The following is a 236,169-nucleotide window of genomic DNA, read 5'->3' on the forward strand; positions in this document are numbered from 1 at the left end:
GTGATTAACCAATGTGGTACGCAAAACATCTTTACTAAAATACATGTGCAGGGTAGCTGTGTAATGAAAGTGTCAAAAATGCTTATTAAGGCAGTATATTTAAAGACTTACAGTATCACTATGCGTGAAATTCACACAAGTATAGAAGGCCTGCAGGGGCCCAGGCACTACATAAGTGCCATTTAACCCCTATTTTGAGGATTTGTGCAAAGGGGTTGGGTGGGCACTCTAAACAGGAGTGAATTTCACCCAGCGGGTGGAGATGCAAATCTATAGCTTCAACTGACTTCAGTGGGAAAACTCTGAAGAATTCAGTTCTGTGTTAAATATGATGGGGAATCCTCTCTCCTCAATGTGTGAACATGGAGTTATGTTTCTGTAAGTTTAATGAGAGTTACATATCAGTATCAAGGGATGAAAAGACCTATAGCAACATTACAACTTGAAATTATATACATTAAAATGATTAGCACATGTATCAAGCTATGTTTTCCGTTTTAATGATTTTTCTAGACATACGTATTATCAGACAAAACATTTAGGTCATGAGAAAATATTTATTTCCAACAGCATGAATTTTGAATGTTAATTGGAAGAAGGCATGTTCAACGCTACAATTTCTCCATCACTGGACCAGTTGAACTAGTGTGAAGCAGTGCATATATTAAAGTTACTTTAAGGAAATGCAAAAAGACAGAGTGATGTAGAAGATGAGTACAAACATTCAAGACAGTAAAAATGCAGAATGCTGACATATGGCTGAAAAATGTACTTTTTTTTAAATGCTCTTTTAGTATCACATAAAACTAGCAACTCACTTTAAAAACATTCTTCATCAGCAACTGTATTTTTGACCATATTAAATTATTAAATTTAATACTGTCTTTCAGCTGGAAAAGATCTTAATATCTAATGCTCATATCAAACATGTAGATTTTGTTAACTTTACTTGTTATTTAAGATAAAGTTTCAAGGTGCTGCACCAATAATACATAGGATTTTGATTTGATTTGTACAGAAACATGCAAATATTAATGAACAAGGGTTTTGATAATAGATATATTTGGTTACCATTTGATAATTATTGAGAGAATACATCAAGCTTTTGTTGTTTTGTTTTTTTTGTTACATTTTATGCTGAACGCTACGATTCCACAGCTACCAAATTGCCACCATAGCTCTTCAGGCTTAAAAAGTAAAGCCAAAGAGTGGAGGAAATAAGTATGCCTTTATGCTTTAACATATATTTACAAAACAATATTATTTTATATGTAGCTAGAGAGAGAATTAAGATTTCATGGTATTTTTATCAGCACGAAATGTAAAAAATCCCCAAAAGATTAGGAAAACCCAAGTAACTGGTACTTTACACCCTTGAACCAGTTTTGTATAAGGCTTTAGTTTTCCTGATGAATGGGACATAAAACTTTTCTTAGTAGGTCTCTTTATATGCTTTAGTCATTATAACTGTAATTTGTCACAATATACTTTGTAATAAAATAAAATCTCTTTGTGTTGTAATTGAACATAACTAGTTACCATTTAGATGTATGTGATCTTTTAGAGAGTAGCTTCCATCTAAAGTGTAAGAACTAGATTTAAGGTGCTTTGATAGTTTTGCTTTCATTCCTAAAATGTACCACACAAAAACGGTTGCAACTTGCTGAAATGCTTTTCTTTGGCCTTTACCACATTTTTTAAAAAATAGCCTATTATCCCCCCCGTAGGAGAACTGCATGTTCATTAGTCATGGGATTTCTAAATTTCATCATTATTGTAAAACTTATTGAAATGAAATGTTAGGTGGATTTCTTTTGTCACAGCTACATTTCTTTCTCTTCCCTTTTAAAATCTCCTTTTGCATCAAGCAATAACCACAAGCAACAATTAATTTAAAGCTAGATTTTTGTATGTTGTAAACTGGCTAGGACCAGGAGCTACTGACAGAACCAGCCAGTCATGCAATGTCAGCAAATTACCTCTATACCAATGCACTACCATTTAATCTTTTCCGTCGTTTCCCTCCCACATACACTAGCACAATGAAGCTGGACAATGGTTCAACAGTAACTGCATATGATAGTGCTGGCAAGACAATTTTTGTTTTGATTAACCACATTTGTTTTTTTTTCTGTCTGAGCGAGGTTAGAAAAGCAGGGCCTTTTTCTTTAGGTCATTCCGCTTCCAAAGTGCCAGACGATCAAATTCTTCAATGTTCATTTTGAAGACTTCCTGGAACTCTTCAGGGGACAAGTGCCTCTTGAAAAAGAAAATACAAAGATATGGTAAGTGCTTTCATAAAGAAGGAGTATTTCTCCCTTTCCTGCACTATGAAAAAATGTACTGGGATTTTCATTTGAATTCCCAAACTGCTTCTGTAAAAGACTGCATCAAAATCAAATAAGCTAAGATCTCTTGGGAAATTGACAGCAGTGGCTTACTTGTACAAAAAGAGAACTTTTCCAATACAGTTCCCACTGAGTAGATGCCAGGGCTTTGGGAAAGAGATTTAGATATTTCTACATATAACTTGATGATAGAACATACTGAGACCTATTTAAGCCAATCTGGGAATTTAAAGAGATTGTTATCAATTTAATTTCAGAGCTGGATTTCCCTCCCTTGATCTATATAATAAGTCCAACAGACACCATCATAGTTCACTAATAGTAGCCTTGTAACAAACGAGAGACCATGCTGCTAAGCTCTTACATGCAAAATGTATTTCTACATGGGGTTAGAGTCATATCACAATGAGATGTTGGATAAGGCTGATTTGAAATGACATGAGCTGGGCTTTTATTTGATGTTTCCTGTTTTCTCAGCATAAACTGAGATACAGAGCAAAAAAGAGAGAATTACAAAAATAATACTGCCAATAGGGCTAACATAAGGGACCTCTGTGATAAAGTTATGCTTACTACCTAATTATTATATTTACAGAAAAGTCTGCAAAGACTAAAGGTGTACAGTTCAACTATAAATGAAAATTAATTTTTAGATTCTCCATTAGCTATTTTGGACTCAATTCTGTCAAAGCATTTTACAAATATTAAGGCTCACTGCATCTGTAAGGTAGAGATTATACCATCTAAAACTGATATAATCCACAATTACCAAGAGTGACAATTTTGGGTACCCAACTGAGACCCAATTTTCATCAACTCCTACTGAAAGTACTGCAAGCTGAGGGAGTGCAGCACATTGAAAATCAGCCGCTCAGTGTCTCAAGTTGTGCTCCCCAAAACAAAGGTTTACAAAATCAAAATCCGCTTTTTGGAAATGTTGGCCTGATTAACTTCACAGCCCACTGGACTTGTGCTCTTCAACCCTGCTACTCTGTATTGTGTGGCTGGGAAAAAGGTAGCAAGGGAACACCCTCCCTCCCCCTGCCTGTTATTGCTATTATTAGTAATAATTATTAAAGTATTAATAATAATTACTATAACCTAGGAGCTTCAGTCATGGACCATGACCCCATTGTGCTATGCACTGTATAAACACAGAACAAGAAGATGGTCCCCAAAGAGCTTACAATCTAAGTATAAGACAAGAGACAACAGAAGGATACAGACAGGGGAGTACAAGGAAACAATGAGACAATAGTGGTCAGCATGACAGTGTCGGCACACCAACAGCCTAACCTGGCTGCAACCCCCATTTTGGATACACACGGCCCCTCAGCCCAGCATTATTCCCCCACACCCCACTTGAGCACCATCCCCTACAACTCAGAATCACCAAGTCCCCCCACCACAGCAATGCCAGGCCCCTCCCTTCATGAACACCAGCTCCTATCCCAGGCTCCCCCCTAGCAGCAGCAGCGATTATAAAATTGTCTGCAGCTCTGGAAAAACTTGCTCCCAAAAAGATGTCATCAAACTGGAGAGACTTCAGATAAAAGTAACAAAACTAATCATGGGGCTGAAGAATTTGATTTATGAGGAAAGATTAAAAGACCTAACAATGTATCAGCTTGGCCAAATGATGACTAAGGGGGCGTATGATAAATGTCTACAAGAGTTTGAAGGGTCTAAATACCAAGGGAAAAGACCCACTGAGAGGTTATGGCAATTATTCATATTTTTCTCAGTACATATGATTTTAATTTTGTTGGACTTTACCTATAGCTGAGAACTTAATGCTCTTCACTAATGAAGTTGGGGAGAACAAGTCCCAAAGAAATCTAGGAGTGAATTTTCTCTCTCATCAGCTGTTTGAACATTAATTATCTTCAATGAAATTCTCTGGCCTCAATAGCCAAACCAAAGAAGGGGAATTGAAAATTGATGTCTGAGGGGGAGCGAGAATGTAAACTTGTGCGTGTGTGTATTTTATAAGGCTATGATATGACTCTGAAGTCCTTGTAGGAATGGCTCAGTGAAAAGCAAGTTAAAAATTCCAACCCTGTTTTGTGCGACTCAGTCACCATTAAAGAAACGCAGGCTGGTTTTGTCAGAACTGCAGTATTTTAGTCATTTTCAGTTGTATCATAAAATATTGCTTAATGGTATCGTTTTTATCCCACATACATGCTCACAATCTTTTATTAATCTAAAAACCAGAGTTGTGTGATCACTGATATTGTATCTTATGTCACTGGCACTGGCTCCTGCACCGTGGCACACGGAGTGACAAATGACATTTTTGTGCACTCGCAGCTTGTTTGGTGCTGTACCGAATACAGAGGAAGACTGACTTCCTTTCCCAAAGTGACAATCTAAGGGCCACGCTGACATCAAATGGGAAAAACTGGCATAAAGATTAGAAAACTAAACAAGTTTCAATTTGTGTGGCTTCCTTCAGATTGTTCTTGGGGTGGACTGCCTTCTCTTGAAAGGCAAGGAGGCAAAGCCCACTAAAATATGCAGATTCCCTGAGATCGAGGGGAAAATTATGCAGATCTCAGGGCATCCATGGAGGGCAGAGGTCGTTGTACAGATGCACACTGGTTGTAAATTTCCTGACCTCCCTTCCCCACCTTCTGAGTCAGAGCATACGCCCTTACCAAAAAGTGCATGTTTTTCTAAGAGCATAGGCCTGTGAGACTAAGGGTCTGATTCTCCACACTGGCATTCTCCCACTGTAACTCTACTGATTTCAATGGGATTACAGCAGTGTAAAGAACTGATTGCTTGGAGCTGCCGTTGCTCTTAACCTCTTAACCATCCCACCATCAACCTCAGCCTGGACCAGTCCACTCAAGAGATCCACTTCCTGGACACTATGGTGCTAATAAGCGATGGTCACATAAACACCATCCTATACCGGAAACCTACTGACCGCTATGCCTACCTACATGCCTCCAGCTTTCATCCAGACCACACCACACGATCCATTGTCTACAGCCAAGCTCTACGATACAACCGCATTTGCTCCAACCCCTCAGAAAGAGACAAACACCTACAAGATCTCTATCAAGCGTTCTTAAAACTACAATACCCACCTGCTGAAGTGAAGAAACAGATTGACAGAATCAGAAGAGTACCCAGAAGCCACCTACTACAGGACAGGCCCAACAAAGAAAATAACAGAACGCCACGAGCCATCACCTTCAGCCCCCAACTAAAACCTCTCCAGCGGATCATCAAGGATCTACAACGTATCCTGAAGGATGACCCATCACTCTCACAGATCTTGGGAGACAGGCCAGTCCTTGCTTACAGACAGCCCCCCAACCTGAAGCAAATACTCCCCAGCAACCACACACCACACAACAGAACCACTAACCCAGGAACTTATCCTTGCAATAAAGCTCATTGCCAACTGTGTCCACATATCTATTCAGGGGACACCATCATAGGGCCTAATCACATCAGCCACACTATCAGAGGCTCGTTCACCTGCACATTATAGACCTAAAAGTTGCAATTCTTCAACAAAAAAACTTCAGAAACAGACTCCAGTGAGAGACTGCTGAATTGGAATTAATTTGCAAACTGGATACAATTAACTTAGGCTTGAATAGAGACTGGGAGTGGATGGGTCATTACACAAAGTAAAACTATTTCCCCATGTTTATTCCCCCCCCGCCCCGACTGTTCCTCAGACGTTCTTGTCAACTGCTGGAAATGACCCACCTTGATTATCACTACAAAAGATTTCCACCCCCCCCCCCCCGGCTCTCCTGCTGGTAATAGCTCATCTTAAGTGATCACTCTCGTTACAGTGTGTATGGTAACACGCATTGTTTCATGTTCTCTATGTATATAAATCTCCCCACTGTATTTTCCACTGAATGCATCTAATGAAGTGAGCTGTAGCTCATGAAAGCTTATGCTCGAATAAATTTGTTAGTCTCTAAGGTGCCACAAGTCCTCCTTTTCTTTTTGCGAATACAGACTAACACAGTTGCTGCTCTGAAACCTGTCTATATTAACACTAGAGTATAGTAGTTTATGCTACTGTAAAAAAAGGAGTCACCAAAATATTGCTATAATAATTTAGTAACCCCCATTAACACACACACACACAGAGGAAGCATTAGAACACAAGAGCTTATTCTCAAGAATTACAGTAAACGCCAACCACTTTTGGAAACTGTATCATTAATTAAAAGTTGTGCTAAATCTCTTTAAAGCAAGGAGGAAGGCAAGCATTACAATGTGAAATCCTCATTTTCCAACATACAGGCTCATTAAAGTGAGTATTACAGATACGGGCTCATTACTTTGCCTGCCAGAAGAAAGGTAATTAATTGCACAGTCAAACAGTCATACATAATGTTTTAAATGATGCTTTTCTCTGCAAATTAATGAGGCTTGTCTCTGTTTTTCTGTGGCCTGTTTAAAAAAAACACAAAGCAGTTTAAATAGATTTATAATGTTTATTCAGTTCAGTTAACTTTGTTTTCTTTGAGAAGAATTGTGCTTGTAATGAAATCCAGAGATCTTCAAAACTAATAGTTAGCAACATCACATTAATGTGAATAAGTTATGGTAAGGGAAGGCTGCAATTAACCTACACCCATATTGCCTCAAGCTGTGGTCATGTCAGCTTGCACAACCAAAGCAGGCTTTTGCTGTGTCAGTAATTAGATGAGAGATCTCAAGGGAACAGGTGCTAGAAATTCAGTAGGTATTATACATCCTTGTCAGTCAATAGTGAACCAACAATCCAATGTAATGCAAAGTACTGCATGGCTGGAGAGGATGAATTTAAGAAGAGAAAAACCAAGATCCTGTTCACTTGTTGTCATCAAAAGTATTTTATTTCTGTTTGTTTATTTCCCATGTCCTGAGCAAATTAGAGCTAGGCTTTATATTACGCCAACCTGAATCCATACTGTGCTTTCAGCTGGACACACTTGTTCTAAAATATTATTTATATTTATATAGTATGCTGTTAAACAGTTGCTTTGTTTCATTTCAGTGGGGACCACACTGATCATATCACCTGCACTCTGCCCATTAATCCATCTCTGCCAGGACTGCTATTGACATTCCCAAACCTCTGAGCAACAGAATCTGGGAGTAACAGTTGCAGAATCTGGCCCTGTGCTAGCATCCAGCTCCCGATGTAAAAAATTGTCAGAAAAATCTGGGACAGACTGTCAGCCCCTCACGAACATGGGACAGCAGATAGTCACACAAGTAGCCTACTTTCATTTCAGCTCTCCAACGTGAGTAAGTTGCTGCTCTGTCCTGGGTAGGTGATCATTCATTTCTTGAGTGTAAAGATAATAAAACTTTCACCATTCTAAATAGCTTACTAATAAAAGGAATTTGGGTTAAAAATAACTTTCCCCCATGACTTAACCCTGGCCCTAACTTATCATGTTCAACCATCATTACTTGGACACCATCTGGCCCTTTTGTGCTTCACTCTACTGCCTTATTGACTACCTACCTTGCTGCTACAAGAGTTGTCTAACCTTCCCCCCTCTCTACGTTGCTGCTTGTGGCTCAGCAGGCTTCCTGGATGCTTCTTCCAAGCCTACCACATGGCTAATTATAAAACTGTAATTAGCCATGTGCTAGGCTCCCAGGGGAGCATTCGGGGTTATTCTCATCTATGGGGTAATTAGGCTGCACACTTGATAAATATTTCAGTCTATTAAGTAATTATGTTATTGGAAAAAATGCTTAAGTGGTGGCACAAGCTGCCTTCTAAGGAATGTTAAAAGATATCACAATATACAACAACTCCATTGACTACGGATATAACTGGTGACTACAGCTGTCACCGAGCTAGACATTGGCATTTAGCCACAGCCTTAAGCAAGAGGGAGGTGGAGTGGAGTGGCAGCATCCCACAACCCCTGGGGAGTGAGAACGCTTCACTCACACAATCTACTCCCCTTCAGCATGCCTGGCCAGATCTTTAAGCTGCTGCTGTGGCAGATGGGGAAAGGTAGATGGAACCATGGCCTTGCCCCCTTTAAGCAATTTGTGTCCTCAGAAAGGCTCAGGGGGAGCAGTTCCTGAGTGCCCTGGTGCAAGATGTGCAATAGGAAGAGGATTCGTATGACCTCTCTCCTGCCCTTCCAGCCCCCTGCACAGGGCCTCTGGCTCTTTGGATGTGCCTTGCCTTATATCTCAAGACATTATGAGATTACAGAGGAGCTCCATTTTGCTCGGTGATGTTACTGTGGGACATCTCATAACCCCTTGTGATGTATCACAAGGCTCTAGGAAAACCATTTGCAGCACCACTAAGCCTATACTATTTTTCCCCTAATTAGGCAATTACCCAAGAAGCTAAAGATTTCTAATATGGGATTAAAAAAATAGGAATTATTTCACTCAGTGGAACTATTCTCCTATCCAGTGATATAGCATCATGTAACTCTGAGGATAACTTGTGTCACTACACTATTATTCAACAAAATGAACTTGTTCCTATTGGGAATTACATAATTGATCCCTGCATGGGATCTGTAATTAAAAATGTTATGATAATGTATGGAAAGTGTGTACTGTGCATGCAAAGAAGACTTTGTTTTAACAATTCAAGTTTTATAACCACTGCTTTACCTTAAAAAAGGCAGATAATGTTAAGTTGTGGAATCCAAAGACGTTTATTATTTTGTTAGTATGAATGTTACTGCTCATGCGTGGTTCCAAACTGACAGCTGATGCTCAGAGGCTCAATCTCAGCAAACTTGGACTTGAGCTCTATAGACCTGATCCAAAAAGTTGCCATTTAATTAACAGGGCTTTTGAGCTTGTTCCTAAAACATGACTTCTAGTTTGTCCTGGGTCTGGGCTTCATAGTGTCCATCTGAGTATCTTCTACCTACCCGCTGTGCACTTCTCACACTGTTCCCATCCTGGTAGGAATTACATTTTTTCATGCTTCACGTCATTCCAAATGAATAATTTTCATCTGACAAAGGCTTCCTTCATAAGGCCTCTGAAAACTGATATGAAGAAATACCCAACACCGATAGCAGCCTAAGCATACACTAAGGATAAGCAAACACATTTTCTGCAAGCTTAAAAGGGTACTATTCCATTAAAGTCAATGAGTTGTGTCCTCTTCATGCCACTTGTGAATTTCAATGTGGGTTGGGTCCCTAACTTCCTTAGGCTCCTTTGAAAACTCCAGCCTGAAACGATAAACCATTTCTCTGATCTCAACACATGCAACATTCCAACATTTTCTTGAAAAGTGGCTAGAACCCAGCATGAGTGTTGAGTAAAAGCTAGGGCAGAAAACTTTATCCTTAAAGCAGATCCAAGTAAGCACTTTTAGGAGGAATATACATGTTTGAATCACTATGTGGATTCTGTTCAAACAAGGTCACACCCATATATAAACAGTTGATTTCTGTTTGCCAGAGTCGGCTGGCAGGCAAAGTCTTGTGCAAAGCGTTCGCTCAGTTGCATTCCTGGTTCTTTTTATTAACAATTATTTTTTTAGTATATCCTTCTGAAACCAACAATTAACAGGCACAGACATGAGTGAAATGAGTTACACTTTTCAATTGCATTCCATAGGAATGACTGAATAATGTGTCTTCATTAACTCTTTATGATATTCAAAAGAAAAGCCCAAGAAAAACAAAGAAATACATAGATACCGATAAATTTAAATGATAAAACTGAAAAGATAAATTTAAAATGAGATACTCTAAGCACACGTTTGCTTGTGAGACTCACAAATCATGGCCACACATCTGTGATAAAATTAACTGCAGAAATTAACATGGCCTCACATCTGTGATAAAATTAACTACAGAAATGAAATCTATGAACACACCATTGTTCTAAAAGTGGATACAATGAAAACCTTTAACATCATTGTGATAGAACAAGAAGAGGCAAACAACATATGATATCATGTAAGTGGAGGTTACTTACTGTAACTGGAAGTTCTTCGAGATGTGTGGTCCCTATCCATACTATACATGGAGGTATGCACGCGCCCGAGTCTGGCTGTTCTTCAAAGCTGTGCCTGTTGGTCCATACATGTGCAGTAGCTCGCCTCGTACTCCCAACTACGGGCATAAGAGGCAATGTGGGTCGACCCCTCTCCAGTTCCTCTTACCACAATCTAATAGGATCTGAAGCAAAGAGGATGGAGGGCAGGTAGTGGAATACAGATAGTATATATATACAGTATCTTGTTCAGGACTCTGTCATGAATCTCCCACTCATAGGCTATTGAGACGCTTCTGCTTAGTTTGCCTGCCAAGGAGCTGTCAATACTGGGAAGGTACACAGCTTGTATTATGATACAGTTCCTGATGCACCTGTTCCAAAGCCTGACTGCCTCCTGGATGAGGGGAGGAGATCTCGCTCCTCCCGGTTTGTTTATACAGTGGTGATATTGTCTGACATTATCTGAATATGTAGCAAACATATAAGCAGAAAGACCACCCTCAGTTCCAGTAAATTTATATGTAGCCAGGCTACTCATGGGGTACAGGTACCCTGAGCAGTGTGATTGTCCAAGTGAGCAGCCTACCCCAGAAGGGAGGTGTCCATCACAGTGGTGCCCCTGGGGCTGGGAGGGCTGAAGGGTATTCCCAACATGACCTCTTCCTGTTTTGACCACCAAGTTAGAGAGGAGACAACTCTGGGAGGAACGACTACCCTGGAGTTGATATGGTCATTGCTTGTACTTGCAGGTACCGTAAGTGCAGTCTGGAGTTGATATGGTCCTTGCTTGGTTGATAGGTTGAGTGGCCTAACAGTGAGAAGCACTTGTGCACTGTGGCTTGTGATCTGCGAGTGATGTGGTCAATCAGGGTGCTCAGTGCATGAAACCTTTCTGAGGGGAGGAACGCTCCTGCAGAAATCGAGTCCAACTTTCCCCCTGAAAAGTTGTGGGTCACAAAAGAGACTTTTCTTCATTTATGCAAATGCCTGGGGCTGTTAAAAGTTGTATCAGAACGCTTGTCACTGACCTGACCTCCTGATGAGATTGGCCTACCAGGAGCAAATCGTCCAGGTATAGTCCTGGCATGTCAACGGGGCAGCAATCATAGAGAAAAGCTTTGTAATTACTCTGGGTGCTGTAGCCAGCCCAAAGGGGAGGACTCAAAACTGGAAGTATTCCTGGCCTACTATAACATGCAGGAAATTCCTGTGTGAATGTCCACATGGAAATATATGTGTCCTTCATGTCAAGAGCTATGAACCACACCCCTTCTGGAACGGAGGGGATTATAGATGCCAGTGTAATCATCCGGAACTTCAGTTTTAGAATAAAGACACTGAGTTGTTAAAAGTCCAGGAGGGGTCTCCCCCTGCCGCCTTTTTGGGGAATTAGGAAATACGGGGAGTAGAATCCTCTTCCATGGTAATAAGGCAGGATGCACTCTATTGCCCCTTGGAGTAAGAGGGTTTCTGTTTCCCACTGAAGAATTACCTTGTGAGAGGGGTCCTTGAAGGGGGATTGGAAAGGGGGTTTGTGAGGAGGGAATGAAGTATCCTTGGCAGATAATCTCTAGAACCCAGCTGTCCATAGTGATCTTGTGGGTGAAGAATGTAAGATGAGGTGGTACACAGGTCTTGACCAATATGTCAAAAGTAGCTCTTGGCTGATGACTGAGAATGAGCAGAGGCTGAGGAAATACAGGGGGCTGAGAAGTGAGACCTCTGAATCTTTTTGATGTTTGTGCAGTGGCTTGGTTGTGCACTGGTAATAAGCTGCATGAGGAGGGGGTGGCCTGGGTTTATAGGGTTGCCTCTGGTGTTTCCTCCTGGGGCCAGAGTATAAATCCCCAGGGAACCCAGAGTCAATCTTGTCTTTTAGTGAGTGCACGGACTCATCTGATTGCTCATTAAAAGAGATTTGACTCGACAAAAGGGAGGTCCTGGATGGTGTTTTGGACCTCCCTAGGAAACCCTGATGATTGCAGCCAGGAGTTCCTCCTTGTGACTAGATCAGCAGTCAAACTTCTGGAAGCTGTGTCTGCAGCATCCACTGAAGTCTGGAGTGCCACCTTTGCCCCTCATCTAAAAGGACTGAAATTGCACCCTGTCCTCTGTGGCAAGCTTGTCCGTGAAGTCCACAAGCCTGAAATAGATATTAAAATCGTATTTTGCTAACAATGCTTGGTAGTTAGTGACACAAAATTGGAACCCGGTGGAGGAGACGATTTCCCTCCTCAGGAGGTCAAGTCTTTTAGAGCCTTTATTTGCGAGGGTGGCCCTTTGATAGCATGATCTAGCCCTTTCAGGAGCCACCTGCAGTCCTAGCAAGTTGGGGGCAGGATGAAAGAATAAGACTTCAGCCCCTTTTGCAGGAACAACATATCATCACTTGTCCCTTTCCAGTGTAGGGGCACAAGATGCTAGAGTGTGCCATACTGCTCTAGCCAGTTCTAGTAATGACCTCATTGATGGGTAGAGAAACTTTACTCGGTCCCTGGGGCTTCAAGGTGCCCAGGAGCCAGTATTAAGGGTCCTAGATCTCCTCTAATGGGATCTGTAGGTCACTGGCCACTCTTCGTAACAGCTCCTGGTACTGGTGATTGTCATTTGGCAGAGAAGGTGAAGGAGGAGTGACCACTTCATCCGAGGAAGATGAAGAGGCACCCATTGGAACCTGTCGGTACCTGAGGATCCGGTTCCACCTCTTCCTCCTCGTATACTGATAGAACCAGCTGACAAGAGGGAGCAGTACAACTCCTGAGGGGCCCCAGACGCCTGCCAGTAAGGCCAGAAATAAGTATTGATTGGTTGTGGGGGACCCCAAGGAAATTGGTACCAGCGGCGTACCTGGCAGAATGGTGAGAGTAACCCCTTGACTGTCTATCAGGGCTCAACGGCCGCTGCAGAGATACCAGTGTAGCCTTTTCCTCTGATTCTTCTGAATCTAAGAACTGCTGCACTAGTAGGGGCACTCCTGCTGGACGGTCAGAGGTGAGACAGCTCCTGGGACAGTGATGTAGGCTCCTCTTCCAGAGTAAGGACATCCCTGGGGAGGGCCAGGCCGGAAAGAAATGGAGGCTGTGGGTAAGGGAGGTGTTATATAAGTCTCTGTATGCCCTGGTGTCTGAGGGGTTCACATGAGTCTGATGGATCCAGTGTATCTGCAGCAACTGAACAGTCTTCAGATGGATTAGGTGGCACTGACACTGGATCTGGCACTCGTAGTCAGAACCATCGAGCGTCTATCTTTATGCTTTCGTACTGAGGTGACCAACAGATCTTTCTTTTTACGTGTCTTGCCCTCGGATCTGGGGCTCTTCATCTGAGGCAGTTCCTTAGGTTCCACTCGCGACATCTCACCTGACCTGGACTGGCTCAGGGAGGAAGCATGTTTCTTATGGATGGTCCTCACCGGGGATTTGTTCTTGTGCCCATGAGAGAGCCCTCTGCTCTCATGGGGAGCCCTGGAAGAAGAGTCCTTGGGCTTAGTTGTGATGGCTCCTCTCCAAGGCACGTTATCTTAATGTATTGATGCAGTTGAGGCCCATGTACAGCGGGGGGTCTCCCTGGCCCGGATCAGAGAGGGGCCTCATAGCCTTCTCCATCAGGTGCTTCCATAGGCGAAGCTCTTGGGCTTCTCAAGGTCTGGGTGTGAAGGAGCAACAGACACGGCACTTTGCAGAAATATGCGCCTCACCCAGACAGTAATGCAGCATTGATGCTTGTCACAGATGGAGAAGGATTGAGGGCAAGATGCAATTCTTGAATTCCAGGACTCTGAGCTGGGGGTGGAGATTTCCCCAACTGCGGAAAAAAAAATACTCTATGCTATAGTATATACTACTCTTTAACTATTAACTACTAATCTAAGAAAATAACTAATTCCACATGGTTTCTATATAGATTATGCAACGAAGTGCAGGAGGACACAATTCCAACTCAGGCCATGTGGTCGTGAGAAGAAACTGGAGAGGTGTTGTACCCTTGGTTGGGAGCACGAGGCGAGCTGCTGCACATGTGAGCCAACGGACACTGCTTTGAAGAACAGCCAGACTCAGGTGCGTGCATACCCACATGTGTAGTATAGATAGGAACCACGGGTGCATGCCGACCGACACTGCTTTGAAGAACTTCTGGACTCAGATGCATGGCACACATGCGAACCCACGTACACATAGGGACCATCACTTGAAGAAAAAATTAATATCCAGGGTATTTTCCAAAAGTAACAAACTGACTTAGGAGCCCACCATTCAGATTTATACAGGAACTCTAAGGAGCCTAAAGGTGCAAACAAATGCCTACTGGGATTTCCAAAAGCACCTGAGCAAGATTAAGTGCCTAACACTCATTGATTTCCATTTTATTTCAATGGGTGTTATATCTGCATCTTTAAGTGCCTAAATGCATTTTAAAAAATCTTGCCTCTCATAAATCACAGAGGAGACCTGGAATATTTTATTCTAGAGAACTACAGAGTTAGAAAATCTATTCCTTGCTGTCAAGGTTCAGGCTGACTTTTTAAAAAATAATGCTATAATATTTAAAGATGCCAAAAAGTTAATTAGATAATATAATCTTTAAAAACTGTTTCATTCCAAGCTGAGGAATGGCTTCCATCAATAAAGAAGACTGGATAGGAAAACCTTTGGGAATGTAACAGTTAATGAATGTGCTAATTTTATGTAGTCAATATAGAATCTTTTAGTCTTTAGAAACTTGAGCTTGTAAGCTCTCCGAAAATGGGCATGTCTCCTCTAGAACATGCATGTCTACAACTTTGTTGTAATAAACTTATTCTTCTTACCAATCTTCCTAACACTGCAGAACAAACTACCTTTCTTTCAAAACTACAGCACTGGCAACATTTTAGGACTATATTCTACAATCTTTAGACTAAGACTTTGTCTACAAAAAAAGTGGTAGCAATTTAATTAAGTCAGTAAGGAATCAATTTAAACTAAATTGTTTTGGGGCACTCAACCAAAAACATGAGCATCTAAACAAGGAGGTTGTGCCTATTTAAGTAAATTGGCTTCTAAAACAATTTACCTAAATTGCTGGAATTTACTTGTTTAGATTACAGGAGAGTTACTAAAGCTGTAACAGTCTCCATTGAAGTCAATGGGGACTACTCACGTGAGTAAGCAAGGGTTGCAGAATCTGACCTTTAAGGATTACACAAGTATGTACCATGTGCGCTGTTCTGTTTTGCCACTTGAGAGGTATGATTTTTTCCCCATCAAGAATATGCATGTGTGACAATCAATATGCTTTGATCTAGTAGGAAGGCAAGTCTAAAAAGCTGTTCAATAACTGGAATTACATACGCCCACTTTGACTGTCTTTATTCTATGAAGTCAGCCTTCTTTATAATTTAAATCCATGTGTCATTATTGAGCACAAATACCAACAAACTTCAAATACTGGTGGTTGAAAGATGCGAATATAGAGACCAGGATTATTTTTACTGTATTAAGCACTGTGTATTAAAAATTAACTCCAAACAAAATTATACCATTACAAGCCAATGCTGTCTTACTACTTCATTGTACTGAAATAATATTTAAGCTCATTCCTATCTCTCTCCACGTTTCCCTTCAGAATCACTCCTGAGAATGCTGCTTCATTCATCTTAAATTAGAATAAAGGTCAATATGGTAAGAAATAGCTCAAAAATTATTGGGCCAGCTCCTCAGCTGTTGTCAATTTACATACCTCACTGAAGTCAGTTTACAGCAGCTGAGGCTCTGGCCCATTAATTTGAATTCAAGGTCTCAGAGAGCCTGCGATATATCTGTGCATCAGCAGGTCATTTGCTTTAAGCAATTCTAAAAGGTCAGTGTATTAGTTCAGTGTTGGCATTAATAATGTCTTCTCTGCAAGCATCAGAAACTGAGCTACATCAGCCTCACTGCTGGTTTAGAACAAACAAAGAAAAATAAAAGGCCTCAATTATGCCTCTCAGATGTATGTGTCTCAGAAGAAAGAATTTATGTTATTTTAATGCATTTATTTACAAATTTTTCCCAGTTGCACCTATCTAATCTCTGGCTAAATCCATACATTGAAAAGCACACATTTAAATATAACTTAAAACAGATTTCCTAAACAAGAAAGGTGGGATTCTCAAAATCAGTCACAATGGGAACATAATAAGGCACATCCTGAACCCTTCTGAAAGCCCCACCCCAAAGCAGTTATCCTTCTTAACATGCCCTTCATTGCAACTTCTCTTAACTGGACCCTAAAGAACTAACTTTTGTCACTAGATTCTATTGGTCATTTGGGAAATATCCAATACAACAGATTTCCCCTCACAATTGAGGAGATGAACAATTCCTGATTTCTATGGCATCGACCAGAGATAACTGAAAACTAACAGTAAATTCCTCTTCCCTAAAAAGGAATTAAAGTCAATTTAAGTCAGAACTGCTCAACGAACGCTGCTTGTTCAGAATCTCCGGCATCAGCCATATTGAAGACTGTCAAAGGGATCAGAAGTAGTGAGTTTACAGACCTTAATCCCACTGGACAAGGAGAGATCGTTTGCCTCTCCAACCTTTAGCAGAAAACACAATGGGGCCTGAATCTCCTCTCACCTACGCCAGTTTTGCTCTGGTGCAAATCCACGGACGTCATGGGAGCTAGTGCTGATCTACAGCGGTGCAAGTGCGATAAAAATCAGGCCTCGTGATTTTACTGCAGGAAAGCCGGGACGCTAGAAAATGTAGGTTGTTTTAGAAGATATAATCTGAGTTAGACTGCTGAATAGATGGATTATCTACCCTTACTCCTGCTGTCACCCTCACCAGCCCTTACAACAGATGGGGGAGGGGAGCGAACTCAGACAAGAGGAGGGTTTTCAGAGCCATCCTGCCAATTTGGTGGCAATACACTGCAGCAAATACTAACATTGCTCCAGTGTTGCACTCTAGCCTGTACTCTCCTGTATTTTCTGCTTCTGGGGTTCTAGCCATCACCCGTATGATGCTGCAGGGGGGCCAAACATGTTACCCAGCCCCCTCTTCCCACTCCTATGGTGTTTGACTGGAATCCTGCTCTGCTCCTGTGAAGGTGTGGGTCGGGGCTTCTTGGGTGCTGGTCTCCCTCCATCCCCAAAACCTACTGAGCTTACCCACCACATCTGCCCTTCTTTGTAACTCAGTTACAGAGTTCCTCCTTTGCTATGAGAAGAAATAATGATGAACTGACTTTCTGTGCAAAGCTGTTTAATCCCAGCAGTTCTCTAATACAAAAAAAGAAAAAGAAAAGAAAAACTGCCTTCAGTCTGCTCCTGTCACTCAGCTTTGCATATGGTCTGACTGTGCAGATCCATCACCTCTATTTTGCCAGTTGTTATCATCCTATTAAAATGCTGCTAATTGAATTGTTTTTAAAACTACCAATCCCTAATAATTCCAAGATGCTGCACAAAGAGCTCCTTTTCTCAGATGCATGTTTTAACATAGCGCAGCAATTGAGAGGATCAGTTGTCTGGTCCCCTTATCGCTTTCCTACTGCAGGTTTAAAGCAGATCTTGTTTATTGTTCTTTTGGAACTCACTGTGAGATCTTTGAAGTGGTTGGGCTTCTTGGGACTTTAGGCACAGGCCTGCGCCTGGTGTGAAGCAGGCTGAGCAACTTTAATGTTAAACAAACAGCAGCCCCAGCAGAGGACAATGTATGAGTTATTGATAATGGCAGTCAGAACATACACTATCCATCCAAAGCAAACTATACATTGTCTAAAAAAAGCAATTTAGTGCAGTGCCTGCTATTCAGACCAGCCTGATGAGTTGAAACAAAGACTCTGTTCTTTAATGTGAAAAAAAGATAAAAGAATGCTTTAATGTATAGGATGTGTCCAGATGTGTTTTTCCTTTTTTTGGACTCTTCTTGCTTTTTATTCCACCTCTGGTGCTTTGCTATACCCTGGGCGTAAAACAGCACACATCTAAGACATTCTGTTTCTTACAATCAAATCAATATTACCTGCTGGATAATCAAACAAGAAGCGCATTGAAGCATTTGAAGAACAAACACCAATTCCAATAAATACCATACGGATCTTTTAAAAACTTTACCCTTGTTTAGTCTTTAATCAGGAACTTGCAACTAGTTCACAGTTTTCCTTTCTTTTTTGCTTAAAGATTAATGGCTTTTTCTCTCCTTTTATTGGCAAATATTATATTTTTGACCTTCCTGTTAACCCATTTACACGTAAAACCTTTTTCAAGGACTAAGGCTGGTAATCACTGAATTTTTATTTCACAAGTATTGAATGACCTCTTAATCCTAAAATTAATCTACAATAATTAGTTAATCATTTACGTCAAATCCTGAATTCATTATTCAGTCCTTACACAGACAAAACTTCCATTGATGCAGTGAATTTTGGCTGACAGTGGACTTCAGGAACTGGCCCTTAGAAATTAATTGTTCAGTAATTCATTAATGGTAAGATTGGTTTGTTGATATTATGGATCACAGAGCCAAAGGGGAGGTTTCATGGTTTAGGGTTCACTCACGTCCTGATTCTGACACCTGTGTGACTTAATCAACTTTGAAGGAGATATTTCTGATTTACAGCAGAGTGAGTGATAGCAGGATCAGATCCCTAGACTCCATGGAAACACAGGTTCAAATTCTAGCAAGATAAACTCAGACTTTTGATATGTTCAGGATAGGTAATTTAGTAACATGCACTTTACTCTGTGGGGTTCTTTTATATAGGATCTTAAAAGCCAAGGGCCTGGCTGCTCAATGTGGATATTCAAGATCCCCTGGAACTTTTTGTGAGTAGTGAGTTGCAATAGTATCATGGTCAAAAAGTCTTCTCCCCACACATTTGTGAAGGCTGCTGTTGGCTGCCACCCTCACCACCCAGGAATGGCTGCATTTCTCTGATATTGTCTATAGATATATTTAGCTTGTGCAGTGCTTTGGGATATAGACAAATCAGATATAAATGCAAAAATTATTCCTATTGTCTTTATCTTAAGGCGGGGAGAAAAATCTTCCATTTCCCTGCCTGTTGCTCATCTATTGGCTGCCCCTTTCACATCTAATGGCATCTATCATGATCAACATATTTCTGTTTAGGGGAGGCTAAATGGGATTCTATTAGCAGCCTGTCAATATCACACTCTAAATTGACTGGAAAGACACTCAAGCAACACACGTAGAACTGAGCATGCTGCTCTTGCTCTTGCTGATCTAGGAAGTAATAAAATCAAACCCAAGAAATTGTCCAGCAACATTGGATCTCTTGTGGTACCAACCGGTAGCCAGTGGCTCTCCAGGAACTTCAAAAATAATCCATTCAGGGCTAGTTGAGTGATTATTAGATCTATCAGGTGAATTAGAATATACCAAATTCCCTCATGAGGGGATGGCAGTTTTGTCATTTTGTTCAGAAGCTCAGTCCCTAGCAGTGCGGCGCTCAACAGCATGCACATACAGAATGTCCCTGATTAGCATGCATTAGAAATAAAGCACTGCCCTTAAATAACAACAAAACAGTCATAATTGAGAAGTTGCCAGAGGGATTTCACAGATTCAAACCTAATAAAACTCCATATTTGCCTGGGTGGCAATTTGCAGCTTCAACTTACATTTAATGAAAATTGGATGTGATACTTAAAAATGAGATTTAATAATCTAATCCCAATGACTGATTCAGAGCCTAGCCAACACTTCCCAAAATGTAATAGCAATTCTGTTTGCCTTACTCTCTGACATAATGCAGTTAAAATATACATTCACATTATGATTTTCAAGCACTTCTTTGTTTTTGTTTTGCAGGTGAGATTTGCATGCACACAATTCTATAAAACAGCCCCCTTAAACCAGTAACAGTTACAGCCTGTGAAATGAAGTCTCCATGTTGATTAACATGTCTAATTAAACTGAGCAAGATTTGGGTTCACCCCACAAGACTTCCACATTTAGAACTTTTATTGGCTTCAGAAATTGTTCTCTATATAAAGAGATTGCAGATTCAGGCCTTTTATTTATGGGAAGCACTCCTGGAATTCTAAATATTTGATATATTAGAGCAAATTCTTTCACTCTCAAGATTTTCAATTTTGTCACCATGTATAAATGCCCTGAAAGTTTGTAAACTTTTCATGTTCTCCATTCATGACCCGTTCTGTCAATTTTATCAGAATATTTGTACTCAATTTGTACAAATAATCAAAGTACTAAATAACTTACTCTTTTTTTCAAAAATAATGAGAGGCACAGACCATCCCTGGAAAATGCCCATATCATTTTAATCGGTAGTCTTCCACTTGCAATATTCACTAATGTTATATTAACTAACTCATTTATTTAAGAGATCAGTAACTTGAAAATGAGTGATATCTCCCAGGTCCAATCCTGCAAGGGGCTGAGTTCCTTCAAATTCCACTCAATTCAATGGATGCTAAGAGGACGACATATTTTGCTCAGCGCTTCACAGGATAGGGCTCTCAGTGAACAATGTAGACTGATAAGCACTGCTGCCCAAATAAATGATTGCTACAAAACAACCAACATCTGGTTAATGGACAAACCTCTACAGACCAGCTCTTCAGCTGGTATAAACTGGTCTAGCACCAATGAGGTCAAAAAAGCTATGCCCATTTACCCCTGTTGAGAATATGACTTCTCCCGAGTTCATTTACACCAATGAGCAACAGTAGAAATAACTAAGTCAGTTAATGAATGAACAGAACAAGGATTTCAAAAGCAAATGGTTTCCTACCTCCAGTCTGGTCCTGTCCACATCCTTAGGCAGTTTCACCCGAATTCGGTTTGTTACAATAAGCGTTTCATAAGGATAAATCTGTTACAAAAAGTAACAAAGGCATGAACTCTAGCAAAATGTGCTTCTGCTGTATGGCAACGTGTGTAACTTACAAATTTAAATGGTACATACTTGTATCCATATTTGACATACATATTTCACATGGACACAAAAAGGAAAAAGGAAAACATTTAACCTTGCTAGGAAGAGGTGAATCTGAGCATTCTCCCAGTGTTGGCATGGCACTTCTTACCTTGTATTCTGTAAGAAAATCAGAAATGGTTTGATAGTTTAGAATATGTAGGGTTCTTTCATGATTGCATTAGTGCACAGTTAGCAGAGATGAATGTTTCACATGACTGCATTTCTCTCAGTTCCTTGACTAGCTGCTGGATAACTGCATGTACAGTTATCTACAGGTAACCTTCTGACCCTGGTGATCTGTATGGCCCTAACATTATCCATTGCTGAAACAACGATGCTGGTAATCTGCATCAAAGGCTGATGACAGAGGCGTCTGCATCCTGGTGCCATGGGGTTAAAGAATGGGCATCCTTAGCAAAAGCAATCTATGGAGGAAATTGGAAATCTTTCTTCTCAAGTGGCTTGTGTGTGAGTTAACTCAGCCTCTTGTCTGAAAGCTCCTCCCTTCCTGCTCTTTACTGAAAATCATTAAAACATACAGATCACTAGACACATTACAATCTTGGAACATATGAAAATCATCATGTGAACAGAATGTTTCAAAGTGACAACACCCGATGTTTGGACCAATTGAAGTGAAAAGAATGACTGCAGTGAGAATAATGAGGGTTTTTTTCTGTTCTTTCTAGGATTACTGGTCCTAAATTAGCATGAGATCAGTCTAGTTAGGTCAATGTTGCTGGATATACCACCACACGGCCACCAATCCCCATAGTACTTTGACGCTTGGAAGGACCACCAGGATAGTGGGGAGGCTTTTGTAGAACCGCTATTGCCGAAAATATTTAAAATCAGAGACGAAGCTTTTCTTTAAAGCTGTGCTCCCTTATCTACTCAGATACTGAGAATAAATTAAGGATCAACACAAAGCCCTAGAGCAAAGCCTAAGGGTGGGATTTTCAAAAGAGCTTAAGTGATTTAAGAGCAGAAGTTCCCACTTGAGCTCTTTGGAAAAGCCCACCCCAGGTCTAGCTCATCATGATCGCAATCAGGTTGACTCATAATAAGGGAAGTTAATGCGGACAGATACTGCTTGTTGGATCCTGCTAAGGTTTAAGTTCCATTGTGATATAGCCATTAAGCACCATGCACACACTTTGTGATTGGTGATTAGACAAAAAGGTTGTTACAAGGAGGAGGGAGAAGAATTGTTCTTGTTAACTTTTGAGGATAGAACAAGAAGCAATGGACTAAAATTGCAGCAAGGGAGATCTAGCTTGGCCATTAGGAAAAACTTCCTAAAAACTGTCAGCGTGGTTAAGCACTGGAATAAATTGCCTAGGGAGGCTGTGAAATCTCCATCACTGGAGATTTTTAAGAGCAGGTTAGACAAATACCTGTCAGGAATGGGCTAGATCAGGGATGGGCAAACTACAGCCTAGGGGCCGCATTTGGCCCTTCAGACATTTTAATCTGGCCCTCGAGCTCCGAGGGAGTGGGGTCCAGGGCTTGCCCCGCTCCAGCTCGGGAGCGGGGTCCGGAGCTTGCCCCACTCTGCATATGCCGGGGTCCGCACGGCTCCCGGAAGCAGCAGCATGTCCCTCCTTCACCTCCTACGCATAGGGGCAGCCAGGGGGCTCCTCACATTGCCCCCGCAGCTCCCATTGACCAGCAACTGGAGCCAATGGGAGCTGCAGGGGCAGCACCTATGGACGGGGCAGTGTGCAGAGCCGCTTGGCCGCACCTCCGCATAGGAGCTGGAGGAAGGACATGCTGCTGCTTCCAGGAGCTACTTGAGGTAAGCGCTGCCCGGAGCATGCACAACTGACCCCTTCCTCCGCCCAAACACCCTGCCCCAGCCCTGATCCCCCTCCCACCCTCCAAACCCCTTGGTCCCAGCCCGGAGCACCCTCCTGCACCCCCAATCCCTGATCTCCAGCCCCACCCCAGAACCCGTACCCCCAGATGAAGCCCTCACCCCCTCCTGCACCGCAACCCCCAATTTCATATGCATTCATGGCCCATCATACGATGTCCATACCCAGATGTGGCCCTCGGGCCAAAAACTTTGCCAACCGCTGGTCTAGATAATACTTAGTCCTGCCATGAATTCAGGGTACTGGACTAGATGACCTCTCAAGGTCCCTTCCAGTCCTAAGATTCTATGATTTTGGACTGAATTTCCTCTCTGCCTTTGGAATGAGAATATCACTGGCTAACAAAAGAGCACAATGGAGGCCACTGCCCAGTGCTGGGGGTACTGGGTCTGATTCAATGTATGATGGTAGTACTCTACACTTTACCTTCTCAATAAGGTAAAAAATAAAGAACAACAGCGGCTGATTCTCTGTGATAGACAAATTGTTGGGCTGTGCTACCATCTAGCCATCATTAACAGAGCCATGAGAGGATCTTACAGGTTAACAGTAGTAACAGCATGTTAACAAACCCCTCCAAGGGGCAAAACACATGAAAGATAGGAGTGACTGAGAATCATCACTCAAAGTACCTCTCATCCCCCAACTGGCATCTTGGTCTGTTTCATATTGGCCCATACTTGCAGTCTGAAAGAGAAGGAAACAAAGAATGTAGCAAGAAACTAAAACAAACAAAACAGTAGGTAAAACACTGTAGATGAAAATAAGAAAGCCTACCTGCATAATCAAAGCACAAATCCTTTTAGCTTTGTTATAACACAGTCTATCTTTTCAAAGCAAGCAACTGAAGCAGCTGCAAAATAACTCAGCGTACAAATGCAGAGAGCTAGTTGTGCAAATAGAAACATAGGCATTGTCAAATCAATGGTTTTCAACTATGGATGTATGTTTTTCAACAAACTTCCAGAGGAGATAACACAAATCCAGAGCCTGAGCAGCCTTAGGAAATGCTGCAAAACCTTCCTCTATGAAAAACTCCTTTCACCATAAGAATGAGACTAACACTGACACTCCCGTTCTTGCGCTATACCTCTACTAAAAATACTGAAACCAAAATCCTTCCCACAAAGAGAATTTCATCCCTTAAAAGAGAGAAGTGCTAGAGACTCCTTGAAATTAATGAGGGACTGCACTATTGCTATTTATTTTATGTTGAAGGTGCTCAGACTCTACGATGATCAGTGGCAGCATCAAGCAGATGATTAGATAGACAGACACCTAAGGCCAGATTTTCGATCCCTCATATATCCCCCCTGCTTCACTCCACAGGTAACTGAGGCTGCTCTAACTTTAGCTCCAATTCCCAGCATCCCCCAGGATCAAAGAGGTGAAAAAGTAACAGAAAGTCACCTATACCCTCCCTCCCAACAGGTGTGTTGAATCTGGTTTTTGAAGACCTGGCACTATGGGCGAAGACTGGAGATTTCACAATAGACTAACAGAGTTCGGCACGGAAATCCCACTGAAATAAAAATTCCCAGCCCAAATTCTGCCCTCAGCTGCAGTTGCCAATAAACTCAATAAGAGTTGTGCGCACATGACACAGCATTCTCTGTCTTCCTTCTGGTTGACAAATGCTGTGATGAGTTGACTAACATTACAGGACACTGGAAAACCAGTGTTTTTGTTTTAAGTCCTGAGGTTCATTCTTGTCTGTTAGGGGATGAGTCACATGCACAGCCATGGTTACAGATCCTGCAAGGCCCCGTTTTTTGGTTTTATTTTATTATTCAGCATTGGGAGAATTGATTAAAAATAACAAACCACAAAAGTTGGTACAAGCCTGCATTCCAAACCGAGAACAGCTATGCTGAAAAGAATGCCACAGTTTTGGCCTAAAGGACTTGACCGTGCACGACCTTTTCAACTCATGAAGTTTACATGTGCATTTCAACTTTCGCATTGCATAGATGGGAGAAATACTGCCACCTGCTGGTCACAAATGTCTATTGCATGGTTTAATTCTGAATAGTAAACTGTTCTATTACATTGTCCTCACCCATAACTATTTCACATTTGGGGACAATGTATACCTTCAAATCAGCGGCACTGCTGTGGGTACCCGCATGGCCCCACAGCATGCCAACATTTTTATGGCTGACTTAGAACAACGCTTCCTCAGCTCTCATCCCCTAATGCCCCTACTCTACTTGCGCTACATTGATGACATCTTCATCATCTGGACCCATGGAAAAGAAGCCCTTGAGGAATTCCACCATGATTTCAACAACTTCCATCCCACCATCAACCTCAGCCTGAACCAGTCCACACAAGAGATCCACAAACCAGGACCCCACACACAAACCAGGACCCCACTGTGTTAGGTGCTGTATAAACACAGAAGAAAAAGACAGCTCCTGCCCCAAGAAGCTTACAGTCTAAGTAGCTGTAAGAACTCCCCAGTTTTACTAATTCAAAGTAATTTCCTAATCTCCCTGTTGCCTCAGATTAGAATAATTCTTACCAACAAATCAGTCAGATATCAACTACTGGTTCCCTAACTAAAGTATTCTGTATAGGCAGACACTGGAAGTCAAATCCTACTGAGGAAAATAGAAAGAAGCAAGTCAAATGTAAAAGTATAATTAGGCAGGCCAAGAAAAAATTTGAGGAGCAACTAACTAAAGACATTAAAACTAATAGCAAAATATTTCCTAAAGCACCTCAGAAGCAGGAAGCCTGCCAGACAATCAAGGGGCCACAGGACAATCAAGGTGTTAAAGGAGCACTCAAGACAAAGCTTTTGCAGAGAAGCTAAATAAGTTCTTTGTATCGGCCTTCTCTGTATAGGATGTGAAGGAGATTCCCAAACCTGTGCCATTCTTTTTCAGTGACAGATCTGAGGAATTGTCCCAGATTGAGGTGTCAGTAGAAGTGGTTTTGGAACACACTGATAAATTAAATAGTAATAAGTCACCAGGACCAGATGGTATTCACCTTGGAGTTCTCAAGGAACTCAGATAAGAAATTGCAGAACTACTAACCGTGGTATGGAACCTATTGCTTAAATCAGCCTCTACACCAGATGACTGGAGGGTAGCTAATATAATGCTGATTTTAAAAAAGGCTCCAGAGGCGATCCTGGCAATTACAGGCCAGTAAACCTAACTTCAGTAGTAGGCAGACTGGATGAAGTTGTAGTAAAGAACAGAACTACCAGATACATAGATAAACATAAAATTTTGGGAAACAGTGAACACGGTTTTTGTAAAGAGAAATCATGCCTCACCAACCTATTAGAATTCTTAGAGGGAGTCAACAAGCATGTGGACCAGTGGATATAATGTACTTGGAATTTCAGAAAGCCTTTGACAAGGTCCCTTACCAAAGGCTATTAAGCAAAGTAAGCAGGGATGGGATAAAAGGGAAGGTCCTCTCATGGATCAGTAACTGGTTAAAAGATAGGAAACAAAAAGTAAGAATTAATGGTTTTCACAATGGAGAGAGGTAAATTGTGGGTTCCATCAAGGATCAATACAGGATGTGTGCTGTTCAACATATTCGTAAATTATTTTTAAAAGGGGGCGAACAGTGAGATGGCAAAATTCACAAATGATACAAAATTACTCCAGACAGTTGAGTCCAAAGCTGACTGCAAAGAGTTACAAAAGGATCTAATGACACTGGGTGACTGGGCAACGAAATGGCAGTTGAAATTCAATGCTGATAAGTGCAAAATAATGAACACTAGAAAAAGTAATCCTAACTATACATACAAAATGATGGAGTCTAAATTAGCTGTTACCACTCAAGAAAGATCTTGGGGTCATTATGGATTGTTCTTTGAAAACATCCACTCAATGTGCAGTGGAAGTCAAAAAAGCGAACAGAATGTTAGGAACCATTAGAAATGGTAACGAATGAAACAGAAAATATCATAATGCCACTTTATAAAATCATGGTACGCTCACACCTTGAATACGGTGTACAGTTCTGGTCATCCCATCTCAAAAAAGATATGTTTGAATTGGGAAAAGTACAGAGAAGGGCAACAAAATCATTAGGGGTATGGAACAGCTTCCATACGGGGAGAAATTAAAAAGCCTGGGACTGCTGATCTTAGGGAAGAGATGTCTAAGGGAGGGAATTAATAGAGGTCTGTAAAACCATGAATGTGTAAGCAGAGTCAGGATGAGCTGTACCCTGACATCTGGTGGCGAGTTGTGGCGGGTTGGGGAAAAGAACTTCAGGGGCTGATCTCATTTGCATAGGCACACCCACCCCGCCTAGGTGGTCACTTTGGCTGCTGTAGGAGCCCCAGTTTCTCTGTTATTGGGGCAGGAAGAATAAACTGTTATTATCCTGATTATGTGAATCAAGGACAGTGGAACTGTACTTGGCCTTTTGTTATGATGGAGGGACTCGTCATCAACTAAGCAGCACTTGCTAGGCAAGGGTCATGGGTTCCAAAACCCAGTGAATTGAGAGAGATTGGGAACAGGTGAGATGGGTCCCTGGTGAGGGCCCGAAACACCAATTGCACCTTCTCTCTCCACTGTGGAATATCAGAGCTAATTTTGATTTCATTAGGAGTCTAGTTACGCAGGCTGCTGGACTGAATTCACTTTGGGCCAATGGTGCACCAGCACTGAGCTCCCCTACTACAAGCTGAAATCACTAATGTGCTGAAATTATTAACAGCTGAAGTCACTGAGTGCTGTGTTAAGTAGTTGGGGGGGGGGCTGGTGGAGCAGCTGGTGGAGCGGAGCAGTTTGTGGGATGGCTGGTGGAGCTTGAGCCGGTTTTGCATTGTGTTATTGGAACGGAACCCCTAGATACTGAACCCAGCCCTTGTTGCTGCTAACTCTGATGAGCAGAAGGGTTACAAATGGTATGGAGTAAATGAATAGGGAAGTGTTATTTACCCTTTCACATACCACAAGAACTAGGGGTCACCATGTTTAAACCAAACAAAAGGAAGTGCTTCTTCATGCAACACAAAGTCAACCTGTGGAACTCACTGCTAGGGATGTTATGAAGGTCAAAAGTACCACTGGGTTCAAAAAAGAATTAGATAAGTTCCTGGAGGAAAGGTCTGTCAATGTCTATTAGCCAAGATGGACAGAGATGCAACTCCATGCTATGGGTGTCCCTAAACCTCTGGCTGTCAGAAGCTGGGACTGGATGACAGGGGATGGATCTCTCAAAATTGCCATTCTGTTCATTCCCCCGGAAGCAGCTGACACTGGCCACTGTCAGAAGACAGGATATGGGGCTAGATCAGTGGTCCCCAAACTTTTCAGGGTCTTGCCCCTGCATCCTGTCCAAATACCCTTCCCCTTCCCCTGAGCCGGGGGCAGGGCTGCAGCTTAAGGGGAGGATGCAGTTATGGGTAAGGGGACCAAGGCTGGGACCACAGCTGTGGGCAGACCCAGGAGTGGAGGCTCAGCCGTAACCTCCCGAACATTCCTTCGCACCCCCCCCCAGGGGGGCAGACCCCACAGTTTGAGGACCTTTGGACTAGATGGACCATTGGTCTCACCCAATATGGCCATTCTAATGTTTTTATATTTAGGCCATTTGTCCAATTTTAAACCAGACAGCCTTCTTTTTGCGTGTTTTGTTCCCCATCTGGTATTGAGACAAAACCAGATGTGGTTTTGTCCAGTATCATATGGGGATGTCATTTTGAAGAGCACACTGCTCCACCCAGGACGGTGTGACCTTGCACGTGGCACAACACCACTGTTCTCTCTGGGGTTGAATTCAGTGTGTCAGATGCTGGGATCAACGCCAAGACTGCTAGTCATTTTATATTAACAGGATGTACATTTCAGAAAATGCATACAAACATATTCAACATTTCAGCCAGGCTATGGCACTTGCATTCTTGCTGCTCCCCATGATTAATTGGAGGTCATTCTCTTGTCTTGAATAAAATACAGCCTAGATCACATACTGTATCTCTTTTCAAACTTCCTTTTGGAGACACTCATGTAATGACTATCATTGTCAACTGTACAGTAGAACCTCAGAGTTACAAACAACTCAGGAATGGATGTTGTTCGTAACTCAGAACAAAACGTTAGGGTTGTTCTTTCAAACGTTTACAACTGAACATTGACTTAATACAGCTTTGAAACTTTACTATGTGGAAGAAAAAATGCTGCTTTCCCTTTTTTTTTTTAGTATTTATGTTTAACACAGCACTGTACTGTATTTGGCGGTTTGGGGGAGGGGGTTGTCTCTGCTGCTGCCTAATTGCGTACTTCCGGTTCCAAATGAAGTGTGTGGTTGACTGCTTAGTTTGTAATTCTGGTGGCCATAACTATGAGGTTCTACTGTAGTGCCTAGGAGCCCCATCGTGGACAAGGACCCCATTGTGCTAGGTGCTGTACAAACACAAAACAACAAGATAGTCACTGCCTTAAAGAACCTACAATAACTATCATTAGATACCTGTCCTCCTCTCGCTCCTCCTCCCCCGATCCCTCCCCCCCTTTTTTTTTTTGACAAAACAAGAAAGAAAATAAAACAAAATCTGGGAAACCTACATATATGAACGCTGGAAAAAATCAGATTACCCACTTCAGGAAATGCAACCCATCTGTGGGTTGCTCCCCCTTTCTTCTAACATAGGAGAGCTAGCTTGCTTTAAATAGATGCCAGCCTTTCTCTATGATTTAACACTTACTGAGTTCTGTTAATATATCAAGACTACATTTTTGGATCTGTGTTTGTTTTCGGAGAAAAATAGGACTCTTAATGCTCATGGGACACACAATTAAAGAGCAGCCTCAATCTGGCTGACTGCTTGTTGAAGACAGACATGGCTGAACTCCCTTGGCATATGAATATGTTATGCAGAGCTGAAAGCCAAAAATCTTTAAAGAGCTCTATGTTATTTGTGATTATCTACCTGGTTACTAAGCTGTGTATTTATGGTACAATATTAGCAGGTGTAACACATTCTATACTAATACCTACCTGGTGCAATCCGTTCTTTCCGTAGCCAGGAAGAGAAGCAGATTTGGCATATGGGAATCCTGTAAAAGACACAATATGTATCGAGAGATTTTTGCAAAAACCTTTACAATCAAATTAATAAAAACAAGCAGAGAATACAAGAAAACAATTTGCAAGAACTTTCGCCTGGTCTCTGAGATACAGTACAGCTGTGTATGGTTTATCTCAGTCTTGCAGGAGGATTTTAAAAAGAGAAATATATCCGCATCTATAATTCATACCACGTCAGGTGGGGATCATCCCATATCTCAGAAGACTGCATGCTTTTCGCAGACGGGGATGGGGAAGACCTCTAAGGAACAATTTGGTACTGAGGTAGAGAGTGGTACTGAGGACTCAGTAAGAGGTAACCTTCTCTCTGGCTCAGTGCTGAGCTACTACCCCAGAATGGTAATAAACATGCCATTATTTCAGAGGTTCTGTCAACTTGCGTTCCTGGCACCTTTTGTAAGACTATGGTCCTGGTGAAATTCCAGTTTAAGAACAGTTTTTTGCCGTCTATAAATTTGCTCTACAGTTTCAACTGGAAAAGGTATTTTCTATTTTCAGTCTTAAACTGGTGAATAGTGTTGTTAGGTGCTGTTAAATAGTTATTTCATTTCTCCCCGAGGTGACTGCATTTCAGCGGTGGGTAAAATGATCTTCAGGTATTGTTCAGATTCTCTGGCATCACTAGAGATGCTCTGAGCTCTTTAAACTGCCACTTTCAAACCTCCTTATTAAATAATCAGTCTAAACTATTAGCCAGATCTTTAGAAGGTATAAATCTGTACAGCTCCCTTCACTAGTTCTTTGCCACTTTACAGCAGCGGAGGATCTAGTCCTGTATGTTTAGAGAGGAGATGAATAAGAGGGGACACACTATAGGTAGAGAAAACAATGAATGGTGTAAGAGAAAATAAACTGGGCACTCCTATTTACATTTCCTTCTCATATGAGACTGAGGAGATGGTCGATGGAACTGAAAAGCTAAATATTTTAAAATGATAAAAGGAAAAAGGTGCATGCACCACCTGTGGAACTCATTGCCACAAGATCTCATTGTGACCAGAAGCTTGGCAGGATGCCAGAAAGATAAAGGCATTTATGTGAGTAATGTGAAAATCCACAGGTACAGTAGACAGGGTTCATTTAAAAAAAGGGTATAAACTAGCTACTGATTCATGGGATCAGGAAGAAATTATACTATAATTGTCCATTATGGAGGATTCTTGCACCTTCCTCTGAAGAAAGTGGTACTGGCCACTGTTAGTGACAGGATATTGAATTCTATGGACCAGTTATCTGATCCAATATGGCAAACTCCACGTTCCTACTTAAAGAACAAAGTGCATTATTTATTATTAGCTACTATTTTGTATTGCAGTAGCACCTAAAGGCCCCAATCAGGAATCCAGACCACACTGCATTAGGCACTGAACATGCAAATAATAAAATTACAGTCCCTGTCCTGGCCTATCAAACAGATTAGTGAAGAACACTGCTGGGGAGACCAATTCCTCTGACCTCTCTGCCCTGCAGAGCAGTGACACTGAGTAGATGGCTGACATGGTTTAGTGTTATCTCAAAATATTTTGACTTTACTGTATATCTAAAGGGATAGGTTAAAATCAATGGCTCCATGTCTAGTTGGCAGCCGGTGTCAAGTGGAGTGCCCCAGGGGTCGGTCCTGGGGCCGGTTTTGTTCAATATCTTCATAAATGATCTGGAGGATGGTGTGGATTGCACTCTCAGCAAATTTGCGGATGATACTAAACTGGGAGGAGTGGTAGATACGCTGGAGGGCAGGGATAGGATACAGAGGGACCTAAACAAATTGGAGGATTGCACCAAAAGAAACATGATGAGATTCAATAAGGATAAGTGCAGGGTCCTGCACTTAGGACGGAAGAACCCAATGCACAGCTACAGACTAGGGACCGAATGGCTAGGCAGCAGTTCTCCGGAAAAGGACCTAGGGGTTACAGTGGACGAGAAGCTGGATATGAGTCAGCAGTGTGCCCTTGTTGCCAAGAAGGCCAATGGCATTTTGGGATGTATAAGTAGGGGCATAGAAAGCAGATCGAGGGACGTGATCGTTCCCCTCTATTCGACATTGGTGAGGCCTCATCTGGAGTACTGTGTCCAGTTTTGGGCCCCACACTACAAGAAGGATGTGGATAAATTGGAGAGAGTCCAGCGAAGGGCAACAAAAATGATTAGGGGTCTGGAACACATGACTTATGAGGAGAGGCTGAGGGAACTGGGAATGTTTAGTCTACGGAAGAGAAGAATGAGGGGGGATTTGATAGCTGCTTTCAACTACCTGAGAGGTGGTTCCAGAGAGGATGGTTCTAGACTATTCTCAGTGGTAGAAGAGGACAGGACAAGGAGTAATGGTCTCAAGTTGCAGTGGGGGAGATTTAGGTTGGATATTAGGAAAAACTTTTTCACTAGGAGGGTGGTGAAACACTGGAATGCGTTACCCAGGGAGGTGGTAGAATCTCCTTCCTTGGAAGTTTTTAAGGTCAGGCTTGACAAAGCCCTGGCTGGGATGATTTGATTGGGGATTGGTCCTGCTTTGAGCAGGGGGTTGGACTAGATGACCTCCTGAGGTCCCTTCCAACCCTGATATTCTATGATTCTATGAAAATAGGAATAATGAAAAGGTGTAAAGTCCTATATTCAAATTATTTAGGAACATAGGAATTGCAGTGTCAGAGGGGATTAAAGTTCTGTCTCATGCTGTTTCCTGCTTCTAATGGTGGCCTCTTCTGATTTGTGAAATTTCCAGTGGGACTTTCCCACCATGCTCCTGGTTAATGGTAGAATATTATTGCACCAAAGACTTTGGGTTAAAGGAAACAATTTAGAATTAACAAACTTTCTTTAACATTTAACAGTTTGGGAGTTTTATATCCTAAACTTTAATGAGGACAAACATTCATTTCAGGATGACCATGATGAATTTTGTGTGTGAAAATCAGAGAAGTAAAGTACAGGCGACATCTTGTGGCCATTTGGAAAACTTCCAGGGGTGAAATCCTGGCCTAATTAAAGTCAAGGGGAAAACTTCTACTGACTTCTACCGGAGACAGCATTTCACCCAGGTCTTCGTTCCATAGGAAGTTCTCAGGTATATTACCTTATTCCTGATTGCTCTTCTTTGAATGAAACAATCTAGACTGAACTAGCCAACATACTTGTAACACCTGCAAACATCATATGCTAAATGCTTCCGCAGTATCTTGTAGCGTTTTCGAGTACTTGACTGATATGTGACAATCTGTTCTTACCAATGAATATACTATAGACTCATCAGCTATATTGTAAATTGATATGGCTCCTTTCATGCCATTCATGCTAATTTGAAATGTGATGAGACTGCATTTCAGCATAGGCTAATTGGGGCCAGATTTACGAAGGCGTTTAGGTGTCTAAAAATGCAAATAGGTACTTAACGGGATTTTCAGAAGTGCCTATCTGCATCTTTAGGCACCTCAATACTTTTGCAAATCTGGCCTTTGGTCTTTAAAATGAAGAATTATGGTAAAGAATAACAGAAACAATCTATACTTATAGACGATAAATTAAAAAGTGAATGTATATTTGACAGCCAAAATATTCAACAGCTTTATTTGAGAGGAAAATATAGGGCACGACTGCTTTACACCACAAGAAAATAATAATAAATAATAATAGCATCTAGCTCTTATATAGCTTTTTTCATCCACAGATCTCAAAGCGCTTTACACAAGAGCCAATTTTACAGATGGAGAAACTGAAACACAGAGAGGCGACTTGTCCAGGGTCACCCAACAGGCCAGAAGCAGAGCCAGGATTAGAACCCAGGTATCCCAAGTCCTGGTCCAATAATATAACCACAAAGCAAAAAAGCTTTATATATGCACAATGTATACTTCCTGCTACATGGTAACCAGCATGTCACTGAAGAAAGGGAACTATTAAAAAACACTGAAAACTATAGAAACTTGATAGTAGTATTGTCTTTTAACTAACTCTATGCCCAGCGAGTGTATGTATCCACGTGTTCCTGACACTGTTACTCTTGTTCTTCTTTTATCACCTCCAACTGTATGTTTCATCTTGCCTTAGATTAGACCGTAAGCTCTTTTGGACAGAGACTGTCTCTCACTATGTCAGGGTTCAGTGGACCCCTGATTCTGTTTTGAGGCCTCTAAGTGCTACCGCAATACAAGGAATAAGTAATAATAGTAACAAGCTAAGCATCGAAGGGTCCTCTGGGAAGTAGGTTATACAATCATTTGTAGAGCTTCTTTTGCACTATCTCAGACCTCAAATTCAAGAATGTCTGTGGTTCAGGAAATAGTAACTGCTGAATTCCCTTTAACTTCTCATGTTAAATGAGTGGCAGTACAATGCACCAGAAATCTATGTCGAACCATTTATAGACACTGTGTTTTTGTAAATCAATACAGATTTTCTTAGAAGAGCTATTTGTAGCAATCAACCTTCAAAAAAAAAAGTTTAAATGCACCGAGGAATCATATTCAGTTACTATTATGTTATTCTGAAATGTTATAAACACCAGTTACTAAACCTGCCTACCATAATATACAGATGTATGTCTCAGTTACATAGCAGCAAGATATTTATGTAGACATGTATGTAAGCAAGAAAAGATAAACAAAACTTTGGACAATGATTGAGTCTTGAATACAACAGATCACACCAATACATGAAGTGGTCTGATACACCATTGGTGCCCAAAGTGCCCATGATTTTTGAATGAGAGAAATGTTTTGCACGGAACAGAGATAATCATTACTGGCAGTAAATATATGCCTCTCTCCAGATAAATGTTTACACACGCATACACAACCAAATAGAGTTGATACGGTACCAGTATTTGGATATTCAGCACTTTCCAAACTATACACAAGGGTTGGAGGGGAAGGTGAGTTCAGCATCTTAATGCCCTAGCCTTTTCTTCAACTTGACAAGGTGATGCATGAAATGGTATCCATGAATAAAATCTCTCCCACTAAGAGAGCTCAGTGGGCATACAAGCCCTAAGACATTTCGACACCTAGCCTACAATATTAATACCAGACAGAAAAAAAAATGAACTAGGGTGGAGCGATCATTACTATGATGTCTAGTTACTACAGAGTTCAATTGTGGCTTTGCCACAAGACCTCTGTAATGGCCAAGGCATTGTTGCACTGCCCCAGAAGCAGATCTGCAACCAGACTGTGATTCAGCGAGTCACCTGCAGTCCCCTCTTGCTCTGTGGGCGAAGTAATCTGTGCCAGACCTACACCTGACATACATAATTTCCCTTGCTGTGCCAACTAAACTGCACTGACCAGCTCATCGGGTATAGGGGTGGGGCTAAGGTTCTCTTCGCTCCCCATCCACATATGAAAGGGAGAATAGCTAAGGAATGATCAGTGGGGCACTCGGTAGCCTACAAACACTTGAAAGGTGTAAACAATAAAGAAGGAAAGGAATTATTTAGGACAGCACGGGGGATAGAACTAGGAGTAACTGGATAAAATTAAGGAAGGGAATAAAAGAGGGTGAATATCAGGAAAAAAACCTTCAAAGCCAGAACTATCTGGCTGTTAAATGGCCTTCTGAGACAAGTGGTGGAAACCCGCACTGGGTACACTGAAAACTACACTGGGCAAAACATCTAAAAATGTAACAAAAGGAACAACTTGCATCAGCAAGGAGGTCACCACATAACCCACAGGGTCTTTTCTATCTCTGACTTCTGTGGTTCTGAATTTGTGTGTGTGATATTAGAAAATATAAGATAAATGAGTGAGTGGAAGCAGAATGGTAGTCCCATGGAGAAACCTGTGTCACAGTATATTGCCTGTATAGAAAAAAAGTTTACTGTATGTTACAGACATTTTTATGGGAGAGGTTCTTGCCTCATAAGGGTTTCAAATAAAGCCTATTATGTCAAAACATGTATAGATAAGTGGCATTATCAACCCATCAGTCAGCCTTCTCATGGTGCATGTGCCTACACCATTTATTTGCATAGTCTACGCTCATTTCTGCCAGTTGCTTCTGGATGTGAGGAGTTTGTGGCATTCAGAGACAGCTTCACATGTACAAGGGCATTTGTGAAACATTCCCTGTGTGGGAAAAGTCTGATGGTATTTGAGAAGGGAAATCCCCTTGCTTTGGTTCAGTAGGATCCAAAACTACTTGTTTCTTTCCACTTCGTTCACTCTAGTGACAGATTCTGCTGCATCAGTTTTTCCCCCCTCTTGTATTGCTGAGTCATAATTTCCTTAATATAAAGATGATGGAGCCAGCTATCATGTTACCAATGACTGGCACATTACCTTTGCTGCCAGATGTGCCTTGCAGTGGGATGAAAGCTTTTGAAAAAACTGCTTCGCCAAATTGTTTACCGCAGTTGACCTGTATCTCCAGCACAGTGTAGCAGGGGACCCTCTCTTAGGACAGCTGCTGTTCAAAGGTATTTTCCTTTGAAGTTATCTATCATTTTGTGATTCATGTACTAAGAGCAAAATGTAGGTTCCTTTATTCCTGATGACTACGTCCCTGTACTCCCCCACTTCCTGTCAAGTTAAATGAAGAGAATGTGGAGAACACTTTCAGTACTGACAGCTAGTGAGAGCGGCATTTCAAAACAATGATCTGCTGGCTATTCCAATTTACATATATGGACTGTTTGGGTGGAGGCCCAAGGCAAAGAATGAAAATGTGCAGAGAAGCCTATGGCATGGCTGTCTCTCTCAGTCAAGCTGCAATCCTACATCCACGACTAACTGTGTAAAGTAAATACTTACTTGAATATATGGTGGTTGAATTCTCTTGCATTTGCTGGAGTTGTTCTCTGTCAGTTCCAGGACCATGTGATAGTGACTGAGTATCCAAATCTGGAGAATTAGCTCTGGTGTCTGTCTCCCCCTTCAGAATCAGCCAACTGGTCTTTAGCTGAACAGAACAAAACCGAACTTTAACGTTTGGATTTATTCTTGCAAATTCACCCACATGGGAATTCTGTGATCAATTTTTATTTATAGTAATTTTGTACCAATCATCCACTCAGTCACAAAAGTGGAAGACAGATCCTGTGCAATGCATCATGGGACTGTCTGAAGTTCTAGTATCAGATACTTAACATGATCCAGCTGGTTGAGAATGGGTTTCCTCTTAATTACCGCCGTTACTCTGTCCTTGTTTCAGAATATGTGAATTTTTTAAAATTAAGCTATTAATGCCCACAAGTGAATCAATGTTACTTTATTACTTTTTCTCATTTTAAAATAAATACATTGAATAAAAACACCTCCACTGAACCACCAATGAGCATGCCTAGATTGAGTAAATGCATGCACTTATTGCATTAGTTCAATTCTCCCTACTTTTTGCCTCCCCTACTAGTTCCATCACTTGTAAAATTTAGATTGTAAGCACTTTGGGGGAGGTGCAATATCTTTCTATATCTTCTGTGAAGGACCAAACACACATTTGCTGCTATTAAATAACTAGAATAATGATAAATAAAAATAAAATATCTAAAAAATAAGAGAGATTTTAAAATGGTACCCTTGAGAAACACTAACACCCTGCATGTTTTTCCTGCATTCTGGACATTACCTTCCTATTGTCCTGATCAAAACTTCCATCCTCCCCCTCTGATCTTCTTACTGTTAGAATATAAAATGCATTGTAAGAGTTAAAACAGCATCATATCATTTGTTTCCATTTTGACTGTCATCATATTGCAGGTTTCTTAAAAGAATAAAATGATCCATACAAACAAAGGGATATGAGAAGTTGGAAGTGTACTGGTACGATATCATCGACCCATTTAAGCCATTATGAAATTATTAAAATGATTTAATGCTGTGAATACACAGTATATGCATAAAATCTACTCTTCCAAGCATTTTAAAGTACCATTTTTTAGGAAAGATGCTACTTTCTTGAGCTTGACTGGAGGGAAAAAAACCATAATTTATTGCATGGCTACACTCCAGAGTTGACAGTGGTGCAGTTCCACCAATGCAGCTGTCCTGCTGTGAGCTCTCTAATGTAGCCTCTCTGAGCTGACGGGAGAGAGCTCTCCCATGCCTGCTGACATAGCGCTTTCACACTGGCACTTATGTCAGTGTAACATATGTTGCTCAGGGGGGTGATTTATTCACCCTCGAGTGACATAAATTATGCCAACATAAGCTGTAGTGTAGACCTAGCCTTAGAAACAGATTGTGACTCAGCCTAACACAGCTGTCCAGGGGAGCAAGACCCTCCTTTCCTGTGTTGCCATGTTAATGCTCTCCACATGGTATCTTGGATATAAGCAGGTTTTATACCTGGTCCTCATTCCTCTCCCCCAGCAGGTAGGCAGGGAGGGTACAGCAAATGGATCCGCCACCTCAAAATGTCAGCCAGCAAAGCTAAACCACTGTGGGAGGGTTAGGGGTAGGGAGTAAGCTGTCCCCCTATAAAGGGCTGCAGTAAATCATTTCACCATCAGGAGCAGAGTCACGTTCTGAGTCACAATTCCTTCCCCAGGCTCCTCCTGGGCTATGTGTTACCCTGACACAAGGCAGAGACAAAAATCTCAGTCCAGCCCTTAATAATCAACATCATGGCATTAGCGAGAGCAGGGTCTGCAGAAGGGTTGCGATTACCAACACCACTGCAGAAAAAGACAACCAAAGTGCAGCCTGTATTTTCTGAATTTATCTATTTGCTAAAGAATTGTCTGTTGAAATTTTTTTGCTGACACTAACGTGCCACTATGTAGTACTTTGTATTGAATTACCAAGTCTGCTGAGAAAAAAAATCTTGCCAGTAGAAGATCTCAGCATTCTCCTCTCCCCCTGCTTTTCTGGCCATTTTGTGCCCTTTATTTCCAGACAGGTACAGATGTGCCTGTAAATGATACTGATCTGCACCCCAAAATGATTTCACAACCAGCAGATTTTGCAGACATACACACACCAAATTGCATAGACAACTTGCCACAGTTTGGGCCCGTGAGATTCAACGTTTTAAAACATTGATGGATGCACCTTTTAAAAGGTATCATAAGGGTCACTGTGGGGTGGCAGCAACTCTTCCCTCCCTAGCCTTCGGCCCCTGACCCAGCATGTCTGCAGATATTTCATACAGCTTCTGCCCTTCCTGGGCAGACTGCATCTGCCATTAGCACTCAGCTGCTATACCTCTGCATCCCCTAAACCCCCACATAAAGGCAAAATTTTGATCTATGTTTGTATCAGTATGTAGCGGAGTGAAACTCCTACCCCCAAAAGTTGGAAACGGTGAACATTATATTGTCCCATGCATGCAGCACAGGGCAAGTGGAAAAGAAGTTTGAAAGACAGCTCTTGTCATGTGCACCTTGTACACAATAGGATGCAGGGCTGGTCAGGCTTCTGTACCAGGTATGGACTGGCCACAGAACTTCCTTCTCAGAGATACACACCAGATGCACTTCACTATAAGATCTTTTAATGTACTGCATGGTACCGCTGATAAGGTATATTACACAGAGCACTGCCTAGTGGTTGAAGGGTATAATACAGTTTAGCATTCCATTACATCATCCCCTTCCTGGAGGTTCTTTCATAGATTCATAGATATTTAGGTCAGAAGGGACCATTATGATCATCTAGTCTGACCTCCTGCACAACGCAGGCCACAGAATTTCACCCACCACTCCTACAAAAAAAACCTCACACCTATATCTGTGCTATTGAAGTCCTCAAATCGTAGTTTAAAGACTTCAAGGAGCAGAGAATCCTCTAGCAAGTGACCCGTGCCCCACGCTACAGAGGAAGGCGAAAAACCTCCAGGGCCTCTTCTAATCTGCCCTGGAGGAAAATTCCTTCCCGACCCCAAATATGGCGATCAGCTAAACCCTGAGTATATGGGCAAGATTCATCAGCCAGATACTACAGAAAATTCTTTCCTGGGTAACTCGGATCTCACCCCATCTAATAGCCCATCACAGGCCATTGGGCCTATTTACCATGAATATTTAATTACCAAAACCATGTTATCCCATCATACCATCTCCTCCATAAACTTATCGAGTTTAATCTTAAAGCCAGATAGATCTTTTGCCCCCACTGCTTCCCTTGGAAGGCTATTCCAAAACTTCACTCCTCTGATGGTTAAAAACCTTCGTCTAATTTCTAGTCTAAATTTCCTAGTGGCCAGTTTATATCCATTTGTTCTTGTGTCCACATTGGTACTGAGCTTAAATAATTCCTCTCCCTCTCTGGTATTTATCCCTCTGATATATTTATAGAGAGCAATCATATCTCCCCTCAACCTTCTTTTAGTTAGGCTAAACAAGCCAAGCTCCTCGAGTCTCCTTTCATAAGACAAGTTTTCCATTCCTCGGATCATCCTAGTAGCCCTTCTCTGTACCTGTTCCAGTTTGAATTCATCCTTCTTAAACATGGGAGACCAGAACTGCACACAGTATTCCAGGTGAGGTCTCACCAGTGCCTTGTATAACGGTACTAAAACCTCCTTATCCCTACTGGAAATACCTCTCCTGATGCATCCCAAGACCGCATTAGCTTTTTTCACAGCCATATCACATTGGCGGCTCATAGTCATCCTATGATCAACCAATACTCCAAGGTCCTTTTCCTCCTCCGTTACTTCTAATTGATGCGTCCCTAGCTTATAACTAAAATTCTTGTTATTAATCCCTAAATGCATGACCTTACACTTCTCACTATTAAATTTCATCCTATTACTATTACTCCAGTTTACAAGGTCATCCAGATCCTCCTGTAGTGTATGTCTGTCCTTCTCTAAATTGGCAATACCTCCCAGCTTTGTATCATCCACAAACTTTATTAGCACACTCCCACTTTTTGTGCCAAGGTCAGTAATAAAAAGATTAAATAAGATTGGCCCCAAAACCGATCCTTGAGGAACTCCACTGGTAACCTCCCTCCAGCCTGACAGTTCACCTTTCAGTAGGACCCGTTGTAGTCTCCCCTTTAACCAATTCCTTATCCACCTTTCAATTTTCCTATTGATCCCCATCTTTTCCAATTTAACTAATAATTCCCCATGTGGCACGGTATCAAATGCCTTACTAAAATCTAGGTAAATTAGATCCACTGCGTTTCCTTTATCTAAAAAATCTGTTACTTTCTCAAAGAAGGAGATCAGGTTGGTTTGGCACCCTCTACCTTTTGTAAAACCATGTTGTATTTTGTCCCATTTACCATTGACTTCAATGTCCTTAACTACCTTCTCCTTCAAAATTTTTTCCAAGACCTTGCATACTACAGATGTCAAACTAACAGGCCTATAATTACCCGGATCACTTTTTTTCCCTTTCTTAAAAATAGGAACTATGTTAGCAATTCTCCAATCATACGGTACAATCCCTGAGTTTACAGATTCATTAAAGATTCTTGCTAATGGGCTTGCAATTTCTTGTGCCAATTCCTTTAATATTCTTGGATGAAGATTATCTGGGCCCCCTGATTTAGTCCCATTAAGCTGTTTGAGTTTCGCTTCTACCTCAAATATGGTAATGTCTACCTCCATATCCTCATTCCCATTTGTCATGCTACCATTATCCCTAAGATCCTCTTTAGTCTTATTAAAGACTGAGGCAAAGTATTTGTTTAAATATTGGGCCATGCCTAGATTATCCTTGACCTCCACTCCATCCTCAGTGTTTAGCGGTCCCACATGAGCCTTTTGTCAAGATTAATGCTGTATGAAATGCTAACAGAGAACAGGAGGAGCTTAATCTTACAGTATATTTCTAAGCAAACAATCCATACATTTTAACCTGAACCTTGAAAACAGTGGTCAAAATATTCAAACATAGGGTCTGATGCTGCTTGGAACTCCAGTGGGCAGACCCCAGCACTTGCTAGGAATCCAGTCAAAGTCAATGGAGCAAAGCATGAATGCCAGGGTCTGCCCATGCAGCGTTCCTTGAATCTTAGGCACCTAAATCTATATTAAGGCACCTACATCAAAGTGACCTGACTTGTAGAGGTGCTGAGCATTGGCTTCTGTGAAAATTGGGCTACTCAGCCCCTCTGAAAATCAGGTCCTTTTTATATGGAAGTCTAAATATGGACTCCAGGAACGCAAGTTCAACCATTTGAGCTCTCTGTTTGGATCAGTGCTAAAATTGATGAAGGCCAAACTCTTTTTAAAAGGTTTAATATTGAATCAAATGTTTTGAAAATATGAAGATACTAAAAAAGAAAAACGCAATACCACCCTCCCCAGCTTTCCCATCCAAATTCACAGCCTGAAATCACTCATGTGACATTTTCCCAGCTCATTTTTATTCTGAATCTAGGAGTTTATAACAGGAACACAGAGGCTCTTAGCTACAACAAATCTGCTGGGCACCACTGTAATTGAGACCTTTCAAAGTCAAATGTTTTGGAAGAGTTTCTTGCACTTTTTGTTTTAGAGAACATTTTTGTGCTTGTTTGTTCAAACTTGGTTTCTTCAACAAGAGAATGTTCTCTGGCTCCAACTCCTGAATGTCCTACTTCAATGCCCCTTTAGCTTAAGAAGCTGAATCATCAGTTGCTAATGTGTTTGTTCTTTAGCAAAAAGATTTACACAACTTCTGCTGGGAACAAAAGGTTGTTTCCATTAGCCTCTACACAGAAATGGATACTTCATCACTCTCAATTTTTGTTTTCATTTAGAATAAATTAGTAGGTGCACTCCTGTAGAATCCCAGCCAGCTTCCATTTTCTACACTCCTTTTCAGAACCTTGTTTATATGTAAAACAAAGATTAAAATACATCTCCTCAGGGTATCCGCAGAGATGTCTAACTGACCTGCATATTAACATACAGGGCCTCTCACACCAATGTATATCAGGAATAACTTTGCTGAAGTCAGTATAGTTACACCAGTATAAAACTGACAGAGGAAAATCTGGCCCTTGGTTGTGTACATCAGCATGCTGGCTGACATAGAAAACATATGGCCATGAAGAAAAACTCCCTTTTTCAGAGTCATTTTGGCAAACCAGAGGTAGCTATAAAATAATTAAGGATGACATGCTCAGGGAACAGGATGTTAGGGCCAGATCCTCAGCTGGTGTAAATCCATGTTCTACTGAAGTCAATTAAGCTATACCGATTTACAACAGCTGAGGATTTGGCTTTGTGTTTTGCTTGTGATTTTCCCAAAACTCTCTCTAATGATTCAGGCCTTTTTGCCTTGTCAGTAGCTTTTTGCTTTTTTTGACTATTTATTACCAATGATTTGTAGCTCTGCAGAGGAGGAGAAATTAAAGGCTTTGGATAGACTTTAATGTTTGCTATTTATCCTAAAGCCAAGTGCTCATATAAATGGATTCCATCTCATTGACACGGAGGTGACCCTTGTATGTGCAATGCAGATACTGTGAGCTGAAAACATCTATCAAAGTCCAAACGATAAAGCATATTAAAGCACCACTGGTCCTTGCTTTGTTTTGAAGCTTAACCAGAACAGTCTAAGAGGTTATTTAAATGTCAATGATTTAAACCTGTTTATGCAATTGCTTAGCATCAGACACTTCAGTTATGGAGAATGTGTGCACGCTGACTCACTGTACTCAATGTCAGTTTGACTGATAACGGCAATAGTGCTGATGCAATATACTTAAATTTCTGTAAGGCATTTGACTTTGTGCCACATGACATTTTGATTAAAAAACTAGAATGATACAAAATGAACATGGCACACATTAAATGGATTAAAAACTGGCTAACTGATAGGTATCTAAATGTAACTGTACGTGGGAAATCATCATCCAGCGGGTTTATTTCTAGTTGGGTCCTGCAGGATGGTTCTTGGCCCTACACTACCATTTTTATTAATGACCTAGAAGAAAACATAAAGTCATCACTGCTAAAGTTTGCAGACAACACAACGATTGGAGGAGTGGAAAAGAATGAAGAAAAGGGGTCACTTATTCAGAGCGATCTGGATCGCTTAATAAACTGGCCACAAGCAAACAATATGCATTTTAATATAGCTAAAGGTAAATGTATCCATCTAAGAACAAAGAATGTAAGAACTAAGAACTTACAGGATAGGGGACTCTATTCCTGGGAAGCAGTGACTCTTGAAAAAGATTTGGGGATCATGGTGGATAATCAGCTGAATATGAATTCCCAATGTGACACTGTGGCCAAAAGGGCTAACACAATCCTTGGATGTATAAAAGGGGGAATCAAGAGCACAGAGGGTTTTTAACCTCTCTATTTGGCGCTGGTGTGAGTGCTGCTGGAATATGCTATGAAGTTCTGGTGTCAACAATTCAAGAAGGATGTTGAAAAATTTGGAGAGGGCACAGATAAGAGCCATAAAAACAATTAAAAGGTTAGAAATATACCTGACAGTGATAGACTCAAGAAGCTCAATTTATTCAGCTCAGGGGTGACTTGATCAAAGTCTATAAGTACCTCCATGGGGAAAAATATTTGATAATAGGCTTTTTCAGTCTAGCAGGGAAAGAATATAAGAACGGCCATACTGGGTCAGATCAAAGGTCCATCAAGCCCAGTATCCTATCCTCGGACAGTGGCCAATGCCAGGTGCCCCAAAGGAAATAAACAGACAGGTTATCATCAAGTGATCCATACCAAGTCACCCAATCCCAGCTTCTGGCAGACAGAGGCTAGGGACACCATTCCTGCCCATCCTGACTAATAGCCACTGATAGACCTATCTTCCATGAATCTACCTAGCTCACTTTTGAACCCCATTATAGTATTGGCCTTCACAACACCCTCTGCCAAGGAGTTCCAGAGGTTGACAGTGCGTTGCGTGAAAAAATACGTTCTTGTGTTTGTTTTAAACCTGCTACCTATTAATTTCATTTGGTGGCCCCTTGTTCTTGTATTATGAGAAGGAGTAAATAACAAACGTATAACAAGATTCAATGGGTGGAAGTTGAAGCTAGACAAATTCAGACTTAATATAAGACATAAATATTTAACAGTTGGAGCCATTTACCAAAGGTTGTGGTAGATTCTACATCAAGGGCAATTTTTAAATCATGATTGAAATTTAAAAAAAAATATATACGCTCTAGTTCAAAGGAAATTATTTTGGGGGAGTTGTATGGCCTGTGTTTTATAGAAGGTCAGACTAGATGATCACACTCTTCTGACCTTGGAATCTATGAATCAGCAGCATCCAGAGAGAAGCCCTTATTTATTTATTTATTTCTCCACATCCGTAAATCAGTCAGGTGTGAGGCAGAACACGATACAAACCAGAAGAGTCAATGCTCTCCCTGAAAAGAAACATGGGGAATTTCTATTTTACTGCTTCATTTGAAGCATTCATGATTTATACAGTTCTTTTCGAAGTCATGTGTTGTGTCAGATTATTATGTGCCACAAAAACATTTTCTGTATAGTTCTGTTGTTTAGTGACTTAGGTGCCAATCTTGCAATTGGGTCTACCCATTCAGTTCCAATTGTATGGTGCAGATCAGAAGCCATCTTCAGTCAGGTTACAGCCGTTAAAAAGGAATTTGTCCTCAGCGGATATAACCTCATTAAAGAATTGTTCTGATATTATGATAAAGTAAAAAAATCTTGCTGATGAAAAATGGATATTCAATATGCACCATATATCAATGAACCTAAAAGTTTATTTTTTGCTGTAATATAGAAGCAAAAATTACCTTAAAATTTAGATATTCCCCAGGATCACCTGAAAGCAGGATAGTAATGTACTATATTTAACATACTATTGTATCATTCTGATAATAAACAAATTGCTTTAAGATCAGTATTAGCTTTAAATTAATAATGTACAGCAAGACATCACTATTCCAGCCACTTACTGAGTCTTCAGACTTCATGTTATGCAGAGAGTTATCAATTTTCTGTGTTACTTAATTCTTTTCCTTTTAGTTTTTAGATAATAGGGATTCTGGCATAATTAAATGAGAATACGATAGCACAACTAGTTCAGTGGTAAATATGCACTTCCTTAACAAGGGCATGCGTAGAAAACACTGCAGCCGAGAAAAGCAGACTGTACCATGCTGTCTGTAGATAGGGGGTTTCCTATAGATGTTATCTTTTACTCCAGTGTCTGAGAAAGAGGAAAGAAAAAGGAAAGAACAAAAGAGTAAGCAAGCAGTTTAGACCGTGCTTCTTCTGTTTAATTCTTAAAAAAAAAAAAAGGAAAAAAAATCACTTGAGCAGAGACCATTCATTCATTTTAATGTGTAGTAACTGCTATTACAATACAATGCAACATTTCTCATCATTAGTACACACTTAAAACATTCTGGGCTGCATGGCAGCCCAAAATTTTCTATCAATCCTAAAGGGATACATTAATATGGCTCCTTACCCATCAGTTCATTTAGTAGATGGGTACTTAAAAAATTCAGCCTTACATCATATCCGTAAATTGAACAGGCCTGTGCAACCAGCAGTAACATTTAAGACAACAACATCTTCTAGGTTTAATATAAAATAAAGTTGTCTCTTTGGGCTTCTCCTAGTGCAAACTTGTTGATACACAGAAAAATGTGAAGCGTGCAACTTATTCACTTCTGAGATCATGTTTAACAGCTAACATATTTTCACTCTTCAGAAGAAATAAGGTTTTTTGTCATTGTTGTTCTACAGTTCATAAAGCAATGCAAAATCCATTGACAATTTAGGAGAAAATGAACATATGCCACAATTGAAGATTAAAAGCTAAGCTGTGAATGCCTACCTGGAACATGGAAATGTCTAGGAGCCTGCTGATAGGCAGAAGGCGAAGATTTGCTGTCTGAATACATGGATAAGCTTGGAGTGCTCCGACCACTTTCACTGCCTCCAAGGGGAAGAGCAAAGAAAGCAGATAAAAGAAAAAAAATGGAAAGCAAAGTAGAGTACTTCAAGCATAAAAAGCTTACTCAAAATGACTTGTTAATCCAACATTTTTAAATATATCGTTCTTTGTAAAACCTCAACTTGCTTATTGGCACCATGTCTGGTTTCTGATGTGACTCTCTTAGCAAAGGCAATACCGAACAGTGGGTCAAACGATAAACAGATCTAGGAACTGGAGTGTGCTATACCAGCAATAACACATACTTGATGGATAACATCAGGTACAAGCATCAGCCCTGTAGCTCTGCTTTGAAATCTAACATTCTCTTCTCAGAATGTGATGCTGTTAAAAAGATAAAACAAAAGCATCTTCAGGAATCTGTAGGTCCTTTTTTTTCAAACGGCTCCTTCGTAGCCTTAACTGAGCAAATATATTAGGGAATTTTAGCAAAGTTTAAGGTTATGGTGTTAAATTATAGCCTGCCCTTAAAACCATCAGTGAAATCATTCAGTGATGTTAAGTTAGTTCAAAGCAGGACTGCACCAAAAAGCAGCTGCTATGGCTGAGTCATGTCTTATTGGATATATAAATTACAAAATAGACTGTTGTTGCGATCTTGTACTAGGTTTATTCTAACTTTCCCCCCTGATAACTCTCCACAGGATTTTATTTATATGCAGACAGGGTTGGATTATCAAGTCATAAATCTATAATGCCATAGCCAACTTGGCAGAATTTAAAGGTACAGAATATACTATTGATCCGTACCCATTTATACTCTTATTTTGTCAAATACTCTTCAAATACTCCATTTATTTCCTGTCAATTAATCCTCAGGGTATACTCTATGGCATTATAATGCTGCTTGGCAAACAAAAAAGTAAAGCTCTACTTTTTGGGGACTTGTAAAATCCAGTTCATGTGTAGCATTGTTAAGCAACTGGCAGCTAAACATGATATTTTTACAAAACATAGAGCTGCTGACAATTTGCAGTAACCATTTTAGAGAGGATGGAGCGCAGAATTAATGGATATTAATGATGACGGTACAGCAGTTCTTTTGAAGAAAGGCCAGCAGCCCAGAATATAGCTTTAGATATATCATTGAGCACTGCCATGTGGGAGGGAGGGGTTTATGGGTAACTTTGAGCTAGTAGAAAGCCCAGAGCAAAGGTGAAAAATCTGGTAAACTGGGGATGGAGCAGGGGATTGCTAACCATTCACAAAGCCGGGCAGCCTCTGTTGAGGAGTACTGGAGAGACATTAAATACAGTCCCAGAGAATGTCATATATTCCATCATTTTAACCATGGGCCTGCCGCTGATGGGAGTATTGCTATTGACCTTAATAAGAGCAGGAGAAGTCCCCATGAGAACAGAGGAGAGTGCTGTGCATCCCATGAATATTCCTGCTAATTAATCCATTTTATTGTGGGACTGTTACTTCCCTGTACAGTGCGGAATTAAATGCAGATAATTGAAACTATAAAATTAGGAGTCACTGCCATTGTTTCTCTGGTAGCAATGACTTGATAAGATGGTAACAATTTTTAAAAAAGTATTCTGCATAGTTCAGAGACTGAAATTAGAACAACATTAGTTGATATTCTCCAAGTACTACCAAGAACCGAGGGCTTGATTGTGGAGTTACTGCAAGCCCTGAGCAAGGGGCAAGTATCAACATGCTGCCCTAGGAGCAAACCAGAAGCTAAACCATGACTGACAGAATCACAGTTTGGTTTCTGGTTCCCATCCTGCTCCAGGGAGAAAGCCAGGTGTGCCATCCATTTACCAGGAACAGATTACTTCCCCCTCTGTGCCAACTCACCTGCTGCACTTCACCCACTCCCTGTCACTACTAACCCACCTATGTAGTGGATGGGGAGTAGCAGCCCCGTAGAAACATCTCTACCCTTTACACTGTACCACACAATGCAGATAGCAAGGGAGTGTCTTTACTCCTTGACCCCCTTGCAATGGGAGCATGGCATGGGAAATAGCTGCTTCCTGGTTAAGGTCTATGCACCCCATTGTATCCCAGTTATTACCACCCCCCTGGAATGTCACATACCAGGGTAGAGTTTGCCTGGAAAGGTTGCTAAAAAATCAGAAAGGGCCTTTTAAAGTTACGGTGTTTTCAAAAAATGCCTGTCCTTTGCTTGCTCAAAATTCCTGTATCACTAAACATTTATAATTGGGGTACTGGAAGGCATGGCCCTTAATACATCACATACTTTGGGCACTTAAAATAGTCCACGTCGATAAAAGCCTCACCAGACAGGATCAGGGCCCCATCATTCTGGGAATCATATAAACAGAGACAGAAATCCTTCAGGCAGGCATTATTTTCCTGTTACGTTCAAGGGACCAGAAGGAAGCGTGGAACAGGAGGTGAGAACTTGGGAAGAGAGGACAGAGGCAGGGAATGCAAACACATGGAACTGAAGGCTGCAATTCTGCCAACTGCTCTGTGTGGGATCCACCTGTGTGGGGTAGTTTTTAAGATCAGGGCCTAGATTTCTATTAAAAGAAAAGAAGGAGGCAAGCTATTCTTGGGGCACATTATACCATACAAGCTGATCCACCATTTAAATTATTAAAATTATGTCAAAAATTTGCCACTGATTCTGAGAGAGTGTAGCTGGATTTTGCAATTTACATGCAAAATTATGAATATTTAGCAATAAATCAAACTGAAGGGCAAAGTAAAAGGTCCCATTATCTAGCTTACAACAACCCCTAAGATCCTATATAATTGTCTCTTGCCTGAGGTTTCCCTGCATAAAAACTGAGTAAAGACTCCATGTCAGATCCCATAGAGCAGTTTTATAAAGTTTTGCTTTGGTTCTCTGCCATTAGCAGGATGAAAAAATAGAATCATGAACTCTTTCCTGGATTTCATTTTATTTTATTTGGAAAGAATCCTGAAAGGCTTACTTTGAACTTAAGTACCAACCACAGAAATATACTCATGTCTCTTGGCTCTTAACAAGACAGGCTGCCCTTTTAACCTAGTATGTTTGCAGTGTAATGACCAGACCTCAAAACATCATCCCCTCTCATGCCGTTACATGGCTGGTCAGGAAGAATAGAGTATCTTTTTGTAGCTCCTCATTCTCAGCAGCATGCTGCTTATTGTCAGTCCCTTACATTTCCAATCTAGCCATTGACACTGCAGAATTGTATTTTTGTCTTAGAGGATGGGGGGTCTGGCAAGAATTTTGCAGATTCATAAAGCAGTTAGAAAGCTATTGTAAGGGCAATATGCCTGAAAATCCTTCCTGCCCTGGAACTCTGCAATACGCACAGTCACCACTGGCCCAAAAATGGCGATTCCAGAAATTATTTCTGAAGTTGGGTCATTTTACATATCCATATGTTAAGCACATGAACATGGTTTTTATCTGAAATCTTGAAAACAGCAATGATTCTTTCCAAGCTTTCAAAGCCAGTGAGTACTAAAGTGGAATAAAAAGGACATGTCCTGGAAAATCTGGTTCTTAAATTAAGAAAGGCAAGGCACTCTCCACTGCACTGTGAAGGTGGGATTTTCCAAAGCTCTCAGCATTGGCCTAACTCTCACTGACTCCATTGCATCAATGGGAGCATAGTTAGACCAATACTAAGTGTTTTTGAAAATCTTTACATTTCTGAATTGTGATGGGCACTAACTGTGGGATAAGTAAAGCTGCATTCTTACCAAGGCTGTCACAGAAGTCAGAGAAGTCACTTTTCTGATTAAAAACAAACAAAAAACACCCAGCCTAGACATATCCAGATGATTTGAGGACTTTTGTGTGTGAGTAAATGTGATAGTGGAGGGTCAAACGTATTACACCCGCCAAGATAAACTCTGGGTGGTAAAGAGGGAAAGCAGAAACTCAGTGACAACATTCTTATGGCCAAAAAAAGGGCCAACCCAGTGAATTGTCAGTGAGGGCCTATGGCAAAGCCCATAGTCAAGAGAAAAGCCTATTAGTGTGGTGAGGTTTCTCTCACTCAGAAGTTTAAAGAAAAATATTATTAAATAAACGTGGAGAGTTAATTTTGAGTTTAAAAAGTTCAGGTGTAGTACTGTAACTAGTATATTACATTCAGACATGTTCAAGTCTATCAGCCGAGCACATCTCTAATTATTTTGAACTGAAATGGCAAAAAAAAAAAAATCTTATTTTGAGCACATGGCACTTGACAATAGTTTATCTATATTCCCATGACTTTTGCTCTTCTCACTATGATCTCTCCATAGCTTTGCCTACATTTTTAAAAACAGGGAAGGTAACGTCAAACTTTATCAAGATAAAGAAGGAGGGCATCCTAGTATTTAGAACAAGGCACTTGGGGATCTCAGATCTCCTTTTTTATTATTATTTGCTGTGACACTAATTGAAAGTACAACAAGGGGAAACTATGTAATACTTATTTAACCCATACGTAAATTGTATAAAAATACTTACCGACACCTCATAGGAGAGTTGTGAGGCTTAGTTAATAAATGTTTGCAAAGGGCTCTAAGCTCCTTGATAACAGGTGCTACAGAAGTGCAAAATATTATTATTTTGGTTGTTTTACTAATTGTTATTTTGTAACAACAGGCTGCTGCTTGATGGATTGTTTTCCGAACAACAGCAATAAATAATTGCTGCCGCACATGGCAACGACAGGTAGCCGTGAACATATACTGGTTTAAGTGTGATCAAATAGAAGTGCGGCTGAGCAACTGTCAATTGACTTTCAAATGAGAACATTCCACGCTGTGTAATCATGCAGTGCAGTACACAGACAGGTTTTCTAGCTAAATGCATCAACTCTGATAAAACTGTCCAGCTTTACAGTACACATAAAACTGTATCCAAGCAGAGACTCATGTGATACAAGAGTGTGCTTCAGCCCTCCTAGAAGTTGGGGGACAGAATCTTTGTAGGTAGATTGTCTGTTAAAATGGCATCACTTTGTTTAAACTTATTCTTTTTCTCCAGAATTCTCTTTTGGGGGTCACATTTGCAGGGTATGGACCTGATTCTGCTCTTATTTACACCAATGTACAATGCACCTGCAGGGAGTCACCTCCTTTCCTATAACTGCTCCGATGACAAAGCTTTGCTTCATCAACTCAAATAGGACACAAAGATAGAGGATACAAAAGTAACTGAAAATGCTTGTGATTTGTGCCCATTTGCTTCCCCTTCCTCCCCACATTAATCCTAGAGGAAGGACATTGTTGTGATCATTCAACACCCCGCCTTCCTCTCTAATGTTTAAACAACATGCCAAGCAAAAGTACACTCTGCCTCAAAGGTTCCAGAGATTCCCCCATCACAGTGGCCTGTCTCCAGCATGCAGAACATTAACAATTAATGTGCCTTTGTGAAATATTTTGACAGGAATGAGCATCAATTTATTCAAATAAATAACAATAAAGTTTCTGTGCTTTAAAGTATATGGGCCAGATTCACAGCTGATCAGTGGAGCTATGCTGATTTAACCAGCTGCGGATCTGGCCCAATAGGTGTTAACAGTGTTAAAAATGGACTAGATCGCTAAATGTTTTGTAAAAAAGATGGATGGATATTTGATCCTCTAGGGTGTTAATGTCCCTTATTCCAATATCCAGTTAGCTTCACTAAAACATGGAAACAAGGTTATATGTTTCTGTAAACGATAATAAACAAAATTTACAATTATTCTCCCCCTCCCCCATCTTCAGATTTTTTTTTCCCTTTGGAAAAAACACTGAACATTGATTGAAAAAAACACAGCAGGTCCCAGAGACTTACATGGTATGTCAAGAAAGCACTCACACAAAGTTAAGACAGACTATCCTGTTGGAAGCCATGCTTGCACAAAGAAAGTCAAAACACATTTGGAGAGGTCTACAGTTATCACAGCACAGTCGGCATTCCTGGACCTTACCTTTGAAGAAAGGGATGTAATGATGTCTGAATGTAGATGTAGGGCTTGGGTGTTGGGGCAGGGAGATGCAGCTACTGGTACCAAGAGTCTGAGTACCAGCTAGGGGGCAACAAAGAGTAAGTGAAAATAAACTATTTTGTTCACTTACTGAAAGCCACAAAATATTCCTAGCAACAACACCCTTCTCACAGGAGCAGTTTTCTCTTATGACATACAAACTTGGAAAGTATATTTTAGCTCCAGTCTGTCTTCTTGTTTCCAAAATAACGCAGGTCATAGTACACAGTTTAGTAAGGTACAGAGACTTTCCATGAATGGAAAGAGAACAACACACAACTGATAACTATGTCCTGGGTTACACAGGAGGTCAGACTAGATATCAGCAGGGCCAGATTTACACCTTACGTGCCACTAGGCACAGCATCTTCAGCGCCCCCCTGCCTACATCTGACTTTTGTGTTTTCCGTAAAAAATGAAATAAAAAAAATATATAAACACAGCCTCCCCAGGAAGGCACGAGACCCTCTGCCATGCACAGCGCTCCCAGCCTGAACCAGGGCACAGCCCACCTGCCCCAGGCTAGGCGCAAGGGGGGGATTGTTCCTCTCCCCACAGTGAGCGGTCCCCAATTGTCTTCCATTCCCTCCTGCAGCCCAGCATGGCAGCCATGCTCCAGCTCGTCCCCTGCAACTGAATGGGGTGCTGGCTACACCCCTCCCTCTTCCTCCACGGCATGGGGCGGAGGGAGTGGGGTGGCTGAGATTAGGAAGGGGCTGGGACACTCCCAGCTACTTCAGCAGCCTCCCCACCCAGCCGCGGCTCACAGCACCCCCCAGACGGACTGACCTGGACGCTCACTCTGGCCCACCCCACTCTGCTCCAGCTGGGCGGCTACCAGCCCACGCCAGGAGCCTGGCTGCCTGTAGGAGAGCGGTACGTATTAACTTTTAACCCACTTTTAACTTTTAGGCATCCCTAGGCACGTGCCTAATTGGAAATCTGGCCCTGATGATCAGAATGATCCCATCTGGCCTTGGAACCTATGAATTTAATAGGTGGAACATCAGAAAATATTCCAGAAGAGCAAAACCTTACTATAAAGCACACTGAGGAAAATCAGTGTTTTCAAAAGCTGCAAAAGGGATGACGTGTTCATAAAGGGTCACAGTGGAATGAAATGGGGAGATACAACATCTCTTTCTTTGCTAGGAACTTTGTTAGGGCAAGGTCCAGCTCCCACTGAAGTTGCTATTTTGCTATTAGTTTAAAGGATACAGGATCAAGCCCACAATGCAGGAAAATACTTAAGCACATGCCTAACTTTAAGCATCTGAGGAGCCCCACTGAAGCCCTTTTTTTTGCAACACCTTGCTCTGAGGGCTAATACTGTCAAAACAACAAATACAGATTAAAAATTCTTGCAGTCTCCCCCTCCCACCAAAGTTGTACAGCTTTATAACTCACTTTGGGTTGGGAATTGTTTGTTTTCCTTCCCCTCCCCATCTTACTCCCATAGTGTGCAACCAAGCAGAATCCTGATGGAACTGCTAGAGTCTCAGCAGAGACTAATTTACTCTCCTCAATAGATCTTCGATACTTTACTTTTTTCCATCCCCATCAAAGACTGTATGAATTATGAGACACAATCTTCTGTAAATGATTTCTGTAACCCATAAAACTTTCATTTGCATTAAGATTTCCATTTGAATGAAAGCTTATTGATGAAGAATCCCTTGATTTTCACAATGAGTTTCTGGTCTTGAAGTAAAACACTTTTTAGGCCCCAATCATTCATCAATATTTCTGTTAATATCATAGAGTGACCCAGGAAATTATATAACTCTTTATTGAGGAGCTTTATTACCTATTTTTTAAAGGGTCAAATCCTGCAAAAGCCCCATTATAAACGCAGGGTATCCTGACAAAAATCAGAAGGGGCCCAGAGGTGTATCAGTGCTGCTACTGTGACCCTTGGCGTAACAGAGGCTTCTGCAGCCACTACTATAGGAGAGTTTTGACCAGCAAACTGGCCACTCCTCCAGTCTGGTCCTCAGCCCCCCCAAAGCAGCGAAGAGAGCCACCATGAAACATTACTCTGCAGTTCAAAGGGGGTACAAAGTGCAGCTGTGCAGTCTCTTGGCTGCATGTCTGCTTCCCACACTGTGTGGTGGAATAATTGTGGTTTTGCTATTTAGATTCCCATGATCGGTAAGGCTAGGGGCAGGATTAAGACCTTACTCCATTACATTTTCTGTTTTCAGCTACCACCAACACATAATTTCCTGATGCCTATTAAGTTTTATGAAAAAAAAAATCACCGCATGTGCATAATCGAAAGTACTTGTTTGTTTGTCCCCCTGGGCACCTCTGTTCACATTAACCAGCATGTTGTAATACACTTGAAAAGGGAGGCTGGAATTACTTTCCACACTGTAAACCTTTCTCTTGGTATCTTCTACAGTTACTAAATAGGCCAAAGGGGGAGGAGGGGAAAGAGAGATTAAATGAGCCTGCTTGTCAATTACCTGGTCTGCTGTAATGCTGAGGAGAATGGGATGTTGGAGTGTAGCGACCATAACCCAGAGATCCAGTAGAACTAGGACTTGATGTCCTATACTGTTTGAAAGATCTATCATCTTGGTCGCCCTGAGAGGAAAGGGGGAAAATCTAAATCAATAGCAAAGACAGAGCGAATTACAAGATATTCAGAAGTTATCCATATCCATTGTTGTTTTTTTGCCCTATATGCAAAGGGCCCAATTCTGTCTTCATGCTCCGTGCAATCATAATGAAATGAGGGCAGAATACAACCATAAACATCTAAAATCTGTTATGATTAGAGCAGTTCCGGAATTGCCAGACATCATGTCAGAGAATAGTCATATAAACATGGGAGGCAGCATATAAGAAATGCGTCTAAAATGAAAACACAGTTTGAAAAGAATGTACTATAGCTGAAATGTTGTTTTAGCACTATGGGCAGAATTCCCAATTTGTTTGTACCTTGTATTTGTTTAAACACAAGCAAAATGAATGTAAGATGACAGTATTTTACATTCATTTTGTACATGTACATGTGCAAATAGTCAGACAAGGTGCCAGACAGTGTAGAATCAGGCCTCATCTGTTTAATTATGCTATGCAGATCTGTTGTGCCTTCTCTGCACAACACATGCTGTACTATAAGCAAAACACATTCTATAATACTCAGGTGATCAATTTATGCATGAATATGTATCATTAGATTTAATGTTCTAGCATTACCACTTTCTATTTAAACCTATATCCTAAATACTTTAATTCCTGCAAATACACCTCCCAGGGCTGTTCCCTTTTGCAGACTTAGGCCACTTCTCCCACAATCACTGCCGAGATTTTAATTCGTTTTGTAGCAAGTTGGTGACTGAAAATTACAAATTGGTGACTTGAAAAAGTATTATTTTCTTAGGAAGCAAAAGCCCCCATTATGTAGAAATCACCTTTGGATAACTAGCATCACTTTGGAATTCATTTTTCTCAGTCCTTATTTAGGAAAATCAGAATTTACCTGAGTAACGTTGAATTAAAAAGAAAACAGTCTCAGATCAATCTCTCCTGCAGAAAACACTGTGGGAGGGAGTCCTGAGAGATACCCTTGCAGAATTATTCCCCCAATATTCCATCATGGGGGTGGGAGGGGGAGAGAGTGCTCCTCTATGGAATGTCACAGAGCCACCCTCCAAACCTGGGAGATCCCCAGGGATCTGTCTGAATTCTAGGGGACCAGCTGATGGCCAGGAACATTCACATGGAGGCCTTGCATCTCCATATCTGCTTCCACCCTGCCCCAACATAAGTTTATGGCAGTGCCGCTCCATCACAAAAACACAGCCAGGATGACTCCTGGCCACAGCTGTCCCCTGAGTTGCCCCGAGTCCTAATATTATTCCAGGGTCCAGAATGGGGACAACATGTATCATTGGCCCCAGTTCAGCCATCAATTCCTTTCCCCCTAGCCAACGTATTCCCTATTCTCTCTCCCCCGGGCAGACCCCAGACTCACAGAATACCCTTTGTAGGGTCCAAAAGAGAGGCTGCAGTGCCAGAGGGACACCTTTGCTCCCTTCCACATGGATGGAAGGTGATCTGTGTCCAACGGATTCCCTCCAGGTGTATCTCCGGGATGGGAAAGTAAAGAACGATCAGGGTCTGAATAAGCATTTGAAGATTTGACCCGGAAAGAGGATGACATGGCGATTTAGGGGCCTACTGTGCCATCAAAAACATGGTCATGCAGAGCAAATGATTTTTATGACGGTACATGGCAATGGACGACCGTGTATTTGAAGATAGAAACAAGCCCTTAAGAGAAGAACTATCTGCAATTTTTTTTAAACGCCTGTGTAAGAATTCAAAATTGTCCAAAAAAAAAGGGAGAATAATTTATGCCTGCCTAAACAGGTAGCACATTGTAGGCATTTCGTAGCCTTCACTTCTGATTGCCACCAACTACTCCATGCTCACTTAAATCCCATGGTCATGTTGAAATACTTCTGCATGTCCTTTCCTAACTAGCTACATATCATCTACATTCTTACTTCTGCATAATGTATTCCAGGCAAAAGAGCATAATGTCTTTGGAAGGCAATCTTTATGAAGTAGAACCTTAATAAGTACAGTTCTTTATAGACCAAAAGAGTGTCACTTAATGAGCTAAATAAAAAGTGGACAGGACAGTGCAGTTTATTAATATTGAGGAAAGTCCTGTAGCGCCGCTCATTTCAAGGCAGGCTGAATAGCTTTGTAAGTAACAAGTACCATCCTTAGCACAGAAAATATACTCTGCAGAGTGAGGGCAAACTGTGGGCATATCTGAACATCCTTAAAGAATTCATGTGACTTTGTGAATCACAGCAGCTCCAAGAACAGTACCAATGTATCCTCTGGAGTTTACTATTATGCAGGATAACAGATGGGCAGTAAGTGAAGTTATTGTATTTCTGAAACACTGATATTTCCACTTTGACTATCTCACGCATGTTTCTGTATGTTTTTGTCTCTGTAAGAAACAGCAAGCTAAATCCGTGGAACACAATGAGTGATATATTCCTTTTAAAAGAAAAATATCAGATAAATTTCATTTCTAATTGAGAACTCTACTTTTCTCTCTGAACCAACAGTTCTAGTGACAGTTTGCAATTTTTGATATTTAAGGGAAACTATCAATTAATTATTGGGCCCAAATCTCCAATTTATTACAAAAATTTTACAACAGTGTAATTCCACTCAGTTCAGTGAAGTTATGAGGACATAAAACTGGTATAATGGAGTAATGAGTCAGGCCTGCCGTATTTATTTTCCAACTACATAAACTAGGAATTACTGCTCCTGAAAGTGGTATTTCTTGGGTGCGATGTCCTTGTGCTGCTTCCAAAGTGGTATTTCTTGAACTGGCATCTTTAACAATGATGGTCCTGGGTATTGGTATAGTTCCATTAAAGTCAATGGAACTATACAGATCATCTGTGTGCCTATATACATATAGGCAATTTAATTACATGTATATACAGGTAGTTGAACCGGGGGAAAAGTGGACAGAAAGAGGCACATTAAGGCCCTAGTCCAAGTAACTAAAAATGCTAGTTGTAAATGTAAAAGCAGATTACAATTCAGAATATAATTTATTTGGTAACATTTGAAAAAGTTATGATCATCTAAACTTTATTTCATGAAGTAATTATTTCTGAAGTAGAAATGCAGATGACAGTCAATGAGACAGATGCATTCAGATGACAATATAGAAGCACAGCAGTTGTTTGATATAAGTAACAGTATTAAATAAACGTCTTTATAAAGATAACATGGCTCTGCAGACGCAGGGGGCAAACCACCACCATTTCAGGCTCTGGTGATTATCTTTATAAACAAGTTTAATGCATCATGAAACAGATCAGAAAAGAACAAAGGCACTGGGGATTACCTCAGTAGGTGTTGGAGAGAGCAACTGAGGTGACTGCAAACGGCAACACACAAAGTAACAAATTAGTCATACAAAATTCATGCAGGATGCTATTTGTGAGAAATGCTATGTTAACAGTATCAACATCCATGTGTAACATGTATGAAATATACAGTTAAAACAGGACATCCACCAAGTAGGTCAAAAATACTAAGTTAGATTTTTTAAATAAAAATGAGGAGTAAAATGGAAACATCTTCCTTACACAGCTGTAAAATTATTTCATTTCAAAAGAGAATCCCATGGGCAGGTTGCACTCTATTGAATCCTACACTAAGGACTGCACCTTTAATAGAAAAAAACCCCTTGTTTAAAGCAACCACTTTAAAACAGAGATAAGCCTATGCCAAACCCTCTGTCTAAACACAGCTGAAGTTTGGATTGGAATTTTGAAGCTCAGCCCATCTTTGCTTTAAAGTATTTCAAGATATCAGTACGTTTCCCCCCCTAATCTTTAAATAAAGAACATCTTTACTTGGCAACTAATTTTTGCTGTTCCCTCATTTTTCACTCACAATTGAGAGAGAAATTCTGCTTTCTGCTACACTGTTGTAAATCCAGAGTAATTTTATTGAAGCCAATAAAGAAATTGGTACAACAGAGCATAATTAGACCCTATTTTTAAAATATCTTAGTTAAGTCACAGGCAATTAAGCATACATGTCACTTATGCCTAGCACCAAACTATGCTGACATTGGCATAGTTGGTTTAGTTTAAGGTAACTTAATAATACCCAAATGTAACTGAGTAAAACACTACAAGGAAATATTGATAGTGAAGCATTTTAGTATTAGAAACTTTTAGAAACATTTTATATGCTCTTTTGTCTTCTCTACATATCATCTCTGAAACAGAAGGCTCTGACTGACAGCTCATTTTTTAAGGGCATTTATGACAAAATAGTTTGGCTAACACCAGTCTAAAAATAATTGTAGCACTCACAGAAATGTTTCTATTCATTTAAAAACATTTTATTTGGTCTTGAAACTAAAAGGAGTCTGTTTAAAAACCCTTTTCAATAGCTAAGGATGCATAATGTCCATCAGGTAAAGGGGCACACATGGATGTTTGCAGGGACAAGGACATACAACTCACATCCTAACCTTGGAAAGAACAAGTGGTATCAGTTTTATAAGGCAATGAAAGCTATGGAATGGCATTGTTGTATCGGTAAAAAGCAGGACTACCATTAAGTGATAGCATGTCAAATGATTAATGGTGAATGAAGGTGTCATTGAACAGATTACGGCTCCACACATGAAGTACCTCCCCAATTCCCCTAGCAGGAACTGCTTCCTATGGGAAGAAATTTAAGGGGCCCTGTGTTTTTTCAGTAACCCAGGCTACACTGAGGGTGAAATCTTGACCCTACTGCAGACAATGTGGGTTTTGCCACAGGATTCAGGGGAGCCAGGATATCACCCTTAATCTTATTCAATGCCTACAAGGGATTTACAGATTTTATGCATATTCTCATGCTTATTATTAAAATCACACTCTTCTGCCTCCTGCTTTATTATGCTTTCTGCTATAACACTCACTCTATTCCTAGATTACTATACCAGGAGTCACCAAACTTACTGACCCTCCGATCTTCAGAAGTTTGAGAGCCGGAGAGCGCCTGCCAGGGCTTCAGCCACTCGGGAGGCACCTTCTGAGGCTGAGCTTCAGCCCCACTCCTGCTGAAGCCCTGAGCCCTGGCTGACATGCCCCACTGGGCTGAAGCCCTGAGAACCCCTCCCTGCTGGGCAGAAGAAGCCCCTAAACCCCCCACACTGCCACAGGGCAGAAGCCCCAAGCTCTATCTCCCACCCCGCAGTCTGGTAGGTGGAGAATGGGGGTGGAAGTAGGGGCTCTGCAAGCTGCATTTTAACTGTAAAAGAGCTGCATGCAGCTCACGAGCCACAGTTTGGCCACCCTTGTACTATACCATGCCTCCCAACTACACCTTCCAGTGCCCTCTTTAATGGGAAGAGTCTGATACCCTTACTGCCATCGAACAGTACCTTACTCCACAGTTTCAGCAGGCCAGTTCATGGAATAAGGTGCTGTCCACTGTGAGCAAGGATGGCAGAATCTGGGCATGTGATACTGGAAATATTTGGATCCTGAGGAGAGAATTAGGTTAAGATGCTGAATGAATTAATCTAAGTCCGATGCATATAAAAAGAGTCCCAGTTTCCCATTAGAGCAAATTCTTTCATGTTGAATATGTTGTGATTCAACTGCTGAACCACTCATGTAGGGCTATTCAGGGTTATATCTTAGTTATGGGTTGGCAACAAAATACCCATTCATCACCACTATTCATAGGCAACCTTAAAATACCTGGGCAGATGCTAGAAAGCCAAACTGCCAATGTAGCAACATCATTCCCACTAGCAAGACCTCCAGTAGGTGGGACCACAGGGAACACCAGCAATGAAGCGATGGTTCCAGAGCTGCTAGCCCATTTCCCAGATGGATTATTATTAGGAGCATAGAAATTATCCTTCAAGTCATATTTTTGTTTGGAATTGATGTGAAACTGAAAAGGGCTAAATGAGCTTGTCTAAAATTCGGGGAGAGGTCAGCATTTTGTAAATCTTGAAGAAATCTTCTTATGTAGAAACAAAGCAGAAAAGGCCAGTTACGGTGCTTATAGTTCCCTGTCAATGCAGGATTGTTCCCTACAGTACCTTTACTTGTGCCCTTTTGAACAGAACTAAGAGTCATGTGCATAACGTACATACATAAATGCTCGCAGGATTTAGGACTTTATTATTCTATTGCTATTATTTCAAGCATTTATTTTTACCCATCTATTTATATCCAAGTTAAGCTAGTGTTCACAGCAATTAATTTTGCTTAGAGATTTTAATTTAAAAAATCTAAACCTATAAAAGAAATTAGAAAACGAAATGAAAGGCAGACATGAGTGAAGAAGAAACACTACCTTTTATGACAGGAGTTATGTAAAAATATGTTTCACATAAAACAGCGTTAATATAAAATGACAGCAAAAATGTTATGACATTAGCTCTGCAAATGAAAAGGGCAATATGCATGCATGACATGAAAATTAACCTTATTACGGGGTGGTTGAAAGGCATTTGTGCACAGAAAAACGATACCTTTGTTCTGTTACCAAAATAACATGCTGCATATAACAAAAGTATAAAGGGTATTTGGTTTGGCTTCTGATCTTTGTGTTATAATTAGCAATGGTTCCTGTTTCCTACCATATGCAAGTATAATTTCTTTGGCAGAAAAACATACTTTTATTAAATCTCATTTGTTTTTAAAAAATATTTGATCACAAAAAGCTATCCTTTTATTTCCCATGAACTAAAGAGTGAAATGTAAATCCCACTTGTTTTATGGACAATTCAAGTGACTGTGAATGCATAAAATAACTCCCATTAATCCAAGTTTACAAAGTAATTACAAAAATTGCAAGTGTGTCTAATAACTTAGACACAGTGATGTGTTTAATGATGCATATTAATTTTTAGATTCACAAATTTAAAAAAATCGTAGGTTTCAGTACCTCCCCATAACTATGCCTGTCATCTGAAGAATAACTGATATATGGAGAATAGGAGATCATATCTGGGCGGTCAATGTTATAGATGGCTTTATTTTTAGGAAGAGCAGCCAAATCCTTGTAGTCAAGAATTTCATCTCCAAGCTTTGCCTAAGAAAAGGAGGAAAGAAAGCAGTAAAGATAAGAAGGAATGTGATCAGGATAAAATCAGAAAAGGACAGACCCATATAGGCAGAAGAACCAATAAATATTTAACTCTTTTATGACTGAGAATGTAAATATCTTTTCAGTGCTTACCACAAGATCTTAAATGCACATGGTTGTTTTCTTTATATATGTTGATGACTTCTCTGCCATTCAAGTTTAGTGTATAGTTGTAATGTTGGATAATCCTAGTTTTCTTCCATTTACATCCTGCTGACTATTAGCTATGCAAAGAGACAGCAGGGCTAATCTTGCAATCCTTGGCCAGGCAAAAGTCCATTTCTTCTAAGGTGATTTTGGATTGCAGTGTTTGTTTTCTTTTTCATTACAGATGGTAATGAATAATCATAAACTTATTTCCAATACTAACTATCCCCTGTCCAGATGCTGAAATGCTGCTAGTCAGTAATTTCTCCCATTCAAAAGAGCTGCTTATTCTATCCTACAGTTCCCGCATAACTAATCTGCAGTAAAATTGCATTACAGTGTACGATCCCTACCCTGCAACTGAAGTTAGGCTCCACCTCCATGGAGCTCTTTGCAAGATCAAGATTTATATTTGAAAGGCACCAAACTAAGATCCTTGGCCTGTAAATACTGGTGTAGCTCCATGGAATCCAATGAAGCCAAGCCAGTTTAAACGAGGGCTGAGAATCTGGCTATAAGTCTTCTACGAAACCTGTGATTTTCACAACACTCCATAGCTGTAGCTACACAACTCAGAGTGGGTTGCCCTGACCCCTCTTATGCCTCAGTTTGGATGGAGCATGATTTTGAGGTGGATCAATGTAAGTAAGCAATTTCTCTATTTTTTTTATACATCTTATCTGTATGCAATACCACCCTGGAGAACACAGAACAAAAGAAGAATTTATTTCTGTACTGAAGCAAACATACAAAAGACCTTATAAAATTCCAGGAACACTGTATAAAACAAAATCCCAGGAACAATATCCACGAAAGGAAGAAACTGCAGATAAAATGGAAAACAACCATTCTCCTAAAAATCACTTAAAACAATTGAAAGAGAAAATACATTTCTTCCCACTGCTTTGACTCACGCAGAATATATTTTATCTCAGGTAATCTAATCCTTACAGCTGTTAGCTGCTTCTCAAACCCTCCTCCCCCCCCCACCTCCAGGTCTTCTCTTTGGTGAGTATATCCGGAGTCTGGGGTAAACAAATATCTATTCTTCCTTCCATAAAGCTATCTCAATGAGTAACTGATCCTAAACACACTACTCCAGCTGTGTCCCACCTTTAGCTCTTTCACTATCTATTTCACAGAGTCCTCATTCCTGATTATGAACCAAAAGATACCAAGCCTCATTGGAAAATATTATATTTTAGTACAATTCTTTCTACGCTGCCCATCTAAATATAGGAAATGTGAATGAAAACACATTTTGTTACAGACAACATGGCTCAGCTCTGCTCTCAATACCTTTTAAAACCATTCCATTATTTTCTGCAATCATTCAGTTCAAAATGTTTACTCATTCTAACAGTGTGGGTGATATTTAAAATAGTGGGGGAAAAACTCAGATTCAAGCTGAAAGACATAGATATTAAAATACAACATAAATAAGATTCATTAATGATCTAGAGTATTAGGTTTTTCAAAAATCATCCCCACTGTTCAGAAGTACTAAGCGATTCATATAAAATTATTTTGGAATATGTTATTTTACAATTGTGTATTATGATTTCCACTCCTAGTATGCTAAAATTTGACATGTTGAGTGAGGCTTTATGCAGCGTGAAAGCAGTCTTCCAGGTTCAGGTATCTCTGAGCAGAGCTCAGACCTAATTCTCTCTCTGTGAAATTCACCCCAACAATGTACTTTGTACTTAAGCACCACCAAAGACATTAATGCAGAAGGCAGTCGGTATTTAAGTGGTACACAGGGCGCTCTGTGGGACCCTCTGCACTAGAGTGCAGTTCACTCTGGACATAATCCTGTGATCAGTGAAATTAATGGAAAGATTCCCATTAACTTCAATGGGCACTTGATCGAGCCCTCTGTGAGTGCAAGAAACCAGTGAAGTTTAGTTTAGTGTCAGTAAAGGGGGAAGGGAAGTATGTGTGTTTAGGGAAGGGATGGTGCTTGTTGCATTCTTTTAACAGGTAGCTCAGGGACTCCAGGGGCATCCAGTCTTAGTTACAACACGTCTGGGGATTCTCACTGCTTCATGGCCTATGTGCACCTCCTCAAGGACTGTACCTCAAAAGCCATAATATAGCCCCAAGTCCCTAAATAGTTAAGATTTACTGTTCTGTTTTAATGTGACACATTCAAAAGTGTGAGAACTATCAGTTCACAGCTTCTAAGCCCCCAAGCTTCTCTCTGTACTCCTTCTTTCATGCCATCCTTCTGCTCTGACACATTACAGAGGTACTGGTCACAGCTCTGTTGTTCAGGCTAAGTTGAGTTTTGCATGTAAAGTGGAATATATGCATGCCCTGCTAAACCCTTTGCTGGAAGGGAGTATGAGAGTGGTAGAGACTACTCATTTAAGGTATGTCTACACTGCACACTACTGGCGGCAGCATGCAGGGTACATGTAGCTGTACACTGCAGGGAGAAGCAGGCTGTGTCCTCACTGCAGTGTGCAGCTACACATGACAATGGAAGGCTCCAGCAGCAGGACAATACACGGCTAGAAACAGCAGTGTAGATGGGGGAGACGCTGCTTGGGTGTGTAAAGAGCCATGTAGGGTACATACCCTCAGGGGTCAACCGTGTCTTTACTCTACTGGCCTAATCAGTGCCTCACCATCCGCACTGCTATTTATACCTGTGCTAGGGAGAAATGCAGTGTATATACTCTACATGCCACTGTAAGAAGTGTGCAGGGAATGCCCTGAGATAACGTTTGAATTCAATAACAACTGGTTTGAATTCTCCTCCTGGATATCTACATGGGAGTTAAACAATCTCAGAGCTTACTGACAATTAATAATGTGAGAATGAGAGATGTGGCATTCCCCAGGGGAATCTTTTTCTCTGACTGACACAGCAAGCTTGCTTCTTTTGAAGTATCAACTCCCCCTAAATAGCTATGTCACAGATACTGACTTAATGAGACATTTTGAAAAACATAGTTTAAACAGAGAATGAAAACAGAGGTTTGTCCTAGACTATTAGCAGCCCATGAAATACACTTAAAGTAATCATATGCTTCAAGAAAAATGCTTGAAAGCAAGTACTGTACCACAGCTAGATATTTGCCACTACAGGCATAAATAAATAGAAGAATGTAAAAAAGTAAGAGAAAGGCATAAGGCTAGAGAAATATCTCACATCTAGTCAAGGAAAATATTCTTAGGAGAGAACAGTCCCAATGTACAGTGAATATGTCTGTGCTGATGATGGTTGTGGCCATGCCATTATTACAGGAAATGTTTCAAAAACATGTCAGTCTGCAGCCCTATGGAGTTCCTGCCAGAAAGGCAAGCTGGAAATCCTGGCAGGCACCTTTATATGAGCCAAACCCTACTGTCCTCACGCAGGCTTTAGTCAAGCAAAATTCCCATTCATAGGAATAGAAATTTTACCTCAGGAAAGACAGCAGTCTTTGGCTCCAAGGTATCTCTCTGTTGGTCTCTGTGTGATAAGTACAGACACCTCCGCTCCGTATAATAAACGTCAAGTTATAAATTGGTAACCTGCTGTCTACAGCTATTCGCTCTGGGGTTGCTAGTGTGCAATGAGCAAAACCTGTGTGCCTCAGGAACACTGCATGGGACAGGCAGGTTAGGAAGTGGAATCCTGCAGCGTTCCCAGAGGCACAGGCCTGGCGAGTGCCAGTTGTGCTGGTATTTGCTGCTTTGATCGTTTTGTGACCTTGAGGACGTGCTTATGAACATGATCTCCAGATGGCTGTCACAGCACGCACTGAGAGTAACACCCACCAGGGGCTGGAAAAATTAAGCAATAGAAGCTTTTTCAGCATTTATTTAACTATTTTAATACTCATTACAGCTACTCTCTCAGCTGGAACCTCTTGGTTATTTATATCCTTAGGAGATCATGTTCACGCCTGAGACCCTTCCAACTGCATTATTAGTAAAAAGTCCCAAATCTGTTCTCATTGAACTCAGAGGCAAATCTCTCACTGACTTCACTGACATTAGAAGTGGGTCCCTAATTCCTTTCAGGTTAGAAAGAGTGTGATTCTGGAAATGCAACATGTGCATGCAGAGGTGCGCTTGCATGCGATCAACTGCAAAATCAGGACCTATGTTTGTAAAAATCTCACCACGTCAAAATTAGATCTGCTAAATCAGTAGTGTTCAAGTCTAAATTTGTAATCTGCTTTGAGACTGCTGTTTACTTGAACTTTTCTTTCCTTTGTAGATACTTTGCATGTTTGGTACAATCTAAATCTAAGTGGTAATCTAAGACCTAAAAATATACAGCAAAGGAAAAGAATAAAATGGCCAATATCCTGTTATTTTTAACTATGGTATTCAAAAGATTTAATGGGACAATGTCAATTCTGATTTGCAAGAATCAACAAATAAAGAGGTTTTGAAGATATCAACTTTCTCTGCAATAACAGAATATGTTAAACAACAGTTAACAGTAAAAAGTGGTACACCTTTCTGTCTTATAGCAGGGACTGCAGAAGGGGATACTTACATAGATCACACGGCTTGGGGAACCTGATGTACTTGAAGCAGGAATGGAAATAACACTCTCAGAGGAAGTTCTAGTTTCCTAGGACAAAAAGCAAAAGGAAATTTATCCAAGGATTCCTAAGAAAGAAAGAGTATAAAAGGTCTTTCATTTAAGCTCAGCTTTGCAACTTAAAAATAAAATGCTATGGTCTACTCTAGCTAAAACTAACAAACATCAAAGAGGACTAGTCAATCATCAAAATAATTAATTTTTGCGCGGGTCAGTACGTTATCTCATGTACCATTTACCTTCCCCCCACCAGAATGAGCCCCAGTGGTATGATCCTGGGCTACCAGAATGGTCCCAGAGGGCTGCTAATGCTGTTGCAGTTACAGCAGCTTTGAGGCTGCGGTCATGTGGGTGCATAAGGGAAGAATTTGAGTCCCTATGTGTATGTTGTCAAATTTTCGTATTTGTTTTTTATAATGTCTCATGGTGCTAGGTAATTAATTGGCAGCCAGCAAACAGCACTTAGAGCACTGCAAATAAAGCAGACAGACTGCAAAAAAGACTCAGGCCCAGATGCTCTAAGATATTTAGATTTCTAACTTCTATTGAAATTAATCATAGAATATCAGGGTTGGAAGGGACCTCAGGAGGTCATCTAGTCCAATGCCCTGCTCAAAGCAGGACCGATCCCCAATTAAATCATCCCAGCCAGGGCTTTGTCAAGCCTGACCTTAAAAACTTCTAAGGAAGGAGATTCCACCACCTCCCTAGGTAACGCATTCCAGTGTTTCACCACCCTCCTAGTGAAAAAGATTTTCCTAATATCCAACCTAAACCTCCCCCACTGCAACTTGAGACCATTACTCCTTGTTCTGTCATCTGCTACCACTGAGAACAGTCTAGAGCCATCCTCTTTGGAACCCCCTTTCAGGTAGTTGAAAGCAGTTATCAAATCCCCCCTCATTCTTCTCTTCCACAGACTAAACAATCCCAGTTCCCTCAGCCTCTCCTCATAAGTCATGTGTTCCAGTCCCCTAATCATTTTTGTTGCCCTCCTTTTGTTTTTTGTTTGTTTGTTTTTGTCCTTTTGCCTTTTGTTGCTGGACTCTCTCCAATTTTTCCACATCCTTCTTGTAGTGCGAGGCCCAAAACTAGACACAGTACTCCAGAGGAGGCCTCACCAATGTCGAATAGAGGGGAATGATCACGTCCCTCGATCTGCTGGCAATGCCCCTATTTATACATCCCAAAATGCCATTGGCCTTCTTAGCAACAAGGGCACACTGTTGACTCATATTCAGCCTCTTGTCCACTGTAACCCCTAGGTCCTTTTCTGCAGAAATGCTGCTGAGCCATTCGGTCCCTAGTCTGTAGCGGTGCATGGGATTCTTCTGTCGTAAGTGCAGGACTCTGCACTTATCCTCGTTGAACCTCATCAGATTTCTTTTGGCCCAATCCTCCAATTTGTCTAGGTCCCTCTGTATCCTATCACTACCCTCCAGCGTATCTACCTCTCCTCCCAGTTTAGTGTCATCTGCAAACTTGCTGAGGGTGCAATCCACACTATCCTCCAGATCATTTATGAAGATATTGAACAAAACCGGCCCCAGGACCAACCCTTGGGGCCCTCCACTTGATACCAGCTGCCAACTAGACATGGAGCCATTGATCACTATCCGTTGAGCCCAACAATCTAGCAAACTTTCTATCCACCTCATAGTCCATTCATCCAGCCCATACTTCTTTAACTTGCTAGCAAGAATACTGTGGGAGACCGTGTCAAAAGCTTTGCTAGAGTCAAGGAACAACATGTCCACCGCTTTCCCCTCATCCACAGAGCCAGTTATCTCATCATAGAAGGCAATTAGATTAGTCAGGCATGACTTGCCCTTGGTGAATCCATGCTGACTGTTCCTGATCACTTTCCTCTCCTCTAAGTGCTTCAGAATTGATTCCTTGAGGACCTGCTCCATGATTTTTCCAGGGAAAAATGGGGGTTGGGGGCCTAACCACCTTCGAGGATCTGGGACTCTGTCTCTTTTGCTCTCTTATTTTGAGTACAACAGATTAATATTCATGCCAATCTTAGTATGGCACGTATTCCCTGTTTTTTTTAAACTAGTTACTGCATTTAGAATATCATCTAAGCCATGACAGAACTTTACTGCAATGTTTTTGGTAGTTTCCTTTATTGTGAGAAGTAGCATCAATTATAAACAAAAAAGAAGGTCAGTGAGATACAAGAACAACTAGAAATGAATGATCTTGAAGTTGTTATTCAAATTGAAACCAACCTGTGGGATCCACATTTAAATGATAAAATAATGAAAATAACATTTATTCCCTACATTATCCTTCAGCCATGTACATTAGCTCCTCATAAAATATTTTCTGCTTGTATGGAGAAACCTGTGCTTGACTGCAAGTGGATGTGAATTTTGCCATGAGTACAGTGATAGTCATGCACAGTATTCCTAAAGCCAGAAATGTCTTGTCTGGGGGTGACATATTGTTAGTAGTGTTAAGCTGTCAGATCTAGTTATTGTCCGAGCTATCCCTGTTCATTACTGATAGTAGCTTCTACCTTATAGGTACAACCACAGAATGGGTCTAATTTCACAGTTGTCTGTAGGAGTTATCCAGTATAATTGTCTTCAAAAAGGCCCTGACTAAATAATTTATAGAATTTGATTAAGAATATTAAAATACATCTTTGATCTCTAACATGACACTACCTTACCAAAGAGAAAATACTTGATGGCTCTATATAATGTGTCTCTACCAAAATAGTGATACATTCCTATTTGTCATTGTTAATACTGCATTTTTGCTGCTTCTATGGTTTGCTTATATGTCTTAAGAGCTAGATTGTCAGATCCTTCCTCACACTAAGTAGTGCCTCATTCCACAAATAGTCTCATTACTTTGGGACAACTTGTGGAGTAAGGCACTATTCAGTGTGAGTAATGGGTCACTAAACAAATAGTTATATAAAAAAGAAACAATCTATCTATTTTGGAATATCTGGCTGATCTATGAAGTGCTTCAGAGGAGTTTCATCACCCTGTTTACTTCTCAAATTTATACTGAAAGCCTTTTCTCACCAGGACATCAGCACAAGGGTGTGCGTCATTGGGTATTTCCATTACACGTCTAAAAAGACTCCAAAATCAGGTATGTAAGTAGAGTATTATTAGATAATGTTTGGAGAGTGTGGTGACATAAAAGACCCTATAATAGTGGCAGTACAGTTCTGTATTTGAAAGTTTCTCAACCTGTGTTGTTGGGTACATCACATCTTTCTCCAACTTGGGTAAGGGGCCTGAAAGTGTCGCCAACATGTAACCCATATACTCTATGGCCTCCTCTTACCTCAACTGCCCTTAGGTTTTTGCTTAAGCTCCAGTACTGCAGAGTTTAAAGTTAAGTTCTAGTCAGAAAAGCAATTAAGCATGCAACAAGTGCCTGATCCAAATTCCTTTGAGGTCAAATGTACAGACTCTGATTGACTTCAGTGAGCTTTGAATGAAGCCCCAGTCTGTGTGTACATAGTCAAATCTGCTTTGACTAAATTAAGAGCACAAAAAATTGGGTTGAATATATTTAATAAAACTCAACTGGGCACCTCCGTTGGTGACTTTTCTGACTTTAAAGATGCTATCTTGTTTCCCTAAGAGAAGGATGATCTATTAAATTCCTGCCTTTTGCAGGCAACCTCTGGCTCCTTATTTTGAGGAGCAATCCCAGTAGATTTCCTTCCAATGCTGTTAATTCTACTAGCCGATTCAGTCACTCCTGTGACCCGCTCTTTACTCGATACTATGCTCTCCTATCTCCATTTTCCCTCTTTCTGATCAGTATCTGCTCACACAAACTTCCCTTGCTCTCTGCACTGTCCATTACTCCTCTTGAAATCTCTTCTCTATCAAGCTCTGATTTCTGTCACTTTTAGCCCCCACTTCTCTCCTCCAAAACTCAATCCTCTCAGTTGATGCTATTATAACCATCCCACCATCAACCTCAGCCTGGACCAGTCCACACAAGAGAACCACTTCCTGGACACTACAGTGCTAATAAGCTATGGTCACATAAAAACCACCCTATACCAGAAACCTACTGACCTCTATACTTACCGATATGCCTCCAGCTTTCATCCAGACCACACCACACGATCCATTGTCTACAGCCAAGCTCTACGATACAACCGCATTTGCTCCAACCCCTCAGACAGAGACAAACACCTACAAGAGCTCTATCAAGCATTCTTACAACTATAATACCCACCTGCTGAAATGAAGAAACTGATTGACAGAACCAGAAGAGTACCCAGAAGTCACCTACTACCGGACAGGCCCAACAAAGAAAATAACAGAACGCCACTAGCCATCACCTTCAGCCCCCAACTAAAGCCTCTCCAGTGCATCATCAAGGATCTACAACCTATCCTGAAGGACGATCCATCAGTCTCACAGATCTCTGGAGACAGGCCAGTCCTTGCTTACAGACAGCCCCCCAACCTGAAGCAAATACTCACCAGCAACCACACACCACACAACAAAAACAAGGAACCTATCCTTGCAACAAAGCCCATTGCCAACTGTGTCCACATATCTATTCAGGGGACACCATCATAGGGCCTAATCACATCAGCCACACTATCAGAGGCTCATTCACCTGCACATCCACCAATGTGATATATGCCATCATGTGCCAGCAATGCCCCTCTGCCATGTACATTGGTCAAACTGGACAGTCTCTGCGTAAAAGAATAAATGGACACAAATCAGACGTCAAGAATTATAACATTCAAAAACCAAAAAGAAAAGGAGTACTTGTGGCACCTTAGAGACTAACCAATTTATTTGAGCATAAGCTTTCGTGAGCTACAGCATCTGATGAAGTGAGCTGTAGCTCATGAAAGCTTATGCTCAAATAAATTGGGTAGTCTCTAAGGTGCCACAAGTACTCCTTTTTTTTTTGCGAACACAGACTAACACGGCTGTTACTCTGAAACCATTCAAAAACCAGTTGGAGAACACTTCAGTCTCTCTGGTCACTTGATTACAGACCTAAAAGTCGCAATATTACAACAAAAAAACTTCAAAAACAGACTCCAACAAGAGACTGCTGAATTGGAATTAATTTGCAAACTGGACACCATTAAATTAGGCTTGAATAAAAACTGGGAGTGGATGTGTCATTACACAAAGTAAAACTATTTCCCCATGTTTATTTTTCCCCCCTACTGTTCCTCACACGTTCTTGTCAACTGCTGGAAATGGTCCATCTTGATTATCACTACAAAAGGTTTTTTTTCTCTCCAGCTGGTAATAGCTCACCTTAACTGATCACTCTCGTTACAGTGTGTATGGTAACACCCATTGTTTCATGTTCTCTGTGTATATAAAATTGTCCTACTGTATTTTCCACTGCATGCATCCGATGAAGTGGGCTGTAGCCCACGAAAGCTTGTGCTCAAATAAATTTGTTAGTCTCTAAGGCGCCACAAGTACTCCTGCTCCTTTTACTTTTTGGTCCTCTATATACTTGACCTTTTTGCTCCCTGCTTCCAGCATTCTGCCCACTCATCTATCCGCCAGCCTTCAACCCCACCCCTCCTGTGATGACTCTTGCCCTTCCTCTCCCTTATTTGCAATTTTTCTTTTTCTTCTGGCTCCTTCCTGTCTGCTTGCAAGCTTGTTCTTATATCTCTTAGAGGAAAAAAATATCCCTCAGCTCCACCTGTTTCTCCCCAACCTTTTCCCCTCCACTCTTTCATCTCTAAAGCCCTGGAGCATGCGTCCACCCACTCTTTCTTCAGATGCATCAGAGGAAGTGGGTTTTTTACCCATGAAAGCTTCTGCCCAAATAAATCTGTTAGTCTTTAAGCTTCCACTAGACTCCTCATTGTTTTTGTGGATACAGACTAACACTGCTACCCCTCTGATACTCTTTCTGCCTTCTTCACATACATTTATTGTGCTCAGTACATAGAAAATAACCATTCTTTTAAAACGATCACCCTGAGGATGCTCTCCTTCATCTACTAGAACAGGGGTCGGCAATCTATGGCATGCGTGCCAAACATGGCATGCGAGCCAGTTTTTAATGGCATGCTGCTATCTGCTGGACCCGGGAAGACAGTAGCATGCCACTAAAAATCCTGCCCGGCTCGCTCTTTTCTGCCCCCCGCTCTCTCTCCTTGCAGGGCAGGCAAGCTTCCCCCCCCCCCCACCTCTTCCCCCAGCATGCTGGGTTCCTGCCCCTCCTTCTCTCTCTCCCTGCGGCCAATCAGCTGACAGCCCTTGCTATAGAGGGGAAGAGGTAAAAGCGGGGGAGAGGTAAAAGCGGAGCTGCAGCGCGCTCTCTGCTCCGGGGACCTTGGTGAAGGGGGTAGAATCAGGGCATATTCCCTCCAGCCCCCTGCTGTGAGCCGCTCAGGGCAGGGGGCTGGGAGCAACCCCATGACCCCAGCCCACACCCCCAGCCCTCTGCCCTGACCCCTGCACCCACCCACACACCCCAGCCCTCTGCCCTGACCCCTGCACCCCCCTCACACACCGCCAGCCCTCTGCCCTGACCCCTGAACCCTCCTCACACACACCCAGCCCTCTGCCCTCACCCCTGCACCCCCCCCACACCCCAGCCCTGATTCCGGCACCCCCCATACATACCCAGCCCCCCCAGCCCCCTGCCCTGACTCTTGCACCCCCCACATCCCCACCCCCACCCTGAGCACCAAACGGGAGCTCCTATACACACACACACACACACACACACACACACACACACATTCCCACCTGCACCCCTCGCACCAAATGGGAGCTGCCCAGATAAGCGCTCCACACCCAAACCTCCTGCCCCAAACCTGAGCCCCCTCCCTCATTCTAGCTCCTGGCCAGACCCTGCACCCCAACCCCCAGCCTGCTCCTTCACCCGCTGCCCTGTTCTCAGCACACTCCCACCCTCATCTCAGTGCAGAGAGAGGAAGAGAATGGCTAGAACCAGGGAGAAGGTAGGTACCTACTCTATGTGGACAGAGCCAGGACCCCAGACCGGCAGTGGGCTGAGCGGGGCCGGCAGCCGGGACCCTGGCTGGCAGGAGCCGGCGGACGGAACTCCAGACCGACAGGCTGCTGGTCTGGGGTTTTGGCTGCCTGCCCACCCACTTCCCGGATCCCAGTAGGGCCAACCAGGGTCCCGGCTGCAGGCCCAACTCAGCCTGCTGCCGGCCTAGGTGAACGGAACCCCAGGGCGGCAGCGGGCTGAGCGGGCCGGCAGCGTAAGATCAGCATTTAAATTTAATTGCAAATGAAGCTTCTTAAACATTTTGAAAACCTTGTTTACATACGACAATAGCTTAGTTATATAATGTACGGACTTATAGAGAGAGACCTTCTAAAAAACATTAAAATGTATTATTGGCACGCGAAACTTTAAATTAAAGTGAATAAATGAAGACTCGGCACACCACTTCTAAAAGGTTGCCGACCCCTGTACTAGAATGTCAATCAATTGCCACATCCCACACAGTCACCTTCACAAGCTGTGCTAACGATCCACCACTACCCTTTATAAAATTCCCTCCTTCTCTTTTGTTTCTCCTATATAAAAAGGCGCTGGTAAATTAAAACAAAAAGCGAAGTAAATGGGAGTAATTAGTTCTGAACAACTTTTTGGTCCGGTTCTGTATTTCTTACTGAAGCAAAACTCGCCCTGATTTTTATGAGGTTTACTCACAGAGAGCCTCTTTCACTTTGCTCAAGATTAGGGGCACTTGCATAGCACTTGAGAGATGTGTGGCTAATCCGTCAGTCTTTAAACAATGTCCTAAAAGGGTGTTTTCTGTGCCTTAGGGGGAAGCCCAGCTAGCACCTGGCCAGCACAACAGTGTCTACTGTCCTTTTAAAGAGGAAAAAATATTTAACTACATAGGAACATATGACTAGAAGCAGGGCCGTCCCTAGCTCTTCTGGGGTCCTACGCAGCCCCCCCCGTGGGGGGCAGGCGGGCAGGCCTCCATGGTGAGGGGTGGGGCTGGCTTGGGGGTCAGGGGGGAACCACACCCCAGCACTCCCCAGCAGCACAACTGGGGCTGGGCTGCTGCACTTCTTGCTGCTGGTGAGTGCAGGCCAGACCCTGCTGCACTCCTCAGGGGAGTCGGGGCGGGACTGGGGCAGAGAAGAGGGTGGGGACGGAGCAGGGCGGGGGCTTTAGGGAAGGAGTGGAGTGGGGGCTGGGCTGAGGCAGAGCAGGGAGGGAAGAGGTGGAGCTGGGACAGAGTGAGGGGGGCACGGGGAAGAGGCAGGGCGGGGGCTGGAGAAGCACAAATTTCCTGGTGCCCTACTAGAAGCACATCCTATGTAAGCAAGTCCAGTTCCCTGCTATCACAGGCGCCCCATCATATAATCCCACTCCTAAATTTATCAATCTCTACATTTTCAAAAAGTTGCATGGAGTTTTAGCCAGCAACTTCCATTAATGAATTGAGAGTAAAATGCGGTGCAAGTCTGAAAATGTAGGATATACTGTTATGCTGAATCAATAGCTCTTCTACCAACTAAAATATTTGGTTGTCAAAAAAGGTCATTTGGAAATTTTTTTGTTTTTGTTTTCTATCTGAAATACCACTTGCTACTGACTGAAATTTATGAGGCAAAAGGTTAATTGGCTACTTTACATTTTAAACACTCACTTGAGTTCAGAGCTCTCCAAAAATGATGGATCAGAGCAATCATTACCCCTCCTAAATACATGGGTACAATACATGGGGCCGTGACCTTTTAGGATGAAGCCGAAAATAATGTTTTTCAAAGCTGTACTTCGGTCAGAGATGTAATTGCTAACACACCAGATGTGTGGGCATTCTCCTTTCATAGTTGCTGCCCTGAATTATGTCCTGTCCTATGCGTTTGGAGTATAACTTTTCTCAAGCCAAATCAAAGCTCTTTCAAACAAGACCACCGCTTGATGCATCTAGAGAAAACAATCCAAAAGACCCCACATTTGGCCTCACTCCATTAAGCAAGACGGTGGTGTCTCAGTCCCACTACTTGAGACAGACCATGTCCCTGATTATTGATTAATTTTCCATTTTTCAGAGTCAGCTCATCCATCAACTGTTCTTTTAATTATTAAGATTCCCAGAACTCCTTCTTCTTTCCACTATACACAGAGAGAGATCATCCCCTTTCCACCACACAAATCATCGTAGTTAGTATTTATTTAATATCAGAGGTTAAATTAGGTTGAGTAAGTGTGACAGCTCTAAAAAAGCAAAAAAAAAGGTGCCAGAAAGAGATTTTTATGTAAGGAAAATATAGCGAGATTCCAATGATGTTTTATTTATAGCCATCTAAACAGAGAGGCTGCCAGTGCACTAATCTTTCGTTACATCCTAATCTAATGACAAAGAGTTCATTCATATACTTCAGGCCAAGAATTTCCTTAAAGGATAGGTTTAATCACCGACTAGCTAAAATACAGACTCTAATAAATAAATTACTACTGCGCCAACTGTATTGTCATTTAAAGTTACTGTGGTTAACAATCTCAGTGGCCAGTAGAACAATAAGACAATGTAATAAATTAAAACTGGATTAAAAGATGTTTCATTTACCTTGCTTTTTTCTTCAGTCTTGGCTGCCTGTCTACAGGCTGGATGCCAAATGGAAGTACCTGAAAATAAAAGCCAGCACTTTGGTGAATTCTGTCCTGTAAAATGCAGCTTTCAGCATGAAGGGCAGAACACTGATCTCCAATAATCATAGAAACCGGGGTGAAATCCTGGCCTCACTGAAGTCAGTGGGAGTTTTGCCATTAACTTCAACAGGGCTAGGATTTCACCCATGGTTTCTAAGTCAAAATATGACAACTTTGGGATACTCAGAAATCATTAAACAGGCTTAGCTCTTTTTTAAATTCTTTGAAAATTCTTTAAACTATAACAACCCCCTACTCATCAAAACAAACAAAAAAACTCTCTATGTCCCTCATTATCCTCCGAATAATGTACACACTTTGGTCTAGATTCTCAGCTGGTGTAAAATGCCATAGTTCTATTGATTTGTGCTGATTTACATTAGCAGATAATCTGGCCTGCTATCTTAATTGCTCATGAAATTAACATTCATCTTGCATTCCCTACTTATAAATGGGACGTAAGTTAAATACTACCACACGAAATTAATTCAGGGAGATTGTATAAGGCAGTGATACTCAGACCTCAGTGGTTCAGGAGCCAAATTATCAATCAGCATTACCCAAAAGAGCCATAGTAGTGTGAATTCATTGTTTCATTTACTATAGTAGTATTCATATTTAAACAGTACGATGGGGAAATATTTAGTTTATATATATATACATATTCTCACAGCAAACAAGTTAATAATTTAGTGCAAGTTGATAACCTGGATTGATTAATAAAATAGTAAAACATCCTGATCGGTTAATAATTAAATCACACAGTGTTTGAATATCGTGTGTTGCAAAGAGCTACAGGAGACACATTGAACAGCCACTTGCGGCTCGCAAGCCACAGTTTGAGTATCACAGGAATAAGGCAAAGAGAACAGCAAACGAAAATAGAATGAAGCCAGCCTAGAACTACAATACATTAAAACCAGAAGGCCATGGTGCAGTAGACATTAGAAAAAACTACACAAAGTAGTCTTATTTTGGAACATATTAGCAATCAAGCTTCAAAAAAGAGCATCGTTCTACCTGGAGAATTTAAATTTAAAAACAATGTCCATGAAGTTAACACAAGATGCTAGACTGTTATGGTCTTTTTCTTTTAGCTAAATAAGTGTGTGTGGTTTTCTCTGAGCAATAACTAAACTAGCAATATAATTGCTATAGCAAGCACATTATCAAACAGAAAAATGGAAGAGCTTCATCTGCAGAGAACAGGAGAATGGACCATTTGAACCAGAGCAATTTGCTTGATATATACAACAACAACAAATCACCTATAAACAATCAAAAGGGTGCAAGTGTTTCAATAAAATGTCAGCATGAGTGAGCTTCCTTAAGGAAACAGACTACAGGCCAAATTCATGATCTCAAATAAGGATAATATGAAGTGCTGCTGTGTTACTTATGTTTTATATTTACCTCTGTTTTATAAACAGTAGCACAGTAATAGTAAAAAAACCCAAACGTGCAGAATCCAAGTCAATGATGTTTCCAAGACAGGACAATCTTGTGTCCCTATGCACCACATTTGGTCTGGAATATTTCACCTGAATTTGGATACATTAATTTAATAATTTGGGAACAGGATAACAGGGTTGATTTATATTTATGTTCCAAATAGGAACAGGAAGCAATGCTGTTACAATAATGTGACCTTCACAGACTTTCTGGGCATGAAGATCATTGAAATACTGTGGAGAAAGTATTTTTGGGGTATTGCAGGTTAATGAAATTGAGCTGGTAAAACTGTTCAGTGCTGTTTCATGAAGAGCATTTTCAGAGGGAGGACTGGGTGTCTGTGGGGGGTGAAAATTAAAATTTAAATAAGATAAACATATATGCAACAAAGAGAAAGGGAGAGAGAAAGAGAAAATTAGCACAGAAACTTAAGAGTCAAAAACAAAGTAAAATCTGAAAAGCCAAACATAACATCAGTATGTTCAGAATTTAGAGGTAAGCTGTATACAAATAACTATACCGAATATATCAGTAACTGCAGAAAACAAGATGGGTCCAAAAGCAAAACTCTGAACTTTGGGACTGTTTGCATCAGAACTCAGAACAAAAATTAGCAAACATCCATCTTGTAATATCTTTATAAAGGATTAAACTGAAATCTTGGATCCAGACACAACTGAACTTTGGAGTGTTTGAAATCTAAATTCAAATTCTGTGGTTTGGTATCATCTCCAAGGCTGGTTTTAGCACTGATTTGTTACAGGATTTCACAGATTCCTACTACTGCTGAGCAAATTGGCTTGCCATTAACCAAGGAATCACAACATTCCCTGGCTTCTGCAGTGAGTAAAGTCATGGATCACAGTGGCACTCAGTGAACTACTATAATTTGCTCTAAATCAATGTGACAATAGAATAGCGGCATTTGTGATTTTAAATAATGTAACAGCAAATCTTATGTAGGTAGTGTCTAATTTTCTCTGTTTAAAGAATAAACACAAAGAACGATTTAAGTGTACTACTGATACTTGCAGGTTATAGAACCGAGCTGGGTAAAAAACATTAATCTTGGGTTCATACATCAACTTGCTAGTTCCCTCTGCCCACTTAGTTTCTCTTTCTGTTTTGCCATGAAAATGTACTGCCAGAGCGGCTGTGCCCAGATGTTTATGCTAGAGGGAGCTGTGTTATAAATGCAGATATTGTTTTAATAAATACATTAAGGATCAATACTAATAATAACTTTTGTTTGTTTACCTTGTAGATACATTTCTTCTCCTTCTGCAAACATCTGACTGCATCTGACACATCGTGCACAAGCTGGGTGATAATGTTTTTCTCCGGCCTGTTGGGGAAAAGAAAAGGTAATTATGGATAATGCAAACTCTAGACAGCACTGCAGCTTATTCAGTGATTACAACTTCAGATTTCATATTACGTTTTTGAAGAAAATATTTTATTACATGTTATTTTCTTTCAAACTGTAGAGTGCAATTTTAAGTAAATTATTATTAATCAGTTAAATCAAGTTATTAAAACCCCAATGCTGATTTTAGTTACAGAAGATACACCTTTAAAAATGAAATATAGCTTTGATAGTAGGTCAGATATGATCCCATTTAAATGAATGAAAAAATTCCCAATGACTTGAATTGACCATAACATACTCCAAACTGTTGACAGAAGCCAGTGATTGCAGGTTCCAGTGACATAGGGAAGGATAGGAGAGCAGTCCTGGAGGCCACATTTTGGCTACTAGGTAAGAGACTGAAGTCCAGGACCTCCACAATAGTGTTCTCTGATATGCTTCCAGTTCCACACAAAGGGCCAGTTAGACAGGCAGAACAATGAGGTCTCAATGTGTGGATGAGACAATGGTGTAAGTAGGAGGGATTTAGATTTATTAGGAACTGGGGAACCTTTTGGGAAAGGAGGAGCCTATACAAGAGGGATGGCCTTCACCTAAACCAAAATGGAAACAGACTGCTAGCATGTAAAATTATAAAGGTCACCGAGGAGTTTTTAAACTAAGGACTGGGAGATAGCCGACAGGTGCAGAGGAGCACATGGGTTAGACAGAAACATTCCTTGGGAGACACTTTTCAAAGAGGTTACTTTATACCCTAGTAAAGGGCAGAGGATAGAAGTTGGTAAAGTACAGGCGGGAACTACAGAGAAACAGTCCACAAAAAAGAGACCCATTCAATTACATCACATGAAGGCAGACAACTAAATACTGACAAGTGAACTACGAGTGTAAAAAAAAGGTGTTGCCATGGACCACATGTAACATTATGCATCAAGTACTGCAGACCTGACTCAGGCAAAACACTACTGGTTTTACAAAAAAAAATCCCATGGTTTTACAAAAGGTAGATGGTGCCAAACCAACCTGATCGCCTTCTTTGAGAAGGTAACAGATTTTTTAGACAAAGGAAACGCAGTGGATCTAATTTACCTTGATTTCAGTAAGGCATTTGATACGATTCCACATGGGGAATTATGAGCTAAATTGGAAAAGATGGGGATCAATGTGGAAATTGAAAGGTGGATAAGGAATTGGTTAAAGGGGAGATTACAATGGGTCACACTGAAAGGTGAACTGTCAGGCTGGAAGGAGGTCACTAGTGGAGTTCCTCAGGGATTGGTTTTGGGACCAATCTTATTTAATTTTTTTATTCCTGACCTTGGCACAAAAAGTGGGAATGTGCTAATAAAGTCTGCGGATGCCATGAAGCTGGGAGGCATGGACAATAGAGAGAGGGACCGGGATATCATACAGGAAGATCTGGATGACGTTGTAAACTGGAGTAATAGTAATAGGATGAAATTTAATAGTGAAAAGTGCAAGGTCATGCATTTGGGATTAATAACAAGAATTTTGGTTACAAACTGGGGACACATCACTTGGAAGTAACAGAGGAGGAGAAGGACCTTGGAGTATTGGTTGATCACAGAATGACTATGAGCCACCAATGTGATATGGCCGTGAAAAAAGCTAATGCGGTCTTGGGATGCATCAGGATAGGTATTTTCAGTAGAGATAAGGAGATGTTAGTACCATTATACAAGGCACTGGTGAGACCTCATCTGGAGTATTGTGTGCAGTTCTGGTCTCCCATAGTTAAGAAAGATGAATTCAAACTGGAACAGGTACAGAGAAGGGCTACTAGCATGATCCAAGGAATGGAAAACCTGTCTTATGAAAGGAGACTCAAAGAGCTTGGCTTGTTTAGCCTAACCAAAAGAAGGCTGAGGGGAGATATGATTGCCCTCTATAAATATATCAGAGGGATACATACCAGGGAGGGAGAGGAATTATTTAAACTTAGTACCAATGTGGACACAAGAACAAATGGATATAAACTGACCATCAGGAAGTTTAGACTTGAAATTAGACGAAAGTTTCTAACCATCAGAGGATTGAAGTTCTGGAACAGCCTTCCAAGGGAAGCAGTGGGGGCAAAAGACGTATCTGGCTTCAAGACTAAGCTTGATAAATTTATGGAAGGGATGGTGTGATGGGATAGCCTAATTTTGGCAATTAATTGATCTTTGACTATTAGCGGTAAATATGCCCAATGGCCTGTGATGGGATGTTAGATGGGGTGGGATCTGAGTTACTACAGAAAATTCTTTCCTGGGTGTCTGGCTGGTGAGTCTTGCTCACATGCTCGGGGTTTAGCTGATTGCCATATTTGGGGTCGGGAAAGAATTTTCCTCCAGGGCAGATTGGCAGAGGCCCTGGGGGTTTTTCGCCTTCCTCTGCAGCGTGGGGCACGGGTCACTTGCTGGACGATTCTCTGCACCTTGAAGTCTTTAAACCATGAGTTGAGGACTTCAATGGCTCAGACATAGGTCAGGGGTTTGTTACAGGAGTGGGTGGGTGGGATTATGTGGCCTGCATTGTGCAGCAGGTCAGACTAGATGATCATAATGGTCCCTTCTGACCTTAAAGTCTATGAGTCTACTGAAGTCAAGTATGAGTTCAGAAGGAGTTTTCTCCGAATTAGGAGTGAGCACACGATTTGGCTCTATGTAAAGTGTTTCATATCCTGTTTCCTTGGGAAAGTGTGGTTGAAAACTAATACAATTAGTATCAAGTATTGTTGCTGTTGAAGTGTTTCTACAGCACTACATTACAACATGGTCTGCAAGTCTCTTTGTTCTGTGCGGTGTCAGCATCCAGGCAATAATAATTAATCAATGCTAATAATGGCATGCTGTTAGAAATGTAACTGTGACTAGGTGGAGGATCTGCCTGATTACTTATGACTGACAAAGTCGAAGCGTTCAGCAAAGGTTTACACCACAAAGCATAATCCTGGTCCATTAGTTGCTTTCTCACTACTCAGTACTTGGGTCAGATGAACTCAAGTTTAAATAGTCTCTGTTTTTTACTTCGCTAATGTAGGCCTTGTTTAACCCATGAAAACCTATTACTATACAGATGTGTAACACTAGTGCTGAGAAAGAAAACAATCCATTAACTGAATGCTTTGGATCCTTTCAGCGGATATGGGAGAATTACATCAACACTGACAAGGGAGGTGCTACTGAAATGTTTGGAAGACTTGTGCCTATAGAAGAGAGTTACTATAACTCTGAGGTGCAAGAACAGCCCTTAAAAAAATGTTTCCTGACGCAAAATAACAATTTAAGCCATAGAATGAATCAGGTGTAAAAGAAGACAATGGCACTGTCAGGTGGTAGACCTTTTTGCTGAACAATGTCATCTGGAAAAAACACTAATATAAGCAGAGTAGTGACATTACATGTATCACTTAGCTACTGAACAGATATAAAGGTCAATTCTGTTTTTTTATTTCATCGGTGTGGTATCACAATATCTGATCATAGATGTTTAGCTTTTTTCAGTTCAGATATTTGTATTTCTTTTAATGTTATACCTTTTATAACAAAAACATACAGAACTTTGTATATACACAAATATACAATAATAAATTGGCAGATGGAGGTCCCTATAGCTACACTAATGAGACCTTCTACTTCTTTTTTAGTGCTCCATCTTGCAAAATGCTGAGTGACTCCTGTAACCCTAGGGACTGAAGGCATTCAGCACTTAGTATCAGGCCTTTAGGTCTAATATTGCTTGTTTGTGTCCATAGGTTTAGCATAGATGGACACAGAAAGTAAATCAGAAAAACCTAAAGTTGGGATTTAAAAGCAAAAAAAAAAAAAAAAAAAAAAGAGGACCATTTCCCTTGGGAGGTTGGTATTATATGGGCAAATGCTAATGCAGAGCAAAATCTCAGTAAATTTGATTGATTTGGTCTAGCTGGTACAATTTAAACCCTGGCTAAAAATATCTAGGGGAATTCAATGACTTTTTTCCCCAAAGAAACTGTTTAAAAAAGTTCTGAAATGATAACTTGGCAGCATCATTAAACTAGAATTAATTTCCAAAAATTTTAAAAAGACAACCTAAGTCCATCATTTCAGACCACTTAATGTACAATAACTAAACTCTAACAAAAAAGAACAGAGGTACTTGTGACACCTTAGAGACTAACAAATTTATTAGAGCATAAGCTTTCATGGGCTACAGCCCACTTCATCGGATGCATAGAATGGAACATATAGTAAGAAGATATATATATATATATACACACACATACAGAGACGGTGGAAGTTGCCATACAAACTGTAAGAGGCTAATTAATTAAGATGAGCTATTATCAGCAGGAGAAAAAAAACTTTTGTAGTGATAATCAAGATGGCCCATTTAGACAGTTGACAAGAAGGTGTGAGGTATGTATCAGACCAGATTCACCCTTACTCGTGTTGAGTAGAATGTTTCTCTCTATGTAGCCCCACCAAAACAGATGGAAATACTCACTGAATAATGTACTAAAGTGCTTGCAGAATAAATATCCTGGAATCTGGCCCATCATAATTTGTTCAGCATACATAAGAATCCTTGCAATCATTTAGAGATATAGGGCCAGACCTCATCTGATGTAAGCTGTCATAGCTCCATTTAGTTGGAGCTATGACAAGTTACATTAATCAGGAATCTGCCCCATAATGATTAAAAGCGCTGTGTATTTTTATGACACATCAAAGTGTACCTGCTGGAGTTGAGGTTTATAGTGTAAATCTGTTGCCCTATTGATTAGAGAAAAGGGATAACAAAAATGCACCACCAGTTTCTCCAAGAGCAGCCTGAGGCAGAGGCAGGACTACCTCAAAAAGACTTTGCTCAACAGATGCCACATCTTGAACCAAAGCTGGACTACCAGTTCCAGCAGAACCTGGAAATTTTGTGACCTTAAAACGTAAATTGTGTGTATTATCAGCTTAAGTTGAAAAGATGGCCTTGTGATTTTCCTTATTTCTGTTTGTTGCACTGATGTGAGGGTGTCTAATGTGGCAAACAAATTCCTAACCATATGGCTGTTTCTTCATTGCAGTTTGGAAGCTTAGTTTGTCAGACTGTATTTTATAAAATGGGCAACACTGGGACAACAAACACACATGCAATGCGCGTAAGTGACAATTTGTTGTTCTCATGAATCCCTTATTGTTTTTGAGCTTGACCCTCTAATACCCTACTCCAGCAACCTGTGCATGCAGGAATAAGTGGGACTAGCACTTATTAAGGGAAAATCCTCCTAGTCTGAGGGCAATAGGCCATGTAGAATGGCAATGTCTCTCCTCAGCAACACAGGCTACCATGAGCCCATCTAACCTGTCCTTCATTCTCTACGCTGGCTTCTTATAGAACAGAGAGTCAAGGGCTTGGTTTTTATTTTTGAGTCAGTCAATAGTTGGGGCCCAGGATTCCTAAAAGATCATCTAAAGAGGAATATGGTCAACAACTCCACTCCTCAGGCACAAACGAACTGTTCAGTGTAAATATAAAAAGTCTGAATGTGCAGCAGGCAGAGCTTTCTCAGGGCTAGTGAAAGGCTGTGGAATTAACTCCAACAGGAACTAAAAACCACCACAAATCTCATCACCTTCTGCTCCAAGTGCATGGAGCACTTTTCTGATCTTGCTTTCTTTAATATAAATGCACAGCACAGGGTACAGATTGTGACGCTAGCAGGCCAGGTGCCAGATTACACCAAGGCCCCAAGACCTCACTGGAAACTGACAAGTGCATAGCTGGAAATCAGTCTAGCTCACCTGTGTGTTAGCATTTTTAAAACTGATATTAAGTTTGTTAGAATGTGTTTAGATTTGATTAAATGCAATGCTGCATATACTGATCTCACTTATAAACATCTGTATCCCATGGTAAAAAGTTATATTGAGTGTTTGCACTGTAAACCTCTGTAACTGCGTAACACACCAAACAGGAAAGAACCATTAATCAGTGTAAAGAGCTGGTCCTGCACACATGAAGGCCCATTGAAAACAAATGAGCCTTTTTAGACATCAAAGGACAAAGGCTTAGCTGATTGCCCCTATCCCTGTGCCCATGAAGAGGAGATGGGCACCAACTCTTGTCCCATCAGTTTAAAGTCTAAGGGAAGGGAATAAAAATGCTGGTACTGTGACATAGTTCCTGTCTGTTGACCGGCTTTAACTTTGTAAATGACTAATTTTTTCTTAGTTAATGAATCTTTTGTTAGTTTATTATAGGATTGGCTACAAGCATTGTCTTTAAGTGTAACTAACCTGTGGTATGTAACTGGTCCTTGGGGACTGGAAGTAACCTGAATATTGTTGTGATTTTTGTGTAAGGGACAATCTATCACAAAGACAAGCTTGCTTGGGTGCAAGATAGACCAGAGTACCCGAGGGGACTGTCTGTGACTCCATGGTTAGGCTGCTATAGTGCTTGAGGAGTTCACATTTGTTACTTTCTTGGTGAAATCTAAGTATAGAACTCACAACCAATTTGGGGGTTGTGCCCTGCTTCTTGACAGTTTGCCTGTGGCTGGCACTCATGCTCATGAGCTACTCCAGACAGCTCAACACATCTAATTTATAAAAACAAACAAAGCAACAAAATCCCTACCCTACTCATACAATTTCTCCCTTGGGGAGTAGGCGAGAGAAATAATTAATCAGATATGAAAAATGTTAATTACGTCACTTAATGTACTATTTGAAGGTAATGATGACGGTAGTACAACAAACTGTGCAGAATACAGACTAGAAAGGAATAGCATAGAAATAAATGCAGCGGCAGATGTAATTCCATGTTGACATATGCAAAATGCATATTGGAAAGAGTAACTTGAATTACTCATCAGTGGGTTCTAAATTAACTGTCACCACTCAGGAAAAAGACTTTGGTATCGTTATGGATGTCTCAGTGAAAACACCTGCTAAATATGCAGTAGCAGATGGATAAAGTGAAAGGATGGATAAAGGATAAGAAGAAGATAATACTGGAGCTATTATAATGACATTATATGAATCACTGGCATGCCCTCACCTGTAGCTATAACTCCGATTGAAGTAAACTCTTATTGCAGTGGAACACCACACCTCAGAGGATTAGGCCCTAAATCAAGGGAAGAATTTTGCCCACGGTGTTGTGTCACAGGGCGACGGGCCCTTTAAGGGGAATCAGGCTCATGTCTGCCTGCCGCTGCCTTTTGAAGGCCCACCTGAGGGTAACTGACTGTCCCAGGTGGCCACTTAATGGTTAATTGGTCAATAAGCACCTGGATCTAATAAAAGGCTACCTGAGCTTAGTTAGGGAAGGCATTCCCAAGGAGATAGGGAGCTCCTGAGGAGTGGAGCTCCCAGAAGAGCTCATCAGATCAGGGAGTCTAGAAGGTGTGCTCCTGGAGAAAGGGAACTCTCCAGTGAGCCCCCCCAAGCAGGGAGTCCAGAAGGTGCTCCTGGATTCTGGTGATTCCTAACGAGAGAGCTTCAGAAGGCAGGCATACAGGAAGGGCTACTCTCAGCAAAACTATGCCAGAAAGGCCAGCCTCCCCGGAAGTTCCTCCCAAGGAGAGGTGCTTCTAGAAAGAAGAGGCTGATGTAAAGATGAGCAGTCCCAGAGAGAAAGTTCTCCCAGGGAGGGACAAAAGCAGCCAAGGAGACGGAACTGGGTGTGGGACCTCCCAAGGAGCTACCAAACATTTACTCAGCAAAGAAACATACTGTCGGGGGAAGAATGGCAGTGACAGGAGGCCCTGCAGAGGCCCAAGCTCCAGACAAGGAATTCAGCCTGAGAGTGCTTCCTGGCTAAAGGGCCAGGACATAAGACTGTTTAACCCAGAGGTTGTTCTTTTCTGTTAAATAAATTAGACCCTGTGGAGGGTTCTCTTTAGAACCTGAAAGCCTGGCTGGACTTGTTTATACCCTAAGTGAGGGGAACTGAGGCAGGCTCACTTACAGCACTACATCCAACATGAGGGGTGCATTAAAGGGTGAGAGACGCGACTACATGTGTTTAGATCCCAGATACACTGAGCTGTTTCCCAGGCACAGACAATGGAAAGGTGACTTAAGGCTTTTTAGATGGTGCGTTAGTGCAAACCAGCTGGGCTATAAATTCTAGTGCACACCAGGTGATGCTCACTGAAAGTTCCTTAGGGTGCACTGATGTTGTCCTATTTCAAACAGTACTATGTCAATGTGCATCAGGGAATTTTTAGTGCATGCCAGCAGGGTCCACACAGAAAGTTAGTGGATGACAAGCTGGTGCGCATTAAAATTTATGCTGAAGCTGATGTACACTAACGCACCATGAAGACAAGCCCGTAATCTTTTTAGTACACTTTTTCCCCCATGACTATAACCTAAGTTCCCTGTAAGCTGTGTGGCTGGGAACTTGCACTATCAAGTTCCTTGCGGTTCACGTGTCCCTCCCCGCACTGCCATGTGCTGCTCCTGCCCTCTGCCTTGGAGCTGCTCCCAGGAGCCTCCTGCTTGCTGTGCAGAGTGGAGGGGGAGGTAGAGGGTTGCTGATGTCAGGGTTTTCCCTTCCCCCAGCTCCTATACTCCATCTCCACAGAGCAGGGTGTGGGGGAGACAGGACAGGCCTCAAGATGGAGGGAGCTTTCTGGCAGCTGCTGCTGTGTCTGAACTTGCTGATCTACTTAAAAGGGCAGTGTACTTAAAGTGGGATCATCATACTTAAAGGGGCCACACGCATCTCTGTCACTCACACACACATACTGTCTTTCACACTCACCTTCCAACCCATACGTGTATTGTTGTTGTTGTTGTTACTTCTTGATACTTCTTTCAAAGTGTGTTATTTTAGTTTTTTGACTGATCTATGCATTTCATAATTTTTATTTCTCTCTTACGCTTGTAAGCAGAGTCAGGATGAGCTCCACCCTGACATCTCGTGGTGAGGTGTGGCAAGTTGTGGAAAAGAACTTCAGGGGCTGATCTCATTTGCATAGGCACACCCACCCCGCCTAGAATGAGGCCATAGCTGCCCAAATGGTCACTTTGGCTGCTGTGGGATCCCCAGAGTCTCTGTTATTGGGGCAGGAAGAATAAATTGTTATTACCCTGATTATGGGAATCAAGGACAGTGGAATTGTACTTGGCCTTTTGTATGATGGAGGGACTCACCATCAACTAAGTAGCACTCACTAGGCAAGGGACATGGGTTCCAAAACTGTGACTTGAGAGAGGCTTGAGACAGGTATTAGTACCTGGTGGTCTGGGCCCCTTTGTGAGGGCCTGAAACACCAATTGCACCTCTGTCTCTCTCCACTATGGAATATCAGAGCTAATTTTGGGTCTATTAAGAGTCTCCCTACAGGTACTGTGCTGAATTCACTTTGGCCTTATGGTGCACCAGCACTAAGGCTCCCACTACTACAAGCTGAAATCACTAAAGAGCTAAAATTACTGCGAGCTGAAATCACTGAGCACTGTGTCAAGTAGGGGGGAGCCTGAAGATCTAGAGTGCAGTGGTGCTGTTCATGGATAGGCTGGTGGAGCACTCGTGAGACGGCGAGCGGAGCGGAGCCGTTCGTGAGACAGCAAGCGGAGTGGAGCCCTGTAGAGCTGTGGGACAGTCAGTTTCAGGTCACGTAAGGTGCCCCTTACCTCTTTCCCCCCTACACAGGCACATTTTTACCCAGACTGGGGAGTAACACTCTGCAGATGAACTTTTGAACTCTGGGGCTGGACTTTTTGGACTTTGGGTGATTTTTGGATTGCTGGACTCAAGAGACGTTTGGGTTTGTGGGACTCAAGAACCCGAGGGAAAGGATGTGGCCTAATTTGTTGGGGTGGGTCTTTGCTCATGGTTTGGTTAATGAACACTAGTTGTGGTGTTTTCCCAATTTGATACTGATGTCGTTTACCTCATGTTATTAAAGATACTCTGCTACACCGAGACTCTGTGCTTGCGAGAGGGGAAGTATTGCCTCTTTGAGGCACCCATGGGGTGTGTAAGATTTTCCCAGGTCACTGGGTGGGGGCTCGAGCCAGTTTTGCATTTGCTTTGATGAGAGTGAATCCCTGTGTACTGAACCCGGCCCTTGCTGCTATCAACTTGACCTGGCAGAAGGGTTACACACTTAAATTTAATTCTTTGAGTAGTGAGTTCTAAAATGCCTAAACTGTCCTGGCTGGAGTAATTGTCCCTATGGTAACTTTTTTTAAAAAAAATATCTATTTCTATTTGTGGTGCACATCCGCACATTACCTCGATATGGTGCACATAACAAAATTCATTCCGCACATGGATGGAAAAAATTAGAGGGAACGCTGACTATAACTAACAACAATATAGGTATGACTAATGAGGGCTGAAATCTTTTTCTGCTGAGAGCAGCAAGCTCATAGAAACGAGAAGAGAATTCAGGTTGATTCAATGATTCCATTAGTGTTGCATATTTTACATTTCAGCTGACATAATACAAATGTAGGTAGCTGTAGAGGAGTACCAGTAGTGCTGAATCTTATCTGTTCAGGTAGATTCATATTCTATTGTCTTTGCTAATGCAAGACTCCTATTGACTGCTCGAGGAAGGATTACAGGCGTTAGTCTGCAGTAATTGAATTTTGACATATGAAATATTGAGGCAGCTGAGCTCCTCTAGGACAATGCAGATAACAAAGCCCATCAAAGCTGGGACAAAAAGCTCTAGGTAGAAGGAATGAACATCTAGAGAAGATCAGGCAAACCCAGAGCCAGAACAGCTTCAAGACACACTGCAAAACCTTCATCTTCAAAAAGGCCTTTCTACTACAGCAAGACTGGTGCTCCAATATTCGCTCTTTTCTACACAAGACCTTCCCTTCCTAAAAACATCTGAAAACAAATCAACCAACCAGTTAAAAATCCTAACCGAAGCAGAGTTTCCATCTTGAGAAGAGCAGAGAGTCCATAAAGTCCACTAGCGACTTCCTACTGCTATTTTATGTGGAAGGACTTCAGATGCTATGGTGATGGGTGGCAGTATAAAACCTAAAATAGATTCTGGGTTTCCTCTTTTTTCTTGGTTTTGTCTCCTTTTAATAGTTCAGACCAAAACAAAACTCAACTTTTCATCTGAAAATGTATTCTTCTCCAGTTTCATTTGATTACATAGTGCTTATAGACAGAATGCTGTTCAGGTTTAAAATTCAGAAAGTGTGCAAATATATGCCACACTGAAATAGATGTTATCTACTCAAAGATAGAGAACAAATGAAACGTACACAAAACAGATTGAAATAAGTGCAAGAAAAGTTTGAAGCTATTCATAATAAAATAGATATATCATTTTTAAAAATCACCCCTTGAAACATGCATCATCTCGCCTATAAGATAATATGCACCTTTCACTGTGTCTTGTTTAAATTTGATCATTGCCCCTTTTCTAAAATGGTTGTTTTTATAGATAGAACATCTTTACGTGGGTGAACTGTTTTTCCCCCCAAGATAGCTGAATTGTGTGTTTTGAACACATTGGTTTCTTTTCTGTATAAACTCTAACAATTTTTGAATCTCATGCTGCACTTAACTTCTAGGAATCCAATGTAATTGAAGAGAAGCCATTATCAAAAACTGTATTGACTCACAGGGCCAAATTCACAAGTGGCATAAGTTAGTGAAGCACCACTGACTTTAATGGAGCCACACTGATTTACATCAGTTAAGGAACTGACACTCAGCATCTTAGAAGTAACAGCTGTTTTGTTACATAGTTTAATGTGATTCTTAGACCACCTTCTAACCCATATCAAACTTAGGCAGAGGTTCAGACTCATTATACTATTATTTGAGACAGAAATTTCCAACCTTCACCGCTAAAATGCAGACATGTGATCAGCTAGCTCACACCACCTACAATTCCCGGGATAACCATAATTTCCCCCTATTCTCAGAACAGAAAATATTTATGATAATAGGCTTGATCCTCCATAGTAAAGGTATGGAGTGCTGAGCAGAGAAGCGCGTAAGATAAAAAGTGATGAGTAGCATAGGGAGATCATTCTCCATTAATACGTGAGCTGCTGCAGGCCCATCAAGTTACTCTATCTAGAAGCAGGATTAACACTTTGGTTCCTGATCCTGCAATCATTGAAATCACATTTACTATTGATTTCAATGGGTGTGGGAACTGACCCTTAGGGGGGGATGCATAGCTAAGCACCTCTCAAAATATAGAGATTTACAGGTAAACCCTTGGCCACTCAGACGTGGTCATTCCCTGCTCTCCATTTGTAACTGTATTTGCAATTAAGGGAGTGGGTGCACAGGGGGGGTGATTATCTACCACTGATCAGAGCAGAGGATTATGCCCAGACATTAACCTTATTTGAAGCCACATGGAATCTCTGGTCACACAAACTAGAATGCAACAATCTTATATATCAACCAATAACTTGCAGGTGGTACTGGCTAGACTAGCAAACATTTATAATGGCTTCGACTGTATTTGAAGGGGTGTAAGATCACCCAATTAGTTGTGTTGGGCAAACATTGTACTTATTTTTAAGGGGGGGGGAAGGATCAGAGGAACGCTAGACTTCAATACCTGTAAACATGCTGGAACAAATTATTTAATAATCAATCTGTAAACATTTATAGTATAAATAGCCAGCATGGATTTGTCAAGAACAAATCATGCCAAAACAACCTAATGTCCTTCTGTGACATGGTTACTGGTCTAGTAGATAAAGGGGAAACAATTAATGTGATATCTTGATTGTTGTGAGGCTTTTGACATAGTCCCACATAAGCAAATTAGGGAAAGGAGATCTAGGTGAAATTATTATAAGGTGCGTGCATAACTGGTTGAAAGACCATACTCAAAGAGTGGCTACAAATATTTCGCTGTCAAATTGGGAAGGTGTATCTAGTGGGGTCCCACAGAGGTCAGTCTTGAATCCAGTACTATTCAATATTTACATTAATAACTTGAATAATGGAGTGGGGAATATGCTTATACAATTTGTGGCTGATACCAAGTTGGGAGGGGTCGCAAGCACTTTGGAGGACAGGATTCGAATTCAAAACAACCTTGACAAATTGGAGAATTGGTCTGAAATCAACAAGACTCAATTAAATAAAGGCAAGTGCAAAGTACTGCATTTAGGAATGAAAAATCAGATGCATGATTACAAAATAGGGAATAACTGGCTAATCAGATGTTAGTACTGCAGAAAAGGATCTGTGGGTTATAGTGTACCACAAACTGAATGAGTCAACAATGTGATGCAGCTGCGAAAAAGGCTAATATCATTCTGGGATGTATTAACAGGAGTGTTGTATGTAAGCCATGGGAGGTAACAGTCCCGCTCTACTTGGCTTCAGCTGGAGTAGTGAGTCCAGTTCTGGGCCCCACACTTTAAGAAGGGTGTGGACAAACTAGAGAGTCCAGAGGAGAGCAATAAAAATAAGAAAAGGTTTATAAAACCTGACCTATGAGGAAAGGTTAAAAAAACTGGGCATGTTTAGTTTTGAGAAAAGAACAGTGTGTGGGGGAAGGGGGAACCTCACAACAATCTTCAAATATGTTAAAGGCTGTTATAAGAAAGACAGCGATTAACTGTTTTCCATGTCCACTGAAGGAAGGACAAGAAGTAATGGTCTTAATCTGCAGAGAGGGAAGTTTAAGTTAGAGATTAGGAAAAACTTTCTACCTATAAGAGGAGTTAAGCTCGGAAATAGGCTTCCAAGGGAGGTCATGGAATCCCCATCCTTGGAGGTTTTAAGAACAGGCTGGACCAATACATGTCAGAGATGGTCTAGATTTTGCTTGGTCCTGCATCAATGCAAGGGTTTGGACTTGATGACTTCTCAAGGCTCCTTCCCGCCCTACAGTCCTATAATTCTAAGAACTATTTATTTTGTACAGTAGGCAACAAATCAGAGGAGGAAAAATCTGTGAAAGAGTAGGTACCAGGAGAAATATGTGGAGGAGCAATTCTTACTAACTGTTCTATAGCCTCGGTGACCCTATCCACCATTGTGTCACTCCAGTTTTATGCCAGTGGAACTGAACTGATTTCAGTGGAGTTACACCAGCGTGAAAGTGGAGTAACACAGTGCTAATCTGACACTCCCCCTCCCTTTCTTCACTGGAGTCATCTGTCAACCCACACTAAGCCAAGAATCTGTCATTTATAATGTTCTGCATGTGCACCTGCAGCACTACTTCAGCGAGCTCACATGTACAATTATTTTATTTTGTGTGAGCTCTGGCTCATCCCCATGTGCTTTGCAAAGCTCTGAGTTTTCCCACCCACGGTGGATACATCTGAATCATACTTACTGCCTCCCACATTTTCTTTATTCTTCCAGGTATAGAGTGCAGAGACAGATGTACAAATGGGGAGATTTATCTTTTAAAGAAAGTAGCTCACTGTGTACCAGCCACAGAAAACAACGGTTAAAGGAATAATGTAAAAGAAAATAGTATAAATATAATTCAGATCTTAATTTGTGACCTCTAGGGCCAAGTTTTGACTCGCAGGGCCAAATTTAGCCTAGGTGGAGGCAGGTGTAACTTGGATGAAGTCAATTATGCTCTGTCCGCTTATATCACAGCTGAATTTGGCCCATATTCCTATTTATTAAAATAGTCTATGGATAAAGTTACTGGTCCTGTCGCTCGGTTGCATATATTTCACAATAAATGACCTACAACCTTTGTCTTTTTCTCCCACTCCTGGCTTTCCATCTTTTTCATGCCACCCATTATGCCTGGAATAGACTTCTGCTTCCCATTTGCTAACGAATCACTCTCACCTCTTCCCAATCCACCCTTAAATTCCATGGGCCTGATTCTCTCCTAGTGCAAATTGCCTCAGCTCCATTGACCTCAATGAAGCAGAGGCTTTGGCCCCAGGGCTGTTGTGCAGCTTTCCTTAAAATCCTCTTGGGGGCCAATACAAGCTGCAGCAAGTTAGAGTTGCCAGCTTCTCTAACTTTTGCCACATCCAGGATGGAACGAGGCATAAAGGTGGCAGAGAGTCACTTTTTCTTCTTCACCTCAGCTGTGCCAAGCTCTGCTCCAGTGCAGTTGAGGATCTAGCCCATTAACTTTCGGCAGGCAGAGTGAAATTACTGAAACAGGAAATAATATTGAACAGTACTGGAAAGGCAGCACGGACCACTGGATTGGAGGCTAGAATGGGAGTCAGCACGCCTGAAGTACTATTTCTAGCTGCTAGGTCTGGGTACATCTACATTGCAAAAAACAGCAAAACAAACAAAAAACCCCACCACCAAAACAAAACACAAAACAAAAATAAAAACAAGAAAAACCCCAAAACCAAAAAACTCCTCCCAAAACCACGTCAGCCAGCCTCAGAGCCTGGGTCAACTGACAGCAGCTTGCAGGGCTCATGCTACATGGCTAAAAACTGCAACGTAGATCTTCCTGCCTGAGCTGGAGCCTAGCCTCTGAGACCTTCACCCCACACCATGGCTCCATAGCACAAGCCTGAGTCAGTTGACCCTAGCTCTGAGACTCATTGCTGCAGGGCTGGGTTTTTTTGGTTTTGGTTTGCAATATAGACATGCCCACAGTCACTTATCTGTTATCCTTTCTGTGCCTCTGTTATCCTTCACACCCTTTATTTGTCTTGTCGATCTAGACCAGCAATTCTCAAACTGTGGGTTGGGACCCCAAAATGGGTCACGACCCCATTTTAACGGAGTCGCCAGGGCTGGCTTAGACTTGCTGTGGCGCAAGGCCAAAGCCGAAGCCCCACCACCCGGGGCTGAAGCCTGAGGACTTTAGCCCTGGGCGGTGAGGCTCAGGTTATAGGCCCCTTGCCTAGGGCTGAAGCCCTTGGGCTCTGGCTTTGTCCCCCGCTGCTGGTGGAGCTTGGGTGGGTTCAGGCTTCAGTCCCCCATCCTGGAGTCATGTAGTAGTTTTTGTTGTCAGAAGGGGGTCGCGGTGCAATGAAGTTTGAGAACCCCTGATCTAGACGGCAAGATCTTCAGGGCAGGGGTTGTCTCTCACTATGTGTCTGTACAGGGGCTAACTCTGTGGCACTACTGCAATACAAATACTTCTTCTTTATAATAATATTGCCCACCAGTGGCAAGTTTCCAGTTTCAGTTGCATTAATGCGCTGCTAGAGCAAAGCATAAGTTCAAAGTTCTTATTTTAGTTTAAAAACAACCTAAATAAAACAAAAATAGACTGCAGGCTGGAAGGAGGAAAATCAGAATAAGACATACAATATTTTACCCCACGGAGCCTGTTTTCCTGCTTGCAGTAGATACACAATACATACTTCAGAGGATCACAACATACTGGAGATATTTTATCAACAAAACCAAGTGCCACTAACTGCAGTTAAAGGTGCAAAACAAAGCTTAATGCTACACCACTGCCATGGTTACTGCAGAGAGTTAGAGGGAGGATGTTCCAGTGTTGGCTGGATCCATTGCTACGTTGCCAGGCACTGCAGTGAAGCAGCCTTGCTGACTCTAGGGGCAGTCAGTCAGATGCCAAACAGAAATGAAGGGAATTTTGTAAAGCAGAAGGGCGAGGGATTAAAAATAGCCAATTTTAAATTTCATCTAGCTGAGACATTCATTAAGCGGAAAGAAGCACTAAATGCTCTGACAATATTGATGCATCACCACAGCAACACAGAGCTAAGAAAGGCAGCCTACCTGGTAAACTGTAAGCAGTTTATATTTAAAGTTAGAAGGAACAAGGCGGCTACTAAAACCAGAAATAATTCATTTTGTAGCAGAACTGTCTTAATTTGTCATAATACATCACTTTTGCATGATGCAAAGCAGATGATATACACCTGTCCCCACAATTCAAACCATGTACCAATCACACACACACACACACACAAACAAAATAGTGCACAGACCTCTAATCAGTGACCTCTACCACATGTAGTAGAAAAGCAAGCAACTGCAAAGAACTGCAATGACCATTCTCATGGAGATTCCATTTTTTCTTAAAAAGAACAGGAGTACTTGTGGCACCTTAGAGACTAACAAATTTATTAGAGCATAAGCTTTTGTGAGCTACAGCTCACTTCATCAGATGAGCTGTAGCTCACGAAAGCTTATGCTCTAATAAATTTGTTAGTCTCTAAGGTGCCACAGGTACTCCTGTTCCTTTTTCAGATACAGACTAACAGGGCTGCTACTCTGAAACCATTTTCTCTTAAGTTTCAAATATAGTTTCATGTTATTCAAAATATTCAGCAGCATCTAGCACACTAGTTAAAAAATGTAGACGATTAAGATACCAGTAAATGTTATAAGCCAAACTGCTTGCTAAACAAAACACGTAATTGATGTGGAGGGTAATAGTTATGCAAAAGCTCATTTTAACATTCAGCAGGTTTTCCGACAGTTCTGATGGTTTTTTATGTCACCTTACAGAAAAAGATAATGCATATTGATAGTGATGGATCCTGGAAGGAAGAGACTACTAAAAATACATGAAAGAATAAGAAACACAGGATGAACAAATCCAAAATAGCAGAATTAGCTAAAGCACTGAACAGGCTAAAGCCATGATTAAAGGCATTTTCATTGCTATTTATGTGTTTATGTTTGGATGAAGCCTGTTTAAAAGCAACAAGTCACTGTGAATTGTGATCATAATATTCAAATTAAGGCTTCTGAGTACCAATGTACACTTAACCAGCCAAATTCAGGTGGCACGCACTACAGATTAACACAGTTTTGTAAACCAGCAGCCCCCAAAACACCAAAACCAAAGGATCATTACCGAACTGCAAAATGCACTGAACCTCCGTACATAATGCTCTTTGCAAGTGCTGTTTAATATTTCCTACCTTAGCTGGTTTCCTCTTGCAAAAGCTAATGCTGATTTATTAAGACATATCGTTTCCCCAACAGGTTTTGCTTCCTTCTCTCGTGATAGAGAAAACTGGCTTTGGCAGCAGTTTGTAACTGATGATTAATTCTGACACTTGAGTCCTTTTGCCTTTCTTGCCAGCTTTTCAAAGGCTGGCCATTCTATAGGAAATGCCTTGATCATATAGAACCTTTGCTTTTATTATTTCATTATTCAGTGTTATCATCTGTATTATAACCCCCTCCAGTACATTTTACACATCACTAGGTTTTGTTGTTAGTGAAACAGCAGGATAATAGACATTTCAGAATAAACCATTATTCCACACTGCAGGCAGAAATTTGCACACCCTGCTGTAGGGAATTAGTCTCATCTCAGTACTATACAAAGATTTTGAAAAAGGGGAAAGCATTTGATTTACAAACTAGACTGTAAACTAAAACAACGTAGGCTCAGAGCAAAGCAAAAACATTGGGCTATCAAGCCAGGGGCATTTTTTCTTTAGTGTATAAATCATTTGATTATAATTTTTACTTCTCTTTTGCAACTTCAGACATTTCCTGTCTCATCACCATTTGGTAACTCATGCATTTCTTCTCTTCTTTTACAAGACCTTATGGCTTTGATTTCCCAAATTTTTTAATGTTTAAAAAAGCCAACAATATAAATTTACTACGTAACTATTAACTCCTTCTGATGAAATAAATAGTGCCTGCCAGAGTACAGCATATTTTAGGAAGCCATCTACAGCCACGGGACACATGTGGACACTGCAGTAGCAACTGACAGGACAATGTACACCACCTACTGCAGGGCATACTTGAGCCCTAAGTGTGTAGTTGTGAATAATGTGGAATCTACAGATGGCTAATCGAGAGAGGAAAACAAAGTGACCCACTGCTGAGAGAAGCATTTATCATCATCAGAGAAGGATTGGGGTGTGGTGCAAACAGGTCCAGGTAAACCCTTTCAAATGCAAACCCTTTCAAATTTGCATCAAATGCAAAACTGCTTAAGCTGTTTATTCAGATGAATGGCAAAGCAATCCATCTGTAGCGTTTACCACTGGAGGAGGCTCGGACTTGCCTCTCGATAACTGGCAACACACATGAGGCTCTATTACCACTTAGCTCAGCCTATCACGCTGTTGTGCACCCCTGCTATCGATCTAAAGTAGTTATATGGCCTCCCATTACTGTGGTATCCGAGCGCCTCACAATCTTTAATACATTTATCCTCACAACATTCCTTCCAAGCCTATGATTCTGCCTCTAGGCATGCGAAGTGCTGCCTCACTCCAGGTGTCTGGACACCTCGCTTCTGCTTAATTCCCAGGACGATCCATGATAGATTAAGGGTATGGAACCACTTCCATATGAGGAGAGATTAAAAAACACTGGGACTGTTCAGCTTAGAAAAGAGATGACTAAGGGGGGACGGGGGGTTGATAGAGCTCTATAAAATCATGAATGGTGTGGAAAAGTGAATAAGGAAGTGTTGTTTACTCCTTCACGTAACACAAGAACCAGAAGTCACCCAATGAAACTAGTAGGCAGCAGGTTTAAAAAACCATGAAGATCTACTTCTTCATAATGCACAGCTAACCTGTGGAACACATTGCCATGGGATGTTGTGAATCCAAAAGTATAAATGGGTATGAAAAAGATTTAGATAAGTTCATGGAGCATAGGTCCACCAATGGTGATTAGACAAGATAGTCACAGATGCAACTCCATGCGCTGGGTGACCCTAAACCTCTGACTGCCAGAAGCTGAGACTGTATGACGGGATGAAGTACGCGATAAATTGCCCTGTTCTGTTCATTCCCTCTGAAGCATCTGGCATTGGAGACTGTTGGAAGACAGGATACTGGGCTAGATGGACCACTGATATGACCCAGTATGGCCATTCTTATGAACCAGAGGAAGATAGCTGGAGAAGCGCCTTACTCACATACTGGGCTCAATCTGGCAGGAGTGGTCAGAGACCACTTAACTCTACACAAAGCAGGGGGTAGCTGGAGGGGAAAAAGGAGGCCTTTAGCTTACTGGTTAGGATACTCAGGATGTGGGGGACCTGATTCAAGTCCTCCCTCTGCTTGACATGGCACTGGATTTAAACAGGGATCTGCCACCTCTCAGGTGAGAGCCCTGAAGTCTGGGTTAGGGGAAATTCTGATGTGGGGCTACCTCAATTGAATAATTAATTATTAACTGGTCCAGAGAAAAAGCAAACATCACTCCACAGTCCAGTGGCTAGGGCAGACATGGGGGGGGGGGAGAAACCAGCACAGCTTGCTTCCACTAGGATGTCCCCTTCTTCCTATTATGGGGACAAGTCCTGAAATCAACAGAAGTTTGTCTGAATGAAGCAATGAAAAAAGTAAACGTGTTTGTGCGTGTGTGTGTATAATGCTGTATGGCTCTTCTCACTAAACAGAGCACAGAAGTAACTTGTGCTCCTCTCAGTGAGATGGAGTATTTTGCAACTGCTTCTTAAAGCATCAACAATCCCAAAGAAGAGGAGATAGCCCATAGATGGGGGGTTTTCTTTTGATACACATCTTATTTGACTCTACTCACCCAACATAAGAACATAAGAATGGCCATACTGGGTCCGACCAAAGGTCCATCCAGTCCAGTATCCTGTCTACCGACAGTGGCCAATGCCAGGTGTCCCAGAGGGAGTGAACCTAACAGGTAATGATCAAGTGATCTCTCTCCTGCCATCCATCTCCACCCTCTGACAAACAGAGGCTAGGGACACCATTCCTTACCCATCCTGGCTAATAGCCATTAATGCACTTAACCTCCATGAATTTATCCAGTTCTCTTTTAAACTTTGTTCTAGTCCTAACCTTCACAACCTCCTCAGGCAAGGAGTTCCACAAGTTGACTGTGCACTGTGTGAAGAAGAACTTCCTTTTATTTGTTTTAAACCTGCTGCCCATTAATTTCATTTGGTGGCCCCTTGTTCTTATATTATGCGAACAAGTAAATAACTTTTCCTTATTCACTTTCTCCACACCACTCATGATTTTATATACCTCTATCATATCCCCCCTTAGTCTTCTCTTTTTCAAGCTGAAAAATCCTAGCCTCTTTAATCTCTCCTCATATGGGACCCATTCCAAACCCCTAATCCTTTTAGTTGCCCTTTTCTGAACCTTTTCTAATGCCAGTATATCCTTTTTGAGATGAGGGGACCACATCTGTACGCAGTATTCAAGATGTGGGCGTACCATGGATTTATATAAGGGCAATAAGATATTCTCCATCTTATTCTCTATCCCTTTTTTAATGATTCCTAACATCCTGTTTGCTTTTTTGACTGCCGCTGCACACTGAGTGGATGTCTTTAGAGAACTATCCACGATGACTCCAAGATCTTTCTCCTGATTAGCTGTAGCTAAATTAGCCCCCAACATATTGTATGTATAGTTGGGGTTATTTTTTCCAATGTGCATTACTTTACATTTATCCACATTAAATTTAGTTTGCCATTTTGTTGCCCAATCACTTAGTTTTGTGAGATCTTTTTGAAGTTCTTCACAGTCTGCTTTGGTCTTAACTATCTTAAGCAGTTTAGTATCATCTGCAAACTTTGCCACCTCACTGTTTACCCCTTTCTCCAGATCATTTATGAGTAAATTGAATAGGATTGGTCCTAGGACTGACCCTTGGGGAACACCACTAGTTACCCTTCTCCATTCTGAAAATTTACCATTTATTCCTACCCTTTGTTCCCTGTCTTTTAACCAGTTCTCAATCCATGAAAGGATCTTCCCTCTTATCCCATGACAACTTAATTTATGTAAGAGCCTTTGGTGAAGGACCTTGTCAAATTGTCACCCAATTAAGAATGAGCATTATGAGCCAAATTCATGGTCATAATACATCTTATTTATTCTGGTCTGCAGTGCACAATAGCCTTGTTTCCAGCAAATCCAGAAAAAAAGAGGACTCCCGTTGTATGACTGAATCTTCCAGTGGCATAGCACCATCATAGCTGCTCCTATGCCACCACCTTCCAGCATCTGGTCAGGGATTGTGGTAGGGCAAACAGAGATGTGGGCAGGACACTACTGCATCCAAACAATCCCCTGCTGCTAGAATGGCACTTTGGGGCTCTGAGTAATCTTAAGGCTTCTCAAAGCCGCTGCTGACCCTCAGCCTTCCATTCTTGTACTGAGCATAATGTGGTCAGAATGGAGAATCTGTCCCTATTCTGGCTGGGAACAGGAGAAGCCACTCAAGCAAATGGAAAGACCCATCGACTTCCATGGGGTTTGGATCAGACCCTGATACAGAACACTGTGTATTGTTTAAAAAGTTTAATTATGTTTAATGTCTGTCTTTATGATATGTTATTAGTGCAAATTCAAGTATTAAATTCACAAATAGCTGCTTGGGACATAAAAACAGAAACCAACATTTTCTTGGTGCCAAAACACAGAGAAGCCTCCTGCACTGTGACAGAAGCAAAATGGCTGGTTCTAAAAATTAACAGCTTGGGATTATAATGTTTATTTTCTGTGTTCTTCCCTGATGTCGTTTGCTGCTGTATTGGGAGCAAGCCCATTCTGCAGATACTAAAATAAACCATTTTTTTCTAAGCAGTTTTACCATTCTAGCACTCCTTTCTTAAACCAAACTCAGCTGTTGTAAAGCAACCTCCATCCACTCTGGGCTTCCACATCAAGATAGCAGCTTGGAACAAATGCATACAGAAACCACACGGCAATTTCCACAAGGGCAGCCCTGATACTGTACTGGACACTGCTCCCTTTTCTTATTCATTCCAAGGGCCTAATTTTACCAGGCCCTGCATGGATGTGCAAAAGCTTTCAAGTAGCAGCACAGTGATCTCTGCAGTGGGGGGGGGGGGAACCAAAGGGTGACAGATAGGGTAGCCAACTTTCCAATGTCTGAAAACCGGACCCCCCACCCACCTCTTCCCCCTTCAAGGCCCCACCCTGCCTCTTTCCCTTAGGCCAGTGCTCTTCACTATTTTTGAAGTGGGGGCCACTTGGACAAAAAACCTTCAAAGTGAGAGCCACATCAACTACTAAATTAACACATTGCTTACTACTCCTTAATGAGGTAATGGTACAGAGCCAGTCGTGTAACTAAAACAAAGTCTACTTGTGCAATAAAACGATACTCCTTTTATAAAATAATAACCAGGAAAATGTATTGTCATAAATATAAAGGGAAGGGTAAACACTTCTAAAATCCCTGGCCAGAGGAAAAACCCTTTCACCTGTAAAGGGTTAAGAAGCTAGGATAACCTCGCTGGCACCTGACCAAAATGACCAACGAGGAGACAACATATTTTCAAAAGCTGGGGGGAGTGAGAAACAAAGCCTATCTCTCTGTCTGTATGATGCTTTTGCCGGGGACAGAACAGGAATGGAATCTTAGAACTTAGTAAGTAATCTAGCTAGATATGCGTTAGATTCTGATTCCTTTAAATGGCTGAAAAAATAAGCTGTGCTGAATGGAATATAGATTCCTGTTTTTGTGTCTTTTTGTAACTTAAGGTTTTGCCTAGAGGGATTCTCTATATTTTGAATCTAATTACCCTGTAAGGTATTTACCATCCTGATTTTACAGAGGTGATTCTTTTTACTTTTTCTTCCATGAAAATTCTTCTTTTAAGAACCTGATTGCTTTTTCATTGTTCTTAAGATCCAAGGGTTTGGGTCTGTGTTCACCTATGCAAATTGGTGAGGATTTTTATCAAGCCTTCTCCAGGAAAGGGGGTGTAAGGGTTGGGAGGATTTTGGAGGGAGAGACGTTTCTAAATGGACTCTTTCCCAGTAATATACCAGTTAGACGTTTGGCAGTGGCAGCGATAAAGTCCAAGGGCAAAAGGTAAAATAGTTTGTACCTTGGGAAAGTTTTAACCTAACCTGGTAAAAGTAAGCTTAGGAAGTTTTCATGCAGGTCCCCACATCTGTACCCTAGAGTTCAGAGTGGGGAAGGAACCTTGACATGTATGGAATTAAAAAGGCACCTATGAGAGTAAACTTTTTAAGAATAGAATAATGCAACACTTACTTTAAAAGCTGGATGAGCGAAAGTGTGCCTGTTCCTCCTTGACTTTGTTCATGCAGTATTTGTAATCTGTCATCTCTATCGTAGTAAAGCAGTCCAAATGTTCGTTGGTCAATTTATTCCTCTGTTTTCTTTTCACAATATTCATTGTTGAAAATGTGGATTCGCAGGTATATGTACTGACAAAAAATGACAGCATTTTTTGCACACAATGTTTCAGAGATGGGTATTGTGTATCAGGGACCATGTTCCAGAAATTATAAACACCTGTCTTAAGTTCAGACTTCATGATGCCATTTGTCTGAAGTTCCACAATTTCACTGTTCAGTTTAGCATGATCAGAACAAATGTCTGTGATAACTGGTGACAGAGATGTCACTGATACATGGAAGGGGTTTTCAATTAAATTAAAGAACTCCTTGTACTCCACTACGTTTTGGAATCGAGACTCGAATTCCACCCTCAATTCTCCCAATACTTGTACAAATGAATTGTAACTGAAGTGTTTCAAAAGCTCGGGATTTTCTGAGGTGACTGCTCTGAGTTTTGGAAAGTGAACAAACTGCACGACGGGAATGAATAATGTTGTAATCTTGTTTTGAAAAGCAGTTACAACATGCAACATGTTACTAGGACATTTCTGTTTCCCTTGTAACTGGAGATTTAGCTCATTCAAATGGAAAGTGATGTCAGTCAAAAATGCCTTAATTATCCGCTCTGGATTTTCTACGTCTTTCTCCTTCTACCCCTTGCTTTCAAGGAATTCACGAATCTGAGGAAGGAGACCCAAAAATCTTTCAAGGACCCTGCCACAAGATAACCATCTCACTTCACTGTGCACCACTAGCTCACCATATTCTGTCTCATATTCTTCCAGTAATGCTCGAAACTGCCGGTGATTCAGCACTCTTGAAACAATAAAATTGACCACCTTTACAACCAACTGCATGACACTTTGCATTTCACTATTTTTTAGTCTACCCACAATTGCTTCTTGGTGTATAATGCAATGAAACATGGCAAATTTGGGTATTTCTTTTCGTTTCATCATCTGGCCAATCAATCCAGTCTCCTTCCCTCATATATTTGGTGCACCGTCTGTACACACGGAAGTTAGCTTTGTCCAGTCCAAGTTATTCTCAGCAAAAAAATCGAGTAGGGCAGTCAAAATGTTTTCCCCTTTCGTTTGACCTTTCAAAGATATTAAACACAGCAGTTCTTACCAGAATAATTCTTCTTTGGGGAAACGATCCCAGACACACAATTGTGAGACGTCACATATATCTATACTTTCATATATCTGTACTTTCATGCTATGCTAAAACATGGTGCTGCCAAAATATCTGCAGTTAACTGTTGTCGGATTTCTTTTCCAATTTCCTCCACCGTTCTCATTATGATTGTGTCCGACAGTTGCAGCCTTTTTATTTGCTTTAGGATTGCATTTTTGCTATTGAAATCTGCACACAGGATTTCCACAGAAGCCAGAAAACACTCTTTAATGATCTCTGTGTGAGTAAATGACTTTTTATGTCTTACTAAAATCCATGCAATTTCAAAAGATGCCTGTCAAACATTCTGCAACAGACCTCGATCTCTGTATTATTTTTTGCTGGCCTTGTAGTGAAGCAGCAAGTTGTTCAATTTTACTTTTTCTTAAGTTACTTCCAGGTGGGTAATTTTCGCTGAAATCTGCATGCGCTATTGTGTATTGGCGTTCTAAATCGCTGCACTTAAAAGCTGAACACGTTTGCTGACAAATTAAACAGGCTTCATGCATGTTTCATTAAGCACAAATCAAACCTCGTCAGTTCACTTTTCTTGAAACTTTCAGTTTTCATCTTCCAAAGCACTTACCTTTCTTTTTTTATTGGCTAGCTCTGGGAAGGAGCTCAGGGCTGGGGCATTGTTTTGTGGTGCAGGAGAGGGTATGGGGGGCTGGCTCCGGGAGGCTGCAGGTTGAGTGGTGGAAAAGAAATGCTGGTCCAGCATAGCTGGGCCTGCTATATTCATGCTACTCCTGGTCTTAATGATGAAGAGCTATTCAGAACCTGCTCACTGAAGGGGGCGGAACTTACTTCAGGCAGCCCCGGCCCCACACTGCTCCCAGAAGGGGTCAATGCGCCCTTGCGGCCCCTGGGGGGGGTGGCATGTGGCTCTGCGCACTACCCCTTTCTGCAGGCACCGCCCCCAAAACTTCCATTGGCCACAGTTCCCCGTTCCCAACCAATGGGAGCTGTGGGGGCGGTACTTGCAGGCAGGAGCAGCGCGCGGAGATTTCTGCTTCCCTGCGCCACCCCTGCGGCCATGGGGTCATGCTGGCCACTTCTGGGTATCGGCGTGGGGCTGGGAGCCTGCCTTAGCAGCAACCCCACTGCAGCACCAGAGATTGCCGGAGATCGTGATTGACAGGGAGCCGCACTTAGGGTTGATGGAAGCTGCCACTGGCTTGCGGGCCTTGCAATGAAGAACACTGCCCTAGGCCCTGCCCCTGCTCTGCCTCTTCTTTGGAGGCCCCGCCCCAGTCCCGCTTCTTCTCTGAAGGCCCCACCACTGCCCCGCCTCTTCCCTCAATGCTCTGCCCACTACTCACCCCTCTCCCTGCTCTCCTCTGTCGCTTGCTGCTCTCCCCCCCTCAACTCCAGCATGAGCAGCCCCAAGGGACTTGCAAACCCCAGCTCCAGCAGCCTGCCCGGCAGTGTAGGTCAGAAGAGTGCTGCGGCCACACAGGAACAGCCAGGCAGCCCTGCTGGTGAGCTAGGATGGGGACCTCCTGCCTAGCAGCCCCCCACCTCCCTCTGAGCTATCTGCCCGGCAGCCCCCCACCCCCACCTGCTTGAGCCCTCCCCGCCCCGGCGCTGCCTGACAGCGTGGCCGGGGGAAGCGCTGGCTGGTGAGACAGGTCACATTCTTTCCCTCCTGGGGCATGTTTCATGCCAACTGGGAGCCTTTTACCCTGCTCGCCATGGGCCCCCGCACTCTGTCCTCTGCCTCAGCCCTGCAAACCATGCTTCTCAAAGGGGCGGCCTGCTGCCCAAGCTGGTGCATGTGTGCGGCCACAGCAACTGCCGCTTCCGGGGTGGGTGACAGGCTGCCTCTTCCCCCCCGCCCGCAGTAACCGGACTTTTAATGTCCAGTCAGTAGATCCCTGCCAGGTACCCTTTTCGACTGGACGTTCCAGTTGAAAACCAGCCACCTGGCAAACCTAGTGACAGCCACACCAGTTCTATTGTGGATTCTTGTGCAACCATTCAAAGGGAGCTTTGGGGGTGAGATGAGGCAGACCAGGTGAGATCAGAACAAATAGGCCATTTCAGTTGCCCAGACCTCTGCAATCAGCAACAACAACCTGTACAATACTGCATAAAAGTGAAGGCAGTACACAAACAGGCTGCACTGATACGCCACATCCTGGGGGAGTCTATTCCCCTTATCTACACAGAGATATCCTATCCTAGATCCATTTTGCTCTGACTTTACATAGGGAATGAGGATTTGACCCTCAGAAAATAGGCCACAGGAAGAACTTAAGTAAACAAATCATGCATGATATTTGGCTTCCAGCATAAGAAAACAACTATATTATTATAAGTTATCAGCAGTTTGCACTACTAATCTCTCTCTTCCTTCTCTTCTGAATAAATACTTAAAATGGACCAAGAAATGTAGGAGAGGGAGACTAAACTATACAATCTGGCCACAGAGATTAGGCATGGAAACAGCTGTCCTGCTGACTGTTAATTACCACAGAAATCAGACATGGAAAAAATTATATTAAGTCATCTAGTCCTTTCCTTTGTCAGTGCAGGATTGTTCCCCAATGTACATTTCCAGTACGTTGTCCAGTCTAGTTTTAGTATGACCTAAGTGATATCTTCCAGCACTTCCCTTGGGAAACTATTCCGCATTTCCCCTATTTAGCAGCAATTGTCCCTGATGACACTTGTGAATCCTCACAATATATTCAAGATCATAAAAAGAAAACAAAAGAGTATTGAAAAAAACGGAAGTGCTGCTAACGTTTTCAAAGATGACAAACGTTAGAAGCAGCCTTGGCTGCTTCATTTTTGTATCTATCTAAGAACTATGTAAACACATGACAGATCATCTATATAGGTGGGGGAAAACAAACGTGATTAGATACTAAACTGGAATTGAGATATCTGTGCTACTTCTAGGTCAGTCAGACATCAGAAGTACAGAATACAAGGCTGTTTACATTGGATATGGATTCAGGTTTCTTTTGTATTCATGTTTTTTTACTGCCTTTTGTCACGATTTTTTAAAATATCTTACCCTCGTGGAAAAATGTGATTTTTTGAGGATATTATTTATGATCATTGCTGCAAAGATTCTGTAGATTAATTTACTTGTTCAAATCCATTGCCTGCTTCCTGCTAAACACTGTGCCTGTTGTTTTTTTTCATCTGGGATTCCTGGGCTTTTTAGGTACTGCAAGAATCATTCTCCCTTACTTTTTAAAGCATTTAGGCCCCCGTCTCCTTTCTCAAGAGTATTTTTCACCCATGTAATTCCACTGATTTTGGCAGAATTACTCAAGATTTACACTGATATCGATGAGAGGCAAATCAGCCCTGCTGTATTTTCTTTAAAGCACTTTAAAAACAAAACAACAAAACAAAACAAACACACACACCCCCAAAAAGTTAACAGAAACTAAAAACAAAAGGAAGGACTTTTACAGCTTCTTTGGAAAGGCCACGTGCAACTGATCACGGCAAAACTCCTAGAACATCTTAAAAGTGTGACAATACGTGCCAATAAAATAGTGCCAGAGAATGGACTCATCCTGATGTATCTGCTCTCATCAGCAAACTGCAAGAGGTAGATGCACCCACGTTCCCAGTCTACCAAAACCAGTGCTGCTGCTGCTACACATCGAAGGCTCTTTTCATCCTTTCCTCATCAACCAAAACATTAAGAGCCTGATTCTCAACTGCCTGGCACCTTGTGTCATCATTGACTTCTGTGAAAATTGGGTGTAAAATGCTACCAAATGAGAACAGAAAAAATTTAAACTCACTTTGCACCGATGCTGCAAGGCAGTAGAGAATCAGGCCCTAAAAAGACTTTTATGTATTGCAGAGCCAACAGGAATTCAAGAAGCAGGTGGTGCCACTTTTGTCCAACAACCCTCTGTGACATACCCGGCTACAATTCAGACCAGTTTGGGGCTGTGTTATCCCTGCCCTGCAACCCTGGGTGCCTTGCAATGCCTTGCTGAAATAGCTCCCTCCTGGGCTCCGCACAAACAGCCTTCCCACATGCAAGTCACACCCTCAGTGTCGCTGTGTAACTTCAGCCTGCCAGCTACATGCTGGCTCTCACCAGCCTGGGTTATACCGCAGTGTGACCCCAACACACCCCTAGCTCCAGATCTTTCCCCAGAAATGTATGTCCTGTACAGCTCTTCCCTCTCCTGGACAGGACATATTTAACTATATTAAATCTGTTATTCTTTAAGGGAATAATATGCCAGTTTATTGTCTTAAATAGAGTTAACCAGATACTTCAATTTAAACACACTGGATTAGATAAAACTGTAAAAAAAAGTTTATTAATTACAAAGAGAGAGAGAGAGAGTTTAACAGAGTACAAGTTATGAGGCATAAAAGTCAGAAAGGATTAAAAAAATAAAGATAAAATGCCTAACTTAAACTATATTAGAATCAAGCAAAATTTCTCACCACATGCTTCCAGCAAGATTATTGACGAAACCCTTTAGGTAAGGACCGCCCACCCCTCACAGAGTTCCTTTGTCTTCTTAGGTGTGATGCCAGAGACAGAAGGTGTGTATGTGCCTGGGGGTGTTTGTCCCTCCTTTTTACAGTTCCAGTCCCCCACTTGAAAAACATTTCCAGCTGAGAACCAAGAGGCAAACAGTCTATGTGGAAGGATGTTCCCTGCTGGCTTTTTTCAGTTCGAGCTTTCTTTGTTTTCCCTTCCTGCTTGATGACTCTGTTTATTGCTTAAGTGCAAATTAAGGCAAGCACACATTCCTTTGTTTAGGACAGACCTGTTTGCTGACTGCTGCTTGGGTAGGACTGTGGGGTTTGGAACATGTGTTAATAACATCATACAGGGAAATCTTGTAATTTCACATACAATGTTGCCTCACATTTTATCAGGACAATACTGACCAACAAATTCTGAGTTTTTAAATGATACTTTACATAGCATACCTTGTACAAAGATTATTACAATAGTGTGCTGGGTGTGAAAACAGGGATCTATTCTGTCACCCTTCTCCCCAACCTGCCATGGAGAGAGATACAAACTCAACCAAGGAGGGGTAACAACAGTGGATGTGGTTCAAGCACTGATCCTGTTATGGAAAAAATATATATTACTACTGCCATAGGGCAACAAGTAGGAATTCTCCTCTGCTGGCTAGCAAGTCAGTACACTCTGAGACATGTGTGTGCCAGATTAACAAAGATGCAAGAAAAGCACTGCTAATTCATGTGCAGTAAATTCTAGTTTCTTTGTTCAGAAGGATGGGGAAGATTTGCTGGAGGGAAAAAACACATATATTGCTTCACAATGCAGTATATATATTGCACAGGAACACTTTTTCCTGCTCAAGTACTAGTACTGTATATTTCCTGCTGGAGCCATCAGCGCCTATTTTGGATACTGGAAACTCTGCCTCATGAGCACCTCAGCTGGAAGAAGGAGACTTCCTTCACAACCTTTCATTACTCGTTCTTATCTACCAGAAGGGGGTCACTATTGAGTGATGGGCAGAACTCCTCCTGACTCCAGTGCTGAGTGAACTAACCGGAGATAGTAGAGAGACAAGTTGGGTGAGGTAATGTCTTTTATTGGACCAAATTCTACTGGTGAGAGAGCTCTGTGTAAGCTTGAAAGCTTGTCTCTCTCACCAACAGAAGTTGGTCCAATAAAAAGATATTACCTCACCCAACTTGTCTCTCTAATTCCTGGGACCAAAATGGCTACAACAAGACTGCATATAACTGGAGATATGGCAGAGGAACAGAAAGAAGAACACACCTTTATAGATCAATTGGATAACCATCCACTCAGAACCAAAGACTTTGTTTTGAATTTAATCTTGGTTCAGTTTGGTCTTTAGTTATGTGGGGCCCATAACAAGATTTTTGCGTACAGCATGTGCACACACACATCATATTCCCAAACTTTTTTCAGAACAACGAACAGGCTTGGTGAAACTACAACATGGCTCATTTATGACCAGAGACAAAAATACTGAAAGGTTCATTTTAGTTTTCCAATAGCTTCACTGTGAACTCTGAAAAATACAGAACAGATAACTGTGTATGAAATAATGGAATTTATAACTTCAAAACACACTTACATTGTTACATGCCAGACAGCCCCCATATGACCTTTACTCTGCTGCCTTGCCACCCTGCAATAACTTAGAATACTCCATTTAAAATATATATTTTAGCAAAGCATCAAGCAAAGAGGTGTGTACAGAGTTATAGAAATACTTCCTGATGGTTCATAAAAAATAACACGAATGATTTAACGTTTAACACAATGGTTCTGGAAGTGAAATGGGAAGAGAAAAGCAGTTAATAAAAATGTTAACACTTAGCTCTTGCATAAGAATAACCTAAACAAAGGAGTTCTCTCAAATTTTGAGAATGGATGTCTGTCTGGTTGACAGAATATTCTTACCTCCAGCACTCTTCCAGTGATGTACTTCTCACAGTTGTCACATCTTATGCCAAACTTAGCATGATAGTCCATTTCACAGTATGGAATGCCATCCCTAGAAAAAAAACAGACAATACTTGGATAGCTTCAAAGATGCCTATGGTTTTGCTAGCAGATTACACAGCTAAACCTTGTTGGCATTTCAGGAGAGGTTGATTACAGACTTCTTTTCCCTCCCATTTATTAATGTGGTAAAGACCTCAATAATTGATGAACAGGAAATTACACTTGGCTCATCCAAATCTGACTCTGCCGAATTGATCTCAATCCCACTTTCCCTCTTCCTCACTGTATTCAGCAGTTCCCTCTTTCTCCATAATAAGATCAAACGTCTCTTATGCTCAAACATATTATAGTACTTGCTTTGATGGTCTTTCTCATTAACTTATTCCATGTGCTTCCCACTCTGAGAAATAACTCAGTCCCTATTTCCATTTACTTTTCTATCCTTTTTTATTTGTCATCTAAACTAACTTTGAGCCTGAATTGCACAGGAATAATTGCTCATTTGCTAATGCTTAATTCCATGGACACTCTTTTGAGTTAGGAACTTTCAAAGTGCATCAAGATGCCAATGTCTTCTCTGTAGAAGGTGACTATGCAAAGCTCAATCTAAGTGACAGAAAGGTCTTGGAAATATGCCCAAGGCATGCAGTAAACAGCAGATTTTTGGGTGGTTTTATTTGCAGGATTTAAAATTATGAACAATCCAAACTTACAAAGGCATGCAATGGGAGCTCTAAATCTCAGCTTTTGGCTCTAAATAAATCTTAGCCATTTATGTTACCCTAATTAATGAAAACCGATTATATTACACTGCAAATAACTCAACAGAAATCTACTTGGATCCTAACTGATCTACAGTAAAGAGTGCCAACCACTATTTAAAATAACCTCATACAAGAGGCAAATCTCTGGATCATTTCCATCCATTGTGCTACACCTAAACTAAGACCAAACAGCCTTATTTTTACAGGTTAGGGAGTGTTTGTGTGTGAAATATATAGAAGCTATTTTATACAATACAATGTCATGAGGTAACACAAAGCTCCTTTCATTTTCAATGCATTTTACATTCGTTCTCGCCAAACCCCTGTGAGGTAGGCAGATATTATTTTATTACTCTTTGTGCTTTCTACTCTCTCATCCCCATAGCAAGTTTGGAGACAAATCCCTGAAGGTTCCTCCACAGCCTACGGGCCTTACACTAATTGCTTACGATGTTCTTCTCTGTCAAACATATAGTGCAAAATCCATACCAAATGAAGAATGGCATGGATGAGGGAAGAGTTTTAGCCCCAGAGAGTATGTCTACACAGCAAAGAAACCCCCCTGAATAGCCCATGCCAGCCAACTCGGCCTTGCAGGGCTCAGGCTCTGAGGCTGTTTCATTGCTGTGTAGACTTCCGAGCTCGGGCTGGCACCCAGGCTCCAGCCTCAGTCCAGAAGGGAAATGAAACAGCCCCAGAGCCCGAGCCACATGAGCCTGACTCAGCCATGGGTTTTTCTTTGCTGTGTAGACATACCCAGAACGTAGGTAAGAGGAGGAAAAAAATCAATTAATTTAGGGGAGGCATGCATGGAGCTAAACTGCAGCAATGTTGCCCCTTTTAGACCTGAGCGCCTAGTCAAAGTTCAGGGCGCTGGGGATGTTCCCCTTGGAAATAGAAATTGATGGAGTCTGGTATTTTCTTTGATGCAATCATATTAGTTTACAAGGAATATAAAAAAATCCTCCTTCTACAAATGCAGGAGAAACAAAGAACAACAGGAGCAGTTTCTTAACTTACAGGCCCAAGCCTCTTTAGGCAACTGACCCAAAAGCTCTCTAGCTTTTCCAGGTTCACACTGTGGGCACCGTAGGCTTGTATGGTTTTTGCGCGCGCTCTCTCTCTCTCGCTGTTCTTGTCTTTTTCAGTCTTTTTGTCCCTTTACCCTCCTCTACCCAAAACAATTCTCAGCCAAAAGCTCCTGGAGAGGTTCACACTCATCTTTTGTCTTAGGTAGGGGCTTCTGCTTACAGTTATAAGAACAGGAGTACTTGTGGCACCTTAGAGACTAACACATTTATTTGAGCATAAGCTTTCGTGGGCTACAGCCCACTTCATCAGATGCATAGTTACAGTTATGCATAGTTACAGTTATGTTAACTGAAGGGTGAGCTCACACCTATCAATCTCAGTGGGGTTTTAGCTCAACCCATGACTACATTTCACCCTGCTCCTTACAGTAAAAACAACAAGCTGCGTTCTGACATATGCAAACTTTATGACACCCGAATTGGAATTAGAGCTGCTCAAAACATTACAAAACTTAAAGATTTTTGACAAGAAAAGGATACACTTTTACAATTTACCCTCCATATTTCAACCCACTCTCACTGGAATTTTTGATAAAAGGGGAAAAGAAATACTTAATCACTAGTCAGCTTGGGTCTGGCCCTTTTCTCTTATTAAATAAAGACAAACCCTGAGGGGGGAACATATTTCTGGTATTTATGAGTCAGAATGGTAGAATACAGCCTGCTCAAACCCACCCCCTGCATATTTTATGTGTCCATATGGCAGGAAAAGGTCATTTCATATTACTACTAGACTTTTAGCAATTAATCTCACCAGAAGCCTTTCTTGTTTATCCAATAAACAAACACATTCCAAAATTACTGTTCATTTGCGTATTTCAAAAAACTATTTTTGACTTGGTGAACAGAAAATATTAGAAAGAATTAGTCCTACAGTAATCTTGCTTCATTTTAACTATGGAGTTAGGTAAATGTCACCCTCTTCTAACCTCCTAATTCACCTCTGCACTATAAGTTAGTCATGTTGAGGGGAAAGGATAGTTATGTACCTAAATTCCTTCCAAGAAGCTCAGAGTGCTTTATAAACATTAGCAAATGAATCCCCTAACACAGGTGATGCAGCAAATATTTCCTACCATTTTAACAGATGGAGAAATTGAAACACATAGGTAAGTGACTTGCCCAAGCTTACCACAGACATCCCAGGTAACCTTGGGCAAATCATTTCATTATGTACCTCAGTCTCTTAGGGAGAAATTAACCCCTCTTCTGAAGACCAGTAAAAGGACTATGTCCCACTTAAGCCCTCAAAACAGGGCCTCAGTGGAACTTGAACTGGCTTTGAGATGCCTCTTAGCATAGCTGTTAAATTCAGTATAAGCAGTCAAATCCTCTGTGATCACAAGGATTTGGAGTGACACAAAGACCAGAAATGTATCACCTTAATGAACATTTTTAGGATATTCTTCCTAGTAGGAAACACTGTAGGAAGGGACAATCTTTTTGTTCACATCCCAGCACAATCGTAATTTGTCAAACAGGGATAGTAGAGTCTGCTGAAAAGAGGGCCAGGACTAGAAGAGCAGGACTGGTCTAGGTAAGGACTGTGGGGCTGGATTTGCAATAGCACCAAAGTAACATAGCAGCGTAAGACCCATGAATATTGTGGTCCTAAATCACTTAGGTGCATAGGCAATGTCTTGGGTAGAAGATTTCACTTACCCTTTCTCCAGTATGCCTGGCTGAAGCTAGCAGTATTATTTCTTCACTTTCACTAACAATTTGAAAATTTGAGAAAGAAAAATCTATGCTTTTATAATTACCAAAGAATGCAAGTACAGTCTTAAGAACATGCAACCACAGGCTAAACAAACACCTTTTTGCTAACAAATGCTGAAAATTTGCCAGAGACTACAAGGATTGGTCAGCTTCTCTCATTCCAACTTACTTGCTGATGTACTCTGCATTCAGAAGTTTGCCGCATGTCTTGCATTTAAAACAGCCCAAATGCCAATATTTGTCCAAAGCTACCAACGACTGTCCATTTCTTATTTCTGAACCACAGCCCCCACAATCTGTAAAAGAAAAATCCTCTGTAAAATTAATCATATGCTTTATGCGTAACTGATCATGAGTGTGCAATAGTACAGGTTACTGCAAGACAAATATCCATTGGTGTTCTCATAGGAAATTTTGAATCTCATTGCCTGCTGCCCACCCATGTGTGCTTCATTCTGGGTGGCAAGTTGGATAGATACAATATCACTGACAGGGTGACTACTTAAAAGAAACATAGTTTTTCTAATGAGGTGGATTTTGCAGGTACTTTAATACATTTGCAGTGTATGTATACAATATGAAGTATTGCCAACTCCAAGCTTTTCAAAACTTCTAAGTCAGGTCCCCTCAAAGTCATGAAATTGTCCGAAAAACAATCCAATTTTTAAAAATAATAAATTTCAGGTTCTTATTATTTGTCCTGTTTTTTGAGTGTTTAGGTTACACTCGGGTCATGTTTTCAGGCTTTTTTCTGCAACCATGAGGGTCAGAAACTTATTTAAAATAGGAAAGCTGAAAGTTTCATGTAATAGCTTGCCTCCAGGAGCTGGGGTTCTAAGAAAAAACACCAAGTTTCATAAGGCTCACTACCAAAACATGAGAGTTGGTAACACAGAATGTACCACATGTAAAAGTCAATCACTAGCTACATATTTTTTTACTTATTTATAAAATGCACTTACCAACATTAACCAAGTTCTAAGCACATATACAAAAATTACAGCATCACACAACTTATTAACATTAGCAAAATAGGCTATGTCCAAGTAGTACCACACCCCACCTACACTCATTCATTCCAGCACAAAGATTCAGGTAAGACTTAAAAAGTAGGTTTTTAAAGCTTCCAAGGCCTTATTTAGGCACCTAAATAATTTGATTTACTTAAGTGCGGAGTATCCAGCTGCTCCCACTGAACTCCCACTAAGCAAATTCATCATTCAAATTTGGAAGAAAAATACGAAGCATTTTTTTTGGTCAGAGGCTTGGTCTACACTACAGACTTACGTCGGTATAACTATGTTGCTTGGGAGTGTGCAAAATCCACAGTGATGCCGTTATACTGACCTAACCACCAGTGTCGATGGGAGGGCTTCTCCTGTTGACATAGCTACCGCCTCTCAGGGAGGTGGAGTACCTACGGCAACGGCATAGGTAGCTTCTTCACTGAGTGCTACAGCAGCACAGCTGTATCGGTGCAGCTGCACCGCTGCAGCATTATATGTGTAGACAAACCCTAAGTGAAGTAGTAAGAAGATTTATATTGAATTAGCCCTCTTCTGATATTACCAGCTCAGTCTGAACACTGAGTAAATAAGAAAAACTTAGCTTTAAGTCCCTAGGAGCAGATGAAACTTGCCATAAAAGTTTAAAAGCAACAACAAACATATAAGTAGATAATCACTATGAAGAGCTGTATAAAAGAAAAACAATTTGCAAAAGAATGGAACTGGGCAAACATGTGTCCTTGGGGAGCACTCTCAGCTCTTCCCAGGGCAAATCTCATGGTATTAATGTAAAAAAGAAGAATGATACCAACCTAGAAAAACACCGTCACTTCTAATTAGCAAGCAAAATACAAGGTACTCTTCCTCATTCACTACTTTCAGAGTCCCATAAAAGTCTCAAACTAATGAAAGCTTCCATTGCTTAGGAGTGCAATAAATTAAAAGAGGACTAGATGTTCCCAGTTATCTTGTATTCGGGTCAGTACTATTAAAACAGTAATGTCTCTATGGATTTAAATGGATTCAAGAAGCAGTGGTCCTCAGAGTAGAATTTTTTAAGAGGCAGAGAAGATACATGAGTGGTGTGTTTTTATTTTCAGAGGGGACTACTTTCACGGTTGAGAGTGTGGTATCAGGACTCCAATATACCCAAAGCGTAATGCTCGTGCTTAGTTCTGGGATCACAATAATACTTATAACAGAGTGCTCATAGAACATGTCTCATCTTTGAAGTGTAACCCACTGGTAAGTGTGTGTTACAAGTCCCTCTTGGTGCCAACCCACAGACAACACGAGTTGTTACATTCCCCAGTTATGGAGCTTCAGCTCAAGCTGTAGCGGCTCCTTCATTTAGTTGTGGAGGTCCCCAGTTCAATCCCCAGCATGTTGGCCAAGATGGTGGCTGTCACATAGCACTTTACAAACATTCATCAGTTAATGCATAACACCATCCTTGTGCTGTAGGCAATAGGCAATTATCACTAGGCAGAAAGGTGAAAAGGTCTTTCCCAAAGCCTCAGAGACAGAAGTTCACAGCTCCCAGTCCTATCCTCTCCGGGTACTCCACTGGGTTTAGGAAGATTTCCATGAGGTTGGCACTCAGAGTCATACTGTGACAGTTCACATAATGCTGGATTCAAGCCCTAGTACACCAACTTCAAAAAAAAAGATATGAATTCAATTAAAGGTATTTTCACAGTGGTTACTGCTGCTGGCTGTGCTACAGGAAGGTCAGATCATGTGGGTTGGAGAAAAGATGCCTGCGTTTCTAAGTTAAACTATTCCTGCAACAACGCCCATCACTGATGACAGAATTCAAACCCAAGACACTAAAAGGAAAAGCCATTCACAATGTCTCTTCTGTGTAGGGACTGTATCTTTGTCTGTGTTTGCATAGTATTCAGCACAAGAGGGTTATCATCCTGACTGGGGTCTACAGGTGCTACTGTACAATAATCCAGGTAGGTCAAAATGCGTCAAATATTTAAAACTGTAATGCAAATTTTGTATTTCAGTGAAGAAAAAGTGGCAAATATTTTCACAATTCTGGCTCCCCTCCCCCACCACTCCCATGTTTTGATCAGCTAGATCAATAATGACAAGAGAGACCTCCAGCTAAATAGCAAGAATCAGTCTGGTTAAGTAACCACTATAAAAGAAGACAATCGACAGTGACTCAGGAGCTGCACAAATCTCCATGATTAAATGATGGCCTACTATAGCCTGTCAAACCTGCAGTGCCCTGAAAGCAGAACTGGAAGGAAAAATAAAGAAGGGAGATCTGGAGGTTTACCAGCAGTATTATCTGGAATATATTAATGAGAAAGAAGAATGCATAAAATCCAGGGTGTAATGACAGACTCAAGCCTTTAAGCAATTGCAGTCTAAAAAGGAAGGATCTGAAAATAAGTCAAGAAGGAACAAGAATATATTGATGTATTTTCAAAAGAGAAGCTTAAAAAGGTGTTAAAATATGCAGAGATTGTGAGAAAAAGCAACAATCTAGTTATAAACAAAGTGATACTAGCATCAGTGTCACAGTAATCTCCCTTCTCTTCTATGTGAGCTCCATTATTATCGGAAGAACTCTGGATGCATAATGACAGTTTGATAGAGAAAAGACAGAACCAGGAACACTAAGACATCCAGAGTCATTTAGAGACGCCAGAAAGGAAAACAAACAAGTCCTTTAAGGAGGGGGAAAAAAGATGCACAAAGGCACACAAGATCCAAGAATATTATTGCTGGTAAAGTGATTCCAAATCAGAGGAGTCCATTATAAATTTCTGAAAAACTGACTTCTTTAGCGTAATTTCTGTTTAAAATAAAAGGTGCATTTAGTTTCTTAAATGTGATATTAATAAGACTACAAATATGATAGCCTAAAGAAGTGTAATAGTGCCAGCATGTTAATGAGCACAGAATTATAGCAGGTGATGTTTGTTTGCTTTTGGTGGATTTGTGAAGCGTGAGGGAAGTTATAATGTGTCTCTTTAAGACCATTATGCTGAACCCCAGCACAACTGGAAATCAGCCTAGGGTAAAAGCCTTTGCAGTCTGAAGCAGATTGCTGGAGCTCTGCTAATAAATTAACCCCACACTTGGGTATGTGCCCAGACCTACTCCCACAAGACACTACACACCTCAGTATAGGTTCTCCTAATAGAAAGCAGTAATCTGTTTGGGAACCTCCATGTGCCAGGGGTTTTATTTGGTAATCTAATTTGATCTCATCTGCAGAGTTTTATTTTTACAGACTTAGTACAATACAGTGTATTTGGTTGCCATTCACTCTACATCTTATTCGAGCTTTTGGCTGGCTGTGAAGCATTTTTGGTGTATTTCTTTTAACAGCTCTTTTTCCTATTAAATTTTGGACAATTAAAAACAAATACTGCAGTTGCTATGCCAACTATGCCTGTTTATGTAAGTCCTTGTCTACTTGTCTCTGAGGTAACATCCTTCGCTGACTCATTTCTCTTCAACCAACAGGTCTGTGTAGGATACAAATGAATTTGCTGATATATTTTGATATATTCACCTTAATACCCATTGTCAGAAAGTTTTAGAGAGAGAGCCCACCAGACACTAAAGAGAAAAGGAAGGTGTTTATTCATATAACAATTAAAGATGCAGTGGCTCAGGATGGGAGCAGAGAGAGAGAGAGAAGAGAGATTCCCGTTTTTCCTCCAAATCATTAAGTGTTGGGGGGAGGGGACTGAATAGAGAAGGAGAGGAGGCCAGAACTTAAGTGAACACATAGGGATACTAGTAGATATAGTGTCAGAGACTTAGAGTTCAGCAAGTCCACAGAGATTTCCTGAAAGAAAACAGAGCATTCCTAAGCTGGATTCAGAGATGAACAGACTGATGAATAAGGCTGCACAGTTGGCATGTTGGTCCTAGAGCCAAGTCAAACTCACGTCATTGTGCTAGATGGGGTAACCTGGAATAAAAATTGGTCAGCATTTTCCCTGGTCCTTGTCTCACTTGCCTAGAGACTAATGTTTCATACACCACTTTCTTTTATGGAGAGAAGTGCTCAGTCAAAATAAAATGGCTATTAAAATAAAAAACTCAATAATAATGGGGGATTTCAACTATCCCCATATTGACTGGATACATATCACCTCAGGAAGGGATGCAGAGATAAAGTTTCTTGACACCTTAAATGACACTTGCTTGGAGCAGCTAGTCCTGGAACCCACAAGAGGAGAGGCAGTTCTTGATTTAGTCCTCAGTGGAGCACAGGATCAGGTCTGAGAGGTGAATATAGCTGGACCGCTTGGTAATAACTGACCATAATATAATTAAATTTAACTTCTCTGTGGTGGGGAAAACACCTCAGCGGCCCAACACTGTAGCATTTAATTTCAGAAAGGGGAACTACACAAAAATGAGGAGGTTAGTTAAACAGAAATTCAAAGGTACAACACCAAAAGTAAAATCCCTGCAAGCCGCATGGAAACTTTTAAAAGACATCATAATAGAGGCTCAAATTAAATGTATACCCTACATTAAAAAACATAGTAAGAGAACCAAAAAAAGAGCCACCATGGCTAAACAACAAAGTAAAGGAAGCACTGAGAGGCAAAAAGGCATCCTTTAAAAAATGGAAGTTAAATCCTAATGAGGAAAATAGAAAGGAGCATAAACTCTGGCAAATGAAGTGTAAAAATATAATTAGTAAGGCCAAAAAAGAATTTGAAGAACAGTTAGCCAAAGACTCAAAAAGTAATAGCAAAAAATGTTTTAAGTACATCAGAAGCAGGAAGCCAGTGGGGCCACTGGATGATGAAGATGCTAAAGGAGCACTCAAGGACAATAAGGCCATTGTGGAGAAACTAAATGAATTATTTGCATCGATCTTCACGGTTGAGGATGTGAGGGAGATTCCCAAACCTGAGTAATTCTTTTTAGGTGACAAATCTGAGGAACTGTCGCAGATTGAGGTGTCATTAGAGGAGTTCTTGGAACAAATTGATAAACTAAACAGTAATAAGTCGCCAGGACCAGATGGTATTCGCCCAAGAGTGATGAAGGAACTCAAATGTGAAATTGCAGGACTACTAACTGTCATCTGTAACCTATCATTTAAATCAGCTTCTGTACCAAATGACTGGAGGACAGCTAATGTAATGCCAATTTTTAAAAAGGGCTACAGCAGTGACCTTGGCAATTACAGGCCAGTAAACCTGACTTCAGTACCGGGCAAACTGGTTGAAACTACAGTAAAGAACAAAATTGTCAGACACATAGATGAACATAATTTGTTGGGGAAGAGTCAACATGGTTTTTGTAAAGGGAAATCATGCCTCATCAATCTACTAGAATTCTTTAAGGGGGTCAACAAGCATGTGGACAAGGGGGATCCAGTGGATATAGTGTGCTTACATTTTCAGAAAGCCTTTGACAAGGTCCTTCATCAAAGGCTCTTAAGCAAAGTAAGCAGTCATGGGATACAAGGGAAGGTTCTCTCATGGAGTGGTAACTGATTAAAAGATAGAAAACAGAGGGTAGGAATAAATAAATGGTCAGTTTTCAGAATGGAGAGAGGTAAATAGTGGTGTCCCCCAGGGGTCTGTACTGGAACCAGACCTATTCAATATATTCATAAATGATCTGGAAAAAGAAGTAAACAGTAAAGTGGCAAAATTTGCAGATGATACAAAACTACTCAAGATAGTTAAGTCCCAGGCAGACTGCGAAGAGCTACAAAAGGATCTCTCAAAACTGGGTGACTGGGCAACAAAATGGCAGATGAAAATCAATGTTGATAAATGCAAACTAATGTACATTGGCAAACATAATTCCAACTATACATATCAAATGATGGGGTCTAAATTAGCTGTTCCAACTCAAGAAAGAGATCTTGGAGTCATTGTGAAGAGTTCTCTAAAAACATCCACTCAACGTGCAGCGACAGTCAAAAAAGCTAACAAAATGTTAGGAATCATTAAGAAAGGGGTAGATAATAAGACAGAAAATATCATATTGCCTCTATATAAATCCATAGTATGCCCACATCTTGAATACTATGAGTAAATGTGGTTACCCCATCTCAAAAAAGATATATTGGACTTGGAAAAGGTTCAGAAAAGGGCAACAAAAATTATTAGGGGTAGGAACGGCTGCTGTATGAGGAGAGATTAATAAGACGGGGACTTTTCAGCTTGGAAAAGGGACGACTAAGGGGGGATATGATAGAGATCTATAAAATCAAGACTAGTGTGGAGAAAGTAAATAAGGAAGTGTTATTTACTCCTCATAACACAAGAACTAGGGGCCACCAAATGAAATTAATGGGCAGCAGGTTTAAAACGAACAAAAGGAAGTATTTTTTCCACACAACGCAGAGTCAACCTGTGGAACTCCTTGCCAGAGGATGCTGTGAAGGCCAAGACTATAACAGAGTTCAAATAAGAACTAGATAAATTAATGGAGGATAGGTCTATCAATGGCTATTAGCCAGGATGGGCGGGAACGGGGTACCTAGCCTCTGTTTGCCAGAAGCTGGGAATGGGCAACAGGGGATGAATCACTTGATGATTACCTGTTCTGTTCATTCCCTCTGGGACACCTGGCATTGGCCACCGTTGGAAGACAGGATACTGGGCTAGATGGATCTTTGGTCTGACCAACTATGGCCATTCTTATGTTAAAACACTAAGCCTTTTTCATGGTGAAACTCCCCTCTTTCAGTTGTTTTTTAGACAGTGAATCCTAAGTGCCATTTATTGCCTTATGAAGCATAACTACAATTTGTCATTTTGGACTTTCAGTTTCAAATTCAGCTAACAGATTTCTGAATATATTTGTCCATTTCTGCCATTTTGGAAAGAATCGCTCCTTCCTGATATTTACTAAATGCTGGAGAAGTAGCTAAAGCAAATGGCATGCTGCCTTCTTTCTCGCTCAGATTTTCCAAGTTATTTTTTACAATCTCTCTATTACTACTTGATCTAGTAGTTGCCTTTGTAATATTTGTTATCAGACTTTTGACTAAGTTCCTGTTGTTTTTCCTTTTCAGTTATATATATACACATCTTTATTACAGCAGATGTTGAGCTGTTTTCCTATCAGGTCATCTACTCCAGTCCCCTGCACTCATGGCAGGAATAAGTATTATCTAGACCATCCCTGACAGGTGTTTGTCTAACCTGCTCTTAAAAATCTCCAATGATGGAGATTCCACAACTTCCCTAGGCAATTTATTCCAGTGCTTAACCACCCTGACAGTTAGGAAATTTTTCCTAATGTCCAACCTAAACCGCTCTTGCTGTAATTTAAGCCCATTGCTTCTTGTCCTATCTCAGAGGTTAAGGAGAACAATTTTTCTCCCTCCTGGTTGTAACAACCTTTTATGTACTTGAAAACTGTTATCATGTCCCCTCTCAATCTTCTCTTCTCCAGACTAAATACACCCAATTTTTTCAATCTTCCCTGAGAGGTCATGTTTTCTAGACCTTTAATCATTTTTGTTGCTCTTCTCTGGACTTTCTCCAATTTCTCCACATCTTTCCTGAGATGTGGTGCCCAGAACTGGACACAATACTCCACTTGAGGCCTAATGGAGCAGAACTTCTCTTGTCTTGCTTAGACTCCTGCTAATACATCCCAGAATTACGTTTCCTTTTTTGTAACAGTGTTACAATGTTGACTCATATTTAGCTTGTGATCCAGTACAACCCCCAGATCCCTTTCTGCAGCACTCCTTCCTAGGCAGTCATTTCCCATTTTGTATGTCTGCAACTGATTGTTCCTCCCTAAGTGGAGTATTTTGCATTTGTTCTTACTGAATTTCATCCTATTTTCTTCAGACCATCCAGATCAATTTGAATTTTAATCCTATTCTCCAAAGTACTTGCAACACCTCCCAGCTAGGTATCGTCTGCAAACTTTATAAGTGGGCTCTCTATGCCATTATCTAAATCATTGATGAAGATATTGAACAGAACCCGACCCAGAACTGATCCCTACGGGACCCCACTCAATATGCCCTTCCAGCTTGACTGTGAACCACTGATAACTACTCTCTGGGAATAGTTTTCCAACCAGTTATACACCCACCTTATAGTATCTCCATCCTAGATTGTATTTCCCTACAATATGAACTATAAGATCAAGTGGAGGATATGAAAGTAACACATGGGATTATAAAACTTTCAAGCTTTTGTTGTTTTTGTGGTTTTCCCTAGTTGTTTCTTTCCAATTTTGTTACCCTCAAAATGACTGGTGTGTAATAGATCTTGTGAGAGGCAATGGAAGCCAGCAGGCTACCTCACCAGCTTGTGCACAAAAGAACACTCTCCAGCCACAGGATTTCAATTTCTTTCCTTCAGAGCTTCAGTTTTATTTCTTTAAATAAAACTGTTTAACACAAGTTCAGCATCTCAATCATGTTTCTTCCCCAGACCCAGGGTCTTCTGCAGAAGACTGTCTATTCCCTGCAGCTCTTACACTCCATCCTAGCCTGCTCCCTGAAGGTTTCACTCCAGAAGCTCTATTTCCCTGCAGCTCTTACACTCCATCTACCTGAGAGTCACATATGAAATGGGTTCTGTCCCCTGATCCAGGGACTCCTGCAGGAGCCTTCCTATTCCCTGCATCTTTCACTAACAATTAATGTACTTACTGGCTCTTATGAAGACCAGGTGATCTTCAAGGTATCACCTGATCCCTGGCCTCACAGTATCCACTGGGGTCTAAGACCAACTCCCTGCGATAGAGAACGTCTGAAAATTTGAACATATAGGGCCTGATCCAACTCCCAAAGTCAAGTTCGTGGAAAGACTCCCATTGACTTTAATGGGAGCTGGCTCAGGTCTATATTTGGATATTTAATACTTGCACATGTTTGAGGATATAGTCAAGGAAAGGACACTTTTGTTTTTAAAGGCCAAATTTTCCCCGGGAATGTGCTCCTAGGATCCATGGACGTCAAAGGGTACAACACAGTCCTAAGCCTCAACAATTACTGTAAAACACTCAGTTTATGGAACATGAAGCAATTTCAGTAAAACAGGAAGTAAAACATGAATTCTGAGTGAAAAGGAGGAGAAAGATGGCAGGATTTATGGACCCTAGGGGATTAGGGTTCTTCTGTCAATCAACCCTTTCAGCAAGAGCTAGACCCCTACTAAAAACTGCTACGCAAATTCTGGTGGCTTATTGAGAAAGACATGGCATGTTGAACTCCATCAAGATATGGAAAGGAGAGACGACTCTCCGGTCAGAGGGAACTAGAAGCAAGAATGGACAGACCCTGCAGTAAATACTAGGAACAGCCAATTCTGGGGAATAAGCTTTGGCTAAAGTTTATGTTCTGTTATAATTTGAGTTACCAGAAAAGCCAAACAGCAGGAAAGGGGGTAAATTTGACTTTACACAGCCTGGGTAGATTTTATTTGGAGCATGGGGAAACCACCACTGTCCACATAGGGATTTGGAAAAGTACTCAGAGGAATGGTGGACATCCCTTTCACCAAGTTTCTACAAGCAGAAAATTCCACTGAAATCAATGGCACTGTGCTGATTTCTGCAAGCAGAGGGTCTGGCCCAGAATATATTGCCAAGGAGGTTTGCTGAGAATCACAGCATCCTGAGTAAAAGTCGCTCAGCACACTGTGTTCAGCTGATGTCACTGCTCAGTAAAATGCTACAGGATTTATGGTAAACGAAATGAAGCTCAGAACAAATAAAAAGTAGTAAGCGATGCAAGTTTATGCAACTGCATCTACCATATGTCACCTATTAAAATATGGTTTTGAGGGTAATTTGACAGCAGCATATGAAATATGCTTTACATAAAGATAAATGGTCATAAAGGAAATGGAAATGAAAAGATCTGAAAACAGCAATATTTTAATGCAATCATAGATCCATGCCACACACATAGTACCCCGAGGGTCAGCCTTGGGCAAAAACATTGAGAAAAATCAAAATACAAAGGCAATTCAATAGGAAAGATTTAATATCAAAAGAGAATATGCTTTGATGGTCTGTGCCCTTTAAAACAATACAGAAATAACCACAGTGGGCAAAATCAGGTAAATGGTCACTGAGGCAGGATTTGGCAAAATTCCCAATTGCACAAAAAAGCGATATACCTAAGGGTTCACAAATAACCAGCATGGAACGCACAGGACTGCTGGCTGGCCTATTGCATTTACAGACATCAAGTTCATTGAGATCTGCATAATATCCTGCAAATGGCAATAGTGAACCCCGTCTGCAAGCAGGCACACTGCAAAACCAGTTTGTCTGAAAAGTAAAAAGGCAAATCCAGACTGCATCAAAAAGACACTGTTTCTCATGCTCAATCCTGCAAACCCTTACAATCGAGCAGTGTTTTGGCCTACTCATGACAGTACAGTGAGCACTGTGTAAGGGCTGGCCCCTAAGAGACTTTCTCAATGACATGTACAGCATGGTAGATTCAATCATGTTGAATTATTTATAGATAATTAAATGAACTTGTTCTGCCAGGCACCTTGGGCCCGACCCAACTCCCATTCAAGTAAATGTCTGTCTTCCAATTATCTTTAATTAGAACTGTAGAAAGGATGGGCTAGATTCACTCCTAGTTTACAATGACTTCAGCCATCTTATGTCAGGGCCCATGACAGTGAACTTTAGTTCAGTTCAATTCTCTTTCCTCCAAGTCAACTTTAGTAACATAAAGATTTTAAGAGAGGATCAAAGTAACAAAGGTCACTGGTAACAACCAAAAGAGGCCTCCCAGCTTCCAGCAAGTTGGGAGGGGATATAATAAGCCCTTTCCCCTAGGTATCCACCAGTATGGCAGATTCCCTTTTGCTTTTATAGCTCCTTCCCAGGGCAGGTTCCTACCTGTAACTCCTTACAGGCTGTAAGTTAAGGGAATCGTACAGCCACGTGGCTTTATTCACTAAACGACAAATAGATTGTTTTTAAAAAGACCTACTTACTTCGCAGGGCCTGGACGAGGACAGTGCTATTGCTGCCAGCAGGGGGCAGTGAACACTTCTGGCAGACACACTCTTTCCCATTGAAAGTCACCCGGTCCCCAGGAGGAAAAGGCAGCCTGCAGCAGGAAAAATGAAAACATGACAAACAGAAAATCCTCACTTCCCTTACTGAGGTCAGACATCACTTTCCTTACAGGAACCAATCATTTTTTGGTGGCGAGGGAGCTGGGTATGTGTGTCTTTTCATTCACGTATCCAATACTTTTCATTCACACATACTTTTCGTTCACGCATCCAATCATCAGTCACCGGGAGGCTAAAATATCAAAGGGAAGTAGCGAACTGGCAACTTCGATGCATAAGCTAAAGCTACTCAGAGAAAACTTGCCCAAGACAGGAGATAATACTCAAAAGCCAAGGCAAAGTCCAGTGTTTCCTGGAAACGTGGTGACTGGTGACTGATAACCACCAATATCAGTCTTGGAATTGAGGGAGAGCTAGAATCATTTGTTTTTAATGAATATATACAAGTGTAATTGCTTTTGCAGAGACTATACCAGGCTGTTAAAATGTTGAAGAAAGCTATGAGTTTTCTTTTTGAAAAAAACTTTTGAAAAATGTAATCCTGACCAGCTCTGATGATATCGAAGTTCTCCGCTGAATCAATTTATTCAGAAATCAAATGCTTGCAAATACTCCTTGGAGGAAATATACCACAATTAAGGAACCGGATGCAAGTGCATAACGTTTCTTTTCCATTAAACTAGAGCTCTCTTTACATTTAATTAAATGGTTCCACCTATCAACATCCTCTCAACTAAAAGCAAATTTATTAGAGCATAAGCTTTCGTGAGCTAAAGCTCACTTCACCGGATGCACAGAATGGAACATATTATACACACACACACACACACACTCACACACATACAGATACGTTGGAAGTTACAAACTGTGAGAGGCTAATTAGTTAAGATGAGCTATTATAAGCAGGAGAAAAAAAACTTTTGTAGTGATAATCAAGATGGCCCATTCTGACAGTTGACAAGCAGGTGTGAGGATACTTAGCTTAAGGAAGTAGATTCAATATGTGTAATGACCCAGCCACTCCCAGTCTCTATTCAAACCCAAGTTAATGATATCTAGTTTGCATATTAATTCAAGTTCAGCAGTTTCTCGTTGGAGTCTGTTTTTAAAGTTTTTCTGTTGCAAAATTGCCACCCTTAAATCTTTTACTGAGTGGCCACAGAGGTTGAAGTGTTCTCCTACCGGTTTTTGAATGTTATGATTCCTTGATTCCTGATGTCCACCGGTAGGAGCTGTAGCTCACGAAAGCTTATGCTCAAATAAATTTGTTAGTCTCTAAGGTGCCACAAGTACTCCTTTTCTTTTTGCGAATACAGACTAACACGGCTACTCTGAAACCTGTCAACTAAAAGGCTACCTTTGTTAGATATTGCTTGTGCACAGAAACTAGAGAGGTTTGGGAAGGAAGAGCTGGGAAAATCACTTTATACTGCAGGGAAGGATGAAGAGTGCTTATAACACATTTCTATCAGGGTGAAATTCACCTCATACAAGGCTTATGTAACACTAAAGCCCAAATGAAACATCAAAATATAGCTTTAGTGGGTATTAAGTGGTGCATCGGCATAATGCATACCTTCTGCCCAGTGGTGAATTCCATCTGAGGGGTGTATTTCATTGAAATATAATTAAGAAAATTCTGCATTATACTCACCACCACCCCAAATTTTTTTTACAAATTATGAAACAGAATATAAAAGGCTCTCTGAGAGATTTTTTTCCATATAAAGGCTTTATATACACTCCTTGCTAAGTACAGTAGACAGATTGGTTTGCTCCCAGAGTAGTATAAAAAACCTTCTTGGGGGGCAGGGAATGTTTCTTACTATGTGTTTGTATAGTATGTATAACACAGTGGGGCTATGATCTTAGCTGGGGTTCCTAGGACGTGCTGCAATAACAATATGAAATAATAAGAAAATATTGTAAACAGTGCATCTAATAGGAAGAGAAATCACTAACCACATCTCCATGTTTTACATATAATGCAAAGGAATGACTAATTACAAAAAAGTGCCATCTTAATTGTAAAATGATGTATCTTAGTTTAATTCAAATACTGAGCTGCAGTACCATTGTAAATGTGAAATCCACTATATAATTTTATTGTTTTAATAAAATAGCAGACATTAAGGCCAGAAGTCAGCATGTTGATCTTCTAATTAAATTTCCTGTAAAACGAAGATCAAAGAATTTCGCCCAGCATTTTCTGCATCAAACTCACTAACTTCTAGCTGAGGTAGACCATATTGTTTAGGAAGACATCCAAGCTTGATTTATAGACTCTGCATGAAGGAGAATTTATTACAGTCCTTGGTAATCTGCTCCAAATTAACCCCCCACCCTTACAAACAACCAAAGATAACAGAACCCATTTTACAATTACACAAAAAATCTTCTGTCTTATTCTTGCATTCATATGAACAGCTACATTTTCGGGGCAAAATCATGGCCCCAATGGAGACAATGGGAGCTTTGCCATTGACTTAAGGAGATCATGATTTCACACCATAAACAAAGTTAAATCATCTAACTGAACTTTCTGCTTGGGAGTTTCAGTAAAATGGCAGGTCTCTCTGAGTGGCATCAGCACCAGTTACAGTTATGGAGGTAGTAGCAGGCATGTATAATAAATAAATTGGTTTGAAAAATTCCTACAAACTCTCCATATATATATATATATTCTAATTTAGTAAATATTTATAAACTTTCTAAAGTGCAGTAACTAATGACAGCAGGCTTCCTTTAAAGAGGGGTGAGGACAATCTCCAAAAGAAGTTTCATTCATTTCTTCAGAGCCGAAGGATGGTGGACAAGCAACGGGACTTCAAGGGTGGGGCTGAAGAGCAGGAAACAACGAAGCTCTGTAGGACTTTGACAAAGATACAGAAGGCCATTTTCTTTCCGTCAAAAAAAAAATAGGCCTTCAAAATTGTTTGAAAGTTGAGAGAAGACATAAAAAGGAGTTTGCAGATATAAAGGGCAAAAGGTGGGCAGCAAGGCCCTGATTCAGTAAGGCTCTTGCCTTCAATGGGACAAAACTCACTTGCTTAAACTTGGGCATTTGCTTATGTACCTTCCTGAATTGGAGCCCAAATTTGATATCTACCATCTTTGACAGTATCCCTTTAATACCTGACTATCTTTTCTCTTTCACAAGCAACTAGGCTCATGGATTTACAAGCCAGCAAGCATGATAGTTCATGAGAAAGAGATAAAGGTCAGTTAGCAAAGGTCAGTTAGTTTTAGTTTTTGAGCTCTTTAGCTTAAAGTCCGCAACATGTACAGAACTGTAGGTTATGCACAAATGCAGATATGCTGTTCTTGACAGTTCCACACAACCTCTTACCTACCAAATGCCTTTGGCTACAGGATTTCATTAGTTACTCGCACTTAAGCATTCAGTGTGATTTCATGGTGGGGCAAGGGGTTAAATATATTTTTAAGACAACGATTCTTGATTCGGTCCATGCAACACTCTGAGATGACTTGTAGTGTCTTTTATTAGCATATTTTATCACTGTCACTTTCCTTACCAATGGATTTTGGTTTTAAACCAACTTCATAGATTATTCTATTTTCCCCCTCCACACAAACTCAAGCACTGCTCAACATACATTTCTGATGGAGGCTTAATAGTAAGTAAGACTCCAGGGATCAAATCCTGTGCTGATTTATGCCTTGTACAACCACACAGACATGAAAGCTGTTGCACAGGATGTTAGTCAGGGCAGAATTTGGCCCAGGGTATTGAATACTGGGAACGAATGAGGCAAACATTGCTTGCTACAGGCCTCTGTACTTTATTAAATCCTAGACAGGCTGATTGAAAGGAACTATGAGAACGCAGCGAAGACTGCCTGACACAGGATGCACCAGGTATCCAGATAGTCATAGATTATAAAGTCAGAAAGGACCAACATGATCATATAGTCTGACCTCGGAATTAAAGGAGTCATAGTTCCCGCATTGGCAGGGCACTGCTAGTGTGCGGCACTGAAGCTGACCCCTAAGCCATCAAGCCAGTTGTGGCTGGGCATCTTTAGCCGGAGTACCTAGAGGTACACAGTTTATGCAAGTGACAGAGACTGTCAAGATGTTTGCTTCTCCCCAAGAGGCACAGCAAACAATAATATTTATTTCTTAGCATGCACCACCTAAGTAGTTTATAGGGAAACTAATTAAATATCTGGGTGTTTCACTACACACACCAAATACACAAGTCCTTTGCTTCCTGAACTCCAGAAAAATCTTTATTTCTGTAAGAAATATGGGCAGTGCCCATGCAAAAACTAATGGCCAGATTTTCCAAGAGTGCATCCAACAGCTTCTATGCAGACACCCAAATTAAGAGGCCAGATCTGTAAAAGTGCTCAGCATCTGGGAGCTTCCTAAATGGGAGCTAAGCCCTTTTACAATTCAGTACGATTTGGGCCCGATGAGCACGTTTTATGCTCCGGATAGCTTCAGTTTTGACCTCAAACCTCCCATGGTCTCCTGCTCCCATAAAAAAAGAATTGGCTTTTCCTAGAAACAGCAGAACATTATAAACAAGGCCCATGCCAACTCCCCTGCCCCAGGTTGGTTCACTCATTTTCTATGAACAAAAACAAGCGACTCCATTCTACAAGGTGCACTGCTGCCTATTTGTGTATGTCCAACTGCCCCTCTGCCTACTCATGGTGAGTTGGTTAATTTCTTGTAGGTATTAGAAGTAAAAGTGGGTCTTGAGGAGAAATTTGAAGGTGGAGAAGGTAGTATTGGTCTAACAGCTTAATTCAGGGAGGGCATTCTATACTTAATTTACAAAGGAAACCTCTTTTTTGCTTTACATTTGGATTGGCACTAATAGCAATGATTAATGCGTGACTGCACATCTGGCCCGTCTCGAACATGGGCTCTATTCATTTCCCAGTGGCTTTGTTCCATTTCCATTGTTATTATACACCTACAGAGGGGCTTCCTAATCTTTGATGAGATGTAAAGACTCAGAATTCAGAGTCCTATAAACCATACGTGGAATTGTTTGTCTTTGCACCTGGGTCTCTGCACCATAGTTTATCCTCCAATTAAGGGCAAGTTAACTGCTTCTTTTCTCTCCACAGAAAGCATTGTCTTCCACTTTAGTTACTAGTATTTATGGAGGAAGTGTGACTATATACATATAGTCTTCACAGAGAGAATACAGATCATCACAGGTAGTGTTTTTGTCTTTCTTTTCTAGGGGCAGAGGTTGAGATAAGTCTTTGGGATCCCCTCCCCCTGGGGGCCTCTCTCAATGCTCTGTCTCACAGCCCTGCCCCACAGCAATCTTTTGAACGGCTTCACGAAATCTCAGCCTCTAGTGGCACAGATGACATAGCTTTTACTATGGACTGTTAACAGCTTGATGCCCTGCCTCCTCCCCTCAGGGGAAATGTCTTTGGGAGCTTCAGTGGCCTACAGCCCCTTCTAATGGAAAGAAGGATGGGCCAACGGTTAGGGCACTAGCTTAGGACTTGGGTTCAATTCGCTGCTCCACCACAGACTTCTTGTGCAATCTTGAAAAATTTACTTAGCCTACCTGTGCCTCAGTTCCCCACCTGTAAAATCGGGATAACAGTACTTCCCAACCTCACATGGGTGGTTGAGAGGATAAATACCTTAAAAGATTGTAAAGTGCATTGAGAGCTACTGATTGGAGCCAGATATATTTATCAGAGCAGCCATAAAAATAAAGCTGCTCAGACACCATTGGAATTCAGTGGAATCAGTTGTTCTGCAAATGTTTGAATTTATTCTCTTACTCTTCCATTAATTCCTAGTTATAGGCAATAACATCAGCAGGGAATAGTTGGACTGGGCTATAGCAATAGCATAAGCCATCACTTTTTGCAGTCAGAGAAAATATGCAATTTAGAACCTGCATTTGTGTAATTAAGAGCCATGTGCTCAGAGCAAGATAGAAGGAAACAAGGATGCAAGACATTAATTCCATTATACTGTATTTCATAGAATCATAGAAATGTAGGGCTGGAAGAGACCTTGAGAAGTCATCAATCCTAGTCCCTTGCATTATGTAAAAGTATGCATAAGTAAAAAACCTGAGCCTGGAAGGACCCAAATCTACCACCTTTAAATGTCCTCAAAGCCCTAACATGCCAATGTACTACCTACTGCACTATTTCAGGTTTAATTCTCACTTTTCACATATACAATGTCTGTTACTTCATTTTATTCTACTCACTGAAGTACCAGCACTCCATGGTAGTGACATACTAATCCCAGTTGGATACCTCATGAAAGACTTAGTTTACTGACATGCCTGCTTTATAGAGAAGCCAAGGCTTATCAACACAAAGGTGGGGAGCAACAGATAATCCAGCCCCTCTTCTGGGACATCCAGTGACAAGATATTCCAATAGCAGCATTGTCAACAGGGACAGAAAAAGTATATGACCAAATTTTTTGCCCGTTGCTTTTTGTTTTCCTTGCTCTGATTTACTACATCTGCTTTGGTTTACTAACTGCTTTTACTATTTGAGAGAAAGTACACTTCCACATCCCACTGCTTGCTATTATAATCTTGTCTTTTCTGAAGCTGAGAAAACACTGTTGGAAGTGCCACTATTAGAAGCGTTGGTTCAAAAATCATTGGTTTGCTATTCAACGTATTAACAATTAAAACAATATAATGTGTCACTTTAGCAGTTACAGAGAGCACAGATTATAAAGCTGTTTATTTGATGACTAATCCTGGAATGTGCTGAACACATCTTGAAGGAGCGCAGCGTGCCCTCAAAATCAGACTTCTAAACAGAGCTCTGATTTTCTGAAGGTAAAGATGACTTTAAAATCCTGGCCCTGAATCAACTTGTTGAAAAATTATTCTATTTCCAGCCATTTTCTTTTACACCAACACCCATCTTTATTTGAATATACTATACTTATTGCCTACTTCCTATTACTTTCACTGAGCTTTAGTACAAAATCAAATATTGATGAAGAACGTCTCATGCTGTTTTGATAAAGACACTCTTTCTTACAGGAAGTATAAAGCACACCTGGTTTGCAAAGACTGGGCCATATGGAGCTATGTTGATTTACACCAGCTGAGGATCTGGCCTGGTATTTCTAATGTAACAGGATGACAGGGTTCTTCTGTTGACCGACTTGATAAGCAGATGCTAGAACCTTGCCGGTGAAGGCTAATTGATTCCTGCTTGCAACTTGGAGGGCTGAATTGGATGGAGGCAACATGAGGTGAAGTGCCATCCTAGGGGAAGACTATAGCAAGTTTGAGCTGTTGTTGAGACAATAGCAGTTGGGAGGCTCAGCCGAATAAATGTTTTGCCTTGACTCCTTTTTAATCCAACCATTTGGTATGCTAGATAAAGAACTGAGCAGGGAGGTTGACAGAATTTATTTGGGTGAAGTACTGTCGTGTAGAGATCTGAAGTTTTAAAGAGCAATTCCACTTTTGAATGTCTGCATTTAATAGTAATCTGTGTAGCAGATTATATTTATGGTTTTCTCAGTGCTGTGGTTCAGTTTGCTTTGTTAGGGAGCAAGAAGTTAAGTAGTTTACTCATTGTAGAAGCTTATTCTGAACTTTCAGGGAATTGTTTCAGCTGGAACCGTAAACATCCAGACCGCAATAAAGGGCTAAATACAGCTTGGTAAATAATTTAGGTTTCAATTATAAAACCTAACAAAATCCTAATTCAGGAGTCAATCCTACTTGATGAGAAAATAATCTCAAGGAATTTTTCTTCTTCTCTTAATTGACTCTGGGTCTGAATAACACTGGTGCCAAGAAGAAAGGCACCAGAAATTTGGTATCTAGTAGGTTTGTTTATAGATGGAGCCATTAATGTATGTGTAGACTGAGAAGGCTCAGGGCAAATGTGTGATATCCTCCATCCACCCTTTGAACTTATTTATGTTACTAATAATAGACTGGAGATACGAATTGTTTCTTTCTAAGTTTTTCTGATGTTCTTTTTCTTTTTCCCTTTTGTCCTTTTTATTTACAGTCTCCAAAGAGAACATGGTTTGGGATAAATGAGATAAATCTAGAGAGACAGGATTCAATGGAAGGAGGGTTTTAAAAGTGACTTCGCCTTAATCTGTCCGCTCAGTTATATCTGGATTGATATTATTGCCTGTTTTTGTTCTGGTTTTCTCTGTTTTTTCTCTTCATGAGGCTTTCTCTGTTCTTATTTTATCAGTAAATGTTCATAATTAGTTGTAAAGAATAATACTGTATTTCCATTTACTTTGAATTGTTATTATAAAACGGTATTTCTTACAAGTTCTCACTAAAGTCTTAAACCATTGATATATAGGCATCTAGTTATTTGCACAAAAGGGAATCAAGCTACAGTTCAGTATCAGTCTTACTCTAGCACCCCCCGCAAAAAACTTCAGTTATAGGGTTAGGTCCAGATCCTGCAAATACATGCATGTGGATAGTCTCATTGAACTCAGTGGAACTCATGAGTGAAACTCACTACTGCGAAGAGGGCCAGCACTAGGCCTTTTGGCTTCTTAAGTTCAACTGAACATCTATTTTGGAGGTTATGGTGGTACACAGACCAGTGCTTGTTCTCTGCACACAGGTATATGTAACCCTACGTTTTTAAAGTTACTCCCATGTTTAAATGTGTGCAGGATCAAGACTTCACTGTGTATTTTTGATTTCCATATTTTCTGAGAGTATTCATCTGCTTTCGTAAATACGTTTTAATGTATTGATTTTCACAGTCTGTTAACTGTGTCTGCAGCAGAGTGACATTCTAGGGCAGTCCAGTGGACACCAGAGAGGTCAGGCAGCAGTGGTGTCTGGGGAAAAGAGGTCTGACTACAACAGCAGCTGCAGATCCCAAGTAACTCAGCAAATTGGGAATAAGATATCTCAAAGTTGGACACACTGTGGCACATGGAATTAGTAAACACTTCTAAAAGTGTCGCTGCAATAATTAATTAAGTAATTATTAAGTAGCACTAGTAGATGGCGTAGAAAAGCTGAACTATTTCAGTTCAAAACCCCATAAATGTAACGGGGGCAGAATGGTAGAACCAAATGAATAAGAGGGGCACCTCCTTGACGGCCTATGGAAGATGTTTTGCTTATGAGCCTCCCCGTGGATTCCTGGCTTTTGTCTCTTTCAAAATATACTTTTTTATAGTCTAAAAATAATTTTTTTTATTTGGAACACATACCTGCAAAGAGCACACACAAAACAGGCTGGGTGGTAGGTTTTCCCCAGTGCTGAAACCACTTCCCCCTCAATGAATTCATCACAGCTGATGCACCGTGTGCCATAGAGTCTTTGATAGTCCAAAGTACAGATGTAGTCTCCCTGTCTCACAAAAAATCCTCCTTGAGCCAGGTCACATCCACAAGCTACATGGAGAGAAATGGAAAAGATTTAGAGGACTGAAAGAGTGGAACTGTATCTATAATAAGATGAATCTTTATTCACGATCAGCACATTTATATATATATATATATATAGCAGATCTTCAAGCACAGGCATCTTAATATTTGGGGCTCCTGAACACAAGACACCAGTGAGTCAGAAGGTTGCTACCCTTATGGTTTTCATCAGTGATCTACATTAAATAAGCTTGTTTTATTCCATATAGAAAAACTAACATCCCAGCAGAGAGCCTGCGGCCTGGTCTACACTCCAGGTTTAGGTCGATGTAAGCTGCTTTGTGTTGACCTACCTATGGAAGTATCTTCGCTTAAATTTGGCTCCTGCTGACATAAATGCCTCTCTACGCCCATTTGGTATCACCATCTCCCCGAGTGGTGTTGAGTCATGGTAGGCACTGCACTTTTACATCAACTGTTACTGACTTTCAGGAGACATCCCACAATGCCCCACACTGACAATACAACTGATGCAAGCACTCCTGGTGAGGACACGACCGCCAACACAAGGAGCCAACTGTGCCCACACACAAGTGGTTTAATAACTGCAGTGGCTGTATGCAGACGTAAATTAGGTCAAAATAATTTTGTAGCATAAACATGGCCTGAGTGCAGAGAGATAAGCCTCTAGATGAGGGGCTACTTTGGGATGCTGTTAGGAGATGCCCCTTGACCACCACATGCAACACCCACCATTGCCTTCAGTAAGATTTACAAAAGGAAGGGATTTAAACCCTCATTCTCCAAAGCTAAAACCAGTCAGTAATTTACAGAGATTAGAAACTTTTCCTATTGTTTATTCCATAACTGCCCATTACAGGATTCCTATGAGGCATCCAGTACTGGCAAATGACGGAGACAGAACAGCAACCTGGATAGACGACTGGTCTGCTGTGGTACGGCAATTCCTATGTTCCTGTGCACAAGGATGGTGTAAGGACATTGGGGAGAGTGAGCAAGATGACGTCTTGGGAAGGCATTCTCAATGTAACTGATACACACTACATACAAAGCGTGTGCGTGAGAGGGATCTTTAGGGACAGCCTTCCCCAAACCGCCTGCGGCAGAAGTGGAGCCCAGCCGATTGTTTTTTGCAACTCTAGCAATCAGTTCAGCTTTCCACGGCTATGACTGCATGGGAAAAGGATTAGAGACTGGCATTTTTAAAAAAACAAAACAAGATGAGATTCTCCTTCGCAAAGCCTAAAGGCTGGCCCTGCTAACAACGAGCATGTGCAACCTCAGGAGCTCCCTCCAGTTCATCAGTACAAACAGGGACGGAGCCAGGATCATGTTTTGAGGTTACAGGCGAGGAGGGGAAGGAGAGAGCCAAAAGCTGTCTGCTTGAAATCACAGGAAGAGAGGAATATCTGCTCTGAACCTTCAAAAAGGCTTGGATTTGGTTGAGAGAAAGGGGAAATGTTCAGATTGGTTCTTATGCTAGGAGGACTATCAGACCTATCCTGAGTCACCGCAGCATCCTTGTTGTCACGTGCTCTGATGCCACTTCTGGAAGAACTACTTTTAGGAGCAGTACCTGCACTAACCTACAATGTTCAATGTCAAATTAGGCTGAAATTCGAGATGTAAGAAGGATGGAAGAGGTAAGTGTGTCACCCAGGCAATGCTACCAGTTATCCACAGCCCACAGAAGGAAAGTGCAGGTGATGCTCATAAACTTCACTGAGTTGTGTGCATGTAATGTTAACAGCAGAGCTATCCAGAGTGGCTTAATTTTTAAGTCAGCATTTACAGTATATTGATTGATTTACATTAGCCTTGTTCTTTGTCTCACTTAAGGTCAACAATGAAATCCTCATTCTAACTTTTAATCAGCTTAACTTTTAACACATCAGCTTTCTGTTATGTATACAGTAGCGTGACAGAAGCATAAATCAAATACGGATTTAAAGGTGTGAATAGGAACTGTCGTTCTGGACTTTTTTAAATTAATGATGCTAATGTTACATTTTAAAATTGCTAGAAGATGAAGTGAGCTGTAGCTCACAAAAGCTTATGCTCAAATAAATTTGTTATTTATGGTGCTACAAGTACTCCTTTTCTTTTTGCGGATACAGACTAACACGGCTGCTACTCTGAAAAACTAAACTTGCAGTGATAACCATATGAGGAAGGAAGGTGAAGTGTGTAATTAGTTTCTTCATCTTCCTTGTAGAAGATTCCTTTATTCCAGTGGCACTCAACCTTACCACTATGTGACTGGACCAAAGTCCATAAGATCATCAATAGATTTTAACACATTTAGAATATAAAAAATAGACAGCACAAGTAATTGCTCTTATAGGCATGAAAACTACGAAGGAAAGGTTACACTATGAACAGAGGTGCTCTGTTAACACAGCTGGGGCAGAATTACCCCATCTGTCTTTGTCTCAGTATATTTTTTGGTTTTAAATTGCTATTTTTTTGGCCGATGGCTCTGAGAAGTTTGCCCAGATGTGCTGTAGAGTTTCTTACTCACAACCCGAGATGCGTTATACAATACCATATGCAGTCTCAGCTCTGTGCTGCGAACACTGAACTCTACACATTGTGAATAATCACAGAGGGACAAGTTAAACACAGTTCAGCAACTCTGTAGAAGTGCTATTTGTTTTAAAGAGACCTGGGGTCCGATTCTGTAACTCTAGGATGCATGGGATTCTAAACTGAGGTCACTGGAAGTCAGACACATAGAGAAACTGCAGCAGTGGGCCTTTGGTTTAAGGAATAAAATATTCCATCTCAAAGAGAAACCTACAGCCAGTGTGAGGTGAGGGGAAACAGTCAGGAAACACCTTGGAGTCTTAAGGCAATCATCCTCTTAGGGTATTTCTACACTGACAGGCTCACGGGTCTTAGGATGCAGGGCTGTTTAATTGCAGTATAGACATTTTGGTTTGGGCTGCAGCCCAAGCTCTGGCACCCTCCCATCTCGCAGAGTCCTAGAGCCCGGGCTCCAGCAATTAAACAGCCCTGCAGCTTGAGTCCTGTGAGCCCAAGTCAGCCGGCACAGGCCAGCCACAGCTTTTTAATTGCAGTGTAGACATACTTTCCAATGCAAACACCACTGGGAGGAGCAGGCAGTAGTGAGTGACTCCCGAACTCTGGGAAAGGAAACAGTTAATTCCCCAGAACATCTAGGCAGAAGCCTTTGCTGACCCTCTTCCCATCTCTATGTTGCTTCGTTGAGTCGCCACTCCATCTACCCATCCACTCTAGTTGCACCATATGAGAAATGGAAAGAACTCAGCAGGAGTGAGTGCTGCATCAGACAGGAAAGGGTTAGGTGCAATGAGGAAAGAAACTCCTTTTCGATTCTTTAGAAGAACAAAATATAATCCATAGAAAGTAATCTCAAATCCCACTTATTTAAAGAGAAAAAGTATTTAACAATTTAAAATAAAAATCTTGTCTTTCATTAAGGTATGTAAATCATTGTTTTTCCTCCATAACTGCATAATTAATTAAACATTAAAATATTAAGAAAACCCAGAACAGCTTTGAAAAAATAATTGCTCCCTGAGAAGATATAAAATCTCAAGTCCTTCATTCTAATAATTACTGTTTTAGGGACGGAAAGAAACTATTTATTTCCTGTTGGCTTTGCTAGTTTCTATGTAATACCCTAGCAAAAAGAAACTGTCCGCTAAAATATGCACATTTATAGATTACATAGTGCACAGTGTGTTCTGTATCAATTACCTCTGTAACAAATTGATTGGTCACTTATGGTCTATATATTTCCTCCTTCTCTGTGATTTGATCAACTCTTCAGCTATGTTCTCACTGAGTATTTCTATTATAATGCTGGTTACTTACATGTACAGTAATAGTTTTCAAAGACTTGAGCTAAGGTATGTTTTAAAATGTTTCACCCCTCCCATCCATGACATGTTTCAGTGCAAACAGACATTATTTCATAAAAAAACTGGGTTATTGAAAAACCATTTTTGTCAAAAACAAACAAAATGTTGATGAAAAATTCAACCAGCTGTGGTCATCGCAAGCTAGTTTTATAGCTAGGACAACGGCATTGCTGTTAATAAGAGTCCATCAGCAAGTAGAGATTTTCAGTGTCTTAGCACCTGAATTGTTTTAAATCACTTGTTCTGAATCTTGGCGTCACTCTTTGGCTGCTTAAACTCGGTTCTTGCACAAGATTGTTGGAGTAAGTAAAGGTTAAGTGAAGATCTGGGTAACTGCTATCATAGTAATAGGGAGTAAGGCACAGGCAATCACTATTTCTTTGCTTGATAAAGTTGCCATCCTTTTCCCTTTCCTTCTGCTTGTTAAGGACAGGTAAGCGCTGTAGCTGCATAAGGAGTATGGCTGTCTGAAGGATACCCTTTGTGGGAAGAAGTGTTATCTCCCCAGTCCCTTCCTCTCCCAGCTACATAAATGAGCTTAGGGTCATGGCCCACTTCCTCCTTTCCCTGTGAACTGCTGATTAAGGGAACTTGTGGCTACAATTACTGCAAAGAAATGTATCTCCAAGGTAAAAATGTCTGTATAATATGCTTAATGCTGTAAACAGTAAACGGGGGGGATAATTATATTCAGTATATAGCTATTAATATTATATGGGCATTCATATTACTAAATAAGGGTTTTGGGGGCGTTGTAGTAAATGTGGATATTTACATATTAACTGAAATAAAAGAGTGTGATGTAATTAATTCGGGGCTTACTCGACAATTGGGTCGAGGGGAATAAGTACCGCAATACAGAAGTCCATTTACTCAATGCGCCTCTGGGGCCTTCTGCTCTTTCTTTCCATCTCTAACAATGGTCATCAGATGTTTCCAGAGTATCCACCAGGCTGCCCTGAAAGCTACACTTCTGTGGGAAATGACTAATTGAGCCAGGCTTTTTGGATTGAGAAACCATAGTAGGGTGGGCTCCATACACTCTTCCTTCAATACCTTATCTTAGTGGTTGAGGAAGGTCTTGTGAAATTCACAAAGAGTCTAAGACTCAGGTGCCCTAGTGTAAAAGAAGAGCTGATTTGTGGGTTTCCTGTGTACCTTGTAGGCCGGCTCCATTGAAGGGCACTGCAAAATTTCCCCCAGAACAAAGGGGATTTCCCAGTGGCTCAAGGACAGTGTTATAACCCTACACAAGCCCCTCCCATGCAGCACACTGGGTATATTGGAAGGGAAGCGGGGAGAGCATGTAGTCAGAGCACAGTGCACGCTGACTATTCTAGGCTGCTGCAACAGCCCACTGGGGAAAAAATATAAAAATTTGGCCTCCATTCAGGATTGCTTTCTTGCTTTAAAACCAAAACAAACAATGGCAATTTGTAATTTACAAAGGAGCTAAAAAGAATTTAAAAACAAAGTGTTGTGCGTCCAAGTGTTGAATTTTACAGTTCTGTAATCTAATGATGGTTTTAGCCTTTAGAAAGGAAATATTGCAGTCATATACCATTCCACAGATTAATTTTTCATGAAAGAAGTTTTGTGTACCCAGTTACAACACAGTAAAAGATCTGCAAACTAAAGACTCGCTCTAACTATACACTGACATGAGAGATGGTCCATTGTGTCAATGATTCCCAGAAAACAGTGGCAAATAATGGATCTACTGAGGAGGTGGTGGCTTTTGTTGAGCAGTTCTCTCATCGCCTTCTTTCTTCACTCTATCACGCCCCTTCCCCATAGACCCAATCACACTCTGCCCCAAGCTATAGGGATATGGCTGGGAGGAGAAACCTGATGTAGGCAGAGAGTTAAGCTGTATATAAACAGAATTGGCTCTCTCTGGCATTGATGGGTCTCCTCCTTCGGAAGTGGTGTACCAATTTCTGTAGAAGAGCAGCTCTTCACACTAATATACCTCTTCTGCATGGCAATTTACACAATCACAGAGGATCACAATACAACCGCTCAAATATTACAGTACAACATGGAACAGACATGACAAGTAAGATTAAAGCAGGCAGCAACTCACAAGCATTCAATAGAATCTAAAGTGGCCTTAGCTGATTGGAAAATCTGACTCTCAAAAGCAGAACTTGAATGATTCATCTGAACCAAGGGACCTAATTTCAGTGAGATTGCACGCATCTAACTGAGGGCTAAATTTGGCCCTGTGTATTTAAAGCTTATCTTAGATCAGCAAGAAATTTTAATGTCTTTGAATTTGTGCATTTCCACCCAACTCTTATCATTACTTAGCAATAATGGGTGTGATATTCAAAAGAACTCACCACTATCCTAACTACTTCAATTCTGAAGCACTTAGAGGAGAGGAAAGTGATCAGGAACAGTCAGCATGGATTCACCAAGGGAAAGTCATGCCTGACTAATCTAATTGCCTTCTATGATGAGATAACTGGCTCTGTGGATGAGGGGAAAGCAGTGGATGTGTTGTTCCTTGACTTTAGCAAAGCTTTTGACATGGTCTCCCACAGTATTCTTGCCAGCAAGTTAAAGAAGTATGGGCTGGATGAATGGACTATAAGTTGGATAGAAAGCTGGCTAGATTGTCGGGCTCAATGGGTAGTGATCAATGGCTGCATGTCTAGCTGGCAGCTGGTATCAAGTGGAGTGCCCCAAGGGTCGGTTCTGGGGCTGGTTTTGTTCAATATCTTCATAAATGATCTGGAGGATGGTGTGGATTGCACCCTCAGCAAGTTTGCAGATGACACTAAACTGGGAGGAGAGGTAGATACTCTGGAGGGTAGGGATAGGATATGGAGGGACCTAGACAAATTAGAGGATTGGGCCAAAAGAAATCTCATGAGGTTCAACAAGGACAAGTGCAGAGTCCTGCACTTAGGACGGAAGAATCCCATGCACCGCTACAGACTAGGGACCGAATGGCTAGGCAGCAGTTCGGCAGAAAAGGACCTAGGGGTTACAGTGGACGAGAAGCTGGATATGAGTCAACAGTGTGCCCTTGTTGCCAAGAAGGCCAATGGCATTTTGGGATGCATACGTAGTGGCGTTGCCAGCAGATTGAGGGACGTGATCATTCCCCTCTATTCGACATTGGTGAGGCCTCATCTGGAGTACCGTGTCCAGTTTTGGGCCCCACACTACAAGAAGGATGTGGAAAAATTGGAAAACGTCCGGTGGAAAGCAACAAAAATGATTAGGGGACTGGAACACATGACTTATGAGGAGAGGCTGAGGGAACTGGGATTGTTTAGTCTGCAGAAGAGAAGAATGAGGGGGGATTTGATAGCTGCTTTCAACTACATGAAAGGGGGTTCCAAAGAGGATAGATCTAGACTGTTCTCAGTGGTAGCTGATGACAGAACAAGGAGTAATGGTCTCAAGTTGCAGTGGGGGAGGTTTAGGTTGGATATTAGGAAAAACTTTTTCACTAGGAGGGTGGTGAAACACTGGAATGCTTTACCTAGGGAGGTGGTGGAATCTCCTTCCTTAGATATTTCTAAGGTCAAGCTTGACAAAGCCCTGGCTGGGATGATTTAGTTGGGGATTGGTCCTGCTTTGAGCAGGGGGTTGGACTAGATGACCTCCTGAGGTCCCTTCCAACCCTGATATTCTATGATTCTACTTCCCACAAAGTCAGTGAGTTTTACACCATTGATTCCAATGGGAGAAGAGTTGGGCCAAGTCTGAGTTCTTTTGAAAATCCCACCCACTGTTCTATATGTGTTTAATTTACTATAACGAAGGTTCAAACCTCCATCATGGACCAAGAAGATGTAACATAAGCTAAAAGCTAGACAGTGAAAGATTAAGGAGAGATGTGTATGCTTCTCATTTTATGAAGTGTGTAGAAGTTTAGAAGACTACATTAAGCAACCGTAGTTTTGCTATACACCTTTTGATGCACATTTAACAGGAAACTAAGGAAGTTACAAGAAAAGCCCTATCAAAACAGAAACTTTACCTCTTAAAATTAAACTAATCCATTTGTGAATTTCAAAGAATAAAATGTTTGGATTCTGCCTTCAGGCAGATAGTCTTTTCCCACATATAGTTACACTGCAACCCCCACCCTCCCCTTTGCATTTTATTAATCACACAAATTCATGAAGCAGGTGTTCTTAAAATTCAATCCAGCAGACTCTAGGTGAAGTGTATGCCCCCTTTAACAAAGCGCCAGCTGGAATAGCTATATGATAAGTGATATTTGATCAAGACATTTGAGAAGTTGCAGAATGTTCTTTATGCCCCCAAACAACAGAGGAGACTAATTAGAGAAGACGATAAACGTAGCAGAAAAATTAAAAATAATTTAATGACCGGGGGGTTCTCTAAGGAATATATTGTCAGCCACATGAAGATTCTTCACCTCCTAGTGAATGGAAACATTAATTCTGGTATCTTGTCATTTACAAGCTATTTATACACAGTACTTCAGCTCCAAGTCTAGTAAAACTTCCATGGTACCACAGGATCTTTTAACTTCAGATAAAATGACCAACAAGAAACCTATTAGCACTGGTCAAAATATGAATATGTATTTTCAAAAAACGTCAACCACCGGTCAATGCTGGTCAAATGTTGGTAAAAACACAGCAACATTTCTCATTATAGTTTTTTTTTAACATTTATTTCCGTGTGCATAGTTGTCTAGCCAAGCGATGGTATCTTCATTGGTGCGATGCAGTTCTTCTAGGCCACCGCTGACCCTAGTCAGCAGGCATTCCTCGACAATGTACTTCATCGGCTGTGTTGCACCGCAGCTGCACAAAGGACTGTCATGAAGGCCCCAGCGATACTGGTTGGCTGCACAGAGACCTTGCCCGGTCCTGAACCCGTTCGACAGGGACCATTGGCGACGGGGCAGGTCAAAACCAGGCGGGCAAATTGTGGGGTTGGCAACGAGGGACTGGTTGGGGATTATAACAGATATCCATTCCTCTCGCCATTCCTCTCTGTTTTTTTACAAACCAGCCAGCTCAAAAAACAATCTTGGACTTTTCATTTTGAAGTGACTCACTGCCAAACCCCCACTTTGGCAGTGAGCCTTAGAGTCCAGGTCAACTGTCTCAGGCTCACACTATGGGGCTAAACATAGTAATGTAGATGTTCCTCCTCGAGTTAAATTAGACTCTGAAAGCTGGTGATGGAGGAAGGTCTCAGAGGCCAGCATCCAGCCTGAGTAGTAAATTCTACCCTGCTATTTTTAGCCCCGTAGCACAAGCCCGCAAGCCTGAGTCAGTTGACTCAGATTCTGAGACTCGCAACTGCAGGGTATATTTTTTCCAGTGTAGATCCACCCTCAGGGACTAAAGGCCAGATTTGCAAAGGGATGTAGACACCTAAAGATGCAGATAGATACCTATTGGGATATTCAAGAGCTCCTACACAGGCTAGGAACCTAACTCCACTTGCACACAAGGTTAGATGCTCTTGAAAACCCCACTAGGCACCTACCTGCATCTTTAGGAAACTAACTACCTTTAAAAATTTGGCCCTCAAGCACATGGGCCAAATAATCAGTGGGGTCATTAGATGATTGAGATGCTAAAGGAGCGACCAGGAAAGACAAGGCTGTTGCAGAGAAGCTACATGAATTCTTTACATCGATCTTCACTGCAGAGGATACGAGGGAGATTCCCACACCTGAGCCATTCTTCTTAGGTGACAGGTCAGAGGAACTGTCCCAGGTTGAGGTGCCAATAGTAGAGGCTTTGTAACAAACTGATAAATTAAACAGTAATATATCACCAGAACCTGATGGCATGGGCAGTGAGTGACCAGCAGTCTTGGGGAGGCTAGCTCCTGGCTGGCCCACACCTTCTGCCCAGGGCCCCACCCCTCCTGCCCCTCTTCCCCGGCTGGAGCCCAGAGCCTCCCCCAGCCCCGCAGTGCACCCGCCCCGACCCCAGAGTGCCGTGGGTGGGCAGCACAGCCCCCAGCCCCGGTGCGCCTGGTGGGGGGGCAGCACAAGCACCGGTTTCAACCGCCCAGAGCTCCTGGCTGCAGGCCGGCCCCCACTAGCCCCAGCCCAGGGGAAGGGTGCCAGAACCCTCCCAAAAGTGGGGAGGAGCAGGGGGCCCCCACCAGAGGTGGAGGCAAAGGTAGCCCACTGCCTGTGTCCCAGGCCCCCCACCCACGGCAGGTGGAGGGACCCAGGCTCCCCACAGCTGCCAATGCAGCTCTCCTGACCTGGCTCCACTGCCCAGCCATGATAAGAGCCAGGTGGGCAGCTGTGGGGAACCACCGCAGACCCTCCACCTGCCCGCGATGTGGGGGGCCAGAGCAGCCGCCGTCCCATGTCCCACAACTGCACGGCTCTTACCATCACCGGGCTGTGGCTCCGAGGCCCTCCCCCCCGGCCGGAGCGAGGTCGGGAAGAGCTGCATGGGCAGCTGGCATGGAGTCACAGACCCTCCTCCTGCCCCGGGAGACTGGGGAACCCAAGGGGTGGGGACATGGGCCAGGGACTGCTTTCAGCCCCCCCACACCCTGGGCAGGTGGAGGGTCCGCCGCGGCTCCCCAAAGCTGCCCAGGCTCCCCAGCCAGGCTCCATGCTGGCCTGGCCTGGGGATGGGGCCTCAGGGGGAAGAGAAGGGGAAGCGGGCGGGGTCTGCCCCGACGAAAAGTGGACAGGTCAGGCCTCTTCACTTTCAAAAAGTGGGAGGGCTATGGCCCCCTGGCCCTTCCCCATGTTCTGGTGCCACTGGCCCAGGGCTCGGCCACATGGGAAAGAAGAACCATGGCAGGAAGAGGAGGGGGTTGGAGGTGGAGCGTGGGCAGGGCCACGCAGGCAGTTTGGGTAGGCTGAGCCTTCCCTTGCCTTTGATACCGCCATCCAGGCCTGACGGTATTCACCCTAGAGTTCTCAAGGAACTCAGATATGAAATTGCAGAACTACTAATTGTGGTATGCAACCTATTAATTAAATCAGCTTCCGTTCCAGATGACTGGAGGACAGCTAATGTGACACAGATTTTTTAAAAAGGCTCCAGACATGATCCTGGCAATTACAGGCCAGTAAACCTAACTTTAGTATTAGGTAAATTGGTTGAAACTATAGTAAGGAATAGAATGAAGAGACACATAAGTGGCCAGTTCTTTGAAAATATCTGCTCAAAGTGCCAGCAGTCAAAACGCTAATAGAATGTTACGAAGCATTAGGTAAGGGATAGATAATAAGACAGAAAATATCATAATGCCACTATAATAATCCATGGTATGCCCACACCTTTAATACTGTCTGCAGTTCTAGTTGCCCCATCTCAAAAAAGATATATCAGAATTGGAAAAAGGACAGAGAAGGGCAACAAAAGTGATTAGGGTTATGGAACAGCTTCTGTATGAAGGGAGACTAAAAAGCCTGAGACTGTTCAGCTTGGAAAAGAGACTACTGTGGAGGGATATGATAGAAGACTATAAAATCATGAATGGTGTGGAGAAAAAGTGCTATTTACCCTTCCATATAACACAAGAAGTAGGAGTCACCCATTGAAATTAATAGGCAGTAGGTTTAAAACAAACACAAGGAAGCACTTCTTCAGACAATGCACAGTCAACCTGCGGAACTCATTGCCAGGGGATGTTGAAGGCTAAAAGTATACTTGGGTTTAAAAAAGGATTAAATAAGTCATGGAGGATAGGTCCATCAATGGCTATCAGCCAAGACGGTCACGGACGCAACCCCTTGCTCTGGATGTTCCTAAACCTCTGACAGCTAGAAGCTGGGACTGGATGACAGGGGACAGATCACTCGATAAATTGCCCTGTTTTGTTCACTTCCTCTGAACCATCTGGCATTGGCCACTGTCAGAAGACAGCATACTGGGCTAGATGGACCATTGGTCTGACCTAGTATGGACATTCTTATTTTTTTATGTATTTACCTATGAAAGTTTTACACATAGTCCATTGTCCCAGTCCAGCAAACCACTGAAGCATGTGTTTACTTTTCAGTTGGATTTGAATTGGACTATTTATGTGTTAAAAGTTAAGCAAATGCTTAAGTGCTTGGCAGATCAGGAGTTTTGTGATATTACTTGAGTAATGACTAGAATTTGCTGGGCTCTATATTGAAGGCTGTACCTAATCATCATCAACAATTACTTGTGTACTAGTAAAGAAAACCTATGACAAAGAAGGTGAAGGTAGGAAAGAAACAAGGCAAATCAGAGAAATAAATAAGCTTTCAGCCTGATATACATTATAGAATTTTTAAAAAGCTATGGTCTAAAAATGATCTGAAAATCCCAGCACAGGATCTGATTGACCACTGTATTACATCAGTTTTACACTGGCATGACTCCAATGAAATCAATTAACAGAGTCACACCACTGTAAATCTGGTGCGACAGAGTGGTAAATCAGGCCCAAAGCCACTAAACTCTTCAAGACAGATTGTGAGAGTGCCATGTCCATTGCTCACTTATTCCTGGTATAGCTATTTAACACGTTCGGGGCCCTACAGGGCCCTGAAGGACTTAGCCAGTAATGAACACACTGCTGGTGTTGTCTGTGGAACAACAGCAGTTACAGATATTCCATGGCAGTCACCAAGAATGCAAAGTAATGAACCACACCTGCTTTGTTAACTTTGTTTTGGGCTTTAATCTTACTTTCAAGTTTTCTGTAAATGGCTCCTCTCCTGCAACCTGAGACTCTTTGGTTTTACACTATGTTCAAATGCAAATCCCTCACATTTCACATGGGAGCTTTTAACATGCTTATTTATAGCCCAGCAGATGGGTTTGATGTCATAAACAAACCACTCCCTGTTACCAAGTTACAGATACCTTCTAATTATTTCCTTCTCTAGTGAACACTCTCTATCCTTGCTCTGCCCATCTTCTCATCTGAATCCAATGCAGTTAAAATCATTGGCTCCAATTCTCATTTACACTAAGGGTGCTTTCCATCACTCCAGTCACGTTAAAGGGGCCTTAACATGGGTGAAGCTGTAACGAATACCCACTCCAAGACCCCCTTTTCACTGCCACAGTTGTATAAAGGAGGCATTAGTGCAAATGTGAAACAGGCACATTGGCTTACAGAGCTACACCAATTTACACAAGTTGAGGATCTGACCCACTTTGATCAGTTAAACCCAGCGTGCAAGGATAAATACCTAGGAGGATGCATATATAAAAGAGCGGACTATTTTACCATGGAGGAGCAGAGCTACTGTTTCCAAGGCACATACAGCACGATAGCAATCCAGGGTCCAATAGGTTTTGATTAAAGATTGAGCAGCAAGACCTAAAGAAAAGATGGGTGGATATATGGTAAAGCTGATCCTGTATAGCAGCCTTGTTTTTCCACATCTGAGGTTCAGGTTGCAAGCTCACTGCCTTGTCTTTGACTGAAACCTGGCTAAGGACAGCGAAACCATGCACAGCACATTCCACTTACATCTGTGTAACTTTATAGTAGGGTTTTGCATGGCCCTATTTATTTAGTAGGGAAACTGCAGGACTAAGTTTACAGAGCAGCGTTCATGGAAGTTGTATGGATTTGTTCCTTCCACAGCATGCTAGAGGTGATCATTTAAAGCAGAAGAGTCACGCCCTCTGTTTCTTTTTAATTTATAGTCAAATTATGCCAGTCATCACCAAATTTTCTGTGCACCACAGATACATTGGGCTGGTATATGCACCTGAACAATTTCCTAAATAGTAATGCTTGATGCAGTTCAATGTTATGCTGTAATTGTTAGAAAGATATCATACCATAAACACTGAGAGCCAAAATAAAGATGATCCCTATCTTGATTATCTGTATGGGATCAAACTTAAGTTGCCCAGGGTACTGTAATGGCACCGTGACACTGGCAGGCCAAGTGCCAGCTTATGCCAAGGTCCCCGTGTCTCAGCTGGACACAAACAGATACATAGCTGTAATTTGTCTGGCTCACTTGTGGGTGGATATTGATAAAATAGGTATTAGAATTATAAGAAAGAATTTAGTGTTTAGATTCATTTGAATGCTTGTAAGATGCTGCATGCTTTAATCCTACTTGTAATATCTGTGCTCCAGGTTTAATGTAATATTTGAACGGTTGTATTGTGAGCCTCTGTGACTGTGTGAATCGCCATACTGAAGAGGGATATTAATTAGTGTGAAGAGCTGCTCTTCAACAGAAATTGTTATGCCCCTTCTGAAGGAGGAGACCCATCAATACCAGACAGGCTATGAGTGGTTCTTACAGCTGGAAATCCCCACATCTGGATTGAGGAATTGTCAACAAAAGGACTTAAAACTTATTGTTGTTCTGCTCTGCTCCCTGTGAACAGGAGTCACGCAAGTGAACTCGTCCCATCAGATGAGTTTGCACCTCAGATCACACAGCAGGAGGGGGATAAAAACCTTGAACAAATGCAACTAGGTATCTCTGTGCTGCTTGGAGATGCTGGGTCAGCAAGCTGCTTCTAGGCATAAACAAGAGATTCCCCAGCTGCTTAGCCTGGGTTAGCCCTAAAGGACAAATAGAGCTTGATGATTATAGAAGCCGATAGACGTTTGAAAACCTAAGACTGTAACTCAATTGTGTATCTGTGTTTGCTTGCTTTAACCTTGTAAATAACTCTCTAATTTCCTTTTCCTATTTAATAAATCTTCATATAGTTTACCATAGAATTGGCTACAAGCATTGTCTCTGGTGTGAGACCTGAAATGCAACTGCAGTAAGTGACTGGTCCTTTGGGATTAGGAGTAACCTGAATATTGCTGTGATTCTTGGTGTAAGGGATCATCTACCACAGAGATACACTCACCCGGGGGGCAAGACAGACTGGAGTACCCAAGGGGACTGTCTGTGACTCCATGTTAAGGCTGTTAAACTGCTTGAGGAGTTTGCACTTGGTACAATTGGTTGATGAAATCTAAGTGTTAGAACTCAAAACCAATTTGGTGTCTGCCCTGTTTTTTAACAATCTGTCCTGCAGTTGGCCCAGAGGACTAGAATTTCTCTAACATCACATACCGTATGAAAAGCTATTGTGACAGATGCCCTAGGAGTGAACTAGAAAACGGATATAGCCGTAATAGTCAATATTTTATCATGTTTTGTCGTTCTCTTTCATATTTTTCTACTGTTTTAATGAAAAAAATAAAACAGCATTCTCATAGCTGTTAACCAAAGGATTTACAGCCTAAAGAAAAGAGCATTGCCTTATATTTCAATGGCACAAAGTTTAAATCCTGTTATGATTATACTTTTATTAAAACTGACTTGAATGGGACTCTGTCAGAGTAAAGACAGAGTAAAGACTTAGGTACTGAGCCCAGTGCAAGGGACATGTAGACAGATGTCCTGTAGTTCCAGACTGATAGGCTGAGTTGCAGAAATTAGATTTTTTACTTGGTCTACAAAAGATGCTTCTGCATCTTCAGTACATCAGTCTGGAACATATTACTGACACCACTGATTTTACTGAGAGTTTCTGGCATTCATAGCATTGTTATTATTACCTTTAACCTGGATCTGTTTCCTCACAGTTATAAGTCGGAGAAATCATTAACTGATTATTAGCTTTTCCACCCTATCTTTTTGACATTTCTCTCTGTTTTGGAACATAGTGGAGCTTTATCTGGGGAACTTGACAGAGACAGGGTGGGACTTTGAACCTTTGGTGCCAGTTTTATTATTTTTATATATTTATATGTGTCATTTCAAACAAAAGACGTCGATAAGCAAGCTGTTGGCACCTGGATAATTCATGAAACTCACAATCCACATAGGGATAACATGTAGCAATATGATACTACATTCAATTGTTTTGATAACTAGTAAGCCTGGCAGCAGAATATACCTCATTCGACCCCACTCAAACCTCCTACCCTCCCCTGCCCACAACTAACACTCTATCAAATACATTGGTTCTATATATCACTTATGTGCTCACAAGTAACTGTAACTCCTCCCAGTGTAACATCATCTGCCATTAAAAAAAGTAGTTCGATAAGACCATGCTGTACCTCATTGCACACCTCCCCTAAACTAAGTATAGATTCAGTTACACCCTTTGTTTGTGGGCTTTTAGCTAGTTTACAATCTTCATGACAGTGCTCGTGTCCAAAGCTACCTGAATGAGCTTTTTCAGGTATGATTTTGTGAGTAATGTTATCAGATGCTGTATTAAATCCTAACACGTCTATTGTGTTCCCTTCATCCACTGAGTTTGTCATGCTATTAAAAAAGGACCACTCGAAGTTGGCCTAACAACTTGTGTAAAGTTTATTTATTTATTTATTTATTTAGCCTGTGCTACCTATAGCTAACGGTTCCTTTACCTTCCATCCCATACTGAAGTGGTAAGTCTGCACTAGAATACCGTCTACAGTTCTGAAAAACTAGACACCAGAAAGATGTCAATGAATTGGAAGGAGTTCACAAACAAGCAATAAAATTATCATGAAATTTGATTTATGAGGAAAGATTAAAAGACCTAAATAGATATAAGCTTGGCTAAATGATGACTAAGGTAAAATATGATATATGTCTACAAGTATTTGAAGGGTCTAAACACCAAGGGACTGGTTATCAGCTGGAGTAAAGTGTCATACCTCCATTGTCTTCACTGGTGTTATGACAATTTAAACCAGCTGAAGGTCTGTCCACAAGGAAAACTGCCAGTTTAGGGTGGTTTTGGCAATTATTCATTTTGGGTTCAGCCCAGGTTCACGTGTTCTGTTCTCTAATCAGTTTATTTCAACTATAATTTAGTTACAATTCAGCAGCAATGTCTGTTAGTTGAGAGTTTTCTGAATTGTACATGACATCTGAAATACTCCAGTCATAAGGTACCTTTACATGTTTTCTTCCGATTTCAGGACACTCTAGCAATGCGATAAATCACCTATGGTGAAATTCACCCATTGGCAGAAGGCCGCCTACATACACCACAAAACACTCACAGTAACCTTGTGTAACTCACACACCTTCTGGGTGTGGTGTTCTGACCCATCTAGTGACACCGAGACCAGTGTGTGTGTGTGTGTGTGTGTGTGTGTGTGTGTGTGTGTGTGTGTGTGTGTGTGTGTGTGTGTGTGTGTGTGTGTGAGAGAGAGAGAGAGAGAGAGAGAGAGAGAGAGAGAGAGAGAGAGAGAGAGAGAGAGGTCTGCTCTACAGCCAGCCAGCCAGCTTTAAGCTGAGGTAGTAGAGGCTCATGCACTAAGGGTATGTCTACACTATGAAATTAGGTCGAATTTATAGAAGTCGTTTTTTTAGAAATCGTTTTTATATATTCGAGTGTGTGTGTCCTCACAGAAAATGCTCTAAGTGCATTAAGTGCATTGACTGGGCGGAGTGCTTCCACAGTACCGAGGTAAGCGTCGACTTCCGGAGCGTTACACTGTGGGTAGCTATCCCACAGTTCCCGCAGTCTCCGCTGCCCATTGGAATTCTGGGTTGAGATCCCAATGCCTGATGGGGCTAAAACATTGTCGCGGGTGGTTCTGGGTACATATCGTCAGGCCCCCGTTCCCTCCCTCCCTCCCTCCGTGAAAGCAGCAGCAGACAATTGTTTCGCGCCTTTTTTCTTGAGTTACCTGTGCAGACGCCATACCACAGCAAGCATGGAGCCCGCTCAGGTAACCGTCACCGTATGTCTCTTGGATGCTGGCAGACGTGGTACTGCATTGCTACACAGCAGCAGCAACCCCTTGCCTTGGGGCAGCAGACGGTGCAGTAGGACTGGCAGCCATCATCGTCATGTCCAAGGTGCTCCCGGCCACGTCGGCCAGGAGCGCCTGGGCAGACATGGGCGCAGGGACTAAATTTGGAGTGACTTGATCAGGTTATTCTCTTTAGTCCTGCAGTCAGTCCTATTGAACCATCTTATGGTGAGCAGGCAGGTGATACGGATTGCTAGCAGTCCTATTGCATCATCTTCTGCCAGGCAGGCAAGACATGAGGATGGCTAGCAGTCCTATTGTACCATCTTCTGCCGAGCAGCCATGAGATGTGGATGGCATGCAGTCCTTCTGCACCGTCTGCTGCCAGCCAAAGATGTAAAAGATAGATGGAGTGGATCAAAACAAGAAATAGACCAGATTTGTTTTGTACTCATTTGCAACCCCCCCCCCCCCCGTCTAGGGGACTCATTCCTCTAGGTCACACTGCAGTCACTCACAGAGAAGGTGCAGCGAGGTAAATCTAGCCACGTATCAATCAGAGGCCAGACTAACCTGCTTGTTCCAATAAGAACAATTACTTAGGTGCACCATTTCTTATTGGAACTCTCCGTGAAGTCCTGCCTGAAATACTCATTGATGTAAAGCCACCCCCTTTGTTGATTTTAATTCCCTGTAAGCCAACCCTGTAAGCCATGTCGTCAGTCGCCTCTCCCTCCGTCAGAGCAACGGCAGACAACCGTTTCGCGCTTTTTTTCTGTGCGGACGCCACACCACGGCACGCTTGGAGGCCGCTCAGCTCACTTTGACAATTAGGAGCACATTAAACACCACGCGCATTATCTAGCGGTATATGCAGCACCAGAACCTGGCAAAGCGAAACCGGGCGAGGAGGCGACGTCAGCGCGGTCACGTGAGTGATCAGGACATGGACACAGATTTCTCTCAAAGCATGGGCCCTGCCAATGCATGCATTATGGTGCTAATGGGGCAGGTTCATGCTGTGGAACGCCGATTCTGGGCTCGGGAAACAAGCACAGACTGGTGGGACCGCATAGAGTTGCAGGTCTGGGACGATTCCCAGTGGCTGCGAAACTTTCGCATGCGTAAGGGCACTTTCATGGAACTTTGTGACTTGCTTTCCCCTGCCCTGAAGCACATGAATACCAAGATGAGAGCAGCCCTCACAGTTGAGAAGCGAGTGGCGATAGCCCTGTGGAAGCTTGCAACGCCAGACAGCTACCAGTCAGTTGGGAATCAATTTGGAGTGGGCAAATCTACTGTGGGGGCTGCTGTGATGCAAGTAGCCAACACAATCAAAGATCTGCTGATATCAAGGGTAGTGACCCTGGGAAATGTGCAGGTCAGAGTGGATGGCTTTGCTGCAATGGGATTCCCTAACTGTGGTGGGGCCATAGACGGAACCCATATCCCTATCTTGGCACCGGAGCACCAAGCCGGCGAGTACATAAACCGCAAGGGGTACTTTTCAATAGTGCTCCAAGCTCTGGTGGATCACAAGGGACGTTTCACCAACATCAACGTGGGATGGCCGGGAAAGGTACATGACACTCGCATCTTCAGGAACTCTGGTCTGTTTCAAAAGCTGCAGGAAGGGACTTTATTCCCAGATCAGAAAATAACTGTTGGGGATGTTGAAATGCCTATAGTTATCCTTGGGGACCCAGCCTACCCCTTAATGCCATGGCTCCTGAAGCCGTAAACAGGCAGCCTGGACAGTAGTCAGGAGCTGTTCAACTACAGGCTGAGCAAGTGCAGAATGGTGGTAGAATGTGCATTTGGACGTTTAAAGGCGCGCTGGTGCAGTTTACTGACTCACTTAGACCTCAGCGAAACCAATATTCCCACTGTTATTACTGCTTGCTGTGCGCTCCACAATATCTGTGAGAGTAAGGGGGAGACGTTTATGGTGGGGTGGGAGGTTGAGGCAAATCGTCTGGCTGCTGGTTACGCGCAGCCAGACACCAGGGCGGTTAGAAGAGCACAGGAGGGCGTGGTACGCATCAGAGAAGCTTTGAAAACCAGTTTCATGACTGGACAGGCTACGGTGTGAAAGTTCTGTTTGTTTCTCCTTGATGAAACCCCCCGCCCCTTGGTTCACTCTACTTCCCTGTAAGCTAACCACCCTCTCCTCCTCCCTTCGATCAGCGCTTGCAGAGGCAATAAAGTCATTGTTGCTTCACGTTCATGCATTCTTTATTCATTCATCACACAAATGCGGGGATGACTACCAAGGTAGCCCAGGAGGGGTGGTGGAGGAGGGAAGGAAAATGCCACAGAGCACTTTAAAAGTTTACAACTTTAAAATTTATTGAATGCCAGCCTTCTGTTTTTTGGGCAATCCTCTGCGGTAGAGTGGATGGTTGGCCGGAGGCCCCCCCACCGCGTTCTTGGGCGTCTGGGTGAGGAGGCTATGGAACTTGGGGAGGAGGGCAGTTGGTTACACAGGGGCTGTGGTGACAGTCTGTGCTCCAGCTGCCTTTGCTGCAGCTCAACCATACACTGGAGCATACTAGTTTGATCCTCCAGCAGCCTCAGCATTGAATCCTGCCTCCTCTCATCACGCTGCTGCCACATCTGAGCTTCAGCCCTGTCTTTGGCTCGCCACTTACTCTCTTCAGCCTGCCACCTCTCCTCCCGGTCATTTTGTGCTTTCCTGCACTCTGACATTATTTGCCTCCACGCATTCGACTGTGCTCTGTCAGTGTGGGAGGACAGCATGAGCTCAGAGAACATTTCATCACGAGTGCGTTTTTTTTTCTTTCTAATCTTCACTAGCCTCTGGGAAGGAGAAGATCCTGTGATCATTGAAACACATGCAGCTGGTGGAGAGAAAAAAAGGGACAGCGGTATTTAAAAAGACACATTTTATAAAACAGTGGCTACACTCTTTCAGGGTAAACCTTGCTGTTAACATTACATACATAGCACATGTGCTTTCGTTACAAGGTCGCATTTTGCCTCCCCCCACCACGTGGCTACCCCCTCAACCCTCCCCCCTCCCCGTGGCTAACAGCGGGGAACATTTCTGTTCAGCCACAGGCAAACAGCCCAGCAGGAACGGGCACCTCTGAGTGTCCCCTGAAGAAAAGCACCCTATTTCAACCAGGTGACCATGAATGATATCTCACTCTCCTGAGGATAACACAGAGAGATAAAGAACGGATGTTGTTTGAACGCCAGCAAACATACACTGCAATGCTTTGTTGTACAATGATTCCCGAGTACGTGTTACTGGCCTGGAGTGGTAAAGTGTCCTACCACGGAGGATGCAATAAGGCTGAAACCTTTTGCAAACCTTTTGCAAAGGCTTTGGGAGTACATCCAGGAGAGCCGCGAATGACAGGGCAAAGTAATCCTTTCACATGCTTGCTTTTAAACCATGTATAGTATTTTAAAAGGTACACTCACCGGAGGTCCCTTCTCTGCCTGCCGGGTCCAGGAGGCAGTCTTGGGTGGGTTCGGGGGGTAGTGGCTCCAGGTCCAGGGTGAGAAACAGTTCCTGGCTGTCGGGAAAACCGGTTTCTCCGTTTGCTTGCTGTGAGCTATCTACAACCTCCTCATCATCATCATCTTCTTCGTCCCCAAAACCTGCTTCCGTATTGCCTCCATCTCCATTGAAGGAGTCAAACAACATGGCTGGGGTAGTGGTGGCTGAACCCCCTAAAATGGCATGCAGCTCATCATAGAAGCGGCATGTTTGGGGCTCTGACCCGGAGCAGCTGTTCGCCTCTCTGGTTTTCTGGTAGGCTTGCCTCAGCTCCTTAAGTTTCACGCGGCACTGCTTCAGGTCCCTATTATGGCCTCTGTCCTTCATGCCCTGGAGATTTTGACAAAGGTTTTGGCATTTCGAAAACTGGAACGGAGTTCTGATAGCACGGATTCCTCTCCCCATACAGCGATCAGATCCCATACCTCCCGTTCAGTCCATGCTGGAGCTCTTTTGCGATTCTGGGACTCCATCATGGTCACCTCTGTTGATGAGCTCTGCATGGTCACCTGCAGCTTGCCACGCTGGCCAAACAGGAAATGAGATTCAAAAGTTCATGGTTCTTTTCCTGTCTACCTGGCCAGTGCATCTGAGTTGAGAGTGTTGTCCAGAGCGGTCACAATGGAGCACTCTGGGATAGCTCCCGGAGGCCAATACCATCGAATTGTGTCCACAGTACCCCAAATTCGACCCGGCAAGGCCGATTTAAGCACTAATCCACTTGTCAAGGGTGGAGTAAGAAAATCGATTTTAAGAGCCCTTTAAGTCGAAAAAAAGGGCTTCATCGTGTGGACGGGTGCAGGTTTACATCGATTTAACGCTGCTAAATTTGACCTAAAGTCCTAGTGTAGACCAGGGCTAAGCTTCAGAGTTCCCCGGTTCAATCCTGCCCGACGACGACCAAGGTCTGTCGGCGTTACACTTGCATGAGGTGGGATTAGGGATGTAGCTGGCCATGTAAGGGGGTCTCAGCATCCCACTGAGACATGGGTTCTGCACTAGCTATGAACTGATCGAGGAGAAGGAGAGCATTAGGAACAGGCAGGTGGAAGTGTCAGTAGATCCATGCTTACATGGAAATCGCCTGTGCAATGAAGACACTGAGCGATAGCAATCACTACTGGTTCTTCTTTCTGCTGGAGTTGTGATTGTGAAGGTCTGCTGTGATTCTCTACTGCAGCACTGGGGCCTCCAGGGTAAGGCCTTGGATTTCATCAGTGTAGAGCACATAAATTACTGAGGCTTTATGTAAGAGGCAACAATTTCACTCTGAACAACAACTATTCTAAGCCTACTTATTAGTTAATGCCTGAAAAGTGTTTTGAAAGTGAAATTTATCATAGTAGTATTACTATTTAATGCATATTATAATTATATTAACGTGGAAAATTATGTACCGATTTTAGTCCACTTTAAATACTTTAAGTTCTGACCTTTATTCCTCTAGCTCAGAGTATGTAACTAAAATATTTGTTCCATTTAGAACACTGTATTATTGCTTACATGTCTTCCTGTATAATCCTTCCACAGAGTGATATACCATCAAACTGAATTAAGTCACATTATAATATCTAACACTATTTCATTAAAGATTCATCCAGGTATTGAATATTACATGCTGTAAGCTTTGTTCCACAGGATTAGTAAAGACGTAATTGTATTTGACAGAGAGAACAATATGAAGGAGATACTCATTTAATGGGCCCTTGAAATGTGCTCATCTATATTTTGAGCAGAATTAAAAATTAAACAAACTGAACACATAGCCTAGTGGATAAAGAATTGGTCTAGGAGTTAGGAGACCTGAGTTCTAAGCCTGGCTCTGCCTTTAACCAGCATGTGACCTTTAGCAATTCACTTCATCTTTCTGTGTTTCGATTTCCCCTTTCACCCTAAATCTGTCAGCTCTTCTGGGAAGATGGTCTTTTACAATGAGTTTATACATTGCCTTGCACAGTGGGTTTCAGATCTAAGTTGGGGCCTCTATAACTTACAGCCTAAAGAATAGAGCACCTGTTTTGTATGTGGTGTTTTGAAGTAAAGTTGCAGTAAACTGCTGACTGGCAATAGCTAGGCAAATGGCCTATTAAAGATTAATTATCAATTTGTTCAGTTATATGTTTAAAACAAAACAGACCCATAAAGTCTACAAAGTTATCCTGCAAATTGGACATAGTTAATCTATGGAATCTTGTGTTTCTTTGTTGTTACCCTTGACTTCCTCCCCCTACGCTGTGTTCCTCTCCCATCTTGTCCCTATTTAGGCCCCAGTCTTACAAAAAGCTCCATCTCGGTGAACCCTTGCACTTGGAACTCACTGCATGTCAGGGTCTTAGGACCATAAACTCTTTGATGTGAGGACTGTCTTGTACTATAGTTCTGTGCCATTTCCAAAACAATGGGGCCACAATCTCCAGGGAGTTACTGTATACTTTTTATATATATATATATATATATATATATATATATATATATATATATATATATATAAAATCAATAACAGCAGTAATAAATAGTAAACACTTACCTTTACAAACAAAGCACTTAATATGAAAATATTTGTTCTGAACTCTCAAAACTTCCCCTTTGCATGGGTTTCCACAGTTATTGCAGAGAATTGTTGTACCTGATGGTGTGTCCAGGTTGCTATGTACAGCCTGTGGTTGAGAAACTGAAAAGAAAGACAAGTTGTATAAGAACATACAGTAGATTAAAAACTTCTGGTGGACAAATTAGATAAAATGATAATCTTGTTAGAGAAACAAATAATGAAAATTGACATTTCAGTCAAAACATGCCGTGAACATGACACCTGGGCCAAAATGGTCTCACTTTCTGGTGTTGGCCAGCTCCTGATGTGGTCTTTTAAAACTTTATTTTAATTGAATTCCCTTTAGAGTCATATGTTAGTGTAAACAGTCTGCTCACAAATGTAAGCATCGCTGCTGATTTTCATTTCCATATAGGTTACCACTGCAATAATGCAAAAGAATTGTACATGGCTTATGAATTTCTCAACCAACTTGAACAAAAACATTTTGGATCAAGGGTTGTATAAAGAGAACTGTACAAAAAAATGGTAAAACTTTTTTTGAAAATTCAACTGCCTTTTTTTTTTCCCAACAGTTTGCATCACACTGTTTAATTACAAGTTTAAACATTCTGTCAATTTCAAAAAAAAAAAAAAAAAAAAATCAAATCAACCAGCTCTAGTTACAAATTATTTGCTGAAACTAATGTCTCATAGGATCTCAAGCACCTGATTCCACCCCAGACTGTAAGAAATTACAAAACATTTTCCTTTAGCTCAACTGGTAAGTGATTATGCTTTTAGAACCAGAGGATCTAAGTTCTGGTTCCACTTTTTTGTTACAATATTATTATGCAATGAAAGATACTGAAGATACTACAAAGATATTGTAAGGTTTCCCTAACGTTTGAATGCTGAGCTCCTCCTCAGCAAAATAAAACCAAATGCACTCCTCCTTTTCCTGCAACCTCACCATGCGCTGTTAAAAGCCTACACATATTAATTATACATCCTCCATGTTCCCTCTCATGGCTAGTCTTCCCTCCACATCCCCCTAAACACAACTCTTTGGAAAACAGTGGCACAGATCTTCAGATGACCCTTCCTCCCCTTTGTTACATGCTTTGATGAGAACTGAAATAGCTTAAAATGTTGACATATAAAGCACCATCATTAGCACCCATTGCTATGAATGGGCTCAGAGCTATTTTTCGTGGGTACTGCAAACTCAGAGAGATGTCACTACATCAGTGGCACTTGCTTTATGTTTGAAGGTTTCTTTGTAACCATGACAGACTTTTTTCAAACTAAGGCTGAGAATCTGGAGAAGAACTAAGAGGCCTGTGCTCCCAGCTAGTCCTTCGCCCATGTTAATCCCACAGTTTGGAAAACACCAATATACTGTATATCGCAAATTTCCAGCCAGGAGACACAGAAAGTTTTGGGAATTTTAAAGAATGTTAAGCACTATGACATTACTACAGAGTTCTGGTCTGGTACATGCTTGGTAACCTTGGTACTTATATAACTGTGCTTAGTCAGCAGACGCTTTCTTCTGTATGTGGCACTGAAGCACCAAGACAGTGATTAATTTATTACTACATTAAAATGCATTTGAAGCCACTGAAGGAATAACTATAATAAATATGACTTGGTGAGTGGAGCTCTGATCTCACTTATTGACATCCAGAGCAAATGTTCTCAGCTGAGAAGTAAAAATATGACTGCTTCTAACCAATAGTTTGCAAACTCAAATTGAAATGGGGGTGTGGGGAGGAAAATCACAGTGCAATTTGCCCCTTACATCATCATTAGCGATAAAGAGTCTCCAATCAGAACTTCATTGACAACTCTGTGGCAGAAAAGTAAGACAGTTACATAGTAACTTTGCTCATCATAGCCACATACAACAAATATGGATTCTTCTATCACAAAATTTGCCAAAATAAAGACCAGGATAAAATTTTCACAAGTGCCTAACTCTCTCGGGGCCTACGTCTCATGAAAAGTTAATGGGACTTAGCCAACTGAACCTATGGCAGAATTTCTGGCAAGCAAGATTACAACCACTTATGTTGGAATTGATCCAGGATGGTGGTGTTAAAATACTTATTCTCATATAAAGTATCATGTAATCTTACAAATCAGATTCTATGCTAAACAACATATCCAGGCACTTTCTTCAGACTCCCAGACACAGTCACCCTTTTAGAATAGGAAAAACAGAGGTAAGATGTTGTTCTGCTTTCGCAGAAGTATATATCAAAATGTTGAGCAGGGCATTTATTATGAAACATGCAACCGACTAGCCATTTGTACTGCAAATACTTAATACTGGAGGAAGGATCCTGCACTGGAAGAGAGATGATCTAACAGGTGTTTTCTATTTCTAATCTCTAAAAGCCAAAGCCTGCAAACTCTAAAAGCCAAAGCCTCACACAAGTATTCATGTAAGGACTACTCATTTGAGTAAGGATGTTCATGATCAAGCTTTAAGTTTACATCTAAAAGAAATCATGTGTAATATGCTAGGGATGCATGCACAAACTTCGTTTTTCTACGTTATGTGACTTCCAGCCAAAGATATTTTTTATTACATTTAGTAAATAGCACATTGGGAACTTTCAAGATTGTCAGCACTGAAGGTAAATGTCATTTTAAATCAAGTAAAATCTTATTGTGATAAAAACAAACACCCCCCCCCCCCAAAAGCAACTCCCCACCCACTCTTTATTCTGTGTATGTTCCAGGTTAAGAAGAGTTGCTAGGTTAGTGTCAAAAAGGTACTCTATGGGTCTTTATCCTGTGCATCATGGTAACAAATAAAGGCTCTAATCCTGCTGTCCTTCTGCAAGCAAATCCCAATAGGACTTCCACAAGAGATGCAAGTATATGAAGGCTGCAGAACTGAGCTCATTTAGGCTAGCAAAATATCGAGCAAATTAAAAATTTGCTGCCATCTTGTGATTTAAAATAGAAATTGCACCTATTAGGTTGTTTATGCAAAAGGGCATTCCAAAGTATTGTATGAAACGCTGAACACAAACTTTCTAGTTCTTGTAATTTTGCTACAGTACATTTATTATTTTTACATTTTAATGTGTTAGGTAACAGTGTCTTTGGGCTGAATTATTAAATCAAATTGTAACAGGTTTGAATCATGACTCGCCATACCCATAGTAGCTTTTCCACCCGGCAACAGATTAATACAGGGAACTAATAGAGTGAACAAGGGAGAGTAAATTACATACTCAATGTCCCTCTTCTTACTCGGGGGATTCAGCACATCATTCTAAAGTTGGGTTTTTTTCCCCCAAAGTGATTCCAAATCAGCTTTAAAAAGGTTTCCGGTTTCCATACAGTCTCACAAGAAGAAAACAAATGCAACTTAAAAATAAAAATAAATCAGTGGTGTTATGTCCTCTCAGATTGACCAATAAATTAACTGTGAAAGGGAATTTGGTGTATTTCCTTTTAGAGATTTAGTAAAAGTGCTATCAGCCAATTACCCCTTAATTTTCCTTTATAACTATTTCAGGGCTAAAAGTTGTCTCCCTGTATTTACTCTAATGCTCCGATCCTCCAAATATTTGTGCACGTAACTTTTTATGCAGCAGTTTTTCAGAGCAGAAAGACATTAATGCAGCCAACCATGCAGATGTTTCCTCTGCGTGAAAATTATGAACATCTTGTCTCATAAATAACTATAGATTTTTATGAAAGGGTTTCCTCATTTGGAATTGGCTGTAGCTGTTGCTTGAACTCTGGATGCTTACACGGAAATTTCATGTCATGTTTGTTAAAAAGAAACACTATGGAAAGGTTGTTGTCAACTGCATCCATGCTTACAGTTCCACCTCCTTCAGGGCAGCAAGACTTACTGCATGCAGATGGTTTCCCTTGAATGCTAGCATTGATTCAGAAACGTGCGTTAGGCTCTGCATAGCTCCCTGTAATACCTAACCTGCAATGTATCTGGGAATCAACACAGAAGCCTTTTTTGTTACAGTAGGACTCAAAAAAAAAAAAAAGGCGCGGGGGGAACCTATCTGGCATGTTCTTGCCATCTTTTTGATGTCTTAGCATTTTTTGTTTAACAACAGTTTCCAAGCCATGAGTGGAAATGAAAAGTAAAGCATTATATTTAGCCTAAAGCACAGGTATGCAACAAACTGTACAACAACTATAACTTTTTGCTTGCGTTCCATTTTTTAAATCTCACAAGGATGCATTTGACATTCAAAAATAACCATTTAAACAAGCATGAATGAACAAACAACAAAAGCTAACAGGGCGCTTTATTTTCCTCTCAATTCAAAAGGAATTAATTAATTTACTACATTAAAACTGATCAGTGTTTCACCCAACATTCTCTGTGGATCAGAGTAGAAATGTAACCTCTGTGAGGTCACAATAAAACTATGTTTCTTCATGTACCAGAGGAGTAGCCGGGTTAGTCTGGATCTGTAAAAGCGGCAGAGTCCTGTGGCACCTTACAGACTAACAGACGTACTGGAGCATAAGCTTTCATGGGTGAATACATCCGACGAAGCGGGTATTCACCCACAAAAGCTTATGCTCCAATACATCTGTTAGTCTATAAGGTGCCACAGGACTCTTTGCCGCTTTTATGTTTCTTCATATAGTTTAAACACTGTCTCTTTCATCTGGAATACCATAATGATAGAACATGAGAAATAACTCCTTCAGACTAGAGAACGCTTCTTTTATTCAAGTCCTAATACATTTTTAACTTACATGCATTTCAATAACATTTTGAATCCAGTCTCTTTATATAGTAATTCTGATCATTTGACTTTTGTCTTTGTGTGTCAAAGTTTAGCTTCAAAGTGGATGAGGATGTTCCATCAACATATTTTGCTAGCAATATGCTGTCATCCCTTCTGGAGTTTAATGATTATACAGTATATTAGGGCATTTGGCGTAGTATCCTCCTGATTAAAGTTCTCATTTAAAGTTTGAGTGATCACATACTTTTCCTAGATTACTGAACTGAATGAAATTTGAAATTCGCCTTTATTTACTCTTCATTGAAAATAGCCTCTGCTGAATGGAAATATAGAGGGAGCCCTTGTTGTGTTGGTGATGATAGTATGCATGGAGCCCAAAATCTTGCTGATGTTCTGCTGTGCCTGGATCTGGTACCTCCACAGGTCTGGATGAGGAAGCAGATTATAACTACCCATATTAGAAAGTCACTGAAGGTTCCTGCATCCTTACTTGCTTCTTCAAAGCCCAAAGAAGAATTTATTGCATGTATGTTCCCACAAGAAAAACAACAGATTATAAAGAAATGAGTAAGAGTAGGACACATTTCCATAGCATTGCCACATGGGCACTATCTGATGTCGGGAACTTTATTGCTGATATTCTTGCTAAATATCCATGTGACAGGACACCTTGATCACTGACAGTGCTGCAGCCTGGGGAAGGCTGAGAGCAATTATACATTTTCGGGGTGGGGGGGTAGATTGTGAGCACCTGGGTGGCAATCACTGGGCTAACAAGGTAAATGGGGAAAATATGAGGGGAGGAAACAGGAAGCAAGGGGAATCAAGAGGAGTTCAGGAGGAAGCTCAGAGAGAACCTCGGATTCGGAAGTGAGGGCTGTAAGGAAGCCTACCTTGCTGTAAGCGTGTATTGCACAAGTATTACTATGTAAGAGGGAAATAAATACACACATTGGTGTAAGATAAACACCCTAGTGTGCGTATTTGTGACTGGAAAACCATCTGAACTGGCCAGACAGTGAGGTTCACTGGGTAGCAATGGAGATGTCCTGTGACAATCCAGTAACAACATATTTCTGATATGAAAGCTCAAGACAGCCAGAGGAATCACAGGTTACCTACTGAGTACCCAGCAGGAGTGAGGTGATGCTCCAATTAATTCTAGTATTAAATAAGGTTTATTGAATTAGCAGTGACTCATTGAAAAGAAGTAAGATTTTCACTCACATACAACTATTTATATGACGACTATCTATATGGCCCTGATAAGACTGATCCTGGAATACTGCACTGAGTTCTGCACACCTCAATACTGGAAATATAAAGATGAACTGGAGGGAGTACGTTGTTAGAGCAGTAGAGGTACTGATTTATAATATGGCTGAGCCACAGCTGAGGGGATATGGGATAATTTGGCAAAGCAATGACTGAGGTTTAAAAGAATCAATGTCCATTCCCTAGTTCATATGAAAATATGAACAACAAAACAGACATAGGCAGCACTCCCAGCTTTGAACACCAATGAGCAGCTCTAGTGATGAATACTACTGCACACGCCTGGACGCATAGAAAGTGCAAAGTAGATAAATGAGAGATGGGAATGCCAGTCATTCATTAAACGTTAGAAAGACAAATGTCTTAGGGCCCTAGCCTAGGATGTGAGAGACCTGAGATCAATTGCCAGCTCTGCCACAGACTTCCTGCGTGACTTTGGGCAAGTTCCTTAGGTCCAGATTTTCCAAAGTTATTTAGGTGTCTTAAAAAACACCCAAAAACAAAACAAAAACCAATGGAAAGTAAACACCTTGCACTTTTGAAGATCCCACTAGGTGCCTATCTGCATCTTTAGACATGTAAATACCTTTGGAAATCTGGCTCTTAGCCTCTCTCTGCCTTAGTTTCACATCTGCAAAGCAAAGTACTACACAGTACTTCCCTACCTCATCAGAGGGTTGTGAGGATAAATACATTAGAGACTGTGAGGTGCATACTCTGGTAATGGCGGCCAGATAAGCACCCAAAATAGATTTTTCCTTTAAAAATCCTTGAGACCCTCTGGAACTTTGCTGGGTACTGGGGATGTCCCTCTAACTCTCCTGCAGGAGACTGCAGAGCAGAGCCACTGCATAGATGCTCCTCCAGCCTTCATCGCCCTTGTGATTCCTTTCCCTCTCCACTGAAGGGAGGAGGAAGACAGAAGGGCTAAGGGATCATGGAGTGGTGACTCCTCCAGGCCTCCCCATCCCTCCCCTTCAAGTCCAGAACATATCAATCAGCTAGAGGTTTATGTTCACAGTCTTTTTCAAGATAACCCTCTCATGTTAACTGACCCCTCAAAAGATTTTTTCATCTTAAATTTGACAGTAAAATAAAGGGTTAGAGAAGTTTGTCCACTTGGCAATGACCCATCCACAAAAAGACCTCAAAATTGCATCCAGTTCTCCGGGGGTTTGAAATCTGACTACTTTACTGTATACTAACTACTGACTTCCTAAAGAGATCTTTTATACTGACGTTCAAGTAGTGTACTTTCCGAAGTGCTGGGTACAGTTCTTCCAAGGAATTCTTGTCAGTTGTTCCTACATTGCACCACAGTGAAGCAAGCAGCATTATCCTTTGTTTTGCAGTTTATCTGACATATTTCTTTGCAGTCCAATGAATTACGTAGGAAAAAGCCCAAACAAACTTCATGTTCAATGAAGTCTCCAATTCTTTTCTAAAACTAAAATACAGTAATTTAATGTATTAATCCAAGAGTCCAGATTAGCAATCTTTTATCTTTGCACTATGTAGATATATTAAATATTTATTATTGATAATTGACTGTAGTATCTCTTCAAAGGCACTAACAGAAGGTTTTGAAGTCTCATTCCATACTGCCTAAGGATCAAAATCAAGTTGTAGATTTACAGTGTTGTTTGGCATAGGAGACCAGATTCTTACAACTGTAAGCCTGAAACACCATGTGACACTACTACTGATTCCTGAATACCTTGCACGGGAGATGGCAGAAAAAAGGGAGAGAGGTTACCTTGCATAATGCAAAATTGGCTCGTGCAAACACACACAGTAAGACACAGATACAATGCAAAGTGCTCAGTGCCAAACAGTTTCAAATCTGCCCATATGTTCACATGCAAGATACACAACACGCTGCAAGGAGGCTAGTGCAAGCAAGCCTGTTATATTTATTATTAAATAAATGTCTTTAACATTCATCATTTCAGTTCATATGACCGACCCTCTGCTAGTTTTCAACATAAACTGTGGATTTGTACATTTTAGTGAGTTTGCACTGCATAAGGATACTGAACAGCACTCCCAATGTAGCTACATAAAGTACAACACTTTTCATCAATAGGATTTAATATGAGATTTAAAAACATCTAATATGTTAAATAAAGCCATGGAGTTTTAAAATGGATCACCCATTCAACTACCAACATGAAACATAGTTAACAGAATGACAGTCATGCTAATTTGTAACTCAGTATTTTTCCAATTAACAAGAATACTTAGTACAATTTAAAATAAAGCAGTTCACATTTAACCATCCTTCTGCACTCTGCAACACTTACATGCAATAGTACATTCTGATGACAATCCACTTAACAATTTAATCACAGAAAATTCCATATGAGAGGCGAGTCATTTCTTGTGTAAATCCCCCAAATGTGGAGTCGTCACACTGTACCTGTATCATCTGGCATTCCAGCATTAATTCAGTCGGTGACACAAGAACTACTGCCAGGCATATCACCACTCCAAGTACCTATAATCTGCAAGGAGCACAGTTAAAGCAGCTGTTGAACAAGTGAATTTGAAGAGTACTTCAACAGCCGAGTGAAACTGCAGCGGCGCTCTGCCACTGGAGCTCCTTCCTGAGAGAAATGTGGCAAGGGTCATATGACTCCTGCAGCTCCCACACGTAAACAGGATTATAGCCAAGCACTTACTGCCTGGTAAAAATAGAACTCTACAGAGGCCTCAAAATTCCCACATTCACAGGACATCCATCACTTACAAACAGGCCCAAATATACGTTGGCCTTAGTGCTGTTACCCTTTTTTGACCCAAGCAGCTAGCCAAAAATTCAGGATCTAGTTGGTCATTCCAGTTAGGAGGAGAAATTGGTGACAGTCAGGTATTTCTTTGATGCAGTTTTGCTTATTTACAAAGAATGTACAAAGTCCTGCGTCTCTGAACACAGAAGGAATCAAAGAGCAGGAAACAGCTTCTTTTGCTCACAGCACCAAAAAATATATACTTTTTCGCCTGCACCCCTGGCCCATACATCATGCTTGCAGCTGCTCCTTCAGGCTGTCTGTGTTACTCCCTGCCCTCCATGGTCTACCTTTTATCCACACATACACACACCTACCCACCCTGATCCAAAACAATACGCAGCAAAGCCTTTCCACCCACACAGTCCACAACTGTTCAGTGCATTCACATAACCCTTTTGTCTCAGGTGGGGGCCTGTGACTAACTTGTTCCTACAGTTAAGTTAACTGAAGGGTACATACACCCTCATCAAACTCAGCAAGGTTTTAACTTGACCACTAAGAAGGTTTCACCCAACTCATAACAGCACAGCATTATGCAAACCATAGTACTGTGTGTATCCACCAAGATCACTCTCTACAGCAGATAAAGAACAACAAGGGTTATGAGCTCCGAGTAAAAAGAGAGGAGCAGAACACTTGGACTAAACCTCTAATCAACTTGAGTTTGGGACTGGCTGTGTTTGTGAAATTCATGGCCACAAAGACAACATGGGCTGCGGTTGTTGGCATGAATGGGAAACCTGCAAAACTTCTCCTGTTAGCCAGTATCCCTGCCTCTTCCAAACATGTACACATATACTTCCCAACACCCAGTAGGAACTACCCTAATGTACTCAGGGGGCAGGATGCATAACTAACTCTTCAAGCAGCACTCCGTGCCATTCCGTTCCAGCAGACTTTTTAGGGAGCCACCTGGTATAAAGGGCCTGCTAGGGAAGCTGGTAGAACTCCCTTTTCTCTACACACACACACACACACCAGACACCCTTACTCATGATGAGCAGTACCTTACTTCATGAGTAGTCCCTTTGAAATAAATGGAGCTGCTAGCGGAGTAACTAACTACTGAATATTAGCATAGTGGTGGCATCTTGCCGTAAAGGTTGCTTTTTCTTTATAATTCCTAGAATTCCAGAGGGAGGCTGTGTTCAAAAATCGTCTGGCAACCAGAAATCGATAGTACTATGTGTGAAATAGTACTATAGAAATAGTATTTTTCAATTCACCTCATACAAGTACTGTAGTGCAATCTCTTTATCGTGAAAGTGTAACTTACAAATGTAGATTTTTGTTGTTACATAACTCCACTCAAAAACAAGCCAATGTAAAACGTTAGGGTCTACAAGTCCATTCAGTCCTATTTCTTGTTCAGCCGATCGCCAAGACAAAAAAAGTTTGTTTACATTTACGGGAGATATTGCTGCCTGCTTCTTATTTACAATGTCACCTGAAAGTGAGAACAGGCATTCACAGGGCACCGTTGTAGCTGGCATCACAAGATATTTACGTGCCAGATGCGCTAAAGATTCATAGGTCTCTTCATGCTTCAACCACCATTCCAGAGGACATGGGTCCATGCTGGTGACGGGTTCTGCTAGATAACGATCCAAAGCAGAGCAGACTGACGCATGTTCATTTTCATCATCTGAGTCAGATGCCACCAGAAGGTTGATTTTCTTTTTTGTCTATTTTTAGAAATCTTACACTGGTACCTTCTTTGCGGTTTGTCAAATCTGCTGTGAAAGTGTTCTTAAAACGAATATGTGCTGGGTCATCATCTGAAACTGCTATAACATGAAATATATGGCAGAAGGCAGGTAGAACAGAGCAGGAGACATACAATTCTCCCCGAAGGAGTTCAGTCACAAATTTAATTAGCGCATTTTTTTTCCAAGATCATCATCAGCATGGAAGCATGTCCTCTGGAATGGTGGTTGAAGCATGACGAGACCTATGAATCTTTAGCGCATCTGGCACGTAAGTATCTTGTGACGCCAGCTACGACGGTGCCCTGTGAATGCCTGTTCTCACTTTCAGGTGACATTGTAAATAAGAAGCAGGCAGCAACATCTCCCGTAAATGTAAACAAACTTTTTTTGTCTTGGCAATCAGCTGAACAAGAAATAGGACTGAATGGACTTGTAGGCCCTAAAGTTTTATATTAGCTTGTTTTTGAGTGCAGTTATGTAAACAAACAAACAAAAAATCTACATTTGTAAGTTACACTTTCACGATACAGGGATTGCACTATAGTACTTGCATGCGGTGAATTTAAAAATACTATTTCTTTTGTTTCATTTTTACAGTGAAAATATTTGTAATAAAAAATAACAATATAAAGTGAGCACTGTACACTTGGTATTCTGTATTGTACTAGAAATCAATATATTTGAAAATGTAGAAAAACATCCAAAAATATTTAATAAAGTTCAATTGATATTCTATTGTTTAACAGTGCAATTAATCACAATTTATTTTTTAATCGCAATTAATTTTTTTGAGTTAATCTCTTGAGTTAACTGCGATTAATCGACAAAATATATGCCATTACTATTTAGGTCAATCTGTCTTGGTAAGTTTCTAGACATTATTTTATCAATGAATGAATGAATGGCATTTAAAAAAAAACAAAAAACCTAAAAACAAAACAACACCCCCATCCTTCATATATACACAGTACCTATATAATTATGATTAACCACTGGGAATAAATTACCAATGGTTGTGGTGGATTCTTCATCACTGACAATTTTAAAATCAAGATTAGATGTTATTCTTAAAAACATGCTCTAGTTCAAACAAAAATTAATTCAGAGAAATCCTATGACTTGTAATACAGGAGGTCAGACGAGATTATCCCAGTGGTCCCTTCTGGTTTTTTAATCTATGAATGTGTGATCGAGAAAAAGGACATTTCTTGACATCCTGGTAGGAACAGCTGATAGTTCTTAGATACTGCAGAAATCCCAGTGCACTAGATGGAAATGAGAAATTCTAACAAAGGGAGAAGCCCCTTGAAAATGTTTCCCTTTGATATATTATTTACAGGAAATATCCATGATTTCATCAGTTATTAATGGAAACAGAGTAAAGCATATTGTTTTGTTAGTCCAATACTGACTGCAGGGAATAGAACAACTGTTATCACAGAATCACAGAAGATTAGGGTTGGAAGAGGCCGCAGGCAGTCATCTAGTCCAACCCTATGCTCAAAGCAGGACCAACCCCAACTAAATCATTCCGGCCAGGGTTCCTGGCTCCTTGTTTTGTCATCTGCTACCACTGAGAACAGCCTAGCTCCATCTTCCTTGGAACCCCCGTTCAGGTAGTTGAAGGCTGCTATCAAATCCCCCCCTCACTTTTCTCTACTGCAGACTAAATAAGCCCAGTTTCCTCATCTTCTCCTCATAAGTCATGGGCCCCAGCCCCCTAATCATTTTCGTTGCCCTCCACTGGACTCTCTTCAATTTGTCCACATCCTTTCTGTAGTGGGGGGCCCAAAACTGGACGCAATACTCCAGATGTGGCCTCACCAGGGCCAAACAGGGGGAATAATCACTTCCCTCGATCTGCTGGCAATGCTTCTACTAATGCAGCCCAATATGCCATTAGCCTTCTTGGCAAAATGGGCATACTGTTGACTCATATCCAGCTTCTTGTCCACTGTAATCCCCAGGTCCTTTTCTGCGGAGCTGCCACTTAGCCAGTCGGTCCCCAGACTGTAGCAGTGCATGGGATTCTTCCGTCCTAAGTGCAGGATTCTGCACTTGTCCTTGTTGAACCTCATCAGATTTCTTTTGGCCCACTCCTCCAATTTGTCTAGGTCACTCTAGACCCTATCCCTACCCTCCAGCATATCTACCTCTCCCCCCAGCTTAGCGTCACCCACAAACTTGCTGAGAGTGCAATCCATCCCATCATCCAGATCATTAATGAAGATGTTGAACAAAACTGGCCCCAGGACTGACCCCTGGGGCACACCGCTTGACACCCGGCTGTTAACTAAACATCAAGCCGTTGATCACTACCCATTGAGCCCAACGATCTAACCAGCTTTCTATCCACTGTATAGTCCATTCATCCAATCCATACTTTTTTAACTTGCTGGAAAGAATACTGTGGGAGACCATATCAAAAGCTTTGCTGAAGTCAAGATATATCATGTCCATCGCTTTTCCCATATCCACAGAGCCAATCAGGTTGGTCAGGCATGACTTGCCCTTGGTGAATCCATGGTGACTGTTCCTGATCACCTTCTTCTCCAAGTGCTCCACAATAGATTCCTTGAGGACCTGCTCCACGATTTTTCGGGGACTGAGGTGAGGCTGACTGGTCTGTAGTTCCCCGGATTCTCCTTCTTCCCTTTTTTAAAGACAGGCACTATGTTTGCCTTTTTCTAGTCATCCGGGACCTCCACCAATCACCACGAGTTTTCAAAGATAATAGCTAATGGCTCTGCAATCACATCAGCCAACTCCCTCAGCACCAATGCATCCAGCCCCATGGATTTGTGCATGTCCAGTTTTCTAAATAGTCCTTAACCTGTTCTTCACCACTGAGGGCTGCTCACCTCCTCCCCATACTGTGCTGCCCAGTGCAGCAGTCTGGGAACTGACCTTGTCTGTGAAGACCAAGGCAAAAAAAAGCATTGAGTACTTCAGCTTTTTCCACATCATCTGTCACTAGATTACCTCCCCCCTTCAGTAAGGGTCCCACACTTTCCCTGACCTTCTTGTTACCCTTTCACATCCCTTGCGAGCCACAACTCCAATTGTGCTTTGGCCTTCCTGATTACACCCCTGCATGCTCAATCGATAATTTTATACTCCTCCTTAGTCATCTGTCCCAGTTTCCACTTCTTGTAAGCTTCCTTTTACAATAATGATAAAGAAAGTCTTGCTGTAAAACAATCTCTCAGCGGTAAACACTTCAGTAAACTGAAACAAGACTGACCTGTCATCTGTAAATTTAGGCAGCCTCTGACTGACAATGGGCTGAAACCAGAACAGCAGAAACAAAAATCCCACCTCCTACCCAGAATTTTTGGGTGTTCAAAATCAGATTCAGGTCCAGATCAGAAAGTTGCAGCTTGAGACCACTTCTGCTTCTGACTGACACAGCGAGTAACTGAACTCACTACCAGGAACAGTTGAATGACATTTATAATTTACCTCATCTCTTTGGTTTTAGAATTATTCAATTTCTAAACTATAATTTATAGTTATATACACACTAGCAGGTAGTAAATGCAGCTGACGTAATTGACTTTAAAATTCTAAGGCAGTATGACTTTATAGTGTTAAATATTTATGTGCTACCGGCACTGGACCATATCCTTCCTCCCATTACGCACATGAGTAGTCCCTTTGAAGTCACTTTGAAGACACTCTGGTTGGACACTGCAGGGGGTTCCAGGATTTGGCCCATTCAGTTTTCCCTGAGACACTTTCAGTTTGGCAGAAATCACTTTGCTAAAGAGCAACACTCAAAAGAACAAAAATTAATAGACAGAAAATGTGTATGAACTTTCAGAAAAAAAATCACCGCTCTTCCCTCTGCTGTCAGCTTCATTTTCTATCAAAAGTCTGAACTGTAAGTAAATAACCTGTATTTAGATATTATACTATGTATGGTGCAGTCAAATAATGAGCTAATTTGTATTTACAATTCTACTTACAACAGCATTTAATGTATGTAATCTTGGAGCCTCCCCCGCAATCTCACAGTGTGGCTACTACAAAGGCAAATCATACTTCAAGAGCTTTAGGGCTGTCAGTGCGGTTTCAGGAAAGCGATGCCACAGAAGTTATTATTCTCCAGGAGCACAGGTGTGGCAGATGTGCCACTGACTCAACTGAACTTGATAGGAAAGAACAGTGCCAACGATACAAACAAGAAAGTTCTTCAAGACACAGCAACAACATTCCTGCATTTGATGAACCATAAAAGTAAGCAGTCAGGGTTATGAACTTAGACTGATTTCACTCATTGAAAAGACTTCTTCAAACCAACCAAGCCAGACACTTTTAATATCCTGACATTAAAAATGAGAGCAATTTACAGGTATGATGAACACCTGCCATATAATCAACACTGCAAAAAAGGACAATCAGCTCAGTTCATTTTCCAATTTGCAGTCAAATCCCGGGCACTGCAGTAATGGCTTCACTGTATCCCTTACCCATCTTTGTTGCAGGATTCACTTAACCAAGGTTACATTGCTCAGTTCGTTGCCTTAATTTTCTTTTTTTGCAGAAGTATCAGTAGATAGTTTAGCAATGAATTTAGGACACTGAAATGCAATTGACTGATGGGAACTCCTTGTCATGGCAGCAGTGGTTTTAAATGATGTAGGGTTTTTTTTAAGTCTGTTCTGAAATAAATTCAGGGGTGAAAGTGAGCCGGTACGGGCCGGTACAGTGTACCGGTAAGAAGCCGGTACTGACCCGTATGCAGCCCATGGTAAAGTGCTGCCGGCCTTTTGGCTCACCCGTCGGCGGCCCTGCTGGTCCATACCAGCAGGACGGCCGACGGGGGGTGGGAGAGGAGAAGGGGCACCAAGGTTAAAGTGCTGCCGCGGCAGTGCTTTAACGTTGCTGCCCCTTCCCCACCCTCGTTGGCAGCTCTGTCGGCAGGGACCCTACCGGTAGGGCTGCCGACGGGTGAGCCAAAAGGGGAATGATGTTAATGTGCCCCCCCAGCCCCGCCCCTTCCGCCCAAGGAGCCGGCCCCCGTGCCGGTAAGAATTTATTATTACTTTCACCTCTGAATAAATTATATCTTTCACACTCACCACATGCAATTCCCCATCTCAACAAAAATGAGTAACAATTAAGGTTTCAAAATATAATGTAACCCTGTGTTCACATGCTCAGAGTTTTCTGCAATATCCATTTGTGAACTGAAGTTTTCCATCCTTGGCCCCTGCTTAGTTATTTTACACTAAAGCAAACTTCCTTCACCACTTGAGCTGGGGGAGAGCGAAACAAGTAAGCTTGTTTTCCCCACTGTAAAAGAAATAAAAGAAATTCTATCAGGTATTTTTGAACAGAGCTAAGTCATAGCACCTCTGCAATAAATAGCCCCCATGTCCTCTTATGCAGGAGGCTGTGTCTTTTTAAGCAGCTGAGTCTGTGTAGCCGTGGATTTCATTAACTTCCTTAGGTCTCCAGCCTATTCAAAACTGGTGTGTATACTCTTTTCACAGCACACTGTTGCAGAGTTCCTCCCACCAGATGCAGCTACTTCTTCCACAGATCTTGATAGTGCCTTTCACAGAGCCTCAGCTCTGGGGTGAATTTCACCCTGTATCAGCTGGAGAACACATTGAAGCTGTATTTATTAGGTGTTTCTCTCTGTGCTCTTTAAGTCATTTCCCTCCATAGTCACTGCACTGCTTCAGATTCACTATCATTTTGAGTTTTACTTCCCTTGCTCTTTTCTTGCATTAAAGATAATCTGACACTTAAATAAATTATTAATAGAAGTGTCATAGGCCTGCCTCTGTGTGTGTGTGTGTGTATATGTGAACATGCCCTATCCCTGATAAAAAAAAATAATCTTCATTTAAGAATTGCCAAGGATGGAAAATCAACCACACCCAATAGTGAATTGTTCCATTGGTTAATTACCTCCATTAATCTGAATTTGGGTAGCTTCAACTTCCACTCATTAGATCTTGTTATACCTTTGTCTGCTAGACTGACAAGGCCTGTTTTATCAAAATATTTTTCCCCATGTAGGTACTTATAGATTGTGATCAAGTCACCCCTTAACCTTGTCTTTGTTATGCTAAACAGATTGAATTCCTGGAGTTTATTGCATGTTTTCTAATTCTTTAATCATTTTATGCTGGTTCCTGTTCCCTTCTTCAATTTGATTTACTGGAATGTAAGATCTTTGCTCTTTAGTTATCATTGTTACAGTTACCATTCAGTAACTGTGGTCCCGTTGTTCCAGACATGTGCACATACAGGAGACAGAAGGACCTTACAAGATGGACAATTGTGGTAGAGAAAACACAGCCATAGAGAGGGTAAGTGACTTGCCTAACGTCTCAGAATAGGTAAGTGGCAGAACCAGGAATACAATCTGGTCTGCTGACTCCCAGTGACTTATCTATTAGACTATACTTTCTCTCTTGAGGGCATCAGACAAGGATCTTATTTATTCTGGAGCTTAGACCCATTTGGTTATCCTACCATACTTGCAAGATGGTGTTCAACCTTGCCAGTAAGCTTAGTCCTTAGGCATACAGGCTAAAAGCCCACCCACATGGACTGATTGTAAAAGTCTTGCAAGTCATATGTTAGGTCCAACAATAGTAACAGTGTCTCTTGAAGACTAGGCCAAGAAAGTTTACATCTGAAAGTCTGGTTACTAGTCATTCTAGAGTAGGTTGAAAATACCATAGCAGAACAATTAGACCCTGTCAAAAGCCAGTCTGCACAGAAGAGAGCACTCATGCTGAAGGGAAAAATGCATCTGTGATTGTCCAAACAGGTAAGCTCTGAAAATTCACTTGCAGAGAAGCATTCCTCGTCATGTACACGACAATGAAACATACATGGGAACTGTGTTAATTATAATTTGCATACCACTCATCTACAGAAAACTGACATCACCTGTGGCTTTTGCAATATGGGGGCCCAGTGTAAGTATACCATAGTTTGCATCATGATTTTATGAAGCAGTAGATCTTAAAATCTGGGACTAGATTGAGAGTTTACTCTCTGCCCTGAGTAAGGGGCTGTGCTGACCTCAGAAGTAATTGTGACTCAGCAGGTCACAATTCCTTCCCTGATCCGCAATTACTGTTGGGAAAAAAGGAACTTACTGCAGTCCCCCTAAAGGTGCAGTTTACCTTGCCCATTATGTGAGCCCTGCTCTGCTGGCGAGCAGGGTGGATGGAGCCCATACTCTGCAAACTCCCACTCACGTGCAGAGGGAAATAAACAGAGAGGAGGAGTGGTTCTCCACACTTTACCCAAGAAGGTCTTACTTGGCTGAGTGAAGGAGGGGAGAGTCGAATGCCCTTTTACTCAATTGAGTGGCTAAATAGGATAAGAGAACAACCTAGCTTAACAGTGATTCAGTATGAAGAAATGATAGGGTGAAGTTACAGCCTGCTTAGCCTTTAGAGAGCCTTTTATATTGATGGTACATACAGCATATCAATAACCCTCACAAATGCACGTGCTGCAAGGAGAAATTTGCTGAACCTATGAAACTGAGAAGGATAGTCAGTACAAAATAGGAAAGAGATTGGATCAAAGGAGACCTGGTCAAATGGGGTTATGGGCTGACAAGCGCAATTTAGTGCCAAGTAATGAGGATAAGGGAAACAATTAACAAAAGAGATTATTTCCTAAAAGGTCAGGCACTACAAGACACTCATCAGGGAAAGGATTTGACAGCAATAGCAGGAGAGAAACTAAACCCATCTGCTGAATATCTGGCAGTAAATCAGCAAAGCTAACAGGCTAATGGGATGTAATGTGTTAATGGAAGGCATAACATAAGTGATTCCAATGGCACTGTTCAAAGCACTGGTGCAATAATATCTATAGTCATGAGCACAGACTTTGATTCCATTTTATAAACGAGATAGTGAAGAGGCAGAGTGAGCACATGGGCAGTCAGCTGGGATGTTCAAAGTTCTACACAGTAAGCAAAGAATTTAGGAATCTACATCCGTTCAAAACCAGTATGACTTCGGTATATATGTGATCATGAAGGGTGTAGAAAAGGTGGCAGGCTCTGTAAAAACAGTAAGACTATTTTGAGAATGTTTTTTACATGGAGGGAAATTAATGTGCAGAATAGATGGCTAAAGGGTATGGTTGAAGAAGCAAATGTGATTATTCATAAAGAACTAGATGCTAGCTCTCCATTGGTCCACACACATTAAGTCAACTGGAGTTTTGCCTTTGAAAAAAAAAGTCAATGGCAAGTTAGGACCCTTAAATAGACAATAAAAAACAAGCTACTAGCTATCTAATCAGATGGACTTAAATAAACTTTGCAGCCTTCTTCTGTCCTTGAATGTTATGTAGATATTCCTGTAATTCTGCTGTTTTGAGCTACCCATGCCCCAAGAATAGCAGATGCTCGTAAGTACCAGATTCTACAGACAAAAAGCATCTAATTGCATTGTCCCCCTCAAGTGTTTTTTCTAGAAACTAATTTAAGAGAGCACACAAATCAATCAATAAATCAGAAAAATTGTGGATTAAGAGACCTGGTGACAAATGCAAAGTCAGGACACAGCATACTGCTTGTTTTGCAAAACTTCTTTCTTTATAAAGGGATATAGCTGAAAAACAAAAAGAAAAGGAGTACTTGTGGCACCTTTGAGACTAACCAATTTATCTGAGCATAAGCTTTCGTGAGCTACAGCTCACTTCATCGGATGTGAAAAACAGCAGGCCAGATCCTCAATTTGTGTAACTGAAGCAACATTGATTTACACTAGCTGAGGAAATGGCCAAGTATGTATGTTGGGCAGACTCAAGTCTGCTCCCATTGAAATCAATGACAAAAATCTCATTGTTCAAATGGGAGCAACTCCACGCCCTAATAATTTTTAAAATATAAACCATTTCTGATCTCAGTAGTTGTATTTTCTTATTACTTTGCTACAAAGTTTAAACGGTTCCCTATTTTGCTGTGGCTACTGTTTTCCCTCAGCTCCATCTTAAGTGAAATAATGCCTATGGGCACACTCAAGTACCAAGAAACAAAATCTAGAAATATTTGTCCTCACAGCTGTTTAAATAAAGCAGTATTCCAGCCGTACAAGCATGAGTTTCAAACAGACTAGTTTCTGGAATTATTAGCTCTCCCTTTTTAGGAACCAATTAGAAATAGAGGTAAAATGGCATGATCTCTTTAAATTACTAATTGGTGTCTCCACAGAGGTCAAGGTGAACCTGAAATAATCAAAATATTAGAACTACAGAAAGATACTAATACCATCCAGTAATTTGTCTGTAAAAGCCTATGTGGAAGCCACACAAAGCCCTGAAGCAGCAGACTAACATTTGCAATATGTCCTAATATAGCAAATGCTAACAATGCAAACCACATAAAAATGTGGAATCAAATAACTCCTTTCCATGGCAAAAGTACAAAAGTTATGTAACAGGAGTGCCAGGATAAAGGTGTGGAAACACTGACTCACTCTCTCCTCAGTGGTCTTGTGGAAGGAGGTGGTCATGGCATGGAACTGCGTGGAGCTTGAGGGACTTGGGTACTGTGACCCAACTTTATATATTACTGGTCATCTGCATATCCTTCGAAGACCCTGCATGGTGTCAAGTATCAGGGGGTAGCCGTGTTAGTCTGTATCCACAAAAACAACAAGGATCTGGTGGCACCTTAAAGACTAACGGATTTATTTGGGCATAAGCTTTCGTGGGTAAAACTCCACTTCTTCAGATGCATGGAGTGAAAATTACAGATACAGGCATTATATAATGACATATGAAGGGAAGGGAGTTACCTCACAAGTGGAGAACCAGTGTTGACAGGGCCAATTTGATCAGGGTGGATGTAGTCCACTCCCAATAATAGATGAGGAGGGGTCAATTCCAGGAGAGGCAAAGCTGTTTTTGTAATGAGCCAGCCACTCCCAGTCCCTATGCAATTTGCTCCAATCCCTCAGACAGAGACAAACACCTACAAGATCTTTATCAAGCATTCTTAAAACTACAATACCCACCTGGGGAAGTGAGGAAACAGACTGACAGAGCGAGACGGGTATCCAGAAATCACCTACTACAGGACAGGCCCAACAAGGAAAACAACAGAACGCCACTGGCCATCACGTACAGCCACCAGTTAAAACCTCTCCAGCACATTATCAACGATCTACAACCTAACCCGGAAAACAATCCCTCACTCTCACAGACCTTGGGAGGCAGGCCAGTCCTCGCTTACAGACAGCCCCCCAACTTGAAGCAAATACAAGCAACTACACACCACACCACAGAAACACTAACCCAGGAACCAATCCCTGTAGCAAACCTCATTGCCTACTCTGTCCCCATATCTACTCTAGCAACACCATCAGAGGACCCAACCACATGAGCCATACCATCAGGGGCTCATTCACCTGCACATCTACTAATGTTATATATGCCATCATGTGCAAGCAATGACCCTCTGACATGTACATTGGCCAAACCGAACAGTCCCTACATAAAAGAATAAATGGACACAAATCGGACATCAGGAATGGTAACATACAAAAGCCAGTAGAAGAACACTTCAATCTTCCTGGACATTCTATAACAGATTTAAAAGTAGCTTTACTTCAACAAAAAAACTTCAAAAACAGACTTCAAAGAGAAACAGCAGAACTAAAATTCATTTGCAAATTTAACATCATTAATTTGGGCTTGAATAGGGACTGGGAGTGGCTGGCTCACTACAAAAACAGCTTTGCCTCTCCTGGAATTGATTATGCCCAAATAAATCTGTTAGTCTTTAAGGTGCCACCAGACTCCTTGCTGTCCTAAGACCTGTAGCTCCTAGCAGCACAGCTGACTTGGTGGTCACTCTCTTGCTGGTTCTCTGTTCTTCCGCTGCACGGTAAGCACACTAACCTACACATACAGAGAGCAGTATAAGCCATGGAGCAGAAATTAATGCTGCCTTAAATTGTGTTGGGAACATGGTGCCTGGATAGTTTGCACTTCACCTCAGCCTCTCCATGAAAATGTCCTTTGCTCATGTGGAGGACTGATTCCAGCTTGGGAAAAAAGGGCCCTGTTTTCATGCTAATTATGTGTATTTGCTCCCATCTGTCTTACTGAATGGAGGTCAGACAACAGAGGGGGAAAAAAACACATTCCCTGGCTAGGAACCGAACAAACATTTAGAGCCAGGGGAAAAAAATAGTTTAGAGGGAATTTCCATGGCTAAGCTCTTCATCCTCTCCCAGCTGAAAACAAAACAATAATACTGCCTATGTGTTATAGTAACTCCAAAAGCAAAAGAGAAATAAAATCAAGTTGAAGAATGTTTTTATACTGCTAGCTAAGTCATGATGAACTGCCCCAAACACTATTTAAACATTTGCTAATCTGCCACTAAACCTGTATAAAATGTCAGATTTATGCTGCACCAGCAGGCACTACAAACATTAATCTCATCTTCCAGAAGTGTGTGCCCTTTTTTTACAGTTTGCAGTGAAAAAGTTTGGAAAAAAAAATCAAGAATGTGGGTCTGATCTTTTCCTAGGTTTTATTTCTGTGTTTAATTCTGACATAAATGAAGGGATTAACCATTGTTTTGTTGCATTCACTTAGTCACTTCAATTGCTTGCTTGTCTTGGACTTGCAAACATGTCGGAAATAAATTGAGCCTTGCGATAAGTGGGTACAAATTAATTGATTTCAATGAAATTGTGACTGCATACACCCAGGAGCAATACACTCTTATAATTTTATTATATATGTACAAATGAAGCTATTGTTTATCCCTATAGAACACATCAGCACATAGTTTTCATTTTCACATACAGGCTATACAATTTCAGGAATCAACTGTCCTTCAAAAGTACTTTCATCAGAGAAATGTGTAATATTCACATAAGCATCAGATCTGAACCTGGAACTCCTGTGCTACTTTCTGCACGTCTCCGTAACCAAAACCTCCATTTATCTGCAGCAGATAAAATTTAAAACTGCCCAGACAGCAAATTCTTTGAACAGATGAGAGAATTTTGCTCTGTTCACTTTGCAACCTGACATCCTCTTCAAAAGCTGAATCAATTTCAGGTCAGACCAGAATAACTCTAGACAGAAAGAAACTTCATATTAACCCTTAGCAGAAAGCCCAGGAATAAGCAGATTTAGCCTAATAATAACAAGATACACACTATTTTTCATATATATGAGTGATATTTTAATACTGCTCCATTTCTGTCTGTTGCAGGATTAGATCAAAATCCTAGACCAAATTCCATATTATTGTAACTCTACTTATTTCCGTGCCATTAAAAACAGAAATTAATTACTATTATACCAACTTTATCGGATTCACTGAAAAAATGTTTATGTGCATGATATATTTCAGGAAGAGCACTGATAAACATTGTTCAGAAAGAATATATTTTGCATTTTGTTCACCAGGAGGGAACACTGTAACATATGGTTGGTGGAAAGAGGAGCTGGTATTTGAGACAGTTTTATAAGACCAAATAAGTATTAAAAGAAAATAAAGGCCGAACACAAGGAAAGGGTATTCTATTTTAGGGACCCTTCTTGAAAAATCTAAATGGCATTTAGTTTCACTGAGACTGAATCGGATTAGCACTATCATCACATGGAAAAAATACAGTGAGCCTAACCTGTGCCATTTCAGTGGTTTGTCTTTGAGAACCAAGTTTTTTTCCACCCACCACAGAAGCTTTTCTTTTTATTTCTATTACAATAGCACCCAGAGGGTTTCAGCTAACCAGAGTTTCTTATGCTGCAGGTTTTTCTTATCCTCTATATAAGTTTTGATAGTCTGATATACATAGGTCATATAGACAGATGAAGGTCATCACTATTTTGTGTAAAGGGCAAGGAAGTTCCAGACTCCTTCATTCTGTGCCAGTTGCCAATAAGCCTACGGATTCGATTCAATATTTTGGTAGCAGCATATTAAGCTCACAATAACTTATGGCTAGGAAATATGAGTGACTATTCCTTGACATTTGTCCTACCAAGACAGCTGGAATCAGCCAACCTTTTCTTGCTCTCCATCTAAGATCCGATCTTGACTGGGCCTTCTTAGTTCAAGGAGCCAGTGTATGTAATCCCCTGCCTGAGCTTGTCTCAATGAATCTATTTATTGCTGGATTTGTGGCCAACAGCAAGACTTTCCAATTCAAGTCCATCCTTCCTCAGCTATTTCAACCTTCCTTCTTCATTATCTTTTCACTGTTGGCATGAATGACTGATAAGTAAATACCAATCTGACAGTCAGAATTTATCAGTCTTCTGCGCAAATAATCCAATCTTACAAGATGTGCTTCATAAAATTCAAAAATAAAATATGGCAAAATGCTTCCTCTCTATTTTGTGGTTCAATCTGACCACTAGGGACACAGTTCCACATCTGGGGAAGTGTGAAGCCACAGGACCCCAAAGTTAGTTTACCCAATGCTATACTCCTTTCCGGGGATGGAGTTCCTTCCTCTGAACAGCCATGGCTCTGTCTCCTCCCTGCCTGCTTTGGTGTGCTAAGTGCCCCAGGAGGAAGCAACCATGCCTAACTGCTTTGTAGGGGTGCAGGAGGGGAACTCCTTATACCCTACCCCCATCCAGACCATGGACCCAGGGAGCAGTAGGACATGATCTGGCCTTTAGATATTTCTAAGGTGTCTTGCTCATAAAATATCTCACAAAGGTATTGGCTTTAATAAAAATTAGCCATAATTTTTGATAGAGACAATAAACAAAAAGCATAGCAATCTACACCACAGCAGCATGTTTCCAGTATTTATTTCTAAAATAGAAAGTAATCAAAGACAATTCTTCTCCCCATCCAAACATTCATAAAGTACATGGTGACTCAGATGCTAAATTCCATGCTCTGGCATCCTGTTTCTCTCCATTATTTAGAGTGACACTGTTGCTCTCACTGATTGAAAAGTGCTGCAATGGTTCTGCTTTGCAATGAATGAAATCAACATTCACTGTAGCCCAGGGAATTTTTTCTGCACTGCTAAGCACTATTGATGCCTCTATCTTGCCGTTCCCCCCCACATTAGTCTTACTGTAGGAAGAGATCTGAACTTCCAAAAGGTCATTTTTCTTTCTGTGCTTTTTTAAAACTTGGACATGGACCTAATCATAAAAAAGCTCTTTAAGAAACGCACATTGTCTAACATTCAGTCAACTGCTCTAACTTACTGTAAGAAGAGAATATTCAATTTCCTATTGAAAACATAACATCCTTTGAGGTCCTCTGAGGGTGTAGAAAACGATGGAATGTAACTGACTGATCAGCCACACTCCCAGGAAAACAGTTCCCCTTGTGTAAGAGGAGAAAGCACACAAGACCCCTTTTGTGGATCACTGGCTCCTATGAATCCCATTTTCCACCTCTTTTAACACCTCTTCCCGTGCTGATCCCAGGGACTAAGTGTCTAATTCCACTGGCTTAAATAGGCTGGCAGGCCCTAATTCATGTTTTGAAGCTGAATTCACTAAGCTGTACCCCAGGGCAGCTGGCTTTGTAAAATGCGCCTTGTCACAATTACATCAGGGTGAAAAAACACACTGTTGCTTGGAGGCAGGTAAGTTTTGACTTTATGCACCTGAGGCTTGAGTTCACTTGATAATAATTCTCAACACTTACAGAGTGCTTTGCAGTTTCAAAATACTGTACAAACATTAACTAATTACCATGAGTCCTGCCCTGACATCATCAAAGCCGCAGCTGAGTTATCTAGGTGTGACAATAAAAATGGGTTTTCATTCTTTACCATAGGAGAATACAGGTTTCATACAAATATGAACACAAGTTGGGCAAAGTTATCAAATAATTTGGTCCATTTGACAGCCTGTGTGCAATTGTTCCCTACAGTTCCGTTTTCTGTACTAGGTTTCAAAAGTCGTCTGGGTAGAGGGTTTCATTATTTCCCATGTTAGACCATTCCACAATCTTACAGATCTCGCTGTCACGCTATTGTCACACTATTGTCAACTCTTACTATTTTCGTCGTGAGTTTGTCTTCAAGCCACAGCTGCAGGAGTAACGTGAATATATGAAAATCACAGGCTTTGTTAAATACAGCACTCACAACATTTCCCCTGAAATTTAATGTATATTTTCCTTTACTAACTTTAACCCATTACTTCAAGCTTTACTTCCCTGTACCAACTTATATAATTCTCTCCCTCCATGCTATATGTCAAGTATCTGTAGATAGTTAACTCTCTTAACTGTGCCTTAGCCAGACTATGTTTCATCCTTTTGGACTTTCTCTTCTCAATTCTACACACTGAAGACCTAAGTCTCTTCCTATAGTTTGTGATCTGTGCCAGTATGGGATCTATGTTTCAGTAACATTGAAATCAATTGATTGGGTAAAGTTAAATACCTGCATAGGTGTTTGCAGGCTCAGACTATAAAAACTTTCTGGAGTAGGGACAGTGTCTACTTTTGTGGGTCTGTATGGTGGTTAACACACTTTTGCCTAAATACTACTGCCTACTATTGCTACTACAGCACAGTAAACACAAAACACAACAAGGTAAATTATTTTCAAACAATTCAAACATTTAGCTAAATCATGTTAAATGGAACTATGGTACGTATATCATACTTGTAGGATTCAAGAATGAATCTTGGACAAAGATTTAAAAATCATGTAGCAGGGTTATAACATGTTAGCCTTTTTAGACTCTTAATTCTAGAAATAAGCATGGCAAAAGGTTTTGATAGACTGGGCTGGATGTATATCTTTTATACTTTGCAAAAATTTAGATTTGGATCCATATTTAGTTCTTGAACCCAATTACTATATTCCCACCTAACCTTTCACATCACCACCAGCAATGTGACTTCGGATACCTTCTGCCTATCTAGGCAAGGGTGGCCTCTGACACCATTACTTTTTTATTTGGATCTTGAGCCTCTGGCAATAGCTCATCCAGATAGCTGAGGCATACAACTTGGTTCCAGGGTGTATACATTGATGTTATATGCAGACAATGCCCTTTTTAATACGTCCAAACAAGAAACCACCATTCCAGCCCTCCTATCACTAATTCTAAAATTCAGAGCAGTCTCTGGTTACAAAATAAATTGGGAAAAATCAGAACTAGAGGAAATCTCCGAGTTTTCTCAATGGACTTTCCATCGGCAAACGGATGCATTTAAGGACCTGGGTATAAAAGTTCCAAGACCAATTAACAAACCAATGAAGATAAATTTAGATCCTGTACTCTCTCAAATAACTAGTGATACATTCTTTCTCCCTTATTCTGTGGGGGAAGGTTAATACAATAAAAATGAATATTCTGCCTAGGCTCCTCTATATTCTAAGCAGCCTCTATCTGATTTTAAGAAATTTCTGTGGGACCCTCGTCAATGCCCATGACTATCTCTTAAAAAACTCCAACCACCTACAGCCAAGGGGGCTTTGGGCTCCCAGACCTAGACAGGTTTCAGACTAAACAGCCGTGTTAGTCTGTATTCGCAAAAAGAAAAGGAGTACTTGTGGCACCTTAGAGACTAACCAATTTATTTGAGCATGAGCTTTCGTGAGCTTCAGAGCTCATGCTCAAATAAATTGGTTAGTCTCTAAGGTGCCACAACTACTCCTTTTCTTTTTGCAGACCTAGACAATTACTATTACACTTTTATCATGTCACAGATATCAAACTGGTTCCAGCATGCTAACACCCTTACGTTCACCTGGTGGAAAATTTATGAGTATTAACACATCCAATTCCCACTATGGGTCTCCTTGGGATTTCATTTTGTCTGATGGAGAAAAATAAGGTATCTATGGTGGTGGCTGCGTGAAGGGTCTGGGCTATTTTAAGAGGTACTAATTTCTTCTTCACCCTCATGCAAAAGCATCTAGCTGGAGTTATACCAGTAAAATAAAAACCAGCAGGATCTTATTAAAGGGAAAAAGGCAAAATACCACATTTATTGTGAATACAGAAAGAATCATAGTAAGCAGTTAGTTATAGCTATAACATTCCATTCAATCTCATATTTATTCACACATTCATTCATACAAACACACACACACAGGTTCTGCAAGGTTGTTATCATAGTTACCAGCCTTAGAGTTGCTCATGCCAAGCCACTGGCCAGGTGGCCTGGACATGAGGAGGGAGCAGGGCCTTGTCAGATGCTCATCTGATGCTCCTGGAAGTTGGTTTGCATAATCAGACCCCAAAGTTCTCACTTTTTAGAGTCTATTTTTATAGGAATTTCTTCCTATGCCAGTCTATAAGAATTGCTTCATCATGCTGTTGCTGAATCAATCAGCAGATAGCACATTCCTGACGGCTCCATGCTGCTAAATGTTATCTTGTTCTTTGGTTCTCCCATTCTTGTGGCTCTTGGGTGGATTCCAGTCTGCCCTCCGGGGGTCCTCTGGTTATTTCCACTTGACGCCTTCTTCAGCCAATGGACACTGGATTCTTAGGCTGGCACCTCCCTGATCATTCAGTTATTATCCACACCAAGCATCCATCCACATACATCCTCTATCTCTATTTTAATCACAATTGTTAATACAACAAAATGGCGGGGAGTCTCTGGGTGCTGTTTCTGTTGTTAGAGTATTGCTTTGAGTCTCTCTCTCTGTGAATTGCTTTGAGAACAGACTCTGTCTCAGAATGTACTAACACAATTAGCAGCTTGCAAGTTTCACACATAGAGGGAGAGAAACAGTACCAAAAACCAAGAGACCTCTTAATTAGTAATACCCTGGAATTTAAACTATGGGGAATCAAACTCATTTGTGATTTTAATACAGAACTTCTTTAATATGATCCAACACTGGGGTAATCCAGACTTGCAAATTGTGGAAAAAAAAACCCTATAATTTGGAAGACCTGGCTGAGATGGGGCATCCTATGGATTTCTAAATGAGTCAAGGATGAGGGTTTTGTCTCTTTTCTAATACTAAAACAATGATATCACCTGTCTCCTTCAGCAGAGTGGCAGTACTTACAACTAAAACACCTACTAACTTATCAGTTTGGTCCTGATGCCCTAATATTGCCAGAGGTCCCAGAGCTACTGTGGGGACCTTGGAAATGCTTCATAAACTCCCCATGCCCATTATATATACTTTACTAAGGACGATGAACTCCATTGGGTTTGGAGTTCTGCATGAAAGTGCAGGAAGGGGAGTTATCATAGCCCTTAAAAGAACCCAATGGCAGAGCATATTACGGAATGTTAAAAATGCTTCTGTGGATCTCAGGATACATTTGATACAGCAAAAGATTAATTTCAAAATGTACTGGATGCCACAGAGGTTGTGCAAGATGAGGGCGTTGTCCTCTGTTTGTTTGTTTGTGCAGAAATAAAGAAAAGGGAACCCTGGTGCATATACTGTCCAACAGTCAGGCAGCTATGGAAAGAAGGGGCACAAGCTATGGAAAGAGGGGGTGAAAATAGTGCCTGACTTCAGCAGCTGAAAATTACATCCTAGGTTAGGTACCTACTATGCTGAGTTTAACTCCACCACGAAGACTTTGGTTCTTGAGGGTTGCAATGATTATCAAGCACATGATGTGTCAAAAATGGAGGAGTAGGCGTATGCCTGTCCTAAGTTAGCCACAAAACAAAGAATAGCTGATCAATGTAGAAAGAAATTATATGAATTCAAAGAAATTTGAACTCTATTTCTTGACACACTTGGATAAAGAATGCTGAGATGGTCCAAATAATGCCAGACTTCCATTCCCCCTCAGCTCTCTGCCTTTTTCCTTCCCTTTCCCCACCCCAACCCCAGTCCCCTCCTTCACTTTTTTGCCTATTTACATGTCATTTTTTGAATTGTTACCCCCAACCCAACCCACAATGCCTATGTAATGCTGTTTGATTTTTGTATTGTAGAGTCAGGGTCGGTTTAGTTAGGATGACGCAGAGAGTGTGTAGACACTGCATTACTTATGCTGACTGTTACTGGCCTCCAGCAGCTATCCCACAATGCCCCACACTGACCACATTGGTCATGGTTGTGAACTCTGCTGCCCACGGGTCAGGTAGACTGGAAACTGCCCCATCCCGTAGAGCCCCACAAAATTTTTTTAAATTCCTTTTCCTATTGTCTGGCTTGGCGAGCACACCTTGAAGCTCTCCTTCGTTGACTGCAACTGCCCAGCTGACCATGCCAGCTACACATTGCAGACGTGCTCCAGCCTGAAGTATACAGGAGAATTTGGATCTCCTGGGCCTGTGGGGAGAAGAGGCCGTGCAGGCACAGCTCTGATCCAGCCACAGAAATGTGGACATCTATGAGCAGATTACTCAGGGGATGCAGGAGAAGGGCTATAAGAGGGACCAGTAGCAGAGCCATGTGAAAGCCAAGGAGCTGCGGCGGGCACACCAGAAGGCCAGGGAAGCCAACAATAGATCTGGTGCCACACTGCAGACCCCTCAACATTCCACGTGGCATCAGGGGTCACTGCACTACCCTGACCACTCCACCCCGGGGGACATTAAAGACAATTATAGCTTCACGCACACTGACCTGTGAAAGCCCTGGTTGGTGTATGTGTGCCTGAAATGGAAATGTCTGTTCTTTCTCCTTCGTAAGTTCTGTTCCCTTAATAAATTAAGTTTTAAATGTTCTATTTAATTCTCTGTTTCATGTTACAGAATAAAATTCTATTTTTTGGAAGATAATTAATCTTTATTAGTTCACAACATATGCTGGCTGGTGATGAGCGGGCCTGACAGAGATCAACTACCTGTTACTGCACTGAGTCACACAACCCATAACATAATTCACAGACAATATTAATAGGTGCACTGACAATGTTACATACACCAACGTACGCAGCAATCACTACAAGATTCATACTGGACTGCAAAAGAGCAAGGCCAGGTAGAGCACACTACAGCAAACACACTATTCTGGCTCACTATTAAAATAGTCTTTCAAAGCCTCCCTGAGCCATATAGCTCTACGCTGAGCTCTTCTAATAGCTCTTGTGTGTGGCTGGTCAAATTCAGCAGTCAGTCAGTCCACCTCCACCGTGACGAAAACTTTTCCCCCTTTGCGTCACAGATATTATGCAGGACACAGCAGGCAGCTATAACCACTGGGATATTTTTCTCACTGAGGTCCAATCTTGTAAGTAAACAATGCCAGTGACCCTTCAAATGACCAAAGGTACATTCAACGGTCATTCTGCACCTGCTGAGCTTGTAGTTGAGGCACTCCTTGGTGCTGTTGAGGTGGCTGGTGTATGGCTTTATGACACATGGGAGCAAGGGGTAGGCTGGGTCACTCAGGATCACTAGTGGCATTTCAACATTACCAATGGTAATCCACTGCCTGGGAAAGAAAGTCCCTGTTTGCAGCTTTCTCAACAGTCCTGTGTTCTTAAAGATTCACCCATCATGTACCTTCCCTGACCAGCCCATAGTGATGTCAGTAAAGTATTCCCGGTGATCACCAGCATTTGCATGACCACAGAAAAGTAACCCTTTCTGTTGATGTCTTCCGTGGCAAGGTGATCTGGGCCAAAATATGGATGTGTGTGTTCCACTGCAGTTCAGTAACTCTCTGGTGCAAAATCATCCACTGTGTTCTGCACATTGCCGAGAGTCGCAGCCCTGTGTAGAAGGAGATGATTAATGGCCCCTGCGGTGGTTTTCCCGATTCCATACTGATTCCTGACTGACTGGTAGCAACCCGGTGTTGCAAGTTTCCACACAGCGATCGCTACTCGCTTCTGAACTGTCAGTGAAGCTCTCATTTTGGTGTCCCTGTGCTGAAGGGCTGGGGCAAGTTCAGCACTCAGATTTAGGGTGACCAGATGTCCCAATTTTATAGGGACAGTCCCGGTTTTTGGGTCTTTTTCTTACATAGGCTCCTATTACCCTCCACCCCCTGTCCCGATTTTTCACATTTGCCATCTGATCACCCTGCTCAGATTCAGGAGTGGCGCCTGGCTCACCCGAAAGTTCTGCAGCCACCGCTCATTGTCCCAAACCTGCATGACGATGCGATCCCACCAGTCAGTGCTTGTTTCTTGGACCCAAAACTAGCCTTCCACTATCTCCAGCTGCTCTGTGAACACCATCAACAACCTTGATTTTTTTTTTCATGTCCCAGAGCAATCTAGCCTCCAGGGAATCATCATGTTTCCTGCAGCTTCTCTTGTAGCTCTACAAATACTGCAGGATCATGCACCCTGTGCTTGCACCACACATCACAATAGTGCAGACTTGTGCAGGCTCCATGCTTCTGTCAGAGATGGCGGACAGCAAGGAGGGACATGCAGGTTTGCGGGATTTTGAAAAAAAAAGTGTGAAAATTATGCTGACGCAATTATGGTATGGAGAACAATGCATTATGGGAAGTTGACCCCTGCTCCCAGTCCCCGTTGTGCAACTCATTTCAGCCCCATCAGGCACTGCAAAAACTTTCCAAAAGACCCTACGCTGGAAAGTGGCGAGTTGCGCAGTGGGATAGCTACCAATGGTGCACTGCACTCTGCATCAGTACAAGTGCTCCTGATAAGGTGCAGTGCCAAAACAAGGAGCCAGGCGTGCACATACACAAGCAATGTAATAACTGCAGTGGCTGTATGCTGATATAAATCTGTAGTGTAGACATGGCCTCAGTCTGGAGTTAGGTGACTAAGTCCCTCTGAGGGATGGGCACACTCCTCCCCATGGCTTTTCCTACTGGCTAGCATAGGCAACTCCCCGCTCAATGTGCTGGCTTCTGTGAATCCCATTCTTAGGCACCTAACTCTCCCCATGCATTGTATAGGGAGCCCACGCCCCTAACTCAGGGTTGTGAATTCCATGAGGTGGCAGAGCGCCTAAAAAGTGACAGCATTGCAGCACCTAAGTCCCCCCTTGTGAATCCTACCTATTGTCTCTCTGTGCCTCAGCTCCCCATCTGTAAAATGGGAACAGTAGCACTTCCCTAGCTCACAGGAGCGTGGTGAGGATAAATAAACTAAAGACTATGGGGTGCTCAGATACTATGGTGATGGGGCCACGTAAGTACCTATGACAGATGGATATGACAGTGTTCAACATTTACTTCACACAACATTTAGGGCCTTGTGATTAAGTGCAGGGGATGAACAGTGAGCCTGCACTCTGATCTCTCAAATATTAATTAGTTCCCCTTGAGAAAGCTGACAGGGTAATTAGACAATCAGGCTGGCCAGCTGGATAAAATAAGGAACCAATTACCTTATCTGCCCAAGGCTGATAAAGAAGCAGGAAGAAAGTGGCAAGAGGAGAGGGAGGGGGGACCAGAGCTAGTTGAGCCCAGTTACACAGAGGACTCAGGGGAAGAAAACCTCTGTTCCCCTCAGGTCCTGGGGAGAAGGCCAAAAATCATGGTGGTGCTGTATATATAGACTGTTACACAGGGATTGTTGGGGAAATGTTGGAGGGAACTTAAAAGGGTTTGGCGAAGGCACAACCACTGGTGTCCGTGCTGGGAAGAGGGCAGCAGAGAAGCCACGCCCTGTGACAGGCCTGTAATTGAAATATAAAATCAGATGACTGATTCATTCATCTTTTAGGAACCTAAAGGGTTTACTTTTATAATGAGAATAAGATTACAGAAAACATTTATGAAAAGACTGAGACCATTTACATTTCAAAACACTTTCTTTAGTTATTAAAATGAACAGTGAAATAGAGCAGAGTGTGTTTGACCTGAACAAATGGAAAGCTCCCCTTCTGTTTAGCGATAATCAGTGGTGTAGTACAGCAATTTACTTTATAAATGTCATATTAAATTGAACCTCCAAAGCATTTCAGCTATCTAAACATCTGAATAAATACAGCATAGATTAGTCACAGCATCGTGTTTTTGTATGGTTCTGCTGGAGGTTGATGGTTGTTGTCAGTAGGCGTGTCTTGACCTATAGGCAATCTTTGACTTTGTTGCAGCTTGTGAGCACGCTAGCAACCCATTATTCTGGCTAAATGGGAGAAACAATTAAGGTGCTTTCTGAAGATAGGTGGAACAACAGATGCCACCACACAAAGCACTGGCCACATGGAAGGCCTGTGCAAGAATTAACTCCAGGAGAATAAGAGGGATTTCCCTGACAACTGATTACAAATGCAGAGGCTGTGGCATTGATTGGATTTCAGCTGTATGTGGGAGAAGCAAAAAGCCAAGAGAAAGCAGACAGAAAAGCCAGGAGAAAAATCAGAGACACACAGGTAGTAAACTAAAACCCTGAAAGAAAGCTTCATTTGTGCAGTGATGGCTGAAAACAGGCTTGGATATCTGAACAAGGAAACTGCCTCTTGTTATTTGTTCCTACTGTGTTAAGGGAAACAGGACTTTGTACACATTTTTTGTAAATAAACAAGTTGTACCAAAGAAATTCCTGACTCATCAATTTCTTCACCTAATGGAAACAACTCACAAGTCTCCAAAAATTGGATAGTCACTCGAGCAAAAAGGGACAATGGTATACACTGTAACAGCCAGTCTGTATTGTCATCCATCGTTTCCTTATACCTAGAAGTATTTGTAGTAGTAATTCTTATGGCAAGATAGTGTCAAAGAAGTGGTCTATAAATAAGAGTTGTCTACATATGTATAAACTTAGTTAATAGGTAATATGCCAGTAGATGGTGCTCAAGAATATGTAGCACAGTTCCTGGGTTTCTAGGACCAATACTACTTCTTGTGACATACAAATCGCTTCTTCTGTGCAGCTCTATATATGGAGCTCTTACCAAAGGGCGGGTCAAACCCTGCTCACCTCACTCACACAATTAGTCTGACTACTCACGGAAAGCTAGCAGGATTAGGCCTATAATGATGTCAGCAACAAAGTTGTACAAAGTTATTGGCCAATTCCATCAGTCCAGTTGAGTTCTGCTTCGTGGTGGCTTCTGGCGGGGAAGAAGGAAAATGGTGCAAGTCATCTTTCTGCTCTCCTAACAAATACCCTAGCTGCTCTAAGTTGCTCTGGATAGAACAGTCCTCTAGGAACCACTCCACCTGCTGAGGATCACCAGAGTGCAATGTAGTTTGGCTTCCCCTCCCCCCGCGACTTCTGGCCTATCCAACAATGCCCCTTACAGCCTGAAGTGGGAGCAGAGAGTGTGGCATAGACCCAACTACGATATCTCTGCACTACCTTCAAATGTCCCCTACATCAACTGCATCCCCAGCTGCCCTGCTAAGGTGGCTCGCCATCCCTTTTGCGCTGCTAGAGCCATACAGAAGGAATAGAACCAGAAGCCTAATATTTCAAAAGGTCAGAACAGTTGTGGCAAGGAGAAGAGGGGGAAAAAACTGGTCATAAAATAAGTATAGTAATTTTTAGAAACAGGCAAAAAGATGTAAAAAGAAATTAACTTTTAATTGATTTTAGATCTATTGAGCCAAAGTCTTCTTTCATTCACACAACTGCAATCCCACTTAAATCAGTGAGGTTACATCTGTATAACAAAGAGTAGACTAAGAACCATTAGTTTAAAATTAATACACCACTGTAAATATAATTATTTTTAAAGGTGACTGTACACCAAAAAAAATTCTAGGCTCTTCCAGATCTGTTTTTAAATTGTCACTATTCTATGCTTATCCTATTCCCCACTATTTGGAAGGTATCCTGACTTTTAATTATATTTGCATATAATAAAAATAAATATTTTCAAAAGATAAACCTTCTTATCAGAAACTGGAAGAAACTAGTGGATCTTAAGAAACAATATATTAGCTTCTTTCCTGCATTATCTTTTTACAGACAATTACTTTCCTACAGGTCATATTAATGATATTTTATCTGAATTGTTATATACAGACATCTATTAGGTAACTAAATATCATTTTATCCCCAGTTCATAAGAGTTCCGCATTTAAACTTTAAATAAAGAAACGATGTTAAAATTGGCTTACTTGTAATTATGACATATTAAACAAAAACTAAGCTGCTGTGTACTCTGGTTTGCAAAAGACACAAAGTATCCCGGAAATGCACTGGCCTTATTTTCAGGCCAGCTGTACAAGAGATTAGATTTTTTAATTATCTGTTATAAAAAGGCAAGTGGAAAAGTCTTGAATCTGTTTGATAAATTCATGACACATGGAATTAAGTCCAGCCATTGCCAAAGTGCACTTCTGCTCCCCACACCCAGTGATCTAGCTGGGACTTTAAAAGCCATCATGTGGCTCGGAACCTAGAAATCCTTATGTCTACACTTGGAGCTGGGGGTGCAATTCCCTGTTTGAGGAGACATAACTATGTTAGCTCTGATCAAGCTATTCCGCTAAAAATATAGTGTAGCATCAGCAGCACGGGTGATAGTATGTGCCTGGGGTGAGGATACTGGCATAACTGAAATTGTGGAAAAGCTAAGCTGAAGAGATGGATTCTGCAGTTGGCAAGAGTGACAGTCATTTCAGGAGCTGCTGAATGGTTATCATTTCTGAAGAGAGAGACTTATTTTAGACTCCTAGATTCCCCATGTAGGCACCTAATTTTAGGAAACCATGTTGGAAAATGTTGGCCTGAGTAGATAAAACTAAGTTTTTGTTTCTTTGTTGCAAATACTGTCAGGGATCAAAAGCTATTTTGTGCCCCTGCTGTGCTGCCAATCATGACAAAATACCAAACGTGCCGATTTCCACTTAAACATTTTTCCCTTGAATTTTCAATTTCTTTGCTGCAGGGAGCGTGTCAAGAGTTGAGAAGCACAGTTCAATTTGACTATTTCTATTTTTCAATAGAGATTTTACTGTAATTCCACAAATAAAGTACCAGGAGTAAATTGGCATGAACTTGATAGTCCATAAAATTTCACAGAAAGAAGGGCTCCTATGTAAACATACATACATATCCTGCATATACAACATTCAGAGCCTAATCTTAGTAAAGTTACATGCTGACACTCTGTCATGAGTAAATGCCAATCCTACTCACCCACATGTCCTATGAGTCAGATTCTCAGGCACGTACATTACTGTATGGATATCCAGTTTCCAGTCTTGACAGACTGTGTAGATGCCTTACAATTTAAGCAACAAGGAAACTGACTATCACTGTTAGCCTGGGTGAATTTTGAAACTTGTCTAACTCTTCCACAAACAAGTGAGCTGTAGCTCACAAAAGCTCATGCTCAAATAAATTGGTTAGTCTCTAAGGTGCCACAAGTACTCCTTTTCTTTTTGCGAATACAGACTAACACGGCTGTTACTCTGAAACAGGAGTTTGTGACTCTTTGAAATACAGTAGTGTTATCAATTCTCACAATTATATGGTGAGTCTTGCAATATTTGGTGTTTTATTTAAAGTTCACCTATCTCTCGTTAGCCAAAGCACAGGAGACTCATTTTTTTACATGAAAGCGATGTTTCCAGCTCTCATGTTTGCACAGAAAAGCTTGAAAATGTGACACCCCCCCCCGCCCACTGCCCCTTAAAAGTTCAAAAACCAGAGGGTAAATAAAAACACCCCAAACCTATTACATTTTTAAAATCTCATGATTTTTCATGATTTTTGGAGGTGGTCTGACAGACGATTTTTTGAGATTTTAAACAGGCAATTCTGACACAGTCATCTTATTAGTGTTGCATCACAGAGTGCTTCTTCAGCTACCTGGTGTGCTGCGCTGCCTTGCCTGTTTCTGTCACCTCACGGTGATAAACACCCCCAGGCTGTTTCCCTTTCGTCACATGTACTGGTATTCCTTGGTTCTCCTGCAAACAGACATGACACGTGTATACTACCTGAGGAGACTTTTCTGCCCACCTCACCCTCTGAACTCTCCCCCTCTGTTCCTCCTAATTACTACTAATGTATCATTCAGCCCAGCAATTACCACCCAGGTGTTCATAATCCCCCAGCAGAAAGTGGGTAGTTGCTCCCAGTTGAGCCTGCAGCCTTTTCTGTGGGGCAGTAATCTCAGTGACCAGGGTGCTACAGCCAGTGCTCTGTCACATATGGGTCATGTGATACAAAGTTTGTCAAAGAACAAATTGTTCGGTGGCGTGAGTCCGGTGTAGCACCATTGATTTCCATGGATTGATTTATCCCAGCGGCGGATCTAGCCCTTTATTTCTACACTGCAGCCACAGCTTTTTTCACTCTCTCTTGTTGAGCAGGCTGTCTGTTTCCAAAGGTTTATGTCCTCACACTACATAGGAGAGTGACAAATCTTGAGGAAAAATGTACAAATCTGTAAAAAATACAAGTACCAACAATAAAATAATTAATTGGAATATTTTAACTTTTCTGATATAAAATATGCTACTAATGTTGTGCCCTAATCAGTGATTGACCTACATAATGCGCTATATGGACCTATGCACTGTATTCCATCCTTGTCTTCTTCCTAGCCCCACTTAGTCTTCTGAGGGGAGTCCTGGTGCTTCTCCACTACAATATTTGAAATTCAGTCCCTCCAGCTCCCATGAAAGTAGACTAGAAAATAAAGCCAAATGTGCGCTACTATCACAGGGGCAAATTCATTATTAGCATAAGCAGATTTAAATAGAGTTGTGACTCTTTAAACCAGTGATAATTTGGCCCTTTTACTCTAATTTCTGTGTTGCATAATTTGGAATATTTCTAGGTTTAGATATGTAATAAATATCGGTAAAAACAGTCGGCCTCTCCCCATCATGAGCAAATGATGGGCAGAACGTTGCTTGCAGTTCACTGAGCCAGAACAGTCTGTCATGTGTAGCTTTTAAAATGTTTCAGCTCTTGTTTTAAACTGTTTTGATGCTTTCCTCCAGCCACTAAATAAATCATATTGTCCTACTATGTTCTATGCAGTGTACTGCTGGAAAGATGGTGTCCTGGGCAATGTAACCAGTATCTAAGGTTGAATGGTAACATTTATTGGATGTTCATATTCTCAATACCCTAAAATATTGGGGGTGAAATCCTGGCACCTCTGAAATCAATGATGAAACTCCCACTGACTTCAATAGGGGCATGATTTTACCCCTGGTATCCAGTGTTTTGGGTATGTGCAACTCAGATCTCTTTTATTATGTGTACTGTCTTTAGTGCAGAAGCAGTGTTCAGCTAACAGCCCACTGAATACCTTAGAGAGACTTTTAAGTGGTTATTTATTACAGAGGGCTGTCTCCTGGAATTAGTTCTGTTAGTTTCCAAGGTATTTTCTACTCTAAATAAAAGGAAATAAAGATGCTGACAGCTGCGACTGGTCAAGACCTTACACAAACTGCCTCTGATATTCCCCTCTGATCTCTCTCTGTCTCTCAGCTGCCCATGTTGCTCCATTGCTCCTCCTGAGGCTCAAGGCTAGCTTACAATGTTGTGTCTGTCTCACACTCTTGCTCCAGATAGTTTTCCATGTGTACCCCCTATACATGGATGACCTTCTTGGCCCTCCTCTGTGAAGCCTTCACACTCACCCTTTCTTTCACTGCCACTGAAACAGGCTTCTTCTAAAAAGGCCTTTCTACCTTACTCCTGTCCTCTGAGAGTATGAATGGCTCTAAATGGTTTGAGTCCTGAGAAACCAAGTCTCCCTGCAGTTGAGATCAGTTGAGGCACATCAACGTGTTTATATGAAGTGGACTGCTGGCTAGGCATTCTCAGCAAGGGGCCCTCATCTCTGCAATACTCTTGTGCCCTTGGTCAGACAGATTCTGAGCTTCTTGACCGGGGCACGTTGAAAGGCCTTGCTGTTCTCCCAGACTTTTGAGGAAATGGTGGTTGAGACATGGAACATACTAGACAACTTGAAACTGTTACTTTCATAGGGGTTCTTCTGTAGTCATACCTGTGCAACTACCAAAACCTGTCCTACATTTTGCCCACTCATTGGCACGGTCTCCCATTCCCCTTCTTCAATTGCACATTGTCCTGGTCTCTGGGGCAGAGTGCATGCCTTCATACCCATTTGTAAAGCACAAATAAAATTAAATCATAATTATTTTAAAAACTCCTGTCAGGTCCCTATAGATACTATTAAAGCACCTTGAGTCCATGCTAAGAATGACAGACACACGTTTTGTTTAAACAACAATGGCCCTTTTTGAGACATCTAGAGGAGCTACAATATCTAACCAAGGTATTTATACAGCACCAGTCACTGCAGTAACCTAGACGCAGAAGGAAAAAAAAAAAAGATGTGAAGAGTAACTGTTGCATATTAGGTCACCTGTTCCATGCATCTAGCCTCTAACGACCCAGAACATGGGTTGTTCAATCCATTATTAAGCCCTGGGTTCTCTCACCTACTAATACAATGTACTGTTATAGTACTTAGTTACTGAAATGACTTAGTTCATTGAACTAATATTTCTTTTATTCTGATGTGGAAAATGTGGTATACTCCAAACAGTTAAGTATGTTACTCTACTACTTTAAAAAAGAAAAGGAGTACTTGTGGCACCTTAGAGACTAACAAATTTATTTGAGCATAAGCTTTCGTGAGCTACAACTCACTTCATCAGATGCATTGAGAACTACTACTTGAGAACACTAAAGTAGTCCTTTTAATTATAGTCTACTCCAATTTAGCATATAGAATTTACTCTAGATGGGAGTTGAAGCCTTCTGTTTCTCTGCTTTTCATACATAGCATTTATTTTAAATACCCCATCCTTATCTTCAGTCTCCTGATGCTGAATAAGTACAACCCAACTATCTCAAATGAATACTTAAAATACTTAATTTTCCAGCATATTTTAGCTTAGTTTACATTAAATGACACAAACAGCAGTAAATATTTAGAATACACTCTACTGAATAATTTGCTGCATTGCTGCTGAGCAATGAGTTATTTTCAGTGAAATTTACAGGAAAATATTGTAATATTTGCTTATCTCTGTAAGAGAATGTTGTCCAAAGTAATATCCGAAATAAGTTTGTGGGTTACATTAAAATACAACAAACTTTGAAATCTGAGATATACATGTTTGGATCAACCAAACTGGTCATATTTTGTGAAAAACTTCAAAAAGTTCAGTTTTTGAAACTAAAAACAGGACCTTTTGTATGATAATGGGCTCATTTCATTTTAAAAGGATCCTATTTTCAACTTCTTAAAAAAATATAACTTTTTGAAATTTTAGCTAAAGCTAAATTTTTGCACGGAAACACCTGCATTTCTACATGTTTCAATGCATAAAGAAGTTTTGGAAGTTACCATTTTGCAAAAAATTCACAGAAAAAAATAAAATGTGTAGCCTAAAAAATGATTTGGAATGAAATTGCAAAAATTATTTCATAAAGTTTCACAAAAATATTTGCTATTTTTACAAGTTTCTAGGTGAAAATACTGAGGTGTAATGGGCCGTATTTATCTGTGATTTATCTGCGATTTATCTGCATTTATCTTAGTATTTATTTTATGTTATGTGACAAAGTTCCCGCTCTACCTTGGTGGGTCTTGCGCTTATTGGTGGATTTGCTCGCCTTGGAGCTTCACGGCAACCCTCAGCTTGGCCGTTTTTCTGAAGACACAGTCCTGGTTGACTCCTCCTGTGTCTGACCAGGAGTTGGGAGGATTTGGGGGGAACCCGGGCCCGCCCTCTACTCCGGGTTCCAGCCCAGGGCCCTGTGGAATGCAGCTGTCTAGAGTGCCTCCTGGAACAGCTGTGCGACAGCTACAACTCCCCGGGCTACTTCCCCATGGCCTCCTCCCAACACCTTCTTTATCCTCACCATAGGACCTTCCTCCTGGTGTCTGATAATGCTTGTACACCTCAATCCTCCAACAGTCCGCGTTCTCACTCTCAGCTCCTAGTGCCTCTTGCTTCCAGCTCCTTACACGCACACCATAAACTGAAGTGAGCTCCTTTTTAAAACCCAGGTGCCCTGATTAGCCTGCCTTAATTGATTCTAGCAGCTTCTTGATTGGTTGCAGGTGTTCTAATCAGCCTGTCTTAATTATCTCCAGAAGGTTCCTGATTGTTCTGGAACTGTCCCTGTTACCTTACCCAGGGAAAAGGGACCTACTTAGCCTGGGGCTAATATATCTGCCTTCTATTACTCTCCTATAGCCATCTGGCCCGACCCTGTCACAGTTATTATTTATTTATTTATCAGCATTGACTTTAACTGGTTTACACTAAGTCCTATTTATTTATGTATAGTACCAATCAAAAATTGGTAAAGAGATTTTATTTTTTATATATTTTAAATAATCACCCACAATGCAGTTAGGTGCTTGAAATTAGGTGCAATTAGGTTCCTTTGCTGGGGATAAAATCGTTCGGGGCCTGATTCAGCAAACAGTTGCTATCACGCTAGGTCTCAATCCTGCAATGAGTTCTATATGGGTAGACCTTTGCCCCATACTGAGCTCCACTGACTTTAATGGGGCTCTGCCCCAAGCAGAGCTTGTTGCTGTAGCTGGGACTTCATGTTTATCATGAAGTGAGTAGTCCCATGAACATCAGTGGGATTATTCATGATGGAAAGCACTACATCAAGTATTAAAGATTTACAGGATTGGTTCCTGTAAGTTGTTTTAGAATCACACTGGTAATATTAGGCAGACCTCCTTGAACGAGTCAGGCCCAAAGGCAAACATGAATAACAGCTTCAATGTCATTAAACAGGACATGTTTATTTCAAAAGTAAACTTATATCATTATAGCTATTAAATCAAACTCAGCTGTCACTCTTCATCAAATTTTTGAGGAGCTTCATTAGGTTGAAGGAATATAAGCATGTATTAGTCAAATTAATCTTCTTGCATGTAGCTGAATTTCTTGGATAAGTTGGCCTCCATATCATTCGCACTTGTGTTTCCCCAAGGGTCTCTGGACATGCGCAAGATAAATTTAGCTTGTCAAAGCTTAATTCTGAAGCTCTGCCAAAGTGTATTATAACAGGCATTCCCTATGGAGATCATAGGATTTAAGACTAGCTACTAAGTGCTTCATCAGTGAGTTCACTACTACAGTTCTGAAAATAACTTTCAAGACTTTCTTAACATAAACTGAGTTTAAACTGAAAAAAAGAAAAGGAGGACTTGTGGCACCTTAGAGACTAACAAATGTATTTGAGCATAAGCTTTCGTGAGCTACAGCTCACTTCATCGGATGCATTAAACTGTGTTTTAGAGACAAGAAATGCTACAAGACATCTGTTTTGAAAATTACATTTATGTTCTCACTGAAATTCAACTATCGTTTAGTATGAGGGATAGTAAGTCTCTAATGAAGCCTGCAGAATTACAAACAGTTTATTTGAAATATATTTATTAAAACAAAAACTGGCCCTGATTTTCACTGACACCAGATTCCATTGTCCGTCACAGCAATTTTGCACCAGTCTAACTTATGAATTCAGCTGGGTCCTGACTGACACTAATATAAGTAAGATCAGAACAAGCTTTCTGTCTTCAAAATTGATCAATAGTACCAATGTAGATGGAAATATATTAACCATGTAAATTATTATGGACACATCCCTATAGCATTTTTTTGCCAAGCCAGTAAAATATTTTCCATGAACGTTTTCATCCTATGCTACTACCTGTCCCCACAAAAAATTAACCAACTTGCCTACATCCCACTGTGCATCAATGTGAACAAACACCACAATCTCACTATAATAAATGAACAGAGTCACTGAGATTCCCTGAAAGCTGTTTTCAGGGATTGTCCATATTCCCCCTCCCCGCGCCCCCTTTAGAAACAAAACAGAAAACAGTGTTTTGTCTGGGTTTTACACACCCCAGTAGACTGGCAGCTGAAGGAACTATCAAGCAACAGAGCTGATGAAATTGACAGCGGACTGAGTGAGCTCATGTACAGCTCCCAGGCCTGTCATATAATGTGGTTGCTCCTCTGCCCCTCCTCCCATGAAGTGTCCTAGTGAGCTCTCACCTCAACCCAACCCACAGAATCAAGGCCAGCTCAGCTGTAGCTGCATGCAGTTGACTACTGGCCCAGATTGGAAGCTGATGTCCGTGTTTCCGCTCATCTCCCCTGCACCACAGGTATTGTGATGGGGTATTGGGGCTGAGAGGGAACCAAAGGAAGCTAAGTGGGAGAGAATGGACTGAGAGTGGATATGATAAGTAATGGCTCCCAAACCACAAACTGAGACCAACGCATAGCTGGCTGCTCTTATACTGCTGTCTCCTCCTCCTCGTTTTCATTTGCAATTAAAAGAAACTATACCTAAATTAAACACTTTACCAATATCCCTTTTCTGTGTAAGCAACTGCTGTAGTTGCCAGAAGAATGCCATTTCATCACCCATGGGAGGGGAAACGGTCTCCACTAACGCAAATAGGTGGAGATGTGAGCCACACTATGAAAAGCTTGAGAACCCCAGCGATGGGGAAAATAAACATGGGAGAGAGAGAGAGAGATGAATGAGCACTAGGAAGGGAAAAGGACTCCTGGATTCTCCCCTGCATTGGGATGCCCAAATACCAAAAGTTATAAAAAACACCCTCTTCATTTACGAATGGCCAAATGACAGCACCCCATTTGTATCAGACGCAGGAATCCACACATTTGTGACCTCCACGCTCGATTGTTGCAACTCCTATCTGGGAGCAAAACCTAATAACCAGAAAAATCTTCAGCTGACACACAATACAGAAGAATGTCTGCTCAGCAACACAGGTCTCTGAATACATTACCCGGGTACTCTGCTTTGTGTTGGCTCCCCTGCAGCTAAAGAGCCTGGTACAAATCTGAAATGTCATGCCCTTCATTTGACAGGGCCTAGCTACCTCCCCTTCCTCACAGAGCTTAGGTCTCTCTCCACAGCCACAACCTCCATCCACAGCTATGTTCCTCTGGAATCATGAAACTGTCAGTCATTAGGGAGAGGTTCATAAGCCAGAACTTTATAGGAGCTACCAACAATACACAGAATAACAACGTGTGAGAAACGGTGGCAGTAAAGCTCAAGTGAGGTACTCTGGCAATCTCCTCATTCAGTAGAGGGTTCTTAAGCATGACATTCACTTCCTCCATTGCAGAATCAGTGGGGACCCTCATATCAAGCTGTAAAGCTGACCTGTGCTCCCATGGTTATTCAAGAGGGAGATGCCAGCAAGGGACCAAAAAATGGAGATTTTATCTTTCAGAGACTGGATCTAGTTATTTCTATGGGTTTGTAACAAAGATGACCAGTGTGTCTTGACCAATTGACCAATGTAGCAAGTCAAAATTAATTAACAAATAATATGTACACTGAACCTGTGTGCAGGCCCCCAGGTCTGGGATGATTTTCGCACCAATAAAGCATTGCCAAGCTTTCACATTGCAGACGCACACTGAGGGCTGCAGAAGTAGGAGCATTATTTAGTCAGGCCTGGAATCTATCAGAAATATTTTCCATGTTAGATATTGCAGATATCAGAGTTGTAAAATACACAGCAACTGGTTCGATAGCTGGCCATTGATTTCAGTTGGATCAATAAAGCCCTTAAGATATGCAGCACCAGGCAGCAGAGCCCTGGCTTCACCTCTCTTTTACTGCTAATCCTTAGTCACCATGATATTGGGAATGAGGAATGCTTCTGTGGCTACTCAACCAGTTTATTGGCCTGGACCCCTACTTTCCCGCATAGTTATAAATGTGGATGGTGCTCGGGGAGTGGGGCAATAACACGTCCATATAGTACTAGAAAGCCTTGTTTAAAATACGTAAATATTGCCTTTTTGCATTTAGGAGAACATGCCCCAGTCGGTGCTTCTAGAATGACTGAGTCCCTTGTTGTCTTTTTGGACCATTAGGTCACATACCACTTTAAACAACTCCCCAATTGACAGTAACAGCTGCTGGCTGAGGTCTGATGGGGAGAGCTTTAATATATGTTAAACAGAGATTCCTTGGCGGGGCTGCATTGTTGCAGATAGCGCACACTTGTACATGTAACTTTTTATACCATATAAAAATATTAGCATTTTCCTGGGGCTTCTGTTTACATTTCAAATCTCTAACCCCCCTTATCTAACTGGTAACATTAGATACAATCTTGACTTCTATTTGGAATGAAATAGCATCATAGATAGGATCCAGAAAAGAAACTAAACTCCTTGGGTGGAATATCTAGATTTGCCAGGATTCCTCCATTGATTTTACAGCAGTAAACCCTTCGCATCTACTGCTCGTTTGTGTGCACCATTTTTTTTTTGGTCATATTATGGGCCAGACTTTACTTTTTAGAGTTTTAGTGGGAGAAGAGTAGCAAAATACAGCAAATTTTGCAAAGTATAGCAGGGATTTCCATACAGAAAGTTCTATCTTAGGGGTTTTTTTGTTCAGGGATAAACATAATAGTATTCGCAAAAAGAAAAGGAGTACTTGTGGCACCTTAGAGACTAACCAATTTATTTGAGCACAAGCTCAAATGCATCCGATGAAGTGAGCTGTAGCTCACGAAAGCTTATGCTCAAATAAATTGGTTAGTCTCTAAGGTGCCACAAGTACTCCTTTTCTTTTTGCGAATACAGACTAACACGGCTGTTACTCTGAAACATAACAGTATTATTGTTTATAACGCACCAGATTCACAGATGAAGAGAAAGGCAATATCCATGTCCCTAAAAGTTTACAGACTAAATGGACCACACGCAGATGATGTTAACAGCCATCTTATTAACTGCACAATTTTTGTTAATGGGGGGGTGTTTGAGTTTATTGGGTATTTTGTTAATAATTCCTTAAGGACATGACTAGGTTTTACAGGCCTTTAGGAATGAGCGTCTTTTCTGGACTAATCTGTAGAGGGGAGAATGAAATTAGGACAACAAAATCAGAGGCTGGGTCCAGACACTGATTTACAGAGGAGGAGGAGTCCTGGAGACAACACTGTGGGGACGGAGTGGGTGGAGGCCATGAAAGAATTTTGTGGCTTATCTTGATGCCTCTTTTCCATATGTGTAACCTTTAGAGTTCACAAACAGCCATAAGACTTGGACATTATTAAAATATGCAAGATTAGCAGTCGCAGATTTGTTATATGGAGCAAGCTATTTGGTATTTCAACCCGACAGTTGTGTCTAACATTTGACAAATCAATGCTGTCACATTACTGGAAAATAGTGAGGCATTACTCTAAAAAAAGCCAGAAGATTCAGTGAATGAATGCTAAACCTTTACCCTGCAACAAATGCTGAGTAATAGGGTTGTTGTATATCTTCTGCACCACCAAGGAATACAATAGGTGCAATGACCTCTTTTTTGGTCAGTGACTATTAACGTCCTTAATACTTTCGACCTTGAGAATGTAGCTTCTGTGGGGTGGGTAACGCTCAGATTCAGTGCAGTATTGGGCTCACAATAGCATAATACTGTGTCAACAGATTTTTGTTTATATTTGCAGATTTATTGATATTTCTGGGAAGGAAAAGGAAATGTTTTAGCAAAAGTGAAGCAGTACATACTATTGTTATAGGTTGGACTAAACCTCATTGAAAATGGTGTGTGTGGGGGAAATATAATCACTGCCCTTCATTTAAGATACCAGTAAGAAACACTTAAGGTCCTTTGTGAAAGAATAACAGCCTACACCCCCAAACATAGGCACATGTCACCATGCAAAATAAAGCACAGGTGAGGCTGCTCAGGAATTTGAGTGATGAGGGAGAAGGACTTGGCTGGGTATGGCTTTTAGCAGAGATGTACACGTGTGTGAGAGTCAGAGAGAAGCAAGAGAAATGCACAAAAACAGAGACAGAGAAGGAGCAGAAAGCCAAACACAGGCTGAACCAGCAATGTGAGAAATCCTTACAGAGGGAGCTTTTGAGCGAAGGGGCCTGGAGCTCTGAGCTCCTTCTGCTGGATTGCTCCTGTGTTCAGGGAAACAGGACTTTGTACATTCCTTGTAAACAAACAAGACTGCATCAAAGATGCTTGACTCTGTCATCAATTTCTCCTCCTAACAACCTGCACAGTCCGAAACTTTGGCTAACTGCTCAGGTCAAAAGGGGTAACATTATTCAACCAAGTGACTAGCACTGTTTTTCCACAACGAAGATGGGGCTGAGTCTCAGAACTGAAATTTGTGAAGGGTTTGATATACACATCCAAAAATTGGCTGTAAACATGGAATCAGAAAGATGAGACTCTTTAGTTTTGTGAATTACAGTAGAACCTCAGAGTGAGAAACACCAGAGTTATAAATTGCCCAGTCAGTCACACACCTCATTTGGAACAGGAAGTACGCAATCAGGCAGCAGCAGAGACAAAAACAAACAAACACTGTGTTAAACATAAACTACTAAAAATAAAGGGAAAATTAAAAAAAAGATTTGATAAGGAAACTGTTTCTGTGCTTGTTCCATTTTAGTTAAGATGGTTACGGGCAGCATTTTCCTTCTGCATAATAAAGTTTCAAAGCTGTATTAAGTCAATGGTCAGTTTAAACTTCTGAAAGAACCACCATAATGTTTTGTTCAGAGTTACGAACAACCTCCATTCCCAAGGTGTTCATGACTCTGAGGTTCTACTGTACTTACATTTACCTGGCAGACTGCAATGTGTTATCAAGAAGATGCATATTTTAATGCAAATATCAATTTTGGAAACATTTATTAGAACGTTTAAACCACCTTTAGTGCTGTTATGATGTTTTGTTTCAATCTGTACTGAAGACTCATACAAGACCAAAATTACTGGCCCTGAAGCAGTCTTTAACATTTGAACACTATGTTTCCAAAATTAACAACTTGTGTAATCTACAGGTGGGAGTGTGTTTCAGGCCCCATCTATGTCCAAACCACAGCGGAGAGTTTACCACGGCCCCTGCTAGGGATGGGGGTAAGTATCCCTGCCTGTCACATAGGAGATGACAGCCCCATATCCCCCATGGATTGGCCCAGTGGGGGGCTCTAACACTCACTGACCAGTAAGTGACACTTGCACTAATCTACATAGTATGTATTTATAGACTTTGAGAAATTTATTTTTCACTTTAAAATAGGTCAGATAAATCTGGGATCAAGTAAATATTCAAGCAAAAAGTTTGTGTAATCTAAAATACCTTTGGATTAGCAGCATGAGCCTAATCCTGCGCCTGCTCCCACTCACTGAAATTTACAGCTAATTAATATGAACTTGGAACAAATCACTTCTACTATTTTTTTTCCTCCATGAAGCACATAACTAGCCAATTATTTCATTTTAAAAAGGAGTCATGGTTTGATCCTACTGCCTTTGAAGTCAGTGGGAGCTGGAGAAGCTCCCAGGGTCATGTCTTAGGTCATTTAACTTGAAGACCATCAGTAAGAAAATAAAACGTGGCACTGAACAGCAACATAATTGCTTTTCAGAATAGTTTTGTAGACATAATTTTCATTCACACTGGGAAGCACACCAAACCATATTGAGTTTTACTAGTGGATATAATGCTAACTTGGTGTATGGTAGTTTACCTGTATATTTCCCCGGGACTATACATGGAACCCTAGCCCACTAAAACAAAAGCAAAATTATTGAGTAGAAAATAAGCATGACAAACTGCAACTAAAATGTTAATGCCTGTTACTAAATGTCTCATGTTTGGTATGGAATGCTGTCTATTATAATCCTGTTTATGGAGCAAATCTCACATAGAAATCATTCTACTTCAAAAGGAAACTCCAGCTGTCTTAAGTAAAACTATTCAACATATAACTTCTGCCAAGAGAACATGGGCCCAATTCTGCTCCTGTTGAAGTCAATGGCAAAACTTCTACTGACTTCAAAACAATCAGGACTGGGTCCCAAGGTAGTGAAACTGTATTTCAAAGACATTCACTTGAATAGGAGCACTGGGCCACTCGTCACAATACTTCTTTTGGGGGGACGCACTTTAGGAAAGATCAAATGGTATATTTTGAATGCCATCTGCAGATAAAACCTAACAAAAGGCCTTGGGAGAGTGGTGATGGTTGTTACAGACATGTGACCCATTAAAAAAACCCAGTGGTCTTCCAGATTAATTTTACTGTGTTATTATACCACAAAAGCTATAGATATTAGGACCAAGATTTTAAGGAAATGGGTACATAAAGTTAGGCACCCAAATTCATACAAAAGCACCTAAATAATTAGCCTGATTTCCAATGGTGCTGCACAATGAGCAGCCCCCAGTCACTTCAGTGGGAGATAGTGGCTGATCAGCACCTTTGAAAATCAGGCTAGTTATTTAGGAGCCTAATTTTAGACACCCATTTTTAACAATCTTGGCCTAGGAGCTTGTGGATCTCCCAGTCTGAAAATAATCATGGGTAGAACATAAAGGTGGAAGTCGCCAAGAGATTAATGTCTACGTTCAGGAAGGTTATCTACACCTGCCCCTCGGTGTAGAGTGGAAGTCACACATCATGTGTGGGCTCACTGACTATACAGCCCTACCCCGTATTCCAAGTGGAGAGGGGTAACTGCCCTAGGGGCCATTGTGAAACAACTTTGTGACTGACCAACTCTGCCCCTTCCCCATAAGCTGAGGCCATGGCTAAGCTCATAACTTCCACATATGGAGCAAAGGAAGCAGTGCATCTCCAGCATCCTGAGATGGGAAGGTATTGCTGAATCACAACCAGGGAGACTGAATGGGAAACAGTGTCATGCAAGGGATTCTAGACTGGTACTTGCTATCCCTCTGCAGCAAGTCTACAGGGCTTATTGCAGCCCCAGGGGTGCAGTAATCTCCTTAGGGTAGAATGAGACCAGAATCCAAGAAGGCTAACAATGTGCCTCATACAGCTCTGTAAATAGTGTGCACGATTTGACCCTTTGCAGCTGAGTTATAGTTAATTACTTTACCAATGAGTTTTTTACAGCTGCTAGCATTGCAAAACCAAAGCCATAGTGGTATAAGCTGTGGAGAATCTGACTTCACACAACATCAAAGTTATCAGCTAAGCTCCCATGCAAGAAACTTTATTACTAAGCAGGATGTAGGGTGCAGAAAAAAACCCTCAATTTCATTTTCAGATCCCAGGCTGAGTTTGCAGTGCTGGGAACCATAGTGGGGGGGGGGGAAATCTACTGAACTTGTAGATTTGCTTGTAAACTGAGCAAAATTAACAGTGTAAGTAAACTGAAAAAATAAAGATGAAACCCTAAAAGTCATTTTTATGACTTCCAGACCATCTTAGCATAAGTGCAATACTTACAGGAGTTTAGAAAGCTCTAATCTCTCAAACCTTTCGGACAATGGTCAAAGAAAAACACCCAAATAATCTGTGTCCATATTAGAACTGCATGAATTAATCAATCATTACAAATAATATTCATTGCTAATTTAGCCCCATTGGGCATTAGCTAATAGTTTGTAAATGGATCCCGATTTCTGCTAATTATTTTCATTATTCAGAAGCATGCACCAAATGATTTTCAGTCTGTGGGTTTTCTGAGCTGTTCACTTTACCTGCTTGCTACCTGTTATTTGTGTTGTCATCGACATCACATGGTATTTAGCCTTTCAAATTGCATAGCCAAAACTTTTAAAAATACAACAAGAGGATGACAAAATAATGCATGCTAAAGTTTGGAATTCTTGATTACAGCCATGAATATCCAAATTCATGCAAATAGGATAAAATTCACCCTGGTGCAATGGGCCAGGACTTCGTGCATGAATTACTTACCTCCTCCTATTCTGAAGAGTTAAATGATGCATAAGCCTTAAGCTGGTGCTCTGCACAGGGGTGAATTTTTCTTTTGGTGTATAATGAGATCCAATGAAACTGTACCCTCCCTTCCCCCCCAACTGAAACCATAAATCAGGATTTTCACTACATAACCACCTCTAGTTCATCTACTGAAAATACATAAAGATTGACCACATCTTCATCTTGTCAACAAAAGTAACTAGGTCCTGGGAGGCAGGATGGTCACCACTGAAACCTCAGCATCTGCCAACAGGCATCACACAATGGTGTTTCAGATACTTAACACGTCTCATGAGACATATGTTACCAAATATTGACTGTTTAATGGCCACCACTGTGCTTGAGTCTAAAATTAACAGCTTCTAAATAGTGAAAAATCCATACAAAAAAAATCCATAAAGTGTTTTTAAAATGATACTTTTTATTACACATCAGGAATCATATCCTCTCAATTAATTCAGCAGTTTTCATGTTTCCTTGGAGCGAACTTGGTTGCATTTTAGATTTTTATTCCTTCTCTACACATAAAAGGACTTGAAATATGAAATTATGATAGTCTCCCAAATGGATGCACCAATGTGGTTTCTAATACCAGTGAAAGAAACATTTGCTCTTCAGAAGATGGAAAGGATTCTAAAAATCGTGATAAAAACCTTAATTTGTTCAATACAAATTTTCATCTCATACCCTTTTCTAAAACATGTAACAACAAATAAATGTGCTTTATCCAAAACAAATATTCTGTCTACATTTCACAGCATGAACATCAACTGACAGGTTGTGACAAAACTATTCCAGCATTTCAAAGAACAATAGTTAAATGCCTTGACACAATGCTAATACATCTTGACATAGGGAAGAAACGAAATTCGGTAGTATCCACCCAAAAGGATGTGTTTAGAGGTACATACAAATTGTCCAATAACATAAAGGCACATATACTCCCCTTTGCTGAGCACCTTAATCCTGTAGAAATGCGCAAGGGGAGCAAACAAAGCAATGGAAGTTGTTTCCACTCTTATCTCTGTCCCCTTTGTGAAGCAGGGTAGTGGCTAGGGGGCAGATGCTTTAAGCAGCATTTTCCCCTTCTATAAAAATAGATTATGATTATTATTAATACCTGTGTAAAAAAAAAACCAATTGACTTCAGTGGAGAAAAGTCTGGGCTTGAAATGTAATTATTAGTAGAAACTGATTATAAGCTTGCTTGTTTGTTTTCATGTCCAGACAGAGAAATGCAGGGGGAAAAATGTTTTTTAAAATTCTCTCAGTTTTGGGAGGGTTGTTTTTGTTTGGGGATTTTTTAAATATAACTAAGGAAATTTGTTTGTTTCAATATGGCTGGGATACACATTTTTGAGATTTAATCTGCACCAGGCTGCTGTCCGCTGACATTTCTGCAGCGTTATGTGTGTGTGTGTGTATACACATACACACACGTAGGTATATATATAAAACTTGTTTATCATTATATTCAATTTATATTAAAATTATAAAGATGAAATTGTGCCCTTGATCCAAAACCAACTAATATAACTGGAAAGACATCCCTTGAATTCCGTAGTATTCTCTATGAATTTTAGGTACCTACCTGACCCCATTCCTATAGTACCTCACACTCTTTAACGCATTTATCTTCACAATACCCCTATAGGAAAGAATCATCCACAATTTACGTATGAGGAACTGAGGTACAGAGTAGCTCAGTGACTTCCCCAAAGCGGTTTGAACTCAGGTCACCCAACTCCTAGACATGTGCTCTAACCACTACACCATCCTTCTTCTTTAGACTCAGCTGTTGACATACAGAGTCACCATCTAATTGTAACTATTCAACATATAATTATTGTGGGGGGAAAGATGTATATTTAGCAGTCATTGCTATCCTCAGTGAAATACCCCCAATCAACTCTTAAAGGTTTTTTCCCCCCTGCAAACCTACATTTTCTGGTAAAGCTGTGTAACATTTTGCAATCAACTCTGCTCCAAACTAACCAGTACTTCAGTGCCATGCAAAGCAGGTGAATGCTTAATCTTTTTAAAATAACATTTCAAGCAGACTCCCAAATTAAATTCTTCCACACAAATATCTGACTATATTTGAAGCTGCATATATTATTTTAAACAGGTGTCATGTGTGAATATAATGCATTGCAATTTATTTCTTCATTGCATGGAATGAGACAGAATGCTACCCAGACTTCTACATAATTCTGTGGATCTGAAGAAGACATTCCTATTTTCAGCTTGTGCACTACCACATAGTCTGGGCCAGGTCTGCAAAGGCTGAGAATTTAAACCCATACATTTCCCTTTGCAAATATGTGTTTACTTTCCAGCAGCAACTTGCAGGGTGGGGAGGTAGGCAGCGAGTTTGCAGCAATAGGTCTGACCCATATTTCTGCTGCAGAAAGCAGCTGCATGTAGGAGGATCGGGGACGCTCTTTTGACACGGATTTTTTCTTCTTCACAACAAGCAGGCTTTACACACGTACGGCTGGCTCCTTATTACTGGCCTGTGACAAGTGGCGTGTGTGTGTTTGAGCGCACTGCCCATCTATCCAGGGGGCTGCGCTGCCCTCCTCTCACAGCAACACTGCGGTATCTGCTGGCCAAAAGTTTACAGACCCTGCTTTTAATCGTGACCACAAAAAAAAGCAAAACCACACCTTAAAAAGTTCGATTCGCACCTAGACCACTGGGATTCAGTTCTCACGAGCCCCCCACACGAGGGCTGGCGGCGGGTGGATGAACACCAAGGCTGCCAGCACGCTAGGAAGCGCAGCGCCGGCTGGGCTCTGCAACCCGCCTTGCATCCAGCACTGGACGCAGCAGAAGCTCCCAGCCTCACCCGGCGGCTTGCAAGAGGATGCCCGCATTTGACGTTTGGAGGGGGGAATCGGTTGGGAATATTTTGTAGCACCAGCTCCCCCCCCACCCCCCGCGAAGAAAAGCTGCATTGTAACGTGACTGAACCTGCCGAAAGGGAGGGAAATCTCCGCCTAAAAAACATAAACGAGGCAGAAGCTTTTTTTAGTAGCTTAATGAAACGACTGGAAGCAGCCCCAATTAATGCCCTGCGCCCCTTCCCCCCACCCAGCCTCCTGGCGTTCAAACCTCCAGGCTGCGGGGGGAGGGAGGAAATTAGCCGCATGATGCCCCCCTCTCTTGCACGCTACTCCCAGAACCCCGAGGGCTCGTCTACCTCTCGCATAAACATGGGACAACTCTGCCAAACGCTGGCAGCAAGAGCCACCCTGCCCCGCGAGCCCCCGAGCACGCCAGCCCCCCGGCGCGCGCCTACCTGTGCCGGTGCTCATGGTCCGGCCGTGCGAGCTGCTCTCAGCCGCCCCGGGAGCCGCAGGTCCCCGCTCCGGCCCGGGCGGATGGTGCGCGCAGCGCCAGGGGCGGGCCGAGCCACCTGCCGCCGGTGCGCATCAGAAGCGCCCCTGAGCTGCCGCCGCCGCCTCCCCAGGCAGCGCAGCCTCATTCACCGCCCCGCTCTCTGGTGGCGCATCCCCGAGTTCTCGAAGCGGCAGCGTCCCGGCTCCGCAGCTGCCCCGCAAACGCCCCGCGCGCGGCGCAAGGCAGGGCGCAAGCCTGGCGCGGCGCAGCGCAGCCCTGCCCCGCCGTGCGGCTCCCGCTCCTGCCCCCCGGCCAGGTGACCACCGCGGCTCTCTGACAGCTCTGGCGCAGAGGGAGAGGGGCGGGGGGGGACCCTGGGAAGTGTAGGCTGCTCCGCCAGAGAGCAGCCGCCTAAGGAGAGGCAAGGGACTACATCCCCCGCAATGCTTTGCGCCAGCGAGCCCCAAGAAGGAGCGGGTGGGGCAGCTGGCGGGCTGGTGGGCTTATGCCCTGTGCGATGCCAACTTCTGTGATGCACACCCGAGCCGCGCTGGGAACTGGGCTTCTCTGCCAAGGCCACACCCTCTAAGAGAAGCAGCCGCGGCGATGGTCAGCACCGTTTAAGAGCCCCCATGCTTTAATCCGGCATCCCGCCTAGTAAATAAAAATACCTATCTTGTAAACTCCAGGGGAGCGAGTGGAAGGGATGCAGGGAGCACCCCTCTTTCTGCTTCAGCGGCTGATACCTCAGCAAACGATGCAGACACCAAACGCTGGGAAGCTGGTCCTCTTTATTTATGCTCAGCACGTCTGAAGCCAGGTCTACACTACAAAATTATGTCGACTTACCTTAGGGGGGGCAAACAGCCGCAGCAGTTATTCAATCGCTTGTGGGTGCACACACTTGGCTCTTGATGTTGGCAGTGCTCGTCCTCCCCTGGAACATTTGTAGCAATTGTTTTCTTAGTGTGGGACAGCTCCTGAAAGGCAGGAATAGTCAATGGAATGCAGTGGCCACACTGACATGGTGTCGACCTCATTACATCAACCACCACTCTATCATCCCTTGGGGAAGGTGGTGTTTTTCAGTTGTCATAGAGAGGCACTTACAGCAGTGGGAGCCAAATTTCAGTGAAGACACTTGCACACAAAGCAGCTCATGTCAACCTAACAGTGTAGTATAGAGCAAGCCTGAGAAGCCTCTTGGAACATGGCTTGTATGAAAGATTCAATACACTGTTAAGGGGTGCTTCATTTATAATGTAAACAATGAAAAAATACTACCACCACAGGGGAGAAATAATAGGAAGGCAAAACATTCTACCTTCTGAGCCAAATTCTTCTCCCTGTTACACCACTATCATTCCAGAGTAACTCCATTTTTTAGGTAGAGTTACTCATGGACACTTGTGTAACAGCAGAATTTATCTTTTGGATAGCTCATACAACCCAGGTACTGACCCTTATTTGTGATCAACAGGGGCCTCAAATCCTGTGTTGTGCTAAGTGCCCTTACCTCGCCCTGAAATCAATGGAAGCTAAGGGTGCTCAACACCTCCCAGGAGCAAGCCCTCAGACATCCATTGCACATTTTGTAGAATAGTAGTGTTAACTCACTGATCACTCCAGTTTCTAACTGATAAAAGATTCTGTCTCCCCTAGTGTTTGTACTTACAAGGTGCTAAGTATCCTTAACTCCCACTGGATTCATCATATGCAATGTAGTTGTAGCTATGTATGTCCCAGGAGATTAAAGAGACAAGGTAGGTGAAGTAATATCTTTTATTGGACCAGCTTCTGTTGGTGAGAGAGACAAGCTTTCGAGCCACACAGAACGGTTCAGGCAGTTGAGGGCACTCAGCACATTGCAGAACTGGGCTCTAAATCCCTCTCTTATTTTAGGTGGGCATGGTTTGTTCTTCAATTTTTCCCCCTCGGATGTTTTGTAGAGTTTAAACAGCTGCTACTGCATTCCAGTGACACATATTGTGGTCCCTCTCTATAGCCCTTTCCTACTAGGCTCTGTTAGTTAATGTATGTGCACCTCTGAGATATTCACATGAAAGCTGCTAAGAAAATGCAGAGTTCTTACTGTTTTAATGTACCACTTTCACATCTCTGTAATAAAAACACAGTAAAGGAAAACGACCAAGTTTACACTATTTACCAACTCAACTAGTGTGGCTTCTTGAAACCCAGCACCTGCTTTGAGTTAGAGATCTCAGGCAGTGAAGTTTCCATATTAGGTGGAGGAGGTCAGAACCTCTCCCACAAGTAGATGAACCCTGCTGACTAATCTTTCATATTTGTGACTAAGACATGTTAATAGCTCATTGCAACTAACTGTATTGAATATATTAAGACTACATCATGCTAAAGTAAAAACGATTTAGATTTTATAACAAAAAATTCAAATGGTCAGATTCAGCATTACACTCTGGCTGCTCAGCACTGCTCCAGTGACACAAAGATGTACTAAATTTGGTTTTGGCTGGCTCTGCATTACTGGAGACACACACAGAAGCTGGAGCATACAAAAGAATCTCTCTCTCTCTCTCTCTCTCTCTCTCTCTCTCTCTCTCTCAATAAAGTGCCTATTACTCCAGGATCCTTTGACTATTATTTAGAAAAATAATCCAGCTAAGAGCAACGGGTAACTCACAACCCCCAACCAAAGTCTCTCTAAACATTAACCTTCCCTTCCCCACTCAATGGCTAATACAGAAAGATGGACCTTGTAACATGACTTAAAGGTCAACAGATTTAAGCTATTTTGGGCGAAGGGGGAAGTAACTGCCAAATCAGAGGGCCCCTCAAAGAGAAGGCTGCACCATCCACAACATTTTGTTTAAAGGGAAGGGACTCCAAGAATCTCTGTTGTTGCAACTGTGGCAGTATCATACAGGGAAAAAGTTAATCTCTCTATTAGGGCTGGACAAAAAGTATCAGATAAATAGTTTATTTGCCAAAAAATGAAGTTTTGGTCAACCCAAAACCATTTGCAAATTTGACAGAAGTTCACCAAATAGTTCTGGTCTCAATGTTTCCCCCCAGGCTTAGGAGTCATTCACAAAATGACAGCAGGAGGATGAGGGAGCTCTCCCTTATAATAGCTTCACGAGACCTCTGGCCTAGGATATCCCATAGCCCAGTGGATAGAATCATAGAAGATTAGGGTTGCAAGAGACCTCAGGAGGTCATCTAGTCCTCAAAGCAGGACCAACCCCAACTAAATCATCCCAGCCAGGGCTTTGTCAAGCCGGGCCTTAAAAACCTCTAAGGATGGAGATTCCACTACTTCCTTAGGTAACCCATTCCAGTGCTTCATCACCCTCCTAGTGACATAGTTTTTCCTAATATCCAACCTAGACCTTCCACACTGCCACTTGAGACCTTTGCTCCTTGTTCTGTCATTTTCCACCACTGAGAACAGCCTAGTTCCATCCTCTTTGGAACCCCTCTTCAGGTAGTTGAAGGCTGCTATCAAATACCCCCTCACTCTTCTCTTCTGCAGACTAAATAATCCCAGTTCCCTCAGCCTCTCCTTATAAGTCACATGCCCCAGCCCCCTAATCATAGGACCCTTCCCTACCATGTTGGAGAATGCAAGTTCAAATTCCTGCTCTTCATCAAGCAGAGGGGAGAACTGAACCCAGATAGGTCTAATACATCTTGGGTAAGAGCTATAGCTGTTGGGCTAAAGGTGAAAAGGGACTAATCACCTCTTCCTCCTGATTTGTGAATATAGCCTTTTCCTTTGCTTTAATTTTGAAAAGTGACCAAAATTAAGCAAAACATTTTTGTTCAACTCAAAAAGAAATGTTGACTTTTTTGATTCACCAAAATTTGTCAGTATTTCAGTTTGTTTGCACCAAACCCATTTTGTTTCTGTCAATTTTTCAGAACTGCCAGCAAACTGAAAAATCAGTTACTTATCCAGCTCTGCTCTCCAATAGGTGGGTTGTAGATTTCTGCATTGACCAAACATAACTGCTTCAGAGAAACTGGCATAACTCTGTGTGTTAGGCTGCTGGAAAGTTATTTCCCCACCACGAATTCAATCAAAGTGTCTTGAAATTTGGTTTCCCTTTTGTTTGTTTAATGAACTTTTCCATCACCAAAACTTCTAAATTATAGTGAACTAGAAAGATGTTGGATGGCTGTTTTTCCTTCCATTGATTTGCTATAGAAAAGCTAGCTGCAATTAATAAGGGGGATATTATTTCTTGATAGAAAAATCAACAATATTTATTTGAAATATAAAAAGCCCAACAGTCTTGCAATAAATCCATTGGTAAAATAAAATTTTATTCTTTTACTTGTTAGCATGTTTGTTTCAAAAAATGTTTCCAGTTTAGGTCATTACCAAATATGTATCAAAGGTCAAATTTTCAAAAGTGCCTAAGTGATTTATAAGCCCACATCCCATTTGCAAAAGTGACTTTTGAAAATGGAACTTAGGCGCTTTAGAAAATTTTACCTGAAATCCCCACCTCACGTTCTCTCCAGTTGTTTCCCCTTTCCAACTAGTACATCTTTATAAAGATACTATTGATACAGTGGTTTGTAATCATTTCCTTTTCTGACAAAATGTAATTTAGATGAGAAACCCATTCTCCATATCTGTCTCCATTCCTTTATTGATTTTTTTAATTTCTGCATCATCACTTTCTCATTTCTTTATGAAAGGCAATTATTCTTTTGTATCACAACTATTCGGAGCTTAGAATGAGATACTGTTCCATTTATGTTCAATTCAACAACAATATAATTTTTCTGTTACTGAAAGATTTCTATTTAAAGCTTCTTTATTTTCAGCTTGTCTGACATTCTCTGAGTTGTAAATATTATCACTTGAAAACTATTTTGTTTTAAACCTAATAAAGTTCAATTTTTTATATTTGTCATTGAATTCTACCAGCCTTACTCAATTTGAGTGATATTTTACCCCACAAATATGCCTGTTTAAATCAGTGAGACTATTTACATGCTTAGAGTTAAGCATATGCTGAAGTTCTTTGGGCAGGAGTCCAGCAAAGTACTATTAAACATAAGGGGTGGGTGAGGGGAGAGTTCGTATTGGGCCTGGAATGTATCTACCTGCTTTTCCCTAATATTTGAACCTTTTTATGAAGCTTAGAATGAAATCTTCATTCTCATAAACTGATGGTAGAGAAATTGGGGATGGATTTAGCAAAAGAACGCCAGTACAGAATTCATATCCAAATGACATTTTTGACTTAAACAAATAGGCCCTCAGAGACAGAATGAAAAATGTGCTTGCAGCAGTGTGAACACAAAAGGTATGTTTTTAAAACTATTGCAATGCCATTTATGTAAAAGAATCTCGTGGCTTAGTGGAATGAGAGTTTTATTTGTATAAACACCCTATGATTGGGTCTGAAAATCTGAAGCCATCAGGCTCCAGCTCTTCCTCCCTATCAGTGATTGGACATTACTTGTCTGAACCTTCCACAAATATCTGTGCTTTCTTCCACATCTCTCCTTTTGCATGAAGAAATCTCCCTGAAAAGACATATGTTGAATATATTTGTCTTACTCTCCCCCAGTCATGTGTTGCTTATCTTTATAGGCGTTGACTATAGAGGTAAATTCACTCTGATTCCAGTAATCAATAAGCAGCAACCAATGTAGCTGCACCATTACAAATCCCAGGCAGCTACATTGAGAAATGGCCATCAACTGCTGGAATCAGAGCAAATTCCCAAAGGACACAATGCCTTCAATTGTAAGCTCCCTGGGGAAGAGGCAGTACCTGCCCTTCTGTCTAACATCTTGGATTATGGAACTCTGATTCTTCTTGAAGCTTTTGGATGTTAATATAATCAACAAAATTATAAGACTGAGTAAGTGAAGATTGCTCTCAAAAGAATAACATGCCAAAGATCTTAATTGCTGTAAGCTTCTGGATATGGCAACAAATTTCCAACGATTTATCAATTTGTCTATAAATAATGAGTTATTATTTCATTATGACAGGTTTCAGAGTAGCAGCCGTGTTAGTCTGTATCCGCAAAAAGAAAAGGAGGACTTGTGGCACCTTAGAGACTAACAAATTTTTTTGAGCATAAGCTTTCATGAGCTAGAGTTACATCATTATGGCTACATTACAGTAACACTGAAATAGTAACATAGTGTAATATTAAGGAGAGTGCATCTGTGTGATAAACTTTTATGTTAAGCACCTCTCTTTCTGTGATTCATATATAAATATTACAGCAGCAGTTATAAGTTTGAGACATTGTCCAACTGCCGTAATTACCTTTTAGGCATCTAAATATGTTTGACCTATAGCTCATAATACAACTCCAAAACAAACTTTGAAAACAGAAAGAATGAAAACAACACCAAAGGGAACAACTAAGGAGAATAAAATAAATCTTTGTTAGAAGGGGACAATCAGGAATTATTCAATCTTGCCAATAGTCAGCTTTAAGAAAGTTGGTCAAAACAAACAAACCTTAATATCTGCAAAGCAGTTGCTTAATGTGACATGAAGCATAACAGGTGTTAACCAATAGCTATGTATAAATTATACACAAGAAAGAACAGTAAGCAAGAAAGACCAATAGAAATGCAAAGAAAAATAAAACCACTGACTCACCTGTGGGGAATACCAGTAAGAACATGAGCAACCTCACAAATGGCTGGTCCGCAAAGCACAACCAAACATCATATGTTGGGGAAAAAAATGAGATTTGAATAAATGTAATGGTAGACAAGACAGGGCAATGACAAGATAGTGCAAAACTTTAGCAAATGCTTAATACAGTCAGTCAATAAATGTTCATGACTATCATACTAACTATGGTATTGCAATTTTGTGCTTTCTATAGTAAATACCACCCTATAATTGCATTGCTGTCCCTTGTGTGTGTGTGTGATGTAAATATACTGCAACCTCCCTTAAATATGACTCACTAGAAAACTGCTCTTTATATGAAGCCATAATTTTCTTTAGCCAATGGATAGGAATATAGTCTATTGGACTTTCATTGTACCAGAAGGTGTAACTCTACATTTCCCTGCACAGGTGTCCTAATTTCCTCTTGTTTAGCCTATACTGTGTATCTGGCATCACTCTGGTTACCATATTTAGCAGATCCTAGATTCTTTGCTGATGCTAGGTTCTCACATAGCACTGTCCAACGTCAGGCTAGTAGATGCTACCTCATTTGAGCAGATGAGGTCCTGGCCTCAGTTATACGTGCTCTCATTGCCTCCTGGCTAGACTCAGAGGCAGATTAGGGGCTTGGGGGGGCCCTGAGCAAGACCAAGTGGGGGGCCCTAAGCAAGTGGGGGCCCCTCCCCACCCCTTCCACCTGCAGCCCCTCCTGCCCCCCTCCCCCGGCGCTCCTGCTGGGGAAATGGGGTCAGGGCACAAGGGCCTTCCCCTCCCTGCCTGGTGCTCCTGCCAGGGAGCAGGGTTGGGGCACAGGGGCTTTCCCTGCCCCACCTGGTGCTCCTGCCGAGAAGCGGGGTTAGAGCGCTGAGTAGGGGGAGTGGGTCGAAGCTTGGGGGCACCCATTTTTCCAGGGATTCTCCAATTGGCCGGGGCCCCTGGGCACAGGCCCTGTTGGCCCAGTGGCTAATCCGCCACTGGCTAGACTACAGTATGAAGACATTAGTGCTTTGGATAATCCAACCAATACAGAATGCTGTAGTGCACCCCCTCTGCAACATGGGCTACTGCGAGCACATTAAACCTGTCCTCTGCTCCTTACACTCACTTCCCATAGATTAATGAGTCACCTGGAAGGTCTTGGTCTTCAACATTTTCAGTGGGCCTGGGACAAGGCTTTCTAAAAGATCTCCTAAAACTCTAGAGTGAATACTGTAGGCAACAGCTCTGCTCCTCAGGCACAATGGAACTTTCTACCACAAGGGTAAAGCTCATCTGTGTGGGAAACAGAGCTTTCTCAGGGGCTGCTCCCAGACTGTGGAATGAACTGTCACAGGAACTGAAGACCATCACATACCTTGCCCCCTTCCTCTCCAAGTGCATGATGCACTTCTTTGTCCTGTCTCCAGTAACATATACTCCTGTCAACATGCAGATATATAAAAAATTAAATACCAAACCCAAACACAACCGCTTCCAAACCTAAACATTACACTGCACACTGAGTCCTCCACCTTGAGAGATGAGGAGAGATTGAATTTTACTTACCTCACTTAATGAACTACTGGAAGGTGGTCAGGCACTACAGGGGTGAAGGCAGTATAAGAACCTTGGTACAATTATGATACTTTTTCTATTCTACAATTACTAGTATTACTTCATTCACTGCACTATAACAACACATTAAAATTGGTGGGGGTGGGAATGAAGGGTTGAAAGCAACTAAATTAATTCCTTTGTGATTTACCTAAAATTCAGTGGTTCCCAAACTTGTTCCGCCGTTTGTGCGGGGAAAGCCCCTGGTGGGCCGGGCTGGTTTGTTTACCTGCCGCGTCCGCAGGTTCGGCCGATCGCGGCTCCCAGTGGCCGCGGTTCGCTGCTCCAGGCCAATGGGAGCTGGTGCAAATCTGGAGTAGCTCAATTACAGGCAATGGAGTTACAACACTCCAAATTTACACTGCTCTAACAGAACACAAAATTGTATTACAAAAATGATTATCCCCCACTACAGTAGGTGTGGTACCCCAAAAAGATTATATTCAAAGACAAAGGGTGAGAGAAAGGAAATATCCTCCCATTTTACAGATGGCAAATTTAGGCAGAGAGAGATTATAAAAGTCTAAAGGCAGAGCTGAACCCACAGCTCCTACACTCCAGACCAGGGTCTTAGCCATTAGACCAGCCACTCTTTCCCCCTTTTGTTCAAGTGCAGAACTGGATCCATTCCATGTATCATGGCCGCAAAGAGTTCTTCAGTAGAAGTCTAATACAATACCATATCAAATGACTGACATAAGGGATTATAGAACTGAAGATTATAAAATATGAGAAAAGATCCTAAACACTGTTGTGAAAGAGGGAAGCAATTTCATACAGGGAACAATCTTGAGCATCAACAGCAAATAAGCTATCCTGATCTCCACAATGAATCCCAACCATTACTGATTCTCAGACAACAGACCACCAAGATTAGAGAGTTTCAGGAATGAGATAAAAAATATAAGTGGTTCCCCACCAGGATCCCTTCCTATTACTGTTCATATATGTGTAATGCATTACTAGGTCTGATGTATGCACAAGTGACATACACACATTTACCTAATTCTTGCCCTGTTTATAGGACTAAAGGAAATAAGAATTATGCAGTCTCAGCCTCACAACAACAAGCAACATACTAGAATAAACCAACTTCCATCCTAGCAAAAAAATCCATATAAATCTAGTGATAAAGAGCTCCAGAACTGGAGTTCAAATCTGTGTCAAAAAGTTTGGATGCTTCTCTAAACTATTCATACTTATGGATGCCCTTCCCGGACCTTGCAGGCTTCCACCCACCCCAGAATCCTTCTGCTTAAGACCCCTGAGACAGAACCTCCATCAAACCTACTACACGAAGTGGCATTGTCTATGCAAGAAAGGAAGATGTGGAGATCTCACGGCCAGCTAGTTTTTTCTGATGTTTTTGGAAGATGATATGTTTACTCGTCCTACTGATGTCTTTGAGGGAATTAACAGGCAAGGCAATTATTCTGCACCACAACTGTTCAATTTCACATAACTTTAGACTGCATCATCTTTTTTTTTTTAACTTTTTTTTTAGTTTTTTTCCCCTTAGAAATATTTTATGAGACCTTCCGGGAAGACGCAGGGCAGAGTATTGAAGCATAAGATCTGCTACGTTTATTGCAATACTTTTATTTTCTTGCAGTTTCAACTATAGGTCAGTAACAGGCTGGAATTATTCCAATCAAGTGCAGACTTGCAGAGAAATGTTTTAAAGGACTGAGTTGTCCGCTGTGTTTCATGAAGTCAAAGTTACTAAGGAAAGGTAGTGTCTTTACTATTGGAAATTTAGTTGACCATAGAGATGTTAAACCAGATTTACAATAAGAGCACAGTATTCTGAGCCATCATGAAAGATTACATGACACCCTCACCACCATAATTTACAGTCATTCAACTTCTACTAAATGTAGGAAAATTAAATGTTGCATTAAATATTACAGTATCTCCTGAATGAGAGAAGTAGGCATTTTTAGTGAGCTGACAAAAATCATCATATGATAATGGGAAGGCAGACTTCTGGGACCTTTCATTCCCATTGACAAGCCAGATATCCTATGAAGCTTTGCAAGAATTCATTATTTGCATATATGAGTCAAATTCAATATTGGTCCGAAAGAAGTGTAACTCCACTGAAGACAATGCAATTAAGCCAGCAGTAAATCTGGCCAACTATTTCTAGACTGTACATTGTACAAGACAAAATCTCTTCACTGGAGAATTTGTAATCTAAATAGATAAGACATAGAAGCAGGGGAGGAAAAAATATTCCCATTTTATAGAATTTATGTTAAGAAGCTTGCTTCTCAAACAGAGAAGTTCAGAAGCTTGCTCAAAGTTACACAGGAAGTCTGTAGCAGAGCCAGAAATTCAACCTGGATCTCCTCTGTCCCAGTCCAGTGCTTTAAGTATAAGCCCATACTTCTCCTATCTGGAAGTAATTCAAGAGAGGAAAGTAAGTGTGGGCATTTTGCTCCAAGGTTGTCTATCAGAGAAACAACACTTGTCTGAGAAAGTATCACATAAGAACATAAGAATGGCCATGCTGGGTCAGACCAAAGGTCCATCTAGCCCAGTATCCTGTCTTCCAACAGTTGCCAAAGCCAGGTGCCCCAGACGGAATGAATAGAACAGGTAATGATCAAGTGATCCATCCCCTTTCGCCCATTCCCAGCTTCTGGCAAACAGAGGCTAAGGACACCATCCCTGCCCATCCTAGCTAATAGCCATTGATGGACCTATCCTCCATCAACTTATCTAGTTCTTTTTTGAACCCTGTTATAGTCTTGGCCTTCATAACATCCTCTAGCAGGGAGTTCCACAAGTTGGCTGTGCATTATGTGAAAAAATACTTCCTTTTGTTTGTTTTAAATCTGCTGCCTATTATTTCATTTGGTGACCCCGAGTTTGTGTGTTATGAGAAGGAATAAATAACACTTCCTTATTTACTTTCTCCACACCAGTCATGATTTTATAGCCATCTATCATATCCCCCCTTAGTCGTCCCTTTTCCAAGCTGAAAAGTCCCCGTCTTATTAATCTCTCCTCATATGGCAGCCGTTCCATACCCCTAATAATTGTTGTTGCCCTTTTCTGAACCTTTTCTAATTCCAATATATCTTTTTTGAGATAGGGCACCCACATCTGCATGCAGTATTCATAATGTGGGCATACCATGGAATTATATTGAGGCAATAAGATATTTTCTGTCTTATTATCTATCCCTTTCTTAATGATGCCCAACATTCTGTTTGCTTTTTTGACTGCCGCTGCACACTGAGTGGATGTTTTCAGAGAACTCTCTTTTTTTGAGAGGTAACAGCTAATTTAGATCCCATCATTTTATATGTATAGTTGGGATTATGTTTTCCAATGTGCATTACTTTGCATTTATCAGCACTGAATTTCATTTGCCATTTTGTTGCCCTGTCACCCAGGATCCTTTTTTAGCTCTTTGCAGTCTGCTTGGGACTTACCTATCTTGAGTAGTTTTGTATCATCTGCAAATGTTGCCACTTCACTGTCTACCCCTTTTTCCAGATCATTTATGAATATGTTGAATAGGACTCGTCCCAGTACAGACCCCTGGGGGACACCACTATTTACCTCTCTCCATTCTGAAAACTGACCATTTATTCTTACCCCTTGTTTCCAATCTTTTAACCAGTTACCAATCCATGAGAGGACCTTCCCTCTTATCCCATGACAGCTTACTTTGCTTAAGAGCCTTTGGTGAGGGACCTTGTCAAAGGCTTTCTAAAAATCCAAGTGCACTATATCCACTGGATTCCCCTTGTCCACATGCTTGTTGACCCCCTCAAAGAATTCTAGTAGATTGGGGAGTCATGATTTCCCTTTACAAAAACCATGTTGACTCTTCCCCAACAAATTATGTTCATCTATGTGTCTGACAATTTTGTTCTTAACTATAGTTTCAACCAGTTTGTCTAGTACTTAAGTCAGGCTTACCAACCTGCTATATATCACTCTACATAACATCTTCTGGAGATAACCCTACTTCATCAGCAGCCTGATCACTGAGGACATATATTGATGAAGACAAAAATCAGTTTTTTGCCCAGACTTTGAGGACTGAAGCCATCTGATGTGCCATCAGCAATTTACTTTTCATGGTTTACATGGTTTACAGATTAATCTTTGAGTTACTGGCAGCTCATTTACACACCCAAGAAAGTGAACAACCATGAAGCAAATCTGGACAAGCTTTTCACCTCCTGTCAATTTTATCCTTTCCATCCAGGCTCCCACAATAACCCTCCTTGTGACTCTAGGGTATGAAATCTGTGTCAGCACTGAAATGGATCTTGTTCTAATAAGTCAAAATGCCAACACACTACAAAGAACTTTCACACTTGTTACATTGTTGAAACTGACTCAGATGACTGTCATTAATGCCCAGATCAAGATAAATCTGCAGACTCAACAAGACAGACTGTTATACCCTCATCTCTAAGTGTGGGGATTTACATGCCTAAATCCCTGTACATCAGGTTAAAGTGTCTAAGAGGCACCAAAGGCAGATATTAGTGAGATTTGAGAATTTACCATGGAAGTGATAAGAACAAGGAAAAACATTCAGAAGGGCTATGACTTGTTTTAGATAAGGGCAGCAGCAACTGCCAGCAAAACTCTGAGATATGACAGAGCAATGGCACCCTTTGTGGTAATCAGCAAAGATGGAACAAATGACGAATACATGTGATAATGCAAAACTCCTTGGAGCATGAAGACTGGTGTGATTCTATGGCTCGTCTCTTTCTCAGTCTCAATAACATTTACCTGCACATGCTCATGAATGTAATTGTGAAGATGACGAAGAGCAGCTGCATTTTTTTGACAAGGAGACAGAGACACTGTTGCAACAAGGCAGTCAATTCTCATCTAGTTCAACAAAAGTGAATCAGCAGCAAAGAAAACTTGCAGAAACAGCTAAACAAGAGCAAAAACAAAGTCCATGCTATGGTCTCAATCTGATTAAGCAACTTTGGGCCAGAGATGGCCATTTACTGAACAATTGTAATGAGGTCTCTAGGCACTACCAGTACAATTGTCAAACAAATAAAAATAATTGATTAACCTCATTTTTTCCAATCTTTTTATAATAATATTCATGGAATAGGCTTATGTCACATGTGGATTATTATTTATTGGTATTGCGGGAGTATCTAGGAGCCCCAGTCATGGACCAGGACCTTGTTGTGCTAGGTGCTGTACAAACGCAGAATAAAAAGTTGGCCCCTTCCCCAAAGAGCTTACAATCCAAGTATAAGATAAGAGACAACGGATGGGTGGATACAGACAGATAAATGGGGGATAGGCTGACCAGCTAGCAAGTGTCAAAAATCAGGACAGGAGGTGGGGGGTAACAGGTGGCTATGTGAGGAAAAGACCCCAAAATCTGGACTGTCCCTATAAAATAAGGACATCTGGTCACCCTAATAGGGGAGCACAAAGAAACAATGAAGCAATATTAGACCAGGAACTCTGTTTAGGCAAAGTTTCAAAATTTGCCATTTTTGAGGCATGGAAAGTTTTGCCCCAAAAGTTGAATGTTTAGGGAAGTTATGTGCTTATGCGAACAGGGGATTATAATAGACACTATTTGCAACCTTAGCTATAAGCTATGAGTGATGCTTCACCGGAGCACCCAGGCCTATGAGGCACCTCGCTACCACCTGCCCTTAGTGCCAGGAACCTTGTCTGTGTCTGCTGTGAGTCAGCTCCCCAACTTCATCGGCCCTGGGCAACACAAACACTCCCCTCTAGGAACTGTAGGCCTTGCTGTCACCCTGCAGGTTAACAATAGGCACACTCCAAGTCCCGAGCCCTCTGAGCATCTCCCTGGAGCGCCCAGCATCTGGATCACTGGACACTCAGATTTGCTGCTTCCAAAGAAACCGTGCACCCAGTGTACCAATTCCATCTCAGATCACAGCTCTGTTTTACACACAGCGCTTATACTTGATTTTACTATAAACATACCTAAGTTTACTGAATAAAGCACAGAAATTCAAGTAGTAGTAAGTAGTATTGGAAAGAAATGGTTACATATAAAATAAAATCATAACATGCATTCTAGAGCCTAAATTTAATTAACAAGATACTCATGTCTTGTAGAGTATTGCTCACCTAAAATCCAGGCTGGCTGTGACCCCGCTCTCATGAGACAAACATGCTATGCTGTCAGTTTGCCTCCTTGGTGAAGGAATCGGTGTGTTGCTTTACACTCCAAGATATACAAGAGCAATCCTTTGCCATTATTCATAAACAGGACACACCCCATCCCGCTGTTTGTTTATTCCTGTAGTCTAGATTTCCTCTTTTGTAGTTTTTTCAATCTCTGTCTGCACCTGACTCAGCATGCAAATAGCCATACACTGAGGCATACAAGGCACAGTACACAAATGGCCAGACAGGGAGTTAGGTGCAATGTTCCCTCTAATTTTTGACAGGCCGTGTGAGCAAAAAATTTCTTCTGTGCAAATTGTTGTGCGCGTGGTGTTTCGCTGTGTGTGCGGGGTTTAGGATCTGTGTGCGCGTGCACACATGCACAGCTTAGAGGGAACAGTGGTTAGATGTCTGTTACCTGCTGCCTGAAAGGAACATTTTCAAAGTACTGTATGTCACCTGCTCTAGACCTGCCCTAACTCCAAGTCCTTAAGACCATAATTTTTAGTATAGATGCATAACTCTTTAAATCTTATCTGTACACACAGTTCGTAATGATTATGTTGACCAGTGGCTACTGGATTTCGACACAGAACTCCCATGCCATCCTTTGGTAAACTATTGTGCAGATATCTGACACAAGGAGTCCCTGTAAAACCCTAGGCACTTCCTGTGCCTTCTGCCACTTGGCCTCAAGGGGTCCCTAGGTAACAAAGTGAGCGGCACTCTCTATAAAATCATGGAGGGGTTTGAGCTTCTATGGTTTATAAGAGAGGGAGCTGCTGGCAGGGCGTTCTCCATGAGATGCCAGAGAGTTTGGCACTGCCCCCCCCCCCAGTCCAAATGAGTCTTTGTCCGGTGACCCTTCAAGTACTCAGCATAGCACATTTTTAAAAACAGGCATTTGGAGAGGGCTGAGGAGGGTGGGGTGGGCATTTCTGGAGGGCGGGACAGAAGGATGGGGATTTTTGTTTTGTTTTCTGTGGAAGCGTTGGTGGGATCTGTTGCTGTATCTTGATTGTTTCAAGACTCTATTCATACTATTTTGTAAGCAGTAATATTTGTAGCTATGTCAGTCCCAGCATATTCGAGAGACAAGGTGGGTGAGGTAATATCTCAGAGCATCAAAGCTAAATACAAGATCAAACAGTATTTAGCACATATTCTTAGGGACCATTCAAGGTGAAGTGGTCCATTAACACTCATGTAGTCATAGGACCAAATGGAGGGGTAGTGTAGTCACTTCGACTACGGGGGTATTTACCTCTGACACTCTGAATACCTTTCCCAGGTCTGAAGAAGAGCTCTGTGTTGCTTGAAAGCTTTTCTCTTTCACCAACACAAGTTGTTCCAATAAAAGCTACTACCTCACCCACCTTTTCTCTTTGTACTATTTCGTCAGGTCCCTAGTGTAAAGGAATGCCACACTGTATTATATAGCTCAGCCACTAGGTGGCACTGCGTGTAACATTCATTTTTTAGGTTTCAGAGTAGCAGCCGCATTAGTCTGTATCCGCAAAAAGAACAGGAGTTCTTGTGGCACCTTAGAGACTAACAAATTTATTTGAGCATAAGTTTTCGTGAGCTACAGCTCACTTCATCGGATGCGAGCATAAGCTTTCGTGAGCTACAGCTCACTTCATTGGATGCAACATCCAATGAAGTGAGCTGTAGCTCACGAAAACTTATGCTCAAATAAATTTGTTAGTCCTTTTTCAAATTCACAACAGCCATTCCGGGGTAGAGCATTAAAGGATCTTATGGCGAACATATCTGGTGTGCATAAGCTAGCTCTATGACCAGTCCATATCTGGTACAGAAATACATGACACCCAGAGCCTCCTCTTTGTATACTTTCAATCTAAATATATTGGGCAATGTCAAAAAGTACAAAAGACAGGCTGACCCAAGCTATCACCATGAGAGAAAGAAGAAATCTTATCTATTATTTAGATTAAGTTAAAAAAATAGGCAGCTCAACTCAGGAAAATATGTCCAAATTAAATTGCAGCAGCCAGTTATGGAAACATCTTACAAACCTCAAACATTCAGAGACAATGGTGGTCTGGATAGAACATGGGCCTAAATGCTGGCTTGGTCCAGGCAAAGAAGGGGAGCAGACACACTACCCAGTTCATTGTCTGAGAGAATTGTACTGGCCATGGCACTGTACTGTGAGAAACACTTAACTGCATCTATCCAACAGAGCATAGAGATTACCCAGGCCAAGGAGTTAAAGGCTCATTAAGTCATTTTTTCCACAACCTCCACCTTGCACATCAGTGCAGAAGGAGACAGGATCAGGAACATAAATTTTAAGAGAGTAAAGGCTTGGACAGTATTTTGGCACATCAGCTCATATCCCTGTGCAACTCAAACTGAATACTGTGGGCTCAATCCTCCACCCCGTTACGTCAGTTTTAGACCATTTTAACTTCATTAAAAACAACGGTGTAATGGGGTAGAGGGTCAGTTTCTGTGTCTGTTGCGCAATTCAGGGTTCAGTCATCATCTAAAATGTTATATGTGGCTAGACAATCATCCAAATTCTGGGCAATTCCATCAGCAGCTTTACAACATCAGAAGAGGACCAGACTGTGTACTGGGCTTACAAGGGGCAATTCTGAATAAGAGTGTATGAGACATATTGCAGAAAAACCTCCCAGTGAACACAGCTAAGAAACACAAAGGTAAGATACTTTTATGGTCACTAGAATAAATTGGACACAAAGTTTAGCCTCAAGAGTGCATTTTAAGAAAGGGAGACTAAGATTCCTCTGTATGATTGGACCACAAACCAAGAATGAGCAATCTTCATGTTGTGAAAGGTAATTCTAGTGTTATGTTAGCATACCCTTAATTAAACAGCCCAGAAAATGCTACTATGGATTAAGATTTTCTTTCTCATTATAATCCTTCCAGTGTTTTTCTAAAATTAGAAAGAAGTTGTTGGTACAATCTTTGGATACAACAACAGGATAGGCCATACCTTGACGTAAGTTCTACACTATGTTAGATGCTCTAAATAGATTGCTGAAATATTCTCTCTGACCAACATGGAAAAAATTACACTCATGCATGGTGGAAAATACTGACAATAGCTATTCATTATTCCTCCAGGACTCATTAACATCTGAATGAAGGATACTTGCAGTACATCTGCTGCAATACCATAAACTGTGATCTCATCAGATCTTATATGAAAAATAGAATTGAACCAAGGCTCACACAAAAAACTCAAGTGCTGCGGGAAGTCGTGCTGACAATTTAGTTGGTGTCACTCTTCTGTTTGTGTCACTTTGTGAACCAATACCCAAACATAGTGCTGGGTGGACTGTGCTACTGGAGAGGATGCAAACAGGAGGTATTGACAATTTCTAGTTATTGAAGATTCTGGTCATAAGAACAGGAGTGTAAACCATAGTATTGTGGCCAAATTTCAATGTCGGTAATTGCAGTCTTCCTACATAGAAACTCTCCCTTTTGTTTTTAAATGGCTAAAGTACTATCTGCTTTCTGTGAAAAAGGGTTGGATAGCATTCCCATGCATCGGTTGGGTTGCATTCCCATGTGGAAAAACTGGAAAGCGTCCAGCGGAGGGCAACAAAAATGATTAGGGGACTGGGGCACATGACTTATGAGGAGAAGCTGAGGGAACTGGGATTGTTTAGTCTGCAGAAGAGAAGAATGAGGGGGGATTTGATAGCTGCTTTCAATTACCTGAAAGGGGGTTCCAAAGAGGATGGATCTAGACTGTTCTCAGTGGTAGCTGATGACAGAACAAGGAGTAGTGGTCTCAAGTTGCAGTGGGGGAGGATTAGGTTGGATATTAGGAAAAACTTTTTCACTAGGAGGGTGGTGAAGCACTGGAATGGGTTACCTATGGAGGTGGTGGAATCTCCTTCTGTTGAGGTTTTTAAGGTCAGGCTTGACAAAGCCCTGGCTGGGATGATTTAGTTGGGGATTGGTCCTGCTTTGAGCAGGAGGTTGGACTAGATGACCTTCTGAGGTCCTTTCCAACCCTGATATTCTATGATTCATTGTTAAACAGCTACTTTGCTCTTCCCCAGAGGTGATTGCAATGATGCATATGCACACATGTGCACAATCCTATCACTTATTTTGCCTCAGAGATTTCTCAACAAAAGCCAATTGCCATAAAATTTAATTTTTTTAAAAAGGGGAAAGATATCTTCTATGTTAAGTGAATTTTAACCATGGTGGGGCTCAAGAACAGCCTTCCTTGGGGCTTGTCCGGACAGGATCTTTTTCTCTGTTCAACATCACTTCCATACCTGTGGAACCTGGGGTCCTGGTAAGCACAGCCATGGTGATGCCAAAAGCCCTGCGGTGAAATCGTGGCCCTATTGAAGGCAGAATTCCCATTTTGACATTGACTTCAGTGGAGCCGAATTTCACCCCCAATGTTTCAAAGGCAGTACAGAGAGCCTGAGGAATCTTACAAAAGCCTGAAGCAGGTATGGTATGGACACCTAAGTCACAGAGTAAATCACAAACCATGGGAAGGCAGGTGTGGGGCCCAATCTGGTAGGCGACCTTGGAGCACCTGAGCCCATTCAAAATCCAGCCTGGGATGGAGGTGTCTACCTTATAAACTTTTATCCCAATGGTTAGAGCACACACCTAGCATGTGGGAGACCCAGGGTTAATCCCCCACAACTCTGCTAGAGAAGGAGAAAGGATAGGGATCTCTGACCTCTCAGAAGAGCACTCTAACCACAGAGCTATGGGATATTCTGAGATAGGGCTTGTGATGTTATTGACGTAATCTGGGACCGTATAGATCATTGTTGCAACCAAGGTCCTGTAGTGGCACCAAATCTTGTATAAAGGGGGTCAAATAAGGTGTCTAAGACAAGGTTATGGTTTGCTGGTTATGATTATGTGATCTGTATGCATGTATCATTTTTGTGTTTAAAGTTATGAATATTGGCTCTATACTGTCTGTATTTCAAACTTATGCTATGCTTCTGGGTGACACCGCAGACAAGTTGGTGTCAGCTCTGCCTAGCCTGCTTGATGGCCCATTAAGGACCATCAGCTATACAACTGACTCACTGAGAGAAGGCAGACGCCTTGTAACTCAGCAAGGTATGCAGGGACATGCCTATGGACAGAACTCTGAGGTTTTTCCATGCCATGTGATGGACAGCTTGTCTTTGAAACAAAGAAAGAAAGACCACATGGCAAGAGAATATAAAAAGCTGCTGGAGCTCCTCCATCTTGTCTTCAAGCCTGCTTCTTACCTCTGGAGGAACTTTGCTACACTGAAGCTTTGAACCAAGGACTGAAAGACCCATCCCAGCTGTGGATGTACTCCAGAGACTTGATTTGAGCCTGCAGTTTATTCTATCACTGCTACAAGGCTGAACCAAGAACTTTGCCATTACTGTATGTAATTGATTCCATTTAACCAATTCCAGCTCTTATCTATATATTTTTCCTTTTATGAATAAACCTTTAGATTTTAGATTCTAAAGGATTGGCAACAGCGTGATTTGTGACTAAGATCTGATTTGTATATTGACCTGGGTCTGGGGCTTGGTCCTTTGGGATAGAGAGAACCTCTTTTCTTTTACAGGGGTATTGGTTTTCATAACTATTCATCCCCATAACGAGTGGCACTGGTGGTGATACTGGGAAACTGGAGTGTCTAAGGGAATTGCTTGTGTGACTTATGGTTAGCCAGTGGGGTAAAAACAAAGTCTTCTCTGTTTGGTTTGCCTTGGTGTGCAAGAAACCCCAGCCTTGGGCTGTAACTGGGCTGCTTTAAGCAATTTGTCCTGAACTGACACTCTCAATTGGGTCCCGCCAGAACTAGCATCGTTACAGGGCTCCCTCACTCTACCCTGCTGAAGCTGTTCCACTGTGAATAAATAATGAGAGTGACTGAAGCAGGGGGACTGGATCCTGGGTCTCTCACCACCCAGTTGTGTGTCCTAACCATTGAACTACAGAGTGACTTTCACATGCTCTCTCTTTCTCTGGCCCAGTGACTATTTAAGTATTTATCCACAATGAAGCAGTCACCACCACTCACTGAAATTTGGCCCATTATTCCCCCCCACACCCCAATCATGATGGAAGGGCTGCTGGCCGGCCTAACCCTGAGTAGCACTGCAACCCTGCACGCCAGGCCACAGCAGCCAGAACGGGGACAGGAGTTGCTACTATGGGGTGAGTATGGTGCATGCTTAGTCTCCCACCCACCCTCAAACTCCACTCAGTGGTAATTTTTTTGGGAAGAGTATGGGGGAACCTTAGTTTCAGATTTTTCTCCAGGCCCCAAAAGCCTCTATGTGGCCATGCCACCACCACTTCCTCCTCCTTCTCCAGCCTTTTTGTGTGAAGCAAAGCAGGTGCCAGCCTTAAGTACCTAAGCTGCCTAGCTCCAGGCTGCTTGTTCCCATTTGTGCATTGCTAGAGGAAATAGGTACCCAACTCCAAGAGAGGGGAGCGGCCTGTCACCCATTCCCATTACCTAGCTTAGATCGTTCCCCACCTAGCATGCTGGCTTTTATGGATGGCATTCTAAGGCACCTATCTCTCCCCATTCATTGTATAGGGAGCCTAAGCACTTAACTCAGGTTTTGAGAATCACAGTGTTGTTCCTGGGATTGTCTAAGCACCTAGAAGTTGGTGCATTGCCACTCCGAGTGACACAATGCTTAAGTCCCTTCATGGATCCCACCCACATTTTCTCATTTGAGGTCACAGCATGGGTCTCACTGTACTGTACATGTCAGAACCTCTTTGTGCCTACAAGGTTCAGACTGTTGGTAGCTACTGCTTGTGGGAGAAAACACATTAACAAGGAAAATACAATCTAGAATACAGTAAATTTTGCCTAATACTGTCAATATGAAGGAAGAGTTAGACACAGAGCTAAGTGGCTGCTGCTTTTTATCAAGCAGCCATGAAATTCCAGAAAAGGTCACCCTGTGCTCAGAACCCAGCTCTTCTCTATTTCTATTTTCAGCCCTATCAATTCATCACTCAGGCACAGGTGGACACCGAGTCCCTACACTCTGGGGAGCTGAAGAAAATTGCCCAAATGAAAGGCCTTATTGAGGGAAGAGCCTTGGTTAACATCCCTTTTTAAAATGAGGATACAGGAATTAAATCACATTTCTGACAACAATAAATTTGATACTTGCATACCAAGCTTATTTGAGAAACACAACAAACCAAACAATCTTCAACCAAAATGGTATATACCCCCACTAGCTGGAAGTCTCCATTAGTACTCCCAAGCAGGTGCTTTCATTAAAATCCTTTCCTTATTATCAAGCCTG

The 236,169-nt window shown here is 41.6% G+C and overlaps 1 protein-coding gene across 7 annotated transcripts; it reads right to left on the reverse strand.

Moving 5' to 3' along the window:
- Positions 1-327: 327 nt before the first annotated feature.
- Positions 328-214,570, reverse strand: ABLIM2 (actin binding LIM protein family member 2). Of its 7 annotated transcripts, none has more exons than XM_074951747.1 (22): positions 214,418-214,570; positions 160,025-160,168; positions 136,236-136,419; positions 126,948-127,063; positions 115,161-115,287; positions 111,373-111,466; positions 79,680-79,767; positions 76,888-76,946; positions 67,281-67,358; positions 62,432-62,578; positions 58,863-58,895; positions 55,429-55,549; positions 52,904-53,002; positions 46,890-46,991; positions 46,200-46,253; positions 37,778-37,827; positions 36,964-37,111; positions 30,128-30,186; positions 23,773-23,827; positions 21,316-21,380; positions 21,078-21,158; positions 332-2,259 (listed from the first exon to the last, which is right to left on the reverse strand). In XM_074951747.1, exons 1-22 carry the CDS (start codon positions 214,431-214,433, stop codon positions 2,146-2,148), a joined length of 2,034 nt encoding a protein of 677 aa, XP_074807848.1. In that variant the 5' UTR covers positions 214,434-214,570; the 3' UTR covers positions 332-2,145. The 7 variants fall into 7 exon arrangements, with proteins under 7 accessions (XP_074807851.1, XP_074807853.1, XP_074807854.1 ...); XM_074951748.1 differs by lacking the exon at positions 214,418-214,570 and adding an exon at positions 168,473-168,632; XM_074951746.1 differs by lacking the exons at positions 58,863-58,895; positions 214,418-214,570 and adding an exon at positions 168,357-168,447 and having other exon boundaries at positions 336-2,259.
- Between the last annotated feature and the right edge of the window lie 21,599 nt (positions 214,571-236,169).

This window comes from Natator depressus, chromosome 4 (assembly GCF_965152275.1).
Source record: "Natator depressus isolate rNatDep1 chromosome 4, rNatDep2.hap1, whole genome shotgun sequence".
Classification (NCBI taxonomy): domain Eukaryota; kingdom Metazoa; phylum Chordata; order Testudines; family Cheloniidae; genus Natator; species Natator depressus.

Bases quoted from the DNA above. Each gene is read 5' to 3' on its own strand.
- ABLIM2 (XM_074951746.1), bottom strand. From the start codon at position 168,414: ATGGAATTTTCTGTGATTAAATTGTTAAGTGGATTGTCATCAGAATGT. The intron at 115,288-126,947 runs GTAAGTAGGTCT...TTTCTTTTACAG, and splicing joins CCTCGTCCAGGCCCTGCGAA to ATTGTGGGGGCTGTGGTTCA. The intron at 37,828-46,199 runs GTACAGTCTGCT...ATATTCTAACAG, and splicing joins CCCTATCTACAGACAGCATG to TAAGAAGATCAGAGGGGGAG.